Genomic DNA, 273,835 nt, shown 5'->3' with positions numbered 1-273,835 from the left:
TGAGATACAGATGATGACTGCCTAAGAGACAAATAAAGCATATCTTTGGGTATATCTGTGCTGGGTTTACAGAGACAGTTAGTTATGAGAGCTCTAACCTAATGGTTGGGCTAATAGTGGACCAACCTAATATCCATACAAAGTAAGTATAAAGTAAATATTTGTTGAATGACTCTAGCTAGCAATTTTCAAGGAAGAACAACACTGGGATAGGTTCTTGAGATCTGCCTCTTCCCTAGCCTCTTCCTGGATCCTGTTCTCTGCTTCTTTTCATCATGAAGTAGAGAATATACAACTACAACCCAGGGGCAAGCAACCACAGACTGGTCGCTCTGAATATGTGACACAAACACAGATAAAGTCACAGGTTGGAAGGATGCCCACAGCAATAAAAATGCAATAATTCTATTAGTAACAGGTAGTGAGTGACTACTAAGTCAAAAACTGAATGCTTCATACACACATTTCACAAGTATCTACGAGGCAGGCATTATTATTATAGCCATACTTGTCAGAAAGGGAAACTGAGACCCAGAATATTTAAGTGATTTTTAATATTTAAGAAAACCCCAATTATTAAGTTAAATAATTTCATTTAGAGAACTCAAATGTAGTAGGAAAACCACTAGTTATCACACAGACTAGATTCATTCATCGCATAGTTAATGCATACAGATGTGGCCTGGCCACGACAGTCACTCTGCTGAGTGGGGAGCTAAGGCAAACAGAACCTATGACTTCATTGTGTCCTTAATTTCTCATGATACTTCAAACTCTTCCAAGCTGTCCCACTCCAGGGCATTTATATGGCCCAGAAGTCTGGCCTCTCTACAAATATCTTCATTCTTAATAGGTATGGTTCATCCTTGTTAGAATCTAATACTTAAACCCGTGGTACCTCAACATTTGCATGCCACACTGTTTATCATTTCTGCCTTCTTTCAGTTGCCATTTCAAACCTTGAAACTTTGACTTTTCACCCTCTCATACTATCAAAATGGTTCATCTTGCCTGTTGCTCATGAAAGATAAAGTCATTAAACTATAATTTCCTCATGTATACCCTTAATCCAAACCTTAGCCCCTGAATCTTGGCATTTACCATGAAACGCCCTTCTGAGTCCACTGTCAAGGCTCAAATTAGACTAACTTATTCCTATAGAACATCTAGTTTGTAGTTGCTTCTGAAATCGTCTTTTCTTCCATCTCCACTATCCAAAATTGGCCTTGGTGATTATCATCTATTGGCTGCACACTCTTGTGAGTGGTTTCCTTGTCTGCCTGTGTGCTCTGCCCAACCCTTCTTGAAGTAGAAAACTTGGAAATTATGTAACTTTACTGTAAAGAGCTTCAACTCTTCTCCTTTCTAAAAAGCAAAAATTCTTAATACAAACCACATAGACTCACTTATCTAGTTTCTAAATACACAGTACAGTGCCCACAGCCCATTGTCCCTTACTTTGTCTAGAACTCACCACATCTGTCTTACTGGGGGTCTTCAGGCATTTTGCTCTCTCCACTTGGCAGTTCTTTCTGTTATTTCCCACTCCATGAAAGAGAATAACTTGCTTCAGTGATCTTTTCTATAAACTTAACAGATAAAGACAACTTAGCATCTGTAAATACCTAGAGACAATAATTGACACTGACCATCTAATGTACCAAATGCCTAGTGGTTATTAACACAGAGTTTGAAACCAAATCTCTTGGGTTTAAATTCTCGACTTGCCAGTCATTCGCCTTTGGCAAGTTGCCTAAATAGCTTGTGCATCCAACGAAGTATCTTCAAACCACGACACCACATGCAGGATTTCACATAAGTTCCAAATGAGTTGATACATGCAATACATGTGTACTACTTAGGACAGCTCTGTATAAATAAATGTTCTCTAAAATTACTCTCTTCCTTCCTTCCTCCTTTCTTCCCTTCTACCCCCACCTCTCTCTCTGTCTCTGTCTCTCTGTCTGTCTCTGTCTCTCTCTCTCTCTCTCTCTCTCTCTCTCTCTCTCTCTCTCTCTCTCTCTCTCTCTCTCTCTCTCTCTTTCTCTGTGTGTGTGTGTGTTACATGAAGGTGTGCACACTATAAAGGCCTTATGAAAACCAGAAGTTGACATGGAATGTCTTGTTAATAACTTCTCTAACTTTATGGCTTGTAGATGTGTCTCCCATTTATTGTATAAATCTATTAATATTTACTATTAATACATATAATTTTTGGAGCAGTTATAATTTAACCCTCCATCATATCAGCAAAAGTCCATAGGTGCCTGTTAAAGTTGTAATAATGTTAAACCACTGGAGATGGGCAGAAAACCCCCTAAGCTAACTTGTTACCTGCCAGCTCAAACTCCCATGTCATTTCTTCCAATCATTTTTATTTAGGTTATTTCCCATCCACTACTCCTATAAACATTTGCACATGCTCCATTTGGGCTGCTCCCCTCCATCAAGCTGATCCTCAGAGCAACCTCCTCCCAAGCACATGGTTCTTCTTCATGCTTACCCATGGCGACTCTGTTTCTCTCCTCTCCTTCTCTCACCTCTCTCCTTTTCCCATTTCCTGTGATCTTACTGTCTTCCAAGCCTGCAAACCTTAGATCCTCTTACCTCTTTTTCTGCCCAACCCAGCTGTAGGCAGTTTATTGGCCAATCAGGGATAATTTTGGAGGCAAGGTTACACAGCATTACTTGGTATATGTGAGCATTTGTTCCTAGAACAATAAAGATCTTGGAAGATAGGAAATTAATTAACTACAAGCACCAGACCATGCCACAACACCATCTGAATCACAAGCTAGCTGTGTCAGCAATGCTGGTTGACCAGAAGGCCCTGGCAGCTACCTGTCTCCACCCTCATTGCTGGGATACAGACAGACATGGGATCCAAACTCAGGTCCTCATGCTTACACAGCAAGCACCTTACCCACTGAGCATCTCTCCAACATGGCAAAATGACAATATGGCAATATGGCAGTATGACAATATGGCTGGACACGGGATTCTTGAGGAAAATGTTCTCAGAAATTGGTTACATGTATTATACATTGAATATGTTGAAACTGGTCATAAATGTACAAGGGATTAAAATGCTATGAAAAACACTAACATAATCTTTTGGCGCAAAGAACATTAGTGGCTATAAAATATTGATATAAAGCAACTTAGTAACATGAGGAATAATGTAAATTACTTATGCTGATTTTAACCTTAGAAAATAAACTTTTCAAGTTCTTTGAAAGATAAGCAAAATTACAGTGACTTCTTCCCAACCTTAGGGAAAAAATGATCCTCCGGCAAAACAAACTTCCAAAAAGTAAAAAGTAGAACTTTGTAATTCATTTGCATAAAATAACATTTCACTTATGAATATGGAGACAACACTTCTAAATAAAAGCTAATAAATCAACATAGCATTATATCCTATAACCAAGTTAGCCTTTTCCAAAAATACAGAATTATTTAAAAACCAAAGGGTTTTTTAATGGGATGCAACAAAATTTAATGGGGAAAAAAAATCTATGCAATCTCTACAAATCTACACAATAGCATGCACAAATGACTTAGCAAAGTTGAAAAAACAGCATGAATTTACAACATTTTCTTTAAATAAATAGGACCCTGTTTGCAAAATAGTAAAGAAGTTCTCATGAAAGCCTTAGAAAGGTATAACCCTCCGCCACTGGCCCGGTAAAAAGCTTAATTGATGTGTGTGGAAGCTTAATCAATGGAACAAAACAAGAAAAAAGAAAGAGCAGGAAATACCCACCGCATTACCTGGATTTGCAGGTAATGTCTGCTTATGCTACAAGGCCAATGAACGCATGAAAGAATTGAGAACTGATAATCAACTTTACAGATTACATATATCAAATATGCAACAAATGATGGTTTACAAAATATTTTTTACTCCAGCAGCCACAGAATATACTTAAGAACAAATTTAGCCATTAAAGATTAGGCCTTAATGAGGTCAATGTTTACTGTGAAAAAAAGACTACTAAAAAAAGGAAGTTAAGTCATAGTGTGTTCTTGGGTGGAGAAGAAAACAATCGTAACAATAAAAACAGAGGGTTCTTGGGTTTTATTTTTGGTGCTTCCCATATTCAGTGATCCTTAAACTCTTATAAACATTACATCATTTAGTCTTTAAAAAACCCTTGAGACCATTTAATAATCATTGCCATTTTCAAAATGAGTAAACACTTTTTTTTCTAGTGCGCACAAAACAGTCACCAATGCAGCTCATACTTGTGTCCCTAAAACAATTGATAACCATTTGCAAATGAAAAGCTAGTTTCCTCCAAGAAAGTCTCGCTGGGGAAACAAACTATTCTTAACGACAGGCTGCACGCCCAGCAGTAAATGGACAACAGAAAACAAATTCAGTGGCATCTTTGTGGGTTCCTTGTCTCATAATCCTGTATCAGGGCTTTTTCTTTTTAATCTAAACTTTTCAATTTTAAAAAAGTTTCTTTTATTTGACCCTAAAGATTCTTTGAGTATATATTATGGTCTCCTATGCCTTTGTTTCTTGTTTCTTGTGCCTTTGGTGAAAACAATTGTCACTAGAGAAATCAAGGAGTGTCTACCAAAATATTTGTGATTCAGATAAACCAGTGCTTATTTAAAAAAAGCATTAAGGGGATCCAAGACAGTGGCACCAATAACACACTGCATCTGATTAGCAGGAAAACCAGGACTGCACAGCGACCTAAAGACCAAACTGAGAGCTACAAAACACCAGTGCTGGTGATTCCCAGGTGAGAGGGATCCACACTGTGTGGGGCATGGATGGGTCTGACTGACCGCTGGCCACCCAGTTAAGCTACAGAAAAATCCCAGGGGACAGCCCACATTAGCTGCCATCTTGGGAAGGACTGTGGGAAATCCATGAAGCTTCAGTCTCTCACTGCCTGTCTACTGCTTGCTAGATTTGAGACAGGGAGCAGACAGGCAGAGCTGACAAAAGCCACATTAGCTGTCTCCTGAGAAAGTGTGCTGGGTACCCAAGCACCTTTGAGGGATGATCTCTCTCAACTCCCCAGCTGCTTGCTGGCCTAGCCTAGCTAGGTCACAGAGCAGATAAGCATAACTTTGCCAACTCAAGAAGGCCTATGGAGAGCAGAGCTGAATCCAGGTGAGGCCACAATCCACATTAGCCACCATCTTACAAGCAACTTCAGGCTTTGGTTTGTCTCTGCCCACCCACCTGAAGTAACTGCTCAGACAAAACTAAGACACAAAGCAAACAGGCAGACCAGAGAGCTGTGTGGGCCACAAACCACAATAGCTGCTATCCTGCCAATCTCCCTCCGCCAGCCAGCAGCTTACTGACCTAGCCCCATCCTGAATACAGCAGATAGACAGAGCTCTGCCATCTCAAGAGGGTCTGTGGAACCTTCGATTTCTCAAACCTCCCCCTCCCCAGCCTTGTCTACAACAAGGAGCATACCTTGCAGCCAGCAGAGCTGAATCCAGGCGCTGGCCACAATCCACATTAGCTGTTATACTGTGAGCAACTTCGGGCCTGGGTTATCTATGCCCACCTGCCTGAAGCATACTGCTCTGACACAGCTAAGACACAAAGCGCACAGGCTGAGCAAAGACCTACATGGGCCACAATCCTCATTAGCTGCTTTTCTGCTGGCAGCTCTGGCTCTGATCTCACCCTGACCATCTACAGCCTATTGGCCTGATCCACCTAGGTCACAAAGCAGAAACCTGTGCAGGCCACATCCCATATTAGCTGCTGTTTCCTGAGCAGCTTTGAATTCTAATCTCTCTCTCTCTCTCTCTCTCTCTCTCTCTGCCAGCCAGCAACTTATGGGTCGGGCTCAACCAGGCCACAGAGCCCTGTCATATCAAGAAAGCCTGGAGAACACACTAGTTGCTTTGGGCCCTGGGCCCCCAGAGTCCCCCAGCTTGAAATCAATACATTGGAAACAAAGAAAACAATTCAAAGAATCAATGAAAATCAAGAGCTGTTTCTTTGAGAAAATCAACAAGATTGACAAACCTTTAGCCAAACTAACTAAAAGACAGAGGGAGAGTATTAAAATCAACAAAATCAGAAATGAAAAGGGAGACATAACGACAGACAAGGAGGAACTCCAAAGAATCTTCATTACTTAAAAAGCCTATATTCCACAAAATTGAAAACTTAAATGAAATGGACAATTTTCTTGATAGCTACCAACTACCAAAATTGAATCAAGATCAGGTAAATGAATTGAATAGTCCTATCACACCTAAGGAAATAGAAGCAGTCATCAAAATTCTCCCAACATAAAAGCCAAGAACCAGATGGATTCAGCACAGAATTCTACCAGACCTTCAGAAAAGAGCTAATACCAATTCTCTTCAAACTATTCCATAAAATAATAACAGAAGGAACTAAACTCATTGTATGAGGCCACAGTCACCTTGATACCTAAACCACAGAAAGACTCACCAAAGAAAGAGAATTTCAGACCAATTTCTCTTATGAACATTGATGCGAAAATACTCAATGAAATACTCACAAACCAAATTCAAGAACACAGCAAACTATTATACACCATGACCAAGTAGGCTTCAACCCATGCAGGCAGGGGTGGTCCAATATACAGAAATCCATCAATGTAATTCATTATATAAAAAAAACTGAAAGAAAAAACTACATGATTATCTCCTTAGATGCCAAAAAACATTCTATAAAATCCAACACCCATTTATGTTAAAAGTCCTACAGAGAGCAGGGATACAAGGCACATACCTAAACATAATAAAGACAATATACAGCAAGTCTATAGCCAACATCAAACTAAACAGGGAGAAACAGATCAATTCCACTGAAAGCAGGGACAAGACAAGGCTAGCCACTCTCTCCATATCTCTTCAATATAGTACTCAAAATCCTAGTTAGAGCAATAAGACAACTAAAGGAGATCAATGGGATACAAATTGGAAAAGAAGGGGTGAAACTATGACCATTCTCAGATAATATGATAGTTTACCTAAGGATCCCAAAAATTCTATCAAGGAACTCCTATAGCTGATAAACACCTTCAGCAAAGTGGCTGGATACAAAACCAACTCAAAAAGATCAGTAGTGACAAACAGGCTGAGAAATAAGTTAGGGAAACAACACCCTTCATGATAGCCACAAATAATATAAAGTATCTTGGTGTAACTCTAACCAAGAAAGTGAAAGATTTGTATGAAAAAACTTCAAATCTCTGAAAAAAGAATTTGAAGATTTTAGAAGATGGGAAGATCTCCCAAGCTCGTGGATCAAGAGAATCAACATAGTAAAAATGGCCATCTTACCAAAAGCAATCTACATATTCAATGCAATTCCCATCAAAATACCACACAATTCTTTACCGACCTTGAAAGATCAATTCTCAACTTCATATGGAAAAAGAAAAAAAACCAAAATAGCTAAAACAATCCTGTACAATTAAAGTCCTTCTGGAGGAATCTCCATCCCATGTCTCAAGCTGTACTACAGAGCAACAGTAATAAAAACAGCATGGTACTAGCATAGACATAGACTGGTTGATCAATGGAATCAAATTGAAGACCCAGAAATAAACCCACATATTTATGGACACTTGAGTTTTGACAAAGAAGCCAAATCCATACAATAGAAAAAAGATAGCATCTTCAACAAATGGTTTTGATCTAATTGTATGGCTACATGTAGAAAAATTAAAATAGATCCACATCTATCACCGGGCATAAAACTGAAGTCCAAATAGATTAAAGACCTCAACATAAAACTGGACACACTAAATCTGTTAGAAGAAAAATAGGGAAGAGCCTTGAGCTCATTGGCATAGGAGACAACTTCCTGAATAGAACATCAACAGCTCAGGCCTTAAGACCAATCATTAACAAATGGGACCTTAGGAAACTGAAAAGCCTCTGTAAGGTGAAGGACACTGTCAACAGAACAAAGCGACAGCCTACAGACTGGGAAAAGATCTTTACCAACCCTACATCTGATAAAGGGCTCATATCCAAAATATATAAAGAACTCAAGAAATTAAACACCACCAAACCTATTAATCCAATTAAAAAATTGGACTACAGAACTAAACAGAATTCTCAACAGAGGAATATCAGATGGCTGAGAAACAGTAAAGAAATGTTCAACATCCCTAGTTATCAGGGAAATGCAATTCAAAAGGATGCTGAGATTGCATCTTATACATATCCAAATGGCAAAGATCAAAAATTCAGGTGACAGCACATGCTGTCAAGAATCTAGAGAAAGGGGAACAAACCTCCATTGCTGATGGGAGTGCAAACTTATACAACCATTTCGGAAACCAATCTGGCACTTTCTCAGAAAATTTGTGAATAACTCAACCTCAGGACCCAGCCATACCACTCCTGGGAATATACTCAAAAGATGCACCACCGTGCAACAAGAACATTGGCTCAACTATGTTCATAGCAGCTTTATTCCTAATAGCCAGAATCTGGAAACAATCTACATGTCCCTCAACTGAAGAACAGATAAATAAACTATGGTACATTTACACAATGGAATACTATTGAGCTATTAAAAACAAGGAAGTTTTGAAATTTACAGGCAAATGGATGGAACTAGACAAGATCATCCTGAGTGAGGTAACCCAGACCCAGAAAGACATGCATAGTATATACTCACTCATAAGCAGATATTACCCACATAATACAGAATAACTACACTACAACACAGAGACTGAAACATCAACCAAGGACCATGCATGATGTGGACCTAGACCCTCTGCTCAAATGTAGCAGCACAGTCTCCTTGTGGATGCCAAAATGCAGAGAGTAGAGACTACTTCAGACATCCACTCTAACCACCAAATTTAGATCACTTCCCCGTGGCAGGACGGCCTTGCCAGGTTACAGAGGAAAAGGTTACAGGTAGTACAGATGAGACTTGATAGGCTGAGGTCAGATGTTAGGGGAGGAGGCCTTCCCTTTCTGAGAACTAAGGGAGAGTAGGAGAGAGTTTGAGGGAGGGAGGGCGATCGAGAGGGAATGAGGGAGACTGGTACAACTGGGATGTGAGAATTTAAACTGCAGAACAAGCAGGTAACTTATATTACTAATACCACTACATGGGACTAGTTCTGAGACTGGCTGAGACATGAATGTCTAGGCATAGACAATGCTTCTTGTTGGCTACAGAACTCCTATGATTTACTATTAGATGCCATACTTCATATGGCATGAATGAAGATTTACAGATGTCTTTTTTTCCTGCTCATACAGAGGAGAAAACCAGCCTTAATTGTTCTGTGCATCACGCACACCTTATACACTTACAATTTTAGAACTGTATAATGCTTGTGAAAGTATATGCTTTCAGAACAAAAGAACCTGACACTGACATTGAATCAGACCTAACAGGATGCATTCTTCTCAGCATGCTGGACACTGACATCCTGTATCCTTCATGTTCCAGCACCAAGTGCTTCAATGGCTGTTCCTCATCAGAACAAGACAGCTCCCAGGACACTTTCATAGAAAGCTTCTAAACCCAATTGGTCCACCATTTCAGACTGTCCCACACAGGACACTGATTAAGCCTAGAATTTCTCAACATTTAGAAACTGGACCACAAATGCTATTCCTAGCTTGTTTGACCATTTTCCCAATTTTATTTGGGCCCCTACAAAGGAATTATTTGTCCCAAGTCAACCAGAAGAAACCTTAAGAAAACGACACCCCATTTCCTTTAAGGGGGCGTCTGGTAGGTTTTTGGTTGCTTTCTTGGGCTACAGAGGGTTATTATCAATAGGAGTTGGTTATTATTGGTTTTATTTAGAGAAAAAACAAGGTTATACTCAGCAATGTCTCTCTATTTCTTTATCTCCCATTATTAGGTTTGGAGATAGGGGTTGAAAAGAAAGAAAGGGTAATATAGAAATATATAGGGAAGATAGAAGAAAAAGTAGATTGGTGAACCTACTCCTCAACTTAATTCCTCAGTTGTCACTCACAAGGCTATTTTTAATTCACTGGTATAGAATTTTATATATAGATGCAAAATAAATTCTAGATACAGTGGTATAGAATTCAAATGTGAGATTATTCTTCACACACATTATATATATATACATACATATATATATCTTCTCTAATCTGAGGTATTGTAACCATATAACTCAATTATAATACAAGGTTTACTTCCAATACTTTGAAAGTGCTATTGCAGGCTGTTAAGGATAAATAAGTTATACAAGTTAATAGTTAGTTGATCAAATCATGGTCATGCCAATCACTAGTCTACTTTTATCACAAGAATATACATCTTAGGTGCAGCAGATAGATATGATTCTATAGAAAGAAAGGTAGGATAGTTAGATAAGGTCTTCAAAAACCTCAGAGACATGCAGAATATTGCATTTAAATATGTTTTTATTATTTTAACGATCTACTGACAATGAGACAGGTTAACTTGTGGCAACACCCAGCCTACCTCAAAAGAGGATGATGAGCATCAAAGATTCTCTTTATGGAGATGGCTTCAAATGTGGCAAACAAGCCACTGGACAAAATGTCCTCATTTCTACCACAGACAGAATTCTGCCTAAAAAGGGCAAGCTTGGATGCAGGCACAGTTGATGGCCAAACTCTGCCAAGACAGGGTAAGCAAGTCTCAATAGTTCCTGCCTCACAAATATCAGGTATATTTGGGCCAGAAGGCTGAAGAATATGCTCCAACATTATAGAGAGTTTTGTGTGACTATTCAGGTAGCAAACTGTCTCTGTCGTCTTCTCATTTGGAAAGCTACTAACCTGCACTCCCAGCATATTCAGGTAATCAGGCTTATTCCTTCTCAAGTCTCTGGTGGAGTTAAAGACCAGGTAGCAAAAAAAAAATTAAAAAAAAATAAATAAATAAAATAAAGACCAGGTAGCTTAGTTTTACAATGAAGCTTATTTGTTTAGAAGTTAAGATGTTTTTAGGTCTAGATAGATGTTTTAAATTGATAATGTCAGTATGCGATGGAGATTGATTCACATTCAGAATTTTTGATGCACCAAGATAGGAAAGATGTCTTCTTCAAGGCTGTCAAATACAAAGAGGCAAAACACTAAGAATGTAACATTTATATAATTCCTGATTGTGTCATGGTTCTTCTTGTTATAGGTAGTTTGTTGTATATATGTGTAATAATATAAATGTATATGTAATAAATAAAAAATGTTTAATTAATTTTTTAAAACCACACCAAAAAATCTCTAGGATGATGAGAATTTGCTTAAGTTAGAAACAAGTTACATCGATACTAGGTTCACTTTGTTTTATGGTTTAAGACATTTCATGGTTAGCTGACTTTATAGCTTTTGAGTTTGTGGTGAAGTTCCTCGTTTTATAAACTGAGAGTAGAGAGAAAAGGCAAAAAGAGCTGAACGGGCTGGGGTTCCATCATCACCACGGAGCACAGGGCCTTTAGTGACCCGATTTCTTCCCATTAGGCCCTCTTAAAGGTTCCCCCTAACCCAATAATACAGATAGATAGCTAAGCTTCTTCTTTTTTTAACATATGTAAAACATGTAGAGGAGTTTATTTTTTAAATTTATATCCAGCAACCTAGTCATTTACCTTATAAGTATTCAGTGATAGATAGCAAAGCTATAACTTAAATCTATACAGTCATTATTCATTTCATTTCAGGAAGCAGTCATATATACTTTTTGCAAAATAATTCCTACTGAGCATTTTAATCAATGTTTACAACATCATCTTTAAAACTGAATTTACACATCCTAAATAGTAACATATTTTTCACCTAAGAGTTGAATTCATGCAGAAAATTTGATACATCTTATTAATCATCTATTATGAAAGAAAAAGTTAGAAAGGATGATGCAATCATTGAGATAGTTTAATCTTAGATTAAGCTTGGTTGGTTAGGGGTTAAGATGATTTTACATCTAGATAGTTGTTTTAAGTTAATAGAGATGAGATATGATAGATATTGATTCTCATTCAGAATTTTAGACTCAACAAGATAGGAAAGATTTTACTTCAAGTTTGCCAAATACAAATAGCCGAATCACTATGAATGTAACGTTTATATAATTCCTGATTGTTTCATGGTTCTTCTTACTGTATGTAGTTTATTTTATTTATGTGTAATAGTAAAAAATGTATCTGTTTTTAAAAGAACCATGTTAAAAAAATAAACTTTCTGTGAGTTCGAGGCCAACTTGGTCTACAAAGTGAGTCCAAGACAACCAAGGCTACACAGAAACCCTGTTTCGAAAAACCAAGAAAAAAAAAAAAAAAAAAAAAAAAAGAAAGAGAGAGAAAAAATTATTAATGACATAACAAATAATCAATTAAAAATATCAATTGAATGTTTGATTTTTTTTTAACAAGACAGGGTTTCTCTGTGTATACCTGGGTGTCCTGGACTCACTTTGGAGACCAGGATGGCCTTGAACTCACAGCAATCCACCTGTCTCTGGCTCCCTGAGTGCTGAGGTTAAAGGTGTGTGTCACCATGCTTGCCTGAATGTTTGAAAACATCAATAAAATTATAAACTTTTAGCAAGAATGATAAATAAACAGAGAAGAGAGGGGATTTTCACTACAGCATCCAGAAACCTAAAAGAATAGCAGAGAATAGCATGAGCAGTTTCGTGCAGTTGTTAGCAGCTTAGATCCAAAGACAAGTACTAACAAAGTTCATTGACTTAATAAGAATTAAATTACCCAAGAATCTCTACTGCTAATCTTAAAAACTAATCTTTCAACAATGTCATCATTATGACCATATCTCCTGAATCCTTAGACCTGAGCCAGCAGTGTAACAGAACTGTGAAGCTCTCAGGCCTGGCTTCTTATGTTCACTCACTTGTGGCCAGTGCTCAAAGCATGGGTTGAATGGATACCACTGTACAACGCAACCTATAGTGTAGACCTTTGGTATTTTTACTTGGTGAAAGGACAACCAAAAAAAAAAGAGGCAGAATCCAGCATGTCTAGAACTCATCAGAATGATGTCTTCCATAAACTCAGGACACTGATGGAGGACTGCAAGTACCACCCCGAGTACATTGATGGTTTGGACAAGTGGATTGATGCTTACATTGCATCCAAGCAATGAAAGAAAATCTGATATTCAGATTCCTTTGGATTCTATGAAGCTTGAAAATTAGTAAATGATCAGAAAATTGCATAATTAAATAAATGTCCTATCAAAAGTGGACCATATAGTTAATTGAGTTGAAGGAAACATGTACTTATAAAGTTTCTAACTCTGTAGCCTTATAATATATGATTCAAAATTACTGTGGGAAATACAGATTCATTATGAAAGAACAACACTCTGAAAGCATGTGGACATGCCACTGGCACTCTGTACCATATAACTCTCAAAAATCATTCTTCAGACTTCAAGAAGCACAACTTCTTCCATGCAAATAGATAAATCTTAAAGAAAAGTCCAACATCAAACAGTTTTATCAATAAACTCTGCCAAATGATTACATAAAAAATCAATATCAACTCTAAAATTTCTTCTATAACAAAGAAGAATCAGATTTCTTTTTTCCCAGTTCAGGTGCTGATGCTATAAAAAAAAAAAAAAAAACTAGGCAAATAATTAAACTAAAAGTAAAAAAAAAATATATTTCTCATCAGTATAGCTATGAAAATTCTCAACAAAACTGTCACATTGAATCCAAAATAGTACTATAAACATGACCAAATGTGATTTCTGTTTGAATACCTGACTGGTTCAACACTGAGAGAGCAACAAAGTAACTTTCACATAACATATTATATGATTAACATGTTATAAGAGAATATAAATAATGATTTCTCTAAATTCAGAAGAAAATGGCCACATCCACTGACATGGGAAAAGCTGGCAGCTTTTGACTCTCCCAGCTGAAAATTTTACACAGAATCCAAAGAGCAGTGGCCCAAAAGCATCTGGCATTCTAGAAAGAGAAAGCTACAAGGACATAGAGCAGACAAGTGGTGGTCAGGTTCTGCCTAAAAGATGTAGGAAAACATTTGGGTGGTCACAGGTCTACCTTCTGTGTCCTGGCTTAGGAATGACTACATACATATTATGAGATGACATGGAACTGGGCATTAAAAAAAATGTGTGTAAGTCTTGTTGTGTGTAAAGTCATCCCAAGCTGGGCATGGTGTTGCACGCCTATTCCAGCACAGAAGATCCTGAGCTCCAGGCCAACTTAAACTATATATGGAAACCTTGCCTCCAAGAACAATTATACTGTTAGCCTGCATTAAAAAAAGTTTTAACTCAGCAAGAGTTTTGTATATGAAGTCAAGATACAGGCTTTCTATAAAATCGAGGAAAACACTGTAATAGATGAAAGACGTCTAGGAAGTGCTTTTATAACATGATTACCAGTTTTGGAGATTTCATATTCAACTTTAAAAGAGGGTTGTTTGTTTTTTAAGATAGAAGAAACAGGGAATTGGGTGCTGGGGATAGAGCTCTGCAACAGAGTTAAACATAAGGATTTCTAAAATGAAGATTTATTTGGGTCCTCAGAGAACACCAGATGAAACCAGGGATACAGGAAGGTAGGTAGGTAGGATAGATGATAAAAAGATAGATAGATAGATAGATAGATAGATAGATAGATAGATAGATAGATGATAGATAGATAGATAGATAGATGATAGATAGATAGATAGATAGATAGATAGATAGATAGATAGATATAGATAGATAGATAGATGATAGATAGTAGAGATAAATAGTCAGGTATATGTAGACAGAGAGATGATGATAGAGAAAGACAGACAGATGGTTGGTAAATAAATAAAGAGAGAGAGAGATGACAGAGAGAGATAATAGACAGACAGGTAGAAAAACATAGATAAATAGATGATAGATTAGATAGAGATAGCTAAGAGAGAGGCTAGGCAGAGATAGATAGATGATTATAGATGGAGAGAGAGAGATAATAAATGTATATACATGTCTGCATGCATACATACACATATAGATAGGTGATAAACCAAGAAAAGCATGGCTTGAGTTTAGAAGTCTAGGTTGAAAACAAGTTTCTAGAAACTTTCAGAGAGAAAGACAACAGACCATGTAAAAAGATGGGAAGGGGGTTGTTGAATGTTTATTCAACTCCAAAGGGCTATTCTGTGACCAGACTAGCCCCCAAAATAATCGAGGCAGAATCCTATAGACTTATTTAAACAGCTTCAGCACAATAGCTGGGCAGACATGATTTACACTAATTTTCTAAGCTAGTCTGGCTGTCTCCCGGCTGCATTTCCCAAAGTTACTTGCCTATAAGTTGTCCTGTCTGGGCTGGATCTGCTCCATCAGGCCAAGTCCTCTTTCTCCATCTTCTTTCTCTCTCCCACTTCTCTGTAGCAGCCTCATGGTCCCTACCTCAAACCCACTGCCCAGGAATCAAAGCTCTGCCAACCTCTATTCTGCCCAGCTACAGGCTCCAGCATCACTTGCTTTATGTGAGAATAGACTCATCTTCACAGCAACCAGATCTTGTGGGCCAGTATTTAGCATTTGAATACACAGCAGCACCAGACCAACCCCCAGTGAGGGCCCCAGGGAGGGAAGGGGGACTGAATTCTGGAAGGTAATAGAAAAATTCACTTCAACATTCAAAGAGCCCGTTATTCCAACCTAACACTACATGCCCAGTCATACTATTTACCAATGGCATTAGTCATATTTTAAGGTTTATGTGCTCTAGGGGGGAAAATATTTTGCGTGCCCACTGATGAAGGCTCTACAAGAGGAGGCATTGCACTGAAACAAGAGTATAAATTATGAAGAAGCAGGGCCTGGAATTCACAGAGCAGAAAGCCTGTGGTACTACCATGTAGTATTGGGAGCTCCCAGATAGATGCAGGGTGGCCTCAGTAGAACTCAAATCAGTATGTCTGGAAAATAACACATGAGTAACAGGATGCAGGCCCCTGAGCAAAACAGAGCCAAGTAGAGAGAAAGGGAAAATGGCAGTTTATTTGATGTCCTTGGCCACTTTTTTTCTAGGAATGTTATGGTTTTGCCCTACAATTTTTATTTTAAATTTTTTAAATCAAAATAGTATTGCATCACATTTCCCCTCCCTTTTCTCACTCTAAACCCTCCCAGATACCCGTGTTCAAATCTTTCCATGCTCCTCAATTCTCAAGTTGATAGTCCCTTTACCTTAATTATTATTGTTGCATATATAAATATATTATTCATACATACATGTACAGATGTATGTGTATGCACATGTGTGTGTGTGTATGTGTGTGTGTGTGTGCGTGTGTGCGTGTGTGTGTGTGTGTGTGTGTGTGTGTGTACAACCTGCTAGATCCATTTCTGTTGGTTTTGTGTAAATGGTTTCAAAGCAGAGCACTCTACATTGGACAACCAATAAGAAGTGTCATTCCCAGAAGAGGCTAATTCTTCTTTTGCCAGTAGTCACTAGTTGCCTATAGATTTTTGTCTATGGTGGAACCCTAGGAAAATATCTCCATTCCATGGTAACACCTGCTTTGATATTGTCAATGTTCTGGTCTGGTTTATGCAGCCACTTCTAGGAAAGACTGTTTTACAGCAGACTTCTTGGTATTCTGGCTCTTAGAATCTCTCTTCCTCCTCTTCTGCAATGTTTCTTGGCCACAGAAACACGAACTGTGCTGTAGATGTATCCATTGGGCCTGGGCAGCTCACAATCATTAGGTCCCTGAATTGTGTCCAGTTGTGGTTTTGTGTGATGATCTCCATTGGCTGGTCTAGCAAAACGAGAGTAGGAAATACTTTTCTAAGGTCCTTGACCTCCCTAAACATGAGAAGCTGCCTAGGTTCCCAGCACTGGCATGACTTTTCTTCTGTTGAGCAAGCTTTAAGTTCAATTAGACAGCTGTTGGTTGCCATCTACACATGAGTGCCACTTTTTGCACATTTTTACAAATCTTGACATGCTGATTTTTGCTGTGACTCATAGATGTTGCAGCTGAGTTGAACTTCTTAATTTCTTCACTCCCTTGGAATCTTGCATAGTATTTTCTAGAACCATGGAGGCTAGAATGCAGGAAAGTGGCTGTCAGATCAGATCCATATCAGATCATCTAAGTCCTGTGTCCTAAGTGTGTAGTATCTTCAGCAGTATGGGTTCACTCTTGACCCCTGAGAGGCAGCCAAAGGTTATGTCAATAATCTATAGTTTGGGAGCTTCTCAAATAACCCTGACCAGCAATTCAAAAGGAAATTTCTCCTGCTTTGATTTTTAATCTATGATTCTATTAGTCTATGGTTATTTTGTGATGTATTGTCAGTCCATGTGTATCTTAATTTACTTTACAATAATATACATGTATGTATATATACATATATAAATTATACATACATACATATATACACACGTATATATATATAATATATATACGTGTGTATATATATGTGTGTGTGTGTGTGTGTGTGTGTGTGTGTGTGTGTGTGTGTGTGTCTAGAATAACAACTTTTCCAGTATTCTTCTTTTTGCTTAGAGTTGCTTTGGTTTTCCAGGGTCATTTTTGCTTCCAAATGAATTTCAGGACTTTTTTTCTACTTCTATGAAGAATGTTGTAGGCATTTTGATTGGGATTGCATTGAAGCTGTAAATTACTTTTCATAGGCTGGTCATTTTTACAATGTTAATTCTATTTAATCCATCAAGAAAAAATGTCTTTCATGAGAAGGACAGTTTTCCATAGTGTCATTTTCAATTCCTTATGTCAGAGATTTGAAATTTTCATTGGAGAGGTCTTTCACAACCTTAGATTTATTCTAAGAAATTTTGTTGTCTTGATGTGTTGTAAATGAAAGTGTGCCCATTATCGCTTTCTCGGTATGTTTGCTGGTGGGGTATAGAAAGGATATTTAATTTTTATTAATGAATTAATTTATTTATTTAAGTTACATTCTGACTGCAGCTTCTTCTCCCTCCTCTTCTCCCAGTTTCCCCATCTCACCTCACCCTCCATCATTTTTCTGTCCTCCCTTTCTCTTCAGAAAAGGGGAGGCCTCCCATGGATATCAATCTGCCTTGGCATATCAAGTTTGCAGTAGGACTAGGTACATCTCCTATTGTAGCTAGTCAAGGCAGGCCAGTTAAGGGAAAAGGATTCAGATGCAGGCAAAAGAGTCAAAAACAGTCCCTGCTCCTATTAACAGTTCCACATGAAGACTAAGCTCCACAACTGTTACATATGTTCAAAGGGCCTGGTTCAGTCCCATGCATGCTCTCTGTTTGGCAGTTCAGTCTCTCTGGGCTCTGATGGGCCCAGGTTAGTTGATTCTGTAGGTTGTGGTGTCCTTGGCCTCTCTGATTCCTTCTATTCTTCCTTCCTCATCTTCTGCAGCTTTCCCCAAGCTCTACCTAATGTCCAGCTGTGGGGCTCTACATCCTTTTCCATCAGTTGCTGGGTGAAGCCTCTCAGATGACAGCTATACTAGGGGCCTACCTGTAAGTATAGTAGGATAAGGGATAGTGGGTTTATAAGTTAATTTTGGACCTCTCAATTACTGAAATTGATTGTTCCTAGGAGTTTTATGGTGGAATTTTGAGACCTCTTATGTACAATATAGTATCATCTGAAAACAGGGGCGATTTGACATTGTTCCCTATTCCTGTCCCTTTACCATATTGTATCAGCTACTGAGGAACTACATAAAAAAGGAGTGGGAATAGTCACCAGCCTTGTCTCGTCACTGATTTTAATGAGATTGCTTCAATTATTTTCTACCTTTAGGATGATGCTGGTTCAGAGAATATTCCCTCCAGTCCTATCTTCCCTAGGAGCTTTATCTTGAAAGCTCATTGGAATTTATCAAAGGCCTTTCCATCATCTATTGAGATGATCATATGACATTTGTCTTTGAGTCTGTTTATGATTTATTATATTTATAGATTTCTGTATGTTGAACCAACCCTACTTTTCCAGTATAAAACCAACTTGATCTTATTGAATGATCTTCTTGGTATTTGATTGTATTTGGTTTGCTAGTAATTTATTGGGGATTTTTGCATCGGTGTTCATCAGGAATATCAGTCTGTAGTTCTATTGTTGTTATTTGTCTTTACATGGTTTGAGTATATGAGTGATAATGGTTTTAAGGAATGAGTAAGGAAGCTCTTCCTCTAATCCTGTTTGTTTTTAAAGAAAGATTGGTTGTAGCTTTTGAAAGTATGGTGTAATTCTTCTGTGAACCCATCTGGGCCTGAGTTTTTCATTTGCTCATTTGTTGTTGTTTTGTTTGTTTGTCAGAAGACTTATTTTTTTTTTATATACTTTTATTGAATGTCTATGATTTACACGTCATGCACCAAAATCCCTCTCCTCTCTCCAGTAAAATAAAACAAACAGACAAACAAAAAAATCTTGTCCCAGAAGCTGTAGTGTATCACGCAGTATAGCCTTTTGTCCACGTATGTTTATTTTCAAATGTTCATTGCTACGAGTCATGAGTCTGGTTGGAGGCCTACACTATCATTGCTGGATCCTCACTGGGACTATTGTCGGATAGCCCGTTGTTGCTATGTGTCACGGAGATTCTTAATCTCAGAAGACTTATTACTGTTTCAATCTCCTCTTTTTTTATGTGACCCTAACCAAGGGTCACTTAACAAGGAATGTGAAGAAAAGTAAATAATAAGTTTAGGAAATACAGAGTTTCATAAGAAAGTGAACATAATTGTAACACATCACCAGCTACAACTTACAGCGTTTATTTAACTTAAACAGCATTTATTAAAACAGATATTCTTGTGGAAACTTGAAAATGGAGAAATGGGAGGAGAGGGTTCAGAAAAGAAAGCATAGAATTGTGTTTTGTGTTTGTGAGAGAGTTAAGGCCCCATTCACACAAAAAAAGAAAATGAATGTAAAATGTGGAAATTTGAAAAAGCTTGACACAGTGCTGTAGACTACTTTAGGGAACACCGCTGAAAGACACAGGGGTGGCAACTAGGAGGTAAATAGTAATAAAAAAAAAAAAAAAACTTTTAAACAGATGGACACAGAAAATAAAAGTTAATGTTGAACAAGAACAAACAAGGATGACACCAATAATCATGCTGGTGTGGAAGGCGGGGAGTGGAACGTAGAGAGCCTCAACCCTAGCTAGACAGAGAGCTACAGGAACTGCAATTCTTCTGCCTTCCCCTCCCCTTTCCCCTCCCCCCTCCCTCTGCCCCTCCCCTTTCCCTGTTCCCCTTAAGCTCCTCCTGCTGCAAGGCAGCATGACTTCCTAAAGAAAGATTGTCCTGAATGTACCCCGAATATAGACAAAGTTTAAACCACAACCTCTGTCATTAGTTGTTTGGAGTCTTTCAGTAGGAAATGACCGTGGACCCCTTTCCAGTCTTATCTCCTGCGACCTTCATTTGCTCCAGACACATTCAACACTTGTGATGTCTGAAAACTGTTCTGAATTTCCCTCATCGTATCTTTGTTCACGTTGTTTGTGACCAACATACATTTCCAAGCTTAATCTAGCTTAATGACATTCAGTCTCACCGCAGTGTCCATCAGTGGGAAGACAATGAATGGGAGTTGTCTTTCCCAGAAGTCCCTTCCCAGCCTCCACCACTGTCAGCCCCTGCAACAACAAAATCTATCTCTTTCTTCTCTATACTGCTATGAGACTTTGCTTAGGTTTATTTATAGGAATTTTTACATGCTGCCTCAGAGTAGTTATTTTTACTTCATTTTTCTATTAAGTTTTTTTTTTTTTTAAACCTTAAAGCACAAAACATTTTACTCATCCTCAATTCATGTCATGAAATACAAAACAGTAATCCATGAATGACTGGACAGGGTGCACATTCACATGGTCAACTTCACCAAAGTTCTGTGATCTCACATCTTCTAGTAGTTCCAGCTGAAAACCCAAAGGTCTGAGAGAGATTGCTAAGTATTTTCAGATTCTAACTATAAATAGGAGATCTCTCAGACACAGGATGTAATTTTTATCTTCTCCTTCTTCTTCTTCTTCTTCTTCTTCTTCTTCTTCTTCTTCTTCTTCTTCTTCTTCTTCTTCTTCTTCCTCTATTCCTCCTCTTTTTTTTTTGAGAACAATGATAAGTTAATTGGGACTTTACCTTTATTTAACTTTTATTCCCTTTTTTAAAAACATTTTGTCCCCAATATTTTTGTGTTGAGTTTCCCATCAACTAGCAGGAAGCACTGTAGACAGAATATCAGATAACCCGGTGCAGTCTGTAGATAGGTGCCCTGTCTCCAGTGCCAAGAGTTCGAGTCTTGGAAGCAAGACTGGCTGGCTCTGCCAAAGCCACTTCAGCTGTCCAAAATAAGGAGAGTTCTAGTAGCCAGTAGCTGTGACTGTGCCATATATATAAGAAATAGAGTCCTCCCCAATGAAGAAGATGTTAAAAAACACGATTTTAATACCTAAATGTGGCACCATTTCCCTAAAAGAAAGTCCTTAGCTAACAAAAAAAATTAACTTATTTTTCATACATGCAGCAAGTTTCACTTGAATAATCTTTTCTCAATCTCTGAACATTTTTTTCTTTAAGAAAGTCACTAAATTTGGTCTTAATTTTTTTTTTTTTTTTTTTTTTACAGTGTAGGCAATAGAAAAATACTGTTAAAGAAGGGATGATTAAATTAAGGGGTGTGTGCATGAATATGCACGTAGATGCCAGGGTCAAAATTAGGTGTTTTCCTCTATCGTGCTTTCACCTTGATTTTTTGTTGTTGTTTTTGTTATTTTGTTTTGTTTTGTTTTGTTGAGACAGGATCTCTCGTTGAACCTGAAGTTCACTGATCAGGCTGGGCAGCTAGTTAATTCCTGGGACCTGCTTGTATCTATTTCCCTGGTTACAGAAGCATGCTCCAACTCCTAGGTTTTTTTTTTTGTAGATGCTGGATATCTGAACCTAGGTTGTTGTGTTTGTGCACCAAACACTTCACCAGATGAACCATCTCTGCAAACCATAAATACTATAAACTCAGTGTTTTATTCCTCATCACTATTATTTTAGATTTCCTGTAATGGTCCTGAAAAAGCAAGAAATCAAGAGGTCTGTCTGAAAAGCATGAGGGTTTGATGGAAATGATCCATATAAGGGACATCAGATGAAACTGGCCTGCTTCACTCTGTGCACTACCAACTTCCTGGGGCCCCAGAAGAAATTTAGAAAAGAGTACGACAATTATGAAAGAGCCATGACAGTGACTTATGAGGCCCACGGCGCTAGCTAAGCACATGGGCTAGGTTAAAGAATGGGTGTCTGTCGGTTCACAGAGAACACAAGGCTAGGAAGAGAGGGCACTGAGTGTTGTCTTGAAGATGGTTACATCAAAGTCTCTGCTTTTTTTTTTAATTACATTTATGAATACAGCGGCGGCTCTTGCTTTACTTTTCTACTATAGAAGTAAGCTCTAGTGTTCTCTCAAACTTTTCACCATTAAGAGAAAGATAATGCGACAGCATCCCACATTCCAAATGTAAGGAGAGTTCTCCAAATGCATTCTGGGTAGAAGTACTGGCTGATAAGTAATGATGTTGCATTCTATGCAAAAAAAAATATATATATATAGACAAGAGTCTCTGGTGTCAAATGTGGAAGGAGAGAAAGTGAAGATATAAAGAGATGAGGGAGGGAAAAAAAACCCAAAGTTTCAGCTTTCTAACCCCATACCACCTTGGTGGGTTGCCTAGGCCAGCATATCAGCAAGAATTTCCAATAAGGACTCTGGAGAGACCTCAACTGTCATAGAGTCTTAATTATAAAATTATATAAGAGATCAGCTAGCTATACCAGGCTGGCTCCAAGGGCAACAGGAAGCCTGATGTGACATGGGTACAGATGGTCTTGTCTTCAGTTGATAGTTGTTTCAATTTGAGGATCTTTATTCTGAGCTTCTTAGCAGATCATAGAGTACAAGTGCTTTGCTTTGTTTGCCAGGTCCTCGCTCTTCCTAAAGAACAGCCTCGCTCTCCCAAGAAACTGCTTATGATTTATCTTCCAGCCATGGGTGCTAGCAAATCATCACACACACCCGTCTTCTTGTTTCCTCAGATGAGCCCAGAATGAGACCCAGGTTCCCTTTCCTCAATTTCTCTAAATTGACTCTAATGAAAGGGGATGTTCCTTCTATGATGATGTGGCCATAAAAAAAAAAAAACAAAAACAGAGACTTTGAAGAATCATCCCTCCCTCTATAGCAGCAGTTCTCATCTTGTGGGTAGCAACCCCTTTTGAGGGTTGCAATAAGACATACTGCATATGAGGTGTTCCCATTACGATTCATAACAGTAGCAACATTACAGTTATGAGGTAGCAATGCAATAATTTTATGGTTAGGGCCACCACAACATAAGGAACTATATTAAAGGGTCATAGTGTTAAAAAGGTTGAGAACCACTGCTTTATAGGGAAGAAACTGGCTAGTGTTGTCACAACACAGAGAAGCTAGGAGGACCATTAAAGAGACTTGATCTTGACAGTCTTCAAAGCTCTGAGACCAAGTTGCGCTATTCCCAACCAGTTACTACGGAAACATCACAGCATCCTTCTATTAAAACCCTCCTTTAGGCAAAACTCACTCAAGATTAGTTTCTTGCATTCACCAGCAGGAGTAGCAACAGTGACTGGGCCACTTCTTTGTCTTCAAGTTACACCTTTCTTGCTCTCCTAGTGTTTTCCAAGCTTAGCCCAATCTCGTTGTTGTTTCTACTTTCTTTCCCCAAACTGAGCTTCCACTTTATCACACACTAAAATTCACCATACCAAGAACCACCACAGAGAGGTACGTGTGAGGCTCAAGAATCTGTAGTTTTGGAAAACATGCACTCGTTGCCGCTGATGTGCGGCCAGACGGAGGCATGACTAAGCCAGGTGATGCATGAAGCCCGTTCATCTGACAAGTAGATGACTGCTCTCAATCAGATGTGCAAATTAGCTCCCCCACTTCTGTGTAAACTTTTCGGGCTTATCAGCCAGTTTGCCCCCAAGAAAACAGAACTGTCGCAGGTGTGGGGTGCATCTGGGCAGTTCCAAGTTGTGAAAAATAACCACAAAGGAGGTGAAAGTGACTTTGCCGTCTGGGAGCACCAGATTCACTATACACGCTGCCTGCCCTCGGTTTCCCTCCTGCTGACGGTTGGTAATAAAGAGGCAGTTTGTTTCTTTGTAAAGTCTAGCGTTATGTCACAGGCCAGTAAATTTTTGCTCACAAAGTGTCTTTCCAAAGTAGCTGACTTCAAGGGAGCTGAGCATAGCTTTCTTGGGGGCAATACTGAAGTACAGGAAAGGGAACCAGTTTTAAATCTGTCACATAGGGCCCGTTCACCTTTGAAGAAATACAACCAGCTCTTTTTCTCATGAGATGGGGCAAGCATACCTCAGCAGCAGATCACCTTTTCCGTTTGCAAATGAGTGCCAGGTCGGAGAGCTGTTCACCAGTCAAGTCAAGCAAAAATCTCCCCCTCTCCTTTTCAGTTCATGGGAGGGCGGTGGGGGGCAGGGAGGCACCTAGTGCAGCCAGTGAAACTTTCATACGACCTTGGACTGTTAGAAGCAGTTTTACGTTTGGCACCATATGGCAGGTGTTTCAAGACTTTTCCTCTACCATGAAATCTTTTCCCCTCCCCTTTTGTTTGTATTTCATTGTTTTATGTTCGTTTCTACCGAGCATGGGTCTTAAGACTTTGCAAATCTTAGAATGATTACAATCAAAAGAATTCGGCCAGTAGCATCCCCTCACTCTTGCCGAAGTGATTATTTTCTGTTATTTCCTCTATCAGTTTCTCTCTCTCTCTCTCTCTCTCTCTCTCTCTCTCTCTCTCTCTCTCTCTCTCTCTCTCTCTCTCTCTCTCTCTCTGTGTGTGTGTGTGTGTGTGTGTGTGTGTGTGTGTTCTGTCCTTTCCTTCTCCCCACCCCCTCAACACATTTCAAAGAGTGCCCTAATAAACGGTGACAAACTTGCACGTGCTTCCCTTATGACTAAATCTCTGGGCCTCTGGCCAATCCCTGCCTTGCTCATATGGCCCCAAACTTCAGGCATCCCAGTCAGGACCCCCCCCCCCCCCCGTTGGAACAGCAAAGGCGGAGGGTGCTGGGGAGTAGCGGTGTCTTCCTCCTGGGGGAAGGTGAAGCAACTCTACAGAAGAAGGGAAGAGGGCGTTTCCTTCCCACGAGCTGTAGCTGGCTCCGGGTCTTGGCCTCGGGGCTCCACCCAGCCCCTCCCGGTGCTCAGGGAAAAGCCAGTCGCCACACACAGGCACACTCAGGCTGGGCGCCACGCCCTAAGGAGAGCAGCCTTGGGGCCCATTACCATAGCAACTGCTGGGCTCCCTCCACTTCCCCACCCAGCTGATTCTCCCCCACCTCCACCCCACCCCCTCCTTCCAGCGCAGCCAACCGGCTTGTGCGTCCCTGGAGCGCGCTATAAAACCTGCGCGGGTGGCGCTTGCTGCTCAGCCAGACCTGGGTGAAGGGGCAGTCCCAATCTCCAGCCCGAGACAGCCTTAGCATGCAGAGCATGCAGAACATGAGCGTCTTTCTGCGAAAGCGATGCCTCTGCCTAGGCTTCCTGCTCTTCTATCTCTTAAGTCAAGTAAGTGGCGCACGCTTAGGATGCCCGGGTGTACTTGGCCCCTCTGAACTGCCCGTGATCCTTCCCGCGCTCAGGGCTCATTCTGCTTTAGTGTCCCTGATAACCAGGGTTCGTTTTCTTGTCTCGCCGCTCTCCCTAGGTTTCTGCAACTCAGCGCTGCCCGACCCCGTGCCCACTGCAGTGCCCCACGACACCGCCTACCTGTGCCCCCGGGGTGCGCTCGGTGCTGGACGGCTGCTCCTGCTGTCTGGTGTGCGCCCGTCAGCGCGGGGAGAGCTGCTCTGAGATGAAACCCTGCGACCAGAGCAGTGGCCTCTACTGTGACCGCAGTGCAGACCCCAGCAACCAGACTGGCATTTGCATGGGTAATCCTGTCCCTCCTGCTCTCCCCTCCTTGGCCTGACCTCTCCTCAGCCAACTAGGTGAAACAATATCCTCTCGTTGCCCTCCTTCCCCGCTTTCCCGGAGAACTAAGCTAAAATCATTTGTAACAATAGTACAGTACAGTAAGTGACATGTGCATGTGCGGAGAGCTTACCATGTACCAGGCATCAGGCTGAGAGAAAATGTGCTCCGTGCAGGTACATCACTTGCCGCCCAGAGAAGGTCCAGTGAAATTATTTTATTTGGATTTTCAGGGGGAACACTTCGGGTGATGGGAGTATGGGCTTACCCACAGGCCTACAGCCTTCCTCCACCCCCCAACAGCTTAGCATATTTGTTTTCACACCTGTAATTGTCCGGTTTGAGCCAAAGCAATTCCTTCTCTTGGGAGGACTCTGTCACTCCTCTCTAGGCTGCAGTAAAATACAGTGCAGGCAACGAGCCAATCCTGCCCCGTGAAAATTCATCAATGGAAACTCAATTTCCCATGAGGTACACTGCTATCTGTAATCATGGTTGTCCCCTACCTCCCTGGTGAGAGTTTAAAGTAAGCCTTTTCTTTCTTTCTTTCTTTCTTTCTTTCTTTCTTACTTTCTTTCTTTCTTTCCTCTAAGCTAGTGATGACTTACTGCACCTAATGCCAAGAAAACAATGCCCGTCCCAATCTGAAACCTATTTGGTTTTTAAATCCTAAACTACTGCAGAAGAAGACTCTAAGATGGATCTTGGAAAATGGTCTTATCTTTAGAGATGGGGGGGGGGGTCTCTGGAGTGTGACTGCACCATTCGTTCTTGTCTTTGCTCTGTCCTAGGAATGAAGCCATCTGAGGGTAGGTGATTTCAGTAGGAAGCAGAGAGCTATTAGAGGCCATCAACTAACCAGAAAATGTGTATTGGCACATTGCCAGAGTCTGGAGTGTTTACACACCTCCTTGCTCATTCATAAGAACTAGGTGAAGAAAGAAGGGCCAGGTGGGATTGGTGCCTTCTCCTTGTTCTGGAAGCATCTCCACAGACCTGAATCCTGGTATAGGAGCCAGTCATCTGAACTAGAACAGGAATAGCTTCTGACCGTGTCCTCCCAATGTCACACAGCTTTCCAGTTGAATTGTGCTTTCATTTTTCTCTCTCCCCTTCCTTCCCTCTACCCTCCTTCCTTCCTTCCTGAACATCCTAGTTCTAGAAGGAGACAACTGTGTGTTCGATGGAGTCATTTACCGCAGCGGAGAGACGTTTGAACCCAACTGTCAATACCACTGCACCTGCAGAGATGGGCAAATTGGCTGTGTGCCCCGCTGCCAACTGGATGTACTACTGCCGGGTCCTGACTGCCCAGCTCCAAGAAAAGTGGCTGTGCCTGGAGAGTGCTGTGAAAAGTGGACCTGTGGGCCAAATGAGCAGGCCACACTGGGAGGCCTGGCCCTTCCAGGTGAGAAACTCAGCAGAAGTAGGGGAGAGTTGGGGTAGACGCAGTCACAAAGCAGATGGAACTCGGAGCTAGCTATTCCCTCATGAATTCCAGATTGCCCACTGAGATCAAATGTATCATTGACCTAATTCTGATGCTAGATGCCTGACATTTGTACACAGCTTCTCTTTTAAATGAGCCCGGTTGAGCTCAACACCAGGTGAGCAGTGCACGTGTGAGGACCTTAGTTGGACCCCACACACACACCCTTAAAAACTGGGCCCTGTCTGTAATCCTACTGCTGAGGAGGCAGAGATGTGCAGGTCACCTGACTTCACTGGCCAAGCAGACTAACCTAATCAGTTAGCCCTAGATTTCAGTGAATGAGCCCCTGTGGGATAGCATTTAAGATACATCTATGGCCTCCAAACACATGTGCATACACAGGCATGTACACCTGCAAACACATGGCCATGCACACACATACACACACACACACATACACAAAAATTCAATTGTTTAGCATGACCCTTCTATGTACCAAAGTACATGTTGAAAGCATTCAGCTTATTATGATGCTCCCTCATATAATTTCTGTTTCTTGTGACAAGTTGTCCCAAGTGTCTTATGGTCAGGTGATTAAAGAATTCTTTAAAGTCCTACATTATGCCTACCCACTAGGGGTTTATAAACAAATCTAGTGCCGTGCTCTTCAAGAACTGGTATATATTAGCTGCAGAATTAAAATTCACCATCTAATGTTATCTGAGGGTCAACACTTAATTGGTCCCCATATTTTACTCAAGTAACTGTATTTATGCCTTCGATAGCCTACAGGCCAGAAGCCACTGTCGGAGTGGAAGTCTCTGACTCCAGTACCAACTGCATTGAGCAGACGACAGAGTGGAGTGCATGTTCCAAGAGCTGTGGGATGGGCTTGTCCACCAGGGTCACCAACAGGAATCGCCAGTGTGAGATGGTGAAGCAAACACGTCTCTGCATGGTCCGGCCTTGTGAACAAGAGGCCATGGAACTGACGGACAAGGTAGGAGTCTAGAGGAGGCCTATCACTTTATAGCAGTGGCCTCGCCTCCTTGAAGCCTGGCCTCCAAAAAGTCATTGTCGCACTGGCTGACTGGGAAGAAAAAAAAAATCTGCTCTAGCTGGGCATTGACCTGGACAAAGGGCGTGGAGCACCCTGAATCAAAATGAGTACTTTCTATCTTTCTTTTTAATTTACGTAAATATCCTCAAGCAACTCACTATAGTTCCACAAACAACTGAGGACGCTTAGTAAATCCTGTCCTGTGCATCCAGTTGTGAAGTAAAGCTGACATTACAAGGTTAGTTTCTAAATAAATCAAGTACAAGCTATAAGAAGAAGCAAGACAGAGGCTGTCTGCTTTACTCCCCTTGTAGTCTAAAGATCCTACTATGTGCCCCAGAACATATTGTGTACGCAGTAAATAGCTGTCAGTAAACACATGAATGGGTGTCTGGAAATTATCAACTATATTTTTAAAAGGCTGGTAGAAATAGTACATTTGCCAAAGTAAGGAAACATGAGCCAAAGCAAACAGCGTACTTCCTCCCCGCCCCCACCTTTTATGTTGTTGTTGTTGTTGTTGGAACTATGTCAACATGGTATGTTGACTCTAGGTATAAAGTGTGCAGATCAGGGGCCCTAATTGGTTCCTGGTGATTTGCAAAACAGGATCAGATAAGTGTAATATCAGATTTAACCATTACATAGATCCTTCTATCAACAGACCCCAGAAACTCAAGCTCTGTGTATCTCTACTCTGAAGCAGTATCATACAATGTTTAAGCGGACAGCACTAGAACCAGTCAGCCTGGCTTTAAATCCTCTCAACATGGCCCAGCTGTGTGAGCTTGGGCAACTTATTTTAAATTCTTTCGCCACAGAGTGTGACCATTGAAAATACCTCTTGCTGGGCATAGTGGCATATGTCTTTAATCCTAGCACTTGGGAGGCAGAGGAGGCAGGTAGACCTCTGTCGGTCTGAGGCCAGCCTGGTCTACACAGAGAGTTCCAGGAAAGGCAGAACTATATAGGAAGACTCTGACTCAAAAAGAAGAGAAAAGAAAGAAGGAAGGAAGGAAAGAAAGACAAAAGAAGAAAAAAGGAAACATCTATCTTGAGGTTATCATAAGGATTGAACAAAATGAGCTTATAAAATATTGGACATAGATTAAATACTCTGTTAATGTTAGCCGTGAAATACTTAAAATTTCCCCCTACTGCTACAGAGTCCCTTGTGATCCGACTAGCTGTGAGACTGTTCAGCTATATGATTTCAGAGATTTATTCCAACTTTGTTTCTTCTGAAAATTCAGAAAGAACACCTAAAGACACCTTTTCTCCAAAAATTGTACCCTAGAAATGCGTCTTCTGACACATTAGGAAATGTGTCACTTCACAATGAATGTTCACTACGTAACCAGTCACACGTTTACCTGCATGCACACACAAATCACAGCAATGTTGCTACCTCTGGTTTTTAATGGCCATTACAAAGAATATATCCTGGCCAAGAGGTGGTGGCATGCACCTTTAATCCCAGCACTTGGGAGGCAGAGGCAGGTGGATCTCTGAGTTCAAGGCCAGCCTGGTCTACAAAGCAAGTCCAGAACAGCCAAGGTTCCACAGCAAAACCCTGTCTAGAAAAAAAGAGAGAGAGAGAGAATATATCCTAAATATTAACTATAAAAAATAAAAAAATAGGCCCTTCAATATTTTCATGAACATAGTTACTTCTTAATTAAATAAGCATTTTTTTTTTATACAAGGCTTCCAGAATTTGGTCTTTTGTAATGTTCCTTTACACAATTGATGTTCATTTTAACACCTCACTTTATATGGGGAAAAACTATGCTTAACACCTTTGTATGGTGTATACATTTTATACAGGTCTGTGAATGTGTTGGGAATATGACACTACATTTTTTTGGTTCTGAGATTTCTTACGTCTATGACTGAGGCTCTTATTGTGTAGTCCCCAGATAAACAGCGGCATCCTCAGATGCATCGGCCTCGCATCACTTGTGCAAAGTCCAAACCTCTAGCTTAAGAACCAAGACTTTTCTAATGAATGCTCAAGGTGGTGCTAATGTGCATAATGGTTTGAGAACCACAGACATAAAAGGACTCCTAGTCATCACCCCACATACCATGAGCCTCACCCAGCCAAGTGCACAGTGGAGAACTGTGACATGTGTAGGGGAGTAAGGAAAAAAACTTAGGTGTTTGCTCATTTAATGAAATTGTGTCTTCTTTTTTCTTATTATGTGAACTGGTGGGATACAGGATAAACTTTTCACTCGATTCAGTTTCATGGGAAGAATATTAAATTTCACTGTCCTATAATTTCTAAGGATAGAATGTAGTAGAAGGAATTGGCTTTGCATCAGACAAACTCCAATACGCGATATTTTCTGATAATTTCAGTGCTTTGAAAGCCCCTTTTTCAAATAAAATTGGGTCAGTTGTGCCTTGTATACACAGGTGTCCCTTGTATGAATGAATGCTGTTGGAATTAAATGAAGTAATGCCTGAAAAGTCCCCAAAACATTGATAAACTTTACTAATGCCATGTTTGGTCCTTCGCTTGGTAACACCAAATACTGCAATTTAGCTGAATAAAAACAATGTCTTTAAGTAAGAGATGCTTTCTTCCTCCTGATCGTAGACTCAAAGACATAAGAGGATTCTGCATATTTAGCATTATATTCAAATTCAAGGTAGAAAAGAAAATGAATGCAGGAGACAAATAAGGCATGTCCAAAGTGGTTGGACTGATGATATCATTGGCCAAATTTATCACAAATTTCAAGGTGCCCTGGAGAAGCAACTGATTTTATCTGGCAACACTATCCAAATAAAATTGATGATTTGTTTCAAAAAGAAAGACCAAAAGACATTGGGTTGGCAGCTGCTAAAGTCGTTCTTCAGAATTGCCGGCTTTCTACTCAACACTGATCTTTTTTCTTTCATAGAAAGGTAAAAAGTGTCTCCGCACCAAGAAGTCCGTGAAAGCCATGCACCTACAGTTCAAGAATTGCACTAGCCTGCATACCCATAAGCCCAGGTTCTGTGGGGTCTGCAGTGATGGCCGGTGCTGTACCCCGCACAACACCAAAACCATCCAGGTGGACTTCCAGTGTTCCCCGGGTCAAATCATCAAGAAACCAGTCATGGTCATTGGAACCTGTACCTGTCACTCCAACTGCCCTCAGAACAATGAGGCCTTCCTCCAGGAGCTGGAGCCAAAGACCAGCAGAGGAGAAATATAACACTGACGGAGGCAAACGGTTGCCGCAGCATGGCCTGCCATCGCCTGAACATAGGAAACATGTATGTTTCTGTGATCGTATGAGGTCATTTATATTTGCCTTTTTTTTTTTTTTTTAATGAAAGATGTTCCAAATGTAAACATAGAATCAAGGTAAGCTCAGGATATGGCTTAGGGAGGACTTGCTTTCCCGTGCTGTTTATTGCAACTGCAAATTTGCGTAAATTTAAGTCAGATGGATGATTTAGTTTGTAGAATGTGTCACGTCACACTCATTTTCTGTGCACTAGTTAAAGCCCAATAAATGTCACAGAAATGAATGACATGGTGAGATCTAAGATCACATTGGATATATACATATATATATCATCATATGCTGAGGTTGACTTGAGGGACCTCTTCTGCGCTCCCTTTTGGCGTAGGTCAACTCCATCCTCCCAAGTCTAAGATCCACGGAAACACACAACTCTTTAAGAGGGCGTTCAGAGATTATTTTCTCCTTAGTGGCATACTAAGAAATGTGCTATAGCTGCAGCATACAGAGGTAAGATAGCTGGTAAATAAGTGGACTGGTGTCATGAACTTTCTCCATTGTAGCCACACTGACTCCTTTCCATTCGAAAGAAGCTGGACCCAAAACTCCTAATGCAGAGATGACAGGGCCTCTCAGCCCATGGTTTGTATCCTAGAGGCTGCTGAGGCCCACTTCTTCATAATTCAGCAAGGACTCTGTCATAGTTAAATAGTACACTGAGGACCAAGCATCTAATTACAATCTCTGATGACTTTCAAATGTGCTTTTAGTGCAGTTTTTGAGAAGGAAGAGCAGAAGCCACAAATTTTATGATAGTTTGGAGTTATTGAAGACCTGTTCAGAGTACACCCTTTGGTCATGGTAATGAAAACACCAGATACACATGTGTACCTATGTGTGCTTACTATGTAAAGATCACAAAATCTGCTGCAAAATGCCATCTGTACATCATCACACGCGTTCCACTTTTCTCCTTAAAGTATTTATGAAATATAAATTATACATTTTGTAAGATATTCTCTTTAATTTCTCTAGTTGTCAGACACAACTTTAAAAGAATATGATGTTCTAAGTGCGTGATTCTGGTATTAGTTTTGTGTTACAAGTTTAATGTTGTTCATTGAAAATAAAACTCCATGAATTAAATAGGGCATCAATCAGTAGCATCAATTGAAAGCAAAGTGGGCATTTTGTCATGGGCTCACAACTTTTTATCGAAAGGAAAAGAGATGGTTCTTACTGCGTTTAGTCATCCCCACCACCAAGGTCTCAACTATTCTCTGCCATTTATATGGACCATCTTCTTCAGCACTTACACACTGATATCTGAGTCTGCTACCTTAGGATCAATAGTCAGTTCTCTGAGTCCTTTATCAAATTAAAGGACCATTTCCCAGGTGACATCATTAGTACCCTCCTTCTCAACTTGCACTTGCTATATGCCCATAAAAACACACAGTTGCCCACCTGTAGCCATCAGAACCACACCACAGGATGTAGGCAACCAACCTTGGACTAGAGAGATTAGCTAGAACAAATGTTACTCTGTAGCTAATTGGTACTGTGTAGTTGGCCTAGAGTGGTTGCACAGGTAACAGTCATTTGCATAACCTAAGTGTTAAGTTGGGTGTTGTGAGTAATCCAAAGATGATAAGGCATAAAGGAGGGTGTGGACATGTTCTATACAAATACTGTATGTATTTGTTCTGTATGAAGGACTTGAACATCTGTCAATTATGGTTTCCAAAGGACTCAGTCTCTCAGGCAATACTGAAAGGCACCTGTGTTCCCTGTGGTGATACAGAGCAGGACCATGCCATCTGGGTGACAGAAGAGCCCAGCCACAGTTAACATGAGCTTTTATAGTTTGAAGTTTCTGAACTATGAGCCCACAGTTCTTCCATAATTAAAAAAAAAAATGGATTTTTTTCCAACTTCATTTCCTCAGACCATACATCTTTACAGCTAGTTTATATTTGCCTTCAAGATAAGTTGGGAAGCAGATTGGACTTCTAGGAGTTGATTCACAGGAGATTATGAAGGCCAGCCAACATTTATTGCATACTTACATTGGACTAAGGTCTTTGCTTTCATTATATCATTTAATTTGAACAATGACATAAAGTCAGTGCTCCCCACCTCCTCTGGCTACTTGTGAGAAACACTTCTTAAAAACCAGAAGGTTAAAAGAAAGGACCATGAAGTCTCCAAGTGAGCAAAGTGTCTTCTGCACAAGTGTAGGCATCTGAGTTTGGATCTCCAGCACCAGTAAAAGCTGGGTGTGGCAGTGCACACCTGTGTTCCCAGCACTGGTGGAGAAGGGTGGGGACACAATGATCTGGGTTTGGTGAGGGAACCCTGTCTCAAAGCGTTAGGTGGAAAGGAAGAGAGGAAGACCCTCAACATTGATTTCTGACTTCCACACATGAACAGAGGGACTCGAGTGCACACACACATACTCACATATACACATACACGCTACAATCTCAAAATCACAACTACACACACACACACAGTTAAAAGAAGATAGTAAATGTAGAATTTAAACCAAAAAATCTTGTTTGTTCTTGTTATTGCTACTGAATGACTCCACACTAGGATTTATCCATCTTTGGAGCTACTTAAAATTGGTTTTCATAATGGATTCCAACAATACAGATTTAGCTAGATAAATCATAATGTATCGATTTTTGAGGGGGAAAAAGCCAAATCTTTAAAGAATGCAAAAATAAGATAAAGTGCACACACAAAACATAGAACTCTAAAAGGAGGAATTTGTTATTGTTTGAAGATATTTAACCTGGTATGTTGGTACACACCTATAATTCCAGTTGAAGCTGAGGCAGGAGGATCACAAGTTCAAGGCCAGTCAGTGTTATAGCAGGACCTAGTCTTAAGACAATATCTATGAACACTGATCAAAGGAGATCTAGGAGAAAAATGGACAGTACAATATTTTGACTGTTAAAAAAGTTAGTGTTAGCCCAAAGGGCATGGCCCATAAAAGTCTTTACTTGCCAGGAAAGTGGGACAGAGGGGAAGACTTCCTATTGGGACTCTAGGTAAGAGAAGCATGGGAGAATGGGGAAATAGAAGTATCCAGAGGGTCCTAGAAACCTACATGTAGAATATTATGATGGGCAGATCTGGGCCCAGGGGTCCTGCTCAAACTATGGCACCAGCCAAGGACAATATGGGCAGTAAACTTCAAACCCCTACCCAGATCTAGCCAATGGATAGGACATTCTCACCATTGAGTGGAGAATGGGGCTGACTTTCATATGAACTCTGGCGCCCCATATTTGACCATGTCCCCTGGATGGGGAGGCCTGGTATCACTCAGAGGAAGGATGGCAAGTTACCAAGAAGAGACTTGATACCCTATGAGCATATACAGGGGGAGGAGGTCCCCCTTAGTCACAGTCATAGGGGAGGTGAATAAGGGGAAAATGGGAGGGAGGGAAGAATGGGAGGATACAAGGGATGGGATAACCATTGAGATGTAACAAGAATAAATTAATAAAATATATTAATAAAATAAAAAGGTTAGTGCTGATGCTAACATTTTTATGATGGTCAACATTTTTTGAAGTAGGGATATGCTATTGTACCTAGAAAAAAAAATAAGGTTGGATCAAGACGTCCCTTTAATCCATCCTGTGACAACTGCTTCATGTAGAATTAACTGCACCTTTGAGAATCAAAAACAGTTGGTAATTAATTCATTTTCCTCAGCTAGTGAATGCTTAATCTGCTTCTGTGCATCTAGCATTGTTTTAAATCCTGAGAACACAGATGAAGACAAAACACAAGAAATAAAATAAACAGGTTATCCTTCTTTCTGATAATTACACTGTTTGGAACAGAAGAAGCAATGAATATAAAAGATAAATACCCAGTGTGAGTACATATATCCTGTAATCAAACCAGTGGCTAATTTATCTTGAAATAGGATCTTAGTCAGGATTTCTATTACTGCGATGAAACCCTATGACCAAAGAACAAGCTATGGAGAAAAGGGTTTATTTGGCTTTCACTTTCATATCACAGTTCATCATTGGAGAAAGTCGGGACAGAATCTCAAACAGGGCAAGAACCTGGAGGCAGGAGCTGATGCAAAGGCCATGGAGGGGCCCTGCTTACCAGCTTGCTCCATATGGCTTGCACAGCCTGCTCACACATAGAAGCCAGGACCACCAGCCCAGGGGTTATACCACCCACAATGGGTTGGGCCCTTTCCTACCAGTCACTAATTAACTAATGTCCTACAGGCTTGCATGTAGCCCAATCTCATCGAGGCATTTTCCCAAGTGAGGGCCCCTCCTCACAGGTGACTTTAGCTTGTGTCAAGTTGACATAAAACTACCACAGGTGTTCAGTGGCTCGTCTACAGCTGTTCCTGAAGAGCAGACATTTCCTCTAAAAAACAAAGGAAAAGATAATCAACCCTCCACTCAAAAATAGCAGCTACTGCAAACAGAGAAAGAAGATTGAAAAAAAGGAAGGGAGGGAGAGAGGGAGAGACAGACAGACAGACAGACAGACAGACCTAGAATCATGAAGGAGGGCCCATGTGGCTTCATGTAGTTCAAGCATCTTGTGAGAGGTCAGCTGTGCAATGTCTTTGCAGGACATTCGTTTGAGGACTTGTTGTTATTATCAAAGTTCTAGCGCCATTTTATAACTAATTGTTCACAGTCCTATTACAGACACTGGAGACCCTTGAGTGTATTAGCCTTCTTTATATCACCGCCCCCCCCCCCGTGTCTTACATACAGCATGCCTCTTTGTATACCTGCTGAATGAATGAGTAGATAAACTAACGAATGGTTTCTGCATTATCAGAACACAGGATGCTCTTCGAAATAAATGCCAGACTTTTAGATTTCCATTCTTGTTATCACTAGTCCTCACTCACCAACACCAACAAAAACCCCCTCCCACATGCATTCCTGAAATCATAAAGGGTAGAAAAATGTAGTGTGACGTATGAAGTTTTGTAAAGTTCAAAATGTTCTTGTAACACAGTAAGAAAGCTAACACTGGCTGAGCCGAGTTTAGGACCACAGACAGCAATGCCTTGGGACTTACACAGGCCTGTGTTGGAATACCAGACTTATTCTTTTCCAGCTCTGACATATTAGGAAGTTCTGCTTGAATCTCAGTTTCCATATATGTAAAGTGAGACTGGGTACTAATGGGTGAAGAACTGCTCTTCCTTTGCCCTCAGCTGAGAAAGATCTTGAAGATTCAACCCTTTCCATAGTAAACTCAGGCCAGTCTCAGACAGAGAAGGATAAGTCAGGCACTTTACATACTAACTACAGTGTTAAGACAGTATATGCTCAAAGCAGTTGATTGTGCATGTCACATGACAGGCTTATAAATGATGGCTGTTATTGCAATAGGCATGGTCCTTTATTCTATATAGCTAATGTATATAGAGATTATTGAGCTGTGTGTGTGTGTGTGTGTGTGTGTATGTGTGTGTGTGTGTGTGTGTGTGTGTGTGTCTGAATGTGTGTGGAGGCCAGAGCAATACAACGTGTCTTTCTCAACTGCTCTTCACCCTATTTGATCGGAGACTGTCTTTCACTGAACTTGGAGATGATTGATTTGGCCTAAACTGGCTGCCCATCAAATTCAAAGCTCTTCCTATCTCCTACTCTCCAGCACTAGGATTATAAGGTTCGCTGCCACACTCAGCTTTTTGCATGGGTCCTGGGCATCCAAACCCAGGTCCTCATGCCTATGCATCAAGCACTTTACCCACTGAGCTGTCTCCCCACCCCCACAGAGCTCAGTTCTACAAGGAAAGAGAAAGAGACACAAAAAGCTCAATGACCTATTAAGGACAGAGTGCATGCTATGAGAGGGGGAGGATTCAAACTCGGGGTCTGCCTAAGCTCAGAGCCAAAGCTGTTTCCTTTCAAGAGTGCCACAGTCGCTGAGGCCAAGTATATTTTCAGCAACCAAAACAATTCCAACAGTTCTCATTTTCTGAGCTATTTTCCCAAACCATAAATGCTCTCTTTTAGAAACAGCATTGCAAAGCAGTCAGAGTGTGAGGTCATTCTGTGAGTGTGAAACTTTGAGAGCCCTTGGTTGTTGGAATTGTGATAAGGCACATTTCATTGAAAACTATCATCAAAATTTATTCCAGGAATCTTCTTTTCCCACACAAGGATTCAATTAAAGAGTTAGGCAAGGATAGCCTTGACTAGACAGAGGGATAATTTGTCTTATACAAAGCTCTACTTGATGAAATTTTCAATGAAGTTTTTGATAAAGATTTCTGGGAAGCATTAGATTTCCCTCTGAATATCCTTCTTGTAGGTACACATGGTCATGCTTCTGAATGGATCCCATTCCAAAATGCTCAATATCAGAAGTCAAATCATCAAATCAATATGTTCTTTTTGGCCGGGTGCTATTGAGCTTCGGCTGAAGATCCTTCATTGTTAGACATGTATTCATCTTCAGCACATCACACGGTTCTTGCAGGCAATGCTATGCTGGCTGGACCACAGAGGGTTCACAAAATTCAATTACCACTTCAATAACACTGCTGGCATTTGCTGAACTATGGATAATGAAGAATTCTCCACAGCCTTCCAGCTGGGGACTGTAAATTACTGTTACATTCAGTGAGCTGTTCCAGGGAGAATCAGGAGGTGCAAAGGGTAAGGATGGCAATGTTGAACCACTCTTCCTAAAGGATGTCTTTCTCCTTAGGTCTGGATGTCAGCCCAAGAAATTCTACATACAGTGTGCAGCTCCATTCTAATGCCAGGGCTTCATACCAGGAACGACTTCTTATTTCCACTGGAAGGAGCTTAGAAATAAATGTATAATACAGGAAGAAGATGTTACTTGGACTTATATTTTATTAGCAAAATATAAGAAGTGCGTTCTGCTTGTAGCATTTCAGAAGTTTGGAAGAGAGTATAAAGTTCTTAACTTGGATTAAATATGGGTCATTGTGCTCCAGACTGACCCAGATTTGTCCTAATGAAACAAAGCCTCCTGCTAGGGCCTGGGAGGGTATTGGCATAGGAAAGCCTTGTAGGGGAGATGGTTCTAGTTCTTCTAAAAGTTCAGCAGTGAAAATCTTCTGTTATTTATATAACACAGCATACAGGAAAGAAGAGAGAGGTTGTAAAACTCTCTCAGATTCTATGTTGTTTCATGAAGATACGCTATGTTCAGCTTACATAAGATAATTTTTTGATTAGCACACTTTTTCACCCAGCTAAACTATCCACCTTATCTTTAAAGAGAAGACTTTTTAAAAACTTATTTATACACATACACACACACTAAATAGAGGTCAAATAACAACCCACAGAAGTTGGTTCTCTCTTTCTACCATACAGGTTTCAAGGATCAAAATCCGGTCATCAGCCTGGACAGGTGGTCTTATCCACTATGCCATCTCACTAACCCCAGTCCCTTCTTTGTGTTCAACTATTTCCTGTAGCAATTTTTACCATAGCTCCCTATCTGTTACTACTTCCATGTTTGTCTTTCACTAGACTCCAATCTATGATTCCAAGGACCATGCATGGTTTTTCTCTCCACTGTTTTACATGGTGCTTCCCAACTTTTCCAAAATATTACATCATACAGCAGAATATGTCAAACATTTGTCATATGAAATCTCATATTTAAAAAACTGTAGAATTCAGGTCAAAGTTTGTGAGACATGTTATATTTTCTCTTTAAAATTCAGTTAAAGTGTGGTTCCTACTTAGGATAATTATGGTTATTTAAATATAAACAGAATATTTTCTTAGCTTGAGTACGAAAACTTTTCTACCAAAATCTCAAAATGAAATTAGTGCTTTAAAAAAAATTTACCATGTTTATGCTGAAGCCTCACACATCTTCTTTTGTACCTCATAATGTCAAATCAGCCCTGAAAATACTAACAATAGTTCCCAAAAGATCATACTGTAAATATCACTGATTTCAAGATGAACTGTAATTCATATATCAAAATGAAACTTTAAAGTTCTATGAATCATCACAGAACTCATTAATTGCAAAATTCAGGTCTCTCTCTCTCTCTCTCTCTCTCTCTCTCTCTCTCTCTCTCTCTCTCTCTCTCTCATACAACACAAAAATAGCAGTGTTTATTTCAGAATATGTGAAATTAAATGGAACTGGGTAGTGGTAGTGTGTGCCTTTAATCCCAGCACTCGGGAGGCAGAAACAGGCAGATCTCTCTTAGGTTGAGGCCAGCCTTGTCTACAGAATGAGTTACAGGACAGCAGGGCTGCTACATATAGAAACCCTATCATAGATAGATAGATAGATAGATAGATAGATAGATAGATAGATAGAAAGAAAGAAAAACATATGGAAGAAGAAAGAAGAGAAGATGGAAACATATGTAGAAGGTGAAAGAAACATGTATAGCAAAGTTATTAGTTTCCAAGAACTATACTTTACATAGATGGTATCATTTACATTAGTTTTTCTAAGTATTCTATCAGGCTGATACCACATTCTCACAAAAAGCAGCTACAGAAAATCAAATTTTGAATATATGAATAGCTGTACAAGGTCATAAATTTATTAGATACTAAAGCTTTAAATCCTCCACATTCTGAATCTTAAAATGTACACATTAAATCAGAAAAAAAGGAACTAGCCAGAGGGAAGCACCTGGCATGGATGAGGCCAGTGGAGAACAAGTGAGGGCAAGGCATAATAGCATATGTATGAAAATGCCATGATAAAAGTGCATTAATTTATGGGCTAATGTAGATAAGTAAGTAACACTTGTACATTTGATCCTTCTGCCTCGTGTCCTATATCTTGGACTGCACATACTTCATTTAGCAGAAGCAAACATCAAATGCTCAAAAATGCAAGCAGGTAATCCAACTGCTACCGAGCTCCAAGGATCTGTACTCTGGATATTGATCGCCACCCAAAGAATTTCCACAACCGCAGGCAATAGTGATCACACCTAGCCCTTTGGCAAAGAAAAGTGTTGACTTTTGCTGACAAGTCTGAGACCAAGAACTGCTGGAATGAGAGGAGAAGTCATTATCCTCATGAAGTTTATACAGTTACATGAATCTTTCCTTGGCCCTTGATTCTCAAGACCAAATTCAGGGCAGTCCCTGTTCAAATGTGAGCCAGCCTCTCACACAAAGCTCCCTGTGATGCTGGTTTCTGATGTGACACCAAGTCATCCACTTGAAAAGGCTACACTCCTCTCCTACCTACTAAATGCATACCTCAAAGATTCCAGACACACACAGAAAGAGGGGCTTCAGATGAGCCCCGCTATCCATGAAGGGAAAAGGCCATGTTCGGTGGTCCTTGCAGAGGCCTCAGCTACTGCTCCTTTTCCCTTTGGCGAGGAGGACTCCCATCTTACTGTGCTCACATCTTCCATGTTGTCATGGTTACCACCTAGGGTGCCCTCCTTCCTCTAATGTTGCTTTATGTTTATCATTCAAGAGTAACCACAAAATGTCCTATACCAAGAATCTCACCAACCTCAATGCAACCCAACAAACGCAAAGCCATGTACTGGGAGACAATGTCCCTAGAGTGAGAAAACCAAACATGTCAAGGCTGCCTGTTGTTATCACTTCTGTGTCCACAAATGAGGATGTTCAATTCAGCAACTTCTGTGACCCCCAACCATGCTAAGACTTTTGAGACAACTAAATGTAATAGACCTATAAATACCATATATCCCGAATTTACTTCACTACATCCACCAAGATAAATATTATTGTCCCATTTATAGGTAAGACTTGTAAGGATTCACAACCAGAGTGCCAGGCTCTACACCCAAACCCTTTGTACATGATAGACTGCCAGCTCCTATGAGCTAGAAAGTGCCTTCCCCACTCTATCTTTATCAGGTGTACACTTTTCTGGATTAACCTCCTGTTGCAGAACTCTTTTGATTTCTCAACTAAAAAACAACCACAATGGCTAGGCAATGTATTCTCTTCTCTCAAAGAACAGAATAAATACCTTGAAGAAATCAATAGTGAGAGAATTCATTAAAACTGAACCTACAGCCAGGCATGGCATTCAGGGAAGCAGAGGCAGGTAGATCGCTGTGAGTTTGAGGCCAGCCTGGTCTACAAAGTAAGTCCTGAACAGCCAAAGCTACACAGAGAAACCCTGTCTCAAAAACAAAAACAAAACAAAACAAAAACTGTAACTACGGCATCTCCAGAAATGGCAGGAGGAGCAGTAAAAGGACACAATATCTCACTCATTTGACAGATTTGACTTGTTATTTTTATAGGGTGACTCGCTTTGTCATGGTGCCCAAAGGATGCATCGAGGCATATCATAGATATAAAGATTTATAGACAGAGTCATCAAACTAGTCAAGTCAGTTTTGGAAATGGGTCACTACGGCCTAATAACTTTTGAAAACTAAAGTTAATAATTAGCTAATGATTCCCATTCGCTGCATTAAGAGTAATGGTTGCATTTAGTAAAGCCTTAGAGGCATTTCTGAAATTAATCTACAATGTTTATACAAGAAGGCTTGAGTTATTATTTATTACTTTCATTCAACCAAAACTTGGGATTATCTAAGATCTTGTGATGTGCTTCTTGTCATCCTATCTTGGCCATAAATTCTTGCATTGCATTGTTGGACACAGATTCTTTGACAAAAGAGTTGAACTTTAGTACAAAATAGGCTACTTAATACAATAGGTTTCTCCAAGTGAGGACAAAAGTAATAGCCAAGTATTATTTTATGCCCTTTAAAATTTTAATGTTATAATATAAAGGGATTTATTATGTCATTTCTACCAATGTATTAAATTTATATGTTCACACCCACTCCCCTACTTCTTATATCTTTCCCCCATTCCTAATAATTCCATTTTGCTTTCATGTCTTTTCATCTCTGCTGGGCTCCCGTTGTGGAAAAGAATCTGTCATATCCTTCTCTGTGAGCCTGGCTTATTTCATTTCATGTGAAAACATCCATGTCCACCCATTGCTTTGAAAAAGACACAAGTTCATTTTTTCCTGTATTTGTGTTTGTTTTTACCTTGTTTTCAAAACTGCCTCAGTATATAGCACTGGCTAGCCTTAAACTTGTGATCCTTCCTGTCTCAGCCTCCCAAAGTGAGTTAGAATTACAGACATATGTGTCCTTGTGTTCTTTTGATAACCTTTCATTCTTCTTAAAAACTGAATAAAACTCTATCATGTTTGTGTGTGTGTGTGTGTGTGTGTGTGTGTGTGCTCTCATGCATGCAAAATATTACATTTTCTTCATTCATCTACTGGTGGGCACCCAGACTGTTCATTAATCTGAGCATCACGAATAGTGACACAACAGATACGGATATATAGTTATCTCTACAGTAAGATAACTTTAGTTCTTTTCACTGCATACCCAGAAATTCTGCAGTGGGATTGCATAGGATTTTTGTTTGTAATTTTTGAGGAGCTTCTATAGTGACCTCCATAGTATACTAATCCATAGGCTTGTCGGCTGTTTGTAATGAGTCCCTCTGTCCTACATCCTTGACAGTATTGTCCATTCCTCTTCCTTGGTGGTAGCTAATCTGGCTAGGGTAAGATCCAATCATAATACAGTTTTGATTTGCATTTCCCTGATACCTAAATATGTTGAACAGTTTTTGACATATTTATTGGACATTTGCCATTTCTTCACTTGAAAACTGTATGATTCATACAATGTGTAAACTTGAGAGAACTCATTTATAAGTTCATTTGAACCCTCAGTCCCACAAATGACTTAAATCTGTCATTATCTTACTTTCCCAAAGGAACCGAAAAGCATTCTTTTGGGTTTTGTGGCAGTTGCCCTTTTCTAGAAAGCTCTTCAGTGCTCATACAGAACTTAGAAAAGATGATCACCATTCACTGTACATCAATTCATCATTGTGTGTTGGAAACATCTAATTTCTACAGCACACTTCTACAAAATCCAGAAGTCAGAACCCATTTTGCAGATGATTGACCTACTTTAAAAAAAAAAAAAAATGAAGAAATGGGAATGATACTTTTATTTCCTATAAATCACGCCTTGTTCCAATTTATCCTCAGTGTCAGAGGAGAACTGATGCTATTTGGATGAGCTCACTGAAACGTGTCAGGTTCTTTCCACAAAGATTAATTAGGATGTGTCAGCTATGTTGGGGGCAGAGCTATGCTGTTTAAGGACTTCAAGGGGTAATGCACAAAGCAGAACTGCATCTCCTCAATCTTTAACATGGCATGCATAAAATCGATACTTCAAGTTCCTTTGGGAGTTACAGTCCAACATGCTGCTTACGAATCGTCATAATGACCTCAGCCAGCCCCTCCTGTCCAGTGGGGAAAATGGAATTTCTCGGTCTTTCAGAAGACACTCAAAATCTGGGCAGTCTGCAGAGCCAGTGGACAGGTTAATGGCTTTCTAGAAGACAAATGTCGGATGGAGGATGTTCCTAGATGCCATGCTATAATCAGTTTCACATGTTCCTCACTCATAGAGCCAATCTTACACACTGGAGACACTTAAAGACAGCAAAGTTTGGGCATGCCCCGAGGCCATCCTGAACAATGGCTTGCTATCCTGGAGAGTACAAGCATTCTATGCAGACGGGGACCCTCTAATTTTATCGGCATTTTAAAATTTTCTGTGTGTGTGTGTGTGTGTGTGTGTGTGCAAGTGGATATCAGTTGTTATTTTTTATCCCTCTCCAACTTATTGCTCAGGAGAGGGTCTTCCTCTGAACATGGAGCTTATCAATTTGGCTACACCAACGAGGCATCAAGCCTCAGAGACCCTTTGGACTTGACCTCCTCAGTACTTGGGGGGCTTACAGCAACGCCTGGCATTTCTACGCAGGTGTTAGGAATCAAATTCAGGATATCATGTTTATTTAGCAAGCATTTTACCAATTGGGCTATCTCGCTGCCCCTGATTCTACTTCCTGACCCTTTTAATCTTAGGAAGGAAGAAAAATTATGTTGTTTGCAATTTAGATAGTCAAATATCTATACCTTTTTCTCCGTTGGCATCTGTAACTTTATATTTGAGGTTAATCCAAAAAGGACATGGTTGGGTCTTGCTACTTCATAATTCTCAAGCAGAAGTGATTGTGCTCCTAAACTGTCACTTCGTCCTGTCTGGAGACAATCTCTACCATAACAATGTAGAAGAGTTGTCACTGGCATTAGTGGGGAGAGACCAGATCTGAGTCTTAATATCTCTTCACAGTAAGGAATTATCTGTCTCCAAAAGGTCCGCACTGTGACTGCTTGAAAGCTTCAGATTAACATAATGGTAAAAGTCTAAGTTTAATCAATGAATATTTTTTAAAAAAAATGTTTTCACATCATGTTACAGGAAACAAAGAATAAAACTAATGAATCTAAATAAGAATGAAAAATAAGAAAGCTCTGAGTCTCCGCCCATAACAGCCTGCCTATGGAGGAGATAGGCACACAGGCATACAACACTGAGGGCTGACATGGACCCAAATCCTTAGGAAAGCCTGAAGTGCCCGCAGCCTTAGGAGGTGGCAGAAATTCTTTGAGGATATTTTACAGCCAGAGATAGTTTGTGCAATGTTGGGATTTTTGAAAAAATGTAGAAAATATTGGAACTTTTAGACAGTATTGAGACTGTTAAAGACTATGGGGAGTTTTGATGTCAGACTGAAAACGTTTTGCATTATGAGCTGGCTATGAGATAAAATGGTTTAACTGAGGAATGTCTCCCATAAGCTTGTGTATTTGAGGAATTTCCCTGTTGGTGGCATCACCTGGGGAGATGATGGAACCTTTAGAAGGTGAAGTTGTGCTGGAAGAAGTACTTCCCTGAGAATAGGCTTTGTGGGGTCATAGCTTCACCCCACTTCCAGTTTCCTCTCTGCTTCCTGTTTGCTGGTGAGACGTGATCTCTCAGGCCCCTGTGCCTGTCATCATGTCATGATGAGCTCTTATTTTGAAACCATAAACAGAAGTAAATTATTTGATCTATAGATTGCTCCTTGACTGTGGCCTTCTATCACAGCAAGAGAAAAATGACTAATGCCTGCTCCATCCTATGGCTGAGGTCATAAAGACATTTTGCAGGTTATATCTCCATCAGGGAAATAAACATCCTAAAGAAAAAAAAAAGTCTTGACTTTGGGGATCAGGATGGAGCGTGTGCGTTGCTGCCTTATGAAGATGCTCCACCAACCCCTGACATTCCTGAGGGAAAACAGAATCCTTGAGAGGAAAAACGGCTATATAGAAGAGCTGAGTCTGTGAATTCTGCAGCCTCTACCTACTCCTCGTCTTGACTCCGCCACTGACCTGCACAATCCAAATGTGAGTGACTTTGGATCAGACACTCGCATGACAACGTCTTGAAAGATGGAGGAAGTTGGTGAATGAGAGCCTGAAGCTCATCGTGGAAGGAAAGCCTAGATTCAATGAGGGGCTGTAGGAGAACACTCAGTATTTTGTTTGCAGCCAGCACCAAGCAGGGGAGGGGGGAGAGACTGGGACAGGGGAGGGCTAGCCTTGTTCTTCCTCTCTGAGAACTGATACTCTCTTGCTTTGCAGCTAACCTTTTCCTACTGCAAAATGCCACCAAGTGTTGCCTTACTCCAAACATGCATGGTGAGAAGACGAGGTAGGAAAAGATGTCACTACTTTACATGAACACTCCCTGACCCCAAACTGTCCTGTGGTCTCCCCCATTTTCTCCTAAGCCAGTGTTTCTGGGTCCTTCACACTTGAAATGAGGTATTACTCCAGCTTGCTGTTTTGCCTCTGTGCACAGAGCACAGAACAAGCAAGAATGAAAAAGAATGCTAAAGAAACCACCCATGTGACAAAAATCAGACAGACTGAAAATTCACATGACCTTACAGTTACCATTATAATTTAGAAAAGCGCATTTCAGACACAACTGGACAAAAGAATTGGTACTCAGAAAACTTTCCCTCTTGTGATGTATTATAGCTGACTTAAGAGTCCCTAAGTCCCCAAAGTGTTAAGTTCAAGAAAAATGGAAAGAAGAGGATGGAGGTTAAGATAAACATCAACTGGGACTTACTCCCAAGCCGCAATTGAAGAGAGGCCTCCAAACATGTTTTTTTCATTCATTTTTCTCTCTTTGTATCTCCCCTATGTGAGAAACATGGCACGCACAATTGGCGCCTATATTATCCCCTGGCCAATACTTTACCCAAGTTGCCTTAGCAACTGTCAATATTTGTCTGGTATGTCACAGCCCCAGTTTGGCTGACAGCTGGTTCAACATTGGCTTTTGTGAAATTTAGGGAAGAGGGACACCCAGTGGTCTAAGTTAAGTGAGATGGTGAAAAACATGTCCTGCTTCATTTTATTTTCACTGGAGACACTTTGAGTACTTGTAATGTCCAATCCTCTCATAATGATCAACAATCCACAAGGTAGGAAAACATGGAAGGACATGGGTAAACACACTAACCTTCTCTATAAAGGTCTGATGGTAAATATTGTAGACTCTATAGGCGAGATGCTCTCTATTGGAACTACTCAGGAACATACTCAGGCCATGCAAAAGCAGCATTAGAACTTATGTTAACAGGCATAGCTGGGTTCCAAAAACATATTTATGTATGTGCATGTTTACATGTGTGTAGGTGTGTACACACATACATGTAGAGTCCAGAGGACAATCTTGAATGCTGTTCCTTGGGTACTATCTTTTGAAGCCTCTCACTAGCCTGGTACCAGCCAAGATGGCTAGCCTGACCTGGTCAGTGGGCCCCAGGGGTCTACCTGTCTCCATCAACCCAGCACAGAGGCTGTGAGTGCCCGCTTTTCCATCTGACTCCTTAAATAACAGGTTCTGGAGATCAAACTGAGGTTGCATGCTTACTAGGCAAAATTGAGCCATCTTCCCAGCCAGCAACAAAATCGTAATCTGTAGAAACAGACAGCAGGCTAGATTCATCCCATGAGCAATGGCTTACAAAGCTTGCAAGAGAAGTTTGGACTCTATGTTCTTTCTCTCTCTCTCTCTCTCTCTCTCTCTCTCTCTCTCTCTCTCTCTCTCTCTCTCTCTCTCTCTCTCTGTTCTTTCAGTCTGCCAAGACAATTGTGCCCTGTGCAGCCCCCACATTTCAAGACAGGTGGAACATCATTGTTAAAAGACAGGCTGTCTACATGCTATGTGTAACCTGCAGCTGTTGCACCTGTCTCAGGCATGGTGCTAAGGACCTCCGTAACAATAATGCATCAGGAAGCTGCTAAGCTACTGATGCTGCAACTTCTCAAACCCAAATATTAAAAACCAGACCCCACCATGTGATGACATTGGAAAATAGTGCCATTGGGTCATGAGAAAGCTTCCCAGAAACATAACCAGTGGTCTGATTAAACAAGAACTTCCTCTCTTTTTTATATGTTGCCTTTCTGTGTATAAAGGAACACAGAATGTTAGCAATCTATAATCTAGAAGGAGAAAGCTTTCACTAAATTCCACAGCTACCAAAAACTTTGACCTTGGCGTTTCTATGAGACCATGCTAGCTAGTTTTATGGTGACTTAACACAAGCCAGAGTCATTTTGAAGGAGGAGATCTCAGTTGAGAAAATGTCTCCAGCAGACCTCTGGAAACCTACAGTGCATTTCCTCACTTGATGGCCGCTGTAGAAAGGCCCAGTCACTGTGGGTGGTGTCACCCCTTGCCTGGTGGTTCTGGGTTCGACAGGAAAGCAAACTAAACAATCCACATGGAGCAAGCCAGTTAGCAGCATTCCTCCATGGCTTCTGCATCAGTTCCTGCCTCCAACTTCCTGCTCTGCTTGAGTTCCTGCCTTGACTTCCTTTGATGATGGGCTGTCATACGGGCTGTACACTGAGATAACGCCTTTCCTTCTCAAGTTGGTTATAGCTGTGTTACCACAGCAATAGAAACCCTAACTAAGAGACAGACTGTGGTAAATAAGTGTTTCCAGTATGCCATAACAGTGGCCCAAACTAAGAGTCAGTGACCTAATAAAATCACAAACTGCCATTTAACTCGAATGATAGCAAATGATGCTATCAGAAATTTCTAAGGAGAATCAGGCAAAGAAATATTGAATTGAGGAAAGTTTTTATTAGAAAGAGATCTAGATCGAAAATGGTGGCACAAGCCAGTAATTTCAGCACTCAAGAAACAGAAAAGAAGGTCATAAGTTCAAGGCCATCCTGGTCACGTACAAACTCATGATCAATTTGGAGTTACACAGGAAGTCCCCTGACTCATAAAGCCAGGGCTGGCTGGGGATGTCATTAAATGGCAGAGCACTTACGTAGCACTTAATGTCTGGGGTTCCATCGCCAGCATTGGAAATAAGTAAATAAATAATATTTATTGTTATTTGAAGGTGGGGTTATTTGAAGGTGGTGGTTGCTGATGTTGTTGAGATGTTCCAAAAAACACTTGGCCAAGTCTTTGACACAGATTCTAGGTAACATCAGAGAACTAAATGCAAAAAGTTCACAATGTATTCTATCAATTAAAAGCTGTCTTGCAGTGTCTCTAGCCTTTTAGCCATTCTGAGTCCAGTGTGAAAGCAGCAGCAATTGTTCCTTTCTAGAGAGCAAGTTCACGTCTAAACCAAAGGCCTGCAGTCCTTCCAAGTCAGTTCCTGTGTCCAAGTCTGCTTGGCTTCATTCAAGTCAATGTCTTATCTCAGTTCTGCACAAATTACTCCCCTGGATCTAGCCCTGTGGTAGCACAAGGTCACCAGAGAATTCTTGCTTGCAGATAAAAATGAAGTGCCCTTAATTCTGTAGTCATAATTTCACTTCTTGTCCTCTAATTAATTACACTACTGGGTACATGCACATGCATACACACGCACACACACTTTCCCTTATGTTGAGAATTCTCCTAAGTAAGCATTAATATATGGTCACAACCTACTGTTAGCTACTGACACTGTTTGAAATCTTGTTGGATTTGTTCCTATCTGACCCTGACTTCCCAGAGTCAATACTTGGTCAGAAAATTACTTGAGATAAGCTTTCCATTCTCACTATCAAAGCAGCATAAGAATGCCAACGGCTCACCTCAACCTGCCTGCTTTGAAGAATTGTCTGAACTACTTCAAAAGCTTTCTAAATAACCTTGCTGGTTCCCCTGTCTACACACATATGTGTATATGTGCTCTATAATTCTCCCATGGAATAGTCCAGCCTTCTGTTTAACATAATCCAGCAGCTCACTAGTGTAGTGTTAACAAAAGCCAAGACCATTGGTGAGAAAGGCAAATCATAATTTATTTAAATTCTTCCTTCCTTCCCATAGTAATCGGACTACACCAAGCTAGAGATTCAGCCTGCCCTTGAAGCTGCATGTGGCCAGTGTTTACTTATCTGCTGCTGAATAATACATCATACTTAAATGTATTGTTTTAATAATTAATACTTATTTATAAAATTAATTATTTAATATCATTAATCTATTATCATTGAACTGTTTCTATAGCGCACGTGCACACACACACACACACACACAGCCACTAAATGAAACAAACGTGTTTTTTTTTTAAGTTCCTAAATTTGTCTTATGAGGCTGGGGACATAGCTCAGCCAGTAAAGTCCTGACCTTGACCCCCAGAACCCATATTAAAAACTAGACATGAGAGCATGAGTATAAATCCTAGTACTGGGGAGGTGGAGACAAACATACCTCTGGGCCTCATTACCCAGACAGTCTAGCCTGCCTGGTATTCCAAGCTAAGGACCTTGTGTCAGACAACAAGGTATATGTCACCTGAAGAGTGACACGCACACAGACAGGGACACATGTCCACACTCACACTTCTACATTTCCATACCCAGCTACACACGCCTTTGTAGTGTGCCCATGCCTTTGCATTATCTGACCCCTAAGTCCGTCCCCTCCCAGTACCCTCGTCCAAACCCCACAGGTAGCCTACGCTTGAGTCACGGGTGTACTCTAAGCCCCTGTAAACAGTTCCTGATTGCCCATGTCCTTCACCTTCCAAACCTTTGTGACAGGCACCCTTATCTACCTGGAATACTTATCCTCTGCTGTCTCTAAGAGATGGAGTGTCCCCTTCCAAGCATCCTTCAAGGAGCTTCTACCTTCTGTACAAGTTTATCAAGTCCTAAAAATTTATTTGGCCTCTGAGACTTGTTGCTGAATAAATTCACCCTTTCTAACTCTTTCTGAGTTCTGGGGGCTGGCTGTTTCAACTTAGGTCCTCTGGCTTAAACTCCACTCCAAGCTGACTGATTCAAAGTGGCTTCTCTCAGATTCTGACTGAATTGCTCTTCTTGGCCTCAAACTAACTCTATCTATCTGTTCTATTCCTTTGGCTCCTTCTCACTCTCTGGCTAGTTCTGTCTTCACCTGTGTCTAGCTTATTCTTTCTTCAGCTTATTCTCTCTTCAACCTGCCTCTGTAAAACTCTCCCAGTAAAACTGTCTCCTCTCTTTCTCTTCCTTTGTGCTGCTCTCTCTTAAGTCACCTCTCTTTCCTCTCTGTTCTTATGAGATTTGGGCATATCCTAGTCTGTCAAATCTTTCTCTGATTTGTCACTTTGTCTGCCTCTCAATTAGCCATCACTTTCAAACATGGGTGCTTTCTTCTACAAACTAACTTCACCTTCATTGTTTGGGATTAAAGGTGTATATGAGGGGTGAACATATCTGTATTCCAGGCAGAAGGGTTAAAGGTGTGTCATTCCAGCCAGATCCCACAGACCTAGAAGGTCTTTGAATGTGATTCCCTGTCAGAGCAACCAAGTAGCTAAATTAGAATTCCTCAATAGGTATGGCTTGATCTTCTGAGACTTCAAAGCCTGCCCACATGACACACTTCCCCCAACAAGGTCACACCTCTTAAGAGTGCTACTTCCTATGAGCCTATAGGGCCATTTTATTCAACCTCCTCCTCCCCTCAGCCAACACCTACAGCATTACATAATGTTTTAAATGAGTGTTGGCTTGATCTGGAGTTACTATGTGTCCAAATGTTGTTCACTTCCCCCCCAGGGTTCTTGTCCTATGGGCAAATTCTCCTGTATTCAGGATGACATTATATGAACCTTGCTTCCCAAATTGTCCCTGATTAGAAAATAAACATTTATGATAGCCTATAGTTGGGCAGAAAGATAAGTGGAAGACAGGACTCCCTGGGAGAGAAAGGAACTCTGGAAAGAAGAAAGAAGAAGGCTTTTCAGCAGGAGACAGGAGAAGAGAGAGATTACATGACTATGGGTGTGGCAGGTGTAGCTAGCCACACGGCTGGATGGGGCTAGGTGGACAGGTTAAATTACATAAGCTATTTGAGAGTCTGCCCAAAGGCCTAAGTTTTGAAATATTAAAAGGTTTTAGTGGCTTTATTTTTATGGGCAAAGGACCACCCCAGGCCCTACAACAATGAGTTTAGGATTTTGTGTTAGGCTGCATTCATAGCTATCTTGGCTGTACGTGGTCAATATGCAACTGATGGGACACACTTTGGTTAATCATCTCCACCTACCCTCACTCATTCTCAGTTTTGTGAAAACTCACAATTTCAATTTATCACAACAATGGATAATTTTTGTTCATGAATCTGTATTTCCCCCACAATATTTCAAGTTCCTTTTGAACATGGGTGATCCATGAGCAATCCAGATTTCTCATTGTCAAACAGCTAAAGTTGGTATGCTAGTGTAAAAGAATTATCTGGACAGGGCTTGCCTCACAAGCCCAGGAACCTGAGCTTGATTCCCAGAGGCCACACAAAATAGCCAGGCATGGTGGCACGTGTTTGCAGTCCCAATATTTGAGCCATGGATAGGTGGAGACCAGTGGGTCTCTGTAGTTTGCAGGTCAGTCATCCTAGACTGTTCAGCTAGATTTTGGGCCAACCATGAGGAGGGACTTATCTCATAGTGCAAGGTGAATGGCTTCCAGGAAACAACACTGGGGTTAACCTCTGATCATCACAAAAGGAGATTTTAGTATGCGTTTTCCAGACTATGTTTTATTCCTTCAGACAATATTATGTAGCTTTAGGAGAGAGTGGAATGCTCTCTATGGGTATGGAGGCTTTCCTGAACATGTGCAGCTCGGTTTTGACTACAAAGGCACTCCACTCCCCAGTGGTGAAATGTTGTGAAGCATCTGGTGAACGACGCCTTAATGTTGTGCGTTCTGTGACAGAAAAGAACCACTAGAGGGCGCCTTTGTTACACTTTTTTTTGGTAGGTGGTCAATGATTCAGGGTAACATTAATTTTGAAAATAAGAAGAAACTAATAGCATTTTATGCAGTCTGATTTTTTCTAAAACAAAATAAAAATAAAGTTGCTATTTTTATTATTAATCTTCACAGAACTCAAAGTCTACTCAGATTCTCATATTTTTGACATTTTTAAAGAAATTAGATTCCTCACCACCCCCCCACCTCCAATTCCAGTGAATTTGTCCTTTATCAAGTCTGGTGTAAGTCAGTTTGATTGAAAATAAAGAAGAATTTCCAACCATGTGTGTAGTAGCATATCACAGAGTTTAAAAATTTGGGCTAGCAGAATAGAGTGATTATCTACAATACTCTATTCACACTCAAATAGAAAAAAAGAGGAGTCACTGTGTGCATTTTACAGAGATGAGCAATGCAGATGAAAACTCTCATTGTTCTTCTGTTATGGAGACAGCATCAAACTGATAAATCTACCCAGTTGGCCTTGCCTGAAGATGGAGAGGGACCGTCGAAAGGCTGCTTACAGAGAAACCTAAAAGAGCAGCACAAATATCAGCTGTTAAAGGTTCCTCTGTTCCACAGCAGCCTGTAAACTCCCTAAACTAAAGGTGGGCTGGAGGGAGCCTCCATGTTCTTCCTAAAAGTTTTAAAGTAGCCCTCTCACCGTTGAGGAACAAGTTAGGTGAGGCGGGAGCGGAGGCTGAGGCCTTGTGGTGCTGTTCTTGGTTGTCAACTTCCCTGCATATGGAATTAGTCCCGCAGACAGAGGGTCCACCCAGGAAGGATTTCTGACTAAACTGAAGGGGGAAGATCTTCTAATTCCAATATTTGTGGTAGGAAGGCACAGCTTCCATCCAGATCTGACCTGCTGGAAGCCTATATAAGGACATGGAAGAAGGAAGCTTTAGCTCTTTGTCTGTTCTCGCCTTGCGAGCAAGTCCATTCCCTCACTGACATTAGAGCATACTTCTTCAGGATTCCAGCGTACACTGAAGACCAGCTAAGATGTCAAGCCTTGTGGACTGAGCAACCTACTGGGTTCTTGGACTTTCTTGTCATAATAGCCAGCCATTGTTGGATTAACTGAACTGTAGCCTGTAAGTCATTCTAATAAGTCCCTTTTAAACATATATATAATATCACACATCATATGCTATATAACATATGTTATATATAATGTACACAGAGAGAGATGCATCCTCCACACTTTCTTACTCTAGAGAACCCTGATGAAACACAAGCTTCACTAAGTACAGGGACCTCAAAGCAGAAGCCACCCTTACCTTCAAGTAGAAGTAAATGTACATCCTATCTGGAAGAAAGTTTCTTGTTTGTGCTCTGGGACTTTCCAGAAGTTAAAACCAACTACTTATGATGTCATCATCAAAGGACACCCAACACATAAGATAAACTCCCATGAGACAAAGCCATGAGGAGCAACAACTTAGACCATCATAACCTTAGATACTGGAACCATTAAACACAAAATATAAAGCTACTTAAGATGTTAGAATAAGTTAAAGGTGAGATGAAATTAACCCAGGTAAAGTATAGTAAACCATTCTCCAAATTTAAGATAGGAAAGAAAAGTTTCAAAGTGCCAAATACAGAATTGAAATACCCAACCTCTACCCAATCGGAATTCTGGAAAGCAGAACAGGGTAAAGAGAAGTCAGCATACAGCAAACGGCAGTCTACAAATGATCCAGGACTCCTCCCACTTTCATCAAAGACCTGAGTCTGTAGATATCAGAAAGCACAACATGCCACGCAAGGTATAACACACACATAACACCTTACATTATATAGGCTATGGGCACTACATGTCACATACATAGTATCTTACATGTTGGGAGGATACAAGCTAAGGTATACCACATATATAGAACTTTGTATATGTATAAGTGCAGGCTAAGATAACGCATCAAACTGATTCCAAGTTCAAGTGGATTCAGAAAGGTAAATTTTATTCTTCACCACAAAAAAAAAACCAAGGCAAATAAAGAGTCCCTGACATTAAACAGCTCCGCTGCTCAAGGGGACTCAGGACGAGGCTCTGCCACCTTGAGCCTGATTCCACTGTGTGTCCCAAACAATGCTCTAGTAGTCATTAATTTCCAGCTGATATGACCACACTGCACTGTCTTTAAAAGGAAGAGGGCAGATACTACATACAGCATTTTGAGATGAAATTAGCCAAACTTATAACAATCTGGTGGAGCAGCAAGCCAGATTCTAAAATGGAAGAGCTGCAAATAAAAAGACAACATTTTCCATCCTGTCATATTGTCTCCTGGGGATTTTTCTTGAGTAGAGAAACATCTGTGAAATCAACAAATGGCAGAAGCCACAGGGAGACACATCAGGAACTAGAGCATAAAAGGTAGGTGGCTTCGTTTCGGTCTGTTAGACTGTTTGCGCTTGGGGAAACCAGTCATATGTCACGAGGTCAGTCACACAACCCACCGGAACTATGTATGTAGCTGTAGCTCACGCCGAGCATTTGCAAAGCCGTGAGTTCAATACCCAGCAGAAGAAAGAAAAGAAAGGAAGAACAAAGGGAAGGAAAAGAAAATATAAACAAATCCACATTAAATATAAAGGAAAAAATAAAGACTAGGTGGGTTACTAAAATACAAAATAGACAGAACACACTTTGGGGACACTGTGAAGTGGTGGCCAGATGAAGAGGTCAAGGTCATCCTGGGCTGCATGAGACCCTGTCTCAAAAAAATAAAAAACAAAAAACAGCTACAGGAAGCTTAAGAAAGTGCTATAAACGAATGTGTGGTAACAAATTTTTAGAAATACGCAATTACACTAAATAAATAAGAGAAGAAAATCTGGGCATAAAAGTAGAGATACAGTAAATGAAAATGCCAACAACCGGAGGGAGGGAAGAATGGGAGGATACAAGGGATGGGCTAAACACTGAGATGTAACAAGAATAAATTAATAAAAAAAAAAAAATTAAAAAAAAAAAAAAGAAAATGCAAACAACCTCCCCCGCCTCCCAAATAAAATACCAGACCTAGATAATGTTGCTGGAAAACTCAAATATTCAAATAAAAATAACACTAAGCTAGGTCAGATGACAGAAACATGTAACTCTGGCTGCTCAGAAGGCTGAGGCTGAAGGTCACAAATTCAAATCCTCATTGGGCTTTCAAGTAAGATCAAGGCCAGTGCAGGCAGCTTAGCAAGACCCTGCCTCAGAACAAAATAAAAGATTTAAAAAGGGCTCCGGTGTAGCTCAGTGGTAGATATCTTACTTACAGCCACCAGCTCTGCAAAAAATGAAATGAAAGCACCAAGTCCAAAGCCTTTCCACAAACCTTCTACTAATAAATGAGTTCTGAAAAGTTGCAGGATACAACAAAAATATCATTTTTAAAAGCATGTCTAAGTACAATTATTTAAAAAAAAAAAACTTACTAAAAACTGAATAGTATTTACATCTTTAATAAAAATATTGAATATCATCCAATATAACAAAGACAAGAGCTCCATGATGAAAATTATCAAATATTAAAAATAAGAGACGATGTCAGTAAGAAGTGAGACATGCTCCTGAGCTGCAAACTCTCAACACAGTAAAGAGGATGGCTCTCCTCAAACTGATACAGGGATCTAATAAAATGATACCAAAGTAGATTTAAATAATATTATTCTAAAGTTTATATGCAAGGACAATAGAACAGAGTAGCTGTTTGCAAAACAAAACCAAAAAAAAAAAAAGACAAACAAACAAAAAGAAAGAAAACCAATAATATTCTGTTTCACAGCTCTCGCAACCAAGACGTTGATATTAGCAAACGGTTGATGGGAAATAAGTTGACCTAAACACCCTCGTTTAAGACAATTATTTACTCTTTCCCTATGAAAGACAAGCACTCTAAGCCACCCGAGCTCTAGTTGGAGGATATGTTTTTCACAAGGCTGCTGTTCGTGGCTGCTCTCCCAAAAGTGTTTTCAGGGTGTCTACCAGGAGCGAACAATTTAGTAAGTAAGCTGGGCTTGATGAGACCCAGAATCACTGTCAGAAAAAGAAATTAGAAATAAGCAGAGGAGAGAGGCTCGGAAGAACTACGTGGAAGTCAGGGGCATCAGTGTGATCTCAACTTCATTCATGTTCATATATGTGTGTATCAGAATCTATAAATGGAGAAATAAGAAATAAGGCACCTGTATGTATGTATGTATGTATGTATGTATGTATGTATGTGTCTGTTTGGGTCTGTATGTGTGTGTGTGTTTCTGTTCCCTGAAAGAGCCTACATGTAGTGAAACCTAAGGAACAAGAAACACATTTATTTGATGGCCACATTTTAGATTTTAAATCCATTCACCCATATAAGGAGCTTAGATTCTTTATAGGAATGATCCATTCTAGGCCTTAGACAATGAAAACATAGTTTACGCAATTTATCCTAAAGCATATTATGACACTGAAAAGTAAGAATGTGACAAAAAGCAAAAACAAAAAATAAAGACTCCCCTGAAAGTAGCTCATGGTAAAAAATAAGGAAGAATTGGGTGACCCAGTAAATAGTAATAATCCCAAAATAAAATAGAAACAACCAGGAATCAAGTTTTATATAAATAAATGAAAAAAATATGTTGGAGGAAATAGAAAATGTTTTCTCACATAATTCTAATTAATAAATTATAAAAATGATGAAAACAAAAGTCAATAGAACATCCGTCATTTCTGAAAGCAATTAACAAATATTGGAATGGACAAATGTTAAAATCAGCTTGTTGGTACAGTCTCATATTATCTTACTAATTGCTACAATAATTTTAATGTGTCCACAATTCTTTAATATTTCTCTAACCGAAGGCAGAACACTACTGTCCTTCCCCTGGGTGTGACCTAAACTTAATAAATTGCTCCAAAAATAAAATAGAAAACCTTTACCTTAGAAATCGACCAGACCCAGAAATGAATCAACACACATATGGTCACTTGATTTTTGACAAAGAAGCCAAATCTATTCAATGGAAAAAGGATAGCATCTTCAACAAATGGTGCTAGTCTAACTGGATGTCTACATGTAGAAAAATGCAATTGGACTCATATTTGTCACCATGTACAAAACTCAAATCCAAGTGGATTAAAGACCTCAATATAAAACCAGAGACACTAAATCAGTTAGAAGAAAAAATGGGGAAGAACCTGGAACACATTGGCACAGGAGACAACTTCCTGAACAGAAGAACACCAACAGCCCAGCCCTTAATGTCAACAATTAATGAATGGGACCTCACGAGGCTGAGAAGCTTCTGTAAGGCAGGAGACACTGTAAACAGAACAAAGCGACAGCCTACAGACTGGGAAAAGATCTTCACCAACCCTACATCTGACAAAAGGTCTAATATCCAAAATATATAAAGAACTGAAGAAATTAAACACCACCAAACCAAATAATCAAATTGAGAAATGGGGCTCAGAATTAAACAGAGAATGCTCAACAGAGGAATATCAAATGGCTGAGAAATACTTAAAGAAATGCTCAACGTCTTTAGTCATCAGAGAAATGCAAATCAAAACAGCTCTGAGATTCCATCTTACTCCCATCAGAATGGCCAAGATCAAATATTCAGGTGACACCACATGCTGGCGAGGATGTGGGGAGAGAGGAACACTCCTTCATTGCTGGTGGGAATGCAGTCTAGTGCAAACACTTTGGAAAGCTATCTGGTGCTATCTCAGAAAACTGGGAATAGGGCTTCCTCAAGACCCAGAAGATGCTCCAGTATACAATAGGGACATATGCTCAACCATGTTCATAGCAGCCTTATTCATAATAGCCAGAACATGGAAACAGTATAAATGTCCCTCAGTAGAAGAACGGATAAAGAAACTGTGGTACATTTACACTATGGAATATTACTCGGCTATTAAAAACAAGGAATTCCTAAAATTTGTGGACAAATGGATTGAACTAGAAATGATCATAATGAGTGAGCTAACCCAGAAGCAGAGAGACTCAAATGGTATATACTCACTTATATCTGGACAGTAGGCCAAGGGGCATGTCTCATGGAAGTCTACACTTACCAGGAAAGTGGGATAGTGGTGAGGACATCCTAAGGTGAGAGAAATATAGGAGATAGGGAAATAGATGGATCCAGGGGGTCCTAGAAACCTACAAGAAGAACACTATGGTGGACAGATCTGGGCCCAGGGGTTAGCTTGATCTAAGGCACCAACCAAGGACAATACGTGCAGTCATCATAAAACCCCTACCCAGACCTAGCCAAGGGACAGAATATTCTCCAGTTAAGTGGAGACTGGGGACTGACTTTCACACGAACTCTGGTGCCCCTTATTTGGCCATGTCCCCTTGATGGGGAGGGCTAAGGGCACTCGGAGGAAGGATAGTAGACTACCAAGAAGAAACTTAATAATCTAGCATCATATTCAAGGGGAGAAGGTCCCCATCAGTTGTAGTCATAGGGAAGGGGAATGGGGTGAAAGCAGAAGGGAGGGAGGAATGGGAGGATGCACAGGATGGGATAGCAATTGAGATGTAATATGAATGATTTTATTTTTCAATAAAAATTAAAAAAAGAAAGAAAGAAATCAACCAGGCATCACATAAACAAGTGGAGCAAATTAGTCTATGGCATAAACATGTGGATGTTACTCACCCTGGGCAGCACGTCTCAGCACCACTGTGATGTTTCCCGTCCCCCAGCCATGACCTCAGTCCTGTCAAGAGAATGCTTCATTAGAACGCAAAGCTAATAAAGTCAGGCAGGAGTTTTCTACATCAGAGTTTGCATCTAAGTTATTTCCCAATAAAATGTCCAAGATGTAAATTGTGTATAGTTATGATTCCATATGCTAAGAGAGAAGACTGACAGATGCAGAACCATGAGCGGCTTTTAGGAACATGCTAAGCATAGGAAACCTGACACTGAAAAGGACAGAGTGTATGTTCCTAGTTATACAAACTGCTAGATGGGCAAAACCAGTAATGACAAAATTTTACTTGTGGTGTCCCCGAATAGGGAGAGACTGAGAGCAAAGGGACAGAGGGAGGGGAGATGCTCTAGAGTAACGGAATATTCCATGTCTGAATGAGGGTGGTGATGACGCGCGTGTTTACATCCATAGAACCTCATAGGGTCTCTGCTTTAAAGGTGAGTTCATCATATGTGAATTCCACCTCAAAAAAAATGTTTTTAAAGAAAGATTATGAAGTGGAGAAATGAACTTAGAAAGGGCTATTTATACAACTTACAGGACACAAATAAAACAGCACTACCTTGATCAGGAAAGGATGCAAGAACAGGCAACGGTCTGTTAAAGCTTTGAAAATAACCACAACACCCCAATTAACCCCAATGCTTTGGGTGCTGAAAGCTCTAAATTTCCAGTAAACTAAGGGTGATGGTGAGCTGCTCCTCCACCTCCAGCTGCTTCTGGCCCCCATGTAGTTTGAGATTAATTTGCAGTAGTAAATGATCAGAACTCATGGCACCCTTCAAGGGCTCACTCTCACGTTCATGTCTTTCCTTGGCTAGGGAGCACTTGAAGACAGAGGTGACTGTGTTCTCCAAAGAAATGGGTAAACTGACTCCCAAATGAGTCTGGGCAAAGTCATCTAAAGGGTTCATCTAAGTAAAACCTGGTATCACCCTACACACACACGCGCGCGCACGCACACACACACACACACACACACACACACACACACACACACACACACACACACACACACACTCACCCCTGACCTGGGCTGAGGTATCAGACTCACCTCTAATCTGGAAAGCCCATGCATGCCAACCACCTGGACTTCATTCTCCTAGAAAGAGTGATGATAGTATTCATACCATTATGAGAATTCTCCACAGACCTGCATGAAATACAAAAGAGCTGAGCAAAAGGCTGATGGCTTTGGCCCTTGAGACCCAGTGACGGACAATATGGCTGTGATGTGCGCACGTATCTCCAGCTGCCAAATTTTTGTTAGATTATTTATCCCACTTTTCCCTCAGCGTCTGGGGCCTGCAATCTCCCACTCCCTCTCTCTTTCTCTCTTTCTCTCCTGGAGGCTTACAACAAACTCTCCTGGAAATCATGCAACATGATTCAGGATCATCTTCCCAGGGTCTCAGTCAAGCTTCTCAGGAGATGAGAAAGATGTGTGTGTGTGTGTGTGTGTGTGGTACTTTCCTAGCTGGGAGATATGTTGCTCACCTGTAACCTCAGGGCTTGGACTTGGGAGGTAGAGGCAGGAGGATTGAAAGCTTAAGGACAGCCTGGGTTATAAACTTGAAGGATTATCTGAGTCGTATCATGAGATCCTGACTCATAAACCCATAGACTGGGAATGGTTAGTCGTGGAGCTCTTTTCTAGCAAGTGTACAAGAATAAGCTCAGTCCCTTGTTGCTTTAATTGAAAATCCCAGTCGTTCTATTTTACTAATAGAGACTCAGGAGCTAGATGCTGCGGTGAAAAATCTGCTAGCACAGAGAGGCAGAGAAAGCACCAGCTGACCTTACTCAGCTCTTGTACCAGTGGAGAAGGCCCAAAAGACTCACTAGTTTAGCTCACAGCCAGGAGGAAAAGGCCAAAAGCCCCAAGGCCAAAGCCTTGCTAGCTCAAAGCCCAAGAAGCTAAAGGCCAAGGAGCTGAGGAGCTCCAGAGCTAGAGGGCTAAGAGCCTAAGAGCTAAAATCCCGAGAGTAAAGCCCAAGAGATAAAAGTGCCAAAGACCCCTTCTACTGCTAAACAATATCATAAATACCCCTCAATTCAAAGTCCCTTCTGCTCTTTAATCGCTGTCAGCTGGTTTCTTGCTCCACCTCTTGACCTAGGGTTAACTTTATTAAATCCTATGTACAGATAGTTCTTGGATTAAAGGTGTGTTAGGGCTCAACCACAAGAAACATGGATTTATAGTTCAATCTTAGGGATCACAATGGGATCAGTGACAGATTTTTACAGTTCACAATCTCATGGATCACATTGAGATCATATATCCTGCAGCAATCTCCAGTGCCATTAAACACACACACACACACCACATACACATATACACACATACACACACTACACACATACACACATACACATAACACACATACACACACATACTCACACCACATACAGGCACACCACACACACCGCATACATGCTCACACACGCACATACACATACAAAAACATATACACATATGCGTACACACACATATACACATACATCCACACAAATACACATACACACATGTACACACATACACACAGACACAGACACACACATACATACACACACACACATATACACACACATACACACCACACACACACCAAACACACACACCCCACATTTACACATACCACCCAACAACACACACATACACACAACACACACATCACACACATACGCTCACAGCACACATATATACCACAATACATATACAGATACATCCCACCCACATACATACACACAAACCATACATGTACACACACACATGCATGCGCACTTTCTATCTTTCGTTTCCATTGAGAAGTCATTTGCTATTCTGATGTATTTTCCTTTATATGTGACATATGGTTTCTCTCTTTCAGCTTTCTTTTCGTGGGGGGCCAATACAGGGTCTCTCTGTGTAGCCCTGGCTGTCCTGTACCTCACTGTGTAGACCAGGCTGGCAGCTTGAACTGTCTTCAGTAATTATACCTCTTTACTGAATTTATTTTTCAAACTCTGAGTTACCTTGTGTGTGTGTGTCTCTGTCTCTCTGTGTGTTTATGTGCCTGCGTCTGTATCTGTGTGTATATGTGCATGCATGTCTGCGTGTGTATATATGTGTGTATGTGTGTCTGTGTCTCTGTGTGTCTATGTGCCTGTGTCTGTATCTGTGTGTATATGTGCATGCATGTCTGCGTGTGTATATGTGTGTGTGTGTGTGTGTCTCTGTGTATATGCGCATGCATGTCTGGGTGTGTGCGTGTGTTTGTGGCTACACATGTGCCACAGCATGTGTGTGAAGGTCAGAGAACAACTTTTGGTGATAGTTTCCGGCTCTGTCCTCCCACAGTGTGGGTCCTGGGGATGGAACTCAGGCTATCAGGCTTGGTAACAGGTGTCTTTACCCAAGGAACCATCTTGGCTGCTACAGTAAAAAGACTTTTTACAGCTCAATTGAAATTAGAGTGTAAGCATGATGTTCCAGCCTTCCATGTATGACGTCCCAGTAGTGACATTGTCCTACAGACCTGCCAGGCGGTCATCAAAAGCAGGACCCTCACAGGTACAATGAACATCAGCTTTCAGTTGACTTTAGTTGTGTGTCCAACAACAGGCTCGACACCAAAAGAAAACATCGTTTGTGTTTAGTTATGACTCCTCTTGAGATTCCTTCAGGGTGAAGCCATTTCTCTGCCTATTTTCCCCCTTGACTTTTATGCTCTCAATTCTTTTGAGTCTGACATTCCATGGTGTCATGATTCCATAATGATACATGTCATCGAAGCAGAAGATGACCCTGACCCATGTCACTTCACTTAGTAACAAGATACCGTCTTCATTCTTCCCATGCGTATGCAATCTTAACATGCTTGGACTCCAGCATGCCACCCTTGCATGGATGATGCCTTCACCTTTGGGTGCCACACCTTTTACAAAAAGCTTCATGAAGATTCTCACATTCCACCTGAGTTAGGTTGGAGGGCAGGATGCATAAGTGAAGTTGGGCATTTTAATGGTTTCAAAATCAGTTAGCATAAAGTCAGACCAAACAAAGCTCCTAAACTATATGGAAAGCATCAGTGATGGCAACTTATGTGTCAACACTCAACCAAGTCATTACGTTCTTTGCTTTCTTCTTCCCTTACAGAACTGCTAACGGCTGTCTAGAAGCACTGTGAGTTGTGAGTGGTCTTGGATCGATCCTGTTATCACGTTTACTGACGTCATCACTCTCAATACTCTTTTGTTACAGAAAGCAGAAATCAATTTGCAGTAGACGTCATTTGCCTGATTGTAAATAGCATCCCTTTCTGCGGAAATGTGAGTGGGGTGTGCATGCCCCTGGCCCTTGTCAGGTCCCCAGGAACCACCACAGTTAGACATATTTGTTTATGATGCCTCCCAAAATGTCAGGAGCAAAGAAGACAAGAAGCAAGAGCTGAGGCAGAAGCCCAAAGTGATACTGGGAGCAGCAAGGGAAATAAACTATAGAGATAATACATGACAGGGCCATCTTCCTCCTCTGGCTCTAGGCCATTCTGTCACCTGCAGCCTTGCCTTCCTGTTTCTCTTCCATCTTTCCTGCCAGCGTACAGCATTTCTAAGCCTCTTCCACCTCTAAACACTCCTCCTTTATTACACATGATTCTTTCTCACCTTCATCTTACCTCCTTGACTCTCAAACTGCTCTCTTAAGGTATCTGATGTGGACCATTTCTACATCCTCACCCTGTTCATCTTTTCCCCATTTCAAGCCAGATTTTCTCGTCGCCACTCTTAAAAACAGCCACGAGCAAGACCAACTGAGACTTTCCTGTTGCTAAATCCAACAGGTAAGTATCTGTCAGTCTCTATGTATTATCCTTTCCAACAGTGTTTAGCTCTTATGCCATCTCCTCCTACGTGAGATGTTCTGCCTTTGCATCACAGAGCATTCCTCTCTCCTGGTTTTCCCACATAGCTCTCTGACTGCTCTGTTCTCATTATCCCTGTTTTGATCTCCCCCATCCAGCTCATGGGTACACCAGAGCTTAGTTCTCATTCTCCAGGCGATCACGTGTACCCACATCCGGCCTGGGTCTCCTGCCTGGGGCTCTTCTAACACCCCAAAACAGCACTATGTTGCCCACCCTATGTCCAAAACCAAACTCGTAAACGTCCATTCCTAACTCTTATCTTAAGTCACTCTCCATCTCTGGATAACAAGTAATACAGCCTATCAGGAAGCTAGGAGTCTCTCTGGACTCCCCTCACCTCTCTTAGCAAGGCCCACTGAGGCCAAGGATCACTGAGGCTCCATCTCTGTTTCTAGGGTTGCTGTTATAACTAGAATACTTGTCTCTTTGAAACTACTGATGAGACTCCAAGCAGCATCATACTCACTCGGCATTTGACCTTTTTCCATCTGAAAGCTCTGACTAAGTTCTGGTTTGATCATGTTGAACATGACAACTCTGCTTAAATTCAGTTTACAAATCATACTGCTTTCAGAAGATGCTGTGAGTACTTTAGGGAATATTCAAGCATCCTTATAGTCTGGTACCTATCTAACCTGAAAGCTTCATCCTACAAAATGTCAGGTTACCCTGTGTACTGGCTGGTTTCATGTGTCAACTTGACACAAGCTAGAGTCATCAGAGAGGAAAGAGCCTCAGTTGAGGAAGGGTCTCCATGAGATCTAGCTGTAAGGCATTTTCTCAAATAGTGAACAGTGGAGGGGCCATGGTCTCAACCTATTGTGAGTGGGGCGATCCTTTGACTCTACAAAAAGTCCTCAGTTATGTGTGTGTGTGTGTGTGTGTGTGTGTGTGTGTGTGTGTGTGTGTGTGTACACATATGTATGTATGTTTCAGGCTAAGCAAACCAGGGGAAGCAAGTCAGTAAGCAGCACCCCTCCATGGCCTCTGCATCAGGTCCTATCTCCACGTTCTAGCCTACTTGAGTTCCTGACTTGTCAGTGATAGATTGTGATCTGCAAATATAAGCCAAATAATTAGATATCCACCAATGCAAAAATAAATAAATAAATTTTAAACTTTAAAAAAAAAAATGATCCCCACCCTTCCGACTTGCTTTTTGGTCATGGTGTTTTGTTGCAGCAATACAACACTGACTAAGACACACTAAAAACCACAAATTCACCAGTCTCAGCCTGTGGGGCTTGACTCACTCACCGTACTGCCTTCTACCCATCCAGCTGTGGTCCAGGTGCAGGCTATTTTGGTTAGTAAGCATATTTTGGCCTTGCGAGTGGCCTTACACAGCACACAGGCCTCTCTGATTAAAACATTCACCAAACTGCTTTATGTTTGCTATTCTTCTCATCTCTCTGTCCTTGGAGTTTACAAAGTGCTTTCCCATACAATGTGCACAATCTAATGCATATATCTCTTTTATTTACAGAAACACATTAAAGATTCATACTTTGAATCAGTTGCCAACATGAGAACTCTAGGGATTTTCTTTGATAATAAAAAAAATTTCAAAAAAAAAGTTTAGATTTTTTTTTTTATTCTTAGGGTGTACACTCAAGCTCCATACTCCTGAACTGCACTGATTTTTCTGAAGTCAAGCCTTAGATGCGTCTTTGCACAAAGAGGAATTTCTCCTCAAAACACAGTCCCTGTATGACCTTACTTCATGTCCTCATGTACTAGACTTTTAACCTACCTCCGAGATCATGTGCTCCCTTCAAACATGAATGGCATCTTATGTTTTTATGCCTAATGAAGCTTAATGATTTCATGTTATTCTCACTCCCTGGCCATGGATGATCCCATCGGAGTACTCTGTGGTCCAAAACGACTGACCAAGCAACTAGACCCAGGCTGTTGATCCCTTCAGCCATGATTACATGAAACCAACCAGGATGACTGTGCCTAAGGTTCTGTAAACACAGCCCAAGTAGAAAAGGGTGGAGCTGGAGACACTGAGGGAATTGTGGAAAAGAAAATTAGCCAGCTCCTGAATTCCAGCTACTATGACCCTGGCTTCTGTTCTGGTAACTTTGGGTTTTGGTGAATGAAATTTTGGCCCAGAATAAAATATGTCTACTTTTCCTAACTCTGTGGAGGTGGCTTTTTTTTTCTTTCTTTCTCTTTGGAGAAGAGACCACATGTTAAGAGATCAGTTTCCTCAAACAGCTGTGAGGGTTTTTGTAGCTGTTTCATATTGAATCTGTAACAGTAGTCTGTCTGACTCATTGCCAAATGAGTTTTCGGCATTATTCAAGAATAATAATACTCAGGGCTGTGGCTTTCTGGGGAAGAAGTAAAAGGTACTTGTAAGAATAACAAATTAACATTTGAAAAGGACAAATGCTTATTCAAAGGCCTTTTGCCACACCAACCATAAACTCCTGGTATGCAGATGGCTGTTCACATCAGCCCTAGCATTATCCAGCCAGTGTTTCCTTTTTTTTGGCAAAGTGGAAAGAGACTCCCTATATCCAGAACTACAATGTTTCTGAGGCCTTGATTCTCAGACAAAGAAGATTCAGTTGGTCCAGGCATAACTCATTTGGAAAAAACTTTTTTTTATATACTTGGCACACACAGACACAACATCACCATCACATCTTATCAAACACAAACCCACATCATCCCTAATGCCACACAGCACTCATGCACACACACACACACACACAGCACACACACAGATACATACACATCACACACAAACACACACACACACAGCACACACACAGATACATACACACCACACACAAACACACACACACAGAACACACACAGATACATACACACCACACACAAACACACACACACACACACACACACACACACACACACACTTATTCCTGGTTGAAAACATCCACAGTTTAAGGATTATCTTACAGAATCACTTTTTAGTATTTCTGTAGTTCAGAGATGGACTTCAGACAGCTAAGGCACAATCATTTCCACTTCTAGACCACACTCCATTAATGCTGCAAGCCTTGACACCAAGAACTGTGTTCATATTTTGATGCTCATAATTTGGTGTCAACACTTCCTGGTTGACCTGAATCAAGTCGCTTAACTACATCAGAAGTGAATCATGATAAATTGGTTTCGGAAAATATTGACGATTGGGATAAACATGACAAGTATTCCATATAAAGAACAATTACAATGCTATACAAACACAAAATGTATTTTGTTATTACTAAAACAAACACTAGTAAAATGGTTTTTTAGTAGGCAGCATCTTTTTTGCACATGTTATCAAAACGACTCTTCATCATGCCCTCACCAGGGTGATGTCATACCCATGAGTCCACTTTCACAGGTCAGGAATCCAGATGGCCAACAGAGATTCACTGATGGTTATACACTAAGCAAATGAGAGTCTGAGCTGAGACTGTGGCACCTATATGTTGGTTTTCAGTGTCAAAAAGATCAATTTTAAAGGCTTAAAATTACACCAAGCCTTGTACTGTAAAAAAATGATAAATGCTTTCTTTGCCCACTTATGTCCACCCATTGCACAGCATTTTTCCCCATCCTCCTGCTCTTAGACTCTTTCTGTCCTCTCTTCCACAATGTTTCCTGAGCCTTATAAGGCACTGGTTGAACATTCCCTCAATTTCTGCTCTATCTGCTCTATCTTTATCCCTGCACATCTTGTAGACAGATCAAATTTTGAGTCAAAGTTTTTGCGAGTAAGTTGGTGTTCCCCTCCCTCCAGGAGGAGTGTTGTCTAGTTAGAGGGTGTCCTCTTCAGTCCCCATGGAGCCTGCTACTAGGAATCTTAGCTAGAGTCTCCCTTGTGTCTTCCCAGAAGCCTACCCTGACTTACATCTCCAGCTTGTCACAGAGATGCCCCCACCAGCAGGCTTTTTCTCTGCATGCCTTCTGTCCTCCTGACCCCACTCTCCCCCCGGTCTGATCTCCACCTTCTCTGCACTCCCTCTCTACCTGTTCTCTCTCTTCATCTACTACTGTTGTCTATTTTATTTCTGCTTCTGAGTGATATTTAAGCATCCTCTCCAGGTCCTCCTTTTTATTTATCTTCTTTGGGTCTGTGTATTGTAGTATGTTTATTCTGTGCTATGCAGCTAATATCCACTTATAAGTGAGTACATACAATATATGTATTTCTGGGTCTGAGTTACCTCACTCAGGGTGATCTTTTCTAGTTCCATCCACTTGCCTGCAAATTGTCTTAATAGCTGAGTATTATTCCATTGTGTAAATGAACCACAATTTCTTTATCCATTCTTTGGTTGTTTCCATATTCTGGCAATTACAAACAAAGCTGCTGTGAACATAGTTGAGCAACTGTTCTTGTTGTACGGTAGAACATCTTTGGAGTATATGCCCAGGAGTGGTATAGCTGGGTCTTCAGGTAGAGCTATTCCCAGTTTTCTGCACCAGATTGATTTCTAAAGTGTTTGTACAAATTAGCTCTCCCACCAGTAATGGAGGAGTGTTCCCCTTTTTCCACATCCTTGCCAGCATGTGCTTTGACTTGAGTTTTTTATCTTAGCCATCCTGATGGATGTAAGGTATTATGAGAGTCATTTTGATTTGCATTTCTCTGAGCATTTTCTGATCCTTGGAGCCTGGAATCTTTTTTCTATTCTTATTAGTCTATGTTTTGCCATTTCACAGTGTCCTTGATTTCTTCAGTGTTTTTTTTTTTTTTGTTGTTTTTTTGTTTGTTTGTTTGTTTGTTTTTTGGTCAGGATTCTTTTTTATTTAATATTTTCATTGACTGATGTATCAATTTCTTCAATTGTGTCTTCTATGCATGAGACAGCTCCATCCCTTGTATTCTGTTGGCGATGCTTACCTCTGTGCTTCTTGTTCTCTTCTCAAAGTTTTCTATGACCAAGATTTCCTTGGTTTGTGTTTTCCTTACTTATTCTATTTCCTTTTTAGGTCTTGAACCATTTTATTCATTTCCTTCTCCTGTTTTATTTTGTTTTCCTATATGTGTTTGAATGTCTCTACTTGTCTGATTATATTTTCCTGTATTTCTTTGAGGGATGTATTTGTTTTCTTTCTAAATGCCTTTAAGAAATTCATGAGAATAAACTTAAGGTTATTTTCCTGTGTTTTACAACTCATTAAAATATCCAGTGTTTGCTGGGGGTTCTGGTGGAGGCTTGTTGTCCTGGTTTTTTTTGTTATTATTATTGTGTTTTTATGTTGGCCTTTAGCCATCTGGTTGTCTATGCCATTTAGGGGCTTGTTCCAAGAACTTGCTGGGGTTCTCCAGCCTTTGTGATCCAGTGAGGTTCTGCTGATTTCCTCCAGATAGCTCATAGGTGTGTGAACTAAAGGCTGGATACCTTGTCTATAGAGTCCAGAGTTGTCTTCAGAATGGGGGGGGGGATTAGAGGGAGGAGGGGGAGGGGGGTAGTCAGGAAGTCTGAGGTGGTAGAGTGAGTGTCTGGAAGCCTCTCTTCTCTGGAGGAGCACGAGCAGGCTCTGGTCAGTCAAGGAGACACTCCATGCCCAGAACTCAGACTTGGTTGGGCTCAACCATCTTGGAACCAGGACCCTACTGTCCAGCCGGTGTCTGCAAGGGTATCAGTAGAACTGTGGACTTGAGGCTGGGAACCTGTCCCCAGTGTGCCGGTGCAGCCCTCAGGGATGCAGAAGTCCAAGATCTGGATGCTAAAGCCTTGTACCCCTGGAACTGGACACTGGTGCTCAAGGTGGCAGAAAGCACCAGGCACCACAAGCCCAGGACCATGTGGGACTCCTGGACCCATTATTCGGCCACAGGGGGCCTGAAACTGTGCGCCCCCAGCTCCCAGGATGTCCCCTGCCAACCAGGAAACATAGACATAAGTGTTTTAAAGACTGCTGCCAGGTCACTCACCCTATCGGCAGTCTCTGATCTTCTGCCCTTCAGATACTGTACGCGCTGGCTGCTGGCATCTTGGAAGTCCCCGACCAAAACTTTTAAGATCACTTTTATTCTTTTCTATTATCTTATCCACAGCTCTACCAGGAGTTCTCTCTCCAGCTCTACCAGGAATTCTCTCTTCCTCCCCCGCCCTCTACCCCTACCCATCTCCACCCTCTCTGGGTACTTGTACCTCTGTCAGCTTTTTATAACTTTTTAATATATAGCTATACTTCTAAATACAAAACACAAACACGCACGCACGCACACACGCACGCACGCACACAATCTATCAGCCTACTGACCAGAACAGGAATCCTGAGCTAGGGAAAGAATGAAATTACTGAACACATACAACAGTCTCTCAGTATGAATAGGGAACATTTCTGAACTGCCATATGTGCCAAACACTAGGACTGTCTGAACTTTATGTGTAACCAGGGAAGCAACTCTGCCTCTAAATTCCTATCTTTGAATCTCTCTATTTCCGACTCAGTGTAACCCTTGGCCCCTCAGCCTCTTCCTGATTTTCTCATATTTCAATTCCTCCTGCTTTGCTGGTCTCCTAATATCACTACTCCCTTGCAGTCCAAGAACCCATATTTCTTCAATGCCTGCTTCTCTTCCTTACTAAGACTAACAGTAAAATGGCTCCAGATTGCAATTTGGGAGGAGGGGTTGTTTGTTTGTTTGTTTGTTTGTAAGACAAGGTTTCTCTATATAGCCTTGGCTGTCCTGGACTCCTTTGTAGACCAGGCTGGCTCTCCTGCCTCTGCCTCCCTGAGTGCTGGGACTATAGGAATGCACCACCACTCCCAGCTTGCAATGCTTTTCGGAACTGTGGTTAAGAACACATAATATCTAATTGTGCCTTTAAAAATTTTTTAATGTTCAGTGTAATGTTGTTAGCCAGGAGCATGATACTGTTGGCAGCTCTCTGGAGCTCTTTTTTTTTTCTTTTTCCTCCATGCATTACTGTGATTAGCAGTTCCCTCACCTCTTCCCCTTAGTCTCTGGCAACCACAGTTCTAGTTTCTGTTTCAACAAGTATCTAGTTGTAAGTATTTCATATGAGTGGAGACAACCTACATATCTGCTGATGAATAAACAGAGTGTGATTCTGTGTACAGTGGGATATTATTCAGCCATAAACAGAAGGCCACCATATTCCACAGGATGAGTGTTGAGGACTATGGTCTGAACATGTCCTCTAAAGTTCACAAAGTAAAGCTCAATAACCTATGTGATAGCACTCAGAGGTGGACTTTTGAGGGCAATTAAGTCCTGAAGGCCAAGAACTCATAGATTCAGCAATAGGGCGTTGATAAAAGGATACAAAAGATAAGGTTACTCTTTTCTACTTGTCTGACATATTAGATCACAATGTTTGCCTTTTTTTTTTTTTTCTTTCACCACATGGTGATTGAGCAAGAGTTGCCAACTTGTAGGCAGAAAGCAGCTCTTCCACTATGAATCTACCAGTGCTTTTAATTTTGACTCCCTTGCCCCCAAATAATTTTTGTTCTTTGTAATGTATCCAGTCTAAGTTATTCTGTTATAGCAACGCAGACTAGGACTTTACACTAAGTCAAAGAGTCATGCTTCATTTATACAACAGCCAGCCTTCTTTAAGTGTGAAAATATTCCTGAAGTGTACTATTCATCTCTGTGTACCCAGGACGTGGAAGATATTTAGCAACACTGAACACATACATGACAGAACGGTGAAATCGGCCCTTCTGAAGTACCTAGCACCAGATTTCTACCAAACACATAGCCTGAATGTTGACAACCTTTGTGTGAATCTTAGTTTCCCTTCCTGTTACTGTGATAAAACACTCTGACGAAAGCAAGTTAAGGGAGAAAGGGTTTATCTTAGTTCAAGGAAGAGCCCAACATGGTAGGGAAATCAAGGCAGCAGAGTTTGAAGCATCTGGTCCTATCACATCTGCTTTGAGGAAGCAGATCAGGATAAATACATGTGTGTGTGTTCACCTCACCACAATTTCTCATTGCATACATCCCAGAATCTCCCTCCCAGCAAATGGTCCTGACCACAATTAAGATGAGTCCTCTCATATCAATTAGCACAATCAAGATAATCCCTTGCAGACCTTCTTGGAGGCTAACTTTAATCTAGGTAACCCCTCGCAGGTGTGCCTTGAGACCAGTAATTCTAGATTCTTTCAAGCTAATGATTGATGCCAACCATCGCACCACCTATAAGTGATTCGTTATTAAATGTCCACAGCAACTACCCTAAATCTTTTCCACATGCCACACTCCTGTGACCACTTCCTTGCCATCTGCACCCTGCTTCCAGTCGCCTTGTTCTCTCCTTTGAAGCTATCTGTTGAGGACAATCTTTGCATGTAATTATTCAAGATTATGCCGCCCAGTCCCCAGCTACTCTCCGGAGTTTTGTGGTGACAAAAATCTTTTTCCAATCACACTGTCATGATTAAGTACACACTTTTCCTACTAAATGTCTCAAGCATATTCAAACCACATGGAACAGTTTTGAAACCCAGTGTTTTCTCGCAAAAGTCTTTATTGCCCTCCAAGTTTTACCAGCCTCCAAAACATGGTTTATAACATACTGAAGAAAAAGAAAGATCAGAGAAACTATATACCTGCATCTGTCCAGAGATATTTCAATTTCAAAATCAGATCACTCTACATGATGAAAAAAACTCAATTGTCTTTAAAAATGAATTTTAAGATTTTGTACAAATAAATTTCATATACAGTTTACTCTCCCTCCTACCTCCTGCCTTTTCTTCTCTCTCCCTCCTCCTTTCCATGAGTTGCCTCTGTACCCCTACACATTTTCACTTCTTTCTGATACCATGCATGCATACAATTTTTTTTTTTCATGAAAGGGTTTCTCTTTGTAGCTTTGGCTGTTCTGGACTCACTTTGTAGACCAGGCTGGCCTTGAACTCACAGCGATCCACCTACCTCTGCCTCCCGAGTGCTGGGATTAAAGGCATGCGCCACCATGCCCGGCCATACATACATTATTTTGTCCAACTACATAAAACTCTAGAACCCAGAAATGAGAAAATAAAATTATCTCTGTCTTTCTGAGATTGGCCTAGTTCACTTGGTATGATGACCTCCAGCTACATCCGGTTTTCCACAGATGGCATGATGTCATTATTACTCCTTTTTACATGTGAGGCTTATCTGAGTGTCAGAAGTGGCCTCACGGGGTGCTAAGCCTCACGCAGATGAGTATCAGCCAAGATGCCACAGCAAACAGTGAGTCTCCAATTGCACAAGAACAGGCCTTTATTGATCACAGTACAGAAGTAACTGTGAGGCAAAACATACTCGTTTTAGTTATCCTCTACATGTGTATCTCTGTGTGTCTGTGTCCACAAGATGATGAATTTTTTGTATACCAACAGCATATGTAATTTTTATATGGGAAGTAAAACAGTATTTGAATCAAGGTCTTAATTTTGTATTCCAAGGTGACCTTGAATTTGTTATGTAGCTTTAAACTTACAAACTTCCTGACTCAGCTTACTCCCACCTGCTTAGATTATACCTGCACATCACCAAATAAGCTAAAAATTTATGTTTAAAAATAGTATGCACATTAAATAAAATTTAAAAGACCAGAAGAAGATATTTAGATGTGCTCAACATTGGACTTTACACTGTATTTATTGACTCCTCTCCTGCTCCTTGGCCTTTGCTTCTCTCAGCAGTAAGAAGGGCCACAGGCACTTTTTGTTTGTTTGTTTGTTTGTTTGTTTGTTTGTTGCATGTAATGAAACTGTTTTCAGCACAGCACATCCTTCTCTCTGCTGCTAGTAAACAAGATGGTGGTGAGCTTCGTTGAGAATGGGGTGTATGTACGTTTACTAAACCCTTCACTGTTTCCTCTGTCTCATGCCAGATTTGGCCTAAAAGCACATGGGAGCCAGTCAGTGCTTCTAGAGGCACTATGAACAATGGATGGATAGCTGGAAGCACCAGACAGTTTGGCACACTCTCCTCACCAAGCGGACACGTTTTCAGCAGCTTCAAGGTGAACACATTTAGTTTACTGTGTCTAAGTGCCATCTCTTGCATTGATGAATTAATTCCTGCCTGGCAAGTCCAGGACAATAGACACCTATGCATGCTTCAACACCATTTACTTTAAAATTGAGGTGACAACTGATACCCACCTTAGCACTCTAGCACTTTGGATAAACGAAGTCCAGAAATCATTTTAGCAGTGCCTTGTGAGCCTTTATGTATAAAGATGTTAGAAAGCAGTTAAAAAACATGAGTGACTGAAAAGGAAACAGGAAGCACAGATGTTTGGGAACCAGATTCAGCGCCCATAAGGGGTCCACGCTACTGTACTGTCTAATATTTTGCCAATTTTTCCACATTATCAATAATGAGTTTGCCCAACACATCTGGGAACAATCAGACCATGGGCAAAACTTCCCAGCCGAAGGCGCAGGCACTTTCCTGCCCCCACCACGAATCAATTGAAATTGCTTTTCCAGTCTCCAAATACCACACACACACACACACACACACACACACACACACACACACCAGCATACAGACGTTTCTTTTGTCCATGACAGTGGACAAAAAGAGAAAAGAAAGTATTACTCGAGATCAAACATTGTTTTCAAGTCTAGGTTAGGATTCCTGGAAAATCCATCCACAGTGTTTTTCAGGCAGGTTAAATTTTCTGAGCTGTGATCAAATAGTGCGCCAAAAACGTGGCCAGACATACAGGCTTGGAAAACTGGAGAGAAAGACTTATTTCCAAATGAAAAGCAGGGCAAAGTTATGCAGGCAGCTGAGCCTAAAGGCCGCAGTGTTGGGGACTGCTTTGTGGGTGATTCTGACCTGTAGGTAAATCCTAGCTAAGAGCAACACCAATCTTGTCTTTGTTGTTGTTGTTGTTGTTGTTGTTGTTGTTGTTGTTGTTGTTGTTGTTGAAGAGATAGTCTTACAGAATCTGCATGTGTCTTGGACCTGCCAAAAAACTTCAACTTCTGATCTTCCTGCTTCTACCCCCCTGGAGTGCTAAGATTATAGGAAAGCACCACCACGCATGGCTTGTAGTGCTAGAATCAAACTGCATATTACGCAAGCATGCTACAAACTGAGCCACATCCCAGAAAAATAAAATTCACGCTAACATTAGTAGAGGTGACACATTTTTGTGCTATTACTTGGTTTTCTTTTTTTTTTTTTTTTTTTTTTTTTTTTTTTTTTTTTGGTTTTTCGAGACAGGGTTTCTCTGTGTAGCCTTGGCCATCCTGAACTCACTTTGTAGACCAGGCTGGCCTCGAACTCACAGCGATCCGCCTGCCTCTGCCTCCCGAGTGCTGGGATTAAAGGCGTGTGCCACCACACCCGGCTTTCTTGTTTCTACCTTAGTAGCTCATTTGATCCCATGACAAAAATGGATCCTAATATGGAAGTATTCCCCAGCTGCAGGTGTGCTTCAGGCTTTCAAGAAAGACTGTGGAGCTAGTCTGCCTGGGCTCTTTCTCTTCCCTAAGCCATTTGAAATACAACTTAGTCCTTCCTGGAAGCGAAGGCCACAAGCAACATTCAACTACTAATCCAGTAGTTAGCTGCAACAAACTGAGGCTGGGGACACCGATTCAGACAGGATCTGTTGAGTCAGGGTCTTAAGGTGAAAAAAAAACTTCTCTCTCATACAAATATAGGATTTATGGAAAAGGAAATGAATGGTCTCACTCTGGAAAATGATAAAGAAACAAGCTAAAAAAAATGGGCAAGGATAACAAAGGCAGGTGCTATCTAGGCTCTCAACTCAGGTCTAGAACTAAGAGTGGTCTGTTTTCTTTTCTTTCCTTTTGACCTGAAAACACTAGATGCTTCAGGAATGAATTCTGAACACTTCCCTAAGACTGTATAGCACTGTGTCTTCAATCAGGCCATAATCTAATGCTAGGGCTGCCAAGGTTGTCAAGGCTGCCAAGGCTGTTAAGGTTGCCAAGGTTGTCAAGGCTGTCAAGGCTGTCAAGGCTGCCAAGGCTGAGGGTCAGAAGGCATTTGATTGCAGGCTTTCTCAGCAGACTAAGGTCTTGACTCTCAGCTGAATCATGCAAAAGAGAATTTTCAGACAACAGTTTAGACACTGTGCTGGTATGTATGTGTGTGTATAGATAGACATGGTGATAGAGACATAAACATAGATTGTATATTTATATAAACATAAAAAAGTCAGCATCAGCTAAACTTGGCTCATCATTTATGCTGTATCATTTATGTTGGGTCATTTATGTATGTGAAATTATTTAAAGGAAGAAAGGGCAAACATCTATCTGTAGTTGTGGTTGTATAGATTTTGGTCCATACTCACACAGTTGTGTTGTTTCTGGGGCATTACATCATGGTGGAAAGCATATTTGCAATATGAACAAAGCAGTACATCTTGTGGTAGGACAGAAGCTCAGGAGAGACGGGACAACTTTGGGACAAGGTGTACCTTTCCAGGGTATATCTCTCCTGGCCCACCTTCTCCAACTAGGCCCCACCTTCTGGTTTCCATCATCTCTCAACATGCTGTCTTATAATGCATCAAATGTGTCACTCAATGATTATACCAGCACTCCCATGATCAAATTACATGGCAATGCCTGAATCCACCAGCTAAGGCCCAAGCTTTCAGAACACGGCCTTTTAAGGGACATTTTATATCCACACCATAAGTAAAGCACACACATGGGATGTGATTAGTCAAAACTATGCAGATGTCAAGGCCTTCCAAAACAAGAAAATTTAGACAGTAGGTTAACATAATGAAGATGATGAGTAATTCCAAAAGACCAGAACACCATTTAGGGTCTTCCATAGGGAAGGGTTAGTGAAAGCTAGGAAAATGTTGGGACTAGATGCAGTTATTGACAAGAGGGTCCAGGATCTACAAAATGACTGACTGACATTCACTCTGGAAACCAAGGCGAAGCCCCAGTCAAAAGCTAGAGATGAGAGAGTCACAAGTATCCATGGCCCATCCTCAGCACAGTATTGTCTACAGTATTGCCAAAGGGCCTTTATGATTTAGCCAGGACGGGCATGGGCACTATGTGGAGGCTGACTCTTGAAGTTGAAATTTTTCCTGTTCCAACAAACAAGTGTGGCTAAGAAGGCAATGGCACAGGAGGAGAAATGATACAGGAAGAGGCAGGAAATTGTTTCTTTTCTTCTCTATGACCTCCAGAACCTTCCCCCAAATGAAGGAGACCAGCAGCATCTTTTCCTATGCCAGTGCACTAAACACTGTACTACTTTAAAATCTCAAAAAAGAGATCCGTTATGCCCATTTTCCCACTGCAGAAGCCGAATACACGAGATCTTAAATAACCTGTATTGAGTCCTACTGAGTCTAGATTCAGATTCAAGATTGACTAACACCAGAGCATATGTGTCTGCTACCTATGCTCTCTCTCTCATCCCTCATTTCATTCTAGGTTCTTCACCCTCGTCTTATCTGAGCGCTACTTACTACTTTGTAGAATAGCATGCCTCTAGCTAGAACACACATTCTCATTATGGTGTGCCAGGCCGTAGAGGAGGTGAGAGGCTTAGAATAAGTTACATTATGCAGTGGAAATTTTATGTGAAGTTTTTAAGGCTAAGATTGCAGGAAAAAATAAGAGTGAGAGTTAATTTAATTGTTCAGAGATTGGAACTCTTTTGTATTGAAGGAAACAAATTCCAGGATATTATAAATACGTAGGACAAAATGTGTAATGTCAAGTACATCCCAAGTCACTTTGGCCTTCCCTTCAAATCCTTGAAATAGTTCATCCTTCTCTGTCAGTAGAATATATGTATCCCAACCTTTTTTTCCCTAGTGCACACATGCACATGTGCAGACGTGTGTATGCATGTGCATGTAGAATCATGGAGTTGACTTTGAGTGCCTTCCTAGTAACTACCCACTGAATTTACTCAGGCACAGTCTTTTGTTCAACCTGGAGCTCCTGGTTCCAGCTAACTGAGGTAGCCAGCTTTTTCTAAGGAGTCCCCATCTCATCCTCTCAAGACCCAGAAGTACAAGTGGCTGCAATGCCTGTTCAGTTTTTGTATGTGAGTTAAAGGTCACATGCTTTCAGGAAAAATTCTTTATTCACTGAGCCATCTCTCCAGCTCTGTGAATTGCAACACTAAAAAATACTAAGAGCTGGACAGTCAGCCAGTAAAGTGTTAAGTATGACACCCCCAAACAACATAAAAATGCTAGATGCCTTGACACCTGCTCATAATTCCAATTCTAGGGAGTAGAGGCAGTAGCCTTGCTCACCTGGTGAGTTATAGGCCAGTAAAAGACTCAGAGTCAAAGGTGAAAATGCCTGGGGAATGACTTGAAGTTGCCTTCTGACCTCTGCACGCACAAACACATGCATCTGTATACATATGAACACGCATACACATCAAGAAATTGCAATTATGAGAGGGAACCATGAAGAAAGTTCAGCTAGGCTCATTAGGGGTTCTAGACTCTGGGTTTCATTCCTCGGGTCCCCATCATAAGAAGCAGATGAAGAATGAATGATCTTTCAGAACAGCATGGACACTAGGGAAATTCCAATGGAAAAAGTCCCTAAAACTTCCAGAGTGTTTGAAAGAATGGAAACTTCTAAAGCCGGAATGAGTCAGAGACCCAAGAGTATAATGGAGGAAAAATAAGATAAAATGGAACACAGGGAAACTTTAGCTCAGAATCAGGAAAATCCCAACCTTAGAGGAACCCCTGGGTGACTGGCTGGAAGAGGAGAGAAATGTGGAGTCCCTGACACTTGCCCTGACACATGGCCCATCCCACTGGGTATTCTCTGGTCAAGGACTGTTTGTACCAACTCCTGGGGGGAAGAGATGACCATGGAGGCCATTTCCAGCTTTACTTTCAACCTCTCCACTGAACATGGGTGATTCACACCATATGCCCTTAAAACCACGCTCCGTTTCCATGGCCTGTGTTCTTTTAAGGCACCACGTGACTAGGGCCCTTGTGACAAAACAAAGCTCTCACAAAGTTTGTTTCTAACCTAACTTTCTTATCTTCTCTCCACTTCGCATGTCAGGCAATGTACTTTCTCTTAGAACTCGAGCCAGCATAAACTGGATTGATGTAGTGTTTTTTTGTAAACTGTGAGACTAAAGAACAGAAGGAAAGGAAAGATTCCCACAGTGGGCCAGATCAAATTTCAAGGCAGCCCAAGGTTCTGCATCTGACTTTGGTAACCAGGGACATGTGGTAAAGGAACACATTGGTTATTGTTAACCTCAAAGGGACAAGGACCAGGCCTGAGTAGAAAGAATGCGTCTATCTTGTACACAGATCTTTGATGAAAGTCTTACTTCATCTCTAGAACACAGTTGCAAAAGGCTGGGCTACAGAACCAAAGATGGGTGCTCAGTTCCCCTGTTGTATGACTAAAAGACTTCTTCATGTCTAAAATGAATGTAATAAAAGTTACACTAAGGCATGGCTAAAAGTGGAAAAGAAAACATATGTGCGAAAGCAATGTGAATGGGAAAGAGGGACTCGTTGAGAAAGACAGAGGTGAGCAGGAGGGGCACGGGGACGTGACACTAATGGGAGGTCATGAATATGACAACATGCACTACAGACATGTATGAAAATATCATAACAGAATCCATGGCTACATATAACACACGGGAAGCTTAAAACACCACACGTAAACATGAGATTGTACTGTGCCTGATACAATGCACCTAGAAAAATAAAAGAAAGAACAGAAAACATAATATGCAGTACAGTGGCTGGCACACAGTAGGTACTTCATAAATCATAATAGTACTTCATAAATCATTGTAGTAATATGATGGAGATTTGCTATGAGTATTAAATGCTGCACATTTCAGGTGTATGTAGAACCCAAAGGTACTGTTCAAGATGTGTCCCTTTAATAAGTAATTTCCCATCTAACCAAGAGAGGCCTCAGCTGGAAGGGGAGGTTAGTTAGTATTTGACTAACATTACCTCAAACCCAGATTGCAAGGAAAGCCCCACTGTTCATTCTTGGTCCCTGGGACACTCTTGACCTCTGACCTCTTTTTCTCAACTCCTTCCTGACTCCTCAGCAATTGGCCTATTCCTTGCCTTCCAGATGCTGTGCATTCATCTTCCTCTTTTATGGGTTTATTTAAACAAACCCAGCACTCACTAACATCTGACATCCAGCACACGATTTATCTATCACTCTCTTGTTGCAATGAGACCGTTAGGAGAGTCAACAAGGAACAAGTAACAGCTTGTAGATTGTGGTTTGCCAGGCAGCCTCTTTTCTCTCCGTGATAAGGTATTTGTAGATCTCTCATGTCGCCTTTAGGGTGCACCTAAATGAACACACCAGGGAACTGCACTGATAGAGAGCTCTATGCTCTATATGGTGTCTGTTTCTTTTGATTATAATTCTGCTGCAGAATTATAAAGAGGGCTTCTGAGATTGGCCTGGACCACATTAAGCATCACTCCAAGTCTATGCTGTCTATGTTCCTTTGAGTCATTGATGCATTGAGAATTACCCACCATTGAAATTTAAATGTTTACTCACCTTTATACAGCGAGAAATATATGGTTGGACTCATAATAAAATATACAAAATATCCTGGTATCACAGGTGAAAGTGGAAACAAAAGACTCTACGGAACACAACTGGGACCACGTAGAACGGTAAGTACCACTTGTTCATATTTGCTGAGCAAGCACAGTGTCCTTGCCCGCATTACAAAGACCCAGGCTTCCTAGAGCAAAGAACAAGAATGTTGTTTTATATGGAAGTCTCCCCGCAAAGAGACTCTTGTTCCTCTCAGTTTCCATCTACTTTGCACTGAACTACCCTTGAGTTTAACTGTCAAGCCCATTAGGCATCTATAAAGCTATGCCATGAACATCTCAGATCTATAAACTAGGGTTTGATAGCAAATTCCAGAAATAGACTCTAGACTAGTCAAGCAGATGTGAAATTGACTACACAGGTACCTGACACTTTACTGGACTGGCAAAAGTATGTGACAGGGAGGTTCAGCAAAGACCAAGGGAAACATAGCCAAGGTCTTCCTAGAAACAGTCTGCCTGGAATGCGACCACTGTTCAACAGCCAGACATTTGTTATGATAACACTTGGCCTCTAGAAACTCTGTGTGTGTGTGTGTGTGTGTGTGTGTGTGTGTGTGTGTGTGTGTGTGTGTTCACACAAGCATGATTATACATGCATATGGAGGTCAGAAGTTAACATCTGAGTCTTTCCTAGTCCTTTCAACCTTATATTTAAGAGACAGGATCTTTCATTGTACCCAGAGATCACAATTTAGCTAAGCTGCGATGTAGGTCCTATTTGCAAGAGTGAGGTCTGGGGTTGTGTGCTGTCAAGGGGTCGATCTTATCCCTGTTATCTCTTCTCTCTATGCCTTCCTCCTTTCTCTTCCCCAGCCTCTTCTCTCTCCTTATCAACTGCTGAGAGGTGAGCAGCATTTCCCACCACTCCTTCACGGCCACGATGCTCTGCTCTGATTCAAGCTTGCTATTGGCTATCTTTTCTTATTGTTGAGACCAAATGAATCACCAAAACAACTTAAAAGACAGAATTGTTTGCGTTTAGTGCACAATTTTTGAGGTCTCAATCTCTTAGAAAGGCAGGGTGGAACAAATCAACTCATTTCATGGCAGCTAGAAATTGTAGGCATACTTTTAAAAATCTATTTTTATTTTGATTTCCTTTCTCTATATTTCTTTCTACCTTCTCCACCACAATCCTATCCAATACCCCAACACCAGGTAGGAGAGAAAGAAGGTTAGTAGGGAGAGGGGGCAGAGTTTTCTTTGGCTACTTCCTGATGTTTAGGGTTGTCACCTTCTTTGGGGCAATACCAAACTCTGTCACCAAGAAATTCATCCAGAGACAGCAAATGCAGCAGAAGCCTTCTCTTCCACCTTCAACCTCCTCCAAGAGTTCTTCTTAAAGCCCTCCTTCCTCCTCCTCTCCCTGCCCAACCCTGTCCCTTGGGCTCTTGTACTTTTGCCAACTAGTAAAAACTAGGCCCTCCACAGGAGGCAGTTTCCTGTTGACAAAGATCACGCACCCTCTCAGGAGGCTGTTATCAGCTGTAGACAAACTGAAGCAAGCCTATCCCACACCTGAAATTAAAACTAAACATGTGTATATAACTGAGTTTTTAAAGAAACCAAAACTTCCATGATAAGAAAGCAGAAATAGGGGGCTGGAGAAATGGCTCAGCAGTTAAAAGCAGTGTCTGCTCTTCCAAGATGTCCTGAGTTCTGTTCTCAGCAACCTCATGGTGGTGTACAACCATCTATACTGGGATCTGATGCTCTCTTCTCGCACACAGGTATACATACATAATCATATATATAAAATAAATAAATGTTTTTATATATTTTATTGATTTATTCATATTACATCTCAATTGTTAGCCCATCCCTTGTACCCTCCCATTCCTCCCTTCCCTCCCATTTTCCCCTTACTCTCCTTCCCTATTACTGTGACTGAGGGGGACCTCCTTCCTCTGTATAATAAATAAATGTTTTAACAAAAGAAAGAAAGAAAGAAAGGAAGAAAGGAAGGAAGGAAGGAAATCAGAATTAGAACACAAGAAGAAGGGGCCAGGCAAGACCTAAGCCCCCCGCTAGGACATACTCCCTAAAATATTTCACCATCTCTTGTTGATTTTCTTCAACCCTGCACATGATATTGTAAAGAAACATTTAACTACACTCTTCAAATGCCTTGCTGGTGTCTACTGTCTCTTTCCTACTGAGATCTCAGATAATACGCTCTTCCTATCATATAACCGGAACTTTCTTGCTTATGCCAGAGCACTATCCATACAACCAATGCACTCAAGTCATACCTGTGAAGCACAGTCAAAGATAATAGTTTAAATAGCATAGAAAAGGGTAGGAGGGTGGGAACGGGAATCTACAAGCAAGGGGATAACAATCGGGATGTAATCTGAATAAATTGTAATAAATTAATTTAAGGTGATAGTTTAATTAGCAAATTTCCAACTGTGTGCCTAGACTTCTGGTTTTCCATCCCTGAAAATGAGACCAAATTTAGCTAGAAAACTACCAGTTGTCACAGTTGCTTTCATCGAACAGCCCATGCCATAACTGATAGGACCAACACCACTGAACTTAAGACTTCATTTCTCTGCCAGTGGCAACTCAATTTCACTGCAGTTGTCCCTAATGACTCCTAACCTCATAGTAGTTATTTCTCTAGTCCTCTTGTTCCACTGTTTTCAGATCAGCCACAGACCAAGCCTGGAATTACTGCAGCAGCAGGCAGCACAGGCTCTTGTCCTTCTTTGGACTCAGAAGTCCAATGTTTTGGCCCATCCCTTCATTCTTTCCATTGCCTCCCCATTCAAGCACTCATTTGGAAGACCATTCATACTGTTCCTTGTCTCTGACAGCAGGGTATAATGCAACTTTGGTAGTATTTAAAAGCCAGACATGTGTACAGGAATAAATTCATTCTTCCTTCATAATTTGTTAGACTTCCTTTTTAGTCCATTCATAATAGCAAACACCAAAATAAAGAAATTCTGCAAACATTTATGTCACACTAGGGATTTCAGTTGTTGGTTTTTTTTTTTTTTTTTTTTTTTTTTTTTTTTTTTGTTTTTTTTTTTCCCAGTAGTCTGGGGCGCAGGCATGTCTAGGTACCTAAATAGCCAAAGCATTCATTTTATTCTTAGTTTTGCTGTGTAAAAGATATGAAGGTCATGTAATCATTTCTGACTTCCCAGTTCCAGGAAGAATAATTTAGGATACCTTTTTTAGACATAAAGGCGAGGTGAGTGGATATGAATTATAATAATTTGAGGACATTTGCTGAAACTTGCCGCTCTTGAAATTTCTGTTATATCAGAGATAATGCAGTCACTAGATGAGAAACTTTATGTAGCAATAAAGACACTTTGGGAAATGTAAAGGGTAATAACCACAACAGTTCCCATGCAGCATTAGAGTGCTTTAATGGATTGTGGTCATCTTATAGACAACATTGTTAGTTGCCTTCAAAAAGGGGTTCCTAATGAGTAAATGTAGAACATGGACAGAAGACAAGGTCAGAGGTCTGCTATTTAATGGAAAGGGATGCACTCCAACAGGACATGAAGTTCAAGCTCTCCTTGATTCAATGGTCATTAATAGACATTTAAAAAACAATGTATTTTCGCACTTACCAGGAAAGTGGGTAAGAGAGGATGACATCCTATTGGGACTTTAGGTGAGAAATCATGGGAGAATGGGGAAATAGAAGGATCCAGAGGGTCCTAGAAACCTACAAGAAGAACATTATGATGGGCAGATCTGGGCCCAGGGATCCTGCTCAAACTATGGCACCATCCAAGGACAATATGGGCAGTAAACTTCGAACCCCTACTCAGATCTAGCCGATGGACAGGGCATTCTCCACCGTTGAGTGGAGAGTGGGGACTGACTTTCACATGAACTCTGGTGCCCCATATCTTTCCACGTCCCCCGGATGGGGAGGCCTGATGACACTCAGAGGAAGGATATCAAGCTACCAAGAAGAGACTTGATACCCTATGAACATGTAGAGGGAGAGGAGGTCCCCCTCAGTCACGGTCATAGGGGAGGGGAGTAAGGGGAAAATGAGAGGGAGGGAGGAATGGAAGGATACAAGGGATGGGCTAACAATTTAGATGTAATATGAATAAATTAATAAAATATTAAAAAACAATGTATTTTCAGGGCTGGAATACTGGTTGCTTCTCTAAAGTTCGTGGGTTCAAATACAACTGTCTGTAACTTGAGAACCCGACACCCTCACACAGACATACATCCAGGAAAAACACCAAGGCACATAAAATAAAAATAAATAATTTTTAAAAGTATAATATATTTTCATCAGAATAGGCTAAGGAAATATAGCCACAAAAGATTACCCATAAGCACCTTGGATCCCAAAAAACAATGAAGATGTTGCACTCTGCCTTGAATAATTACTGTGGCAAGTCCAGGAATCTGCCCTGACCAATTCTATCAAAGCAACTTGGCAAGAAATCAACTTGAGTATCATAAAAACAAAAGATAGAGCATTTTTATTAAAACTATTTTTCATATAATATATTCTGATCTGAAATCCCTTCCCCAAGTCTTCCTAGATCCTCCCCACTTCCCCACACATTCAATCCCATGCCTTTCTCTCTCTCTCTCCCTCTCTCTCTCCCTCTCTCTCTCTCTCTCTCTCTCTCTCTCTCTCTCTCTCTCTCTCAAAGAAACAGGCAAGTAAAAACAACAATAACAACAAAATCACAGGAAAAGCAAGAGAAGTGAGTATATACCATCTGTGTCTTTCTGGATCTGGATTAACTCACTCAGGATGAGCATTTCTAGTCCCATCTACTTTCCTGCAAATTTCAAGATTTCCTTGTTTTTAATAGCTGAATAGTATTCCATTGTGTAAATGTACCAGTTTCTTTATCCATTCTTTGGTTGAGGGACATCTAGGTTGTTTCTAGATTCTGGCTATTACGAATGAGGCTGCTATGAACATAGTTAAGCAAATGTCCCTGTTGTATGGTGGAGTATCTAGCCCTCTGAGAGACTCCACCAGAGGGAGAATCCAGATAGATTCTGGGACTTGCTGATGGATTCTGAGTGGAGCGCTCAGTGGTATGGAAGAATGGGGCGATGGAAGGACCCAGAGGGTTCAGGAGCCCCACAAGGCTGGCAGATCTGGGCTCACATGGGCCTGAACAATTTGATGCACCAACCAAGGACGATGCATGCACTAAACCTAAACCCCCTGCTCAGATCTAGCCAATGGACAGCTCATTCGCCACAGTTGTGGGGAGAGCTGGGACTGCCTCTAATATGAACTCTGGTGCACAAGATCTGATCACCTCCCTTTGTTGGGGAGGCCCTGTAGCACACAGAGGAAGGAGAAACAGACTATCCAGAACAGAACTGATCTGCTGTGGCCATATGGTGGGGGAGGAGATCCCCTCTGTCAGAGATTTCAGGGAATGGAACAGGGTGGAAAGGGGAGGGGAGGATGAGAACGGGAAAATATTAGTGAGGGGATAACATTCAGGATGTAAGCTGAATAAACTAAAATTTTTAAAAAGAAAGAGAAACACACACACACACACACACACAGTCCATAAAAACACAAAATCGAAAACTATAATATATAAGCAAAAGACCAGTAAGATGAAAACTGCCCAAACAAAGCAATATGAGACAAAAAAAAAAATTGGTTTGAATACACCATAGAGTTTATTTTTTGTCAGCCATCTACTACTGGATGTGGGGCCTGTCCTTAAGTGTGTGGTGCATATACACAGTGAAATTCTGTTGGAGGAAAGCAACATTTTCTTTGTCACTTGGAGGTGGCTTCTTGGTTGGTTAGAGGTTGGAGTTGTGTCCACTTCCCTCTCCCTGTGTTGGGAGCCTATCTTGGCTTGGACCTGTGTAGACCCTGTGCATGCTCTCACAGTCTCTGTGAGTTCATATGAGCATCATTCCTGTTGTGTATGGAAGACATTGTTTCCCCCTCTGGCTTTTATGACCTTTCCACTTCCTCTTCTACATGGTTCCCTGAGCCTGGAGGAGAGGTGTCTGATGAAGACACTCATTTAGGACTGAGTGCTCCAAAGTCTCTAACTCGGTACAGTGTCCAGCTTGAGGGTCTCTGTGTTGGTTCCCATCAATTGAAGGAGGAATCTTCTCTGATGATTTCTCTTTATAAACATCATAGGAAAAGACCCATTCACATGGCATTGTCCAACACTGAAGTTGGTGGGTCCATAAAGCCACTATCATGTTAACAGGAAAGTGTTCCAAAGTTCAGCTCTTGAAGAGCAAAGGCATTGAATTTCTACCTTTTCTATACTCATTGTGTTGATCAGCCTAAATCTGTGGTGTGGACATTGTCTACTGCAGAGACTGAAATACGATTCATTCAAAAAGTCTATTTAAAAGTTTTACCAGTAAGACCTTATTACTTAGTTCAAGAGCTAAACTGGGAATGGTTGGACCAACTTGATTCCCAGCCCTCATAAAACATTTAATTATCTGTGTAATTATAAAGAAAGTAACAAACAAGTTGCTTTCTTTAAACTTAGCCCTCATCTATAAAATCCATAAAGTGGATAAAGCAAAGCAAAGCTATCTCAATAGCCTGAGGTTACTATGAAGTCTAACAGAGAATAATGCATGGACTATTGCGTTGAAATTGGATTAAGCAATGTATAAATGTGAGAGGTGATGTAATTCATCTTAAAATTTTAACTGGTGAGTTTGGACTTGGCAAGAACTCATTGGAAATAACATTTCTCTGTGGAGTTCAGGACCTCTCCATCATCAGTGCCCCAAAAGTTTTTAAAGAGAATCACAAGGCTAAAACTCCACTACCACATTCAGAGTATGAAAAGCCCATTTAGTCATCACCCTTTGCTCTTGGCTGACTGTCAGGGAATGCCAACAAAATATCTGAAATTGGAACAGCAACCCACCAAGTACATCCAAATCTTTCATCAAACTGTGCCTAGTTTAGACGTAATATTATGTTAGTATTACCCCCACTGTGGGTGATTTCTAATGAAACCAGTCTGCCAAGGTGAGATGAGAGCATGTGTCACAGAGAGGCATAATTGGGTTGACCTGAAAACTAAGTCGAAAAGTAAATATCCTGTCAATTAAAGATGAGCAAAAGGGTTCCAGAAAAATATCAAAAACTCTCAAAGCTTCTTGATCAGCTCCCTGTCCCCCAGACCAAAGCATAATCGTATCTTTAAGATTTCTGAATACAGTTAGAATATAAATTTTGAAATTTGTTTATTGATTCAAACAAATTCTCTTAAAGTATATACTCCCCTAGTTTTTGGCTAATAAAATACAAATGCAAAAAGAAAAAACAAAGAAAAGAAAAAGAAAAAAAATCTTTCAGGCTAGCAGGACATCATGCAGGATTTGAAGATGGCACAGTCTTTAAATACAACCCTTGCATTGATGTCATTCCTTCCTGCTAGTTGGAGCCTAAGGAAACTACAGTCAGATGCATCAATTGCTTCTGAAAATCATAGGGCAGCCAGAAACCCAGAGTAAAAGGAGATATGAAAGATGACTAGAAGTTGATACTAGATGAAGATGGTAGCTATAGAAAGTATCAGAAGAGCTGATGGACCAAATGGAAGGTGTTTGTTGTGATGCTACTATGCCCTATTGTATGGCTTTCTCTAGCATAACCACACAATTCAGGTACCAATCCTGAGAATTAGAAAATAAGGCTAGGGTCACGTTGCATCATTCCCCAAAATTATGCCAACAAGGAAACTCCAAAGAGAGAAGCGCAGGTCTGAGACTTCTCCCTAAGGTTCTCACTAAGGCACGTTTGTGTGGCAGGAATCCATGTTGCCCTTTTTCTCAAGTTACAACTAAGACCAAAAACTGGGAACCAAGTTCTACAGGAAGCTTCCAACAGTGGCTGCCCCAAACCAGGCCCAGGCTCCTGCCACTCTCACACCTTAAGACTTCACCAAGAAAGGGTGGAATAGGCCCTACAACCACAGGGTTTCATTCATACTCCTCTTGCTGTCACCAGCCATATCTAGCATCTACACATATTTTGGAAAAAAAATACCCAGGACTGAAAAATGTAGACTTTCTGGAGGATGTGGAAACAAGCAAGTGTATGTGTTGCTGGAGCATAGTATGTAGGAAGGTTAACAAGAAAGGCTAACTCGCAGTGATGGGGAGAATGGGATACAGGCAATGGACACCTGATGCCCTGCTGTGAACCACCATGGAGGTGTTGGGAACTGAGCCAGAGTCCTCTGCAAAAGCAGGAAGAGGATATAAAACTCTATTTTTTTCTTTTCATTTTGAGGTAGTGTATAAATGCATACAAGAATATTTGATAACGGATAGGTAAGTTCCGATGTGAAGGTCCACAGTTTCAGAATGGCTGGTCTAATGGCATGGATGTCCATGGTTCAGGTCTGGTAAATTTAGATCTGTGGTCTTCTTTATTTGCAAGTTCTTGATAAATTTTTTAAAATTAAAGTTAAAAAGTGGTCATAAAATTAATTACAAGTCTTTTCCCCAGACTCCCTGAAAGAATGAACAAAGAAAATGGTCATAGTCTACATGCAAAGACTGAGGTGCTGTCTCTTACTTGACATAGCAGTTCTGTTAGCCACAAATGTCACCTGAAACATGACTTCATATGACGAAAGTGCGTCATAAGTACTCTGTTATTTGCCAAGTAGCCCTGTCCTATTGTTTATGCCTCTCTCTCCTGCTTCTAACCCAGCAATTGTACTTTTTCCCTTCCCAAAGCCAGATAGTGGAACAGAGATAAGAGCCTGGAGTGGAAAGATCTGACAAGACTCTCTATTGCAACTGCATTTCTCCTGTAGCTCCTATTTACCCAGAGTAACCAAGCAACAGATCCTCTCCCAGCCTCACTTTTCCCAGTGTTGGAGGACAGAGGCAAGGGTTGTCTTCTCCATGCCCTAAGGGAATTGAGGCTTCACAGTCCTGGGTAGATGGCATCTCTCCCAGGCTTGGAAACGAGCAAGGGATGGCTGCCAACCTTTCAGTCCCTCTGCTAAGATGAGATCTTACCTTAGTGCAAATCCATCACTGATCTCCAAAGCAGTGACTTCCTCTCCCTTTTCCAAAAGCAACACTCCACAATGTGATGAGTCATTGGTTCCCTGACATTTGTAGAACATGCTTGAAAGGATCCCAGAGGGAGGAAAATTATACCGTAATCAAACCACACTCACTCCCCACCGCCCCTCCCGTTTCTGCAGCTCCCACAAGTGAGGGCCCCAATAAGTGTAACCACCAAAGCCTCTGGAGCTCTGGCCCTCTCTCACACAGCTCCATTCTGTGAAATGGTTATTCTGGTGTCAAAAAAGAAGTGAATCGGATCTCCTCTCAAAGCGAGGAGCAAGACACTGGTTTTTTCCTTGGGACCAAGAAAGCTTGGGAGGAATGCCATGACCAGCGTCTTGTCATGTTATAGATTCAAGCTGGTTAGGAAAAAGCAGAGAGTTGATAGACCTATTCAAACAAGTAAGTGGGGTTGAGAAGATAAACAGTTCTCTATAATGAGAGAGAGAGAGTGGGGGGGGGGGGAGAAGAGATTGATACACAGCAAAAAGGAAGTACTTATTTTGAGAAGCCAGAAATCATGAGCTAGACAGAGACCTCTGAATGAGCGTTTTATCTTCATTTCTGACTAAAGATTTTCATGTATAACTATATTAACTCTGAGAAGTGAGGCTAATCAGTCATTAACTATCATTTATTAGAAACTAAATCTGAGCTAGATTTTGCTAGTTTGAATGTGAAACATCTCCCATGGGTTCATTTTTTTTTTTTAACACTTGGTCATCAACTGGTGGAATTATTTTGTGAGGTTGTGGAAACTTTGTGAGATGAAGCCCAGTTGAAGGAATTAGGTCAGGGAAGATGGCCATGCCTAGCACACACAGTGTCTGAGCAGCAGAAGATCAGAGACTGTGGGCCAAGCAAGTTATCTGGATGCTGACTCAAAACTGCCAATTTCTGTGTTTCCCAGATGAAAGGAGGCATCCCAGGAGCTAGGGACACATAGTTCCAGGCCCCCATGGATGGCTCCCATGTCCAAGAGACACAAATGGCCCTAGTCTCCTGGCACCTGGTGCCTTCCACCTCCTTGAACAGAACTCAAATTCCAGAAATGCACAGCTCCAGCTTCTAGACCCCCGACTCCAACTCCTCCCTAAGACAGCTCCTAGATACCAGGGACAGGGTCCCAGCCTCTGGTTCATAGTTCTACCAATGCCCTAGTGGATATTGGCTGGACAGTGGGAGCATACAGGGTCCCTGTTCCAACATGGCAGATCCAGGATAGTCTGAGTACCAAGAGTACAGTGTCTGCAGGACCAGCAATTCACCACCCTGTGGACTCTGAAAAGCCAGTATACATCCATGTTTCCCCAAAGAGAGGAGACGATTCCAGCTTTCTGATACACACAGTACCACCCTCTGACCTCCCAGCTACTCCTGACATCCTGAGGATGACTCAGGATTCAAGAGATGTGAAGATCTAGCCTACAGTTCACAGATCTACTAGCCATCTGCAGATGACCTGGAGACCACACAGGTTAGAAACCCAGACCCTAATTCCATGCCTATAGGCCCAACTGGGACACAACCAGCAGAGAATATTTGTAGGCTATTTGTCGAGATCCAGCTCCAATCCTATGACCTAGGGCTCTCTCTCTGCATGCCCAAGAAGCCCAGCAGACTCCAGGAGAAACAAATCAGTGCCAGGGACAATCAAAGGGTTAAAAGCCAGGATGAGAACAAAATCAACAAAAAACAGGGCACTATGGCATCAAGCACCAGATATGCTAACACAGCCGAAACACAGGAAAACAAGCTTAAATCTATGCTTATGAAGATGGTAGAGACTTTTAATGAGGAAAAAAAAAGTTCCTCAAAGTAATACAGGAAAATACAAATAGAGTCCTCTAAGGAGGAAATGAATAAATCTCTTAAATACATAAAAATACAATCAAATATATAAGGGAAATGAATGAAATGGCTCAATACCTGGAAATGGAACTAGAATCAATAAAGAAAACACAAACTGAGGAAATCCCTGAGGTGGAAAACTTATGAAAGAGAACAGGAACCACAGAGGTAAGCATCACCAACAGATTACAAGAGACGGAGGAGAGAATCCAGGCACAGAAAACACAAGTGAAGAAATTAATGCAATTGTCAAAAAATATTAAATCAAAAACTTCTAACACAAAACATCCAAGATATCAAGGGCACCATGAAAAGATGAAACCGAGGAATAATAGGAATAGAAGAAAGAGAAGACACCTGGCTCTAAGAACCAGAAAATATTTCAACAAAATTGTAGAAGAAAATGTCCTCAACCTAAAGAAAGAAGTCTACAGAACCCTGAGCAGATTAGATCAGAAAAGTAGCTCCTCCCACCACATAATAATCAAAACACTACATGTAAACAAAATATACAGAACAAAGAAAAAGTATTAAAAGTTGCAAGGGGAAAAGGCCAAATAATATAAAGGCAAACCTATTAGAATTACACCTGACTTCTCAACAGAGGCTATGAAAGCCTGAAGGGCCCGGACAGGTGTCTTACAAACCCTAAGAGACCACAGATGCTAGTCCAGACTACTCTACCCAGAAAAACTTTCAATCACCATAGATAGAGAAAACAGGATACCCCATGGGAAAAAAAAAAAAACAAATTTAAACAATATCTATACCCAGCCCTACAGAAGATAATAGAAGGACAACTCTAGCCCAACAAGGTCAACTACTTCCAAGAAAACACAGGATATACATAACTTCACAGCAAAACCAAAAGAGACAGGTGATGCTCCTGAAAAAAAAAAAGAAAAAAGAAAAAAGAAAAAAAAAAAAAACCACTAGAAAACTCCTACAGCTGATAAACATCTTCAGCAAAGTAGCTGGATACAAAGCTAATTCAAAAAATCAGTAGCTGAGAAAGAAATTAGGGAAACTACATGCTTCACAATAGCCACAAATAATATAAAGTAGCTTGGTGTAACTCTAACCAAGCAAGTCAACGACCTATATGACAAGAAGTTCAAGTCTCTGAAGAAAGAAATTGAAGAAGATGGAAAGATGTCCCACGCTTATGGATATGACCTGATGTGCTGGGGTGTCTTGGTGGGAGGGGGCTCCCCTTTTCTGAGGACAAGAGGAAAGGAAATAAGGGAAAGAGGGTGGAAGGGAGGGACTGGAAGGAGAGGAGGGAAGCACTATGATTGGGCTGTAAAGTGAATATATGAATTAAAAACAGTTTTTTAACAAAGCACTGAATGTCCTTAGCCATCAGGAATTAGGTCATGGGGTAGAGACGTGCTTTATGGGTTAGAGTCAAGTTCCCAATTAACTAACCTCTTTGCTTTCTGGTCCTACTGAGATGCGAAGAAGCAGCCCTGTTGCATCTCTGAAGTAATAAACATTGTCTTTCGCTTCTCTGGCCCTGTGGGCCGGCTACTTTCCTAATCACTGCTCAAATGCCTGACAGGAAGCAACCCAAGGAAGAGTGGAACAGTTTGGGCTCACCTTCTGACAGACTATAATCCATTATCGCAGAAAAGGCAGAGGCGCAGTAGGGAGACTCCAGTGAGCAGGATCAAGGGCCCACATCGAAACGCAGCCGGCCAGCTGTACCTGTCTGTGTACCAGGTGAAGAAGAGTCGTAGTTACTTTCTTAATATTTGAAAACTGTAAAGAACCACAGCGCTTTGCCCGCTGCCCAAGAACAGCCTAGTTTTATTGGTAGGAAAGTGTTGCGTGTACCTGACAAGCCTTCTCTGTGAGCTTTCTAAAACGAAGGACAGAAATGGACTGACAGGTCTGTGCGGCCGCAGTTGGGTAAGGTGTGGAGGATGGGAAATCCCAAGGAGCGAACAGAGTAAGAAGCTCAGCTGTAAAGGCAGAAGATGCTTTGTCTAGGAGCGGCATGGGTCAGGGAAACACCGCAGCCTGAGTGGATTTTTATGAGGAAACTAACAAAGGTTGTGTTGTTTGTTGTTTGTTTGTGGTAGTGGAGACTGCTCTCTAGGCAAGCCCTTCGCCCCTCAGCCCTCCTTCTATTTTGTCTTGCTGCGCTGTCCAAGTTGACCTCGAACTTACTCCATGGCTCAGGAAGGCCTTGAATTTATTTTCTTTTTTTTCCTTTCCTTTTAAACAAATCCTGGCCAGGTGTGGTGGTACACGCCTTTAATCCCAGCACTCACAGGTGGATTGAGTTCAAGGGCTGCCTGGTCTACAAAGAGAGTCCAGGAAACTCTATCTAAACACAAAACAAGAATCCTGGAATTTTTTTAAAGAATTTTTTATTCAAAAAATAAGCTTCATTACAACACCTTTATAGGCAAATCCTCATACTTTGTTCACATCTATCCCGTCCCATCTGTCCCTTCTACACTGCCTTCCCATGCCCTATTGGTTTCTCCTTCTTCTTTACCATGTCACTCATACACAAAGACACATATTTATGTATATATATATTTATATGAATATGCTTATGTATTTAAATCTAGATGCTGCATATGGAAAGGAAATATATAGCAAATTTTCTACCACTTTTTGTCCCCCTCTTCCTGTGTTTTAGACCCCTTACTCCCCTTGTAGTCCCTCTTTTTTGCCTTTAATATCATATATACATATATGATTATAAATTATGTTATGCAACACATATGCATATGTGTGTATCATATGTATTTGTTCGTAAAAATCCCTTGAGTATCCACCTAGGAATAGTAGAGTGAGGCCATATGGTAGTACTGGTTTTAGTTTTACAAAGAATGTCCCAACTGATTTCCCTAGTGGCAGCACCATTCCCACCAGCATGTACAAGAACTGCTCTTTCCCCACATTGCCAATATGTATTGTTTGCCCTTATAGCCAGAAATAGCATTATTTCAAGACTTTAAAAATTTTTTATGAAAGTCAAGTTTGTCCAGATAAAGTTTACTGGCACAAAGTGAAGTCCATTTCTGTATTGTTTATAGTTGTTTACAGACTGTAACAGCGGAACACAATGGCCAGAGACCATGGAAAAGCCTCGTCTGTTTTCCTATCCAGCTCTTTAGAGGAAACAGTTGCCAACCTGACATAAAGAAGAGCAGCTGAGGCTCCCACTGATAGTGAGCCAACCACGCAATGGTTAACATTTTCATTCATTAGCATCCTAAGAAAGGCAAAGGGTGTGGGTTGTTAATAGAAACGTGTTGATATTTTCAAAGTGTTGATCTCCAACTTAGTTTTTTAAGTATATGGGCTGAACCCACCATTCATCACCTATATCTGTCTCAAGGGGAACCATTTTAGGAAGTCTGATGGGAACCACATATACTTTAATAATAATTCCAACTCATGATGTGTATCTACTAAAGCAACTTATTACAGCTGAGTCTTCAATCATCCATTGCTTTTAATTTCAAATGTGTTTATAATTCAACTTCCCCTCCTCTCAATAGCCTGTAAAGCTTTTCCCATCCTAAACAAGACAGAATCTTCCTTAGGCTTTATCTCCCTCTTGCAGTCACTTCTGTTTTTTCTATTTCCTGTCCAAGTTTCTTCACAGGGCAGTCTCTACACACTGTCCTTGGTGTCCTTATTTTATCAGCATCACATCCCACTGTGGCCATTTTTTCAGACCAATCCATTGAATTTACTTCCTAACAGGCAACCAATGCCCAGGTCATTGCAAAAACTCTGGTACCTATTTCAAATTCCCACCCGATTTGACCTTCTTTCTGGAATGTATCTTCACTCACTAACTCTAGTATTGGGAAAGTTTTTCAGAGTTGGAAAGATGAATTGAAGATGCGAATTCCTATTTCCTAAACTCACATACAGTCTTACAAGGTAGCATGCATCTGTAACCCCAGCATTCTTACGGAGATACAGGAGGCTGGGAAAGAGAATCCCTAGAAGCTCACAGGAGTCCACAGACGCTGTCTAAAGTGAGGTGAAAGGTGAGGATCAACATCCAAGGGTGTCTTCCAACCTCCATAAACATTATCCTATCAACACACACACACACACACACACACACACACACACACACACACACACACACACACACACACACACAGGGAAAGATGGGGGGATTCTAACCTTGTGCTTTACAGTATTTTGGTTTCCTTCTTCTCTCTCCATCTCTGAATCTGTTCCTCCCTGTTTTATTTTCTTGGCTCTATTTCATGTTGTTAACACTCACTGACTACCTGATATATAGCAAGCACAGTGCTAAGCATCTTCTAAACAATGGTACGTATCTTGTGCCACAGGAAATACAAATTTATTTTCTTAAAAAGAAGGGTTATTGTGATGGGTATTTGTGGTTGTCAACTTGACTACATCTGGAAGTAACTAAAACCCAAAAATGGAGGACACGCCTGTGAGGAACTTTTGCTTAATGTTGAGGTAGGAAGATTTTTGAGATAGGAAAACACACCTTTAATCCAGATAGTTTGAGCTAGGAGACCCCCACTTCTAATCTGGAGCACACCTTCTGCTGGAAGCCTATATAAGCACATGGAAGAAGGAAGCTTTAGTTCTTTGCTGCTTCCTCTCACCTTGCCCGCAAGTCCATTGTTTCACTGGTGTTAGAGCACACTACTCCAGGATGCCAGCATATGCTGAAGACCAGCTGAGGCATCCAGCCTCTTACATGGAGTAACTTCTAGATTCTTCGACTTTCCATTCATTGCCAGCCATTTTTGGATTAGCTAGACCACAGACTGTAAGTCATTGTAATAAGTCCCCTTTCAATATATGTAGAAAAAAATCATTCTGTAAGTCCTGTTACTATAGAGAACCCTGATTAATACAGATTTGGTGTCAAAAGTGGGATAACTTCTGTCTTAGTCAGTGTTCTATTGCTGTGAGGAGTAACCAAGGTAACTCTTATAAAGGAGAGCATTTAATTAGGGATGCCTTATACCCTCACGGGGTTAGTGCATGTCATCATGGTGTGGAGCATGGCAGCACATAGGTAGACATGGTGCTGGAGAAATAATGTAAGAATTCTACATTCAAGGATCTCATGGGTAGCAGGAAGAGAGAGAGCCGCTGGGCCTCCCTTGGGCTTTTGAAACCTCAGGTTCTCTATTACTGCAATAAAACACCATGACCAAAAAGCAAGTTGAGGAGAAAAGAGTTTATTTGGCTTGCCCTTCTGCGTTGTAGTCCATTGTTGAAGGAAACCAGACAGGAACTCAAACAGGGCAGGAACATGGAGGCAGGAGCTGATGCAAAGGACATGGAGGGATAATGCTTACTGGCTCACTAAGTCTGCTTTCTGTTGTTGTTGCTGTTTAAATTTTTTAATTTAAATAATTTATTCAGATCACATCTCAATTGTCCCCTCACTTGTATCTTCCCATTCCCCCTTCCCTCCCTATTTCACCCTATTCTCCTCCCCTAGGTCTGTGAGAGAAGGGGGTCTCCTCCCCCACCATAAGATCACAGCCTATCAGGTCTCATCCTGGTAGCCTGCTTACCCTTCCTCTGAGTGCCATCAGGCCTCTCCACCAAGGGGAAGTGGTCAAATAGGGGGCACTAGAGTTCATGTCAGAATCAGTTTCCACTCTCCACACAACTGTGGCGAATACACTGTCCATTGGCTAGATCTGAATAGGGGGGGTCTAGGTTTACTACATGCATTGTCCTTGATTAGTACAGTAGTTTGTGTATGCCTCCCTTTCTTAAGGAACTCAGGACCACCAGCCCAGGGAAAGTACCACCCACAATGGATGGTGCCTTCCCCCATGAATCATTAACTAAGAAAATGTCCTTCAGGCTCGCCTACAGCCAGATTTTACATTTTACATGGCATTTTCTTTTCTTTTCTTTCTTTCTTTCTTTTCTTTTCTTTTCTTTTACTCTTTTTTATTTAATTAATTTATTCAGATTACAACTCAATTGTTATCCCATCACTTGTATCCTCCCATTTCTCTCTCCCTCCCACTTTCACCCTATTCCCCTCCCCTAGGTCTAAGACCCCATTATGTGGTCATAGGCTATCAAGTCTCATCTTGGTGGCCTACTTATTCTTTTTGTTTGAGTGCCATCAGGCCTCCCCACCAAAAAGAGGTAGTCAAATATGGGGCACCAGAGTCCATGTCACAGACACTGGCATTTTTTTTATTGAAGTTGCCTACCGCCTCTCAGATGACTTTAGCGTATATTAAGTTGACATAAAATTATCCAATACAGGAGGCCATTCTTATTCAAACCACCAAAGTTAGGAATACACAATTTGTATGATTTATTTGCTCTTATATCAGGTTTTGTCATGGCACCCACTTTTCCCCAAGGGTCACATAAGAAGTGGGTACCAAACATCTTCAACAAGTGGTGCTGGTATAACTGGATGTCTACATGGTCAAAAAATGCAAATAGATCCATATTTATCACCCTGCACAAAACTAAAGTCCAAGTGAACTAAAGACATCAACATAAAACCAGATACAGTAAATCCATTGGAAGAAAAAGTGGGGAACTGCCTTGAACTCTTTGGCACAGGAGACAACTTGCTGAACAGAACACTAATAATTCAGGCTCTAAGGTCAAAAATTAATGAACGGGACTTCAGTAAACTGAAAAGCTTCTGTGAGGAAAAGGACACTGTCAACAGAACAAAACAACAGCCTACAGACTGGGAAAAGATCTTCACTAAGCCTACATCCGACAAAGGGATAATATCCAAAATATATAAAGAACTCAAGAACTAAAATACCACCAAAACAAATAACCCAATTATAAATAATAATAATAATAATAATAAGGTACAGAACTAAACAGAATTCTCAACAGAGGAATATCAAATGGCTAAGAAACACTTAAAGAAATGCTCAATATTTTCAGTTATGAGGGAAATGCAAATCGAAATGACTCTCACATTCCATCTCATACCTATCAGAATGGCTAAGATCAAAAACTCAAGTGAGAGCACATCCTGGTGAGGATGTAAAGAAAGGGAAAATTCCTCCAATGTCGGTGGGAGTGCAAACTTGTACAACCACTTTGAAAATCAATCTAGTGCTTTCTCAGAAAATTAGGAATAGCTCTACCTCAAGACCCAGCTATACTACTCCTGGGCATATACCTAAAAGGTGCTCGAACATACAACAAAGACATTTGTTCAACTATGTTCATAGCAACTTTATCCAGAATAGCCAGAATCTGAACACAACCCAGATGTTCCTCAACTGAAAAATGGATAAAGAAATTGGTACTGGTACATTTACACAATGGAATACTATTCAGCTACTAAAAACAAGGAAATCTTGAAATTTGCAGGCAAATGGATGGAACTAGAAAAATTATCCTGACTGAGGTAACGCAGACATGCATGGTACATACTCACTTATAAGTGGATATTATCTCAACATAGATGTCCTCCGAGAGACTTCACCCAGCAGGGTATCAGGACTAATTCTGGGACTTGCAGCTGGACTCAGGGCAAAGTGCTGAGAGTTGTATGGAAGAGTTAGTGGGTGGAAGGACCTGGAAGGGACAGGAGCTCCACAAGGAGCAAATCAAGCCTGGCAAATCTGGATGCAGTGGGGCAGGGAGGCTAGGGGAATAGGGGGGACTGCCTCTGACATAAACTCTGGTGCCCTAGCCCGAGATTTGATCATTTCCTCTCGGCAGAAAGGCCTTGCTGGCGCACAAGGAACGGGATGCAGGCTATCCTGATGAGACCTGATAGGCTGAAGCCAGACAGTGGGGAAGGAGAGCCCCTTCTTGTAAGAGGTCTAGGGGAGGGGAATACAGGAGGAAGATAAGATCGAGGGATAACAATTGGGATGTAATGTGAATAAATTACAATAAATAAGAAACAAATATAACTTGCTGGATACAAACAAATAAAAAAAATCTGATACCTGTTAAAGGCACTGGACACATATGCCTATGAGCATCTGGGTGCTTTGAAGCATGCCAATCTTATATTTCTGAGGCATGGCAGGACTCTATTTTTCTCTCTCCCTATAACACATGTCACTTATGCCTATCATACCAACTGATGTGAAGTGCACTTCCCCATGGCTTGGATGTTCCCTTCACTGGTCTCATCATCCTCACTAGCATGATTTACTTGTATTCCAGGCTTTGCTTTTCAAAACTGACTTGCTAGCTAGCTCCTTGCTGCCTTTCAGCTCTTCTCTAGAAGTCTTGGTTAGAGGCTCCAGCCTCTCCCAAATTAGCCAACAGAAAAGCCTCTACCTTATTCTTTTTCCTTTATTCCTTCCATCACTGACTCTCCCCTTTATTTCAAAGCTTTCTATCCTCAAGGCTAATAGCCATGGTTGGGCCTTCACTCTTCATTCAGTGACAACAAGCTTCTTCACTGACCGCCTGTCCAACTGAACTTGGTGTTTTCCAAACTAACGCACGTCAGTATCCAGCACTGAAATGCTTAGGAGCAATGCAGAATGGACAGAATAACGCTTAAATTCTTTCCATAAGCTCTTTTGTTACTTGAATTCAGCCAAATCAGCCTATCTGAACTCCAACCTCCTGGTTTCCAAACCCAGCATGATCATCCTGCAGGAAGCTGAACTGGATTCCCTGCATGTGCTGTCATCACAGAATTCCAACATTTGCAAGCATAAGTACACTGGCTGCTTCACTTTTCACCAGGAAGGACATCTCTTAATCCTTCACTTACCTCATTAGTATTCACTTCTCAAACTTCCTCACCTATAGCTTCCTCCCTGAAAGGCAGCCTAGCTTCCGCTTCATCTACATGACCTTGAGCAGGCAATTTTGCCCCCCCCCAATAACACCCAGAGAAAGAACAAAGAGGCTACCAAGATGAGACCTGATAGCCTATGACCATATAGTGGGGGAGGAGGTCCCCCTCAGTCACAGACCTAGGGGAGGGGAATAGGGTGAAAGCAGGAGGGGAGGAGGCATGAGAGGATATAAGTGATGGGATAACAATTGAGATGTAATCCGAATAAATTAATAAAAAAGAAAGAAAGACAAACGCATGATTTAGAATGGCGCTTTATACATTCAGTGTGTATGCTCGCTCATGTACATTCAGGAGTGGCTTTGTGGAAGTCACAGGACAGCTTCATTGAGTCACTCCTCTCCTTCTACTTTTACACAGGTACGGAGAGCGAACTTGGGTTACCAGACTTGTAAGTCATGTACCTCTCCCCGCTAAGCCATTTCACCGGCCCAGGTCTGAATTTCAATAAGGAAAAATTACAAACTCTGAGAAAATGGCTCAGCAGGTTGAAATTATCTCTCCATAACTACGAGTGCCACAAGTTTAGATCCACTGAGCCGCTGTAAATGCTGGGTGGACATGGCAGCCCAAATACTCTTAGTCCAGTGCACTGGAGGTGGATGGAGGCAGGGTTCCCCAGTGCAAGCTGGTTAGGCAACCAGTCCTGAATAGCAAGTTCCAGGATCGGCTGAGACACTTGGCCACATTATTAAGGTGTGTATCACTGGAGGAAGTCACCCTTCAACAACCACAGGCCTCACTTGTACCTGCACATACTTGCACATATGCCCACATGCATGTGAGCAGGTAAACACACATACATGAATACCACACATACATATGTTCAGGCAAAAAAATTTTACAAATGTTGAGATAAAAAATACTAAATGGATTTTAAAGCCTTTTTCACTTAGGAAGTTAACTTTAAGAGGAGGGGCAGGGGGTGAGGAATGGCAAGCTTAAAGCCATCCCAAAGTAACCTACCTGAGATGAAACTGACTGACAAAAGTCTGGAAACAAATGGGCAATGGCTCATGTTCAATAAGCCACATACATGTACAATTCAAGTTCCTGAAATAATCCAAGATGTTTGAAGGAATAATAGCCTTATGTTTTCTAAAGTTGATGAAAACTGTGAATTCATGTATTCTAAGCACAAGAAATTAAAAAATAATAATAATAAAATGAAGGCCCATCACAATCATGTTGCTTAAAACTGGCAAAAAAAAAAAAATCCCACAAAACAAACAAAAACAAAAGCAAAAACACCTTTGAGAAGCAGCTGGAGGAAAAAGAGGACAAGAGCAAGATACATCTCAGGCACTCAAAGAAAGAATTGTCGGCCTAGAATTCTTCACCCACGGAAAATGTCTTTAAAAGTCAAAAGTGAAATAAAGACCTCTCAGTCAGAAAAAGGCCAACCATAAGTAGAGAAATAGGTTTTGTTCAGAGGTCAGGATGCTCCAGATTACTTAAGATGTTAACTACAAATAATTTGATGGATGGACTCAATGAAAATCCCAGTAGATTCTTTTCTTTAAAAAAAAAAAAAAAAGATAAGCTGATTTTAAAATGTGGGTGGAAGCACAGAGAACTATAGCCTAAAGCATAGATTTATGGGAAAGAAGAACGTTGAAAAGCTAAAAATGCTTCAGTTTAGATTTATTATGAAACCATAGTAATTCAGATAGAATGTGCCACTGTAAACAATAGGCAGATAGATCAATGGAAGAGAGTGAATGAGGATGTAAACCAAAATCCACATGTGACTGGTTTATAACCAGTGGAAAATCAAGATGCAAAGAGTGAATTGCCTTTGGACAACAGCTAAACCTGTTAGCATGCAGTCGTTTCATCTGGCCTGCCTTCAGTGTCCTAGCAACTGCTTATGTCATCTCCTGCTGCTGCCTGGTGTGCCAGATATGTGTGTGATATAAGGACGCCCACCTCCCCAGCTCTCTGTACCTCCCATGGACCCCCCCCCCTCTCCCTCTCTACCCACACCCCCTCTCTGCCCTCATGGCTCACTCACTGTCCCTAACTGTTCCCCAGACTCGCCCCCATAAGCCTCCTTTATACTAGATCTGTTGCATGGCATAATTCCTCAGAGGGGTATTCTTTGGCATGGGCCCACCAAGGTGCTACCCCACAACCCTACCACTGAATCATCACTATATAACAATAGCACCCCTCCAAGGCTCAGGAAGCATCGTAGATGAGGAAGCAGATAGAATGTAAGAGCTTGGGGATGAGAGGATTGCATCAGAGCTGTCTTCTAGACATAGCTGTTGCCTTCCTGAGCTCTCTGTAGATCTGAACCACGCTCATGTATGACCCAGCTCTTCACTATCTCATTGTGGCTGGAGAGAGGCTCATGAGGGCCTGTTCCTACCTGAGGGCATGACTACTGGCAGGTGACGCTGTTGAGAGAGGGTGTCATCTTCCTCGGTGGTATAGCCACTGATAAGATGCTCTTACTCCCGTTAATAACTCCGCCCACCCCACACCCCCACACACACAGAGTCAGGCGAGGAAGTCTAATCAAATTCAGTGGGTCACACACCCAAAGAAGACTTAAAAGTGGGGGGGGGGGCGGAGACGTTAAAAAGATGTGTCTAGTGCAGGGCTGTAATCCCAACACTCAGGAAGGCAGAGTCAGGTGGACCCCTGTGAATCCGAGGCCATCCTAGTCTGTGAGTACAGGATAGCCAAGGCTACACAGAGAAACCCTTTCTCAAAATAAATAAATGAAATGTCCCAAGGAAGATGTAGGGATAAGGCAATGGGACAAGAGTGTAAGAAACTGCCAAACAAGTTTAAACTTTGCTAAAAAATTAGCTATTCAGATACAAAACATAACAAGAGCTTGGGTGCATGTTTTGTATGAAACCAACATATAAAACTAATATGAAGTGAACCATGAATCCAAAGTAAAATATGAAAACTCCTAGGATGAAACAAAGGGGAAATGTTTGACCATGTTGGGTTAGGCAAATGCCTCTTAGACACTAAATCAGAGTAGAACTTAAAAAGCAAAATAATAAATCAGACTTCATCATGTTTTAAAAACTTTAATCATCATAATATTAATATAGAAAATAAAAAGGCAAGTATCAGACTAGAAAAATAATTACTACAAAATATGTACAAGAGACTTAAATTTCAGCTAAAGGCCTCTTAAACATCTTTAAAAGCAACTCAATTTTTCAAATGACTAAAATCCTTTAACACACATATCCTGAGGGAAATTCACAGATGGTGAATTATCACATCTGAAGAAACTCACCACTGCTAGTCCTAAGGAAGAGAAAAAATATCTGAGCATGGTGGTACATACCTGTAATCCCAGCACATGCGAAGCAAAAGCAGGCGAACCATTGCAAGTTCAACAGCAGCTTGAGCGATCCTGCAAGTTCTGGGCCAGCCAGGCTACATAGTAAGGCTCCATCTTTTAAAAAAAAAAAAAAAATGCTCAGTGATATACTGCTTTTAATCTATTAGAATTTCCAAAACTTAACCAGCTACACCAAGAACTGAGATATGACTCCACAGAGCTCTCAAACATAGCTCATGAGAATATCAAATTCAACCACTTTGGCAATGAATTTGACACTTACGTAAAGAAATTAAATTGCATCCACTTACCATAGGATCAAGCCACTCCACACCTAAGTTTTTACTAAAGAGAAAGAAATGAAAACAAATCCCATATGTGAAAAGTTATACACACATGTTCTTAACAATGCGGCTGTTTTGCAATAGCTGAGCCCTGAAAATAATCCAAGTGTCCACCAACAAATGAACAAGCCAGTGAGTTACAACTACAGAATATAATGCTGCACAACTAAAAAAGAATCGACTGTTGCTTGGACTATAATCTAAATGAGTCCTGAGTAACTATACCGAAAGAAGCCATGCAGTCATTGGTGACTACTTAGGTATTCCACCACAGTGGAATACAAGGCCAACTATTCTAGGGTAACATAGCTGTAGGTCAAGGCTTGAGGGTTATGAGAGGAGTGGTGTGGTTTGAGGATGTAAAAGATTACTGTGGGACACAAGGGAATGTTTGGGTTTTATTCTAGCTTGCTTCCTACTGCTGTGATAAAACACTAACCCAATCCAACTTGGAGAGCAAAGGGCTTAGCACAGCTTACAGGTTACCGTCCATTCTTGAGGAAAGCCAAGGCAAGAACCGAAGCAAAGACCACAGAGGAATTCTTGCTAGCTTACTTTTTATGCAACTCAGGGCCATTTCGGCAGGAGGGGCACCACGCCTAGTAGGCTGGGCCCTTCTATATCAATCATCAAGAAAATGCTCCAGAGGGGCTAGAGAGATGGCTCAGTGGTTAAGAGCACTGGCTGCTTTTCCAGAGGTCATGAGTTCAATTCCCAGCAACCACATGGTGGCTCACAACCATCTGCATTACGATCAGATGCCCTCTGCTGGTGTACGTGAAGACAGCATACTCATATACATAATAAATAAATAAATATCTTTAAAAAAGAAAAAAGAAAATGCTCCAAGGCTTGTCAACAACACCCCCTATCTGAGGGAAGCAGTCCCTCAATTGAAGTTCCCCCTTCCCAGGTGACTGGGCTTGTGTCACACTGACTAAATAAATAAATAAACAAATAACCAGCACAAGTATAATGGATATTATTCACTAACTTGGTGTCAAGGATTGTATCACAGATACAATTTTACACAGATATGTGTAAAACTTTATGGAATGTATTCCTGACGTATATGCAGTTTGTGTCAATTTTACCTCAACAGAATTAAGATTAGAGAGCTATGAAGAAGAATTGAAAGAGGGGAAAGCAGAAGAGGAGGAAAGGAAGCAGAGAAATAATAAAAAGGAAAGAGGAAGAAGAGGTGAAGGAGAAGGAAAGAGAATAAAGAAAGAACAAAGAGAAAGAGAACGGTGAAGGGAAAGAGAAGAAAATGACTATCAGAACTCATTTCTTCCACCCTTTGCTCCAGGCAGCTCTAGTTGCCAAAAGAGGTCAAGGCTGTGGGCTTCCTAGAAACACAGCCCAAACAGGAACCACTACCACCCTAGGTTAGACCTCCAGCCGAGTTCTCTAACCCAACTCATAAACTTGAACATCTGAATTGCATTTGTCCCTGTCCCAAACAATCCTGGCTTCAAAGCCACAGGAGCTCTCCCAATGCCATCACTACTTCCTGCCCACAGGGCGGCCCTGTCCTAATTCAGCAGGAAAGCAGAACACGAGAGGGGCAGTGAGAGAAGCGTAAACAGGAGAAGTCATCTGGGTCTCCCACAGCCACCCTCTTCCCAACCACCACAAGGAACAATGGTACAGGAAGCTGTGGCTCTCGGGCAGTTACGCAAACTAAGCTGGCACCCAGTGCGGCTTTTGTTTGGAGATATTTTTTTAAGTCAACCCTTTTATAAACAATTCACAGTGTTTTCTCCCTTGGGAAAGCATGTGGCTGCCCTCCTGGTTTACCCCATTTTCAGTGAGATCATTTTAGGGAGGCGGTTTCTGAGCCCATCCTCTGGGGTGGGACCACCGTGCTACTGAGTGGCTAGCAACTTGCTCAGAGAGCACATGAATGGACTAAGGTCTCTCTCTATATATATAGTTTTTTTTTTTTTAATATCCCAACTTAAAATAGTCTTCTAGACTCATTTTTAATAGAGTCCCTGTCCATTCAGAAACTTTCACAAGTAACCCCACAATTAATGGCATGTATTTATCTGCAAAGCCACTTACTTGAAATACACAGGGGTTGAGCTCTCTCTGGGCATTAGGTTTGTTTATGAGAAAAAAAGCCTTGATCTAAGAATAAAAATAGAGCAGCGGGATTCAAACAAATTTACCCTGCTCTCTCCAGGAGCCTCGAGTTTAACCCATCTTGGGAAGAGTTCAGTCTCAGGTGATGCAGAAATCTGTCCTCACCCAGCGCTCACAACTACTTTGAAAGGCACTAATCTAGTAACTTTCCCCTTGCCATGATACTCTGAGGCTTCTATCCCAAACACACCGTGTAGTTATTACCTACCCGGTCAATGCGCAGAAATCTTAAGTGAGATCTTACCACATCCTGCATGCGACTTCTCAGTTATTTTCCAATGCACAGTGAACGGGATCAACATACCTTGTAAGCCCTGGCAGATGTCCTCTGGAACGTGACCTGGTCCCTGCCTCCCTAGATGCCCCAGCATGCCTTTCAGGGACACCTATTTCAGATTGTCACGAATCTGAGACTTTTCCTACCACTAGTATTTCCTTCTTGTCTCTGTTTTCCTCGGGGTCACCTCTTCTCATTCTCCAAACCTAACCTAGAATGCTCTCTCCGAGGCCATTTCCTTTCCACATCCTTGATAAGCCCCCCTGCATGTATGTCCCTAAGCTTTAGCACTTTTAAATAGCATCTTTCACTAACTTAAAAAAATACATTGTATGAGGTCAGGAACCATGTAGGGTTTTGTTCATTGTTTTATCACTACTGGCCTGTATGAAATGATCATATGACGCTCGTTACATAATCACCGAATACGGAACAGATAAAGAACTGCGTTCCTGTTTGTTTCTACCCTACGTGTTCTCTATCCCAACCCCAAGCCCGCTTGCCGCTCACAGCGCATTCTCTCCCTGTCCATAAACATCGTCCCGCAGCTTCCTGTTTTTCTGTGTTAAACACAAGGCATACAAAATACCAGAGACAGGCCTGCAACCGTTAGAGCCCAGTAAATGGAGCTAATTTTTAGTAATACAATAGTCACTTCGTCATCCGAAGCAGACTTGTGGCCCTGCTTTTCCAGGGTGACGGTTTCTCTATTATCTCTGTGAATTTTCACATACTCCCAGGACCAGTTTTTGATGTAATTTTTTTTTTTTTTTTAGACTTGTGGCCCCGCATTTCCAGGGTCACCGGTTCTCTGTCCTCTCTGTGAATTTTCATATATTCCCCGTGTTAAATTTAATAATTACGGCAGTACGGGATGAGGTGCAAAAAGGTAATAGACAGCAGATACTATGTTATACAAAGTTTATTAAATGAGCATGGGAGAGAAGGAAAAGGAGGAAGGGGGTACACCAGAGCGAGAGAGGAAGAGGGAGAGGGAGAGAAAATAGAAACAGGGGGTAGAGGAGGTAGAGAGAGAGAGAGAGTAAAGAGAGACCACAGAGGGTTTGTCCTTTTATATGGTCCCAGGCCGGGCCACACCCCCATGGCAGGTAAGCAATAGCATTACAGGTAGGTGGACTGAAGTAGAATCCTAACACCCAGGACCACCTTTTGATGTAATGTTGGTTTTCTTTTCCACTTGGCACTATCTCTTGTTTCTTAAATTAATGTGTTTTAAAGGAATACTTATAACAATTTAAAAAAAGAAACATTTTATCTACCAAAGGTCCAATTGTGATGATGACGGGAGTGGAAGTAAAGGTAAAATGCCATTTCACCCACCATCAAAGACCAGTTGTGATCACCGCCACAGTGAAAATAAAGTCATATGCTTTTATTTAATTAAAAAGAAAAACGAATCATGACTGGCCGTGATTGGAAATGTGACAATATTATTGACAACGTTAACAAGACAACTTCATCTTTCTCCATGAGATTATTAACCATATTTAATGACCACTTCGCTTTGTGCTTTTATGTGCTTTTAAATCACCCACGTCCCACTTACACTCTTCTGACGCTGTACTGTGATTTATGCCTTCAGCATTCCTTCCTCTCTGACTTGGTTAGTTGGTTACATGTTTACATCTAGAGCTCAACTTACTCTCTTACTTTCTCCACAGTTGTTAGGTCGATGTTTTGTATAGAATATTTGCTTAATACAGTTCTTACTTTTGCAGGTCTAGGAATTGAACACAGTGCTTTGCACATGTTCAACCAACTAATGCCATATCCTTAACTCCATAAAACATTTGAGGTTGGATCTACTTTTGAAAGATTTGAACTCAATCTATCCTAAGAGCCTATCTTTCCACATTTTGAAATACCTTACAGAACAATTAGGTTTTTCCTTGTTCTGGCTCATTTTTTTTTCCCTCTGCTCTTCTAATTTTCCATATATATGTGCCTATACCATCATACAGTTAAATATCAAGGAAGCAGCTGGAAAGAAGACTCAATGCAAGAAATCATATGCTTGCATCCACCCCCTCCCCCAGATTCACAAACAAAACAAAGGCCAGAGAGAACCAGGAAAAATCTGAATGTGTGATTTATTATTTTTTAAGATTGGTCTATAAGGCTTAAATATGTCTGCCAAAGTTAACAGCAAATGAATGCAACTTTACAAATCAGTATTTCAATACAGAACAGGACTACATGTAGTGACTGTGCACTGGAAAATTAATATTTCCTCAATGCAAATATTCAACCTGCAGCACCATGTAGAAGCTTCTACTTGGATCGTGAGCTGAAGTGTTCACTATAAGCTCTATCCAAAACACAACTCTGTCTAAAGCCTTAGAGGAAAAAAATAGAGTCATTCAGGCTTAATACGTCAGATCTGATACAGGATTAAAATACTAAGTGTTTTTTTTAAATGTCCTGGCTTCAAATTAATAAATATAAACACAATATAAAAATATACACCAGTTGTTAAGACTACACTGCACATGCCCAGAAAGTTAAATCTCGCTCTCATATGTATGCAGGTATGTCTTGAGGGTCAGAATTTCTGAATAGCTACGGCTAGTCTTCCGGTAGAAATCCAAACCAGTGAGATGTTCAATGTCCCGCACGCGAGCTGTGTGCATCTTCATGAGTCCCTCTACCCACTTGGACTCATCCTCGGAGCTCTGCAAGGAAAAGGAAGCAATCAGATTGCTCTAGGCAAGGTTATCGGAATGGTCATCTTCCACACTTCAGCACACAGACCCAAAGCATGCTGTTCCTACCTGACTTTCCTATGTCTATGGAAGTCCTGTCAGGAGTACACTGCAAATACCTGCCCTTCACCATTTTCAGCAGCATTAAGCCATACCAAACAAATGAGAAGCATGGTGTTAAAAGTGGTTGTTTTCACTAGGTTCTCAGAAAACAAAAGTAGGAAAGTTGCTGAGCCTGCAGAATCTGATTTTTGTTATTCTTTTCAGCCACCAAATGTAGGGTTAAACTCGGCACACACTTAACCTGGAGTGCTTGTCTCTCACAAAATAAGCAGAGAGCTGGTGCCTAACATAGGAAACGAAGAGTGTGTTCCTGCTCAGAAGACCTGTCATGTCCATCAACCATCTAGGAGATAGCAGTGAGTTACTCACTCACTGACTCAACAGGTCAGTTGATACATTTGGCACTTTGGGGCCCAAAAAGTGTGAGTTTGGACAAGCTAGTGCACCATTTCCATGCTTCAGGGACTTGGTGAAGCTGCTGTTGACCCTCACCTCCACCCCTGCCGTGCTTCGCTGATTGCCAAGGGTACAATGCTTATTTCAGCAGCTTGCTGGGAGGTAGGAAAACATTTTTAAAGGACAGGAAGAAGGGAAGGGGAAATGAAGCAATAATAGTAAACCACCAAAGACAGGAAGGGAATCTCCTGCCTTAGCTGCTCACATAAAAGGGTCTCGTTGGCAAAAAAAAAAAAAAAAAAACCTCCAGGCTAAAACCATGCAGAACAGAAAAACCACGTTTCATGTCTAATTTGAAACGAAGAGATAATTCAGTTGAAGTAATCCCTCGCATCTCAAAACTATTTCAATTTGGAGGAAAACAAGGTGGGAAAATAATAAGACCCAATTATCCTATGAATTAATCCAAAGTGTCTCTTCATTAGTATCCAGGGGCAGGAAGGCCTTCACAAATAACACTACTTCCTAATGTCTCTGAACCCAAGTGTCTAGCAAGAGTTTTTGGAGAAGTTTATGGGGTGTTGCACAGCCCAGGACCCAGGGACCCTTGCCTAACTCTTGAACACTAGTGATCTCTATGAACCAGGAGGCCCATGAACCTGCAAAGGTTTTCTCAGAAAGCTCCAACCCACCCCAACCTGGACCAAGAATGACAGTAGCCTATGCCAAGTCTAAATATGTACCATGGGCTTGTTGGTTCAGGAAACCAATGCCTGGCCATTCCAGGCAAAGTGTAGAAATGGCTTTGCAGGCAGAAGAGAGGATTCAGGTCTTTCACAACCTCCTGCCTAACCTAACCAAGATTTCTGCAACTCCCCAGTAAAGTCAAACCTAAATTTAGCCCTACCCACAATGCTACTGACCAGTCTTCAGTACGACCATGTAATTAACAAAGTAGGAGGTCTCCTGATGGGTCAAGACCCCCTCAGGGTAAGCATGAGGTTATATTTTGGGAGAATTTTCATATTTTGCTCCTTTATTGGATGTTTCAATGGTCAGTGAGTCCAATGTTTCCTTTGTAAATGAAGTTATATGCATGTGTGAGCAGGGTTGGAAAAGTGTTTCCTAACTCAAAATCATGGCAAGCTAGAAGTGTAAGAACACAAGGGTGAAAATCTGCCCCTTTCTACTTCTTACTTTGAGATGTGAATTGCCAGGAATATTATCTTCTGCTTTCTACATTCTAAGACCAACCTTGTCTCTAATTTGTCACGAGGCAATTTAAGATATACGGTGTAAAGAAAATATATTTTGCCTTGTGTAGCTGACAATCCGTAAAAGTTATTACTGATGGACACAGTATAAGATACAAAACTAACCAAGTTCATATACAAGTTCATACGCTCCAAAGTAAGCAGGAAAGAAAATGCTTTAAAAATAAATACAATATTAATGAAACAAAAAACACAATCCATGATTCTTTTTGTGCTATATTCATTCTTTTAAAGTTTGATTTATTATTTTTTATGTTCATTAGTATTTTATCTGCTAATATGTTTGAGCACCACCTGTATGTGGTATCTACAGAAGCCAGAAGCATCTGAAACCCTAGAGCTGGAATTACAGACAGTTGTTAGCTACCATGTGGGTGCTGGGAATTGAACCCCAGTATTCTGGAAAAACTACCAGTGCTCTTGACCTCTGAACCATCTCTGCAATCCTAGGTATTTATTTTTCTTCTGTCTTTTCTCCCCGGCTTTCTCCCAAGCATGTCTATAGATTCAAGTTGCAGTAGTTTTAAAAGTAAACATTAAAAAATAGAAGAAGTTTCTATTGGGCAGAAGATTCTAAATTAAGAAATATGTTGGCCATGAGCTCTCTGGAAGGACTTCCAAACTTTCTGTAGGTTCAGACACCAGTGCACAGAGGAAGACTCCTAGGGACAGTAGTCTGGACTTTCTCTTGTATCATCCAGAGAACTATCTTGGCATTAAATTTGGAACAAGCCTTTCAAACTCATGCCTTTCAAACCAATGCCACATTCCTGCACTGGAGGATTCCCAACAAAGTGAGAGGTAATATACATGTAATAAGATTCATTCATTTATTTACTTAATGTATGAGTGCTCTATCTGTATGTACACCTGCATGCCAGGAGAGGGCATCAGATCACATTATAGATGGTTGTGAACCACCATGTGGTTGCTGAAATTGAACTCAGGACCTTTGCAACAGCAGCCAGTGTTCTTAACTGCTGAGCCATCTCTCCAGCCCAATATGTACTTTAAATAGCCTACCATATGCATACATGTTTACATAACATTTACTTTATCTTTAAAAGTCAGAATAATTTTGAATTTCATTTCATATGTGGTTATTCTACCTCTCAACAGGTTTTTAGTAGAACTGAGGTTTTCTCAAGGGAAGTAGAGCAATATTACAAGGGTATTGCATTCCACTATGAACAACCATGACTAAAACAAGCCAGGCTGAGCGTGATGGTATCCACTGTTAATCCCAGCACTTGGGGGCCAAAGGCAGGTGGATCTCTGTGAGATTAAGGCTAGCCTGGTCTACAAAGTGAGTTCAGGACAGCCAGGGCTACACAAAGAAACCCTGTCTCAGAGAAAAACAAAAAACTAGAAACAAAAACAAAAAAGTTCAAGCCAGTAAACTGATGGTAGTTTACCTCTCACTTTCAGTTCCCCCACTTCCTCCTCCTTTCCAGCCACACACAAGGCCCCAGAAATCCTCTGGCCACAATACTTCTGCCTTTGGCCTCCTTTTTAAAGTGTCTAAGACCATACCTCAGATCAAGTTCTGCGATCACATTCCTATGAATTTTGCCAATACCTTTTGAACACCATGCTCAACCTCCTGCAACTTAATTTATCTCATTAAAGCAAAACCTAAAATGTTGCTCTTCTGATGAAACATCTTTCTTGATGACCTAATTGCACAATAAGAAAAACTCCCAAAGTTCTCTACAGATATCTGCTAATTATCCATGGGATTTTAAGTTCCCCATCCTGCCAACTAACCATCATCTTTTATTAAGTGTAAGTTCCTCAGAAGTTAACACAGGAGCAGGACAAAGAGAAGGACTGTTCAGGGTGATTAGATGACAGGGACAATATAGTGTAGAGAATCTACACAAACTTGGATCATAACACGTACTCAGCAAATGGCGACAACCACTTCTGCAGATATTGCAGCCAGCATCAATAAGATGGCCACTATAGTCTTAAATTTTTGAGTATAAGCAATTTTAAAAGACCACTCATCCCTTCTTAGCCATTTGATTACAATCAAGTGTAAAATATTATCTCCCATCAATTGCAATATTTTAGGTAGATGTAACTCAGCTTCCTGCACCACAGTCCCTATTTCGGTTATTTCCTGAAGTCTTTATTCTGCTTTGAACACCCATGGTGTCAATTCTTCATTTCTGAGTTGGAGCCATTGTCCAAGAGTCACACTGGACACGGAGATGACAGTCACACTACCCATGGAGATGATGATCCTGACTGGATGAATTGCTATGGCCTTTTGCTTTTTAATGTAGCTATTTTGTTATTGTGTTATTTGCAGCCTCATACAGAAGGCTGCCTAGGGGGTTATGGCTATGTCTGACACAGTGGTTTTCTTTTCTTCTTCTAGAACACTTTATGCAATTTAGGAAATTGAGTGTCATTTACTGACTAACAATCCCATTCAACATACTCCATCCCTGTTCCTTCTATTAAGTGAAATAAAAGCATACCGGCTATTACTTTAGCCTACAACTTGCATCAAAGCATTTCCACTGAAATAAAGATACATGAAGTGTCCATATGATTTGTTCCTCAGTTCTAACACTGTACATTCAGCATGGCTCCTATCTTCCCGCTGAAGGCTTTTCCTTTTTAAAATTTTAATATATTTTATTTCTTTTATGAGTATGAGTAGTTTGCTTTTAGCTGTCTGTGTACTGTGTGCATGCCTGGTGTCCATAGAGCCCAAAAGAGGGCACTGGAATTCCTGAGGTTAGAGTTCCAGAGGGTTGTGAGCAACTATGTGGGTACTGGGTAATGAACTCTGGTCCCCTGGAAGAGCAACCAATGCTCATAACCACTGAGCCATCTCTCTAACCCCTACAAGGGCCTTCTCAGTATACCATTCTGCCTCCCAGCTCCCTCCACTTGAGAATAATTGATACAGGAGTCTTCTGTACTATGGAATGACTGTTAAACTTCCCATAACTTGTAGCAAAAGATAACCTGACTAACAAGTGTTACATGTATGTGTATGTATGCATGTTTGTATGTATGTATGTATGTGTGTGTGTGTGTGTGTGTGTGTGTGTGTTGCAATCTTTTATTAGGAATATTTTCAAGCATCTACAAAAGAAGAGATTAATACACTAAATTCTTTTGAACTTTTATGCTACGTCAACTTTTGTTGTTGCTGTTGTTTTTTGTTGTTGTTTTTTTTTTAAATCCTTTGTGAAGCTAAAAACATTTGGGCACTTCATCGGTTGTCAAAATTGGACATATAAACAGAACTGTGTCAAATATACACATAAATGCACATATGCACATACACAAAGTGAAAAATACAAAACTATTATTATTATAGAATACCAGGTCCCTATATATTCAATAAAGTTTTACTTAGGTCATCTCCCCTTCCCATTTGGTTGGGTGATCCTAATACCGTCTGTTTCACTGCTGGGGATGTAAGTTAAGAAACAAAACTAAGTGTGAAAGCACATCCCAGAGGACCCTGCATCTGAACTTACATTGCAACTCTCATCATTGTCGGGCCGATGAGGAAGGATGAAAGAAGACACAGAGAGGGGACCATCACACTTGTCCGCAGGCTGAGTGAAGTCCAGGCAGCTAGTGATGATGCTATAGTAGTGAGTGGGGACAGGAATCGAGCTGCCTTCCACATACCTGAAGCAGGAAAGTAAAGAAAATCACAAGACACATCAAAGCTTTCTCTTAAAAATGCTGTCTAAGACACTCTGCTAGTCCGCTGGTATATCTTTAAACATGATTGCTGTTCTCTCTGGCTGGAATCATCTACCTGCCTCTACCTGCCAGAAAGAAAAAGGTATTCCAAGGAAATAAAGTGGCCAAATTGAAGAGTCAGGGGCAGTAAATGGTGACTAGACTAATGAAGCAGAACAAAGAAGTGGAAAAGTCAATGAAAGACAAATTATGATGATTATGAGTGCCAGGCTATGGCATTCGGGCACCATGGTTTAGGTTGCAGTATTGCACTGAAAGTTTAGGGGATATGGGATGTCAGTGTTAGATCTGTGTTTCATAAAGATGACTTTCATAGATATGGAAAGTGGTCTGGAGTCACAAGACACTGGGTATAAAGAAGTAAAAGCACTCAGTCTACAGTGACATCCTGAACTTGGTCTAAAGAAATCACTAACAGTCACGAGCAGGAGACGAGCCCAGTGCTGTTCAGTGAACTTTCTCCAGTAAAGCAAAGTACACACATTGAACTCCCTCACTGGGTTTGCTGTTATCATAATTTTTAATAGTTTTCTAAATCTTGAAATTACAAGTGAACCAATTTTGTTTAAGGAGTATCAAAATGACGAACAATAAGCATATAATTAAGACACACTTCTATTCTATTAACTTCTATACTATTAAATTACCTGTGTTTCAAAATAGCATTTTATTCACTAAGCAGCTATATTATATGTGTGCTTTGTGCTGATGTCTAATTATTTGTACATGTATAAGTATACAAGGCTACATACTCCTGTAAGCACGGTGTTTATCTTATGTCTTCCTAGTCCCAATAACACCAAAGGCAGAGAATCATCATACTCATCAAAAAATTGATATGCAAGGTATTTTTGGGGGTGTGGGGGTTCAAGCAGGGTTTTTCTGTGTGTCATAGCCCTAGCTGTCCTGGACTATTTTTGTAGACCAGGCAGGTCTCAAACTCACAAAGATCCTCCTGCCTCTCTGCCTCCCCAAGTGCTGAGATTAAAATGTGCATGCCATCACGCCAGGTATATGCAACTTTCTAATAAGACATGTTGGCTCACAAAATAGGAAAAGTTCCAAATGTCTCCAAAAATTATGAAAATCAATTAAAGTCACAACTTTTCTACTGAAGAGTTGTTGAAGAATAAGTGGTAATTTTTAAGATGATACATTTTTCTATCATGAAATGGAAAAATGTATCTATCACAAAACAAAACAAAACAAAACAAAATGTCATCCTGACTACTAATATTTAATTAAAGGTCAAAAGCAACTAAAGATTTTTAAAAATTCAAAGAAAAAATACTTAAGAATATCAGCTCTTCTCTGCCATATTAACATCATTGACTGGTGTCTTAGAATTCAGGCATCTTATACAGAACAGAAAAAAAGCTCACTGTTTGATTTCATCCTCAGTGTCACGTAAGCCATCATAATTGTAGTCAAAAACTGGTCCACTTATTACATTGACTCCATTCCTTTCTGAAGCATACTTCTTCACCAAAACGCGTTGGAAGTAAGTCCAAACACCTGTGAAAAGACACAAATCAATTCTCATGCACAAATACTCTGGTTTCAGACAAGCTCTCTGTAGGATGCCTTCTTCAAGTGCAATATCAGGATCCAGGAGCTGCTGTGACTCATCAGAACCTGGTCCAGAGTGTTACATGTATCATTCACTATGATCAAGGAATGAAGAGAGATAGGAGGGCAGCGCTCCGGAGGCATTAAGCCCACCAACAGAGAGCTGAGATCTAAATGCTAAATGAACAGGTATGTCCCAAGCAAGGAAGTGGGAGCACAGAATGCCAGATGGAGAGAGTTATAGTGTGAGCAGAAGAGGAGGTATTTGAACCATCAAGCAAAAGTCAAAAAATTAAAAGAAAGGAAGGAAGGAACCCTTTAAGTTTGAAGGCTAGAGGATGTAGCTCAGTTGGCACATTGTTTCTCTAGTACCCACTAAGTCCAGGCTTCATCCCCGACAAGGCATCAGCTGCATATGGCAGCAAAGAACTGTACCCAGCAGCCAGGAGGTAATGAAAGATGGATCTTGAGATCACATGGAGATTCATAGCAAATTCACAGGCAACACGGGCTTCATGGAATACCGTCTCAAAGGGGGTGATGGGCTAAAAGTGTGGCTAAGTGGTAGAAGGTGTGTCTGTTGTGTGTGAGGATCTGAGTTCAGTGCACAGCTGTGAAAAAAAATGAAATTTCAATGATTGCATAGCCAATGGTCACATTCCAGGGACTAAAACTTGGTTTTGGATGACCAGGGCTTATGGTTCTTATTCAATTCCCAGAATCATTATCATCCAAGAATACTTATCTTGTAAACAAATAAACTGCATCTTCAAAAAAGTTTAAAAATAATTTTCATGACCATGAAATCATCTAAATTAATATTCTGATAAAGAAGAATATTCATAATCCTCTTCTGGGTTTTAGGATCCACATTCAGAAAACATAAGCACCCTAAATGAGAAAAGTGTGTGTGGCTTTTGCAGCCATGCTCAATAACTAAATATGCTGCGAAGTGGCAAGTGACCCTTCAAACTTAGTAAGACCCCATCATCAAAAGACTAATCATTGAAATAGAAAGAACTGCAAGTTAGAAGGCAAATGCAAGTGTGGTTTAGTTTGACTCCACCACTCAGACCTGGGTCACTTCTTATGTCAGTGTCCTAACTATAAGGAAGGGCTAGACAGCCCACCAGCTTCCTTCCCAGGCAGGTCAACTGTAAAGAGTTTATATAAAAGGTCTTCAAAAATTATAAAAGCTGAACAGTTGCAAGGTGTTATTAAAAGCTGCATGGAGGTAAATGTAAACTAGGTATTTTCTAAGTAAGTTTATTTGGTAAATACTGTACTTACGTTTGAAAGCGGGATACATTGGGACCATGTTGGTTACAAGGAAGGCATCATATTTGGCTTCTGGGGAGGAACTCAGATCTAAACATCAGGAGGGCAAACAGAGTCCATTGCTCACCAATGTCGACATCAACAGAAAAGTCACTCTTCTAGGCCAAGCTAAAGCGCTCAAAGCCAGCAGATCTCTTTTATTTCTACTTCTCGCTCCCATTAGACACCTCTGGCTTCACTTCCACTCAGCTGCTTCGCCTCCCATGCAGAAGGTACTCCCAGCCCTTTCCTGCCTACCTACCAGTCTATAGTTTGTTGATTTCATTACTATAACCTAGAGTCTTTAAAAACAATGTCATTAAGATAATGAGATGTAATTGTTTTTAGGAAATCACCGCTGCAGGACTGTGCCACTTAACAGCCTCCCACCCATGCTCAGGCAAATGGCTCTTATTAAACTCAATGGGCCACCCAAAAAAGGACACAGAAATAGGAGGGGAACTTGGTCGGAAGAGTACCAGGGAGAGGCAGGCTGAAAGAGGCCAATGGGGGATAAAAATGATGAAAGACGGTCAAGCAAAAAAACCTTTAAGAAAGAGCTAATGCCTTAACACCTTACTATTTCTTCCAGATTCCATTTAACAATGCGAAAAAAGACCAAGTTTTTTTTGTACTTTAGTACAAATCTAAAGTCTGTACTTTAGATTTTTCCAGAAAAGCTGGTCATTTTCAGGCTCCTTTTGGGAGAATCTCACAAATGCCTCCTGATGAAGAAACCCTGAACCACTGAAATTCTACCCAACATGCTTCCAGTTACACACACATACACACACACACACACACACACACACACACACACACACACACACACAGAGGGATCGGAGTCCAACATGCAACTTACAGGGAGGAAAAAGGAATCCATATGACATCTGTTTATCATTTTTATAGGCCAAACAGTTCTGACTGAATCCTGGAGACACGCGGACATCAGGACGAACACAGTTTGCCAGGGGTTCCGGGATGCCAGAGACCTCAGCCTGCATGGGGAGTCAGAGACACTCAGTGATGCTGTTTCAGAGATGAGACCAAATGACATAGGCAATGCTACAGCCTCTATTATGAGCAGCTCACACCCAAATTGGCTGGCTTACCATAGTCCACAATCTGATATTCTAACTCTTTTTTTTAAACCCTCTGTTTTAAATGTATTAAGCCAATAATTTTCAAACTTTTAGTCTCCTGCAGTAGAATCTTTTTATCTAAGTCTGAAGTTAAGCATACATAAAGTAGAAGCCCTACTGTTAAAATGCTGAGGAAGCATAGGCTGGCTGGCTGGGCTCAGCTGTTTGTTGGCCACCCAGCCTAGCCTAGTTGGCAAACTCTGAGCTAGTGTGAGAACCTATTTCAAAATAAATAAATAAATAAAAAAAGATGGATGGCATTTCCAAGGAAACACACACATATACAAATACAAACATACATATCCATATACATACATAAACACATATAGATCCCCCTTTTTAAAGTATACATATCTATGTCTCTGTCTCTCTGTCTCTGTCTCTCTCTGTCTCTGTCTCTCTCTCTCTCTCTCTCTCTCTCTCTCTCTCTCTGTCTCTGTCTCTCTCTGTCTCTCTCTCTCTCTCTCTGTATGTGTGTGTGTGTGTGTGTGTGTTTTGGGGGGAATTGCATGTATACACACACAAAAATTAACAAGATTGTTGAGGAAATAGTATTCTTGTTTTTTACATTTACAAATTGAAAATATATTTCTAAGTATATATAGATATATTTGATAGATATCTGATATATATGAAATATATTTCAAGTACAAAATAATTTACTCTAATTTCTGATTTATAGTTTTATATCTTATCCTTATGAAGCAAAACTCCAATTAAATCCTTTTGCTTTTAAATACAGAGGGCTAGACCAATGGCTCGTGCAGTTTAGAGCACTTGCAGCTCCTGCAGAGGACCTGGGTTCATTTCCCAGAACCCATATGGTGACTCATAATCATCCATAAATCCAGTGTTAAGCGATCCTATGCCCTCTGATTTTTGAGGCATGTGGAGCATATACATACATGCAAGCAAAACAATCATGCACAAACTAAAATAAGTAAGCCTAATAATTACTTTTAATTCTAGGAAACTTTCAAAAAGTTAAACAAAATACCAAGAATATGCTGATAGGGAGGTCAGGCTGAGCCTGGATGCCTCTGGGTACTCTCTCTGCTGTTCACTAACTATGACTGCTAACTGTGAACTGCCCTGAAAACTAATATCCATGAAAGCAAGTAGACAAACAAACTTTGGTGGCTTCTGTAACTACTGGGCAAAATGTAAACAAAGTAAGAAAAAATTCTAAAACCATTAGTATGTTCTCTTCAACACTTAACATATTATAGAAGATCGCTCAGAACACTGAATGAAGAATAGCTTAAAATGTCTTGCAGTGAAGCAGGAAGAAGTGTTTCTCTAAGACTGATATTTGGGTTCAATCCCTGGACCCCCAGAGTGGATGGAGAGAACCAAGTCCATAAACTGACCTTTGAGCTCTCAAGGCATGCCATGGCACGTGTGTACACATACACATGCATGAAAACACATAAGAAATAAATTACTAATATTACAATAAATGCAACAGAGTGTTTCTACAATCAGGAAAAATTAATGTAAAATTCTGTTAATAAGAACACTTATTATATCAAACAAAGAGTATAAACCCCAATTTTATCAATAACCTGCTTAGAAATGGTATATGATGTCCAGAGAGGCATCAAGAATATTTCACTATAACCACTTTCAAAATCCGTGTGGTATAAGATATCATAACTAGTCCGATAAAGCACTGCAGGTCGTCCATATAGGAGATGTCTCTCTAGGAAAGAAGGAAAGAAAAGACTGTATTTAATGCATAGTCAACCTTATATCAAATGTGAAATATTGGAAGAGGAGTCAAGTTGCCTACAGTTTGCTAGCTTAATTTGATCAAGTTACATTTCCTAATACTTCTGTCGTTTATCTGATCACCTTATCAAGGGTCAAAACCATAATATAAATGCTAGAACTAGGAAGATGCTTTTTGAAACTGTCGGATTTTAAAGTCTGTATATAAAGCAAACATCCAGTAAATTCTGAGGTGACTCAGCTAAACGGAAAGCCAATAGGATTGGATGTTACATAATTAAATGATTTGACCCCTGAAGAGGCTGATCAGATAAGTTGAAGGTTCAATTAAGAAGGTTCTCTCTTACCGTTATTTGCAAACTGCAACTGAAATATGCATTATTTCAGCATAAAAAAAGAGAGTAGTTAGCAGCTTTGTCTGTAGGCATGAACTTAAAGGAACATGTATAGATAACATAAACAGGCATTCAAGAGAGTCCATCAAAAACAGGCAAGAAGCACATTTATTACCCAAGAATTCACAGAAGACCCCAGAATGAAGAGCTGGGCTCCTTTACAAAGACAGTCAATAAAGCCTTACTTATTCTTTGAGGTGAAAGATGAGAGCTCAGTATTCAAACCTTTATTTCAACCCACAATAAAAGCCTGGAGCTTGGCTTGCCCACTTGGAATAGGCTAAGCTGCCATAAATTCATGGAAACTGGGTCCATGCACACCCATATATTTAGAGATTGAGGCTTAGCAAATTCACAATTCCTAAATGGTTTAGAATAAAAGCTGCTTTTACTATAATTTTTATTAGAGAAAATCTGGCAAGCACTTATTAAATTATATATACATGTTGCTTTAATTAAAGTGCAGCCCTTCTATGCAAGTAGTAGAGAGGGAAAAAAAAAATGCTCACACAGTATTTCACAGAACCCTCCCAAGTAGAACTGCTGATTTGCGGCAGAGTGACCCTCGCTATCACAACACAAGCAACTTCTGAGTAGTCTGGCTTCCTGAGCCTTGCAACAAATGTCCAAGGCTCATTTAAGCTGCCAAACTTGGGGGTAAAAACCCTAAGAATCAGAATTACCATAATGTTATTAAGTAAATGAAATCTAATGAACAAGTTAAAGGCCAGCAAATCCCAGCAATAGTACTTGGGGGGGTGGGGGAGGACACATAAACCAAGCCAGATTTTCCTTCCACACTCAGACCAAACCTTTTCTAGGTTCAAATTTTCCATTAAGGCTTTTCTTGTTTTCATTTTTGCTGCCTCTGAATGTCTTGGTTTCAGCTGGAAGCAAAAGCATCAAAATTCATTGAGAAGCTATTGTCTCTCAGTTAAATCCTAAAGCTTACCAAGTGTGGTGGTTTGAATAAGAATGCTCCCCACAAATTCATATATTTGAATGTTTAGTCACCAGGGAGTGGAACTATTTGAAAGGATTAGAAGGACAGAATTTTGGCCTTGTTTGGAGTAGACATGTGTGGCCTTGTTGAAAGAAGTGTGTCACTGGGGGTAGGTTTTGAGTTTTCAGAACGCCCATGCCAGACTCTCCTCTCTCTCTCTCCTCTGCTCTCCTCTTCTTTTCTCCTCTGTCTTCATCTCTGTCTGTCTCTGTCTCTGTCTGTCTCTGTCTCTGTCTCTCTCTCTCTTTGTCTGTCTGTCTCTGTCTCTCTCTCTCTCTGTCTCCCCCACCCCCTCTCCAGCCTACAGATTAGGATGATCCTATCTCAACTACTCCAGCATGCCTGTCACTGCTACTGTGTTTCCTGCCATGTTGATAATGGACTAAGCTGCTAAAACTATAAGCAAGCCCTAGTTAAATGTTTTGTTTTTACCAAATAATGCTTGCTGTGGTGTCTTCACATCAATAAACCAATGACTAAGATATCAGTGTGTTTCTCAAGACTCATACTGAACCCTGTTCCCACATCTGTGCCTCTAAGAGCCCAGCAATGAGCTGTCATCTCTGTACAAGTGGCACCCTCCTTAGAGTGCCCACTATACAACAGTACAGATCACCTAAGCCTCTGGCTTTTCCTTCCTCAAGACTTCTTGAATTTCTTAGCGTTCTCCACCATGACTCCCCTTTCCCCAGGGGCTGGTTTGCTTGCAGCATCCTACTCAAGACTGTGTAAACAATTCTATATGATATATGTGATTTCTTTTTTCTCTGCTAGTGATAATTTATATTTTTCTCATCACCATTGCCACTTAGAGTATGTGTTCATGGTGTGTGTGTGTGTGTGTGTGTGTGTGTGTGTGTGTGTGTGTGTGTATGTGTGTGTGCTTGTGCTGTCATGTCCAGAGGGCAATAGCAAATGTCTCCATCTCTCACCCCCTTATTTTTTTAGTACAGGTTCTCTCATTCAACCTGGAACTCACCAATTTGGCTAGAATGGCTGAGCAGTGAGCCCTATGGATCAGCCTGCTTCTGCCTCTCCTGGCCCCCATCCCATCTGGGATTACATGCATGCACTGTCTTGCCCTCTCCTTACAAACGTGCTGGGAATGCAAGCTCAGCTCGGGTCCTCGCGCTTTTGTGACCAGCACTTTGCTAATTGAGCTATCTCCCCAGCTCCAAACGTGTCACTTTCATCTCTTTGCATATCCCTCCATGGAACATTTAAGATCCTTCTTTGTGCCAGGCCCTGGGCTGGAGAATGGAGCTACTGAAAAATGGTGGCTTACAGCTTTTCTCCTCAAAGAGCTCACAGTCCGATGACCATCCGGCCATCTATAGCAAGGATGCAGCATAGGCCACACTGTCTCCTGTATCCACACAGGGGGATGGTAACGCCGACGAGAAATGTTGCAAGCAGGCATAAGCTGGCATGAGAAAAGGCCTTATAGGCCATATTCTTCCTATTAAAACTGTGTAATCTATACACCAGTTGTGTGTAGATCTGTTGTTCTTGAATAATTGTCAACAACCAAAAATGGCTGGCAAACCATACAGTCACAGAGCTCAAACAAAATGGAAGAGACATGAGGAGGAAAGGGGCGAACGAGGCACAAGATGGTAGGCTAGCCCGAGGGTCTCCCTGGGGCTGCTCTTCCGCTTGGCACACCAAAATTGGGTTTGCTTTAGAAAGTAACACCGTAGCTTCAAGCTACTGACACAACTGCAGCTTTCATAACACAACCGGGGCACAAACATATCATTTTCTCATTTGCTTCCCCCCCCCCAGTTGTTATTGGACTTAAGGGGAAAAAAATACAATGACATCAACAACCTCCCAAAACACCAACCTAAACCTCCACTTGGCTCTCCAGAAATCTACCAGGCTCTCTTTATAGCTTAATAATTCATTCAAGAAGAGAAATTGTCTTTGCAGTTGGCAAAATAAATTTTGAGATTCAGAATCAACACTTAGGTTTTATGCTTTTGTTGTATTTATGAATCACAAGGCCAGTCATGTCCCAGTTCTGTTAGTTTGGTTATCTTGGGGGAGCCACACGTTACACTTCTCTTTAACAAATGCTCCAACTCAGACCACAAAATGGACTTGACTCTCAGCCTTCACACCGGCTAGGACATTTGTCTCAGGGTCAGTCCATCAGCTCTGCTTCTGCTACATACTCTCTTGATTTCTTTTTTTTTTTTTTTTTTTTTTTAATTTTCCCTATTTCGATTTCTAATCTATGTGAAACTGGCAATTTTCAACATTTAATTTTAGCTTTTTAAAGACAATTTTAGTGGGCACAGTTGTTCATATTTGTGTGGCCCAATTCCAGGGTAAAATTTATAATGTTCAGATCAATCAATCTAATGGGTTTAGGAATCAGCTTAAGTATGTATAATACCTTTGTGGTGAAACACTCAAAAGCTCCTCGATTACTGGTACTGAAATACATCAATTAATAAATTTGGCCAAGTATAGTTATCCTACCGGGTCATAGGACTTTTGAGGTACTTCTCCTGTCCAGCTACACCTTAGCACCCCCTTAACCGTGTTCTCTCCCATCATTCATACTGTGTGCCTGTGTCTGTCTGTCTGTCTGTCTGTCTAAAATAGGTATGTACATGTTCCTGCTTGTGTACACATGCATATGGAGGCCAAAGGATGATACCAGGGGTCTCCCTCATTGTACTCACCTTGTTTTTTGAGACAGGGTCTCTCACAGAACCCGTAGCTCACTGACTGACTATACCGGATGCCAGTAAGGTCGAGAGATGCACCTATCTCTTTCTCCCCAGGGCTGAAGTTACAGAAACACGCCAGGCCTGGTTTCTTAACATAGCTGCTGGGTGTCCAAACTCAGGTCTTCGTGCCTGTAGGCGGGCACTTTCCAAGAGAGCCATCTCCCTACATGCCTCCTGTGACTTCAGAGCGTGCATCTAGGGTAGCCCATGTCGTCCCAAGCTGAATTTCTACCACACAGAGTTCCAGACACAGCCTTCCTCCCACACCCAAGCTCCGTGTTTACAGTAGTGGCTCTGGCATTCTAGCCTATACCAGAGTTCCCTCCAGATACCACATTTGGCAAAAGACCGTGAGGCGAATCTTTTTAAGTGGTGTGGACTTCCCCAGAATTCACTCTTTTTGTCTTCCAACGTTTAGTCATGCAGACTCAATTTTGTGTTTCTTCTCCCTCCTTTGCTTCCTGATTTATACTCCAGCAGATGGACTTGGAGCCACATGAAAATCCTTCTCATTTTTTGTTTTCTTAAACATTCACTCCCACAATAACATATCCTTAAATTTTACCACAAAATCTTTAGCGAAAAAAAAAATTCCCTTTTCCTGTGTCTTTCCTTCTCTTTGCCTTACAAGGACCTATAGTCATTCACTGCTGTTTCAGCCTCCACCTTATGCTTTCCAGTTCCACCGTGGCCCAGAGGTTAAGAGCACTGGCTGCTCTTCCAGAGGACCTGAGTTCAGTTCCCAGAACCCACATGACAGCTCACAACTGTCTGTAATGCCAGTTCCAGGGATCTCACACAGATAGACATGCACGCAAAACACCAATGCACATAAACTAAAAATAAATATATACTCTGTTGTAGTTCATCTGCTTGCTAAACCTTGCAACAGCGCAGTAATTTTATGAAGATGGGGGTTTGGCTACTCTGTCTCCAATGGTACCAATGACATGTCTACTTGGTAATCAATTGACAAATGAATTTTTTTTTTTTTAATTTCTGGGATTCTACACAGCCTGCCTGGTAGACTTTTGAGATAGACTGGTTTCATTAGCATCACCTCTGTTTTATTGATGAAGTAAATTTACACAAGATAACTCAGGTGTATAGCCCACTCAAAACCTAGGCCCCCAACTTCCAGGTCGTTACTATTCTCTCTCGTCTTTGGGTAATGTCAGCTCAGAGGTCTCCTGCTGCATTATTCTACTGAAGGTTAAACTGGGGTGAAGGATCAACTCTTGCTGAGCAGATGCTCTGCCCACGCCAGGACAACATTGGGATTCTCCAGTGAGGGCACGCGTTGGTTTCAAAGCATCTATCAACACTTCAGAAACAACAGTAGCCCAATACAGTCTCTCCTAGTGATCTTCCAGGGACATTCTCAGACAAAGCCACACCAGCTTGGGTCAAATCTCAGGTCAGCTCTTCCTAGCTCTATAATTCCTACCACTTAATCTCCCAATGGCTTATATCTCTCCAAAATGTTGCATCATTATTGAGAAGCAAAGACCATAAAACGCCAAGTTCAGTCACCACCCAAAGTAACCATGGTTCGGTAAGGGTCCACGCTCAACTTCAATATTAGCCAAAAGTTATTAAAATTTAGTGTCTGTTGTCAATATATTGAATTCTACCACACATCACAAGCACTTAACATGTTAGTTACCCTCCCAATGCTTTCCATAGTGCATGCAGACACACACCTATACTGAGAGAAACAAGTATGCTGCCTTCCTTCTTTAGCACATTAGAGTCGCCAAAACCCAACAGAAACAGGAAGCATTCTGGAATTCGAAAAGGCCTCAAAGATCTCCCAACAATAGTCAGGATTCTTCTACCCAGTTAGCAAATGTTACTGTCATTTTTTTCTAGAAATTAATATGGTACATAAAGTGCCAAGCATACAGAGGCATTAAAATGATTTGAGCTCCTTTTCATACAAAGGCGACCATGAGCCCTTGTTTAGGAAGACGGAAAGCATTTTGCAGCAATGGAGAAAAGACTGAGATAAAAGTAACTAGTGTAGTTCTTCCTCTTCTGGCGGTAATGCCAGAATTGCCTGTGAGGAGTCTATATTTCCCATGCCACTCACTTCTTCATCTGCTGACTTGAGGCCACAAGGAAATGAGTTTTCATTGCATGGCAAGTCTGTCACTATACTAGCTATGTGCGACTGAAACACAACAGCCATTATACAACAGAGATCTAGAATTTGCCACCTACCTAGAAATAGTATGATTTCAGCAAATCGTCTTTTTAAGACTATGGTTTTCCTCCTGTTTACTTTATAAAGGCCTTGATCGTATAACAATGTAAATAATGGTAACAAAATATCAAGTAAGACTAATTTAATGCTTTTTAAGCTCAAATAGACTCCAGACTGTTTCATGACTGGAAAACGCAGTTTTCACATGTGCTCTGCATAGTTACGTGACCTATTTCACAGTGTATGGCATTAACACAGTGACATTGAAATGCTGTGATGTTGCATGTGACTCATTCTGTAAAATATCAATGACCTGAATCTCTACTCTAAACTAATAACCAAAACCAGAAGTACCCTACATATAGAATATTAGATTTACAAAATGTTTTATAGGGCTTAATACATGTAAACTCAGATATGAATTAGAGTAGTCACTCTGAATATAATACATATGCACACACATGCAGGCACACACAGACACATACACACGCTTTTTTTGTTTTCACATTGTTCTACTGTAGTAGACACTGGGTATTTTGACTAGGAGCCTGGATATGCGATGTTTGAGATACTGAGACCCAGAATATCCTGCCTTGCCATTGCAGAAATGAATGAGCTACATCTAATAAGGCAAATGGAGATGAAAGTCCAAAGATTTAGGAGGAGAATCTTGAGACTCATGCAAATTCCAGAATCTAAGCCAGGAAATGGTTTTCACAGAACACAGCAATGGTAGACAGCCGATTTTACTTCAGGACTCTCATATGCATAAGGGTTGGTCCCATGAGCCATGAACAGAGGAAGGGATATGCCAGTGCCATGAACTGAGTCAGAAATGTCCCCCAAAGGCTGGCGTTCGAATGTTCTCCCTAGCCGGTGGCACTGTATTAGAAGCATAAGGAGCCTGTAGGAGGTGGGCACCTGGCTGGTAGAAGTAAGCAACCAGGGGCAGGCCTCTGAAGGTGGCAGCCAGGACCCCTGGCCCCCAGCCTCACTCAAGGCTGCCTCTCAGCCACATGCTCCAGCCACCACCATGAACCGAGCTGTTCTGCCATGCCTTCTCCAATACCCTGGACAGAAACCATGACCCAGAATGAATCCTGCCTCAGACTGGGTCTGACAGGCGTTCTTCACGTGACACAAAAGTAACAAATGCAGCTGCCGTCATTTTCCCCTAATATTTTATGCCTTTTTGTTTTTGGAGCCGTGGGTTTAAAACTGTCAGTGATGTCATTGTTTCAGACGCACTAGAGTCAGTCCCAGACAGGGCCCAACAAATTGTGAGTGAGGACATATGGTTTCCAACCCCCATAACAAACAAACAAACAAACAAACAAACACGCAGACTTTAAGGCTCTTGGTATAAAAAGGTCCTTCAGTGATACATGTGAGACAAGTATGGTCCACTCTGAGCAAAGCTTCAGAGAAACAAAGACTGCCAGCTCCCTCTAGCCCTGACAGCCACACATCCACCAGGACAAGGCCTTTCACGTTCATGCTTGGAGGTCGGTGCTAGGACACGGGAGTGGCTTTTGTCACAGGAACACAAGGTCATCTCACCAACAGACTAGATGCAGAAATTGTGAGTCAGGTGGAAATGTTTTAGGGAGCAAGAAGAGTGGGAATTTAAGTCAGCAGAAAGTACAAGAGCCCACTGTGGGGCATCAGAACAAACGAACTAGCCGTCTTGTTTTAAGGAGCATCTTGAAGCTGTGTCTTTGGTAACTGACTACTTGGATATCACAAGGGGACTCCCTACCCCACCTCTCTGGAAGCTTGCATTTCTGCTGTTGCTGTTGTTCATTTAAAAATGATGCTACAGTACACTAAAAGCTAGGTGCCAAACTTTCAAGTCACTTCTAGAGTCCGTGGGGGACATGCAAAGCTTCCACCAGCAAAGTCCTGACTGTAATCCTGTGCTATCCAATTACATGCCAGAAAGCCTATGTGTTCTGTGATCAAAGGGAAAAGGGGAGGGTGGCTATGGAGAGAAGGAAGAAAGATGACAATCTTTTATGGAAAAGGAAATAAGGCAAGTAAATAAAACCTGCTGCTGCCTTTCCCAACCTCTACTTAATCAGATGGGAAATGACACATACGATAAACAGGACCACATGGAAGCTGACGGATCAAGTGATGGCCTCAGGAAGTATGTGTGCATCTTTAGCACATGATGTGGAGCTGCTGGGCTGTGCTAGCTCCTTCTTCAACCTACCCACTTTTATCTCAGAAAACCATCCCATCTACTGGAGGAAACCTTCACAGGACCTCCGTACTCTTTCTCCTTCTAATTTCCCAGAACTTCAAAATCAAAAGAAGAGCTGGGTACGGTGGCTTATGCCTTTAATCCCACCACTCACGAGGGCAGAGGGCAGCCTGGTCTACACAGTAAGTTCTAGAACAGCCAAAGCTACAGTGTGGGATCCTGTCTCAAAAAAACAAAACAACAAAAAATCAGTTAAGGGGAATAGGGTAGGGGTGGGATGGAGGGAGGAACAGGTGGATACAAGTGATGGAATAACAATTGAGTTGTAATCTGAATAAATTAATTTTTAAAAATTAACTTAAATAAAAATAATATAAAAATAAAAAATCATTTAAAAAAAGGATAGATTGTTTTATTGTTACTAATTGTTTTCTGTGCTAACCTGCAGGATAGCATCTCAGTAGGAAGAATATACCCTCTACATCACTTATACCATGAGTCTGACTTGGGCTGGTAAAGTGTGAGTAGAAGTGACCTTGCTTGATAAAAGCAAAGGTGCTGGTATCTAGTACACAGTTCTGTGTTACTTCTGTGGGCGTGGCATGTCCTATAAGAAATGGCTCTTTCAGCCTAGATTTCATAATAAGTATAGGAGAGCCCACTTAGCCTACATTACGCACACTAAAATGTAAATAATACATGTGTCTTTCTTCCTTGGTAGATATCACTGGGATTCTTGGTTTGTTTGTCTTATGTTTGGTTTTTTGCCATATCGCAAGCTTCCAGAAGTTTACTATCATGTGCTTGCTATTGTTGGATATAAAATAAGAAGAGAACAGGTCAGGGGTGGTGATGATCCTGTGTGATGAAGGAAATCTGATTTCTTCTAGGAACCTCTCTACATTACAATTTACTCACTGGTCCTTTGGGCAGTTGAGCTTTGATAGAAGCACCAGGAGCTAATATTTATCACTATGACTATCATTCTCACCACAGAAGCTCCTGTTAGCACCTTCACTTATGTCTCATCAGATACCTGAGAAGTTTGTTTCTTTTCTTAGAGCTAAAAAGCTATTAAAGGAAATCAAAAGGCTAATAGGCTTCCCCCATTAGACAGCTGGCACATTATGTTCAGAGATAAATACAAACAAAACAAAACAATTTGCAATACAAGTAGAAATTTTTAAGAACTAGCGTGCTTTTCCTATAGGAAATAGAAAGTCTTTGATATTTTTTTCTGTTGTTGTTGTTTTATGTGTATGGGTGTTTTGCCTTCATGTCTTCCAACCTTGTGCATGCTTGGTGACCACAGAGACCAAAAGACGGCATCATCTGGAGCTACAGCTGGTCATAAGTCAACATATGGGTACCGAGGGTTGAACTGAGATCTTCTGGAAGAACAGCAAGCCATCTATGCAGTTCCAGGCTTCGATTTTTAAAAACTAGAAGTCAAAATTTATTTTGTTGGTTTTTTTTTTTTTAACCTGCCCTTACCTTCTGTAGATCCTTTGTTGTGAAGGCGTTTATTGAGTTCTTCCAATTTGTTCTTCACATGTAAAAACCAGAAAAGGAAAAAAGAAAAACAGTCAGGGGTATTCTTCCTCTCCCTCTTCCCCTTAAGCCCCAAAGTCTGATAGTGTCAGTGTGGTAAGTCTCCTGGGGAGCATTCTAAGCTTTACCTTTGTGTCTGTGAGCACCTTCAGTCATCTCCCTGTGGCTCAGTTCCCTTCCCTTAAGACTGTGCAGTCATGCTATTTGAACACATACATGTAAAGCAATAACAGTAGTGCCTCATCTCGAGTTAATTCCTGTCTACACTAGAATGATCCACCAAACCAGTGTAGAAGATTGCTTTTCCCCCTGAAGTCCAAACAGTAATGACCCAATACTTCTGAAGAACAATGGCTGAGCAACCCTGACAAGTCATTGCTCAGCATCTGCACCTATCACCTACCCTTGAGACTCTCAAGCACTAACTATAAAAGCCCATTTACACTAATGCCCATGGTATTACACTCTAAAGCTAATATTTGAAAATTACCAAATAATCTTAGACAGTAAAACAAATAAACAGGATGATCTATCAATTTATCAAATGTAACTAAGTGACATGAAAAATACATAAGCTAAACGTTCATATGCTAATACGCATAAATGTATCTCAGAAATAATGATGAATCAAACAATCACAGGATTCAGAGCCAAGAACAGTAGCCACATTAACATTCCCATATGCAAACTTATGCCATAGGTCATTTTGAGATGCATTAAGATACATCATGTACTATTTAAAATATATAAATATGATATATGTTTATCATATATATATGAAAAGTAAAAGTACAGAGACAAGCATGAGAATAACAATACTACTTTCACGATCCCAATTAATGCTGTGTTGTAGAAGAAGTTAAGAAAGAAACAAAGAACAAAAGAAAGAGAGAAAGAAAGAAAGAAGGAAGGATAAATATTTTGAGAAATTCTTTAAATAAAGACAATGCAAAATGTACATATTATAGTTTATGTCAGTATTTTCAAAGGGCTTCTATACTAGAGGCCATACAGAGAACAAATGTAACTATAGAGCCCTCTAAGCTTATTTGTGATCGTCTTGTGATTTTGGCAGCCTCACACGCCCAGCTTGTGAGCACTCCCTCCCCTTCACTCACTGGCCTCCCAGATTCTCATCAAGAGCAAAAGTAGGAAGGAGATAAATGCAGGGATGGGGGGGAAGGACAAAATGTATTCTTCTTACTATAGAGCCTATCAAACTCTGGCTCCTACACTCCTAGGAATCCTGGGAGGGCACAAATGATAAGGAAAAGAGATTGTGCAATAGGAGAATTATTGTCTGTTTTCTTGAAGCTAATAAACAGACACACACTGTTACCTATAAGTAAGCAGCATATAAAAATGAATTAACATCCTTGCTTTGTCCAAACATCTTTTCAACTCTGTGGAAGCAACGTTCACTTCTGCTAATAGAAGCACTTGTTGTTAGATATAAAAATCTTAACTTAAAAATTCAATAATCAAATTAATGCTTAATACTTTGGGGTAGGGTGTTAGGCTGTTGGTTGGTTGGTTGGTTGGTTTGTAGGTATCTAAAAACTGTCTCAGCATGGTATGATTTCAATGGTATGTTTTCAATGACACCCCAGTCATGTTGTGCCTTCCTCACTCTGCTCTGTGTCCTAGAAGGGTGAGCTTTAGGGATTGTGGTAAAGAATAAACTTATTCTTTGGTTTAGTCAGGCTCTACCATGGAAAACATCCATATCTGAGTAGAGTCAATAGAGCCTAGGGTATTATATTTCCAAGTCACAGGCCACAGTGTTTGGGCTTCAGTCTTCTAACAAACACAATTCTCTCCCTTCCCTTCCCTCCCTCCCTCCTTCTCTCCTGCCTATCTCCATAGTAATTTTCTATCTGCCCTCCCCTTTCAGGCCTTGGAAGGTATGCTGCTAGCTCCAGAGTAGTTCACATTTACCAATGACTTTGCCCACACTGCTCAGGTTTTGTAAATAATGCTCTCAAATTCCTTAAATTTTTCAAGTGTCTTTTAAAACCATTTTGACATAGCTACCTGTTATCTATGAGCTTGGTGAATCACTGGTGATCCACAATTGAACAATAAAGCCAGATTTTGACTGGAGATTATGAATTCAGAAAATAACATTCTTTTCCCCTTCATTCTCCAGACTTGTACTTTCTAAGATGGTAGCCATGGGCCATATTCAGCATATTAAACTTGAATTTAAAGCAGTAAAGTTAGCATTTTCCTCTCTCAGTCATAAGCAGTCACTGGCTCCATTTGGGATAACAGAGTCAGAAATCAACCTTATTAGCATAGATAGTTCCACTGGACAATGCTTCATACACCAAACAAACATCTCCTTGATAAAACATAAAGATTATTTCTACCTTTGGCTCTACCTTATCATCACAGGTGCAGCCCAGGTCAAAATCAGACTGAAGGTACATAATCCCTGGGTAACTTGGTCTGGTGACTTCCTCGGGTATGGATGGCCTAAAGGTATTTGTCCGCAGTAGGTGATTCAAACTTCCATGGGTTCCATTATTGGGAGCTGGCTTCAAGCCTAGGAGATCTGATGAAAAGAAAGGATGCAGTGTTTCTTGTTTGTTTGTTATCTGATGAGCTATGGTAAGAATCTAAACCTTCCATAAGTCTATAAATATTGAGCAAAAATTACAAGTGGACAAACTAAATTCCAATGTCAGCCATTCCTTTCACACCATCTAAAGGATTCTGACCTCATAATGCCTTGCTAACACTTCTTGAGGTAGCTCTGCTTGTTTCTAGAGCATGAATAAGGCATTCCCTAACAGTCTCAGCGGGAGGAACAGTTCACTCAACCACTGCCTGGGTGCGTAACAATGTTGGTACCATCGCCTCCTGCACTTCTCCAGGACTTTTTAGAACCAAATTTTGAAATAAGACATCATCAACAAATTCCCACAGCCTGCCCGCTAATGCACTCCACACAAGTGTGGGGACAAGAGGAGATTTTGGCTATGTGCCTTGATGGGCCACCAAGGGATGAACAGGCTGATTTCACAGCAAGTGAATAGTTGCCAAGTGGGCACACAGCAACTTGCCTAAGGACAGTGGAGAGCTAGCAGCCAACCTGGGGAAGGAACCCAGGAGACCCGACTTTCAGACTCCCCCTCTAACCACTAGACTGGCACTCCCTTACTAAATAGGAAAAGCTGTCCTCATTCAGCAACGAGAAGCTCAAGGAAGAAAAATAATTAGGAGCGCATAAATAGCTGGCTGGGATGCAAACTGGCAAACTTTTCACTGGGCTGCAATGTGAGAGAGGGAGGTCGGAGAATGCTCTGTCTGCGTTGGAACTCTTGCTTCATTGGGTCTCTGACCAACAGTGTCAAACTGTAATGCTATGTTGGATCAGCCTAAGGCTGCCAACAGCAACACTATGAAAACTCCCCATTAGTCAACTGTTGAAGGGACACAAAGAAGCCTTAGAAGGGGGTGACATTCTGTCCTTTGAACCAATGGGCAAGTTACAATTTTTTTTTTTTTTTTTGGCCAGGAGAAGTCTTAGAAAATAGACACCTCATTTCTTTCTCTCTAGCAGTGAGGAAATCCACTGTCCGAAGGTTGTTTCACCGGGTTTGATTGAACAAGTGACTTACCGCACATAACATTGTAAAGTTCAATGTTTTCAAACGGAGGTACTTTAGTCCTGTACTTAAAAGTTGGGCCATAACCTACAAAAACAGTCTTCCAAAAGAAAAGAAGAAAAAGAACACAGTTAACCATTTCAGCTTCCACTAACAGAGTCTCTTCTGCTTCTGAATTCCCTGCAGCTTCGCTAATCCCATGAGTCCCATCCCCCCCCCCCCGCCCGAAAATCATGAAACCATTTTAGTTCAGTTTTGTGGTCATACCTGCATGCTATTGACCTTGTTATCAAAGCCATGGTCACCCTGGAAGAAACATTTTCCTGATGGCTTCTTATAAACGTCCAAAGGTTTCCTACATTGAAACAAATTTATAATCAGTTGGGATTCTGTCCCAAATCATGCTGATAGAAAGCACATTTGAGGGCACTAGGGTCCCTGAAAAGGGTTGTCTGAAGCCAATCATCTGTCTTAATTGTGCCATTCCCTAGGTACTTCTGTTCCTTTCTCTATCATAATTGCTTTGCTTATTACCCTAGGCTAAAGGAGAAGTTTTGAAAAGAAGTCAAAGTACTCTCTATACCTCCTGGTTGGACGGAACAGAACATCTCTCCCTGATATGTGCTCAGCAGGCTCAGTCCCAAGACACACAGGAGGCATTTTTAAATATGGGATATTGAGTCAATTCCTGAGGATCCACATTCTATAGAAACATCTGCATGTAAACTTACCTAGTAGGATAATAAAACTGGAGTTCATGAAGTAGACAATTTAACACTAACCCTGGCATAGTTAATACAAGCCTGGCCCTCACCTGGAAAATGTATTTTAATATAGGGAGGGAGTGAAAATACTGCTTTCAAGACATCACAATCACTAAGTAGTCTTACCTTTGGGACAGAAAGACACCTTTTGCATAAGTGTTTTATGGCTTCTCTACCACCAAAAATGCTTATTAATGTAAGCATTGCCTAAGTATAGGCAGTACATATCAGTGAAGAAGAATACTTGGGGAAAACTAGGAAATCCACCAAATGGGTTTCCATTCAAGAGTAACTTGGACTTAGGAGAGTTAATATGTATGTATAATAAATGAACAATGCAAGAGCAAACTTCAAAAGATTTAGCACCTGCCTTTGCTCTTCACTAACTTGCTCAGCTGGGTCATCTGTCACTTAACTTCAATTCCAAGACACATGTTCTTTTCATATAAACTAGACAACTGCATCAAGTTTCCCTCTCCCTAGATGTCCCTAACATTAAAAGTCCTGCAGAGGACATAGTCAGCCAAGCTATTTTTGGCTACATCCCTGTAACATTTCTACATGGATTCCTGTCTATTCTACGTGGTTCCAATAATTTCCGTGTTTCATATCTCTCTTTGCATAATCCTATGTATTTAACTCTATTTGGTCCCTTTAGAGTTAAAGTAAGAGATTACATGGTGTGTGTGTGTGTGTGTGTGTGTGTGTGTGTGTGTGTGTGTGTGCGTGTGTACGTTTCATATTGAGACAAAGTTTCTAGAAGAGCAGTGATTTACATTATCTTCTCATTCTTAGCTATTAACCATTATAAAACATTATACAGCTTGAGTACACATCATAGTTATCCAGGTAGAACTATAAGCATATTCATCACACTTGTTTATAGCCAAAGTTGAACAAAAATGAATGAGAAAACACTTCTTCCAGGTCTATATAAAAACGACTAAACCTGTGGTCGTTGACTCTTTAGAAGTGGCAAAGCCCCCCCCCCCAACATGCTCTACATCAGATTTTAAAGAAAAGGGTGGTCTGCTTGATCTGGGAGAGATTTTTGTAGTTCAGAAGACAAACATCACTTGTGTTTTAGGCAATGTAAATCATGTCTGCAGTGACAGAGTTTCAAGATTAACATTTCCAGGAACCTTATACAAACACTGCTATAGGCAATCACGTCAACCAAGACCACAACAGCAAGGTCCTAGCTGTATTTCACGTTGTTCAATGGATAAGAACAGTGATGCATGATAAAGTAAAAAAAAAAAAAAAGATGTGTTATTTCTATTCTCACCTCTTACCCTACTACACAAAAACTTCAACAATAAGATTTCCAGCCCAGACTTTGCTTAATGATGACCAAGAACCTTAAAAGATTTCCTGGTGCTAAAGAGGTGCTTACAAAGACAGAGACAGAATCCCTGTGTTACCTTGCAACATGCCATCTGCGATCCACCAACAAATGGATATCCTCAATTCTCCTGTTGTTGGCATAGTGCAAACGTTTGGGAAGGTGCTGCTTCATGTAAGGCTTAAAGTGCTGATCTGGCTTTTTACACTGAAATATAAGTGAATATTGGTCTTATGGAAAGATATTTTCGAAGAAGAAGAAAAAGAAGGAAGAGGAAGAGGAGGAAGAAGAAGAAGAAAAAGAAAAAGAAGAAGAAGGAAAAGGAGAAGAAGAAAGTCTATCTGTAGAAAGGTGAATGCAGTGTGAGCCCAGCTTAAAAGAGGGTTAGTGAGTAAATGGAATTTGTTACACCCTACTAAATAAGGGATGCTAAAAGCAAATAGTTCCCCAGGGAGTTAGACAGCCTTAGAAGTAAGTCATAGGCTATCAGAGGGGATGAGGAATTTTTAATGAATCCCTAACTCTTGAGCCCCAAAATGATGGCAGTTCAAAACTGAAGGCCTTTCCCAACGACCTCAAGTCAAGGAGTGGGAGGCAGTGTGGGAGGTGATGGGTAGACATGGGCAGGCCTATCTGATGATATGCTCAGGTGCTTTGAAGTCCCCATCTGGGACAGGAGGGAAATAGAAGATGGGGACAGATCTATTTGAGAGTAAGTAAAGACCTGATTAACCATGAGCAAATACTTCTCAGCTTAATAAGAACAAAGCCTCAGTTTGTATCATGGCCAAAACCATTGGGGAGTCGACGGTTGACCACAGGCCAGAAGTTTTGAAAGCTTAAGGGAACAAATACACAGGACTGCAGGTCAGTGAAAAAAAAATGTTCCTAACCACCCACGGGGAAGGCAAACATGGGAAGATGAGCATGTCAAAGCTGTTCCAACGGCAGAGGCCTGGTGGTTTGCAACACTTACCGTGAGATTAGCAATAATGGCTTTAGGGTCATCTGTGCAGAGAAAGGGAGAAAGATTTCAAACTATAACCACAGAAAGAAGTGATTTTTACAGAAACAAACTCAATGCTTCCTCCCCCCTTTTTTTTTTCCCTTTTTTTTTTTATTAATTTATTCTTGTTACATCTCAATGTTTATCCCATCCCTTGTATCCTCCCATTCCTCCCCCCCCCCATTTTCCCATTATTCCCCTCCCCTATGACTGTTCCTGGGGGGGATTATGTCCCCCTATATATTCTCATAGGGTATCAAGTCTCTTCTTGGCTACTTGCTGTCCTTCCTCTGAGTGCCACCAGGTCTCCCCCTCCAGGGGACATGGTCAAATGTGAGGCACCAGAGTATGTGAGAAAGTCGTATCACACTCTCCACTCAACTGTGGAGAATATTCTGACCATTGGCTAGATCTGGGAAGGAGTTTAAAGTTTACCTCCTGTATTGTCCTTGGCTGGTGCCTTAGTTTGAGTGGGACCCCTGGGCCCAAATCTGCCTATCATATTGTTCTACTTGTAGGTTTCTAGGACCCTCTGGATCCTTTTATTTTGCTGTTCTCCCATGCGTCTCTCATTTAGAGTCCCAATAGGATACCTTCCCCTCTGTCCCAGTTTCCTGGTAAGTGAAGGCTTTTGTGGGACATGCCCCTTGGGCTAGTATGCAGATATAAGTGAGTATATACCATTTGATTCTTTCTGCTTCTGGGTTAACTCACTCATTATGATCATTTCTAGCTCAATCCATTTATCCACAAATTTCGGGAATTCCTTGTTTTTAATAGCTGAGTAGTATTCCATAGTGTATATGTACCACAGTTTCTTTATCCACTCTTCTACTGAGGGACACTTAGGCTGTTTCCATGTTCTGGCTATTATGAATAAGGCTGCTATGAACATGGTTGAGCAAATTTTCTTGTTGTGTGCTGCTTCCTCCCCTTTTAATAGCATTGAACAGATTTGTATTTGGGCGTAGGTGTTTACTATTGCAGAAACATAAAGGCGACTAACCAAGGGCATAAATCCTGCAGCCATGTGGCCAGCAATATTCAGGGCTTGTCATCTAGAAAGAAAGATGCACAAGAGTACTGCTAGGTAACTTGCTTCAAGCTTTCCCAACAGATTCCTGTGGAGCACTCACTTGAATTGATTCGCAATTTCATGTCAAGGACTCAGCTGACCATTTTTAGGGGTTTCTAGTTGTCACTTCCTGATTCTCTGCAATGCTGTGGAACAAGCTGCCGTTCATTGCAAGATAGCTTTTTAATGCAGCAAAGGAGCCATTTCTGTGGTGATATCACAGATCCTTTACACAGATGAATGCTCCTTTCCAGCTGTAGGCTCACATGTGTGTACTGACTGCCTTGGTGTTTTGTTTGGCTGGTTTGTTTTTCCCAACTAGGAGACACAGACTATCTCAGCCTACACTTGGAACTAGCTTAAAGTCCAACTAGGTGAATGATGTCTGTGTGTGTACTGGATCTTATTGTGTGCGGGGCGAGGGGGGAGAAGAGATTGTAGGCTGTTTGGATTTTGTTTTGTTTTCAAAATAAAAGTGCACTTCAATAGGTCATTATAGAGTCAGGAGAAAGGGAAGCATGGTCCTCAGGGGAGACCCAGGTTTCCTAGTACAGCCCTCCCTGGGACAGAACATCAGTGGAGCTGGCCTTCTGTGCATCATTCACTGCTGTGGTCCCCAGGGCTTGATGCTTCATAAGCACTAAATAAACATCTGTCCATAACAATAAAAAGCACTTGTTCCCATCTGTGGGAAACATGGGTTCCCGTGGAGTAGACACACATACACACTAAACACGACCTTTAGAAACTTAGTTCTAAACTTTGAAAGCCCAAGGTAAAAGGTAAATTCCATTGTACTTGAGTTTAAATAGCTGCATTTAATGGACAGCAAGCAGCTGACACCAGCAATAATAACTGAGTCTATGCTGTGCACCTATTTCTCTCTAAGAGCTCTGGGCACTTTCTCTCTGGTTATTCATAATGATATCGTGACACAGCGGCCATCAGAGTCCTCACTGCGCCACTTAGTTTTAGAAGGTAAGGAAACTTGCATGCTAGATAGAGCCAACCATGCTATGAACCTCTACGCCCTTTGGCCTTGTGAATCAGTCTTCCCAGGGACTAGACAGAATAAATTTATGTCTTGATAGTTTAGAGCAGTAGTTCTCAGCCTTTCTAATGCTGCCACCATTTAATACAGTTCCTCGTGTTGTGGCAACCCCCAACCATAACATTACTTTTACTGATACTTAGTAACTATAATTTTGCTACTGTTATGAATCACAATGTAAGTATTATTGGAGATAGATATTTGCCAAAAAGGAGTCGCCACTCATAGGTTGAGAACTGTAGGTTTAGAGAAATCAACACTATGAGGCAACCTCATCCTCAGACACATCCCAGAAAACTCCTGGAAATGCCAGTGGCATCTGTTTGAGACACCAGTCCTTCGAGTCTGAGTTCACCATCTTTTCATGCTACCAAACCCACTGTCAGTGAGGAGAGGATGGGGATGAAAGCTCCACATTGGAGCCAGCCAAGTGGTTCAGCCAGTCAAGTCCTTGCCACCTTGCCTGACAACCTGAGGTCCCTTCCCAGAATGGGTAGAGTGGAAAGAAAAGACTAACTCCCACAAATTTGACCTCCACACACATGTTGTGGCCCATGGCACTGTTGTGCATCTGTGCATACACACAGATATATGAACACAATAAATAAATGCAATTTTCCTTGCTTTTGAGGATGTTCATAGGACTACAGATCATTAGTATATTGTGTCCTGTATCACTGAAACTGAAAGGGATGTTTGTGTCATTACATGGGGTGTGGGATGGAAAGAGTGCTGTTCTGCAGAAAGCCAGTGTCTGTGATGAGTGCCAAAATCTGTCTTGCAGGCAGCTAAACTTTGACGTGGTTTTTGAATACTTTGAATAAATTTATTTTGATAAATAATGTCATTGAAAAAAAATAAATGCAATTTAATTTTTTTAAAGAATTGGCAAATCAGGGTTCTAAATTCTATCTCTGCCACCTACTGTCACCCTCTGAACCAGCTCCTTCAACCCTCTCTCTGCCTTTAACTTCTACTGTCTTAAAGATAATGGTAATATATATCCCAGAAGGACACTGGAGGTATTAAAGATGAAATGACCATATTCCTCTGAAACAATAACAAGGCCAAGACCTCATTTGTGTACTCAACACAGATCTCTGACTACAGATTAAATACAATGTAATTACATTTGCACAATCTCTTATTCAGTCATCCCAACAATCCTTATTCTATACACAAGGACACTGAGGCATAGTGTGTTGAAGAGGCTTGTCTCCATGAGAGCCTGGAAGAGCTGCAGTGTAAACAACAGAATATTGTCACCATTGTGCTCTTCATTACCCCCTCTCTGCCTCTCCCAAAACGAATGGAGAGCATAAATGTTTCACTATTGGTAGGATGATTCCACAGGTCCCCAGCAAAGTATCTCATCTATTCAATCTCCCCATTATACTTACTGATGTCAGAAATCCTTTTTTAAATAGATATGCAAACTTTTGCATACACCTTTAAATGCATAAAGAGATATCCATTATAAAGGCTTGTATCCCCTCCAAGGGAGCAAAGATATTTAGCCACAAAGGATAGAAAAGCACATGGTAAAAAAGAAGAAACATCAATATTTTTGCTGATTTCACAATGTTGGCCCTGGAATGGGTGCCATTTGCATTGACTTAGGAATACAACTTAGGGAAAACTTAAGTTTCCAAAGCTTTGAGCTTGAGGTCAATGGTTTATAATTCTGAAGGTTCTGTTTTAATGTAGCATGTTTCAAGTATATACACATATGTATATATATATGTGTGTGTGTATATATATATATATATATATATACACACACAATATATACTTATTTGAAAATGCCCTTATGTGACATAATAGCAAGTATAGTAAATGTATGCAATGGAAAACACTTGCTTAAGAACGGAAAAGAGGATCTATGTAGTTTTCAAAATCTGCATGGCAGCAAAACAAGCTAGAAGTCCATTCTCATGGTGTATCACACCCTGAATATGCTAAACAAGGGAAAACAAAGACTCATAATTTTTCCAGGGCTTTTTTTTTTCAATTTCTAATTTTTCAGAATAGTTAACCAGCTCTAAGAACACATTATTTTTCCTTCCGTCCTTTCTCTAGATCACTCTGAACAAAGGAAAGGACTTCCTCTCAGACAGCACTTAGGAAGCTTGAGGGCACCAGCGTTGGTTCTGTGAACCCCTAGACTCTACTGTTACCAGAGGGACCAGCCAGCCTGCCCATGAAACTGGAGAATGTTGCCCTAGAAATACATGTTTATATTGTAAACATGCTTCAAATTAAGCGCAATTTCCACATGATAAAAACAAGAGCAAATGCTTAGTCAGTGTTGCTGTACACCAGGAACCAACCGCTGTAAACAACACATATAGGTTAATGTGCAGAGTCCTCATAGATAACAAGTCTTTTATCATCAGATGAGAAAACTCAAGAGCCAACTTACATTTAGGATTATTACTAAATTTGGATCGAATTCTTCCTAGAGTTCCGGGCACTAAAGTAATATCATCCACATTAGTTAGATAGTTGCTCAAGAACTCGGTTCTGTCGCATGTCACATCTTCCATTCCTATGGGGATGGAAAAGCACATACACAAGTACTGTCAGGCAGTATTAAAGTTAAAATCCTAAAAAAAAATTCACACAGACACTAAAGATGGCATTCTAACATCTCTTTAATTAGATTTAAGCAACTCAATTAGAAAAAAAAAAAAAAACTCTCACCATTAAGATTGTTCTAATGTAACATTCCGAAGTCGTATCTATATAACCTTTCTCCAGATGTCCATTTAGCCATACCATCTTCCATGCAGTCAAGGTTGAAAATGTGTCACCTTAATTATTATTTTGAGTTACTGAGCAAGAAGGGCAACACAAAAACCCATGTTTGAGGGCCAGTGAGATGGTTCAGTGGGTAAGGGTGCTTGTCCCTCCAATCTATATGGATGCCCACCCTCACTCTCTCACAAATAAATAAATGTAAAAGAATCTTTGAAAAACACAAATTATTGACAGTCATTATGAAGAAGATTATTCTTTGAAAATAGACCCTACTGCTTGAATATGTTCCCAGAAGGGTAACAGAGAAGATGGCATAAATGACTGAAACATGCTCTTCTACATATCTTTTGTAAAATGTTGTTCTGGGGGTGGAAAGACGCCTCGGTGTTTAAAAGCACATACCGTTCCTACAGGGGATCAGAGTTCAATTCCCAGTACCCATGGCAGGCAGATTTCGACTACTCATAACTCCAGCTCCCGGGGAATCTGAGGCCTCTGGTCTCTACCAACACACACACACACACACACACACACACAGAGAGAGAGAGAGAGAGAGAGAGAGAGAGAGAGAGAGCGAGAGAGAGGAGAGAGAGAGAGTGAGGAGGAGAGGAGAGAGGAGGAGAGAGAGAGAGAGATGCCATTTCTGCTCTCTTTCTTTTTCTAGTATGCTCCATGTCTTAAGACTATAAGCTTCAGTCCTCATTCTATCTTCACTGGTGGCCTTGGGTGTTACTGACAAAACAATACTGGCAACAGGAAACGAGGGAAAGAAAAGCAAAGTCATTTCAAATGACCACCCAAACTGAAAACCAAAGTAATGTGCAAGAACAAGTTGAAAACAACATAATTGGAACTGGAAGTTAGTATCTACCACACAGAAAGAGTCTAGGGAGGATCATTTTTTAACCAATCAATATTCACTCCCACCCCCAAATTTGTTTTCTGCCTTGTAGAGCAGGGGACATTTTCAATATTCTGAAAAGTAATTTAAACCTTACAATTAGAACTCTACCAGCTCTACCGATCTGAATCTCATAGAGATCTCTACTGATACTTTTTAGAGTTCACAAGTTGATGCAAGACAATGAATATTTACAGTGCAGAGGTCGCCCCACAACTGGTTTCACCCCACACCTATGGTTTCACTCTCTGAAACTTTAGTTATCTCTGGTAAACAATTTAAAGCAAATTAATGGAAAATTCCAACTTACAAATTTTAACTTACCATTCAACCAAGAGTGAAATTGGTTGGCCCCTATTGCGTTTTGCACAAGATGTAAGTCATCCTTTTAGGAAATGTATGCACATAATAGCTAAGAGCAGTCATATTCATATAACTTTTTACAGCATACTCTAGTTGACGTAGTTTTTATTAGTAGTGATTGTTGTTAATTTCCTACTATGCCTAATTTATAAGCTATATCTTATCATAATTACAAGTACATCAGAAAGGACAGACATACAAGGTTAAGTACTATCTACAGTCTCAGGCATCTACTAGGAGCCGTAGAACATATTCTCCTTGGATCAAGAGAGAACACGGAATTGCCTTGCACCATCTAGTCTGTTAATATTCTCTAACAAGGAAAGTAAATGATTCTGTGAAGGATCTTAAGGTTTTTAGAGTAAAGAAATATAATCCAGAGTGTTCCAAAGCTAGTAGAATTCAAATTACCACTTCTGGAGGTCCCAGATCAATCTCTTATTTTCTTTCTAAAATTTTATTTATTACTGCTGTGAATATTCACAATGGAGGGTGACACATTGTACATGTGGAAGCCAGAGGACAACTTGATGGAGTCAGTTCTGTCTTTGCACCATTTTAACAGCTCCAGGGATTAAATCCAGGTCACCAGGCTCACATGGCATGCACCTTTAATCACTGAAACATCTCAGTGGTCCTCTTTTTATAAATTTCTTAGTATCAATTTGCATGAAGAAGAACAAAACAAAATTGAACACAACACAATCATATGTCTTTTCTTTTAACATGGAAATTTTCTAGGAGGAAAAATTAAAATAATGAACAGCTATGTGTTCTAGTAAAACATTGCCCCCAAAAGGGAAAAATCTCCAAAAGTAGATGAATGGAAGATGGAAAGAATCCTCAGTTTGTTACGTTTTAACACATTCACTTTTGCAGTTCCAACACTGAGCAATCTCCCTTGGTTGTAGAGACCCTCAGGTGACTGTGCCCAGCATTGTTCTAATATCTCCTCCCCTCCCGTCCAGGCTGACTTCACATGTGTGAAGCCAGCGTTTTCATTTTTCAGATGAGGGAGTTGAGATTTGCTGGGGTAAATAACACACAGCATCAAAGGTTCTAAAGAATCATCATGCAATCTGAGCTTCACTGAAATTCATTCTGTCAAAGCCTGGGGCTCGAAACAGTAGGCAAGCTACCTTTCAATAAAGAGCTTTCTAGAACCAATGGACCCATTCATTTTAGCAATCTGCACATTGAGAAATCTGTGTGCGACATTTGTGGTGTTTTGACATGTGCCTCACTGGGACCATCTACTTTGTAAATGTCTGCCTCTAGCATGTGAGCAAATGCTCTCCACACTTCTGGGCAACTTGAATTGAATTAGTGTCACATGCTCACAATTTCCACCCTGTCTGCAGCTTTCCACTAAACCAAACTAGTGGCGAACAAACTTACAGAGGGCATCATTCAATCCACTTAGGGGGGCAAATTAGCATCCACAAAACCCACCCCTTACCCCAGTTTCTTAGATCTTCTAGAATGCCCTGGAAATAAAATTTCAGGGGCCAAAATATAACTAGGGAAATTCACTGTTATAACAGAACAGCCAAGAAGTCAATCAACTTTGATTTGTTTTATACTCTACTAAAAGGGAAAGGCTCCAAATTCCAAGGTGATTCTTATACTTTACAGTTTGAGAGTTTCAGAACATGGGTGGCGTTCTCTAGAACTGAGTCTGCGTGTCTGGGAATAAAAATGCTCTCTGAAAACTAAGTTGATAATGAATACGAAGCCCCCAGGCTGCTAGCTAAATTTCATACTATAAGAAGATGATATGTAGACTGTTGGGATTAAAAAGTCATTAATAGTCTTACTCAAGTGTGAATGTTATGGACTACAATGTCCAGTGTGGCAAGATGATCCACAAATGTAATAGTGGCATGAATGTCATAAGGGTCATCAATCACCCTCTGCCTGGATTTTAGTCCTGCTCTGTAGTAAGAAGCACATGCCTGGAACTATGAATCTGGCCAAGAAAGCATGACTGATGAGCTTACAAGCCTCAGGAGTAAACCTACTACTATTTAGCTAAGGGGACTATTTTTACTTAACTAAGCGCCCAACTGCCCACTAAATTTGTATTTCGACATCCATAGATTAGTCAAGCTCTTAGACCTCATCAGAATATTCTTGTGTGCAATGGACAACAGTTAATGCAGAAACTCAACAATTTGCCAGAATGCAGAAAAGACATATCTGTGGAGTGCTCAGCTATAAATGGGACATTTATATAACAACCCTTTCCCCAAGGCTCTGTGGCCATTGCAGAAGACAAGGTGGAAAGAACCTAAGAGCTAGTGATTGAAGTCAGAGCAAAAGTAAAAGAGTGCCTTCTGGATAGGACCACTGTACTCACACATTCATAACACCTGTGGTTGCCTGCACAAGATCAAGACAGACAATTCCGTTAGGAGTGGGGGAGGGATCATGAGGCCCCATTCTAACTCAAGAGCTATTGACAGTTGATGAGTTCTCAGGGAGGAAGAATCAGGTTTGCTTAAAGACATATCCCCTGGTAAGTCTACCATGTTCCAATAGATGGCCCCACAGGGTAGCACAAATTACACATAGTGAGTTATGAAAAAAAAAAAAAAGACACAAGGATAGGATGGGAAGGAGTGGGAGGTAGGAAGGTTGGGTTGGATCTGGGAGAATGTAGGGGAAGGGATGAATAAAACATATATATATATATATATATATATATATATATATATATATATATATATATATATATATTATACAAATATATAACATAGTATATATATTTAAAATGCTCCCTGAGGCCCTTAGCACTATAATCATATGGCCTTTATGAGATCTCAATCACCTCAAAAAATGCTCATGAGAAAAAAAGAAAAGATAATGTTTTTTTTTTTAATTTAAGAATTATTTTAGAGAAAGCATTCCTATGATGGTATGGTGGTACACACCTACCATTGCAGCAGCCGGGAAGCTAAGGGGAATCATTAAGTTTGAGATGTCTTGGGCTACATAGGGACAGACAGACTGAAGAGAAGGAGGAGGAGAAAGAAAGGCAGAAGAGAGGAATGGAGGGAGAACAGGGCACTGACTGCACTAATCCTTTCTCTGTCTCTGTCTGTCTGTCTATCTGTCTGTCTGCCTCTCTGTCTGTCTCTCTCTCTCTCTCTCTCTCTCTCTCTCTCTCTCTCTCTCTCCTTTTTGAGACAGGGTCTCTCTGTGTAGCCTTGGCTTCCTGAATTCACTTTGTAGACCATGTTGGCCTCAAATTTACAATGATCCTTCTGCCTCTGCCTCCCTAAGTGCTAAGATTAAAGACATGTGACACCACTCCAGGCTCTGATTCTTTCTCTTAATAAGAGTCTTCTGGTATGAAACCTTGATTTGGAACTTGAATCCCAGCAGAGAGCTCCAGGAAACCATTTGACTTAAATGGCATGCTTTGACAAGACCCCTGCATCTTTGCCTCTTTTATGTATTTAGAATTATACACAAACTCTGTGGGCTTCTTTTGGATATGTGGTTCACAGAGGCAGGAGACCATCACCTGCGATGTTGAACTTACAGAGGAAGTCATTTATATCATGTGTTAGCTGTCTGCAACACATTAATAGGAGACAGATTTTAATACCAATGCTTCTCCTACAAAAAAAAAAAAAAAAAATGAGATGTTAGAAATGCCTGGGTCTTTCCAACATTTGTATCATGACCTAATTTCTTTCCCTATCCTGAAGTGGAGGAGAGGAGGAGGAGGAAGAAGAAAAGAAAGAGGAAGAAGAAGAGAAGGAAGAGGATGAAGAAGGATAAGAATTTAAGAACAGAATTTTGGTTTCAGATAGCAGGGGTTCCTTTTCTCAACCCCTGGGAAACTTTTATCTTTTTAGTTAGTTTGATTGGCTACTTTTGGTGTTTTGAGACAGAGTCTCTGTAGACCAGAATGGCCTTGAATTCACAGAGATCCTGCCTCTGCCTCCCAAGTGCTGGGATTAAAGGTGTGTGCCACCATAGCCTGGTGAAACTTGTATCTTAATAGCAAAGAAAAAAAAGGAAGCCTTACCATGGTCTCCAACAAAGATCACATTCACACAGCGGTGCAGCTTGAGTTGTTTCAGCCCATCCATTAACTGCCCCACGGTTTTGTCAATCTCCCTCAGAGGATTTGTCATCTGTAAAAAGCAAGTTAGTCTTCACATATCTATTCATGTGTTTTTACCTTCTAGTTTCCATAGATCTTCTACCATTAGAACATTCTGGAAAGAAAACTTCTGGCCCAGAGGCAGAATTTTGTCTAGGGAATGTTTTCTCACCATTTTCCTCTTTTTAATGGAAATAAAGTCTAAGTACTTTGTATATTCTCATGAGAGAATAAAAGGTTCTCCCTTCCCATCCCCTTTGAAATATTTTGATGTGAAAATGTCACAAATTATTAAGGTAAATTCTTTTTGAGGCGCAAAAAGGCTTTTCTAAAATGTAACTGTATTCTATAAATCCAAGAGTTTTAAGAGTGAATAGAAAGTCAGAGAGTGGAAAGCCCTTGTTCTCTGTGTAAAATCACCAGACTTTGAACTAGAGAGAGAGAGAGAGAGAGAGAGAGAGAGAGAGAGACTGGAGGGTATCACCTTCTCCTGGGAAATGAATTATAACATCATTAACAAAACAGGATTTATCCCTTGTTCCAAAGACCAGAACTGTCAACCTCAGAGAGCAACCAATCACCTGCAAATGAAGCTGTCCTAGGGACAACGTCATTGTTTTCAAACAGATTAAATAAGAATTGACAAGAATCCTAACAAACAGAAATGAACTGCAGAATTTGTTCTAGCTAGGCTAATGAAATACAAAGTCCCAATTCTGCTCTGGGAACCATTTCCAAAGCTCAAGAAACTCAGTCCACCATCTCTTGCAGCAGCTTCAACGGGTGTCCCGAGCACTCAAGCCCAAGGATTGCCTTGCTCATCTCATCTCTGAGGTAGGAAATGGAAAGATGTTCAAGAGACCTCACATCAGCGAAACACTGTAGTGCACATGGATTTTACAACTCAGCTAACAACCACACACATGCAAATAACCAACATGAAAACAGAGACCTAAGCATCTCAGCTAACAACCACACATTTACATCCAAATTACCAACATGAAAACAAGAGACCCAAGCATCACTTCCAATCAAATGAATAATGGTTTCTGTCCTTTGAATCTTCTTGGATGATTCAAGCCCTTCCCCTGTATCACCTTATCTGAGAAACAGGGTGGAGGGCTCTTTTCTTCACGACAGGAGTCCGCATTTCGCATCACAACTGAAAATTGCAGAATGAGATGTGCCACCAAACCTGAAGGGACTAACAGATGTGAGACTAAGTGGTATTTGTCTGGGAAACACACTGTCCTCCAAGATCCATGTCTAGACATAGAAATGCGAAATGCATAACACATGTCTATCCTTGGCACTGAGCTATTTTCCTTTCTTCAGCAGGGCAGTTCAGGTAAAATCCAGAACCTACGTCTTAGCAATCAGGTTCACAACAAAGAATCAGCCTCCGAGGAATCTGAAGGTTTTTAAGAAAATGAGTAAGCAAAGGTTCTTTTAAATGGAAATGTTAAAAGTAAAATTTCTTACTATCGTTATGAGAAAACTATGCAAGTCTGCCTCCCTCCTTTCTCATCCATACAAGACCTCTGCTGAGGTTAGAAAGTGCACACCACTAAGGGAAGTGAGTGTTTTCACTGGGTTCTCATCTACAGTGCTTTTAAAAGACTTGCCCTGCTAGCTTCAGAGGTGCTTTTCAAGAGGCAGTAGCAGAAATCATTGTGACTTTTTCTTTTTCAAGAAGAACCAACAGCCCTCAAAGCTGTCATTCCAGCATAAATGGCGACATCCAAGCGCAGCCAACCAACTTTAAAGAAGATAAAAAGACTCCTTTCCTTTTTTTCCTGTGGTATCGAGAGGGCAAGACATGTTCACATCCCTGTTAACCTCTGAATTACCAAATAGCCCTGGACTCAAAGCCAAGGACAATGCACCAGTTCTAAACCTTACCCAGGCTGGTTTCAAACCAAGACACCAAAGGCAGCCGTCAAGTCAGACTTGCCCGCCACAGAGGTTTGGAACGGTAGATAAACTTACTTTGTCCTGACGAGTTTCCGCTGCATAATGATCCATCCTATGTAATTTTCTTCTTCTTTTCTTTGGAGGAGCAACTGGTCTTTCCTGTCTCCTCTTAGGGGCAACTTTCCTCTTAGGTCTTTTAGCCGGAGTAAGAGGCGAGCCATAACTACCCTCCTGTACTGGCGGATAGAGATGTCTGTACTCAGGAATCGTCTGTCCCTCTAGGCCAGATAATAAAGCTCATACTTTCCCATCTGGGGTCAGTTCCCAGAGTCTGAGTTAGCAATGCTAAGTTCTCCTTAAGGGAGAACACATTGAGAGGAGAGGGGATTCGGGGCCCTCTATAGAGAGAGGCCTCTGACCTGGGTCTCAGTGTGGTTGCAGCTTCACTGATGACACAAGAATGTGATGTAAGAGGATCTAGTCATGTGGGCTGCTTTGGGCTGAGAAGCCAGTGTACGCCTACATCTGACAGTGACATAAGGGAAACTCCATGATTCCTGCACAGGGGACAGACTGCTCATTGGTTACATACAAAAGGTTCTCTCTGTATCTAAGCACTAACTTGTAACAAAGCAGTCAAAGTCACTTGGTCACTTCATGATGAGAATGAGATTCATGTAGGTGGTTCCAATTCAGCAACTCATAGACGTGTAATCATCAGTATACCAGAGGGCCCTCAGCTTGCATGTTCAACCAAGGACAAAATGAAATAGAAATAATAAACAGTCCCCATTGGTCCTGAATGAACTCGTTACACATCAGGACTTCAAGCAGGAAAGAGGAACCCAGGACTATGTGTTTAAAAATCCTCTTTGGAAATTTTATACAATATGACAAGTCATGGATTTCTTCATCAAGGTAGAGAGATGAAGGCTTCACTCAGACTTTTGCTATGGGAAGCTGGCTCACTGCTGGAGGCAACAGTGGTTCTCTATGCATTCTCTGGAAATCCAGAGAGCAGTAACATCTAACCACCAACTAACAGAAGAGCCCCCCGGTGCTGGAGAAAACCAGCCCCTGATTTGCTGATGGTGCAAAGGTGAATTAAAGCAGCAGGCCCTGCTATCTACCTAGCTATCTTATCTCTTGGCAGGACTGTTCCAAGAGCCATTGGGTTGCAGGCAGGGGCAGGAAGAGGAACAGTGTTAGTGTAACCAAGGGGAACATCTGCCATGCAGTTGCTCTGTTCCCAGGGCAAGCGACTGCAAGAGCACTTCTGTCTCTGTTTCATCCTTTCTCTCCCGCAGAGCAGTCAAAAGTCACAGCCCTGTAGACTTTGGTTTGGTTTGCTTTGGTTTTAATGCTTCTAGTTTAGGCAAATCCCCATGAAAAGAGCAGGAAAAAGGAAGAGGGTTTTTCCAGGTCATGGTCACCGAGTACATTCCGCGAGCGCTCACATCTGCCCATCAAACTCTAGGCCATTCGCAAGAGACTCCAACATTCCAAAGACGCCCAAAGAGAGCCCTTCCAATTGCAGCAGGTTAGAAGAGCAGAAGAAGTGGAGTTTAAGCAGACTGAGTTTTCATCCAGTCATTACAAAGGCATGTTTCTCCTTCTTCAGATGTTAGAGGTAGGGAAAAGCTAAGTTTTCACTGTCCAGCCATACTTCAGCCTGAATTTAGGAGTTTTAGCCTGAGGTTATTCAGAGAATGGGAGGGGGGGGCACGCAAATTTCCCTGCTTTTCAGAAGGATTCTTTACCATCTGAAGGGAGGGACCAGCCAGCCAAAGCTCTGCCTCTAGGCCCAGAAGAGCAGCCGAACAAAAGGTCACAGAGAAAGCATAGGTCAAAGAGGATAAAAAAAAAAGGTTTTGCCAATTATCAAAAGCAAGCATATTTTGGAACATTCACCATTACACTATGAAACCAGGAGCAGTACACCATGCCTCAGAACTGTTAGCCCCATGTTTGGCCATCTCAGTTAATAATAGCTTTTGAGACTCACCCTGAAAAACAAGTGTACTCGACATTAAGCAAATAAATAAACCACAAAGTTCAGTTGAATTCATCTTACTGTGCCATATAGTAGCTTTTGCTAGTGAGAATCATTTCAAACACAAGTGCTTTTCTTGTCATTCATAAGAAGTTATGTATCTTAAAAATAATGGTTCACGTAGTGTGAAGAGTGCTCTCATGCACATTTAAGATCAGGGATGGTACATGGATGTTTATATTTACACATATGTGTTTCTGAGAAGCAGATATTTGAGCCAATCAAGCGTATCATACAACAAAGGTTTTGCTGGCTTCCTTCAGTTCTGGTTTAACATCACAACGCTATTTTGTCTTGGTTTCTATACAAGTTTCTTAGAGCCACATGGAAAATAGCGAAGTATGAAAAGGCGCTTTTCTTTAGGAATAATGTGGTCATGCTATGAGATTCTCTAAGGCATACAACTAATAATGTTTACGCAGCAGCTCGGGAGAAACTCCAACTGTAAGAAGTATTAATACTGAAAAAAACATAATGAGAATACTTAAAATTCTTAATTCAAGAATACCACAGGAGTAGGGGGGGGCTTGTATGTTTATAAGTAATTATGGATATAGAAACCATCATTATATGAAATTAAAGCACTCAACACTTTGCTTCACTGAGTCATTCCTCAGCACTTCAAAACAACTGCGCTGGTTCTTAATCAAAAATACATATGCTTTCACAAGGTAGCTATAACAAAACCATACATATCACGGATCCATAGATGTCCCTGGAAAAGAGCACTTACAGCTAAGCCATAGGATTTAAGGTATCAAATGTGGTATACCTCAGGTGTCCTGCTAAGAGTGGGCTCTTACCACGTAAGTGATGTTTCGTATAATTTGAACATAGTTATTGACGGGTAGCTTCTCTGATCCCCTGTTCTGTGGGAAGGTCAGTTGGTTCTGTGGGAAGGTTCACAGTCGGAGAGTCTAACGCAAATCTTCCACTTACCAAGGAACTTAAACAGCCTCAAAACCTCTTTGAGTACCCGCCTCAACTTTCAAAAGAGGGGCTATAACAATACCAGGTCCTGGTTTTTCTTTAAAAGGATATTATTATTCAGACAATGTTGGACCTTTTTAATAGAGCACATGGAACTAGTTAGGTATTTAGTGGGATGGATTTTTTTTAACATTTTAATAAAATCTGGTTCCTTCAGTTCATCTTAGATTAATCTCAAAGAAAGTCTTCCCAAAGATAAAACAGCCATCCTTGCTTTTTGTGTTTCATGTTTATCTTATCATTTGTATTTCATAATCACAGGATAATGCTTAACCATCAAGAGGAGAAAAATAGTCTCAGATTTCTATGACTTCCATGATTTAAGACAAACTATGAAAGGTTGCACAAAGTTATTAGTTTCTAGTGCTTAAAAAAATTCACCAGCCACTGAACTGATATTAAAGCATTCAGAAATCTTTATGGCTTTTTAGTATTTGGTGACTTTGTTTAGACATGGGGCAATTTGTTCAGAACTGCGTCAATCAAGATAAATTTATCTGCATCTTTTGCATGGCCTTCTGCTCAACACAGTGGATTTAACTAGAGCAACTGTGCCCCCATGAACTTCCAGAGAACTAGAGATGGTATCCATCAACAAAGACTTTTTAAAATAATTCTCTCAGCTCAAAATTAGTGTCTACATTGTTGCAGTGACCTCTGTGCCTCCCCTCCCCCATGAAGAAAAATGAAAAGCATGTAAAATATTTTAAAAGTTTGACGTGTAGCCTTTAACATATTTCAAGTGATGTGCACTGACACAGAAATAGGAAGAATTCCATCTTAAGTAAATGAAAGACCAGTAATATACAATTGTTTCCTGGACAGGAAGTTATAGTGAATTGTACCTAGTCAACACTGTACTCTACTGGGATGGGTGAGTATCACCAGGGTGTCACCAGCTCTGCTTCCACATGCCTCCAGTGCAGCATCTCGCTCATTTTAAGAACTCACTTTACCTTAGGGAATGCTTGTGGTTTCACCATATGAACATCTATGTGCAAATACCCCATAAAATGTATCTCCACTGTGCCATATGTCAGGTTAATCATGATAAGGTAACTGAGGCCTGGGAGATGACTTCCCCTGTGTGAGCTGTGACCTCACGTTAAGGGAGTTAAAATTGAGTTGTGTTATTATGTGTATCAGAGGTTTCTTAGATGCTGTCTGTCCTACCCCTCTGGTAGCCAAATGTTCACATTGTTCTGCTGACGTCATCCTTCAAGGCTATAGTTTCCCCTATTCCCCATAACACAATCTGAAATAAAGTTCCTGTAAAAGGAACAAATACATTTAAGGGTTTAAAAAAAAAAAAAAAACTTTTAGTCTAAGTTTTACAAATTATTTGACAATGTTCATGCCTTTTGGATTTGAAATCTCCGAGACTTTGAAGGCTTTGTATACTGGGTGGCCCAGGGACATGGGTTCTCCTCAGACAAATGATAAGCTACTAACCTCAGGGCCAAAGGGGCCATACTTGTGTCCAGAGAAATCAGGCTGCTCGGAATAGAAGGCATAAACTGAAGGCCTGCGGGAAAATCACACCAGAGTCAACCCCAGGCTACACAGAGCAATCCATGTCATGAGCATGAGTGCACACACACACACACACACACACACACACACACACACACACACTAAACCCTTCAAGGGCTCTAGAGGTCACACAGGAAGGAAGTAGGAGAAAGCAAAGTGTAGTAACACAAGTACATGCAAATGCTGTAATGAAATCCATCCATTTGAATGTTAGCCTTAAAGAATTAACTTAAAAGCAACATCCTTCAAGTTTAATTAGTCTCACACCCACTATTAGTATTACAATGGGAAACTTTTACTTTCTATTACTTCCTCACCCATCACTCTACACCTCCACACCACTCCCCATTGTGGTAGTTGATGTGTGCCACACCAAAGCATTAAAAGTCACAATGAAAACACTTGGGCGTCACTGGGGACTCTGATCCTTACATAGCAAATACAATGGTGACTGGTGCCACAGGCCTTGCAACCAGCAGCCTGAAAAGACTGACTATACTCAAGGGTAATGCCGTTCGGTCCTGAGATGCTGGCAATCGATTCCTTTATCAAAGCCTATAGCTCGGCCCAGGTCTGCTGAAGATACCAGGATTGGCAGCTAGGGTAATCTGTGTAATTATATGGTCCCTGGTAACTCAAACTTTCTTAAGGAAATAATGCACAAAGCCTTGGCTGTGCTTCTATGTCACAGGCTATCTAGTGTCTTATCTGGGCCTAACCCAAGATGGAACTGTAATGAAAAAAGAAAAGGACAGACAAGGACAAATACCTCTCGTTGTCTGGCAGGGAAAGCCACTGTAGAATGGTTAGGATCCTCCGCTCATGAGGGATGGTCCTGTAGGGGTGTAAAAACAAAAGCAAATCCATAGGTTGCATTTCCATGAATTCAAGCCCAAAGGGGACTTCTCTCTTATCCCTCAAACCAACGAGTTCTCTATGTCTCCTGACAACCCCCCTTCTCTCTCTCTCTCTGTCTCTGTCTCTCTCTCTCTCTCTCTCTCTTTCTCTCTCTCTCTCTGTCTTCCTCCTTCCCTCACCATCTGTTTCCACTCGGTTGCTGTGAAGGGCCCTCTTTGGGATTAGTGTTTAAACTTCCTTTTCACCCCCAACCTATTTTATTACTCAACCCCTCCTTTGAATGACTAGACTGGAAAACTCCAAATTCATGACCTATCTTCTTGACCAGAAACTGCTACAAGCAAAAAGGATCCTGGCTTGAAAGCCAGTGTTTTTGCTGTGACAGAAGGCTTCAACTATCCGCCTCTTGTTGGCAATATGACTTCTGTGGGACTAAGTCCCTGGACCCCTCTTAGCCTCAGAGTGCCCATCAGAACAGTAATGATAACAACAAAGATTTCCACACACTGAGTTGTAGCATGAAAAGAAATAAATCAAGGAAGGGCCACACACTGTGCCTAACATATAGCCAGTGCTTAAAAAAAATTATTTTCAAAAATAAAAATAAATCTTATTTTATTAATGATCACAGTTAGATATCCATTTGCCTTCCAATAGCTATGATTTTTGAAAACATTATCTAACCCAAACTTTAAGTTCCTCCTCTATAAAATAATGGGTTAGTGAAGGTAACTGACATTTTCTTCCAGCTTTATAAAAATCCATCAAGAGCAGGCACATATAATTATAAGACTGAAGAAAAGGGTATAATCTTCATCCACAATGGCCTTTGTGTTTAAATTACCATTCCTCTGTTGAAAATAATTACCCTGGGCCTGGCAACAGGATTAGGAGCTCTTGGCTAACACAGGACACTACCCTGGGCTGAGATCTATAAGGATGCTAGCAAGCTAAGCAATAGCATGACTTGAGAAAGAATTGCTTATTTTTTTTTTTCCCCAACAAGGAACACAGCATGTTCTTTTGCTCTAAGACCAGACTGTAGAGGCTAATTCATGATGAATGCAAGCTTACACTAGTTTCATCGTGGTGAGAAAAATTATTGGGTACACCATTGAAACCTTTGCTCTCAGGGAATATCAACAAGATAGCTAGGGAAAAGATAAATCCTCCCAAACAGGGTAAATGACTAGGGCTGGAATGCCTCTTTCTGTGCCTGCCCTCATCACCCACCCCACCAGCTCCACTGAGCTCTCCTCTCAGGATCTGACACTGCCCCAGAATTCTCTCTGCTTAGAGATGCCCTCCAACACCAGAAAGCCATGCTTACTATAAAATAAATCCTGCTGTAAACATATTGGCCCTTCTTAGTACATCCTATAAATGAAATTGCAATAGACTAAGCAAAGCCGGATTAATCACTTAAGGAATCTGTTAGCCTTAGAAATCTGTTGTATCTGAACAAAATCATTTTAATTGCATATTTTGAATTATTTCCTGACTTATTAAAAAAAGCCAGTGCCTCAGTCTGTTCATGTTATTTTATTCCTTTGCCTACCTGAAAGCTGCTGCTGCTGCTGCTGTGTGTGTGTGTGTGTGTGTGTGTGTGTGTGTGTGTGTGTGTGTGTCTTATCATACCTCTCCTGATATCAGTGGAGAAATACAAGGTGACAGAACACATGTCAAGGTCAGAATGCTCACTCTTTAGTATCCTTGCTGCATGAACAACATTAAAGAATCAAAGACACCAGCCTGGAAGGTAGAATGCCTGGGTTTGAATCCTAACTCCTGTTAGCATTGGAGATGAGATTTTGACAAAGTACCTATCTTTTAATGCCTGTGCAAAATGCTAGTAGCAGTACCTGTATCATAAGGTTCTTGGAAGGCTTTAAGGTGATGATGTATGTAGCATTCTTTAAAAGTGTTCCTGGCTCATAGAAAGAGTTCAGGGAAAGTGCTAGTTTTATAACAATCAAGCCAATCGATGTTCTAGCATAAAGGGGGAGGAGCTTGCCAGCCTCCACTCCTAACCAAGGAGCTACTGAAGGTTGACAGCCTCTAAGTGAGAGAGTCAGTTCTCTGAGGTTGTGACCTCTGCTAGATCAATTGTGCTGGGACAGATGGTCCCATATCCATGAGTACAAGGGCAGCATCAACAGCATCCGGTGGACTTGGTGGGTTGGTAGGTGGGAAGGTAGGGTGAATCTGGGAGGAAGTAGGGGAAGGGGTGAGGAGTGAATAGTATCAAAACATATGAAATTATCAAAGAGTTAAAACAGTTAAGAAAACATTTAAAAGAAAAAGTCTAGTTTATATAATTATGTGATATATTTCTAGTTCTGTAGAAAGGATACATTCATTCATGAAAAGTATATTAAAGGTACATTACGACTAAGATCCATATATAAACACAAAGATACAAGATTCTCTCATGAAGAAGACTAGTAGGTGTCATCTCCCTCTAATTGGGATGGAAAATCAGAATTATTTTTAAGTAAAGGCTCCCCCCCGCCCCGCTAGTGTGTGTGTGCAACAATGAGGAGTCTAGAGTCCATCCTGAATATGACCTTGAATACAACATTTAACAATTTTAAGTCTTAATGTTCTAATCCCTTAAGCAAGGACTTGGACAATTTTCTATGTGCTTTGGAAATAACTTCACAGATTAAAAAAAAGATATGGCCCTTAGCCGTTAGTATCTAAAACACAGGGCAGAGAGTTGCAAATAATCTGTCAAAGGGCAACAAGTGTCAAAGTAGCAAGGAAAATGGGACATGTGTTATTGTCCTCAGCACCACTGATTGGCAAAGAATGAATCTTGAGACCAAATACATAAGACACAGTCACAAACAAACAAACAAACTAACTAAAAACTGGAAAATGAAGGACTAAATGAAATGCTTGGTGGTAAGGAGCCACATTGTCTAGTCAGTATTTAAAGAGATGATGAGAATAAAAAACCATTATCTGTTATTGGCTGTTCTCTCTATATTAAAGACTCTAATGAAGCACTAAAAAAATGTTAACTCATTCTATCTCCACAGTACTCTTATTATAATTCCTGTTTAAAGATGAGAACATTGATTTGTTGAGATAGCCAATTATACGCCCAAGGTCAGTAGCCACATAAGTAGCAGAACTAGGATTATATTCAATCTAAACATGTGTGTATAATGGGAATTACTGCCTCTAAGAAAGAATTGAAACAAAAGCATGCAATACGGTGTCAGCTGGGGATGATTTTGAAATTAAATACTATCATTTAAGACTCAGGAATAAAATTCTAGACTGCAATACAGAACCATGTTTTAAAAAAAAAAAAAAAGACTGCCTTTAAAGTCTAAACCTATGGTTTGGATCTGGTTTTATTTAAATTTAAATTTTTCCTTCAAAATGGATATATGTAGATTCCCTTGATATATACTCCCTGTAAAAACAAGAAACCTGATCATATTTTATAAAGTTATAAAAAGCTTCAAAGAGGTGGGGGTAGGAAGTCAATGAGCCTGCTCACTTCCAGGACACGGAGATAAAAGAATAGCTGGAGAAGGGAAGACATCTTGGGAGCACACAAAAGCCACCTTCTTATAAGTGGTTTCAAATGGGTGGAGAAAATTGTCATTCAAAAGCAGAACACTGAGCCTTTTCAGAGAAGCTTTGCAATCGTCCCGGGGGGGGGGGGGGGGCTAAGGGTGAGGACTAAGTATTAATTATGTTGTTGGCTCCTCTCCATTCTGCTGGGCGAATGAGTTGCAGAATCCCCATCTGCATCCGTGAGAGCCAAGGGTTAAAAAAAAATCTCAGCTATGGAAGAGTAACTTGGTAAATAAGAGGCCACTTACACTGCGCAGCATCAGTTCTAACATAGCCATACTTACTTCTCCTCAGGAACCGCTCTAAAAGAGAAAAAGAAAGACTACTTCTAACAGGACACCCGTCTCAGCTTCACAGCACCCAAACTAACTTCGGCTGGACCCTTCGAATCCGAAGAGGCTACCCTCCAGTCCTGAATTTACAGTCAAGAGGAAACATCTTTTTGAATCCATGATTGATCTCAGCACACTGCTGCTAATAGAACAGTCAGGGTTTTTTATTAAAAGCATAAAAAACAAACATGGAAAGAGCATTAGGTGATTGGAAAAAGCACAAACAAAAGACGGAAAGAACATCACACCGGAGATTAAAAGCCCCATGAAAGTCTAAACAAATTCCCTTTCTTATTTAGCAAGCCATAAAAAAAAAAAAAAAAAAATCAACATGTTGCCAATTTTATGAGGTAAATTACATCTGAGAGACTGAAAGCATCAATTATTAGTCCCCATCTGAAGGGATGAACAGCTCCATATTCTTACTGGGGGAATTTGAGAAGGCTGGTGGCCAATAGGGGTAAAACGCAGGTTTCCCCACCCTGGTCTAGTTACTGTGTAAACTTCCAAACCTAGACTACCCCCACCAGCTCCCCGGCTGCCTGAGACTATACTATGTGTTTAAAGTTGGGAATCAAAATAAATACATACACACAAAGCACAGTTGTAAATATATTTATAAAGACTGATAACTGAAGCTACAGCAATACTCTAAAAGTATCACACGTTTCTGGATGAAAAGTTGCCAAAATAAAGGTTAACAAGATAAAAGATCTAAAGGGTAGGTCAAAGAGCCAGTTATTGTTAACTAAAGGATGGAACAAGAAAGTAGAGATAAAGAAAGAAGAGAGGGTGAAAAAGGAAGTAAAAAGGGAGATAGAAAAAGAAACTCTGAGGAAAAAGAATGCATTGAATGTTATTTTTGAATCAATAAATCCTCATAAACATGAAACATTTTATTTAGCTAAAATGAAGTTGGCTAAACTGATGTTCCATAAAGTGAACCATAGCTGTGATTTTATAAACGTTGACAAAATAAAGGTGACTTACACAGACCAGAAGAATGTTCCCGCTCTCACCCCTTGCTTGGTGGCTGTAATCCATAGCTAATGAGGAAAATATAAGAGGCTTTTAATATGTCCTGAGTTCTCATCAAAGAAGAAAAAGACTAAAATACATCAGATCTGATATGTTATACTCTACTCACACCCACCATAAAATTCACAATATTTCCAACCTTTTTTTTTTTTTCACATCTGGAAGTCAGACTCATTATTTCCATAAACGTTATTCAATACATATTCTGCAAAAGTTCTCAAAAAAGCTTTGCTGCAATGCTACTGACTTTTGAAAAACCTATTTCATGCCCAACGTCTCTCTTTCCTATACCTGTCTTCTCTGATAATTGTTTTAAGCATTTCTTATGTGGCAGAATTCTGCTCATCAAAGGATGCAGGGTACACCATATGTTTCTTTTACGACTGTCAGCCTTATGGAACAGAATCCCAATTTGGTACCCAGATGTCAGAATCCTTAAGTCTAGCTTGTCCTGTTTGACTTTAAACTAGATGAATGAGAAGAAAAGAACTAAAAAGACTATTTTTAAATCTATTTTTTTTTCTATAATGTTCATCTAGCTTTTTTTCTTTTTAGTAACTGGGGCTCTGGGGAGAAGCTTCTAGGATAAGTTGGGTGAATGAAACATTTCATGAATCATTTTAAATATTCTCCCTAAACCAGCCACTGAGGTATGCCTGCAACCACAGTACTGGGGAGTCTGAGGCAAGAGGATGAGCCTAGGATACACAGTGAGATTTCATTACTTCTTTCACGGTCGTGTTGATGAGAAGCGAAGGATAAAGGAGCTCAGAAGCCAAGCTTTGCACCGTTGCAGCCTGAACCTTGACCCCTGCTTCTGTCACTTAACAACTGCATGCCCTCAAGAAACTTACTTCATCTTTGTGTGCTTTGGGTTCCCTTCACACTGCAGATGGACTTTTCTGGCATATGGGATGATGCTCCATTTTAATGAGTTAATTCCCTTAAAATCCTTGAACCAGTGTTTTAGCATTGAGTAAACAGTTCGTTTCAGTCTTTTATTATTACACAATAGCGCAAATCAATGGAATCCATTTACTTTGGGAGCATTAAAAACAGCTTACAGTGGCAAGTGTCCCACTAGAAGTCTGTGGGAAGAAATCCCCTCAAAGGAGAAGTGCACTACATGAGGAAGACTCTAGTCCCAGACCAAAGCAATGATCCTTTATTCGTTTCATTGCATGCAGACTTTGGGAATATTTTATGACTCTGATAGAAATCTTCATTTTATTTACTTACTTATTTCTTGTAGAAATATGTAATCGGGAAGCATAGGCGATCAAGAGGTTTGGTGAACCATTTCAAAGACGCCTAGCTTGAAAACTTCTGACAGGATTTCAGAGCCCTATGAAACATCTAGAAAGCTAGACCCTGAAGATCCACAGCTATTCCAGCTAACTAGTGAGGCATGAAATAAGAGGGTACCAAGCCCCTGCAAATCTGTGGGATTCTAAGTGAGCTAGAGGGAGAGGAGCCTCGCCTCATTCCCATGGCTCCCTGTGATCTAGGACATCTGGTTCTCTGGGATGGCTCAGAGATTTAGGGGTCTCACATTGCTGTAAGTGTCTCCTCTTAGTTTGATCCATCCCTGGATAACACCCTTCCAACTTATAGATAACCTCTGCCATGGTCCATCCAGGTTTTACAAGGCATCCTAGACTTTAAAGTACCCTCAACACTTCTACCAAGAAGAGATGACTCAAACTAAGCCATCTTGTGCCAGCCTCAAAACTGTGCCAGATCCTAAAGAGGCCTGTTTCTCATAATATGGGACCAATGTTTATACTTCCTTTATTTCCAGTGACACAAGCCCACTGCACTCAGATCCAAACAACTTCCTGGAAAAGCAACTGCTTTGCTGTTTCCAAGGAAACAGCACCACATACCAGGCAGTATTTGATCTATAAGAAATATAAGGTCAACCTGGGGCTTGCTAAAGAAAAAAAATCATAGCATGGACATCTCAAACTATTCCCTACATTCTCCAAAAGCATAACATAGAGCTCATGCTGCTGCCGGCACTACCTAGACAATAGGAAGTCCTAGGGGTAACTTTTAGCTCATGTACAAGAGCGTCCAGAAGGATTCGCAGTGATAGAAGGATGCAAACACAGTGTGAAGATGACAAGTGACAATGGGAAAGTTACTCTGACAGAACTCATGAAAATCAAGAATGTGGATGTAAGGGGAATGCATGGAGACCCTGAAGGGACTAAGCAAAGGAGCTGCTCAGGCACCTGGCTTGGCCCAGTTCCATCCTGCTAAGGATGACCAAGAAAGGGCACCAGAGGGCTGCCTTCACATGCTTCTAGCACCCATCCCAACCCATGGCCTCCTAAGTGACCTATCAAGCCCACTAGGGATATCAAAGAGCCTTTAATAAACCACTTACACTGGTGACAAAAATCATAATCTGTCTTTTTACACAGGGTCTTTTTATAGACCTTGTGGCCTCACATTCATCACATAACTGAAGAGCCTGGTCCTGCTAGCCTCTACCTGCCAAGCACATGTGTGTGCCATTAGACTCTATTGTGTCTGCTTTACACAAATTATCTATTGGAATCACACTTATATCTGAAAAAAAAAAAAAAACCAACCAAAATATAAACCAGTAAGGCAATCTGAAGATCAAAAAGTGTGTTTCTAGCCAGGTACAGTAGTGTTAATCTGTAGTCCCAGCAGTAAGGGGGCTAGGACAGAGGGAGTACAAATTTGAGCTCAAATATAAAAACACAAAAGTGTCTTTCTTCTGCAAAAAGGAGCAAGATTATCTCTCTTTATTAGCTACCACACTGAGTCTATTTCTAAAAATAAAAAAAATCAGAAGAGAACAAAAAGTGGATAACAGAATATATGACATTAAATGCATATTTATTCATATTAGGAATACTAATTAAATACAGCAGCGTATACACACATACACAAAAGAAATAAATAAAAAGAAGAAGAGACTAGTTGGAAAGTAGAAAAAGTTTAATGAGTAATGAAAGAAAAAGAGGTTGGAGGGAGGGGAAACCTGGGCTAAAATACTCTATCAACGATGAGATACAAAATTATCCAAACCAAATATAAATTTTCACCTATCTCAATTTTAAATATGAGCACCCTTTCATATAACACGTCCTGAAAATTTTTTAGATATTGTAAAATTAAAAGGTTTGAAAACACTTAATAATCTCATAGCACAGTTGAAATCTAGCAAATTCTGGGAACCTGAAGCATGAAGGGATTTAAGTCAAACCCTAAGCTACCCGAGTGCTTCTGTAGAGGCCATACGCATATCATCTTCTATTTCAAGGGCCAGAGTACAGAACTTATCAAAACTGAAGGCATTAAAATGCTGTCTTCCCCCCCCCCAAAAAAAGAAGAGGAAGAAGAAGAAGAAGAAGAAGAAGAAGAAGAAGAAGAAGAAGAAGAAGAAGAAGAAGAAGAAGAAGAAGAAGAAGAAGAAGAAGAAGAAAGAAAGAAAGAAAGAAAGAAAGAAAAGCAAAAACAACCCTCTAGTGCTATTTGTTTTTAAGTAGAGGGGAAAGAAAGGTTTCTGGTTCTTTTTAATTAAGAGAAATAGAAGTTATGATTTCTTGTGACCTTGAATGCAAACATATATTGTTTAGAGGTTGTTAAAATGTTTTCAACAAATAAACTGAGAAGACAGTGACGATGGACCTCTTATCCTTCGTCCTCACAACCCTCTGTTACTTATTCTCTAGAAACACAACTCTCACCATTGGTGCCCTGCGGGGTGTAGTTTGGAAACTGAGCAACTGAAAATAGGACTGTATCTTCTTGCTGCATTGCCAGAAACACCAAGAATCAATAAAGCTTCCCCCCACTGGAACCAGATTGAAATTCAACACTTCTGTAATTAAGTAAAGTACATAGGTAGGGAATCAGGGAAGTTTTTTAAAAAGGAAATAATCTAGAAATATTCTTTTTCAAAAGCAGAAGCAAACAACTGTAATCCCTTTCTTTGCAAAAAAAAAAAAAAAAAATTAAAAAAAAAAAATGTTCTTTGCGTTCAAAGTCACGGAACTGGGTAAGGAAGAGTTTTGAGTGGCCAGAGGGGCAGATGAGAGCACCAATTCCACACGTGAATATAGCGTAGGTTTTTTATAATCTCCCACACTTATCAGTTGTAATTTGATCAGATTCTCCCCCATTACTCTCTTGTCCTCTACCCCTCCCTTCAGCGGAAGCAGATCAGCTGAGAGTCGGGAGATAGTGGGAACAGAAGCGCCAGCGAGGGATGCAGGAGAGCAGACCACATGCTGTGCTGCTCTCCATCTGATTACAGCCAATGGCAGGCCAGCAACAGAGCTGGGAACCTGCAGGCCTGGAGCTGCGCCCTCTAAGAAGATGGAGCCCTACTTGCTTATATGTTTATTGTTCCTTTTATTTTGGTTGTGTTCCATTTCGTTTTCTGTTCTTTTTATTCTCCATACAGGAGATATAAGCCAGGGCTCCACGGTACTCTACCACAGAGTCATATCCCCAATCCTCTCTCTTTTCACCTTTTATGTTGAGTCAGAATCTCACTAAAGTGGCTTAGGCTAACCTTGAACTTGTGATCCTTCAGACCTCAGCCTCTCGAGTAGCTAGGACTACAGGTCCATTTAGAATCCTACTCTCCTACACAACCACCCCAGCCCCAGGAAGCTGGGGGCTGAAGCCAGGACCTGTGCTTGCTAAGCAAGTGCTCTATCACTGAGCTAAATCCCCAAGCCCTGGAGTCCTGGTCTTAAGGACAAACACTCCATAAAAGCATAGGTAAAACCTGTCTCAAATGAAGCACAGAGCAGGTCAGCCCCAAGGACAGTGCACGGGGCACCAACTGAGCCAGGCTTTTGATTCAATCTTGTGATAGAAATGAATAAGCCAGTCTCTATCCCCTTGCCACCCACAAACCAAAGCAGACAAACAAGTGACAATTAAACAAAAGAAGTTGGCCTAAAGTATGATAAAGAAAGCTAAACTTGATTCACTTAGCTTTGCTAAGCAGGCCTCCTGGGGACAAATACTCTCCTGGCTAGTCTTATGCCAACTTTACACAAGCTACATCAGACAAGAAGAAGCCTCAGTTGTGAAAATGCCTCCCTAAGATAGGCAAGCCTGTGAGGCATTTTTCTTAATGATTGATGGTTAGTGATTGACATAGGTAGGTCCAGTCCATTGTGGGTGGAGCCACTCTTGGGCAGATGGTCGTTGCTTCTATAAGAAAGCAAGCTGAGCAGGCAAGCCATGGGGATTGGGGGGGAGGGGGAGCCAGTAAGCAGCACCCTCCATGGCCTCTGCATCAAGTCCTGCCTCCATGTTCCTTCCCAGTTTGAGTTTTTGCCCTAAGTTTGTTCAGTAAGTAATTAACAGCAATATGGAAGCGTGAGCCAAATAAACTCTTTCTATCCAACTTGCCTTTTGGTTATATTTCACTGCAACAATAGAACCCCTATGACAGCTAGTTCAAGTGAAATTTGAAATGGAACTAAAAGGCCAGTGCCTGGGTTGCAAAGGAACACGTCCTGGCTAAGTACCTCAAGGGGAGCAGGGGCGCAAACTCATTCTTACTAAGTACCTTAAGTCAGTGGTTCTCAAGCTTCCTAATGCTGCGACCGTTCAGTACAGTTCCTCTGTTGTGCTGACCTCCAACCGTAAAATTATTTTCGTTGCTACTTCATAACTGCAATTTTACTAGTGCTATGGATTGTTTATAAGCAGGATATTTGATATGTGACCTCTGTGGGGCTCACAGCCTACAGGTTAAGAACCGCTGCCTTCAAAGCTAGCAGCATATCACACGCTTTGGATGCACAAGGCCCTTGGTTCAATACCCAGCACCAAGAACAAAAGTAAACTCCAGTAAGGGATGGAGGTTCTGCGACAGTGTTATGGGAAAGAGGTGGAAGGAAAAGACATAAGAAAAGCAGACAATGACAGGTACCATCCCTCTGGCCTGGACATTCATTCCAATACTGTTGTATAGCCTTTTGCCATCTCTCTTTGGAATATGCCAACTTCCCTCATTTTAGACTGTAAGTCATTAAGGAAGATGGGCGCTGCCCCACCAATAGTGGTGAGAAGTGATTCAAGACCAGGCAGCTTGAGAAGAGAAGGAAAGCATCTGCTTCCCTTAAAAAACACCCAGGAGTGTTGACTTGAGAGGACTTGAGCTGGGGCTTGACTTGTCTCTCCAATCTGTAGATTGAGTCAGTGCCCTGAGGTTACATACACATGTGTCTGAGGGTCCTGATCTACTCTGGGCGCAAAAGTACTCCATTGACCTCTTCAGCAGCAGTTACAGGACTGTATCAAAGTATTGTCAAAGAAGCAACCACTCCAAGGGACTCCATTAAAAGACACATGAGACACACAGAGTCATAAGCAAGTACATGGCAACTTCTGATAGTTGAAAAAGACTTCATAGTGAAGGTGATGATATCCGATTGCTTTTAAAGATGAAATTAAGTTGTAGAAATTATTTGTTGAAAACATACTCAACTTTTCACATGAACATTCCCCAAATCTTCGTTCTATCTGCTAGGTTTTAAACAGAAACAAGAAGTGGCTCTATTCAACACCGTATCTGCTGTTGGTGTTATTTATGTCCTACACAGTTTCATCATTCAGGAATAAAATGAATGGAATTAAATTGAATTACCAGTTTAAGATTTTTATAAATAATTTTTCTACTCAAATTATTTTTTTTAATTGGGGAACTTTATAAAATGTACAAATCTTTGCATACATGCTTCAAAAATATATAGAAATTATTTCCTATAGTGCTTAGTATTCTATATGCTGGTATACTTAGTCTATATAGTTACATAAAGCTTGTGTCTGTATGCACTCCAGATAGATCAGATTTCAATACAATGGGATTTTTAAAGTGTAGCTATGATGGTCCTTAGCACTCTCACGGTGCCTGTCTCGATGAAGATGTTGGACACACAAATCAGTTTCACCACACGTCTTGGTGGGGAGCATAAGGAGGTTTGGTCGTACGTGTCAACTGAAAGCTAGAGAAGAAGCAGGCCAACAAAGTAGGACAGAGAACTGACTTCATGGGACCAGTTAACAGAGTCATTCTGCGGAGTGTCTGCAGGAGGTAATGAATGTGTGAACTTTTCTGCTGCTGAGTCATGTTAACCCAGAGGAAACGTAATGTCAACACCAAGTGTACAGTGATCCCATAGGATCAGATTAGCATTTATCTCCATATCTCCCTTGAGGTTCCTCCGGCAAGTCAGCTTCCATAATCAAATTATTGCCAAAACCCAAACTAGCGATAGTCTAATAAAGCTCACGTTTCCAACATTTTATTTACTCATAAAATATTCCTCTATCATAAACTTGTGAAATCCACCCTGTCAACAAATTTCACTGGGATCACAAACTAAGTCATCATAGACTTCTGGGAATCCAGCCTGAATAAAAACAGCAAAATCAGAACATCTATTATAAAGAGCCTTTTGTACAGGCATACAGGAAGTCTGTCAGTGTTTATTTTAAAAGGAAAAAAAAAAAAAAAGAAGCCCACATTTATCCTTGCATAGTGATTTACCTATTAAGCAAGATGCATATTTTGACAGCAGATGACCTTCTCTCAGAAAGGGATACTTTATGAACTCATCTCTAACTTCTATTACTTATTCTACCTATCTATGGCCGTGAATGCTTAGAATCAAGGCTGTCTCAGCATGGTGGCTGTGTGGGATGGGTGAGGATGCCACCTCCCTCTCACACTTGGGCACAGAAGTCTAATAAACTACATTCCTGACCATTTTCCATCCCCTCTTTGCATATCCCTGATTGGCTGTGCCATGGGCTATGTTCCTGTGGTAATTCTGAGCCTTCTGACCTGGAGCTTGTACCCTTAAGCTCAGTTCTAGACAGTCAACAACCATGGCTTTATGTCACTGCTTTTCTCATGTCTGATCAAAGCCGAGTGCCTAACCATCCACAGTCACAGGAAAATCACCAGCGGAAGCCACCTGAAGCCTTTTGATTTTCTGCCCAAGTGTCTGAAGTACACAACAGGATCTTCTTCAAAGTGTCAATCTCAGCCTCAGAACCAAGGGACGATTCTACTTATTACATCTATCTTCTGTGATTGAAGTGATTTAAACAAAATAATCGATAAGTTCCCTGTGAGTTTTAATCCATTTCCTTCCCCAGGAACCATACTTATTTCCACTTATGCTGTCACTTGAGGTCAAGATATCTGGGAAATCATAGTTCTTGTCCTTTTGCGATGTACCCCCAAATTTAATAAGTCAATAACATCTGATTATTCTTTCATCTAGGAGTTCTGACATTCAACCTATAACACATTTCCACCACTATCATCCCAGAGAAAGAATTTATCATCTCACACTTTTATCATCAAAACTTAGTTCATACATGTACATACATAGATGCATGTATGTGCATATATATTTGTATCATACTATATATTCACATATATATATAAAATGTACACATATATGAGCATACTCATGAAATATTGAAAGATAAGAACATCCTCCCCATTTTAGATGAAATATTTCATGTACACAGGCACACAGACACACAGAATTCAGGACTTACCGGTTGGCCTCCCCACCATCTGTGATTAAACTTCTCTCGCCCTCGTAGATGGAAAGTAGCATCAAACACAGGATCATACATTGAATTGCCAACAATTCCATGGGATTCTGGATATAAACCCTTTATATAAGAGCAATTTTACTGTTAAATAGCAATTTAATAATCCTCAATCTATTGTCAATTTTCTTGTCATAGAAGGTTTTATAACAATATCCAATTAATCAAATCAAGTAGGATATGTATAGCCTTTATTTTGTGTCCAGTTTTACACACATGAGTCATAACTAATTTTAATTCATTTTAGAAATATAAGATGATGACAAGAAATATAATATTTAGCTTTTGTCACTGAAACTTAACAAAATGGACATTTTCATTACTTTATTTGAAATGTATACATGTCCCCAAAGAAGACTCAATTTATGATTCTACTTCTTCTTTGAGTCAATAACGTGAAGAATAATACTAGTACAGAATGTGTTTGGAACAAGAAAATAAGGTAGAGTTTGGAATGTTTGATAATTAAAACACAGAAGCCCTGAAACCAACATTCTTATTTGACAGTTCAGAAGATAAATGTCAGCTCTCTGGAGGTGAGAGTTGAATGGGGAGCTCGGCTAGAACAGTGTGTGAAAAGGCTTAGTTTTAATTTTGCAGTTCAGTTCAGTCACACACGAAGCTTTGAGCAGCACTCTCTGTGAACAACAGAGGCAAATGGAGGGAAACAAGTTTTCTTTGAATACTGAAGACCACGTTCTTAAACTTCCCTTCAGGTCAGCCAGTTGCACCAGCGAGGCCTTCACCAGTGAGGCCTAAAAATCTGAGTTGGAGCCCAGAACCCATATGGTAGAAGGATAAACCTGACTCTCCAAAGTTGTTCCCTAACTAACACATGCATGCATGCATGCGCGCATACACACACGTTCATGCATCATACATGTATGTGTGTGTGCACGCTCCCACGCAGATAAATAGATTTGGCCAACAAAAAGTCAGACTCTATACTTTTATATGGCTTCTTCTTTTGCTTTTGTTTTTATTGTTGTTTTTTTTTAAGAGCGAGAACGAACATGAAGTTGGATGAGGAGGGAGCAGGGAACAGTCTGGGAAGAGTCAAGAGGCAGGAAAGGATATAATGAAAAATATTCTGTGTAAAACTCTCAAATACTATACCAAAAATAAATCTTTTCTTTTTCTTTAAAGCATGTTCTATGTTTTAAAAAATAAGTCCCTCGGGAAAAAAAAAAATAAGTCCCCCGTTAAGTCATTCCAGGGTTAAATCAGACCTTTGAATACACATTATATGGAAACAAATACTTACAGTGGCCAAAGTATATAGGTTGGGGAAGGTTTTTGTTGGGTACACAGGCCTCATGTAGGGAGCATGAGTGCCACAGGATCCTGGAAGTAGAAAATGAGTTATCAGGACAAGAAAACCATCCACAATGACTTCATGTATAAAAGTCTTCATTTCCAGCCGGGCGTGGTGGTACACGCCTTTAATCCCAGCACTCGGGAGGCAGAGGCAGGTGGATCACTGTGAGTTTGAGGCCAGCCTGGTCTACAAAGCGAGTCTAGGACAGCCAGGGATACACAGAGAAACTTTGTCTCAAAAAACCAAAAACAAAACAACAACAAAAAAAAGTCTTCATTTCCTCAACTACAAAAAACACATTACTTTCTTTTGTAGTATTTTCAATAGTGAAATTTTTAGATTAAGAAGAAAGGAAGGCAGGCAGGAAGAGAGAGACAGACAGACTGACTGACTGACTGACTGACTGACTGACAGTGTTCTCCGGAAGCCAACAGCAGAGCAATGATTGTCCTGGGGGACCGATGAGAACATGGAGGGAGGAAATGACTTACGCAGTTTCTCGATGTTGGGCATGACCTTGCTGCCTTTCTTCATGTACGATGCACGGAACCCATCCACGGAGAAGATGATCAACGGAGGACGGACAAACCTTAAACAGCAGCACAGTAACTCTCGGGGAAACTACTGCCACAGACATTGCACAGTGTCTAGTCACCGCTCAAGACTGGGACCAATCAATACCAGGAAGACCCAAGAAGGGAGGACCGTGGATAAGCTGGGCTCCAGCCACATTACATGGGAGGCAACTGGATTCAGAGTTAAATGGGCAAAGTCACCATGGCCAAGAGAAAGCAACTGACTCTACTGTTGTTTCCAACCATATAAACAAGGGCTTTATGCAATAGTTATAAAAAAAAATTTTAACGTACAGTGGCATGTGTCAAAAGTATGTATTTTCTGATTTTCAACCTGGAAAGTTCTTATTCATTGTGTAAAACTCAGCTCAAAATTTCCTTTCCGATGGTGTTCCGTTGCCCACGCTTCTGGATCCCTTCATGATGCTAAGACACACCACCTTTCACTCACATATGCATTATCATATATCCTTTTTTAAAGATTTTATGTATGAGTGCTCTATTTGCATGTAGGCCTACATGCCAGAAGAGGGCGTTAGATCCCAATGTAGACGGTTATGAGCCACCATGTGGTTGCAGGGAATTAAACTCATGACCTCTGGAAGAGCAGACAGTGCTCTCTCCACCCCCACTGCCCATTATTGTTTATCTTACTATAATTATTTGTTAACAGACTTCCCTTCTCGGGGTTTCATACTGCCCTGGAACTTACTATGCAGACTAGGCTGCCTTCAAACTCACACTCCTCCTTCAGCCTGCACTGCGGCTGATTCAGACTCAGTGCTGGGATTACGGGCATGGACCATCACATTCAATTTCAATAAATCCATATCAGATATATCAGTGAGTTGATGACTACATGAGTTAGGTAAAATTAACACTCTTTCCACTAGACCTAAGCATTATACAAGCATTCCTTCGAGTTTATTAAAAAGCCATTTCCAAGGAGATTTAAATTATGAAGAATTTAGGATGTCTATCAGCAAAGGACTCATTGATCCAGGCCAAGAGTGGATGAAACGGAGGTTGGGGATTTAGCTCTGTGGTAGAGCATTTGCCTAGCAAGCACAAGGCCCTGGGTTCGGTCCTCAGCTCTTAAAAAAAAAAAAAAAAATGGATGAAATGGTACAAATCTGACCTATGTACTGAGATCTTTCTAATAACTGAAGGCTAAGCAAGCTTGTGGCTATCTGAAGTCATGTATCAAGTAAAATGTATTTTAAGGGGGTCATACATAAGCAGTCAGAAATTGTTCATCCTATCCTATGCATCCAAAGTGTTGAGACATCTTTATTTTTCTTTCCTTTTATGCCTAATTAAGAGGTTTTTTTTTTAAGGAGGGGAAAATAACAATATCTAAACACTTAAATTATGTATACATTATACATAATTATGAATAAATTACACAGTACACACAAACATGAATACTTAAAGACTAAATACATTATGAGAGCATTATTTATTGAGAATGTGTTTTCTGCCAAGCATGGTAACGGCTCATAAAGTCTCCAGTTTCCTGGAAGGCGTAAGTGTCCAATTCTGGTCACACTTGAGCCAAGAGGTGTCACTCAATGTGGCTGTCCCCAAGTAAGGCAGCCCTTAGGCAGAGAGGCAGGCTTCTGCCATCTCTGCTAGGAGTTACCTTCTTGGATGACAGCTTTAGCAATTCTGACATCTCTTTCTTTCTCTCTCCTCTCTCACACACTAAGACAAAAACAGAACCCAGGGAAAACTCCTGTGGGAGAGACGCAGCGGTAGGGCAGGGAACCGCGGCCGGAAACACACCCTCCAGTGATCAGCAGATGCACTTTGGTGGACCACAGCAGACACTGAGACTCCAGTGTGCACAGCAGAGGAAGGAGAAAGTTAGAGGCAAAAAAAAAAAATCAAAGCTGCAAGATAGCACTGGCGACTTGGCTGGGCAGCAGAAGTGCTTGTCTGTAAGCCTGCTCCTTTGAGTTGGATCTCTGGAAGCCGTGTAAAGGCAAAAGGAGAGAATTAACTCCACAAAGTTGTCCTCTGACCTCTACACATGTGTTATGGTGTGAGTGTTTACATACACATCCTGCATGCACGCGCACACCCACACCCACACCCACAAATACATAATTGAGCTTTTTTTTTTTTTTTAAACCTTGAGATAGCTTGACCGGCAACCTATAAGGACTCACATAAGAGGATGTTCATCTTTAAAAGTTTGTAGTCCTTTACCCCTCCATTCTTTGGGGTGGCTTATCAAGGAATGTGGACTACTTCATAATATGCACAAGACAAAATACACTCACCCTGCAGGGCACTCAGGGACTTTTATTTCCTCACAGTCATCATCCACCCAGTGTGACTCTCCTACAAGGAAAAATGGGGACATTTATTGTGAGGTCTATTTATAGACACCATCCAGAGAGCAGAAGTACAATGCCAGACTCAGTGTCCTATTTGGTACTTGTTTATGGGATACCATCTAAAAAGAAATTCTGAAGTAAAGTCTAGTGTCTGCTTTGGCTTTTAAAGTACACCCATACATGGTGGGAAAGCTAAGATTTAATAACCTCAAATGGTGTTTATTTCAGCTTTCAGAGCCTAAATGGTTTGTAGATTTAAAAAAGAAAAAAGTGGCGTCAGTGGACAAGATTTCATGTTTGTTTCCCTCCAAAAATAAACTGTTTGGTCATTCGATGGAACGTTCTCTCCCTTGCCACTAAAGATCTCAAAGCCGTAGAAAGCATGACACAACTTCCCTTCAGATGGAGAAGAGGCTTCTGTTGTCATCATAATATTCAGGAATAAGAAAAAAATTGCAAGAGAGCTTTTTCCGACAAGCGTGTGAATAGTACTGAATTTATAAACCAAACCCAAGCTGTCTTTCCCTCTTACCTTTGCATCAAGATCTGAGGATATGAGCGCTGCTATGTGTGGAGTCCACGGGTCTATATCCGGTATTTTTCTGTGTCACTACCCATCTGATTTTCTAAGGCAAGGGCTTTTTATAAGCCTGAAGCTTACGGATTGGCTAGACTGGCTGGCCAATGAGATGCCAGGATCTGACTGTCTCCATCTACCACCATCTTGCCTCGCTTTTCACATGGATTCTGGTGACCTCACACTTTAACTGAACCATCGTTTCCTCGGCCCACAGTTGATAGTTTTAGGTTTCTACTGTAGTTTGTAGCCCAAAAGTTCGAGCTCTACAGTATCCGTCTCCCATGTGGCAGGGCTTGAAGTGGCAAAATCTTTAAGAGGCAGAGAGCCTCATGGAACGAAACGAGGTTGTGGGATCACCATTCTTAGAGGAGATCAATGTATGTCTCTTAGGACTTCTCTAGTTCCCACAAGAACGAAGCGTCTTACGGGAGCGTCCGCAGACTCCCTTCACTGTGACAAGAGTCTGCGGTGTTATGACAGTCATCATCCGAGATCAAACAGCTGGGTTTTCCAAAGAGGAGATTTTTAGCCTCTAAACTAGGAGTGATCTTATCCATTAAAAATCCCAGCCTCCAGGTCGCTGTGAGTTCAAGGCCACCCTGGTCTACAAAGTGTGTTCTGGGACATCCAGGGCTGTTACACAGAGAAACTCTGTCAGGGGTGGGGGCAGGAGTTGGGGGACATGGACCAAAAGGCCTAGCCTCGGATATTTTGAATTAGCAACAGAAAAGATTTAGAGATGAAAGTCTTTGGAAATAAAATTACCCGTAACAATAAGAATTCACCTTAAGTTTCTCTAAGACAGACAAAAACTATGTCTTGAACAGACATGAAACTTGTGACCAATATCTCACAGACACTTCCCCCATAGGAAGAATACTGGAAGTCTCCTACGGCCCAGAACCATACAGCTATTGGATGACCAGGCAAGCTAATAAAGAAGCTGAATTAGCTTTACCAAGCACAAGCAACTCCGAGCCACGTGAGACTCACTAAAGAAAGTATCGAAGTCAGAGTTCAAACCACCAAAAATGGCCTTAACCTGTCATGATTCAGTGACTAATGACATCCAGGGCTTTTCTCCTTGTAGCCTCTGTGCCTTCCTCTTATATTTACTGCATAAAGATTAAAAGGAAAGGAGAAATAAAATCTTGGCAAATGTTAACACTTCAAAATAAAAGCCTAACTAGTAGAGGAAGCTGCACAAAGCACAAGCAGGAAAGGGCAATTTCCAGAGCCGTTTACACCTCACAGAAAGGGCTTTTTTTCCTGAAATCTTTTTTCTTTTCTTAACGAGGGATTTAACCAAGCATCTTCCACATAGTGTATCCCTAGCCATTCCCCAAAGTCATTTAAGAAATGTTTCACAAACATTCTGTGCCAGAGATGGGAAAAGGACTTAATTTAGGAAATAAGAGGTGATGTAAGCTATAGATTTTTATTTATTTTTGTTGTTGTGTTGTTGTTTTGTTTTGTTTTTTGTTTTTTGAGACAGGGTTTCTCTGGGTGTAACCTTGGCTGTCCTGGACTCGCATTGTAGACCAGGCTGGCCTCGAACTCACAGGGATCCACCTGCCTCTGTCTCCCAAACGCTGGGATTAAAGGTGACCGCCACCACCGCCTGGCTAAGCTATAGATTTTTAAAAAGCCATGGATTTTTGCTTAACCATCCCTAAGTGGCTGGTATGGTTCCTGAAGTGCCTCTTACATCAGAAGCAATGTCCTTTATATTTCCTGTAGGCCCCTGACCATTATAATACCATAAAAGCATCATTTTCTGCATCAACACACACACACACACACACACACACACACACACACACACACACACACACACTATACACATAAGGCTTTGGCTGTACCTGGATCTATTGATGCTTTAGTGTCTTCATCAACAAGCACCCCCAGCCCTAGGCTGCTGCTGGGGCCTGGGTAAATAGCTTACATGCACTGGGAGCAAAAGTCATGCTTTGATGCCTCAGAGGACTCTGTGATTTACTCTTTACCACAGAGTCTCTTCTCCTGTTGCTATGATAAAATAGTCTGAGAATAACAACTCCAAGGAGACAGGGCTTATTTCAGCTCAAGGATCAAGGGACAGTCCACATGGAAGGGACTGAAGGTGGCAGGGAGGTGGGGCAGCCTGTCTCATCTTGTTCACAATTAGAAAGCACACAGCAAGAACCTGCATGCCAACCAGTGTTCAGCTTCATTGTACACAGTCCAGGAGCCTCTGCCCAGAGACTGGACCTGCTCACTTTTGAGATGGGTCTTCCTGGTTTAACGCTCAGCCCTAAATAGGACGTTAATATTCTCTAGAGCTCAAGGAACACTGTGGAAGAAGGTGCGAGAAGAACATAAGGCTGTGAAGACAAGAGAAGAGCTGTAAAGTGTTGACTTGTGAGCATGGCGTGGCCCAGCCAGTGCCCTCACAAACTCATAGCAGCTGCAGGTGCCTGCAATGGGCCTGCAGGAGAATGAGGCTGGCAACAGCTAAGCACCAGCCTGCGAGGGGACCACAGTGACTTGCTGACTGCTGCTGAATCATGGGGGAGGGGCAGTTAACCTAAGCCACGTAGTTGGACAAAGTTAAATTCAGTGGGGCTCAAAACAAAACCAAATGACGTACACGTGGGGAATATAGAGTGGGGGACAATGGGAGTAGAAGGGAGGTAAAAGGGGGTGGAGGACTACAGTGGGTAGAAAAGACTATACACCGTGCATGAAACTTTCGAAGAACAAATTCTATAAAAGTTATTTTTAAAATGTCTGTCTTGGGGGATGGAGAGATGGCTCAATGGCTAAGAGCCATATTAGGTGCTGTCTCTAGCACCTACGTAAAACCACCCACAACTCCAGTTCCAGGGGATCTGATACCCTCTATTGACCTCCATGGCAACCAGGCATGCGTGTGGCCAAACCCCTCATGTACAGAAAATGAATCCTTAAAATCTCATTTTTGTGTGTGTAAATATGGGTCGCTCCACATCACTTAACGCAAGTAAGGAATCAAAATAATTCCCCCTATAGGCATTGAAAGAAGCCCCATATCCCAGGTAATTCTACACACTCTCAGGTTAGCCATCACACAAGCCAAGGCAAGGCTCACCTATGACAACTTGCATTGCCACGCCCCCTTCCCAATCCCACTTCCCTGACCTTCACACATGGTTTTCCTGTAGATCATTTTCTCAATAAACTTCTTAGACCAAATTCCAGACTCAGGTGCTAAGAAACCTTATATTAACCAGGAAAGGAAACTCAGAAATACGTTAATTGCTATGGTGTCTTATCTAATTCTCAGATGTCTATTTACTTTTCGCTGCTTTAAATCAATCAAATACAGAAGATGACAGCTAAGAAAAAGTGTGAAAAATTAAAAAGTATAGTTCTTAGGCTAGAGGGATGGCTCGGTGGTTAGGAACACTTGTTGCTCTTTCAGAGGTCCTAAGTTTGGTTCCCAACATGTACATGGTGCATTATAACCACCCACAACTCCAGTTTCAGGCAACTTGATGCCCTCTTCTGACATCCACAGGCACTGTCCACACCAGATAGATAGATAGATAGATAGATAGATAGATAGATAGATAGATAGATAGATATTCACGCAGGGAAAACACTCATACACATAAAATAAGCAAATTAAAAAAAAAAAACAATTTTCCCACCTCCAAATCCCACACCTAAGGTGTTCTATCCAGACAACTCAGGAAGTCTGGGCACATTCCCAGTGTTTAATGGCTCTAGGCATTCTAAGAGCATGTACCTTTGCAGACCACTTGGTAATTAGTACAGCAGTCTCCCCGGGACAAGCAGTCTTCTGAGCAGTGACAGGCATTCTCCTCGTTCCGTACTTCTCCACATCTGTCTTTGGTGCACTCCCAGCCACGAGCTGAAAGCATTACAAGGAAACACTCTCACTGATACACACAAACCAAATGAAAGAGGCCACAGCTGCTTACAAGGGGATTCCAACAAAAAGAGCCAGAAGCCCACAGCATTTAATCTGTTTGTGAAACTTGAGTCAGCCAGAGGCCAAGAAGACATCTGAAGAACTTACAGATAGGATTTCTACTTTTTCAAAGCAGAGGGCAAGCTTACAGCAGAACCAAGCTCTCATAGAAAAAACAAAACCCCAAAAAGTCAGAGAGTTACCCCACCCATCCAGAACGACCCTGAGTACCACAAAAGGAGAAGGAACATTAAGAAGCATCAAGGATCTCCAAATCTCAACTGACCAAAATGGCCATCTGCAAAAGGAAGCTCCCTGCTCCTAAAGAAGTCAGTGAATGTGACACAGCATCCTTGCCGAGTGACAGCTTAGGATTCGGCTCATCAAAGAAACACTGAAAAAAGTAACCCTTTTATTTTAATCAGAGTGCTAATATTATATTTTTATTGATTTTTTTTTAAGAAAATAAACTACAAGTCTTAAGGAAAGTTAAGAAAAACAAAAACATATTGTTCCTTATACGATATAAGACTGTGAGAATAACCACCACATTCCAGCTGTTCAATGGATATGCATTAATTGCCTTTATAATGAGGATGGAGATGACCTATGATTCTTGAATTTGAGGGTTAATCCATGTATTTATATTTAGTTTCTCCATTTCCCATAATCTGTCTGTCTCATTGTTTTTCCATACTCTGGGTGCTGAGGGTACAGCAAAGCACAAAAGACAAGAGTTCCATCTTCCTGGAGCTCATATCCAAAACAAAAAGACAGACCACATGCATTGTAACCAACAGACACCATCACTCAGCCATGGGAAAGGAGGCAAAAGGCATGAATGGGGTGGTAGAAGGGCTGCTGAAAGAATGGTCCAGGAAAATGTCCCTAAACTAGAGCACACATGGATACTTGAAGCCTTCATCCTTTTAGATGTGTAGTCAGGAGAAAGCAATGCCATTCTTCTAAAGCAAGGCTGCTTCTTCATGACAGTCTACCAAGAGGAGCCCTTGCCAGGTGATCGAATAGACAGACCTGGAATAGTCAGTGAACTATGCTCCAACCCAATGGAATGCTATGCTGCCATTTGAAAGGATGGAGTTTAAAAAGACTTAGAGGCACAGATGCCATCTCCCACATGATTGTATATATAAATACACACATAAATATACATACAATATCCAGACATACTAAACAGAAAAAAGGAGTTTATACAGAAATCTCTGGCTTGCTTCCTGTAGTGGCATAGCAGAACCATAAGAACTTTTGTTTTCTCCTTTCAACTTTTTCTTGTTATTTGACATTTAATTCTTCCACATTCAGTACATGTTGGCTTCAGACACCAGAGAATAAAGTCCTTTACAGAATGGTGTTATAGTGTGTACTAAGCTAGAAAGAATGCCATGAGCTACATTCAAAGAGAACTAAACTAGAATCAGGGCTGCGTTACGCTTTGCAAGGAGTTTTAAGACCAGAATGTTAGAAGATTGGCATAACTTACTGGGGACAAGATGCTCAAAGTAAGGCATAAACATAAAATTTTCTAAAATTCTCCATTCAAACAGATACAGGTGGCTGGTTTGCACTTATGTCTTAGCGTCCCAGAGCTCTTTGGGACATCAGTTCCACCCAAACACTCAGTTTACAAGAGACTCAGAGCTTAAGCTTGTGGAGTTGCAGTTGAAGAGCCTGATAGAAGTTCCGCAGGAAATCCACAACAAAAATGTCTCTGCCTGCTTAGGAAATGCATTACGCAAAATCAAAGCAATGAAACCCTTATATTTTGCAGGCTGTGGGGAAAATAAATCCCAATTAGTAAGGGGCTTTATGTTGCCTTTTTCAAATAAATCAGGAACTAAGGTTTAAGTCAATAATGTCTTATTTAAAAGATCAGACAAATAGCAATGGTTAAGTTGGTCTTTCTAAAATACCACCCATGCACAGAAGTCATAATTTGTCAGGGGAGCTGAGAAGTCAGTTTTCAGTATTCAAAGCAGGGATCCTTGCCATTTTTTTCTTAGGTAGATTGCATGAGGTTTTTACTCAGAGACACCATCTTGCAGGTGGTAAGCCTGCAAGATACTCCAAAAGTCCTGTCTAAAAATGGTTGGCTTTGAAAACAGAGTAAGCATGATGACAAAATTTCCCAAGGCTACTTTTTCTTTGACTCATGTGCATCCACTCAATAGCTCATCTGTTCTGGTGGCCATTCCACTACAGTATAAATGGAAACAGGAAAGTGTAGAAGATTTCAGAGCTGCCCAGAGCACAAGACCCCAGATTGATTGAATAAATGGTTTCCATTTGCACAGAACACAGGAAGAGGACTAGTTTTAAACCTAGTACTTTCAAACTGTGCACAAGCCTCAGCCACGAATGTGAGGTGAGGAGGATGGACAAAGACCTGGCCACAAATGCTTTAAAAACTCAGCCTATAGTGCCTGCAGTCGGAAAGCACCTTCCTTGCCTGGGCCAAGAACGTCTGAGGCAAGTTATTCACACAGAATACGTTCTTCACACAAGAAACAAACTAAAATCCACTATATGAGTAGGCCAAAGCAGAGATGCACAGCAGCTAAGAATCAGTCACTAAGCCTTTTGCTGGAGGAGAGGAGCCCCCAGAAGTCACCTACCTGTTTTCAAACAGAGCTCATCAAAGTCATGGCAGCAGCTGCTGTAGCTCTTACACAGGTTGTCACACCGACAGTCGGGAGGCCCAACCTCTTGAAGCTCAAAGCATCTCCCCTTGCAGGATCCAGACGTGTTGGTCCATGGAGAGTCGGATAACACTGCCAGGTCAAAAGAGAGGCAAAGACAACAGCTTTAGGGAGTGACCATGTCGCCAATGCAAGAGTGACACTTGGAAGCAATTGGGGTGAAAATGCAGGCAAGCTCTGGCTGAGGAGCCTGTCTTCAGTGCCTGCTACCTGGGTACCTCAAGCATGTTGCCCAACTTGCATAACCCACAGCTTCCTTATCTGTAAAATGGGAGGCTCATGAAAGCCAATCCAGAGTGAAAGAAGAACTGAACGAAATAACCTGGGTGAAAAGTACATCAGGATACCAAACAGGCTCGGAGTAACCAATGTCTGCTCTACTCATGATTATGACTATTAGTACATACATATGCAATAGTGAGTGCCCCTGTCAGAATAAGAGTTCACTTCCTGTTTTGAAAAAACATACTGCAAGCTGAGCATGGTGGCTCATGCCTTTAATCCCAACACTAAGGAAGGCAGAGGCAGGAGGATCTCTGTGAGTTCAATGCCAGCCTCGTGTACAAAGTGAGTCCAGGACAGCCAGGGATACACAGAGAAATCCTGTCTCAAAAAAAGTAAAAACAAACAAAAAAACAACCCATACTGCTAGCTGGGCTTGAGGTTATGCCTATGATAAAGCACTAAGGAGAGACAGCCTGGCCTTATAGACGATTTTGCATGAAAAGCTGTTACCACCACCAAAAATATAAGGAAATATGAGCATGTTTTCTAAAAAACAATCTTAGCATATATAATCATGTATAACCGGAGCATGTATAACTTCAGCCACACACACACACACACACACACACACACACACACACACACACACTTAAAATTGCAATCTTGCCAGCTGGAGAGATGGCTCAGGGGTTAAGAGCACCGCCTGCTCTTCCAGAGGTCCTCAGTTTAATTCCCTGCAACCATATGGTGGCTCACAACCATCTAGCCAGGCACAGTGGCACACACCTGTAATCCCAGCACTCAGGGAGGCAGAGGCAGCAGCTTTCTGTGAGTTCAAAGCCGGCCTGGTCTACAAAGTGGGTCCAGAATGGCCAAGGCTACACAGAGAAACCCTGTCTAAGAAAAAAAAAAGTAAAAAAGAACGAAAAAAAAAAAAAAAAAAAAAAAGAAGTCATCAATATTGTGGAGTAGGCCCCAAAATAAAGCCAGATACATAAAAGCTTATTTTATTTAAAAATTGCCTTTCAAAAAAAATCCTCTAGTTTGAAATTTGCAACATTTTACAAATTCACAGATAACTATCCCGGCCTTTTAGTTCACTGTCTTCTATTTTCCACACATGCAGGTAAATGAAATATATATCACAAAATATGTAGCTTGTCTTAGCAAATGTTACTTATAATATGATATTTGTGACTTCTATGTTTAGAAAATTACCCTTTTTGTAATGCATATATATTACTTTTAAAAATCAAGCACAAGCAAGATGGAAGATTATAGATATTAAGTAGCGGTTCTTGATGCATCCATGCCATTTATTTGAGTATATAGTTCATGCCTTAGTCAACTCTCCCATTCAGAATCAGAGTCGGCCAATCCTAGCCTTTATGGCAGTGGATCAATTGACATCAGACAGACTCACTAGACCGTGTATGGGAAATGCTTTCTCACAGTTGATTTGGGGATGTTGAAATAAATACAAACCACATCAGTTCCGTTGAAAAAATTGTGTCTGTTCGCAATGTAGCGTCTTACCTCTGCTCCATAAACCACAGTTTTCTGTTGATTTTGGCCAACCTATCAACCGTGCATGCTGAGCCATAAGAAACTATGGCAGGCAAGAAGGAAAATCCCATAGCAGAAGAGAAGATAATGAAAAACTTGTGGTTGACTGTTCTTTGTTTAAGGGTAGTGCTTGCACAGAATCATTCCAAGGGCTGTCTAATCAATTCAAGTAGCAATTGCTCTTATTGAGCTGTGCCTGTAAACATGGCCAGCTATTCTAATAGCTGGGAAAAAGAGATGAGATCTGAAGGCATTCGTTCACCCTGTGTTGTCTTCTTTGTGAGGTCCCAGACAATATTCGAATCATTTTTATTGTCTATGCACCATGTTTGCATTCCTCATCAAAATGTGTTGCTTGATCCTTTACTTCTAAAACACCTGCTGTATACATCCTAAGCTGGGTTGTGATCTGATCATTCTTTGCCCATCCTACCAAGGTGATTTTGCAAATATTTTTCTTATAATAACAGTCATTCTCGCAATTTGCCCCTTGCTGTCACTGGAAAAAATTGAACCCTCTCAACAGCTTGCTTTAGCAGCTACGGTCCTTCTGGCCAAGATTTCTACTGAAGACAGCAGTCAGAGCTGCATCTGTCCTGCAGAGACACATCTCAGCATCTGGACTATCAGCAGCTTCAGTTAGGAGTGAGTGAGTCAGGGGAAATATGGGTCAAAATTCATTCTTGGATGACAACGGTGAGCTAAGCTGAGAATGACAGAAAGGATAATCTGCGATTATGAGCCATGTAAAGAGCCTTTCTAATCCAGTAACCTCAAGAAACTTGAGATGTTCTCCCTTTAAAAACAAAAAAAGAGAGCCACACATGGTGGCGCACTCCTTTAACCCCAGCATTTGGGAGGCCAAGGCAGGCAGAGCTCTGTGAGTTTGAGGCCAATCTGATCTACATAGTGAGTTCCAGGACAGACAGAGCTATTTAGTGAGACCCTGCCTCAAAATAACAAAATCAGTAAGTAAACAGGAGAAGAGAGAGAGAGAGAGAGAGAGAGAGAGAGAGAGAGAGAGAACATGAATTGAGAATTCACTTGGCCTTTCCCATCCCCCTGCTGTCATAACAAGTACAGTCCTGTTCATTCTACAAGTCACCCTCTGTATACTGGCTTTTTAAAAATTCCTTACCCAGTGTCTGTGTCCTTCTGCCTAAATCCAGCCTAAGGATAGATTTTTGTTGTTGTCGTTGCTGTTGTTGTTCTTGTGTTTTATTTTGGGGAGTTGTATTTATTATTATTCTATCCATGTGGATGTCTGCAGGTGCACATGCTATGGCACATATGTGGAAGTAGATTACAGCCTCCTAAAGTTGGTTCTCTCCTTGCAGCTTTACATGGGTTCTTCGAACACTGGTCCTTTGGACTTAAGCGAAATGCACCTTTCCACTCGGAGGCATCTCTCTAGCCCTAGTCCTTTTGAAGATTTGCCTTTCTATTAGAATTGATCCAATGCCAAATATGGAAAGACTCCTCAGTGACGCACTGAGATTTCCAACCTAGACCCTCCTCTATTTTGATCTCAATCAGGAGAAACCATAAACACCTCTGTATCTCGCTGAGAGGAGGAAAATGACAAGGCAGGGAACTGTTGCCATCCCATAGTTCCATCGAGACACCAATAGCATCACAGAGTAAGGAAGACGAAAAAGCAGGCAAACAAAAGCATTCACAAGTACCAAGCGAGAGGAAGAGTGTGTGGTGGAGGTCCTTGCCGGTACTCCTATGACATTCAAATTATAAGCTGCCTTTAAGCTGCATCTTCAAACGATGCTTTTTCCCTTCAAAGATAAAGTCTGTCTGTTCTACAATTTTAAAAAGCAAACATTGCAGGTCTATATAAGTCAGTTTAGAGGGACTTTGAGTTTTAAAATGGATACACACTAACTGTAATACACACCCGCACCAGTGCTGGGTGTTCCGTCTCACCAAAGTATAATTTCATCGCTTAACAGAACACAAATGTAAATTACAATTTGTTTCTTTCAAATGTGTAATTCAGATAGGAACAGGCAAGGTTATTCTCTATTGTTAAGTAAAAGCCCTTTCTAGGATAGTTTACTTCACTGCGCACATGCACAGAGAAGGAGATAAAACTGTGTGCCTCTGGTATTGTTTATTCTGCAGACATATAAAAACCACAAGCTACTGACAATTTAATTGGACTATCAGGAAGAGGTTGACTGATGACAAGGGACATCAAGGCTGACTCCACTCTATTTTCTCAATCATATTTCCCTCTCCATCGTCTTGTTAAGAGGAAAATTCGAATCTAGAAGATGGCCGGTAAGAGTAGTGAGATTTAAATTTTCACGTGTTTTAGCATAGCCTAAAGCTGGGTGAACTTAAGTTTCTTCTAACAGGTTGGTCCTGACAGGGGTGCAGATGTTCCCTATCAGTGCCCCCTATTCTTAGTGCTCAGCTCAGGTGTCTGCTGAGAACAAAGCCCTGAAATGACTTGCGGGCTGTTCTGATGCAGCCTTCTTATGCACACAAACAGAGAAGGTTCCCTTCTGCCTAGTTTCCTGTCTCAAGTGTAACCTGCAAGCAAAGGCTTGGGACGTGTGGACAATATTCAGGATGCCATCCGCCTAGAGACTGGAATGCTGTCACACAACTCTTCTGAAGAACATAGCTCATTCATTCTCACCTTGTTTTGGTTTTTCCTTCTTTGTTTTTTGAGACAGGGTTTTTGTGTGTAGCTTTCGTTGTCCTGGAACTCGTTCTGTAGACCAGGCTGGTCTCGAACTCACAGATTCACCTGCATCTGCCTCCCAAGTGCTGGGATTAAAGGCATGCACCACCACCACCAGGCAACCTCATCATTCTTTCTTGGCTGAGCTACATTTTCTCTTTTTTTTCTGGGGGCTTTCACCTCATTCCTTAACAAGCACCATCAGTTTATACACAGATCCAAATGTCAGTTTTCACTGCTTCCTAAGTATAGAGTTTCTAAAAACATCCACTGTTGTCTCCTCTTCATAGCTTCCAGGCCAGATTTCATAGGGTAAGAGGAGATGTGATAGAGAGAGAGAAAGAGAGAGAGAGAAAGAGAGAGAGAGAGAGGCAGAAGTAGATAAATGGGTCCACCTGGCAAGTTTTCAAATATCTTTACTCTGAAAACACTGTCTATAAACACAGTATATTTGCGTGTAGAATACGCGCATTTAAATGAAAACTTTAAAACTCTAAATTAACCTCTATGTATAATCAATGTAGTTGATCACATAAATCTGAGTCATTTGCAAAGCTACTAGCAAGCAAGAACATGTTAACTCCCTCAACCACAAATGCAGACAGCAACTTTATAACACAGAGAAGGCAAAACTTCTCCATACACCTTTTCCAACATACACTGTGTTCATCGGTCTTATCACGGCACTCTGCTTTCAAAATTGTTTCTTCTAATTGAAGAATCAAGCCATGAGTTGCATATCAGCTAGCAGCTGCTCCGCTAGGATTTCAGAACAGCACAGCATGGCCACATTATTTGACTAACAAAGGAAGATTGTTGGATTTGATTGATTGATACTGGGTCTCTTAATGTAGCGCAGGATAGCCTCAAACTTTCAATCTCCCTGTCTCAGGCTCCCAAATACTGGGATTATAGGCATTAAATACTATACCCATTGACTAAGTTCTACATTATCCATTGACTAAAGACTATATCATTAATTAAAGAGTTTTTAAATTTTATATGCAAGGTTTCAAATTTTGGGTGTTCTTTTCCAGTCATGATTTTGAAAGATTGGCTGATTTTTATCCGTTTAAAAATCTTGTGTTCTTCTTGTAGGTTTCCTGGGCCCAGGGGTCCTCCTCAAACTATGGCACCAGCCAAGGACAATACGGGCAGTAAACTTCGAACCCCTACCCAGATCTAGCCAATGAACAGGACATTCTCCACAGTTAAGAGTGGACACTGACTTTCACACGAACTCTGCTGTCCCATATTTGACCACGTCCCCTGGATGGGGAGACCTGATGGCACTCAGAGGAAGGATAGCAGGCTACCAAGAAGAGACTTGATACTCTATGAGCATATACAGGGGGAAGAGGTCTCCCTCATTCACAGTCACAGGGGAGGGGAGTAAAGGGAAAATGCAAGGGAGGGAGGAATGGGAGGATACAAGGGATGGGATAACCATTGAGATGTAATATTAATAAAATTAATAAAATGTATTTTTTAAAAAGTAAAAATCTTGTGTTTAAATGACTCTTAAGATTCCATCTTATACTTGCCAGAATGGCTAAGATCAAAAACTTGAGTGACAGCATATGTTGGTGAAGATGTGGAGAGAGAGGAGCACTCCACCATTGCTATTGGAAGTGCAAACTTGTACAGCCACTTTGGAATCAATCTGCTGCTTGCTCAGAAAATTGGGGATAGTGCTACCTCAAAACCCAGCCATATCACTCCTAGGCATATACTCGAAAGATGCTCCACCATACAAGGACATTTGCTCAACTATGTTCATAGCAGCCTTAATCATAATAGCCAGAATCTGAAAACAACCTAAATGTCTTTCAAGCAAAGAATGGATAAAGAAACTGTGGTCCATTTACACAATGGAATACTATTCAGCTATTAAAAACAAGGAAATCTTGAAATTTGCAGGCAAATGGATAGAACTAGAAATGGTCGTCCTAAGTGAGGTAACTCAGACCCAGAAAGACGTGCATGGTATATACTCACTTATAAATGGATATTAGCCAGACATGGATGCCCTATGAGTGTCTCCACTCAGCTGGGGATTGGGACAGATGCTGGGATTCACTGATGAACTCCAGGTGACAGCAGTATGGAAGAATGGGGTGCTAGAAGGACCCAGAGGGTCCAGGAGCCCCACAAGAAGACCATCAAGGCTGGCAGATCTGGACCTGCTACACCAACCAAGGACAATGCATGCAGTAAACCTAAACCCCCAGGTTCAGATCTAGTCAATGGACAGCTCATTCTCCACAGTTATGGGGAGAGCGGGGACTGCCTCTGACATAAACTCTGGTGTCCCCTATTTAACCACTTCCCCTTGATGGGGAGGCCCAGTGACACTCAGAGGAAAGAGAAGCAGGCTATCTGGATGAGACCTGATAGGCTGTGGTCATATGGTGGGGAGGAGGTCCCCTTCTGTCAAAGGTCTAGGGGAGGGGAATAGGACAAAATAGGGAGGGAGGGGGAACAGGAAGATACAAGTGAGAGTAATCAATTGGGATGTAATCTGAATAAATTATAATGAAAAAATTGTATCTTTATGGTGTGTGTGTTTCTTGTGCTTTTTCTTTGGCTCTTTTTCATCTGTTTGTTTGTTTTGGCCTATGCTTGTTTGTTTGTTTGTGCTAGCTTCTTTTATTATTATTCTTTAGGTGCTTGTTGGTTTTCTAAGGAGAGACAGAAATGTTGTGGATTCAGATGAGAGGGAATGTGGGGAGGACCTAGGAGGAGATGGGGGAGGGGAACCATAATTGGAATATACTGTATGAAAGAAATCTATTTTCAATAAAAGAAAAATCAAGAAAGAAACAAAAAGAAAGAATCTGTGTTGCACAAAGCTCACCGAAATTTCAGATATAGATACATGAGAGAGCTCTCTGCTGTATAAAATTAAATGGAAAAATCACTACATGGAGACACACTCAACAGAGAACTGAAAAATCTACGATGTCGCTGAATCCTAAGTCAGATGACTTCACCCCATGGACCCCAATTCCCAGCTCTGTGTTCAGTCTAACATCCAAGTTGCACTGTGCATTATGCCCATCTGATCACTGTCCTTATAGACTGGTCATCCGTGAGCTTTAGAGCTTCCTGCATTCTGATTGGCTGGTAGTTAAATTGCTCTCAACTGTAAAATTATCAAAGAACAGGAGTCACCTCATGCCTAGCAACATTTTTCTCTTTCTTTCTTTCTTTGTTTTTTGTTTTGTTTGTTTGTTTTGTTCTGTTCTGTTTTTCAAGACAGGGTTTCTCTGTGTAGCCCTGGCTGTCCTGGCTTTGTAGACCAAGCTGGCTTCAAACTCATAGAGATCTGCCTGCCTTTGCCTCCTGAGTGCTGGGACTACAGGCATGCACAATCACACCCCTAACACTTTTTATTTTCTAATAAAATTGTTTCTTATGCTTTTCATTTCATATTTACCTGCAAATTCATCAATCACATGCTTTTAAACTTTCCTTTCAAATCAATAAAAATGATGATAAATTGGACTGAGCTATCAAATTTTTATTAGCCAAGTGTTCATAAGCTCACAAATAGTTTTGTCCTTCAAAGGTCACAGTGCTTCTATTTCAAAGAGTACCCATGTCTACCTGGGGCCTGAAAAAGTATTGAAAGTATAGCTTCTATAAGCACAATCCTCCACTACTCCAGACATACTACATGGCACACACATGCCTGTTTGCAGATAACTGCATGCACATGCATTTTCGTTTCATCTTAAAGAGAAATAAGAGTAACCATGTCGGATGTTTGAAACAACAGTATCCAACTAAACTCATTTATATTTCCTTTGAAATCTGGTTTCTGCCACCCTGTTCACCTTAGTGTCCCTCTCCCTAGCTTTATAACTCATTCTGGCCTTTCTACACCCCCTACATCTCTCTTATTCCCCCACCCCCACCCCAGTTCTAACAGACCATTAGGTCCTAACAATAAGCACAGCCAACAAGTGTGTTAGCTAGTTAATTATCAGTTTCTCTGCATGGTCACAACCTTGGAGCAGTGAGCAGTGAGAGTGGTGAGCAGTGAGAATACTCACGTAGGCAAAGCATTCTCTCCTGGTACCCAGGAGTCCTGAGGAGCTACCAGGACTAAACAAGAAGCTGCTTGCTGTCGGCTGCCCTGGCCACATATATATGAACAGTCGCTGTATTTCTTGTTTGTGAAATACCTGACGGCACCAAATTTGGAGGATTTCTTTGGCACTCGAGAGTGGTGTTGTTGTTGTTGTTGTTGTTTTTTAATGGGGTGGGATGTGCTTTCTCACTTGACTCTTATTTTAATAAGTGCAGGAAAAACCTACCCAATGTTCTCTGATGCAAAAGTTTTGCTAATGGTCAGAACAGTCTATCATTTCTATTATTTAGGAGGTTCCCCCTTTCAAGTATAGTTAGCATTTTAGAAAGGTATAAAAAACTCTCTACACTAAGCTTTCCCTCGGTTTCTAAAAGGCATCTTTTGTCTTTTCTATTCAAGCAGAAATGAACTCCAGCACGTAGGCAGCAGGTAAGCTGCATCAAAAAGAAAGTTTAAGAAGAAAAACTGCAAGGTTATGCTACTTTAAAAGAAAGAATAAAAACCACATAAGGATATCTAAATCCTAAAACTTGGGTGTAAATTGTGCGGCACCCTAAGACTAAGCCCCACATAGGAGAAATGTACTATCAACTGATACCACAAAGGCTTAAAATAATGATTCTACTAAACAGTTCAAAAAATAAGTATTGTGTGGTGTGCTTAATGCGATCTAATTGATAAGTTACCCTGTAGAGTAAACTAGCTTGCAAGAAGGAGTATTGACACATTCGCTCTTGTCTCTGTTTCCTACAGCATATGGAAGTCATTTGTCATATGAGCAATGTCTTCAGAGTTAGTACATTTAATCCACACTTTTCAAGTTTTCAGGTAGAGGTCACACACATTTAATAGGGGATGAAACAGGATGAAGAAAGCTGGGGATTGGTTTGTTTTGTTTAATAATCCAGATGATGAAACAAAAATTGTTTAGACTAATCCTCATTTCTGAGGGCTGAGACATTACAAGAGGCTTGCCTGGAACCATACCACTTATGATGTGGACCTAGGGTCCCATGTTGGGACCTTCACGATCCATTTCCAAGAAGAAAAAAAAAAAAGTCAAGTTTGACAATAATGCAGTTATTAAAGAAACAGCATTTATTCCTGTCAGTATCATTCAAAGAAAACAGGGGGGAGGGGGAAGGTTCCTTTTAAACGCAGTGGAAAGACCTGGCAGTGGGCTGTCAGGAGAGCCACATGCCACGCCAAGAACCTGGTGCCCTGTCTTTTAGTTACAGTCAGACTTAGCAGGAGTGAAAAAGAGGGCTTTGAAGGCAGCATTTGCCTCCGATAAAAACAGCATTCTCTTCTGGCCCAGCGACCCCTCCCCTCTCTCCCAAAGAAACACAATGCAGTTTTGTCCATTTGGCTCCCTGGGGCCACAATTTTTTAAGATCCGGTCTCATTCTTGTTTTTCCCCCAAGGCACGCCTCACCTCAGCTCACTCGCCCACAGCTCCTAAGGTTCCTTCAGTGTTCTCAAACCTAACTCAAGAAACCCATTTGCTGTGCAGAAGATCCAATATTCCATTACACCTCACTTAACAGTACACATTTATGATGGTGTAAAGACAGGTGGTGTTTCATAGTGCTCCGGTGGAGAAACGCACAGAAACACCAAATTCGCAGGAAGGCAGAAAACATACTGTGATGTCAGTGGAAGGGAAGAAAATATTGCCCCCTAGAGTACCTGTCATTTCAAATGCAATTTTTAATTCTGAAACCATCAGCAGCTCCAATTTCCAGGAAATTAACCAAGCCATTGCTTAAGACCAGGTCAGCTGGGCCCCCTCAGCCTGCACAAGCGTTCCTTTATGAAGCCCCACTCTGTTCGTTTGGTGCAGCATGCTGCAAAGGAGCCCCATTCACTCCAGATGGCTTGGTTAGGTCAGGAAAGCTCAGAAAGCTCACCTTGCCTTATCCCAGAAGGAAAGACAGCGAGTGCAGAGCTAGCTACTCTCAAAACTCTCTAAAGAGATCGCCTTGAGGGGTCCCCTAGTCTCAAGTAAAATTTTAAACTCCCAACATGCTAAATTTGAAGTTTCTTTTTTTTTTTTTTTTAAAGAATTATTGCCTTTTTTCTTTTTCCACATCCTTCCTTCTCACTCCTGGGATAGAAATCTCTGGTAGCAAATAATGTACTTTATACCGTATGGCAACAACACACGAGGCTCCCTCGCCTGTACCTCCTGGAGCCCTGTCGGTCTCAGCCCCCTCCAACAGTAAACCAGTATCTGTTCTCACTGCACTTAGTCTGGCTTCGGTTATGAACAGAGGTTCTCGTTTGATGTCAGTATTTACCAACTTCAGGGTACAAATCTGTGAAGAGCCAGCTGTTGAGAAACTTTAGTAAAGGTCTCTGATTAAAACAACACTCTTTACACTCAAATTATAGACATAATTGGTTTAAGCATTCGCCCCCTGCAAGGTCATCAGAAAGATGAATGTCCTGAGTTGCTGACAAGGCTGGCCCAAGTGCACAGAACTGCTAAAGAATCAGAAATGCTAATAACTGCTCCTCTTACCTGTGGGAGGTCCTTCATCCCATTCCGCCCTCTTAATCCGACTTGCTGTGAATCCTAAACAGATATTGACACCGATGGCAAAAGTGAACAAGGATATTACCTAAGGGAAGAAAGAGATCATGTTGTCAAGCACAGCTAGATTAGATGGACCCAAAGTGCACGAAGGCCGTTCACATGACTCCAGCAACCCCAGTCCTGCCAATTCCGAAAGGCATTCTCAGATGATGTCTGGATTTGAACGAGGAGAAGAAAAAAAAAAAAAAAAGGAAGTCAACTGTAAGTAATCCCGGAGATTCAGTACCTCTCGCTAGTCATCGCATCCTCCTCCTACCTGGTATGACCCGAAATAGCCTTGTCTTGCCATGCCGACGGATTCTTGGAAAGCCTCTGCAGAGTGTTCTCTGCTTGCCCTGAATGCACTGCTTTCGGGGCTCTGACTTCAGTCTATTAACTCCAAGCAATCCCACCTGGGAAGTTGACAGGCGCATCTGATTCGTGCAGAGCTCGATTTCATCACAGCTGGTTCACAAATTGCAACTCTGAGCATAAGAGGCTTAAGGCAACATCCTTCTTGGCCCCACCCACACCCCCCTGCCGGCCCCTCCCCTCACACAGACACTTTCATGTGGTATCCTTTGGCAACGGGAGGACTTCTTATGTCGCTGCGGCCAGTAACAGTGCATGTTCGCTTTTCTTCCCTCACAAATACATGGTTTGTCAAAAGAGAAACCAAATGTATTTTATCCGATACAAATGAAACAACTGCACGGAAGTTCCCATGAGCTCGAAGCTTCTGCTATGTAGTTCTTTGATGACCTCAAAACAACTTCAGTTTCTTGGTTTTTTTTTTTTTAAATAAGAAAAAAAAAAAACCTTACAATTTATAAACCAAATAAATCTCTCTGTCTTTACCATTTGTTTGTTTGTTTTCTGACAGTTGGAACGATCCTCTCTCTATATAACCTCATCCTGAGCTACTTCTGACTCCTCAGGAGCTTCTCACAATGGAATCTTCCAAAATTGCAACTCATACAAGAGATAGCATTATTTCCCTCCATGTTGTTAAATTTTACACTAGTAACTTTTATCAAAATCCTGGGCCTGCCAGCTAAGCTGCATAAAGTCCCTCTGCGAACAAGGGAAGACAACACCATCCAAGTCTCTACCCATTCCTGACAAAAGTCAGCTTGTTTGGGGGTGGGGGTGGGGGTAGGGAGCAGGCATAAGGAACAGTAGGGGTGAGCTGGATTAGCCTTGAATTTAGCTTGGAAATGGCAACGGCTGGCTGTAAGGATTTCCCTCCGATGCTCACCTAGTTTTTGAAGAGGCGGTGTCCTGTCAGGCTGTTGTGTGTGGGGAAGCTTCTAACCCAAGTGATTTAGCAACTTGGCAACCACACCAAATTTAGAAGTCTTTAAATCGGAAAGTCGTTTACATATTGTATGCCTTTAGGATTCAAGTGGGGGAAGGCTTGTTTTTGGCTTTTCCCTGGCAGGCCCCTTCACTGTCCTCCTTGCAGAGCACATATGTGCATACATAAACAAACAGGAACCTTCCACGCAGCCACTGCTAAAGGAGCCCCCATGGCTCTGCTCGCATAAAACCTGATAGCACAAAAGCCAAGAGCTTGTTTACGTGGGTCGCAGAGGAAGCCTGGCTTTCATTATAAACTCTAGAATTTAGTAAACAGCTCATTGAAAAGAAAAGATAACTGCCAGGCACTCGGTTGCCTCTCGTCTCTCCGACCCTCTCAGCTTTGCACTCTCACAGAGGGGGCAGGCTATGAGTTTATCTACAAGCCTCTTGCTTTAGTCTGGATGCCAAGCTAAACTGATCTGGAGTTGATTATTTAGCCAGGCTTCTAAAAGATGTTAACCCCATGTAAGATTTTTCTACGATGTATATTTGCTCTCAAAAGGCAAACCTGCTGTTTTCAGGGAAATTGTAATCCGAAAGGAAATCATGGGGTGGGGGGAAGTGGGATCCACACTGTTATTTCATTGTATGCTGAGTGCTACAAGGGCCTAAAAACAAGCAACCTCCTTTTCTCTCTAGTTAACTAGGCCTTCAGGTCCCAGCAACTTGAGACTTCCCCCAACATAGAAACCCATCTTTAGGAAAATGTAGGCTCTTCTTGGGGAAAAAAAAATACAGCTCAGAAACTAAAGATCATTTCGTATCTTATTATTTATTTTTATGGCATGAAAACTAGCTGTGCAGGAGAAAGGGGTCACAATGTGTGGTAGCAAGCTGATGCATGTACCTGTGTGATTCTGTGCAGCACTGGATTACCAGTGTGTCCAAAAACAATCAAGACCAGCCACTATTTCTCTTAACCATTCTGTCAAAGAACCGTATCTTCACCAGGTCACTGTGTGTTGGGAACTTGTTAATACATACACATATATGCATGCACATGTATATGCATGCATATATGCATATACATGTATACACATATACAAACGTATAAGTGCACACACATATACAAATGCAAAAGCATGATGCCCATAAGCATGTGCACATATAAAAACATATGCACATGTATAAACATACACACACACAAATATACACACCATCTAGCTATACTTAAAAAAATTGGGGGTGTTCTACATGCATGTGTATATAAGGGTACATGTACTCTCCATGTGTACATGTGTGGAGGCCAGAGGAGGGCTTTGAGTGTCCTCCTCTAGTATGCTTGCGTTAGAGTATCTCACTGAAGCCTGAGCCAGGCTGGCAGCCAAAACTCTCCAGCAATCCTCACATCTCTATCCCCAACAGGGCTTGTAAGACAAGACAAAGGCAAACAGATTCTTACTGCAAGGTAATCGTTATAGACTATGTGTCAAGGGAACAGCCCTACCTTGGCATCAAATGAACTGTAAAATACAATTAAGTACAATTGTTCTCAAATGGAGAAAACCCAAAAACCTGGTAGCGTGTACAATAGGTCAAAAATTTCACCTAGAATGTTTGGACTGCAGTGCAAAATCTTTCATAAGAAAAAGTTCATTTGCTGTGGTGTTTAAGATTTTGGTAGAAAGATATACGTGCCTGGCTGGCTCAATACAGCAGAAAGAGAATGGTGGGGGGAGGACAAAAAAAAGCCATAAATTTAACTTCCAGAATAGTTTATTAGCCCGGCCATATTTCAGAGAACACTGCCCTCTGGCAGAGAAAAACCTAACACTGTAAACATCTTTTAACCATCTCAGCCTCAAAAAAATCACTCTGGCTCTCCAACTTTATAGCCCATAAGGATCCCTTGAGGGGCAGGTATTAAAATGTGATATTTATGCCTTGTCCCCAGAGAGCCTGCTGCAGGAGATCTAAGGAGTGGAGAGAAGAAAAGAGAATTTAGGGGACAGATGAGAATGGGTCATTCTGATGCAAGTCACACAAAAACCCACGTTTAGGAAAATATTAAAATAAATGACTTACCGATGCCCCACATGTCATTTTAATCTATTAATAATATTGCTCACTGTTCATTGCACTTTAAGTCTCAATCTCTTAGTGGCAAGCTGAGCAGCTCCAGGAGGATGATCATCTTGATGCTGGGAGCTTCAGAGCAGGGAATTGTTTACTTTGCTGTTTATACAAAGCAGCAGGGTTGCAATATGGCAGCTGTGTTTATGTAAATGCATAGTCTATCTTTTCGGAACAGGGTTCTATGGACCCTTGTTCTCAAGCCCCGCCCAAGATAAGAAGGTTTGAGGCGATCTGTGAGTTTTGAAGGCTATGTGATGAACACTTGTCAAATCGCTCCCGATTTTGAAGCTGTCAGGAACACACTACAGCTTTGTCTCCGTCCCTCTTCTTTCTACGTTGAGCTGAGTTGACTTGAGTTGGCTTAGGATTACTCCAACTGTAACTACAACAAAACACCACGAATAGTAGAAAAATGGCACTCATGTGTAGTTCCCTAATCTACGTGAAAAGTCACTCTGTCTTGTCTTTAAATTCTGTTTTGGCTGAGGACTACTAGAAAAATTCAGAATTTACAAAATGAACAGCAGTCTTTGTTTCCCAACCTAAAGGGCACAATGTTTTGACAGCTCAAAGAATAGCAAGCCAGATCGTTGCTTCCACAGTTCTGGACCACAGATGGGACTTGAGATTCTGAGCCACAAAAGCAAGGTTTTATGGGTAATGTACGTAGAGAAATCACAAATTGCCATTCAAATGCCAAGAGGGCTTGTTCTCTTAATTATCACACAATTGAAAGCTGAAATCAATGTTTTTCCATGGGTTTAATTTATGTTGCAACTATCTATGTGCTACATTTACTACCCACATGTGCCACACTGAAATAATCTGTGAATAACCATTCATTATTCAGGTATTCACTAGCTCCTATTTGTGCTAAGCATTGTTCTGGGTACATACAAGGCTGAATGAGACAGTATCCATGCCTTCCACATTCAAGTGGACACAATGGTAAGTGTGAAATTAAAACTGTGGTAAGTGCAAACATGTAGAAGTCAGTGGTGTTTGGGGAACACAGAATTCAGGTTTGACCTGGTTGGAAGGGCTTGCGGAAGACTCGGGTAGAGTCAACTGAGATGTGATTTGAAGGGGGCCGGGAGGTGGGGGGGGGTGGAAATAACCAGGTTCAGAGGAGAGAAAGAAGTCTAAACAGAGAGAACATAATGTCCAAAAAGTTTGTGTAGGATGAAGGTGAAATTCATGATGACTAAAAATCAGCCAGCTTGGATAAGGTTAGGAAAAGCAGAATGGGCAGAGAGTGAAGAAAGAGAGCCGAGGTTAAGGGAGGCCAGTCATGTGGTCTTTCAAAGGTAACTTTAAAGGCATTATCTTTATCCTTAAAGCAGTGGGAAGCCCTTAGAAGATTTAAGAAAGCAGGGCTTTAATCAGATTTTAAAGCTAATCTCTTTCTAGTGTGGATACAATTTGCAAGGAATCAATAATGGATACAGTTGTTGGGCTTAAAAGGATGGCATTCAGCTTGCAGCAGGGAGGGCCTGGTTGTCATGGACAGAAAGAAAAGACTGAGAAGAAGGGGCAAACTCTGTGAACAAACCAGATACAAGAGCTTATCAATTACCATGGCCACACATACTCTCAGGAAAGCCTCTTCTTGTATTTTAATTGGAATATATAAATATACCTAAATGGAATACATACATACATACATACATACATACATACATACATACATACAGCTGGGGAGATGGCTCAGTAGGAAATCATGTGCCTCACTGGTGTGAGAAACCAAGTTGGAGCCCAAGAACTCACATAAAAAGCCAGACTTAGTGATGTGTCTGTGGTTCCAGGGTTCCTCCTGGGATAGGAAAAAAAAAAAAAACACAAGAATTCCCACAAACTCGTGGGCTGGTCTTGTGAACACAGCAGGGAGCAAAAAGGAAACCCGGTCTCAATACCCGCAGTTGTCCTCTGATCGTCACACGCACATTTTGACAAATACGCGCCCATACTCAAGCCCATGAACATGCATGTGTGTGTGTGTGCAAGCACACATGCACAGAAGGATACACGTTTCTAGTTTTTTAATGCCTTAGGATTGGTTAAAATAAAAAAACACAGCTGGTAGTTTTAAAACATTTGTCAAGAATTTTCAAAAGCATCTAAGGCAGTTGGTGTAGAATAATGTGACCTGAGACCTTGAACATAATAAATTCATGACAAAAGAAGTTTTGAAAGAATTAGCCGCAGGAAATAAGTCAGCTTTGTTCCTAACTCTGGTTGATCATAAGACACTTTAAAACTCAAAAGCACTATTTAGCTTCAACTGCATGTTCATGAGTCCAGCAAAGAGAGAAACCACACCCATTCGGAAACCCTCAGAAAAGCTTCCATCTTTGAACTCACTTTATAATGCATTGTGCACCACGTACGTATGGATGGGTGGAAAGATGGCTACAGATAAATTGTTCTGGTTTCTGTTTTGTTTCAACAAATTTTTATTCTTATTCTTATTTTTTTATTCTTCCTCCTCCTCCTTCTCCTCTTCCTCCTCCACCCATCCTCTCACTCTCTCATGTGTATTTTAATGTCATCACTTTTCTTTTTTCCTTTCTTCTTCTTTTTTTTCTTTTTTTTTTTTTTTTTTTTTTTTTTTTTTTTTTTTTTTGGACAGGGTCTCACTATGTAGCTCTAGCTGTCCTAGAACTTACTATGTAGGTAGACTAGGCTGGTCTTGAACTCAGAGATCTGCCTGCTTCTGCCTCCTGAGTGCTTGGATTAAAGGTATTCACCACTATGCCCAGCAGTGTGTGTGTGTGTGTGTGTCTGTGTGTGTGTGTGTGTGTGTGTGTGTGTGCGCGCGCGCGCACGCGCATGTGCGCGCAGCAGCACATTGTAAAGGTTTCAGGACAACTTGAAGGAATCAGTTCTTGTCTTCTAACATGTGGGTCCCAGACACTAAACTCAGGTTATCAGGGTTAGCAACAAGCTTCTTTACTCACTGAGCCATCTTGTTAGCCCAAGGTAATTGTTTTTTCAACAGCTTCAACATAGGATTGACATTTTCCTTCTAGTATCTTTAAGCAGGATCTCTTCCTGAAGATGAAAAAAAAACGGTAGAGGTACAAAGAGTATGTGACATCTCTGATATGATAGAGTAAGTGACAAGACAGGGCTAAGCACCGGGTCCACTGGAGCCTGGCATCTCTCTGTTACACCACACGAGGGCCTCAACTCAACACATCTGAAATAGAACCAGCTTACCAGTTTCCCCTGCCAACTTCCTTTCCTTTCATGGTAACCGTGACCACTAGTTCTATTGCAATGCTTTCTTCTCTTGTTCCTGATCGGACATCATGTCTAGAGATTCAAATTATTAAATATAATTGTTTCCTAGAGCTTGCTGAGTGCTGACAGCAGTCGAGTTCTTTTCCTACATGGAGACCTTTCTTTGCATCCCTCATCTTCTTTGAGGCATATTTGAGAAGGTCCTCTTGGTTTTTTGTTGTTGTTGTTGTTTTTGTTGTTGTTGTTTGTTCTTTGTTTTTTTGTTTTTTGTTTTTGGCATTCTACCTCCTCCATGCACCATGTCATTGATCCCTTCATGGATCCAATCTGTGACTCATCCCTATAAATTACCCAGTTTCTTTGAAACTTAAAGCCTTTCCACTGCCTTTCTTCACAGCAGGTCTTCAAGTGTGCTTCCCTGAAGCAGTCAGGTCAGGGAAGCTTATAAGCAACTCCTGCCCTCGGAGCCTACCTCAGATCGACTGAACCTGAAACTCAGGGTGGCAAGTGCATCTGGTTACCCTGGTGGGGCTTTGGGACCCACTGACTGAGAGGCTCACACACCACAGGCTCTGAACTCAGTTCCAAGCTCTATCCTTGTTCAACTGCGAGGCCTTATGTGACCTCCTCACGTCTCTATCCTTGAGCTCGGCTCTCCCATGTGTATCCACCTCAGGATTCTTCAGAGCATTACAGGAAGTAATCCATGCAAATCACCAAACACAATGCCTGGCCCAGAAGAATGCTTAATAAATGGTCGATTTTCTTAATAAGAAAAATGTGTGCTATTTCTTGATTAAGTTGCATTCTTGCACACTTCTGTTTCTTAATACAGGTTGCTACTTTGGCCTAGAATGGCCTTGTCACTTAATCTCCCTGGCAAGTGCCAGTATATTTATGAAAATTCGAGTCACATGACACTATGACCTCCCCTGACCTGCTCATCCAATGGTGAGCAATGGGCTCGCCTTGCTGCGTTCTCAGGTCTTCTGGAACTTTTCGGACAGCTCTAGCCCTTATAACGCTTCAAAAGCAGAGACTGGGTATCCACACACTCTCCAAGCTCTGCAGTCTGCCTGGGACGTAAGAGGAAAATGATCACATTTTGCCGAATGAGCCTCTGGGCACCAAGAGCCTCGAATTTTGGTTTTTCCTCAGTTACTTTAAGCTCTCATTTATTCATCTATAAAACAAGGGCTGTGGGACTAGCATGGTAGATTTAGCCCTTTAAAAAAACAATTAGGCTTTTTTTTTTTTTTTCAGATGAAACCTTAAAACAAATAGTGAGGATTAAATTTGGACTTGTCTGACTTGAGACAGGGATGGGAGGCGGGGAGGTCAGGATCTCATCCCGCCAGTCAGCTCCCTCCCCCTGTGGCACCTCCTCAGATTCTTGAACAAGGAAGGAGTGTGAGATGCAAAAGCAAACGAAGGAAAACCAAGATGTTAGCCCCATTATTCAAATGTTCTTGTAAACACTGTTTATTTGAGGTATTCTGATTCTCAAATCCAAGCCCAAATCTCACCCTCCATGACTAACCTTTCTCTCCTTGATGATGGGCAGAAATACCCAGACAACGGATTCTGTAAGGAGTCCCCAGTTCATGTCTACTTATATGATGTTTGTAGCCTCAAGGTCTTTTTCTCCGTGATGCTCATCCAAATCCTAACCCATAACTTTGTCCAAGCCTCATTAACTGCAGGAAAACCCACCTCACAGCTGAAGTGCCCATTGTACCACCTTCAAGGACCCGGAGAACCTGCCCATGACAGGTATCTGCTCTCTAGAGGTCCCCCAGTTGTAAGCAGTTTCTGTCCGTTTGCTTGCTTATTTTAGTGTCCCTTCTGTCAACAGTAAAAGTGCGACTTCCCCTCAGAGAACAGAGGAAACAAACAGCACGATAAACAGGCAAAGAGTCTGGATTCCAGATTCCAACAGAACCCAGACCTTCAAGGCGAGCCTCAGCTTCTTGACAAGACTCATCTCTATGAAAAGAAATAGTTCACAGAAGGTGAATGTGATGACCAAATTACATAAGAGATGAATCAAGTAGCCAAGTGCTTAAGTAGCCAAGCACTTAAAACATAAAAGGAGCACACACGAGCACACACACACACACACACACACACACACACACACACACACACACACATTACACACACACACATGCACACACGTGCTACCAATTTCTCAGTTCAGGAGAATACGGTCTCCATCACCTCCCCTGACATTCCCAATGTCTTACCAAGTACTGGGCATAAGATGGGTGCTTAGCAATAATATAGGTTCTATGGGTTCTAATAGCTATTTATTTTTTAACTCATGGAGACATTAGATCAGCCTATAATGTTGCCAACCTCCCATTCCACTTTTCTCTCAGTCCTCAAGAGATAGTATGCAGCTCCTGTTTGGCAAAGCTGTGTTATTTCTAAACACCATTTTGAAGACAGGAGAGCAACCCCATTAGTAACTACTCAAATGGAAAGTACTAAGTTGAGTTTCTGCTGAGGAATTGGTTGAGCACGAATCTAGAAGGAAGTTTATACTTGTTCCTGGAATGGCGAGGCAAGAGTTCCCAGCACAGTGGCCTCTCTGGAGAGGAAGCACAGCTGCCACTCCTATGGTTCCCCTTCAAAGAAAACAAGAGCTAGTGAGACTCAGCAAAGTCAAAGGCGAGAGGAACTTCCCTTCGGTAATGAAGAGCGGGGAATGCACAGTTAGCATTGCCGTAAATACCGCTGAGAGACTAGGTGGATGATTTCTCCTCAGACTAGGGGCAGAGAAAGGGCATGCTCTCTTGCCTCCTCTATGCTATTGTCATGTTGCTGCCAGTATGGATGCTCCCAGAAAACGTCACACCAAGCGAAAGAAGCTTGTTACAAAGCTGTCTGCTTTATTATCTCATTAGAAGAACCATTCCCAGTAGGAAATAACTTGGAGAATGGGGAGGGGGGGAGTTCAGGGCCTGAATCAGTGTGAGAAAGGTGGGGCTACCTGATAGGAGCTTGCGGTTGAATATGATGAGATACTCTAAAATTACATCATGGTGATATTTGAACATTTCACACATAAAGGCTATCTTGTCATCTGTAGGTGTTCACAGATGATGTCTTTAAAACACATACAACAGCAACAACAAACTACTAGCAGACTGGTAGAGGAGAAAGCATGTATGATCCCAGCGTTTGAGAGGCTGAGATAGAAGAATCCCAAGTACCAAGTCATCATAGGGCACATAGACAAACACACACACACACACACACACACACACACACACACACACACACACACACACACATGCACGCACGCACAAGCCAGTGAGATTAAGTCTGTAGAAAAGAAAGTTCCATAGCATTTGGTTCACTTGATTCACAGAGAAGCAGCATTAACTTTGATCCTAGCTCTGAAGTCTGCAAATTCAAGGTCATCTCCAGGGTCACCCCTCTTACCCTGTGTCCCTAACAGCACACAGGAGGAACGGAGCATTTCATCTGGGGTGTGCGCCTCTATACCCAGGTCCCGACCACGAATGAACTTCCTGAGACTTTCTCAGAGCCCTTTCAGCCCTTTCAGCAGGCGTCATGTCTCACACTACTGTCAAGGACAACAGCTGCTAGGAGAATCCAGTTCTTGCCTTAAAAACTTGACGCTTAATGGCTATGAACTATGGATGATGTGACGGCCGTCTGTGGGAATTTCAGAGCAAAAGTACTTTGCATTTTGAGAACAAACAGTAAAATAAAATAACAGCCTTCTGCAGCAGTGTGAAGAGTTAATCCCTTTCCTCTAGTCACTAATTTAAAGCAGACTGTTCCATACTGCTGTCAGTTCTAAAGCACCTGTGACTGGAAGAGGAAGGCAGCTCATACAGCAGAGAGAGATTTAAATACCGTGTGTTAAATGTGGATTTTTGTTAAGTGGATAAATACATGAGGAACACTGGAGGCGAATGAACCAGAAGCTAAGAGTGGGAAATACGAGAGAAGGGCAGACACGGCACCATCGGCAGCGTGGAGACAGACCTCATATGTGGTAGCTTCAGGAAGGGCTTACGATTTGTACAGATCATCTTGCCTTGTGTCCATGAAGCTTTTATGACATTATCAATGTCAAGAGGTGTGAAAACATCAAATATATCAGGCAATATTCCTGAGGTCCAGCCCATCTGTAGTGAGAAGGCCATCCTTTCTCTCAGAGTCCCAGTGAAGATTAAAAGGATTAGCAAGTTCTCACAGAATGGGGCTACATGGAGATAGGCCTGCATCTCTGCAAAGCAGGGGCACTCATAAATGTGTGATCAGTGTAGCAGGAACCACAGAGAAACAAACCTCAGATCTAGGCTAGCCTTGTTGTGACCCCAAAACAGAAGTAGCCGTGAGCAAGTCACAAGGACTTTGACATGTCATTTCACAACTCCTGTGCTATCAGAAAGTAATTCTGGTCATTGTTAAACAATTTCTCTAAACTTGGGGATAACAAAATTTTACAAATTCTTATTATACTGATTGAACACAGACATAGTAAGTGTCCTTCACAAGGTTAGATAATGCTTATGAAAGCTTGCTCAGTACCAGGATCCCTTGGAATCAGGAACAGCAAGGTAAAAAAAAAAAAAAAAAAAAAAGAGAGAGAGAGAGAGACAGAGAGACAGAGAGACAGAGAGAGAGACAGAGAAGAGAAAGGAAGGAAGGAAGAAAGGAAGAAAGAAAAAAAGAAAGAAAAAGAAAGAAAGTCTTAATTGGGAGATAAAATGAAGAAGGCATTTTGGGGCAATGCAACAAAATACCAATAAGCGGTTGGTTTGTGCGTGCAAGAAATGTATAAGTCAGAAGAAATTGTTTATGATCAATGCCTTATCAGACAGCATCTGATCCTCATTAGAGGTCCAGGTCCTCATTAAAGAGTATCTTCTTGCAGTGACTGCACATGAAAAGAAGGGTAGGTTCATCTGGGGACTGCTATAAGGAAGAAGTGGTAGCTTCCTGGTTCCTGAACCACAAGTTTAAAGTATGTTCTTGAAATCAACATTCCAGTGAGTAGCTGCCACTGCCTGAATTAAGTCTAAACATATCTTGACCAGGTGTGGTGGTACCCATCTTTAATCCCAGCACCTGAGAGACAGAGGCAGGCCGACCTCTCTGATTGTGAAGCCAACCTGGTCTTCATAGAGGGTTCCAAGCCAGCAAGGGGTATATAGTGTGTGACCCTGACTCAAAGAACAAGAATAATATATGTAAATGTGTCTTGACAGGGTGAAATTAAGTTCAAATTGAGACAGAGACAGAGAGATTAATCCATCTGGGACAACCTTCTCCAAACGCACATTCTTGTTTAAACATCCGTGTAAGGAGAGGCCAATGTTAACAATGTCTTCTGCAAAAGGCACCTGGGAGTTCCGTGAAAAGCAGACTCTACAGGTGCACATACTTGACTACAGTTCTCAGTGACCCCCGACTGACCTCAGGGTCCTTTAACAGGTGATGACAACCCACCTCGGCTAGCGGCATTTATTTCTGCTGAGCATGGTGCTGCCTGGATACCTCTGGGTGTGTCATGTTAAGAGGTCACTACTAAACTAAGAACCCTAAAAGGAACATGATAGGATGAAATGGAGAGTGTTTCTATTACGCTCTCTAGCCACTAAGTCACTCGCTCCTCATGTGTTCATCCTACAAGCTTTTGCTGAGTGCCTAATACATGTTACGCACTGCTGATACAGCCTCTGCCTGCTAAGGGCCAAAATGGGGTACTTTGGCAAGAGAAGAAATACAATATCGAGTAGTAGCTGGTAGGAGAGCAGCCTGATATGCTCAGGGAGGCCACTGTGGCTGGATGGAATAGAATGGAGAAACAGTAAGAGCCAGTGTCACAATGGGCATTGGTCCACGCAGGACTTTGTAGGCTATAATGTGAGCCTCATGGTTCCTGTTGAGTATGATGGAAGACAGAGCTGATAAACAGTGAGATAACTCCTCCTATAGGAAAAAAAAAACCCTCAGTAACTGTCCAAGAATTCCTGCGCAATGTCTCAATTTAGAGGACAATTTAGCTGCATCTAAGATCCTTTCCAACTTACATACTGTTTCTCTCTGTGTAGGAGCCCATTGTCTCTCATTAACAGCCAGAAAGGAGTATTGAAAGCAAACTAAGCCAACAGACTTGTTTCTTTTTCATGGTAAGAGGAAAATAAGGACTCCTACACCTTCTTCTTCTTCTTCTTCTTCTTCTTCTTCTTCTTCTTCTTCTTCTTCTTCTTCTTCTTCTTCTTCTTCTTGCTAATCCATCTCCTGGAAGAAATCCATACCGAGAATAGAATATGTATGGTAACTGGTATGGCCTGTTGACCTATGCCCGTGAAAGGAAAGGCTTGAATAGAAAGGAGAAAGAAACACCTTTCACAGAATCTTTTGATAGAGGACAGGTGAAGCAATGTCCTTCTAAACTGATCTAGAAAACAAGCACAATACAAGGTGACTTTGCATTGCTGGCCCTAGCCTGATAGCTCTCTCACCGTGCCTTGTAAACAGTAAGCCTGTATAGTTATTAAATCCAACAGCTTCAGGTTGCCAGCAGAGTATTATGCAAGAGGGTGCAGAAGTTCTGGACCTTCCTCTGTCCAGCTAAGCTTCTGCTGTTCTTGGGAGAAATGTTATACAACTTGCTAATTACCAAAATCCTGGGCTGTCAGCCTTGGTCAGAATCAGAACTTGGATGCTTACTGACCATGTGGCCTGGAGTGAGTTGGGAAACCTCACTAGACCTCCAGCTCCTCATCTGAAAATGGAAACAACCATGACGACTTTTTTTAGACTGTTGCTTTAGAGACTGAATCAAGTTGATTGATCTGCGTAACGTCAACAGCTCCTGACAATGGCTGCCCTAGAATGTATCAGACACTGAACAGAAGTGGTCTCACTAAGCACTTACAATGACCCTGCAAAGCCCTATCAGGGGTTCAACTTTTTTCCAAAGGCTTGGAGAAGTTAAGTCACTTGCCCATGTTCACACACCCAGCAAGGGACAAAGGCAAGCATTTAAACGAGGGTCTGCCTAACCAGAGGGCAGCATGTTCCTTATATTCTCCTTAACAAAATTCCCCCTGCCTTTCATGAGGAGGGAGAGGGAGGGTGAGGGATTGTTTGTGAGGACTCGTGACAGCTTGGAATCAGAATTTGTTCTGTCCAGGGTAACTTCTCATTTTGCCACCACAGCAATTCAGGGTCATTCTCCTGGCATGCTCTTTTTCTATCATCTGACTGATGTGACTGGACTTGCATGCCTCCTAAGACAGACGCTTGGGTAAGAGTCAGTCACACTGGTAGCCAATAGGCTGTGCTGACAAAAGTCAGGCTTCTATCCTATCCTCAGTCCCCTCTCCTTTTCTGAAGTTCTTTCCTTTCCTTTCCTTTTTTTTTTTTTTTTTTTTTTTTTTTTTTCCTGGTAACTGATCAAAATTCTGACATGTCTACTTTGGCAACCTGTCTCCTATGATCCTACTACCAGGTGATGACCCTGGTTTTTGTTGGTGGTGGTGGTGTTTGTTTGTTTGTTTGTTTTTTGCCTCAGCTACAACACACTCTGGAATGCCAGTACTAAGAACAAAGGTCTCCAACTGCCAGAGCTCGGCGTGAGCACTCAGTGAAGCTTTATCTCAGGCACATCTCATAATCTAACTTTAATGATGGCAATATGCTCAGTGTGACCCTATGACATGAGTGTTCCCAGAAGTGTTCTGGGACATCAGCAAGTCATAAAAGGCCCCACAGATACCTGTACATGGAGCTTTCTCAGCCACTCCTGCTGGATGAGAAAAGACTCTGGATAAAGAAGTACAGCAACTGGTGTAAATAAGAGTGATGACTAAATAAGACAAGGTGTTAAGTGTGATGACAGCCTGGATCCTGCACCAGTGAGCCCGTCAGAATGATTAGCATTTGCAGTTTGAAATAGTTTGCCCATAGTCAAATTATGTCAACCAGTCAGTGATAGAATAGGATACACAATTAGACAGTGGTGAAGTCCATGGGTCAGACGGCAGCCCGAATGCTCCCTCCTCACAATCCCCACCCCCCATGCCTTCTCCGCTGCAATGATATGTTGAAATGTTCCTTCAAGACAAGGACTGCACCGCTGCCATTTACAAAAAGTTCTAAGATATCTGACACAGAGAGAATTGAGCTTCTCGCGCCGCATTCCCCAGACAGAAAAGCAAACAGATGAAAAGATGGTCATGGATTCTAGCTGTCAGCCCTTCTCACCTTCCTCTCGCAGTGGCGAGATGAGAAAGTTGGCAATGTCATGAATACCATTCTCGGGGGAATGGCAGGTTGCTAGCATCCACCTAACCTCAACTCCCAATCAAACGTGTGACCTGGGCACACACATCTGCTAATCTATTAGACTCTTGTTTGCCAAACAACGAAGGCAATCTACAAGTGGTCAGTGTGTGCCCAGCATGTTAATTGCTGCCTGCCCTGCTATGGAGTAAAGGGGGCATTGTGCTGAATTTGATGAGCTGGGACACTCTCTCGCATTGTCCCGGCTGCAGCCTAACAATGCTTTTCTCAACAAGGCTGGGCCCTGGTGCACACAGCTGCACCAAGGGCTTTGGCTTTGGCGTTTACATGCGCAGCGTGGCATCAGAATGGGTAAGCAAAGACATGACTGTTTTATCCCATTGTCCAAGTGGTTGCACGGCTAAAATATAAATATTTGAGAGTGCTTATAATTGTTTAAAGATGTAATGAAAAGTAGGCAGGTCTTAAGAGTTACAAACACAGAGACTGTCAGCATGCACAAGACCTGTGCAGGTTCAAAGCAGACAAAATCATAGCATGAACACAAAGCCCAGCCCTGGATGAAGAAGCTGTTTGTAATTGGTACCTGCTAGGAAAGGCAATCAGTTTTCCCCAAAGGAGTGTCGTTGACTATATCAACTACACACAGGGCAGATGCCATGGCCAGGAGTAGTTGGCCAACACAAACAAATTCCGTGTTTGTATGATTTTTGCTTTCTTTTTGTCTTACAGGGTTTTGTTTTCTGTTTGCTTGGTTTTTGCTTGTTTTGATTTTCATTTGGGTTTTTGTGCTTGTTTGTTTGTTTGTTTACTTGTCTGGAGGTTGGGTGGATAGGGAGGTGAGGAGGATCTGAGAGGAATTGGGGGAAAGAAAATAATATAAAAATATATTGAATGAAAAATTAAATACAAAAAATTTAATTAATAGAACAAGAATCAGCTTCAGTGTCTTTGCTTACTAAACGCCTGAGTTTGGTAGACATGGCTTCCTTAATCTCTCATCTTGTGAAGCCTTTAGTTCTGAGCCAACAGAGGCCTTCCCTGACCACCCTGTCCCCTTTTTCATATCTTGGTTTTGATGTCCCCAGTGCCTCACCATATGTCTTACAACACTTACCTGACTTGTGTGTGTCCCCACTGGACCAAAAAGAGCCAGGCTGTGTCTTCCCCTTGCATCTCAGGCCTTACACAACACTTGGTGCACAAACATACAGTAAACACTTGTTGAATGAATTATTGAAGGAAGTACAGGAAGTATATGTTGAAGAACAAGATAGAAAATGAAAATGTACTGTGGGGAGTCGGGGCACATGAGAAAATGAATCAGAGAAATGTCCTGTAGCCTCGGTCCCTGTGGCAGCGTAAATGAGAATTACCCCCTCAGGCTCTGTGTGTGCATCAGGAACCAGGAAAGGAGGATTAATGGCAACGGAGACCACGCAGAATCCAGGAAATAGACTTCAGAGACCAGATTCAAAGGTGCAGATCTAACTTTATTGTTCAGTGTATAAGCCTTTTAAAGGTTGAAGGGCCAATCAGACCATCCCATGCTGGCCTCAAGCACCAGAAGCAACCATTCAGGTTGGTGTAGCTATGAGGAAATGGGGAAGGGGAGAGGTCACCTCAGGAGACTGCCAAAAAGAAGGGGGAAGCAGTCACTGCCTCCGCCTTGGTTCAATTTTGAGACTCCACTAGTGTGCTAGGAGTCCCTATGTGCAGTGGATCAGGACCATTTGAGGAATCTTAGCAGCAGCTGACGCTTCACTCGCCATCCTCTATGGGCCTCGAAGGCTTATCTCAATGCTCCTCACAGGTTCCCCCTCTGTTTTAATTTCAACAAGGCTCCATTGCTACACACACACACACACACACACACACACACACACACACACACACACACACACACACACACACACACACACACACACACACACACACACACACACACACCTGTTTTTGATCCCCACAGCTGGTGGCACTGTTTGGAGAGGTTTAGAAGGCACAGCCTTATAATTTCTTTTAAGATTCATTTAGTCATGCAAACAGGTAGTATTGCTATTACCTATGATTTAGTGCAGGGAAGAAAGTAGGTACAGAAAGTTAAGTGACAGAGCTGTGATTTCGACAGTATGGCTGCAGAAGCTGAGTGCTCAGCCACTACTCCATCCTATCAGATTTATCGTAGGGATGGATGCACTTTTGGGATGGGTTCGACACAGGGTTTCTCTGTAACAGTTTTGGTTATCCTGGACTCGCTTTGTAGACAAGGATGGCCTCAAACTCACAGCAATCTGTCTGCCTCTGCCTCCGGAGTGCTGGACTAAAGGCATGTGCCACCACGCCTGGCTTGGGAACGGATGTACTTTTAATCAGAAACTACAAATTGGTGGTTTTGGTTTTCTCATTAACATAAGGACAAATTAAATGCACACTCTACCTCTTGGATGGTGACAGTCTGAACAGACAGTTTGGCATCAGTGGACTTACTGTGAATTCTAAGAGTTGCTGAGACTCTGTCCAAAGCGACTCATCCTCTTAGGTGTCCACTTTGTTCATCCTACACATGAGAATGGCAATAACACCTTCCATAAATGTAATAAAATATCTTTTAAAGAAAGCAATATTGTCACCTCAAAGAAATAAAGTACATAAGTAGGTACACAGAGAGGTAGGCAGCTCAGCTTAGATCCCAGAATCACGAGCATGGGAATTATTATATGGGTGCTAATTACAAGTGCGGACTCAAGCACACAGCAGAATGCCTCAGTCAGGAACTCTGGGGCAGTTGGCATGTTAGCTTAATCATCCTAGATGTGATTTTTCATTCCATTTTAAATTTGTATAATTTTTTATTTTATGTATATGGTTATATTGCCAGAATGCATATCTGGGCACAGTGTGCTTGCCTGGTGTCTAAAACTGGAGTAACAGATGGATGTGAGTTGCCATAAAAGTGCTGAGAATTGAACCAGGGTTCTCTGGATGAGCAGCCAGTGTTCTTAAGCATTGAGTCATCTCTCCAGCCCACTTATTTTCTTGTTTATATGTTTGTTTTTGATTGTTTGAGAATGGATCTGTTTCTGTATCTTGGACTGACTCATGACAATCCCATAGCATCAGTCTTCTAAGTGATGGGATTACAGTTATGAGATGCCATATCTGTCATTACTTTCTTAGATGTATTCATTGGCATATACTAACTATTCATAATATAACTCATAACATTTTCACACATATGCATAATGTATTTCAATCATATTCAGACCCCATCACCCTCTCTTGTCTCTCATAGTCTCTTAATCTCTTTCTTCCTTCAAACTACACAGGGGAGGGGCCTCTTGTGTTCAAAGCTGGCCCTGAACTCTTCATGTTGGTGAAGATGATTTTAAACTCCTGATCTTCCTGCATCCATCTCTCAAGTGCAAGGATTATAGACTAGGGTTATAAACCAGTTTATGTGTTGCTGGGGACTGAGCCTAGGGCTCCACACTGTACATCCCTAGACTCCGTCGTTCTTTTCTATTTCTAAAAAGCTCTTTCTTAAAAAAAGTTGGCATTGTGAGAAAGTTCCTTCTCTTGCTGTTTTCTGTCCTGCGTGTGTGAAATAAACTTTGACTTGGTGTTTTAGAAAAGCAAAACAAGCAAACCAATAAAGCAAGACTGAATTTGGCCCACAGGCTATATATAGTTTGCTAACTCTTGGTTGTTTGGGTGTTTTATTTATAAATATTTATTTTTAACAAGCAATTCTTTTAAATGTGTGTGTGTGTGCGTGCATGTGTGTATGTGTCTGTGTGTGTATATGTGTGTGTGTGCCTGCGTGCGCGCATGTGTATATGTGTCTGTGTGTGTGTGTGTATGTGTGTGTGTGCCTGCGTGCGCACATGTGTATATGCGTGTTTAGGTCCAGATCCCCTGGAACTGGCATTACAAGAGGGTGTAGACTACCTTGTAGGCTCTAGAAATGGAAGCCTGGACCACTCAAGAGCATCAAGAACTCTTAACCATTGACCCATCTCTCTAGCCCTGCCATGCCTTGGTTTTGAAGACTTCAGGAGATAATTGATGTAAGCGCTTTGTATGACCCCTAGAAGACAAGCCATCAAAAGCAGCTAGGCCAAGTGTAGTTCTAGTGGTTTTAAACTGGGTACAAAAAGTAAAGTAAAACCCCAGCCCAAACCAAAGGCATGTAACCTTGTCAATAGCCTCTGAAGTGTTACAAAAAAATAAATGACACCTTTCATACAGACTTATGAGATATTGACACATTTGATGCATTATGAGTCTACTCTCTAGTTCCTTTTAGACACAGTAGCTAGATACAAATGTTTAATATTTCTAATAATGGAAAAGTATTCTATACAAGTATTCATTGTTTATATTGAAATTACCTGTAACATCTTGAGATTTTGTTTTTACTACATCTGATGTCCTCTCCATAGAGCACGATGGCTCACCATCTTGAAAACTCTAGTTTTGTCACACCATGAGGATAATCAGCACAGGCAACATTTTGTTCTCAGAGGAAGGAAAGGAATTGCATTCTTATGGAATTAACCCCAAGGTTCAGAACTAATAACTCCCCTGGGTGGAGGCCACAGAAACACTGTGAGACAACCCAGGGTTTCACACTCCTGGGTGCCAAGAACAAGCTTAGGTCACCCAAGGAAAAAGTGCAATAATCTTTCATTTGTTCCTGCTGATTAAAGTCAAGCAGCTTCCAGGAAAATATTAGGCACCCCTCATGTCACCATATTGAGTTAACATGTGAACAGTATTAATGATGGAAAAACTCAACTATATCCAATCTCTCCAAAGTTTTACAGTTGGCTTTGTCAGCAATCAAACTGTATACTACGGACGCCTATCCTATCAGTCACCAAATCCTTTGAGTGGAGAAGCGATAATCCCCATTGCAAACACTGTCAAGTTCAAAAGGAACTGCCAAGATAAGAATTCTTTACAAGTCGTAAGCCACAAAACACTGGCATCTGATGCTCACGTTTGAACGTCAGAAGCTCTGGTAACTGAAAACAAATGCTGAGTTGAATGTTACCAGACGAGCTACACTCAGGGTTAGGATGATGTCAGAAAAAATGTGGGTTGCTCATCTACAGGTGTTGTAGTAAAGTACCACGGGAAGAGATTGGACTGAGAGTGGAGAGGAAGTGACTCTGGAGTGCCTGGCTCTAACAGGACATCTATACCATTCCCTGTTAGTCTCAGGTAACATCTGGAAAAGGGGGGCAGGAAGTACGAGAGCCAGAGGTTGGGGGAGAGTGCTGTGAAAAGGTGCCTTCTGAACATGACCCAGCCATTGCAGTCATGAACTCCCCACAGCTATGATTTCCTGCAGAGGATCTTCACAAGACTTGCCCAACACTGGTTTGTTATGCTTGGGGCGGAGGGTGTCTCTTCAGATGCCCCATCTCTAGCACTACGGATCGTTAATGGCTGCTAAGGAGGGATGACATTTTCTCCAGTGGGATAGCCTCTGTTAAGTTATCCATGTTCCAGTAAATAACTCCCAGTTCATGCTCATACAAGTAATAAGATAAATTCAGTAAATCAAGAAAAGTGGGTAGGAAATGACAGTAGAAGGGGACTTTTTTTAAGGAGAAAAAGAGTCTCAGTAGAAGAAAAAGAGGGAGGTCATCGGGAATAGTGTTACCTCTCTTATACCCAGCCATACCACTCCTGGGCATATACCTGAAAGATGCTCCACCATACAAGGATATTTGTTCAACTATGTTCATAGCAGCTTTATTCGTAATAGTCAGAATCTGGAAACAACCTAGATGTCCCTCAACTGAAGAATGGATAAAGAAACAATGGTCCATTTATACTATTGAACACTGCTCAGCTATTAAAAACTTGAAATTTGCAGGCAAATGGGCGGAATTAGAAATGATCGTCCTGAATGAGGTAACCCAGACCCAGAAAGATACGCATGGTATATACTCGCTTATAAGTGGATATTAGTCTGACATAGATGTCCTCTGAGAGACTCCACCCAGCAAGGGATCAGGACAGATACTGGGGCTTGCAGCTGGACTGTGGGCTGAGCACTGAAAGTCATAGGGAAGAATTGGTGGAAAGACCCAGAGGGGTCAGGAGCTCTACAAGGAGACTTCAATGCCAGGGGATCTGGACCCAGAGGGGCCTGCACAAACGGATACACCAACCAAGGACGTTGCAAGCAAAGAATCTAGACCCCTTATTCAGACATAGCTGATAGACAGCTCATTCTCCACGTTGGCAGCTGGAGAACAGGAACTGCCTCTGACATGAACTCTGGTGCCCAATGCTTTGATCACTTCCTCTTGGCGGAGTGGCTTTGTGAGCAGACAGAGCAAGAGGATGTAGGCTATCTTGATGAGACCTGATAGGCTGAGGTCGGCTGGTGGAAGAGGAGGCCCCCCCCCCTCATCTGAGGTCTAGGGGAGGGGAATAGGGAAGGAGGATGGAACTGGTAAGATAAGAGCGAAGGAATAACAAATAGGATGTAATGTGAATAAATTGCAATAAATAAAAAATTTTAAAAGATGAAGGATGACAGAGGCCAGTGAGAATGAAAATGACCAAATAAAATACACTTAATTAATTAATTAATAAAAAGTGGCAGAATCAATATATTTGCACTAGCACACTTTCTGAAAACTAGCAGTGTAAGAGCAAAGTGTCAGTCAGCAGGCTGGTTTCCTCTGAGGTCCCCCTCCTTGGCTTACCATCGCCTCCTGTCCCCTGTGCCTAATCATATCATCTTCCCTCCATACATGTCTCTATGTTCACATTTCCTCATTGTACAAGGATGCCCATGGCATTGGGTTAGGACACATTCAGACTACCTACTTTAACTCCCCATCTAAAAACCCTTATCTCTAAAGCCATACTGTGACGTCTACAGGCCTGAGACTCCAGCACATGAACTTGGAGCACGGGGATACAATTCAATCCATAATACATCTTTCGTTTGGTTTGTTGAAAAGTGACCACACAGATTCACAGTGCTTTCCAAATAAGGCCCTGCTCCTCTTCTGATGAAAGCGTTCCACACGGTAATGGAAACGCTCTTGCTTATTGAGTGTCCAAAATGATTGATTATTTACTTTAGAATAAGGATCCACGTCCGTGGCCTTCCACCTTCTTCAAACACCAAAATGCTGGCCGGGGTCCATCTTTCCAGAGAATTGTCTTTATTCCGCAGCAGCTTTATCTTCATTTCCTCATCCACTCAGCGTGTAAGCAGTAATTCACTTCACATTAGTCACCAAAGCACTCGGCCTTCAAACTCAATTATTTGTTCAGATAATTTATTAGCTATTAATCCCTTCTTCCCAAAGCCCATGGGTTGCTGACAAGTTGCCAGGTTAGATGCCTTCACTAAGCTATGGGTCTAAAAAAGTGTATGTACAGGAACTAAATAATCTAAAACATTCCAAAATAAAGATGAAAAGACTAAGTTAAGAGGACTTTTTTAAAAATCATGTTTCTTTAATGTTCAAAATCTTCCCTTCAGTCATTAACTGGGTGTGTCATTTTAGAAACTCTCGGTGTCTCATATAGAATGGTTGCAGAGGTGCGGGTTTCACAAGTTAATCATAGCATTGCATGTTGCATTAAAAAGTTGAAAATAGTCTAATGCCCAGCTCTGGAAATTCCCAGAAGAAACCACAAGATGGCTGTAGAATGGGGTGCAATCTCACTCATTAAAGATGGTGTTTGTGACAAACTTATAATGGAACATGGTTTGTCTTAAGTGCAAAACAGGCTACAGAAAATTAAGCATGACTTTAGTTTTAATATACAAGTGCAGAAAACAATATAGAAGGGCTATTCACCCACATGTTGTAATGCTCAGCTCTAGGTAATATAACTTTAGACAGTTTTTTTATTTTTTTGCTTCTTCTTTATGCTGTCTTTCATTCAACTCTTTTGAGACAATGCATGTATCATCTATATAATATGGCTATTTTAGATTTATTTATTTTATTTTATGTGCATGAGTGCTTTGCCTGTATATTTCTATGTGCAGCACATGTGTGCCTTATCTCAATGGAGGTCAGAAGGTGAAACTGAGTATGCTGGAACCTGAGTTATCAATGATTGTTAGCTGCTATACGGATGCAAGAAACCCAACTTGGGTCCTCTACAAGAGCCACGCGTCCTCTTAGCTGCTGAGCCATCTCTCCAACCAAATATCATTATGTATTTTTTAATAAACAAAACTTCCCCCTGTGAAAGGATTTGGACAAAGCCCCATTCACTCCACTGGGTTGCAGAAGTGATTGTAGACTGCAGTACCAGGTTTCTAGAAGATAGTATTTTGGAAAAATAAATTAAATGCATATAAAAATAATTATATATTAAGCAATATAATGTAACTGGCCATGTTTATAAAGGCTTAAGGAGGAGGAGGGGTGAAGTGGGTTGTGTGAAGCAGAGAGGAGGAGGCAGAGGAACAAGGGCTGCTTGATAAAGGGCATGGTGTGACTCAGGTTAGGACTTGATAAAGGGCATGGTGTGACTCAGGTTAGGACTTGATAAAGGGCATGGTGTGACTCAGGTTAGGACTTGAGGAAATGGAGTGTTTACAGTGAGGATGTAGGATGTGGGAAGGAATATTATTCCTGGTGAAGGAAATGACATAGGTAAACACAGTGGTGTGTGTGTGTGTGTGTGTGTGTGTGTGTGTGTGTGTATGAATCAAGGATACAAATTATGTCAGGGAGATGGATGATCATAAAATGATAAAATGTATGGTTGAAATGAAGATTGTCTTGTACATGCTAGCTACCAGCAAGAAACAGTCATGCCCTAGAACTGCACCAGGAAATCAGGGTATGTGGCACCCAGCAAAGGCTGAATCACAGTGGGCTGTAAGTGCCAAGCTCGGCTATTTGAACTTCACACACAATTTTTGGTATCTTGAGTAAGAACAGAAACATGGGTGCCCTCCAGCCTCCCTGTCCTTATCCCCAATCCTCTAGCTTTTTCTACAATAGTTGTGTAGCAAAGAACAGGTTGCCTTGGAAAGCCTGTCAGAAAACTCTGTATAGGACTTATTGAAATTTCATTTCCTGTAGCCCCTACCACATGACCCGGTCCTGTCTTCTCAACGACAGGCAAATCTAATGTCCCTTCCACATCAAAATGAAAGACACAAAAGCAGCTGTAGTGACCTTCAAAGTCTTCATTTTATGCATTAAATGGACTGTACCCTTCCTCCTTGCAGTATCCCTGCAATCTGTCATCACTTATTTTTTGTCTCCAAATGAGCTTTTGATCTGACCCACCTCTTTTTGTCTTCCCAGCTACCATCTTGATTGGGGTCACCATCACTCCTTGATTAATACTATAGTGCTTCCAATATGTCTGCCCTGTGGCCTCTGCCTCTTCCTCTTCCTCCTCTCTTTCACTCCCTTCAGCCTATCCTCCATTGTGTAGACTTCGCAAAATATGAAACAGATTTTGGCGCAGCCTTGCTGACAGCCCTCACAAGCTCTCGTTCTCCTAATTATGACTTGCTGTGTTGTGGCTTTATATAGCATCCCATGCTCCCACTCCAGCCTAGGGCCTCTCATCCTCTACTCCTTTGGATCCTTTCTTGACTGTCCCCATTGCTCTCAATCTGTTGAGGGTACAACAGCTTGAAGGCTTCTCTCCTTTATTACCTTCACCTTGCTTGGCCCTACTCAGCTTCTGGGTCTCAGTATGGACAGACGTCAGTTCTACACTTAACCTGTCCCACTAAATCTGAATTAAATACTCCTTAGGTAGGTCCATCAGGACTTAAGTTTCCTCTGTCAAAGTATAATGTCAAATTAAAGCCACCTAGTCCTTGCCCAGACCATCTTTACATTGCAAAGCCCATGTGATCAATCAGGTCTGTCTTTTACATCACAATGGAGGATGCACAGTAGGTGCTCAGGCAACAGTTGCTAATAATTTAATGTGTAGCATTCAGAGTCATGATGTTGACCAATACAGACAAATTATTCTCATCCTCTGTATTTGATACTCCAGACTTCCTCTTATGAAACTTAATTTTTCCTTTAGAAGCAACATCTTACTGTTGATCTCATTGCCAGATTCAATCTCTAAACATTAAATACATGAATCCACCACTTCTCTCCTGAACTGTTCTCAACTGTTTCTTTCTCCATCTCTACATATCTGCTTCTTCATCTTCCCCACCTCTCAATTCTCCTCTTCTCCCCACCACTCCCTTCTTATTTTTAAGTATAGCACAGCTATACTTAAATGCTAAATGCTTCATTTTAGCTAAAATTACAACTATCCTTTTAAAAATTGAATAATGAAATAACCACTGAGAGTGAAAGTTACACAACTGGTGATTGCCAGTGTAGAGACGTGAGCCCAGGTCCTAAGACTCCAAGGTCATTAGCACACATTACACGGGATCCTCTCAAAACAGAAAACATGCATAATTTGATTATGCTGGCTCCTAACCACCACCTATTCCTCTCTCCCAAGTACCCACTGAATTAATTAGCCCTTTGATTAAAGCTATTTTAGCCAGAAGCCCTTAACAACTCAAGGGTATTGAAGGACAGACTTGGATGAACCCCCTAAAAGTTTATGCAAAATGCTGTGTGTAGTCTTTTGTATGTTTTTTTCCCCTAAGAAGAGTAGTGTGTATCCAAACCTCAAAAGAACCATGGCCCCACAGAGCTTAAGAACAGCTTAAAGTTTAAATAACTCCCTATAGAATGCAATCACTAGTCACCTCTCAAAGTTTCCAAATGCAGAGTTTTCTCACTGGAAAATCAGAACCACATTTCCTCACTTGTACCCTCCCAAAGTCTCCATCACTCTCTACAGAGCTCTTGGAGGTTTTCCTCCAGCCCACTCAGAGGCCCCAGGTACCATCTCTTTCCGTGTCCTTCTGTCCTGCTGGGTTGCAGCCCAAGGAGAATTTCTTTGCTTTTATAAAGTCAACAGAGGCAAAACTACAAAAACCTTTTATGCCTGGGGAATGATAAGCTAGAAGCTGGGATAGGAAAAACCTCCCAATTCAGATGTAGATTATACAGTAGAGACTGGAAACACGATCTCGAATACCCAGACATTCTAAACCCTTCCTGTTTAAAATAATTGGAAGCCTGTGACTCTTCCTGCTAATGTTGTGAATCTTTGTTCTTTACCCTTTTGTAGCTCAGACATTTTTCGCATGAGCTCTTGTATCTCCATTATCTAACCCAGTGCCAGAAGGAAATAGCTGATTCTTAAGCACTGCATAAAATTTCACAAAATAGAAGCTGGCAAGATGGCTTTATGGATAAAGGCTTGCTATACAAGCCTGATGATGTGAGTTCAAGGGCCAGATCCCAAGAGAAAGTAGGGCGGGGGTAATGGACTCCAGAAAATTGGTCTATATATACACATTCATGTGTGTGCATGTGTGTATGAACACATGCACATTTAAAAAAATTTTTTTCCAAAAAAATTTAGAAGCATTCTGGGGCTGGTGAATATATCTCAGCCGGCAAGCATGAAGCCCTGAATTCAACCCCCAGTTATTACATAAAACTAAGTGTAGACATGCATACCTGTAATCCCAGCAGTCAGGTAGTAGAGACTAGAGGATCAGAAATTCATCGTCTACATAGCAAGTTGAACCCAGTATAGGTACATGAGACCCAGAGAGGAAAGAGGACAGGAGGGGAGGAAAGAGGAGGGAGATGAGGGGACAGGGGGAGAGGAGAGGGAAAGAGAGGGAGTGTGGAGGAGAGGCAGGGAAGAAAAGCAGGCAGGAAAGAAACATCAATCACAAGAATTCATGGCACATCCCAGTTGAGACACAGGGCACTAGGCTGTAAAGATCAAAGGGCAAAAATAATAGTGGGACAAAAACAGTTGTCCTGTGTCCTGTATGTGTGTATTGCCTACTGGAGGGCAAGTGACTAGAACGCTGCCATAAAGAATCGTAAGAATTGAGAGTGGAAGAGAAGGAGGCTTTGGGAGAAAATGGCAAGGTTGCTTAGACCACTGTGGAGGAGGAGGAGATGGTCTGGGAAGTTTCCAAGAAAAAGTGGCTATTAGCTGCCTCATTTTTTTAATGGCAATTTTTGAAAAGTGGCAAGGTAGGAGAGTAATGAGTAAGGTAAAAGGCTAGCTATGGAGGCTGGAGAGATGGCTCAGTGTTTTAAGAGGACTGGCTGCTCTTCTAGAGGATGTGGATTCAATTTCCATCACCCACATGACAGCTCACAACTGTCTGTAGCTCCAATTCCAGGGGAGACTGGCACCTTCACAGTCATACATGCAAGAAAACTACAAATGCAACTTTAAAAAATGCCAACATCATTCTTATTAGAAAAATACAAAAATTCACTAAAGACATCTCACAAAGCCTACCTATGACCATATTGCACTTTAAGAACACCCGACACAATATGGAGGTATGGTGGTGTGATGCAATTGATTGGACTTAGGATCTCCTAAAAGACACTCCCCTGTGGATGGCTGGGTGTGTCTCCAGAGAGGACACAAAGCCTATACAGGACCACCCTAAATATGATTGACACTATCCAACCAGCTGTGATGCCAGACTGAAAAAAGGGAAAAGGAAAAATCTAGCTGAGTGCTCTAGCACAACCCCCACCCCCACCTGACTTCCTAACTACAGATGGACCAGCCACCTCATGGTCCCAGCACCAGCCTTCCCACTATCCCGTCTAACAGTGAGGCCAAACAAACCCTCCATCCTTAAGTTGTCAGGTATTTATTTTGTTACGGCAATGAGAAAAGTAGCCAATACCAGAAAAGACACAGATTGGGCAGTACTGGCTGTGAGCTGTGACCAGAATGCCCCAACTAAAACAGTGGAAGGAGTGGGGGGGGGGGGGCGCGTCTATACGCGAACAAGAAGGTGCACACGGGTCCTACACCCAGTGGAAAGACGAGAAAGAAAGGCATGAAAGACCAGTCGCCTAGGCTGATTCTATTGTGTCTGTCACGACGGAGATGCCATTAGCACGGTGGAAGAGCAGAGCTGGGAGAGTGGAGAAGACAGGTTCGGTGTTTTTCAACATTTTGACTTCAAGATGCTTTGTGGGGCATCTGACTAGAGATGTTTTCGGAGAAAGGGTATGCTGCAGACCCCAGATATCTCTGCAGCGGTTGGAGCTGTTGGAGTGGATGAGATAGTGTAGCCTGCGGGATGGCAAGGGAAGTCAGGCGAGGGGACAGTAAAAGACCTCAAGCGAGGCCCTTTAAGGCATTAAGTAGTGACTCAAAAGGGGCAGAAAAGAACAAGAAGGGGGCGGCGGGGGGTGGGTGGGTATTACAGAACCTAAGAGTCCAAACACAAGAGAGGGAATGGCCCACTATTCTAAATGGCCCAAGAGTCCGAAGAAGAGGACTTTAAACTCTACAGGTTTTGGTGCAAAGAGACCTTTGACGGCCTCAACAAAAGGTAGTCTTCAGAGTGACGGACCAAGGCTCCTGACTAAATATGAAGGGACAAGCAGGGAATAAGGACAGTAAAATCCTGTCACACACTCTTTCAAGAAGGAGACCAGCAGGTAGCAGCTGGAGGTGGCCTCCGAGAAAACCAGAGATTGAGAAAATACCTTGAAGAAGTGTAGAAACCCCCCCCCCCCCAGTCCCGTGGAATTGTTTGTGTGCTAACTGCATTCAACAATTCCCTTGTACAGGGTGAGCCCCGCTGAGCATTGGGAAGGCTTTTGTTTTCATTCGCTTTATCAGTGAGAAATGGCTCCCTACTTAACCTGTTAGGATGAAACCAGACCGGAAACAGAAAGCGATCTCTGAAACCCTTTCACTACCTCTCCTTGCTGCCCACCTGCTCTGCTCTTTGGAGACTTCCGAGTGCAGGCTAGAAGCACCCGTGATCAGTTGGGAACCGAGCCCTCGAATCTTAACCAAAAGTAGCAAGACCCATCCGAGATGAACTTGTTCAAATAAAAAAGTACAAAGGGGCAGAGTCTGGCTGCTGGCATCTGGCTGCAGGGAAGGGCTTCCCCACTCGGGGGAAAAAAAGATCTGTCTCTCTGAGGCAAGTGTAGGAAGGAACACGGAGAACGCTACTGAAATAGATTGCTTTAAATTTCTCCAGCCTTGCCAAGCGCTTGTCCAACGAGTCATAAACAAGAAGGCCCGGGGAGGGCTGTCTGTCCCAGGAGGGGCAGAGCTAACAGCCCCCTGCGGCTGGCTCTGGCCAAAGGGGCTCGCTCCCTTGCCACAGGCTCGAGCTGTGGTGAGCCGAGGCTCTTCCCTAGCCCCTCACTGGCTTGTTTTCCAGAAACGAGATACGCGTTTGCAAAGCCAAACAGACTCTGGCAGCGACAACTCAAAATTAGCTCCGCGTTTGTGAGCCTGGAACTCGGTCCAGCTGAGGGCACGGGAAGGCAGCCCATGCCAGGACGGTTGTCCGGAGGCTGCTGCCGAGGCCCCTTTGCGAGGTTTGCCCCGGCTGTACCGTGCAGCCCCGGTAACCCGGGAGCCCCAGCCATGGAGCACGCGCAGAGAGGGGTGCCTACCCTACCAGATCGGCGTGGCGGCTCATGCTGCGGCGTCCGGGTGCCTCTCTCCAGCCAAGGCGCTGCAGACACGGCCTCGGCTGCTGGCCGGGGACCTGGGAGCTGAGCCCAGGACCGCGGCTCCTGACTGCGCTTGTTTGCGCCGGGCCGTTTGCTTTTGGGATTTCTCCAAGGCAGATGGAGTCAGGGGGCCGCTATCCCGGGGGACAGTGATTCCATTGGAAGCTGGCCTTTGACAGGGCACACACATGACCTTTGACTAAAATGGCTTTAGGGAAGGAAAAGTGTCCGGACGTTGAAGACCCGGCGTCCAGCGCCGCCATTCACACTTCCACCCCCAACCGCGCCGGGTTAATTTTTCATCTTGCAAGCAGAGTCTGTTAAGTTCGGTGTGCATTTCCCCTTCTTTCTCTGAGATTTGTTCCTGTTTCCTGAAGATCTTGCTGCAGGACGTTCCTGCTGTGATGTTGGTGGGTCCCTAAACCAACATTTCCAGGTGAACCCAGCAGGGTACACATTTTCTAGAAAGTTCCTGCGGCACCCTGGGGAATACGACCAGATCATAATATTTTCGCCCCTTGAACATGTCATAATTTTTAAAGGGATTTTCACAACCATGTTGTTTGATCTCCTGGAGGGCATAGGAGCCTGCTTCTTGCTGCTATTTTACGTACAAAGAAAACTGAAGCAGAGATACACGATTCAGTCTTCTAACTAGAGGGTGAAATCTTGCTCTCTGTTCTGAGTGACTCATCTTAACTTGAGGATACCACAATTACTATAAAGCAATTGTGTAAGTTGCTTTAATTTGGTGATTATAAAAGGATTAGAATTTGTTTTAGTAGAATGGTAGTTGGGTCACTGATAGCCATAGATACTTTGAATTTACTGACTCCATGTGTACAATTTGCTCTTTAACAGAGACTGAAACGATGCTCTTAGAATAATATCTGGCTTCAGGGAGTATGAGCCAGAAGTTCCTTGGGGGTGAAACTGATGTTTATCACCAATACTATCAAACTCACTTTCTTTCTTCTTTCTTTCTTTCTTTCTTTCTTTCTTTTTCCCCTAGGTCCTTCTAGATGGACAAATGGCTCAATGATAGATCGATTGCATCACACGTGGGAACATGGTATGGTTCAATTCCAAGTAGTTCCAAGTAATTTAAAAAAAAAAAAAAAGCAAGGCCCAATTCCTCATTCAACAAGGTATGGAAGATTGCCACTAGTTTGAGGCCAGTCTGGATTACAGAGTGGGACCTTTGTCTCACAAATAAGAAACACTAACCCAGATGGACAGGAACTACGGACTTGTGGAAGGATGACTTGTGGTCAAGTCATCGACAGCTCCACAGCATTCAGTGCCATAGGGAACGCCGTAGAGGTCTGCGAAGGTGAGATGTCCACACATTCTCATTTTCTTCAGCTTGGAGGAGGACCCAGGTGATGGTGATGCTTGACTTTGAAGGACTTGAAGGAGTCAGGCAGGAAGAGAAAAAGAGAAGGGCACGCCATCCCCAGATAGCACTGTGCACAAAAGCAGCTCTGCTGCGTTCAGAGAACTGAAAACAGTTGAGGCCAGCAGGGGCACTTGGTGTGAGCACTGCATCCACAGAGGAGAGTGTGGGCACTTGGTGTGAGAGCCTGCGTCAGTCGGCAGAGGAGGGTGTGGGCTTGGACTCCGACCCACCTCGTGAGTCACTGTAGGAAACTTGGACTTCATCCTGCAGTGCCCAATGAGTTAACAGAAGTAGCCCCGGGTTATCAGCCCACAAGAAATGGACGCAGGAGTCAAATGTTGTTGTACAACCAGAATAATATTTGTATCAGTGTGGGGCTGAAGCTTTGCTGGCCAGATGCATCTTTCTTTCTTTCTTCCTTTTTTTCTTTCTTTCTTTCTTTTTTAATTAGAAAAAAATGTAAGCAATGCGTTCAACCTCAGCAAGCCTCAAGTTTCTCATCAATAAGATGGGGACTGTGGTATGTGCTATGAGGATTAAATGAAGCCATCTAAGTAAAAGCCTTAGCCTTTCTTCAGAGAGAGTCTATGAAATAGCAGGTAGCAACCAATTCGCTGTAAAGACCCCGAGTTTTCACAGTGCACAATACAGAAGACCTAGGACATCCCTTCACATGTAGTCCGCTGCATCCCTTTGTTTGTTTCCTTGAGCTACCCACTCCATACCATCCCTGTGAACCACCCCCATGGGATGTTACCTGCTAAAAATCTATACCACCCCATCACCACTGCCATGGTTACATAGTATACAGTCTTGCCTGGGTGTGCAAACCCACTAAAGTGCTTGTGAGCCTGAGCCAAGTGTCTCTAGTGCGTCCGGCCTTCTTTCAGCAAAGAGCTTCCTCTTCCCCCAACAGAGTCCCCAGCTATTATTAAGGGACTCTATTCCTTGCGTCTGCTCAGGAGACTTAGCTCTGTCTCCAACTCCTTTGTGCCTCAGAGGCACCTCTCCTTCTGTAGGCTGTGCTCTCCCTCACTGTTCATTTTCTTGGGAACATTCGGCCACCCCTGCGCATCATGTACTGCAATGAGGGGCTCCATACCTATCTTCTATTGTTTCCAGTATCTCTTCCTTGAAACAACAATGTAGGTATGTATTTGTATGTGAACATGCTGCTGGGAATATGCATATCACACACACACACACACACACACACACACACACACACACACACACACACACACATCACCAATAACATTCTTCCTACAGATTCCCAAGGTCAGTTCTTCCTTAGGCTTCAGGGCTTGTTGTCACCTCCTCAAAGAGACTTGGCCTACACAGCCAATCTAGGAAGCTTTGGGTCTGGATACTGATTCCCCTTTATTGTCGCTTTCAGATAATCTGCTTCGAGCCCTGAGAGTCTCTCTGTTCTTGCTCCTTGTTCATTTTCTGTGGTTTCCTCTGGTCTGAACCTAATGAAACCTAAGAATTCCTGTTCAGTGCTGTACCGAATCTTCAGTTGCCAGGATTTTCCTTGTAGGTTTTTTTTTGAGTCAGGGTCACATATAGCCCAGGCTGATCTCAAACTTAGTATATTGCCAAGGGTGTTTTTGAATTTCTGGTTCTCTTGCCTCCAGCTCCTGACTGCTGGTGTGTGGTGTGTGTGGGATGCCATGGGAGTTTGGGAAGCACTGTTGATTATATACGCAGAAAAGGCACAACCATCTTTACCCTTTAAAATAATGTTTCTTATATGTGTAATAATACAAATGTATATCTAAAAATAAAGAATGTTTAATTAATAGAATTTTTAAAATATTAATAAAATAAAAAATATGTTTCTTAATGGAAAATGCAAGTCTGTGTTCCTTTCCAGGAAGAATCCTCAGCAGATAAACTGGACCTTCCTTCACAGAAGAATACACACACACAAACACACACACACAACACACGGACAGGTAAAAGAAATCCAAAAGAAAAGAACCCAAAGTGCAGTCAAATTCCAGCCAGCCATCACTGGAGCAGCTCTTGCTGAGAGAATAGCCAAGAGGAATCAGAAACTGTAAGTTAGAAAGATAAAGCGAGGCCAAGCCAACATGGCTGCCAATGAAATGAGGCTAAGTAGTTGCCTACATAGATAGCAATAGCTACAGCTGAGCACCCCCGCCTCCCGCAAAAGGCAGCACCTAAGAAACACTGTGAAGCCTGGATTGGCAGAAAATGTTAAATTGGTAGATACGATTTTAAAATAACCATTGGTAACTCTAAGAAGGAAAATAAATAGATAAATTCTGATACCAAAAACACAAAGTACAATTATCTCTGGAGTAAGTTCCAAGTGCTTCTAAAAGCCATGCTTGAAAACTACTCACCTCACCTCTTCATGACACAGAAGAAAGGCTGAAAGAGGAAAGAGTGGAGTCACTGTCATCTACTTGGCTTTCAGTCACTTTCTCCTTGGTCCTTTCACACATGATGGTCCTTCTCAGCATGCAAACAAAAGCTTTCTCATTTCCTCCAGCTTTCTAGCTGTTATCACCACCTCCAACACCCATATCTGGCTCAATTGTCTAGGCGGGGGTGGTTCTCAACCTTCCTAATGCTGCCACCCTTTAATACAATTCCTCATGTTGTGATGACACCCCAACCATAAGATTATTTGTGTTGCTGCTTCATAACTGTAATTTTGCTACTGCTATGAACCAGAATGCAAATATCTGTTGAGAATCACTGGTGTAGGGCCTTTCTCCACTCAACTCCTTGATGAGTTTCAGCTCAAAACAGCTTCCTCTGCTAGGCTGGGGCTCCTTCTCTGCTTGCACGCAGTTCACAGTGCTGGCCGTTTCCCCCTGCTGGGTCCTGGTGGTCCCTGACTCTGCATTTCCCCCATTGTATCTCACGCCTAGAAGATCACCTAGCCAACAATTGAATTAATAAATTGATAAAGCAACATATTAAATGGATTTTTAGAGAGATGGTCTGCGTTATTCTTTAGTTTTTAGTTGCTTGTTTCAACAGCTTTACTGAGTTGTACTCTTGATATGTAATTCACTGATTTAAATTGTGCAAGTGAATGACTTGGGAATGTACAGAGATGCCAAACCAACGTCTTGGTCAATTATAAAACATTGCATTACATCAAAATGAAACTCTGTACTCCTTAGCTGTCATTCTGAATGTCACCCAGTCCTTGGTAATCACTGGTAGAGACTGTTACATCTCTATAGATTTGCCTATTCTAGCCATATCATATGAATGGAACCATCCGGTAACTCTTCTGTGATTGGCTTCTGCTGACATGTGTGCAGATGCATTTAGTCATCAGCTTCTATTTCATATGGGATGTATATGAAAGAATATGGACCCTGGTAGACATATTAAAAAGTAACTGCAGGCAGTACCCCTTAGACATGCACTGCCACCTGGGGAATTGTCCAAACTTCTGAGCTCCAGGGTAACAGAGAGAATGCAGCAGCCACTAGGGTTAGCTGTATCTGTCACTACAGAAGAACAGAAGAAAGGGGATGGAATCCAATTCAGGTAAAGCACCTCACCAGCCATGTCACAGCTGGGCTATTTGAGCAGGATCTCATGCCACCAGGGGCCCACTCTGAAAACAGATTTCCTGGGTCAAACTCTAGCTTAGTAAGCCTGTAGCTTCTGATCACCATATGTCACTTCTTTATCTCTACAAAGAAGATAAAAAATAAAACCTACCTTCCAGGCATCTCATGAAAGAACTGAAAAGTCATTACAGTGAAGAGAGAGGCTGCATGGAGAAGTGCTTGGTACAGACTGGGAACGTTGTAAACATTTGGGTGCATGCTTTCTTGTTGATTGGCCACAGCTCTTTACATATTGTCCTATGTATAATGCAATGTGAAAAGGGGACTGTGATGCAATTTAAAAAGCATTTTCAACTACTATCATTGGGAAATTAACAGATGATATAAATCTTGAGTTGATTTATCTGAAGCCTAAAAATTACTTACTAACTGGGTGAAGTGATGCATACCTGTGATTCCAGCAGGAATTAGAGAAAGAGGGAGACAGATGTCTATGCATTTGAGACTAGTTCTAGTCAACCCAGGCTACACAGTGAGCCCTTGTCTCGAAAACAAAACCAGACAAGAAAAAAATAAACTAGCAGAGCTAATAAAAAGTGAGAGTCAAAGTGTGTTAGCTCTGTTTCCAGGGTTTAAATGTGAAGGAAGGAAATGAGTCTCTCCATGTTCCTCAGCCCCAAGGGCAGGAAGAGTCCACTGGCGTCATGAACTTTGCATTATACCTTTTGCCTACACTCCTCTCCTACAATGTCTTTGTTTTCCTGTTACTATTCCTGGGCACCAGACCCATACATGGCACCCTCCGCTTAGCCTTCCTGGAACATCTGCTAAATGTGGCAGAAACCAATATTTGTGTGGTTAACCCTCTCCAGGCAACGCACGGCTAGTATAAAACCGTCTCTCTGCATCAAATGCAATGGTGAGTGGCCAAAGACTCACTGATATTGTCACCGGCAAGTCAGCCACATATCCAGAAAGTTGGAGTCAGAGGTAGCTGGTGTCCACTCTCGCATGCCAGCCTCATAGATGCTCATTTGAATTAATGGGCCTTCTCCCAGCACTGGCCCGTGCTCAGGTTGAGGTCCACCCTCCCCTATCGCTTTCTTCTCCTCAGCAGCGCCCAGACAAGCACACACTAAGCAGGGGTTCTAGTCAGCGGCTCCTTGAATGACTATCTCTGATTCTAAATCACAAACAACTACAGAAAATCAACCTGCCTCATTTATCTTTTCACCCTGGATTCTGGATTAAAACGCTCCTTTGTCTGTCTTGACAGATATTTCTTGAGAGTCCAGTGTGTGTGCCAACATTGTGAAACACAAACATTTCACAGAAACATAGGACTTGAACTCTGACAGGAATTTTCAAAGGATAAAATGAGACTCAAGGAAGGAAAGTCACATCGAGAGTCCCCATGTCTGGGTAAGGAGCAATCTAGAGACAGATCTTGTTTTACTATGACAAGGATATTTCTTTCAGATAAAAATAATATGAATTTAGCTGGATATGGTGGTGTACATCTTTAATCCCAGCACTAGGGAGGCAGAGACTGGTAGGTAGATCTCTGTGAATTCAAAGCTAGCCTGGTCTACATAGGGAGACCCTGTGTCAGAAACAAACAAAAACTGTCAAAGAAGAGCCACCCCAAGTAATTTAAACTTGACTATAAAGCCAGAGAAAAAGCCAAATGATTGTTGCACTCATTACTGGTTTTACCAACTCAAGAAGCAACCGCAAAGCACCCACAAGTTAGTGGTTGCAGATATCACACCATCGACATTTGCAAAGTGACTAATGTCACATGTCTCATCCTCTGCACCTCTCTCTTCCCCAGTCCAGCTGTTTCATGTCTCGCCCACGCTGGGCTAACCAAGGACTTGTAAAAAATTAACTCAATCGGATTGCACAACTTTGAAAGTTTGAACCGCTCTTTGGGGATAATGAATGAGACTTTTCAATCACCTCCTGAAGATGTTTCCATAGGGAGGGAAAATGGAACAAGCTGTCACAAACACAAATGTCCTCATCAGGTTCAGGCAAGGAGAAGTAGGGGGCATCCACTCCTACCAGCTTGAGGACAGACAACATCTCCTAATGTTGCTTTGCGTCCATTGTGAAATGTGTGTTCTTAAAAGTCTTGTTTCCCTTCCTGGGGAGACGGAAACATTTGACTTCTCCACTGTATGACGGTTTCACAGGTTTGCATGCCTCCAAAGACGACAACCCGCACAGTAAATATGTGTGGTTCTGTCTGATGCTTACACCCCATGAACACCATGAGGAATAGAAAGCAGCTCTTTCCTCACTGAGTCCAAACCACAACCCGCTAAACACATTGCCGTGTGTCTCCCGGGAAGTAGGCTTTCAGCCAGACTGTCACTCTTCTTCCTTTGCTCCTTAAAGGCTGCTGATGAGCTTTCTCTTAATTCTCCACCCCGACACTAGCTCCGATAAATGCCACTCACTACCTTATCTCGGGCTGACATCCTCTCTTATCCGAACCATTGACTGCATCGCCTAATCACTCTCTTCAAAACCAGTATGAGTCTCTGATCAGAGAGAGCTCCCTCAAATCCTGTTTCATCATGGAATTTACTGCTTCCTGCCCTGCAGGGTTTCTCATTGTCCTGAAGACAAGGCCTCAGTTTCTCAGAGAAGATTAACCGTAACCTGCTCAAAGTGGCTGCACACAGACAAGGGCTTCTAGCTTAAGGGACCAAGCAGAGACTCAGGGATGTATCTGCTTTTGTCTAAGACCCTGTGAGAGCTAGAGCCGCCCAAAATGAGCATCTATTATCTATTGCTGTATTTCATATCTAATGACCCTATCCTTGTCTTGTCTTAAAGGCAGCATCAGGACCCACCCACCCTCCCACATTAGCGTGACAGAAGCCCTGTCTCCCCTCCAACCTACCACCCATGCTTCCTTCTGCTTGAAGTCTCTTCTTTCTGCTCTTCGTCGAAGGAAGTAATGGCTTCCGGTTTGGGCTCATTTCAAATAGAACCTTTCTTGTGTTAGCTTGGGTTCTCCCAGCACTCGTGTGGAAACCACGGTGTCCTTTTTAGAGCAAAGTTTCTGTTCCGGAGTGTTAGTGTAGCTTCTTATCTGTCTGCCCTTGAGAGGGAGGGGTTGTGTTGAGTTACTCTGTAAACTCTTTGTCTAGATACTTAATAGATAACCCGATGATCAAAGAACCAAAGGAATACATGAATGAACAAAGACATACGGGAAAAACACAAAGCCTGCGTTTCTGATTGTCTGCTGCTGTGCATTTCTCTTGGAACATGTGCCTTCCTGGAACATGCTGAAAGATAGACTTCTAGCAACTGACCATTTGTCATGACAAAAAGAAACAACAACCAAAAAATAAAAACTTTTTTGGTTATGTAGACTGAAAATGGCAGGCTTCATTGCTCTGCTCTTGATGTCTACAAATAAAAAGATGGTCTTTCTACAGTGCTTTCCCTTACAGGTGTGCCCAGCTTCTGCCAACACGCCATCCAAGACTCCACAGTGGACAGCACTGATTGTCTTAGTGAGTTTAGTATTCATCTTGAGTGTATTTTTTTTTCTGAGACAGGGTCTCTCTGTCTAGCTTTGGCAGTCCTGGATTCACTTTATAAACCAGGCTGGCCTCAAACTCACAGCGATCCGCCTGCCTCTGCCTCCCAAGTGCTAGGATTAAAGATGTGTGCCACCACGCCCGGCTTTGGGTGTGTTTTTAAATCTCTGTGATTGGGTAAAGGATATGAGTGCTTGAGGCCTCAGAACTAGAGGGAAAGCTTCTGGAAAGGTCCAAGCAAGAGACGATAAAGGGGGGAACACAGAAGGACAGCACTGCCCGTGAATATGCAGAATCAGGAAGCTTTCGGGAGGCCAGATCCATTGAATGCTTAAGAATGGAAGAGACATTACTACAGAGAAAAGAAATGGAGGTGATTCCACAGATTCAGCAACTGGACCTCTGGGGAAGCTACCAGCCGAGCTCAGGACTGAGGGAAAACAATGGTTCCTTGGAATTTTGTTTAGTTTAAGTTGTGGACTTTCATGAGAAATAAATGTAATAGCAACACCTCTATATCCTTTGGCAGCATGCCTTGTATATAGTAAGGGTTCAAACTTCTGTGGGACTGAATTGAGACTCAGTAGATTATAAGCACTTTTATTTTTAGTTACATGGATGTTTATGAGTGGGTATGTGCAATAAACAGTAGGTGCCCATGAAAGCCAGAAGAGAGCACTGGACCCTCTGGCACTGGAGTTACAGAGCCATCCAACTTGAGTTCTGGGAAACAAACTGAGTCTTCTGAAAAAGTAATCTGTGACCCTAACCACTGAGCAATCTCTCTGACCCCTTCAGTACAATCTAGTTACATAATTTCAATCAACGTAATTTCTATTGTGAATGTGGCAGAAGAGAGAGAGAGAAGCATCAAGACCAGCATATGAAAGAATGACCAATAGAAAGAAAGACCGGAAAGTCTCTCCCCAGAGGGGAAGGGGCAGAGCACCCCTGAGAAAAACAGAGGAAAGTGTGAGTGCTATTTAAATGACTCATAAAGGTGCATGGTTCCCCTGGACCAGCACCATTTGAGCTTCTAAACTTTCCTAACTCTCTGGCCAGTTTCCATTCCTGGGAGTGTTCTCTCTTTTGATTAAATTGTCTCTATTTCTACCATTATCCACATCTCCCTCATCCAGTTCTTTGCTCTGGGTCACTGCTCTCAAAATGTCCCTGATCATTCACTTCTCCATTCAGCTCACACCTCCAGATCACAGGCATCACTGTGAGACAAGTCAGGGCAGGAACCCAAGACGGGACTGAAGCGGAAACCATGAAGGAATGCCACTTATCCCGCTGGGCTCACTCCCCCACAGCTGAAGCAGGCCAGGTTACTCAATGGCCATCTCCCTGTCCACCTGTTTGCCCATCTGAACTTAACACCTGCTGTTTTCGCTCTGGCTCGAGTTCTGCCCTTTCACCTCTGCAGCTGGCTCCATCTTCTCTCGCAACCCTGACTCTTTCATGGCGTGATCGCTACAGCACTTGCTTCTTTCCCTGTAGCTGCTTTGGGTTTATTTTCTTACTGAACAGACTTTACTGCATTTCCATCAGCCTACTTCTGAAACCTCTTGAACCCTGCTATAGGCTCAACCTTGTATTTATTTTCAAAACACGTAAATACATACAAACAGGGATAGATTTGCTGTGTGATGTGTGATATCAGAATCAATATGAGTAACCTAGATTGGCCTCAGTCACATTACCAAAGTAGGCAGGATTATTGGGCAAATCTTCGTGATTGAAACAACTGCTCCTTGTAAATTTATTCTATTTATTGTTATTAATAAATTCTGATATTATAAAAAGACACCACCATGTTCCCATGTCCCTGGCATAGCACACTCAGGACACCCATACTTGCCAGGATCCATTTAAAGGAGGAATCACAGAAGAGGAAAGTCTATCACATACAAACATAAGAGAATGCAGCTGTTATGCAAAGTGACTCAAGGAGACCCAGGACATCTGACCCTCTAACCTTTTCCCAGATCACTGGGCCTCTTCAATTCTCAGGAGCACTGTTCCTTGTCTTTTTAATTTCTATTTTTATTTTACTGTTACAGATTATCATTATTATCAGAGTATGTAGGGGTGTTTGTATGGTTATGTGAATCTATGTATGCACAGGATGACACTGGATGCCTTCCTCGGTTATTCTCTGCCTTTTAAAAATGGTTTAAAGAATTTTTCATTACCATACTTGTGCATGCATGATGCATATGTGTACGTATGCATACTGTGGCATATATGCAGAGGTCAAGATACAACTTTATGGATTTTGTTCTCTTCTTCAACCTCTACATGAATGCTGGGTGTTGAACTCATGCTGCTAGGGTTTTGCAGCAAGTCCCTATACCCACTGAGCCTTCTTCCTGGCCCTCCACCTTAGCTTTAAAATAAGGTGTCTCACCATGCAGTTAGTCTATCTGGCGAATGAGATAGGATCTGCCTATCTCACCACTGCACCTGTCCCCTAAACCCCAGCCCTAGGTTAGAGACATGTGTCCCTGCACCCCACTCTTTACATGGATGCCAGGAGTCCAAACACATGTCCTGATGATTATGCTCCAAGCAGAGTCCAGACTTCTCTGCCTATTGGCCCTTGATACATATGTGTGGCTGGTACGTTACTGGCTGAGAGATAACTTCACATCCCCTTTCTCTTTCTTAATACACTGTTATTATTTCTATTACTACCCATGTGTCCCTGATCCAGTTTTTTTTTTTTTTTTAAGCACAAGAACCTGGAAATTCCTATAGCTGCCTCCAGACTACAAATGCCCATAACATTAATGGCTTCTCTTTTGTACAATCCAACACAAAGCCAACCCAAATATCCTGCTCTAACATAGTATTTATCCATGTGACAAACTAAGAAATTCAACCCCCCTGGAAAGTATGACTAAGTGGTTTTACTACAATAATAATTTTCACCAAGAGGATGAGGGACTTACAAAAAGAGACAGCTACTCCAGCAACCTTGGAGTGGTCCAAAGCTACATGTGGCTCTCGGTTTCACTAATAATTCAGAGAAACCATAAAAGATTCTAGTGAAATCTGGTTGGTTGATTAGAAACATGTGAGGAACTGCACTCAGGCACGTGTTTCACATTTCTACGTCCACGTGTGCCAAAAATTAGCCATCATCTGCTCAGTGATAGTTCAGAAAACAGAATCACCCTGTCTGGCCCTTGGAAGAGTAGAGATGGGGTCCGGAAAGCACTGGACCAGCCCAGGGCTTCCGTAAGAACAGAATGAATGTGTGAATTCTGTATGGAATGGAGAAGGCCCAGTCCTTTGCTTCCTTCCCTGCTCTCAGTGTGGCCTTTCATGTCCCCACCTGAAGCCTGGTATCCAGTTATGGACCCCTATAGGCACTGTTGCTTTACCCCCAAAAGAAGTAGTAAAACCTCCTTTCTTTCCAGAGCACCAACTCCAGCATGGAACAGACACAGGCATTGGAGCCAGGAAGTCACAAGGTTGAGTCTAAAATACCATTTATTGTGAAGAATTCGCAGGGTGTCTTTGAGCTTTGGTTTTCCCCATTTACAAAACAAGGACTTCAAGGCCTCCTTTGAAGACAGGTTACTGACTGAATGGGCAAGTTTTGTGAAATGTGTACAGGTCAACAACGCTAACAAAGGTGTGCAGAGGCTCTCCTGTCCTCCCTGTGAATGAGGATACACAGAGCCCACACTGTGGCTGAACAAAGGGCCCTATGACAGCAGTGCCAGTATACAGTGGGCCCAGAACCAGAGATTAAATTAGGGTGAAGTATAGAGGTCTTAGTTTTATCCAGATCCTCTTAAACTGAGTTAGGTGACAACCAATCCTCCTAGTAATGTACCATAAATAGAAGGGGATGAGACAGTCACATCAAGTCTCACAGCCCAGAAGCATTTTTTTGGTAGGAAGACACTAATAGATGAGGCATTTTGCACATTTTGCACATAAGAAGGAGATGAGGTGGCTAGAGATATAGCTTAGCAGCCAAGAGCCTTGTTATTCTTGCATTGGACTTGGGTTTGATTCCCAGCACCTACGTGTCAGCTCACAATCATTTGTAACTTTAGTCCCAAAGAATCTGACAACCATATGTGTGTGTATACATATATATACATATATATATGGTACAGAGACACACACACAGGCAAAACACCCATGCACATTTTTAAAGTAGATAAATAAATATTCTGAGACCAGGACATGCTTGCAAAACTGTTAAGCATGACTACAGAAGAGACTAAAAGGAAACATACTGAGAAATGGTACTGGCATGGTACTTAGGCTAGTTTGTCAAGGTCTAATCAGCTTATGGCAAAATTTTAGACTTCATACTACCGGCAGTGCAGGGTCCCTAGGTCTCCCAGGAAGGTAAACAGTGTCAATTCTTTCCCCTGCCATACATTTCTCATGTATAAAATCTTAAAAGCATACTGTATAAAGACTTAAAGGTCTCTCTGTGATGGGAAATTTATATCTTTTGCTGTACTTCTTTCTCGCATTGCAATGCTTAATTAAATCTTCCCATCTCTCTCTATATAACACTATATATATTTTTTTCCACTCCATTATTTTAAATAGTTGGATGGCTCTCACACATGAGAGTGTTCATCTTATGCTTTGATAGTTCTCAGTTGGTAGATTTCTTTTTAAGTTGTTCTCATTTGTTTATTATTTTGACTTTGACGTGTCCCTGTAGTAGAAACTACTAAACGCAGACTTGTTGGATCAAAGATTATGTGCTTTTAAAATCTGAGTGTTATTTTCAATTTTCCCATTAAAAAATTATCTCTGTGTGTTCCAGTGATTGCATGCATCTCCACAGACCCTTGACATCGTTTTGTTGTCATGCTTTTAAAACTTGGCTGATTTGGTGAGTAAACACTGTTCATGTCCTTGCTCTGCCTTGCACGTCTTTAACTGTGTGAAGACGGAGTGCTCACGTGTTTACTGACCATGTGCACGTTTCCTCCCTCTGAGAATAACAATTGCCTTGCCAATTCCTCCATCCCTCCAGATCCTTTTCTTTAGTAGGTTAAGGAAATGAACATGTTGATCACTATTTAGTGTGGTCTATGGGTTGGAGATCATAAAAGTCTCTTCCACACCAAAACTTTTATTACATTGTCTGTCTGTCTGTCTGTCTGTCTGTCTGTCTGTCTGTCTGTGTATGCGTGTATGTGGGAGAGGGGCACTTATCTCCCTGTATGCATACGGAAATCAGAGGACACCTCTGAGAATTAACTTCCCTCATACCATGTGAGTCCCTGGGATTGAACGCAGGTCACCAGGCTTGGCAGCCATCTCATCAGCCCCCTGTCTGATATTGTTTTAAATCTATTCATGTTTCCCTTTATCATTTTATAAATCAAGCTATTTAATGTCTATAATGTCTATGTTTCCAATATATCAAGAGTTCCTTTTTATGTATTGTATACAATACAGGTTTTAGTTTATGATTAATTTTTGAGATATTATTTTATTCCCATTAAAATTAAATATGATATATGTGTTTGCTTCAATTCTCCTCATTTTTCCTTCAAATGTCCTTTATTTTCTCATTTTCAGCTTATAATCTGTTTTTATCTTCTTTCACATGTCTGCTTTTTCCCTCTCTTGTCTTCACTGCGATCTGTTATGTAGAAGGCAAAGAGATCTACCTGAGGCACAGTACTCTGATTTGTCTGAATATTTATCAGTGGTGTCAGCACAAGTTTTCTCAGTGGCCTGTGATGTGCTGCTCTCACCTGGATGGATGGCTACACTTGCAGTTCCTAAGCAGAGCACATGTGTTCAGGTTTTCTGTTACACTACACTTCCCACGTGCATGGAAGTGTCATGCTGGGGTGTGGAACAGGAACACAGATGATCACCTAATCAGTTGCTGGCCATGGGTACCATGTTCTCACTGATGCTTTGCCTATTGGAGACTTCTAGTAAAATATAGGTTTGCTCTCAGTATGCTCCTCTAGTTAGAGCCAGAATATTCCCATGGTGACAAACATTCTTCAGTGATTGGGGACATTATGACTTCTAAATTCTTTAAAGATAAATATTCTTCTTTTCCATTGGTTTTGAAAAATCAAGTTGAAACAGAAGTCAGTTTTCCCTAGGATTTCTCCTACAAAAGTTGAACAGGAGATAATGCATTAATTGATTTGGATTTTCACTGAAGGCCTAAAGAAGGGAAAGATGGAGGCAGAAGTCCCCCCTCAGTCACAGTCATAGGGGAGGGGAGTAAGGGGGAAATGGGAGGGAGGGAGGAATGGGAGGATACAAGGGATAGGATAACAATTGAGACGTAATATGAATAAATTAATAAAATGTTTAAAAAAAAACAAAAGAAAGAAAGGAAGCACTAGCTTGACAGACAGCCACTCACTGACTGAGAATTTTTTTTAATGTAGCAAAAGAAGGAAAGAGCTAACTATTTCAGTGTGTTGAAGTTCCTGGGCCAGTCAATAAACGTACAATTCAGATAAATTAGCAGAGGGAATAGTGCCAGTACCATTTTAGAATTCCCTTGCATGTTAGTTTTCAAGCACTTTTTGTTAGCACACACTACACATAACAATGGGCTTCTTTATGACATTTTCATACACATATATAATGTGTGTTATTTAATAGAGAGATTCCTATAGGCTAAGTTGCCTGTTCATCTGCAGCTAAGTTGGATAGAGATGAATATGCAAACTTCTCGGGCTGCAGTGCTGGCATGGGAGGCATGGGCCAGCATACTAGACTCAAATTAGTCTGTGTGTGTGTGTGTGTGTGTGTGTGTGTGTGTGTGTGTTTCTCATAAGCTATCAGTGTGGTTCTGTACTCACCCACCACAGGTGCACCGTGAGAATTTGTTCTACTGAGATGCCTCTTTCCAGGCTAAAGTCACTGCAGGTGGCTCTATAATCAATTTGCTTGTTTAATAAATATACTAAAAGTTCAAGGCCAGGATAACTAACTGGGACTCAGCGATGTTGACTGTACTGGGGATACTGGCTTAATTAAAAGGAAAGAGCAAGTCCTCGCTTGGACCATTGATTGCAGTGTAAGCATGCACTCTGCAGCTAACTGTACAATCCATCTTTCAGTAGATGTGTTTTTAAGGGCATAAAACTTCCCAACAGGGAAACTGAGGATGAGAAAAGGAATAACAAATATCATTATTTATTGCACATTGCACGTGCGCTGAGGACCACGGCTCAGGTCTTCCAACAACCGTACATGTCATAGCAATTAACCAAAGTCACATACAGGGAAGTCTCAGCAGAAGCAAGGGGTATTCAAGTTTGTTTGTTATTCAACCTGTAAACATAATCATAACACTATAAGCTGGTGTACTTTCCTCTAGTTACAAAAGAAAGGCTGAAATATCAATAGTGAAGCATTTCCTTTAGGAATTTAGAGTGCCAGACCCTGGCAGTTTGGTCACTGACCTTTCCTCTCTATTCATAATTAAAAGGATATTTAGAGGGGCATGTGGCTTCCCAGTAAAAGATCGTATTTTCCAGCTTCCTTGGCAGCTAACTATAAGTCTGCCTAACTTTTAACTAATTGAATATAAATAAATATAAGTGGAATGTGTAATTTCTGGAATTTAGTATTCATTTCATTGTTTGATATGTTTGAGCTACAATCTTATGTAGGCCAAGCTAGCCTCAAACTCACTACATAGCTGAGTCTGGCCTTGAACTCTCATTCCTCCCACCTCTGCCTCCCAGGTGCTGAGGTGACAGGCAGGCACCATCATGCCTGGCTCTCTGGGCATTAATCTTCAAGGAATCTAGAACCTTCTGTGTAGCTGAGGATGATGACCTTGGACTTCTGGTCCTCCTGCCTCCACCTCCTGAGTGCTTGGATTACAGCCGTGGGCCACTCCATGCTCTCTCTTATTGGCTAAAATGTACTTCGTACAGCTTTTTGTAGTGGACATTTTGCTGTAAAAGCTGTTTAGTTCCCTTACTGTTGTTCTAACAGCATACTGCTAAATGTCTAATTCTTGTTTAAAAAAAAAAAAGGCAGAACCACCATATAAACCAGGCATGGTGGTACATGCATGCCTATAATCCTTATGTGGTAGTGGCAAGAGGACAGAAATTTAAGGTCAAACTTGGCTACACAGTAAGTTGGAGTGCAGGCTCCATAAGAACTTGTATTAAAAACAAACAAACAAACAAATATAGGAAAATTTTATTTTTCAAGTTCTGGAGGCTGAGGAACCTAACTTCAAGGTGCTAATATCTGTGGAGGGCTTTCTTACGCTGTCACAACATGACATAGGCACCAAAAATGAGACTGCTGCAAGTTATCATTTTAGGTCTTTTTGAAAATATAAAACCACTAATCTGATCATGGGACATCTTCCTCATTACCCTATTTAACTTTAATTAGACCCCACATTTAATTATACCTCATCTCCAAATACCAAATTAGGTTTCCAGTACAGGAATTTTGGGGAGACACATTCAAGCCATATTTGGCAATGCAGTAAGGAAGACAGTGTCCAGGCCACATGCACCACGCAGCACTGACAGTCATGTATGAACGTCATGAGTGTGGGAAACATCATTGCTGTCCACTTATTGTTTCCCACAGGCTGTAATTCTAAAACTATGGGGGGGGGCCATAATGGCATCACATTTATATGATGCTTTGGTCATTGAATGTGAATTTCATAAGTTAACAGACTGATAGTGGAGGCTTTAAATGCTGAAGCAAAAAGAGAATTAAGATAGGAATGAGAGAGATGGCTCAGTAGGAAAGTACCTGTCTCTCTAGCAAGAGGACCAGCATTTAGAGCCCCAGCATCATGGTACATCCTTAAATGCCATAGCAGAAGGACAGAGATAAGTGCATGAGTTTATTGGCCATCTAATCTATCCCAATTAATGAGCTCTAGGTTCAGTGAAAGCTTTTGTCTCCAAAAATAAGGTGGAGAGACATCAAAGACAGCAATGATGCCTTTTGTCACACACACACACACACACACACACACACACACACACACACAGGACTAAGACTGCCAGATGCTGGAATGCATGTATGTCTGTAATGCCAATGCTTGAGAAGTTAGAGCAAGAGAAGCAGAAGTCCAAGTTCGAAGTTCACATTGACTACAAATAAAGTTCAAGGCTGAATACGTAAGATCCTATCTCAAATAAAAGAAAGTCAGTGTAAAAAAGATAAACCAGAGCTGATGCCATGTCTCACATCTGTGGCCTCAGCCCTTCCAAGGCGGAAGCTGGGGGACAGCTGTGCTACACTGTGAGACCCTGTTGCAGAAAATGAAAACAAACAATAGAATCAAATCTAATCTGTCTTAAAGGGAGTTTTAATTTAGAAGAGGAAAATAAACATACCAACAAGATTTCAGCAAAGGCTCTATGAGCTGAATTGGTTTTTGGGGTGTGTGTGTGTGTGTGTTGCTTTATTGTATGCTGGTGTATGCACTGAGGTCAGAGGTTGATGTGTGTGTGTGTTTGTGTGTGTGTGTGTTACACGACTGTATGTTAGTATATACACCCACACATGGAGGTCAGAGGTTGATGCATGTGTGTGTGATACCAGACTATACGTTAGTGCATACACCCATGCATGGAGGTCAAGGTTGATGTGTGTGTGTGTATGCATGTGTTACATGACTGTACGCTAGTGCATATATCCATGCATGGAAGTCAGAGGTTGGTGCAAGGTGTCTTTCTCTATCATTCTTCACTTTAATGTACTTTGTAATTCTTTGACAGTTTTATATCAGTGTATACAATATTTCATAATTGTAACTATTAGATTTAGGGCATTTAACCCTCTTTTCCTTTCTCATCTCCCTCATTCCCACCAAAACTCTTGTTTCAACAGACTCCCTCCTGCTTTGATAACTTTTGTTTTCCATTCTTGACTCACTGAGTTTAATCGAGGATACCTTCATGAGCATGGTGAATGGGAGATATCCACAGGAATATTGGTTAGACACTCCCTCTCCAGGATCCACCAACAAACCGTAGACCCTTAATGGGTGGTGGGGCCTCATGAAACCCACCCCTATGCATGGCAAAGCCTTGATGGGGCCAATCTTGCATACACCTTCTGCAAGTCGCTGCAGCTGCTGGGAGTTCATGAGTGCAATGGCCATGCCATGTCCAGAAGATACCTCCCTTCAACCTCTGGCTCTTTCTGATTTCTGCTCCCCACTTCTGTGATATTCCCCGAGCTCTGGGAGAGGGGTCTACCTTATATTTTTGAGGCATAGTCTGTCACTGAACATGGAATGTGCAGTTTCAGCAAGCTTGACCAGCTAATGAGCCCCTGAAGCCACATGTTCTTCCACCTCCCACTGGAGTTTACAGGGGTACACTAATGTTTTGTCAAAGTTGCTGGGGATGAGAACACAGATCCTCATGTTTGCATAGGACTTTATCCACTGACCCATCTCCCTGAGTAAAAAAAAGTTTATGTGCTTGAGGGTGGTGGCACACACTGTTCATCTCAGCACTTGGAAGGCCAAGGCAGGTGGATCTCTGAGATTAAGGTGCTCTGGTCTACAGAACAAGTTCCATGCTAGCCAGGGTTACCCAGAGAAACCTTATCTCCAAAAAAATTATGCATAATTTATTTTTTTATTTTTAGGTACAATTTAGTGTTTGCATCAGATTTCCCTATATGCACAAAGACGGACACAAAGGCTTCAATTTTTCACTTTGTTTTCGTTTATTATTTTTAATCCTCGCTTACTAGCAGATAGTCAATAATTAACCGATTGATAAATATATTCTATAATTGACCCATTGCACTTTACTAAAATCAACTTTGGTTAGTTTTCTGGTGAAATTTCTAAGTCCCACTCCACCTTTCTTCTTTGTGAAAAGAAAAATGCTCATAACATCAGAAAAAAATGTGCTGCAAACTCTATGCTCCCTACCAGTGTAAGGTGAAAATATAAGAGCCCCATCTGCTAGCTCTGGGCTCATTCTTTTAAAGGGAAAGGGATCAGTGAGGGACTTTCCTCATGGAAGCTCTGCTCTGGTGGCGGAACATTACCCCCAAAGCATTACAGCTCAGAGGGGAAAGGTAGCCTAGCGGTTGTGAGCTGAGGAATTCCGCACAACAAACTGCACACAGGAGATTCATTGGGAGGTTGAAAACTCATGAGGAGCCAAGCGGTGGTGACACATGCCTTTAATACTAGAACTTGGGAGGCAGGGGCAGGCATATCACTGTGATTTCGAGGCCAGCGTGGTCTACAAAGCGAGTCCAGGATAGTCAAGGCTACACAGAGAAACCCTGCCTCAAAAAAACAAACAAAAAACAAAAAGCAAACAAAACAAAACAGGAGGGCAGCTGCCTCTGCTCGGGAGAGAAACAGCAGAGAGCTGAGCAGAAGACAGACTTTATATAGAGTTGCTCAGGGATGGACCATTCCAGATTGGTGGGATTTCAAGTCCCGTCCTGTCCCAAAGCTTGGGCTTTTTACTCCTTAGGTCAAGGGCTGGGTCTGGCTTTAGGGCAGTCAGAGTATTCTATGGGTGGAACCTGGTGGTTGGAGGCCCTCAAGGGGAGGGTTCTGGCCACTAGCATACCTTGAAGGGCTTACAATTCTCAACCCACTAGCATGTTGGAAAAGCCAGGGAGGGCTCTAAGATAACCAAAGAATAAAGTGTAAAATCAAAATTAAAAAAAAAAATTACCTACTTCCAGCACACAATGGCACAGAATACACATTACTATTCCAAAAGGAAGGAAAGAAGAAATGCTGGACTAAAGCAAGACTGGAAACCAGCAGGGCAAACTCTCAACTTCTGCATCTCCATGTTTGATATCAAAGTGTTCTTCAGGACCCAGAAATGAATCCACACACATATGGTCACTTGATTTTTGACAAAGAGGCCAAATCTATTAAATGGAAAGAGGATAGCATCTTCAACAAATGGTGCTGGTCTAACTGGATGTCTACATGTAGAAAAATGCAATTGAACCCATATTTGTCACCATGTACAAAACTCAAGTCCAAGTGGATTAAAGACCTCAACATAAAACCAGAGACACTAAATCAGTTAGAAGAAAAAATGGGGAATAACCTGGAACACATTGGCACAGGAGACAACTTCCTGAACAGAACACCAACAGCCCAGGCCTTAAGGTCAACAATTAATAAATAGGACCTCATGAGGCTGGGAAGCTTCTGTAAGGCAGGAGACACTGTCAAGAGAACAAAGCGACAGCCTACAGACTGGGAAAAGATCTTCACCAACCCTACATCTGATAAAAGTCTAATATCCAAAATATATAAAGAACTGAAGAAATTGAACACCACCAAACCAAATAATCCAATTGAAAAATGGGGCTCAGAATTAAACAGAGAATTCTCAACAGAGGAAAATCAAATGGCTGAGAAACAAAGAAATGCTCAACGTCTTTAGTCATCAGAGAAATGCAAATCAAAACAACTCTGAGATTCCATCTTACTCCCATCAGAATGGCCAAGATAAAAAATTCAGGTGACACCACATGCTGGCGAGGATGTGGAGAAAGAGGAACACTCCTTTATTGCTGGTGGGAAAGCAATCTAGTGCAGCCACTTTGGAAAGCTATCTGGCGCTATCTCAGAAAACTGGGAATAAGGCTTCCTCAAGACTCAGCTATTCCACTCCTTGGAATATACCCAGAAGATGCTCCAGCATACAACAGGGACATATGCTCAACCATGTTCATAGCAGCCTTATTCATAATAGCTAGAGCATGGAAACAGCCTAAATGTCCCTCAGTAGAAGAATGGATAAAGAAATTGTGGTACATTTACACTATGGAATATTACTCAGCTATTAAAAACAAGGAATTTCTGAAATTTGTGGACAAATGGAATAAACTAGAAATGATCATAATGAGTGAGCTAACCCAGAAGCAGAGAGACTCAAATAGTATATACTCACTTATATCTGGACGCTAGGCCAAGGAGCATGTCTCATGAAAGTCTTCACTTACCTGGAAAGTGGAATAAGTGGTGAGGACATCCTAAGATGAGAGAATTATAGGAGATAGGGAAATAGATGGATCCAGAGGGTCCTAGAAACCTACAAGAAGAACACTATGATGGGCAGATCTGGGTCTAGGGGTTTAGCTTGATCTATGGCACCAACCAAGGACAATATGTGCAGTCATCATAAAACTCCTACCTAGACCTAGCCAAGAGACAGGATATTCTCCACAGTTAAGTGGAGACTGAGGACTGACTTCCACACGAACTCTGGTGCCCCTTATTTGGCCATGTCCCCTTGATGGGGAGGCCTGATGGCACTCAGAGGAAGGATAGCAGACTACCAAGAAGAAACTTGATACCCTAGCATCATATTCAAGGGGAGGAGGTCCCCATCAGTTGTAGTCATAGGGAAGGGGAATGGGGTGAAAGCGGGAGGGAGGGAGGAATGGGAGGATGCACAGGATGGGATAGCAATTGAGATGTAATATGAATGATTTTATTTTTAAATTAAAAAAATATTTTAAAAAAATTCTTCCCATCCTGGTTGTAGCCCCATCCCTCATTCCCAGTCCCCTCTCCCTCGCTCATTTCCTCTCCCTCACTCATTTCCGCTCCCTCCCTCCCTTAGTACTTAGACAGGGAGCCCTCTTCCCCTAATATCTGACCTCAGCCTATCAAGTCTCATCTTTATTAGCTGTAACCACTTCCTCTGAAGCCTGGCATGACTGTCTTGTGAGGGGGGAAGTGATCTAAGTTCGATGGCCAGAGTGCATGCCTGAAAAGTAGTCCCTACTCTCCACGTGTGGGATCCACAGGAAGACTGTGCTACTACATCTGAGCAGTGGGACTAGGTCCACATCATACATGGTACTTTGTTGATGTTTCTGACTCTGTTTTGTAGTGTAGTTATCCTGTATTATGTGGCTAATGTCCAATTATGAGTGAATATATACCATGTGTGTCTTTCTGCGTCTGGGTTACCTCACTTAGGATGATCTTTTCCAGTTACATCCATTTGCCTGCAAATTTCAAGATTTTCTTGGTTTTAATAGCTGAAGAGTATTCCATTGTGTAGATGTACCACAGTTTCTTTATCCATTCTTCAGCTGAGGGACATCTAGGTTGTTTCCAGATCCTAACAAGGCCACACCTATTTCAATAAGGTCACTCATTAGTCACTACTAGGTGACTAAGCATTCAAATGTATGGGCTTATGGGGGTCATTTTATTTATTTATTTATTTATTTATTTATTATGTATACAGTGTTCTGCCTGTACGTATGCCTGCAGAGAGTGAGACCTTATTATAGATGGTCATGAACCATCGTGTGGTTACTGGGAATTGAACTCAGAACCTCTGGAAGAATAGCCAGTGCTTTTAACCTCTGAGTCATCTCTCCAGCCCTATAGGGTTTATTTTAATTCAAACCACGATGATGTTTTATGAAAAATTATTCCTGGTGGAAAAAAAATCAAGTTAGTATTATTAGATCTAAAACATGAGTTTTGCCACTTAAAATAATCCAAACCCAGTGTTCACCAAACAAACCAAAGATATCTAAGTGTGTATTATCATCACCATCATCATCATATCACTATTCTACAATGCTGGGGATATAACTCAGGGCTCATCATCATCATCATCATCATCATCATCCTCCTCCTCCTCCTCCTCCTCATCATCATCATCATTTTGCCATGCTAGGGATTTAACCCAAGGTTTGCATGCACGCTAGGCAAGCACCACTGAGCTGCATTTCCAAACCTTTAAAAACCAAGATTGTTTGAAAAAAGTCACCATCCTATGGTAATACCAAAATTAGCACATAAATGGAATTTAGCATTCTTTTCCATCATTTCCCACGGGTTTATACAGGTCTAGCCTAAGGTCAGAAACGAAAATGCCCTCTATGGAAACCGAAGTATCTTCAACAAGCTTGCCATTTCCTGTTGATAAACATAGCCAATAGCCTTAAGGTCATGTGGTTTCCCTTGACCCCAAATCACACTGTTCCCTTTTATTCAAGTCCAAGCAATTCATCTATGCTCATTACAAGAATATTGGTCAACATTACCCATCCCTTTTTTAATACCCTTGAAATCCTCCCTATAATAAATCTCAGCCTAAGGCCAATAAAATACTTTGGTTCCTTTCTTCTTTAAGAGCTTGTACAATGTGTGCACATTTCCAGAGCAAGACATCCTACGTCAGCTGCAAGCTGTAACTAAGGATTTAGTAAACACAACAGTCAGGACTGGTTAGCACAGCTTAGTGCCAAAAAAACAGAGGAGGAAAAAAAAACATCTTTATCAAACAGAATCCTGAATGAATAGAAAAATTAATAGTTTGTACTTTTGAGTTGATTTTCAATTTGTTACAACACTTATTTACCTAGTAAACCTAGAAGGAAGAGGAGGAAAAGGTTTAATAAAAAACCCATGAGCGTCTCCCCTTTGTGAATCAAGACTAGAAATATAAAGCTTGCATTATGACTGAAAGCACCCGTCAACCCACAGGATCCATATATTGAATTTCCTTGGGGCTGGGAGTGGGATGTGGGTGCACATGTGTGTGGGAGCCTCAAGGCGATTCTGAATGTCTCCACTCTATCACTCCCCCCACCACCCCGCATTATTTTTTGAGACAGGCTCTATCATCGAATCCAGGGCTCTTGGTCTGCAAGCCTTTGGGAACCCTCCCATCTCTACTCTTCTCTGCTGGGGTTACAGGGTACATGATCATGCCTACTTTTTAAAAAACATATTTATTTGTGAATTTTTATGTATGCAAGCACTCTATTTGCCATGTATGACAGAAGAAACCATCAGATTCCATTATAGATGGTTGTGAGCTACCATGTGGTTGCTGGGACTTGAACTCAGGACCTCTGGAAGAGCAGCCAGTGTCTTAACCACTGAGCCATCTCTCCAGTCCCCCAATTATGCCTACTTTTATATAAGTGCCAGGGATGGGAACCCAGGTCTTAATACTTCGTAGGTCCTCCTGCTTGACTGAGCCATCTCTCCAGAGTGTGCTGAATATCTAAACCCTGGTACCTTAGAACACAACTACTCTTGAAGATAATTATCTTATAAAAGTAAGTAAGGGGAACAGAGAGAGTATTCTTTGTTAGAAGAACTTGTTGCTCACGCAGAAGACCCAGGTTCGGCTCCCAACACCCATACGATGGTTTTAATATCCCTCCATGACTCCAGTGGGATCTAGTGCCCTCTTCTGGCCTCCTTGGAAACAAGGCATGCAGTCCACTTACATACAAACAGACAAAAATAAAATAAACAGACATAAACTAAAAATAAATAAATCTCAAAAAACAAAAAGGCAACTAAGACAAAGTAGTGTCATATGGATGGGGTCTAGTTTAAGATGACTGGTGTCCTTGCAAGGATAGGTTAGGACTTGGAGAAAATGCACTCAAATGCAGAGCCTGGCAATGGTGGCACTATGTGGTCTGTGGTCCTTTGCTATGGTAGCTCTAGTAAACTTGCATACTTTGCATATTCTTGCTCATATTTACATAAACAATGAGTCTCTGGGGTGTCTCAGAGCTTAGCATAGTGTAAGCTCCTCACAGGTATTTGTCAAGCAGAAAAAAATAAAAGGAAGGGAAAGAAGGAACAAAGAAAGGAAAAGAGAGAGAGAGAATCCACTAGTTCAAAAATGGAACCATCACACTTAAACTTTTCCATGCTAAGTTCTCTGTGACCTGAAGTAGGAATAAAAAGCACAGACCATCTTTCTTTCACTCCTGTGTCGGACAGCATTTCACCCACACTTGTCAGATCTGTGATGTGAACTGATGTGCTCCAACCTTGAAAGATTACACATACCTTTACCTGTCAATCAAGAGGTGATCTTAGTCTCTTACATACAGCTTTATGAGATGCCATAATAATGGAAAAAAACTAAGAGACAATGTCTAAGGCTCAAGGTCCACACTAAGTACTGAGGGAAATTAGTGTCCTGAACAAAAAGATAAGCATCCCTCCCCGCACCATACATTTGCAGCTATACGTGTTCATTCTGTCTTCAATGGGGGGAGGGGGTTGAAAAGTTATTTGAACTCTTTTCCTCATCCTTCCAATTTGACAAAGCCTCAGTTTAAAAAAAAATTCTTGCCTGTCAGTGGTAGCACATGTCTTTAATCCCAGCACTTGGGAGACAGAGGCAGGCTCTAAGTTTGAGGCCAGTCTGGTCTACAGGTCAAATTACAGAACAGACAGAAAAACACACAGAAACCCTGTATCAAAAATTCAAAAAGGAAAAAAAAAATTCCTGAACCCTCCTTCTTCCTTTGTAGGTAAGCTATTCATAAATCAACCAATGCAGCAACATGAGGAAAAGATGGAGAAACATCACTTTAATCTCTTTATGTGGTGCCTGACCCACAAAGAACTCAATAGAGATGCCCTGTGTTATCGCTAATGAACAATCATACATCTTCAAACTATAGAAATTATATTCAACAAATTGTGTATTGAGTGCACCGTCAATGCAGGCAAACTGTTAAATGTGGAGGTGTAAGCATCGACCGGGGTCCTCAGACCAAGGGAAAGGCTATAAATGAATAACAATGATGTGATGTGACTTTGTACATGATTTGTGTAAAATGCCAAATAGTAACATAGCAACATAAAGAGACACCTCTATTCTGGGGCAATGGTTCCTCTGCAAGCCTTCACTTTCATCTTTTCTCCTAGCTATCCTTCACTCTTGTAATACCATTCTCATTACAAAAAAGCATGAATCCATCATGAGAAATGTTAAAGTCCACTTAGACCTAACTGTGTTGTGACTCCCATGGGAAAATCTTTTCTGAAGGGACCGATGTGCTCTGTCTTCCTTACAGTTCACACTCACTTGGCAATGACTCCAAGACCATCCTGAGTCAGTGTCATGCCTCATCGAGTTTTCAGCGTGCCTTTAGTATTGTTACATCTGCTGAGAGATCAGGGGCTTCTTGACAGCGGGAGCCATATGGACTTACAGAATTCTAGGAACTGAGGGATGTCATGGCCACTTAACCCATTTGCATTCTTTTATGGAGGAGAAAACTGAGTGACGGACATGGTTACATGACTGTGACAGCACAGTTAGTAGAAGAACAAGAGCAAAGTGAAAAGTAACATGACTTAAAAGTAAATGTCGAGTATTCGGACAGAAAGTCTAAATCAGAGGCCTCCATCAGGCTCCTCCCCTCAGAGACTGGGAAACCCGGCAGAAGAGAGGTTGGAAGAATTCTAGGGGTCAGAGGGGATAGAGGAGAATATGGCCCTCTAAATCAACTAAGGGCTCACGTATGCTCACAGAGACGTAAGTGTCAAGTGTGGGTCCTCTGTATATATGTAATGGCTGTTGGTTTGGTGTTTTGTGAGACTCCTAAAGTGGAAGCATGCTGGTCTTGGACCCTTTAGCCTGCTCTGAGGACACTTTTCCTCCTGTTAGCTTGTCTTGTTCAGCTTCAGTGTGATGGCTCTTGCCTTGTCTTATTGTATCTTATTGTGTTGTATTTGATTGTTGTCTCTTGGAGGCTTGCTCTTTTCTGATGAGAGATAGACAGGAATGTGTTTTGGGGAGAGAAAAAGTGGAGGAGAACTGGGAGGAGTGGAATCAGGAGAAAATTGTGGTCAAGGTGGATTATATAAGAAGAATCTATTTTTAATAAATATATATATTTGTCAAAAAGTAAGTACCAGAGATATTCCTAATTAAATTACTCCTCTCAGAAAATACTTCTGGGTTCCTGTTTCTGCTTAGAGGTTTGAGGACAAGCATTAAGGTACAACTGGCTAGTCATTAATTTGGTGCCCTTATCATTTTCAAACAAAACCAGGACTCAATTGCTTTGTTTCCCTTACCACTCAGCATGTCTGACTGGTACTTCTGACTGTGTTTAAGGACCTTGGCCAGTGACATCATCAAGGAACTTGGAGATTTCCTTCCTCTAGGATGTATCCCTCGGAAGAGAGCATTCAATGTACTGTTCTTTTTCTTTCCTGGTGGGTAATTAAAAGTTTATAGTAAAAGTACCAAAAACTACCTCCATTGTAGTTTCCTTCAGCTCTGCCCAAACAAAACAAAACAAAACAGGATGTTGCCACAGAACTTTGAGAATACATAAACCATGCTCACAAAGTTGGAAAGAGGGCTGAAGAGATGGCTCAGTCCTTCTAGGCTGACAACAAAACTGGAAAGAGGTTAAAGTGAGTATCTGTGACAATGCTTGGGCTGGAGGTCCTGTTGCCATCTCCTGATGAACTCGTAGGCGCTGCTGAATGGCCCCTCCATCTCTCTGAATGCCAAAGAAGCTGCTTCAGAGGTGTGCGCAGTGGAGACCTCCTGAACACACCTAGGACTGACCAAAGAATATGCATGCTTCTGTTGAGAACCCATGGCTTTGCGAGGATAGGACAAGAAGTAGGTGAAAAGGGACTAGGAAAGGGTGCCCTAGCTTTGCCCTGCCTTTGCTTTTCAGGCAGCAGGTGCTCCTCACCACGCAGTGATAAGGCATGTCCGGATGTCTCTAGTGAGATGACGAAGTACAAGAGATGTGCTTTGCCTTCAGAGGCAGCTGCTACACAAACACATACACCATACGCTCACGGCTTGAACTGCCCCCCACTCACCCCAGGGACCCCGTTCCAAGGACTCTCAAGATTACTCTGTCATTGATTGTTAGGGAAGCAAATGCCCAGATCTCCTTGCATTTGTGAAAAACTGGTTAGGGAAAACAGGGATGACGGCCAAGACTTGACTATCTAGGAACTGGTCCCCCTAGGACTAGGCTGTAGGACCTCTGCTCTCGTTTCAGAGGTATTGTGGATGGGAAGGAACCCAGGCCCGTGTGCATTCTAAGCAAGTGCCCTATGATAAACCACATCTTAGCTCAGATGACACTTATTCCAAAACTTCCCGTAAGAGTATGTGAGGTGGCCGAGCATGGTGGTGCACACCTTTAATCCCAGCACTCGGGAGGCAGAGGGAGGCAGAGGGAGGCAGATCTCTCTGAGTTCAAAACCAGCCTGGTCTACAAAGCATGTCCAAGACAGCCAGGGCTACATAAAGACACCTGTCTTGAAAAACAAAACAAGACTATTTGAGGTGCTAGCCATATACTTCCCTTTTAGAGCTTACCAGGCTTCTGTCTTAGCAGTCACCTTCACCTGGGGACCAGAAGCCAGAAGTGAAACAGAGTAAAGAAGGTAATAACCAAAAAATGTGTGTCCCAACAAGACATCTATTTTTCTTAATTCAGGTGAACAAAGTGTCTTGACTCTACATTCAACAGAGGGTTAATATCCAAAAATCTATAAAGAACTCAAGAAATTAAACACTAACAAACCAAATAATCCAATTAAAAAATGGGATACAGAGCTAAACAGAGAATTTTCAACAGAGGAATATCAAATGTCAGGGAAGCACCTACAGAAATGGTCAACACCCTTAGTCCTTAGGGAAATGCAAATCAAAACGCCTCTGAGATTCCATCTTACACCCATCAGAATGGCTAAGACCAAAAGCTCAAATAACAGTGCATGCCAGTGAGGATATGGAGAAAGGGGAACACTCCTCCACTGCTGGTGGGAGTGCACACATGTACAACCACTGTGGATATTAACCTGGAGTTTTCTCAGAAAATTGAGAATAGTTCTAACTCAAGAGCCAGCTGTACCCCTCCTGAGCGTATACCCAAAAGAAGTCCACAAGGGCACTTGCTCAACTATGTTCATAACAGTTTTATTCATAATAGCCAGAAACTGAAAACAATGTAGATGTCCCTCAACTGAAGAATGGATAAAGAAAATGTGGAAAATGTACACAGTGGAATACTACTCAGCTATTAACAAGGAAATTGTAGAATTTGTAGGCAAATGGATGGAACTGGAAAAGATCATTCTGGGTGAGGTAACCCAGCTCCAGAAAGACATGCATGGCATGTACTCACTTATAAGTGGGTGTTAGCCATAAAGCACAGGATAACCATGAAACAATCCATAGACCCAAAGAAGCTAAGGAGTGCCCAAGGGAGGATGCTTGAATCTCACTTAGAGCAGGGAATACAATAGACATGCGAAGTAGATGGAGGGAGGGAACTGGGTGAGAAATGGGGGTGTGGACCAAGTGGGCAGAGAGCGGAGGAAGGGAGTGAGGAGAAGGACGGGAGAGAGAATGGAAATCAGTGGAGGGGGCATCTCTGGGACAGTAGAGGCTCCTGGGAGTCTATGGGGGTGACCCTAGCTGAGACTCCAAGCAGCATGTGTTAAGGAGCACGAAGTCAACACATCCTATAGCAAGGGGGGCTGCCAGCAGAGGGAGAGGGACACCATCCCACCCATAAAACTTTCAACCCAAAATATGTCTTGCCTACAAGAAGTGTATATAGGGCCAAGATGGAACAGAGACTGAGGAAATAAGCCAGTGCCTGGTCCAACCTGAAACCACCCCATGGGAGAGAGCCAACCCCTGCCACTATTAATGACACTCTGCTATTCTTGCACATAGGAGTCTAGCATAACTGTCTTCTAAGAGGCTTCATCCAGCAGGTGATAGAAACAGATGTAGAGATTCACAGCCTAACAACAGGCAGAACAGGTGGAGTGCTATGGGAGAAAGGACAGAGGGAGGCAGAGGGCTCAAAAACACCACAAGAAGACCTACAGAGTCAACTAGCCTGGGCCCATGGGGGCTCACAAAGACTGAATCACCAACAAAAGAGCATGCATGGACTGGGCCTAGACCCCCTGCACATATGTAGCAGATGTGCAGTGCGGTCAACATGAGGGTCCCCTAACAAGGGGAATAGGAGCTGTCTCTGACTCTGTTGCCTGTCACTGAATCCCTTTTCTCTAGCTGGGCTGCCTTGTCAGGCCCCAGTGAGACTGTGACTTGAGGTGCCGGGGTGGGTTGATACCCCTAGGGGCCCTCCCCTTCTCTAAGAAGAAGGGGGGGATGAGAGGATGGGAGCGTGATGGTAGGACTGGGAGGAGAGGGGGAAGGGGGCTGGGACCAGGCTTTAAAGTGATTAAGTAAATAAATGAGTAAGTAAGTAAGTAAATAAATGAATAAATGGGAAAAAAAGAAACAAAGACTACCTGCACATGGAAAATACGGATGGATGAAATATGCCTTTCAGCAGGAGGACAACACAAGCCTGAGCTCAGGAGTTGGAGAAACCCTGGCCCTGTGGCATTTCTGCATATTGTAAGCTTCCCTTTCTTTCTTTCTTTCTTTCTTTCTTTCCTTCCTTCCTTATTTATTTTTGTTTTGTTTTTCAAGGCAGGGTTTCTCTTAGCTGTCCTAGAGTCTCTTTGTAGACCAGGCTGGCCTCAAACTCACAGAGATCCACCTGCCTCTGCCTCCCCTGAGTGTTGAGATTACAGGCGTGCGACACCATGCTCAGCTTATAAATTTCCTTTTCTTAAATCTCAAGAAAATTTCCCTAAGAGATTTCAGTCACCTTGACACCATCTCACACCACCTCTCCTTCGTAACACCGGAAGTCAAGTCCAGTTAACAATTCCTTTCCTGTTCTTGTTTCTATTTTTGTATTCGTTCAATAGCAAGTAATGCTGATCACTGGAAACTCCTCGATGCTTAGAAAGGTGAGATCCTCTGCTGTCTGCTGGATTTTTTTTTTCAGCCCTTCCAGTGTTATAGAAACATCAGGAATATTGCCCCCTCTGAACCAAACTCAGGAATTGCTGATTCAGTCTTTACAGGTGCGATTTGTTAGTTTTGTTTATTATAACATTAGAGAGTAGAAAACAGGAGCTAGCTGGGTGTGGTGGTGACACATGCCTCTAATCCCAGAACCATAGAGGTAGGTGATCTCTGTGAGTTCGGGGCCAGCCTGGTCTACAAAGCAATTCCAGGACAGTCAAGGCTAACACAGAGAGACCCTGTCTCAAAAAACAAAACAAACAGAAAGAAAGAAAGAAAGGAAGAAAGGAAGAAAGAAAGAAAGGAGGAACTGCTGAAAACAGTTGCTGCGTCTAGACACTGAGCTCTTTGACACCCACTAGGAAGTTTCACCAACTTTGCAGAGATAGAAAGAACTTGTTAAAGTCGCACACCTGAAGAACACTGAGACTTTGTCCCTCCAACTTCAGTGCTCACCTTCTTATTACTGATGATGACATAATGTCTCCCACCATTAAGCATATTAAAAATTGTTTAATTAGAAAGATTAATTTATGAACCTGAAAATTTTTTAATTAAAAAAAATAATTATTTAAATAATTTAAAAATTATGAACCTGCCTTACAGATGGCCTGAATAAACTGAGTAAATACTACAAAAGCATGTCCTTGTACATACCCAAAGCCCAAACTATATGAATATGTCAAGAGCAACATTTCCCTAGGATTTTGAATCTACCTTAATCAAAACTATATTGTAGGGGGATCTCAGTTGGTGTAGCGCTTGCTGTGCAAGCATCAGGACTTAAGAACTCGAATAAGAAGCTAGGCATGGTGATATGTACTTGTAACACTGGCGATGTGGAGGCAGAGACAGGATCATCCTTGGAGCTTGCTGGCCAGGCAGCCTAGCCTGATCAGTAAGCGCCAGGTCAGTGAGAAACACTGTCCAAAGAGCAAGATAAACAGCTTCTGAGTGGCAACACCTGAGCTTGTCTTCTGGCTTCCATATGAATGTGGAGAGAGAAAGACAGACAGAGACAGAGACACAGAGGCCCACAGAGAGACAAAGACAGAGACAGAGAGACAGAGAGGAGGGAGAGATAGAGACTAAGAGACCATCCCATGCCCAGAGAAGGGTATGCAATATAAGTCACATCCAGGCAACATGCTCTACACTGCAAAGGAAACTTCTGTTTCCTTTCTGAAACAGGATGGCCTTTTAATTCCAGACTATTCATTCAAATTTGTCCTGGACTTTAATTGACAGAAAGCTGTTCCCTCCTGACAGCCATTGGACATCCGTGCTCATTCTTGGTAAATTGGTGCTCTCAAGAGACACCATGCCTGTGTACAAACCGTTGCCACTGGCCTCTGCTGAACCACATGGCAGAGTTAGGGGAAAACATGAAGAAAATAATAGCTTCCTTTAAAACCATTCCCCAAAGGGACCCCTCACTTAAGGCGAAACAGCTGCTGCAAGAAACAGTATCAGGCTGAAGGAAAGCTTGTGCCGTTCTGCAAACCAAACCATCCCCCATCACCCTTCCAACCTTCTTTTCCACATCTTAGAAGCACATCCAGGCACATGCATGAATCTGAGAACCGGAAGTGCTATGGGAGGCTTTCTCACCATAACATCTCAGGATTCTGAGAGTGCCAGTTCTGCAGCCGCCTGTCTGTATGACCCATGCACCAGAAGCTCAGACACCTGAGGCTCAGTGCATCATTTAGTTTGCTACACTAAATGCACACCTATCTGAGACAAGTGGTTCCTGGAGATACATAGTTGTGGGAGTGAAAGACCATTGTCCTAGTTTTTTATTTAAATATAAGTGTATATGTACACACACACACACACACACACACACACACACACACACACACACACACACATATATATATCAAAAAACCTTCTTGTGTGAGGAAAGGGTTTATTTCATCTTATATTTCCAAGTGACTGTCCATCATTGAAGAGTCAGGGAAGGAACTCAAGGCAGGAACCTGGATGTAGGAACTAAAGTAGAGACCCTTGAGGAATGCTACTTACTGGCTTGCTACCTTCCCTATATAGCTAGGGTGCCTGTGCTGAAGGACTGTACCACACACAGTGGGCCTGGCCCTCCTACATCAACTAGCAATGAAGAAAATGGCCCCTCAGACATACCCACAAGTCAATCTGATTGAGGCAATCCCCCAGTGAAGACTCCCTGAGATAATTCTGGGCTGTGTCAAGTTGACACCTAACTAGGAGAAACACTGAAGTTGGTATGTTTAAGATCAGGCAACTGACCAGCGGAGTCCCATGACAAAACTAGATCAGTCTGACTCTAAATCCCAAGATCTAAATCTCAAACACAACAACCTCTCTGTGGTGGTTTGACTAAAATGTATGTACCCCATAAATTTCAGGCATTAGAATATTTGATCCCCTGGGTGGATCTTTGGGTGTGTGGTCTTGTAGAAGGAAATACATTACTGGGTGTGGGCTTGAAGGTTTCAAAACACTTGAACCATTTCAAGCTAGCTAGCTCTGTTTTCCTGCTTGCAGTTCCAGATGTGCGCTCTCAGCTGTTCCTGCCAACACGACTTCGCTTCATGGTCATGGACAGTAGGACAGTGGTTAGCAACCTTCCTAACCATGTGACCCTTTAATACAGTTCTTCATGTTGTGGTGACCCCCCCCAGCGTAAAATTATTTCATTGTTACTTAATAACTGCAATTTTGCTACAGTTATGAATTGTGGTATAAATATCTGATATGTGATGCTGCAGGGGTCATGACCCACAGGCTGAGAACCAGTGAAATTACTGCACAGTTCAATGCTTCTTTTATATAAGTTTTCTTGGTCATGGTGTTTCATCACAGCAACAGAAAAGCACCTAACACACTCTCCGTCGTGACTCCTTTAAGATGGTCATCATAATGGGTATGTAGGGTAAGTTGGAGATTTCAGAAGGTCAAAGGAGAGCCCACAGCATTGTAGCATTTTTATTCACGTCCTTGAGCAATATATTATCAGTCTGCCAGTTGTTGGCTGGTTTTGAGACTTGACTGTCTTTGTTAGATGTCCTCACTCATCTTCTCACTTAATCCTTGCTCTTCTCCCATTCTTCTATCCACTGAATCTCTAAAGGCATTTGGGCTCCAACACTGAACACTTTGAAAATATTTCTTTCACTTGACCTATAATCTCTCTGCAGCTGAAAGCTATGTAAAGAGTGCTGAAAGCAAGACGGAATAAAGTAGGAAAAATCAGAGGAAGCAATGTTGAAATTAATTCACAGCTTCGTGAAACCCTACCAGTGGGGCTGACATAGAGAATGACACTGTTTTACAGGAAGTACCAATTAAATCCATTGTAGGGGGAAATGAATCCTTGGCTTAAGTTCATTCAACCACCTTGATACATGGTTAAAACCCATCACTTTCCAGTTCAGTCATTGCTATGGGATAATGGCTGTCAAGCTGGAATGCTTCTGTTATATCTTCTGTGGTCCAAGATGCCTTCTCATCTTGGCTGATGTCTGATCTCTCATTCTCTCTTATCCTCCCCAAACAGAAAGTAGCCCTGCTAGTGTTAGTTATCTCGCCTCCCTGGCTCAAATGCAACTTCCCACTCCACTTGTATGATATTCAGCTCTCATCACAAGCTAGTAGATTCTACTTGTACTGCTGATGGCATCCTTACCCATTCTTCCAGTCATCCGTTATGATGCTCCAAAGACAATGGTTCTCAGTCTAGAGCTTCTGGAACCCCTTTAGAGGTCTGGGAAGTCAACGTTGCTTTATCTCCTAGTCATTTTATCTTGGCACAAAGGGTTTGTTAGTGGGACTTCAGAGACCACATTGTGTCTACCCTCTGAAAGACGGCAAGTGATTGAGTTCGGATGGAGCTTTAAAGTAGCTGACGTTATCTGAAAAGTCTATTGGCAGGCTGGCCCACCCTTCCAGCCACAACTTCTCTTCATGATTCCTAGCCTCAGATGGGCAGATGTGGTCAGACAAATCTGAGATTCATACACAAACAATGCAAGAGAAGATCTTTTAGTGAGAAGTTGCTAAGACAGGACTTAGTTGAATCGTGACCAGCAATCCCATCCTACTGCTACACGCAGTGACTTCTTTCTGTAGTAGGAGGGAACGAGGTTAACAAAGGTAAAGAGGTCTACTATAGTATGGGGATACCTCATCTGAGTTCTCTGACTATATGGGACTTGTGTACAGCCACACTACCCTGAACTCAGCCGGTCTTCTTTGATTGAATTGGACCTGAAGATCAGTGATCCAGTACCTTGTCCAGTCTCTGCTTAAATTGATTTTGTTTTGTTTTGTTTCATTCCTGCTGTTGTTGGGTTTGTCCTTTTGTTTGCTTTTTGAACCCTGGCACTGGCATCTCAGCCTCCTGGCCAAAGCGCTTTTCACTGGTGTGTTTTCTTCAATGTATTTAAATATTCTTAACTCTGATATGAAAGAAGAGAAGGCATATATTTCTCTGGCTGGAACGAGCACCTCTAAAGTCTGGGTTACCCTCTTTTAAAACCCTTGCTAATCAATCCCTGCTCCCCACTCTTCCTGCTCACTCAGTTCTGCTGAGTGCTACAAAGCCTTCCTTCTAGCACAGCGCTTGGCATACTGTTTTCAAACATCCTATTTCTATGACTACCTGTCCTCATAGATGCCAGTCATCTTGAGGACTAAGTCTGCATCACCTTTCCATTGTCATGAAACCTCTAGTGTTCTTACAGGTGCTGAGTGTGGCCACATGAAACTCAGTGATGCAAACACACACCCTATAGCTCTAGAGTGCCCTTTCACTTCCTTTGGAACACACCAATCAAATACCAGGTCCCTTGGACATCGAAACTACAAAACTAAAGGACAAATCACAGCATGATCACTGCTCAACTGACTATATCAAATTCTCAAACACAGAATTATTGAAAGGTATTTTTTAAGTCGAGCTATACCTTAAAATAGCAAACCAATACTGTTAATCTTCAATAAATCTCAAACAAGGTAAAATTATAGTAATATATTTAGCAGATAATATTTGATTTACAGCTATGAAATTTCATCAATTTGCATCAAAAGAAAAAATGTTGCAAACACCAGATTCATTTTGCAAAAAATGGTTGGAGACCAGTAAATTTCCAGTAGCTTCTCTCCTTAAGGTGAAAAGCAAGATCTGGGGCAATCACAGGGCCTGAGCTTCCAACTGGCTGCGTTTCTGTGTCAAAAAATAAGCTTGCCTTCAGGGACACAAGCACACAATAAATCAAGTGGGAAAGTTTCCACTTAGTACAGAGGGAAACATGCCATTAAAATTACTAAGACTAGTGAAAACACTGTGCGCCCTTCACTTTGCACGCTCAGACCCCTGACATTTAGAACATCCCATGTTGTCATAATTGGGATCCCTGGCTCTTTGTGTAATCTCCAATCCCACTCCTTCTCCAGGGACATGCTCTCATCCTATGCATTGCAGACGATTTTGTTACAGTCCATAAACCCGCCATGGATGAAGCCCTTCTCCAGAAGCTACAGCCTCTCCACAACTGCCTCCGCCATCTGACTAGCAACCGCCTCTTGGCATTCCCTCATCCTGCAGTTCCAGATACACTCACACACTATGAGAGTCATCCATTTAAAGTATCACCCTTGATGGTCTGTGTTGCACTTTCAGAGCTATACAACCAACTGTGAACATTTAATGATCCCAGAAAGAACTCTGACCCCATTAGCAATGAGCCCTCATTTCCTTCCATACCCAAACCAGCCCTGCACAAACACTAATCAATGTTCTAGTTCTATCTCTTCATACACATTTATGAACCCCCATCCCTTGGCTTTTGTCATTTGTTTGTTTGTTTCGTTTTGTTTTTCTTTTTTAAACAAAGTCTGTTAGCCTGGAAGTTACCATGTATACCAGCCTGGGCCTGAGATCTGCCTGCCTCAGCCTCAGCCTCACAAGTGCTACAAGACCTACACAAACACATGGAGCCATTTACCTCTTTTTACTGCCCAGTTTACATTGAAAAACACAAACAAATTGACTGTTTGGAACTGTTCTGTTCCTTGGCAAAACATTTTCAAGGTCCCAGTGTCCCAGTGTACTAGACAATGTGATCGCCATCCCTGTGCAGGCCACCAATGTTAAACATGAAATATGCATCACACAACATGTATGGTATGAGATTTATTGTAGAAAGAGAGAGAAGGGAGAGAGGGGAGGAGTGGGGAAGGGGCCCCAGGTAGAGTGACAGAGAAACAGGCAGAAAGAGACAGAGTAAGAGAAAGAAAGAGACAGAGATGAAGTAGGTTTGTCCTTTTATATTTTGGGCTTCTGGCATATACCTGGCAGCAGGCTGTGATGATGTCAGAGGCTGCTAAACAACCTAGAGGCAGGTATGTTAATAGTAACATTTATTGGTACTCTGCCTTCCTTTTAAATTTTAATTTTATTAATTTATTCAGATTACAACTCAATTGTTATCCCATCACTTGTATCCTCCCATTCCTCCCCCCCCTCCAGCTTTCACCCTATTCCCCTCCCCTAGGTCTAAGACTGAGGCGGACCTCCTCCCCCATTATATGGTCATAGGCTATCAAGTCTTATCTTGGTAGCCTGCTTATTCTTCCTCTGAGTGCCACCAGGCTTCCCCACCAAGGGGAGGTGGTCAAATATGGAGCACCAGAGTTCATGTCAGAGTCAGTTCCCGCTCTCCACATAACTGTGGAGAATGTCCTGTCCATTGGATAGATTAGAGTAGGGGTTTGATGTTTACTACTTGTATTGTCCTTGGATAGTGCAATAGTTTGAGCAGACCCCCCTGAGCCCCGGTCCACCCATCACGATGTTCTTCTTTTAGGTTTCTAGGATCCTCTGGGTCCTTCTATTTCCCAATCTCCTATATTTCTCTTACCTAGAGTCTCAGTAGGATGTCCTTACACATATCCCAATCTCCTGGTAAGTGAAGACTTTCGTGGGACATGCCTTTTGGGCTAGTGCCCAATTATAAACGAGTATATACTATGTGACAGTCTTTCTGCTTCTGGGTTAAATCAGTCAGTATGATCATTTCTAGTCCCATCCATTTGTCCACAAATTTCAGGATTTCCTTGTTTTTAATGTCTGAGTAGTATTCCATAATGTAAATGCACCACAGTTTCTTTATCCATTCTTTAACTGAGGAACATTTAGGCTGTTTCCAGGTTCTGGTTATTATGGATAAGGCTGCTATGGACAGGGTTGAGCATATGTCCTAGTTGTGTGGTAGAGCATTTCTGGGTATATTCCAAGGAGTGGAATAGCTGCGTCTTGAGGAAGCCCTATTCCCAGTTTTCTGAGAAACTGCCAGATAGATTTCCAAAGTGGTTGTACAAGTTTGCATTGCCACCAGCAATGAAGGAGTGTTCCCCTTTCCTCACATCCTTGGTACTTTGTCTTTTTATTATTGAGTAAAGTTCCATTGCACCGATACACTACATTTTCTTTATCCACTCATCAGTTGATACACATTTTACTTGAATTCACTTTTTCAGTTATTGTATAACAGCTTTTTCTTGATCTTAAGGCTAAGATCAAATATGCCATAAGGAAAGCTGTAAGCAACATATTGCTGGTGACAGACTTTTATTTCTTTTGGACATATTACCATATTGGCTATTGTCTGTTTTATTTTAGGCACTGTAATATGTTTGAAATGCTGTTATTACAGCTCCTAATGGTTAATACATGGGCTGTGTGTGTGTGTGTGTGTGTGTGTGTGTGTGTGTGTTGCTCTTGTTATGCCAGTTTCACAAGACCCCCAAAAGAACAATAGGAGACGAAACCAATGCAAGCACAAGAGGATCTTTAAAAACATAGCAATATTCAGAAAATAAGGCCAAACATTTTCCTTAGGCAGTGATGGTTTTTAACCTTTTGAGAATGAAGGGAGAGCATAATAACCATAAATTTAGGAGACAAAACCCAAATTGCAACAGTGTAAACAACTGAATATCTCTAAATTTAATATATATCAATATAAAAATCTTTAGAATTACCCATTTCCAAAGTCTACAATATAACAGTCTGTTCATCTGAATCAACTTTATAACAAGCAGAGAGCTCATTAGGACCAAGAGACTCTAAAATTGTTGCCTTAAACCATGTGGCTATTTCAAGATGGTAGAGTTACATGGCAGGCTGCAGACCATGTGGTCCATGTGGTTGCTATTTAAAAACATCTGTGTTACAAAAACATATGCAGACATATATGTTCTAAAAAAGAGTTTGAACTTAAATTTTAAACATCATACCCAATAAGCAAATTATAAATCTTTAGATAAGAGTTCACAGTATAATCTGAAGCTATATCGGGTGAAGGGGCAGCCTTAGTACCTTATTAAAGTAACATTGTTTTAAATCCTATAAGTCTAGTTTTAAATACAGGACAAGAATTACATAAAAACTTTAATTTATAAGTACCTTTGGAGACCTGTTGGCTTATGCCACTTGCTGCCTAGAATGGCACCAACTCTAAATTACAAGTTTAAGTTAACCTTTTTGTTACATATATAAGCAAGGTGACAGAACACAATAAACTTATACATTTAAATAAAACAAGTCGAATGAAACATATAGTGGTCACATACATGAATATATTTAAGATAGAAAGACAAATTTTTTCTTTTCTCTAGCTATAATTTTAAGGGAAAAGCACCGTGTCGCCTGTTGAACCCAACTGATACAGGCAGGAGCTGGAACTTTCCAGCCGTGTTGCTCAGTTCCTACTGCAGGTGTAGGTATTTTTGAAGCTTTGTGGTGTGCTGTTAGAAGCGAGAGTCCTCTGATTTATCTATCATCTATCTATCTATCTATCTATCTATCTATCTATCATTTATCTGTCTATAGCTTGTCAGTGTTTGCAAAGTCAGTTGTAGTCTTGGGGGTGGATTATTACAGCTGTAAATTAACTTGGAGGAAGTGATGGTTTGTGCAGTCAACCTGACAGAATGTGGCATGTCCTGACAAATGTGTCTATAGCATGCCCCTGAGGGATTATCTTGATTATGTTAATTGTACAGGTAGACACATCTTGACTGTTGGTGAGACCATACCTTGGCCAGGGGATCCTAGATTTCACAAAATGGAAAAAAACAAGCTGAGAATGCAACCACTTTTCTGTTTTCTGCTTGTGGATGCCATGTGGCCCACTGTTCCACACTCCTGCTGCCTTGAACTCACTGCCATGATGGACAGTGTCAGAACTATAAACTAAAAAATACACCATCTCCCCCCTCTTAAGTTCCTTTTGTCAAGGCACTATATCACAGCAGCAGGAAAAGAAACTAAGATAGAGGATGTTGCTTTTTATTTTTATATACTTATGTCTTACATTTTAACATTAACAATGTTAAGATTTCAACTTAGTATCTTCTAACCACATTGCATCGTTTTAAGGGTTTTACACTTACTTCATGAAGAATATACTTAAGTACTTTATTCTTTTTTTATGATATTTCAAATGGTCGTCTTCTTAATATCATAACCTTAATATGATATTCTTAATGCTACCTTCAAATTGTTCATTGTAAACATGTACAAAGAGCTGACTTTCTTATATGATCTAATCAGTTGCAAATTCCAATAGGATTTACTGAATTCATCTGCGAAGAATTAGTTTTTATTGTTTTCCATCTGAATGTCTTTCCATTTCATTTTCTTGCTCAATATTTTGGGTGGAAACTCACCCACAAGGTTAAGAGGATGTGGACAGTGGACATCTTTTTATTTTCATATCTTAGTGGGAAAGCTTCAGGCTTTAACTATAAAGCACCATATCAGTTGTGGTATTTACTAGGCAGCCTAACCTGACCAATTAATTCCCTCGGTTCTTAGTCTCAGGGGTGTATTGCTGCCCATGAAGGCGTGTTGAATTTTATCAAATGCTTTGTTTTTTTTCTTTTAGTCAACTGATGTGGTGTGCTATACAAGTTGGTGTTCATGTGCTAAACATACCTTGCATTCTTGGGATAAATTCCACGTCATCTCAACAAAATATTAACAAATTGATTCCAGTACTGTATAAAATGTATTCTATATCGAGAATTTTGCATCTCTACTTATAACAAATCTTATCTGTAGTAATTTATTTTGTTATGCCTTTGTATGGTGTGTGTGCATGTGTGCGTGTGTGTGTGTGTTGGAAAGATACTCATCTCACCGAATAAACTGTGAAAGTATTCCTTCTTATATTTTGCAGAACTTTTTTTTAAGATTAGCATTAGAAGTCTGCTAGAATAATGCCAGGTATAGGAGTGCACAGCTTTAACTCCAGCACTCATGAAGCAGAGGTTGCTGGATCTCTGTGAGTTTGAGTCCAGCCAGGTCTACAGAGTGAGTTCCAGGACAGCCAGAGCTACTCAGAGAAACCCTGTCATGGGAAACAAACAAACAAACAAAGTCTGCTAGAATTTATTTGTAAAGAAGTCATCTGGTCCTGGGCACTTCTGCAGGGCAGTTTTTATTGCTTCAGTCACTTACTATTGTCTGTGATGATTTATTTTTTGTTTGGTTTGGTTGTTTTTTTGGAGGTAGGGTCTTGTTTTGTAGCCTGGGTGGGTTTGAAACTTACGTAGCCCAGAATGGCTTCACACTAATGGTGCATCCTCCTCCTGCCCTGGTCACTGAATTCTGGGAGTGCAGGTACTGGCCCCCATGATCCACATATTCACTCAGAATTTTATCTCTTTTGACTCTGCTTGGTAGCTTGTGAATTTCTAATAATTTGTCCACTTTTACAGGTTATTTAATTTGCTAGAATATGTTTATTTATAGTATTCCCCTATAGCCTTTTGTTATTTCTAGAATGTTTGACAGTAATGTGTCATACCCTTTCATCTCTGATTTCTAGAATTTCATTCTTTGATTGGCTAACTTAGGTAATGGTTTGAGAATTTTGCTGAGCCTCTTAAAGAATCAACTCTTGAATTTGTTGATTTTTCTTTCTTATTTCTCTATTATCCATCTTAATAGTTTCTACCACGGTCCTCATTTTCTTCTTTACGTTAATTTGGGTTTAATTTGCACTTGCTTCTCAGGTGTCTTAAGTTGGAAGGTTAGGAAACTGGTTTTGAATCCCTCTTCAGTTATATACTTACAGATATAAATTGTCCCCTAAGCCGTATCTCATTGTATCCCATGGGTTTTGGTGAGACTTTTATTTCGTTCCGTTCACAGCATTTCACGTTCCTGGGGGAATTTCCAGCATTTCATTGTTCTTTGATTATTAGTTATTTTCAGTGTGTGAACCTAATTGCTACCCAGGTCGGAAACGTCTGGTTTTGAAGTCTACGTTCAACTCTGTTCCCAGAGGATATCCGTTGTACTGTTCGACTCCTTGTAAACTCGTGATAGATGTCTTATGGCCTTCCTTCTTGCTTGAAAGGAATGTGCATACAGCTTTAGTCAGATGACACATCCTTGAAATGTCTGTTAGCTCAAGGCAGTTCATAATTAGTACTGGTCCACTTTGGGGGCTTATTGATCTGCCTATTGTATTAACTGTTCTTGAAAATCAGTTGATGATATCTCTGTTGTAGGGTTTCTATTGCTGCAACAAAACACCACAACCAAAAAGCACGTTGTGGAGGAAGGGGTTTATTCAGCTTGTACTTCCACATTGCTGCTCATCATTGAAGGAAATCTGGACAGGAACTCAAACAGGGCAGGAGCCTGGAGGCAGGAGCTGATGCAGAGGCGACAGAAGGGTGCTATTTACTGGCTTGTTTCCCATGACTTGCTTAGCCTGTTTTCTTATAGAACCCAGGACCACCAGCCCAGGAATAGCACCCCGCTCCATGGATTGGGCTCTCCTCCATTCATCACTAATTGAGAAGGTTCCTAACAGCTGGATCTCATGGAGACACTTCCTCAACTGAGGCTCCTTCCCTCTCTGATAACTCTAGCTTGTGTCAAATTGACACAAAACCAGCCAGTACAATCTCTAAAACCGTTTCCTCCATTTTTGTTTTAAAAAAGATTTATTTTACTCTATGTGTATGAATGTGTTGCCTGCTGTATGCATGTGCACCATCTGCATGCCTGGTGCCTGAGGAAGTCAGAAGTGGGCATTGAATCCCCTACAACTGGAGTTACAGGTGGTTAGGAGCCACCATCTGGATTCTGGGAATCAAACCTTGGTCTTCTGCAAGAGCAGCAGCAAGTACTCTAAACTGCTGAGCCATCCCTCCAGCACTTCCATTTTTTTTTTTTTTTTTTTTTTTTTTTTTTTTTTTTAATGCTGGGGACTGAACTCAAGACCTCATGAATACTAGGCCAGTATTCTACCATTGAGCCACATTTCTAGCCCTCAACCCTCCGTGTATTTTGGATTTCTAATGCTGGACACATGCTTTTATAATTGTTATATACTTCTTGTAGATAAAAATTTTTACAACAAACAAAGAGGGAGCTTAGCCATTTACCATTATCAAGGATCAATCTTTTTCTACAGAAAAAAAATTGCCTTAAAGTCTTTTTCCTAATATTGTATGGCCACTCCAGCTTCCTCCCTTCCTTCCTTCCTCCCTTCCTCCCTCCCTTCCTTCCTTCCTCCCTTCTTTCCTTCCTTTCTTCTTCCCTCCCTCCCTTCCTCCCTTCCTTCCTTCCTTCCTTCTGTATCATGGATGTAAACATATATGCTTTATCCATCCATTTACTTAATTTGTATATCTGAGTCTGAAGTGTGTTTTCTGTGGACAACATACAGCTAGGATTTATTTTTTTGCATCTAGTCTGACACTTCTGCCTCTTGGGTGGTTTTTTTTTTTTTTAATCTATTACATTTAATTTTGCTATTAATAGAGTTAATTCCTATCTGCTACCTCACATTGTGTTTTCTATAGTTTCTGCCCCTTTCAGAATTTCCCCTTTCCTTTACCTACTAAGTATATATTTTCCTCACACAATATCTTATTTTCTTTAATAATTTTTGCTACTTCCATGAGCTATTACTTTAGGGATTGCTCTTGGCCCTACCACCTATTTACCTTCCCACTTGCTAAATTCTAAGTTAGTGTCTGAGTTGCTCTTCTAGTGCTGGGAGAGACATCACGACCAAAGCAACTAATAAAGAGAGGGATTTAGCTGGGGCCTTGTTTCCGAAGCATTAGTCCGTGAATGTCATGGTAGGGACTATGGCAGCAGACAGTAAGAAAGCATGGCACTGAAGCAGTAGCTAAGAGCTTTATCTACTGATCAGCACGCACCAGGCAGAGTGGGGGAGGGGAGGGCAGGGGGCACACAAAGGGAGAGGGAGAGAGAAACGGTTGGGGAGAGGCTGGGCATGGCCAGGCTTTTAAAGCCCAAAAGCCTACCTCTAGTGACAAGGCCATGGTTTCACTAACTAGGAACTAAGCATTCAAACACATGAGCCTGTAGAGGATGTACTAGCCAGTGTTCTATTGCTGTGAAGAGACACCATAACCAAGGCAACTCTGATTCTCTCTCCTCTAACGCCCCAGTTCTGAGACTACAGCTGAGTACCAGCACTCTTTATTTACTCCAGGCTAGTGATTGATGCCAGGGCTTTGTGCATGCTAGGCAACTGCTCTACTAACTAAGCTAGATCCTAAGACCAATTACATGATTGCTTTTGCCAGTGTCCGTTTCTTTGTTTTGGTGAAGGTTAATGCTCCTTTCTCTTGTCTTTCACCTCTCTCTACAAAGTGAGTCCAAGACAGCCAAGGCTACACAGAAAAACCCTGCCTCAACAAACAAACAAACAAAAAAGAAAGAGAGAACAAATTCTTTCCATCTTTGTTTTTATACAAATATCTTTATGCTACTTTTATTTGTAAAAGATAAAACTTGACTGGACAAAAGACTCTTGGTGGGTAGTTTCCTTGACACCGTGACCACGCCATTCCACTACACTGTGCTTCCGGCCTCCATCATCCCAACAGGAAGTTAGAGATAAGGCTCAGCAAGGTACTTTTATATATAGGCTTTTTTTTTTTTCTCCTACCATTTTCAGTATTTGGGAGGTTTTAATTTTTTAATTCATTATATGCATGGGTGCCAGAACATGTGTGCTATTGCCCACATATAGTAACCACAGGACAATTGTGGGCATCAGTTCTCTCTTCCTACAATGTGGTTCCCAGGAATCGAACTCGGGCTCCCAGGCTTGGCGACAAGCACCCTTAACTTTTTGGTCTTTTTCTCGTCTTTTATTTAAACATTTTTAATGCACTGTATCATTTAATCAGGCTCTTTGTTTTATTTCTATAATGTATTGAGGTTTTGAGTCATTTAGACTGGCCTTCATCAAATCCAGTGTATTTTCAGCCACCATTTTGGGGGGGGCATTTTTCCTGATCAGGTTATTTTCCCTCCCCTGCAGATATTCCTGTCATGTATGTGCTCTCATACACAATGCTGTTGCATGTTTCTCTGAAGTTCTCTTCTTTTCTCCATTATTACTTTTGTTGTTGTTTTCTGTTCTTTATGTAGCAAAGTCTTTACCACTAGACTTCATCTCCAATAACATTCAGAGGTATATTAATATAGGTCACCCTTCATCCCTGTCTGGAATTCCACCTCAGTCTGACTCTTTAGCCACAGAGTTTCTATTTGGTTAGTATCTTTAAGTTTTGTCTATTTTCCTACAGTTGCTGATGAGACATTTTAATTAGTTTCCTTACCGCCTTAAGCATTGTTTCATTCAGGGTTTTTTTGTTGTTGTTGTTGATGGTGGTGGTGGTTTTTAAAAAGATTTATTATTTCTACAGTGTTCTGCCTGCATGTACACCTGTGTGCCAGAAGAGGGTACCAGATCTCATTATAGATGGTTTTGAGCCACCGTGTAGTTTCTAGGAATTGAACTCATGGACTTTGGACAGTCTTCTTAACCTGAGCCATTTCTCCAGCCCCACTCATTTTTGTTTGTTTTTCTTTTTAAATAAATATATAATGGCTGCTTTGAAGTGGCTGCAAAATTTGACACTTAGGCTCCTTCGTGTCTAGCTGTGTTACATGTTTTCTATGTATGAGCCACATTTTTCTAACCCTGTTTTCCTGTTTTCTAGTTTTTCCTTTCTTTCTTTCTTTTCTCCTCCCTCCTCTCTCTCTCTCCATCCTCCCAGATACTAACCTCTCTCACCCCAAGATTGGGCTTTTCCTCTTTCCTTGTCACTGACTAGCTCCGTAGTCTGAATGAAATCTGTCCTAACTGGACCCCACTGTGTAAAGCCTGGGCATCTGCGGCTACCCTGGGATGGCTGCAGCTTTGTGGACCTCTTTGTCTCCTTCCCTGACTCTGGTCAGTTGTCACTCTCTATTACATCCCAGCCCAGCTGTTGGGCTCCACCAACTGCCTGATGACTGTCCTCTTCTTTCCAACAATTCCCTAGGCAGAAATTGCACCACAATTTGACCTAATTAGACTCTCACGCAAGGTTTTTTTTTTTTTTTTTTTTTTTTTTTTTTTTTTTTTTTTTTTTTTTAGGCCAGACCTCAAGAGGAGACTTTTTTCCTCCTACTTCAGGAATGTCCTTAGCAGGTATCTTTCCCCAGTCTTGACTAGCAGATTAGTTGGCCTGGAGTTTTAACTTGTCACTGGCAAACAGCTGCCCTCTTAATTTCTTACCCACTCTGCATTGTTTTAGAGAAAGGCATGAACTTTTCCTCACTGTGTATAAAGAAAAAGTCTGTTTTCTGCGAGGCGAACATTGCATCCTTTGTCCCTCCTGCCTTTCCTCTCTGACACTGAGGTTGCTGGACAGTGGCCTGTCTCTCTTGGGGGAACAGTTCTGTTTTATGAGCACAGACCTGAATAGTTCATAAAGGCTTATGAATGGGGAATGGATCAAGGTGGGGACCCCAACTTCCTGTCTGCACTAACCAGGAAAATAGTGAGCCTCTGTGAATTGAGGTTGAACGGGATTTGAAATATGTCCCCCTGAGAGACACTGGAGCCCAGGGGCTTTGTCACTGTGTCTCTTGACCATATCTGCCTATGTGGAGTTTCAGCAGAAGGCCGCTAATGCTTGCTGGTCATGTGTTCGTGGGGTTTTTTTGCATAAATATTTGTTAGTTGTACGTTCTTTGAACAGTTTGCAGGATGGTCTAGTGACTGTGTTCTTACCCGTCCTAGCAATTATGCTGTTTCATGGGATAGGGGTCTGGAAATCTCTTTATGCCTTCCCAGGGATCTCTAAAGAACCAAATTCCAAAAGTTACATCACTACTACCGTCATCGTTGCTGTCATCATCATCGCTGTCCCTACTGTACTGGTAAACATGAGGCGTCAGGAGAATAAACCATTTACTTAATGCCTCGCAGTTCAACCAGCGGTGGGAGTTGGATCTGAACCTATGCACACCAGCTTTCCCTGAACCGCTGCAATCCATAAAATGTCAGCTTTCTAATCCAAAGCGCACAAAGAGCCAGGCAGGATGTGCAGCCCAGTAATGTCAGCTCCTTAGGAGCCTGAGACAGAAAGATCAAAGATCTATGTTCCGACTGAGGTGCAGAGTGATTTTAAGCCCATATGCAAAAGAAAATTAAAGGAGGCATGTGATATAGTTGACTGGCACAGAGCTTGCTAAGCATAGTGATGCCTTGCCTTCAATCCTTCAGAAAGACAGACAGACAGAGACACACAGAGAGAAATAAACATACGGGGTGGGGGGGGGGGGAAGGATTCCTAAGAGTAATGCTTATGAAATTGTGTGTGTATGTGTGTGTGTGTGTGTAGTAAGAGTAAAGAAATGGCCAACCCTAGCACTATTTAGTCTTCTTGAGCACCAAGCATTCACTTATACTGGAGAGAAAGACATCTATAGTTAAAATAGAACTTTGTAGTTAAAGAAAACTAGGCATGAAACTCGATTGTTCAATTAAGTACAGAAACCAAGTACTGACCTTTTAGGATAATAGTTGGCTCCTCTCAGAATGGAAAATAACTGCATGGGAATCAAAACCTGATGTGTGAACTATCCCCTCAAAGGAAGATATTCAAAAGCTGTCCAAAGCTTTCGCCAGGCAGGAATAGAGACATCTCTATTCCTCACTCAAACGTTCCCACTGCTAACGAGAAGCACAGCTTTCAGGGAACAGTGCTCCCCCATGCCCACCACTGCATGAGAGGACCGCAGGCTGTATTCGTAAGGTGGAAGGAACATGTGAAATTTGGAAACTTCATGCAAAACAACCCTGCATATAATGACCGTGCACAGAAGTATCTGGAGAGCAGGTTTTTAATCAATGCCAGAACAAGCCTGTATTACATTAATAAAAATGTAGAGCACATGCTTCCACGTCTGTTTGCTCAACCACAAAGCGAGCAGAGCATTCGCGGCTGCAAGAGCGGAAGAGACAGACACTCCTGGAAGACACAGTTGTTTCTGTCCTGGAGGGACGGCATGGTGACTAGACCTGGGATAGATCATTTTATCTATCAACTTGCACCTGGCCAAGAAGGTGCATTAAAATAGCCGTTATAACAACAATCAACTAACTGGCAAAGTGCTTGTGGCTGGGCTGACCATTTCACTAGAGGCCTCTTAACATAACGCCATGCAAGTGGAATGGGCGGGCATGCTTCCCCTCAAAGTCCAAGGCTGTATTTAGGTGTCAAGAAGGCTACGCTGTGGTACCTGTGGATCCCAGGATCAGGCAATGCTCTTGCCTGGATTCAGTTTCTGGACACAGGAATTTTAGGAATGCTCTCTGATGGGGAAGCAGAACTCAGGGGCTTTAAGATGTGTACAGTTAAGAGTTCCCACTAGGAAGCTGGGCAGTGGCGGTGCACTCCTTTAATCCCAGCCCTCAGGAGGCAGAGGCAGGTGGATATCTGAGTTCTGCGTTCTAGGCCATGTCTACAGAGCGAGTTAAAATACTAACTCAAAAGCCTGATGACCTGACGCCCATCCCTAGTTTCCACATGGAGCAGGAGATAGAAAGACTCTCCAAAGTTGTCCTGACCCCCACAAGCATGCTGCACTCTCTATAAATAAATAAATAAATAAATAAATAAATAAATAAATACTTAAAATCATTAGATTTAGGTGCAATGACACGTACCCATGATCCCTGCAGGAGGAATGTTATGGTGAGGGGGGAGGGGAAACTGAGCCAGAAAGAGTAAAAGTTCAAAGTTTTTGGGTGGCCTAGTGAAAGCCTGTGTCAAAAGTATAAACAAAACTTCACTAAAGCCGAAAGTCCAGCACAAAGAAGGTGTGTGAAGGAGAATGACAGTGACTTTGAGGCCAGTACAGTCTGAACAGTAGATAGCCAACCAGCCGAGGCTACAAAATGAGACCCCGTCAAAAAATGACAGAAAGGAAGACAACCATCAGGTGAAATTATCAGAGCATAGCTGGAATAGGAATAGAGAAATTAAAAAGGCATCTGTACCCTCAACATGGTTTGTCTTGGTTTATGATTGGGTTCAGACTAGAGGGTCAAGTTCTAGACACACACACACACACACACACACACACACACACACACACACACCACCTACTGCTAGGCCTAGGCTCCAATGGATGCCCTTCACCATCCATGGGTTGATGTCTACCACCAGCTCTATGTGAGCTTTGATGACCGTGGAGACTGAAAAGAGCTCAAACTCAGTCCGAAGCTGATGAGCAGTACTGTGAGGTGGTGTCAGCAGAGCAGAGGGGGCTGGATTTGCTCCAAAGGTAAGAAGACAGTTTACTGTAAGTCAGACTTACACAGCTAACTGCACAACATCTTGTCCAAAGTATCAGAGTATATGCAGTCTCCTGGTGATGTCGTCTGTCAAAAACCAAAATAAAATCAGGCAAGGCTGTCTGTCTTCAGGCTAAGACCCAAGGAAAGAGTTTACAATCAGTGGCAACGGAATAGTTCAAGTTCTAGGAGTTTGGCAGCCACTGAGACACCTTGAAACAATCTTATTATTTTTCCATTTTTTTTTTTTCAAAGACTTGGGCGCCATTAAGACTGAGTGATTTCTTTCAGGCCACACTTCAAGATAGTCAGAGCTGGGAAGTGGAATCCTGCTGCCCTGTTTTACAGGGCTTGATCTCTCTACAAGACTGTTGACTCTAGCTAGTAAAAACAGTTTCTACTTTTATGTTCAGTTTAGTAAATTCAGAGACCAGGCTAAGCACAGCGACTCGTGGTGGCTAAATGGTTAAGGGAGAGGAAACCACAAAAACAGGGTAATGGCGTGGTCTCTGCCCTCAGTGACTCACGATCAAATGGGAAGGACTTTTCACACACCCAAGTAACATGTTTTGGTGTAAAAGTTTATCTTGAGAAATAACAAGATTTTTTTTTTTTTTTTAATTTCTGACTCATCTAACTTGCGGGAACCTCTCCCTTCTCTGCTACCCCCATGGTATCTAATATGCATAATTACTGGGCTGTCTGCTATAGGAATCACTGGGGGGAAATTAAAAATTAAAAAAGGCCTCCCACTGGAGGATGCTTCTCAATGACTAAAAGTGGGAAAATGAAAAGAAATCTTTCAGGTAGTACTGCTTTGTACATAGTCCAGTCCAGGAACTGTACACTGGCATACGAACTTGTCATTATCAAACCAATCAAGAAAGACCATTATTTAAGTAAATGCACATCAGTGTTAATTCACCAGTGTTTCACATAATACCACAGTAACCAAAGGACGGACATATAGAAAAACTACAGTGGGCATATGCAATGAAAAGAAGCGAAAAGGTGTAATGCTGATGATGAGCACTGCCTTTGAGGGCAGGGATACCTGTTTAATTGCCCACTGGAAAAGTGGGAGTTTTCAAGAATGTTGTATGAGGGTTGGAGAGATGACGTAATGGTTAAGAGTACTGCTCTCTCAGAGGACCGGGGCTCTGACCCTAGCACTCACATGGCGGCTCTAAAGGAACACAGCTGGTCGATCGAATACATCTATTAAGATGACTTACAGGACACAGCCGAGGTAGTCCAATAAGAGCTTTCTCACACTAAAGAGTCCAAGAGCCCAGAAGTTGCTCAGTGAGGCCCAACATGAGGCTGGATGTCTTAGCGGTCTCAGTCTGGTCCTGACGGCCTGGTAGATACCTGGAGAAAAGCTGGCCTCAATCTATAGTGGAAGCTAGAAGAAGTAACAGCCGTGAAATGATACTGTAGCCACAGACTAAAAGGACTTGCAGGGAAAGTGAGGTCAACTAGGCAAGGTTTCTTCTTCCGTGTCCTTTCAACGGGGCCGCCACCAGAGGGTGCTGTCCACACTGACAGCTGGTTTTCCTGCTTCAACTAATCCGCTCAAGAAAATCTCCCTCATCTCCTGGGTGAAGGAGTTATGCTAGGCTCCTGTCTACAAGCATAGCAGAGTAGTACTAACAGTGTCAGGGACTGGTTTTCTCCCCTGGCATGGGTCTCAAGTAGGGCCAGTCTTTGGTTGCCCATTCCTTCTTTGTCCCTGCACATCTTGTAGGCAGGACATATTTGGGTCGAAGCTCTTGTGGGTGGGCTGGTGCCCTTATCCCCCTGACTGGAAGTCATGCCTGCCTAGAAGAGGTGGCCACTTCAGGCTCCCTATCCACTGCTGCTAGGAGTGACCGCCATAGTCTTCCTAGGCCTCCCCATCCCAGGTCTCTGGCAAATTCTAGAGATGCCCCCACCTCCGATTTTCGCTCTCTCACTGAGCCCTCTCTCCCCAACCCTCGCTACTCTTAATCCCCACTTCTGCTCCCCTTCCCATCTCCTTTCCTACCCAGTTCCCTCCATCCATCCACCTCCACTGCCTATTTTATTTCCCCTTCTGAGTGAGATTCAAGCATCCTCCTTGGGTCCTCGTTACTTAGCTTCTTTGAGTCTGTGGCAGCTGAAGGAAACAGATGTGGAGACTCACAGCCAAACATAAGACAGATCTTGGGAGTCCTGTGGAAGAGTTGGGGAAAGACTGGAGGAGCGAGAGAGGTCAAGAACTCTACAAGAAGACCTACAGAGTAAACTAACCTTGGCCCATGGGCACTCGCAGAGACTCAACCACCAACCAAAGAGCATGTATGGACTGGTCTTAGGTCCCCTGCACATACGTAGCAGATACACAGCTCAGTCTTCATGTGGATCCCCCAACAACTGAAGCAAGGGCCCTCTCTGACTCTGATGCCTCCCTTTGAATCCCCTTTCCCTACCTAACAGGGCTGCCTTGTGTGGCTTCAGTGGGGGTGGATGCATATAGGCCTGCAGCAACTTAATGTGCCAGGGCTGGCTGGACCCATGGGGGACCTCCCCCTTCTCTGAGAAGGGGAGGGGAGAATGGGGGGGAAAGATATGGGCGGATGGAAAGAGGGGATAAATAAATAAATAAATGCACAGAAGAGAAAAAGGAAGGAAGGAAGAAAGTAAGTCAGTCTCCCACTCCTAAAAGGGCATCAATGGCTTGAGTTTTAGTTAATTTCAGTTCCAAGGGCTCCACCGCCCTCTTCTGGCCATTCTGGGCACTTCATACAGGTGGTCAA

General features: G+C 41.6%; 2 protein-coding genes across 6 annotated transcripts; one reads left to right on the top strand and one right to left on the bottom strand.

Annotated features, from left to right (window-relative positions):
- The first annotated feature begins 25,395 nt into the window (after window positions 1-25,395).
- Window positions 25,396-31,753, top strand: Ccn3 (cellular communication network factor 3). The gene is made up of 5 exons (XM_051159681.1): window positions 25,396-25,592; window positions 25,732-25,957; window positions 27,154-27,405; window positions 28,215-28,429; window positions 31,402-31,753. Exons 1-5 carry the CDS (start codon window positions 25,509-25,511, stop codon window positions 31,696-31,698), a joined length of 1,074 nt encoding a protein of 357 aa, XP_051015638.1. The 5' UTR covers window positions 25,396-25,508; the 3' UTR covers window positions 31,699-31,753.
- A 77,307-nt stretch (window positions 31,754-109,060) lies between these two features.
- On the bottom strand, window positions 109,061-221,313 carry Enpp2 (ectonucleotide pyrophosphatase/phosphodiesterase 2). 5 transcript variants are annotated; one of them, XM_051159677.1, is made up of 26 exons: window positions 221,138-221,313; window positions 191,572-191,671; window positions 180,376-180,531; window positions 177,557-177,682; window positions 173,151-173,211; window positions 170,782-170,879; window positions 170,237-170,316; window positions 168,916-169,035; window positions 160,285-160,340; window positions 155,280-155,345; window positions 154,430-154,502; window positions 147,943-148,051; window positions 142,302-142,427; window positions 137,724-137,755; window positions 136,827-136,954; window positions 134,906-134,993; window positions 134,651-134,738; window positions 133,397-133,581; window positions 130,968-131,019; window positions 122,130-122,204; window positions 120,757-120,893; window positions 118,912-119,047; window positions 118,023-118,100; window positions 116,546-116,678; window positions 114,929-115,085; window positions 109,061-109,659 (listed from the first exon to the last, which is right to left on the bottom strand). In XM_051159677.1, exons 1-26 carry the CDS (start codon window positions 221,156-221,158, stop codon window positions 109,489-109,491), a joined length of 2,652 nt encoding a protein of 883 aa, XP_051015634.1. In that variant the 5' UTR covers window positions 221,159-221,313; the 3' UTR covers window positions 109,061-109,488. The 5 variants fall into 5 exon arrangements, with proteins under 5 accessions (XP_051015634.1, XP_051015632.1, XP_051015633.1 ...); XM_051159675.1 differs by lacking the exon at window positions 221,138-221,313 and adding an exon at window positions 191,903-192,087; XM_051159676.1 differs by lacking the exon at window positions 221,138-221,313 and adding an exon at window positions 191,903-192,087 and having other exon boundaries at window positions 133,409-133,581.
- Between the last annotated feature and the right edge of the window lie 52,522 nt (window positions 221,314-273,835).

The sequence above is a fragment of the Acomys russatus genome, chromosome 17 (genome assembly GCF_903995435.1).
Source record: "Acomys russatus chromosome 17, mAcoRus1.1, whole genome shotgun sequence".
In the NCBI taxonomy this organism is placed as follows: Eukaryota; Metazoa; Chordata; class Mammalia; order Rodentia; family Muridae; genus Acomys; species Acomys russatus.
This window is presented reverse-complemented; position numbering and strand designations above follow the sequence as displayed.

Coding starts and splice junctions, on each gene's coding strand:
- Enpp2 (XM_051159675.1), bottom strand. CDS start 191,935: ATGGCAAGACAAGGCTATTTCGGGTCATACCAG. Junction 122,205..130,967: donor CAACAAAGGATCTACAGAAG/GTAAGGGCAGGT, acceptor TTTTGCTTCCAG/CTGAAACCAAGACATTCAGA. Junction 109,660..114,928: donor ACAATGATGAGAGTTGCAAT/GTAAGTTCAGAT, acceptor TTTTCCTTGCAG/AGCTCCGAGGATGAGTCCAA.
- Ccn3 (XM_051159681.1), top strand. CDS start 25,509: ATGCAGAGCATGCAGAACATGAGCGTCTTTCTGCGAAAGCGATGCCTC. Junction 25,593..25,731: donor TCTTCTATCTCTTAAGTCAA/GTAAGTGGCGCA, acceptor CGCTCTCCCTAG/GTTTCTGCAACTCAGCGCTG. Junction 27,406..28,214: donor GGGAGGCCTGGCCCTTCCAG/GTGAGAAACTCA, acceptor TGCCTTCGATAG/CCTACAGGCCAGAAGCCACT.